Source organism: Nuphar pumila, chromosome 10, assembly GCF_984573655.1.
Source record: "Nuphar pumila chromosome 10, dmNupPumi1.hap1.1, whole genome shotgun sequence".
NCBI lineage: Eukaryota > Viridiplantae > Streptophyta > Magnoliopsida > Nymphaeales > Nymphaeaceae > Nuphar > Nuphar pumila.
In genome coordinates, this window is record NC_143258.1 from 28,308,613 (window position 1) to 28,596,970 (window position 288,358).

Sequence of the window (288,358 nt, forward strand, 5' to 3'; positions counted from 1 at the left end):
TAGAGCACATATGAGCATGCTATAATAACATATAGAGTTTTTTTATTGCCTTAGAGCACATATGAGCATGCTATAATCACATATAAAGTTTTTTTGCCTGCCTTAGAACATATATGAGCATAATCGAATCACATATATAACTTTTTGCCTGCCTTAGAGCACGTATGAGCATGATAGAATCACATATAGAGTTTTTTGCCTGCCTTAGAGCACATATGAGCATGCTATAATAACATATAGAGTTTTTTTATTGCCTTAGACCACATATGAGCATGCTATAATCACATATAATTTTTTTTGCCTGCCTTAGAGCACATATAAGCATGTTATAATCACATATTCAGTTTTTTGACTGCCTAAGAACACATATGAGCATGATAGAATCACATATAAAGTTTTTTTGACTGCATTAGAACACATATGAGCATGCTATAATCACATATTCAGTTTTTTGACTGCCTAAGAACACATATGAGCATGTTATAATCACATATTCAGTTTTTTGACTGCCTTAGCACACATATGAGCATGCACAAATCACATATAGAGTTTTTTTACTGCCTTAGAACATATATCATTTATGATAGAATCACATATAATTTTTTTTGCTTTGCCTGCCTTAGAGCACATATGAGCATGCTATAATCACATATTCAATTTTTTGACTGCCTTAGCACACATACGAGCATGATCGAATCACATATATAGTTTTTTGTCTGCCTTAAAGCACATCTGATCATGGTAGAATCACATATAGAGTTTTTCTAGATGCCTTAGAACACATATGAACATGCTATAATCACATATTCAATTGTTTGACTGCCTTAGCACACATATGAGCATGATAGAATCACACACACACACACACACATATATATATATATAACTTTTTGTCTGCCTTAGAGCACATATGAGCATGATAGAATCACATATAAAGTTTTTTTATTGCCTTAGATCACACATGAGCACATGATAGAATCACATATAGTGTGTAATTTATTTCATTATATTTTGTTTATCAATACTGATTGTTCTTTTCTTGTGTAGGCTGCTAGCGATAATCAGCGTAGTGGAGCTGAAGGGAGAGATAAAGACAATGAACAAGAAGACGCACAAAATCTTGGCGATGATTAGAGAACTGTGTTGAAGAAGTTCTATTTTTTTATGTTTCCTAATTGTAATTGTTGAATTGTAAATAATTAAACTTGTTAATTTTAAGGTGGAATGATTAATTGTTGTAGATTCTTGTTATATGAAATTTTTTGTGTGGTTTGTTTTTTATTTACAGGAAATATAAATTGTACAGGAAATATAAATTGTACAGTTCTCGGTATTTAATTTTCAAATAAATTTTTTTTAATTTTTTTTCGTGTTTGCGACGGATTAGCGACGGAACCATCTGTCGCTATTCATATTAATCTAGCGACGGCATAGCGACGGAAGTAAATCTGTCGCCAAGCCGTGGTCGCCATTTAGTACCGGCGGATTGGCGACGGAATATAGCGCTCGTTATTCCGTCGCAATTAGCGACGGACCTGGCGACGGAATTATTCCGTCGCCAGTTAGCGTCGAAATATTCGCGACGTAAGCATATTGTCGCCTCGTTGTCGCTAATCCGTCGCTACCCATGTTAGCGACGGATTAGCAACGGAATGTGGTCGTCGCTAATCTACTGCTTTGTTGTAGTGGGGCTCTTTGTTTCGGCCTTTACAACAGGAATACTTAGGCGCTGTGTGACAACAAAGTCTGTTGTCCGCGCTTCGGTTCGACAGCATTGCTCGAGTCGAGACTGCTGTGTGCATGTGGTGCTCCATGGCACCGATCGGGTGTGGGTCTATTTTGACAGCTCCACCCCAGTCGTTCCTTCCGTTTCGCCACGCTCCTTGCTTCGTTAGCAACTCTAGACTGCAGTCCATGGGGCTACATAAGTTCCTATGATGTGGGTTCCAAATGACCCGTCAATTTCTCAATTGTGGATATGTTCGAAGCAATTATAGATATGCATACATAGTTATGTGTGTGAAATGAAATGGTAAAAATCGTCAAATGGTGTAGTACTGATTAACCCGCATTGTGGGTATGGTCGTCTTTGCATAGAGCGTAAAATGTTTGCAAATGATGCCTTGTTTAATGCCTTTTTATAAAATAAGGTTTGTGTGGAATTGAGAATGTATGGCACCTGTCGAACGAAATATTTCAATGATGGCACCACTCTTGTCATATGTATTTGACACCTTGGCACTTTATAACTTAATTATTTAAATGTATCATGATGGTGTTACGTAACGTAGTTGTGCACACTTTAGCACAAAGCTAGCACGCGTAATGAATGCAAACACATACTCGTATTTGTGTGATTTAGATGTACAAATCACATTGGCAGTTGAATGTATTTTTCCCTAAGTATGAAGGGATTAGCAAGATACATGTTTGGGAATATGGTCTTACGAGACTTAAGTGATCTTTGGAACTCCTTGGCGAGTTCGAGTGCAAGTGATGGCCCCACTTCGCGGGATGAGCTCGCTCATGTTAAAGATACATGTTTTATATGCTTTTGCTCGCCTCTTGATTGGGTTTCTAGAGCTGCCATCCGTGGCAAAATGTTTCTCACTGTCTCACCATGACGTGCAATGATTTGTATCGTCACTTGGCTAGTTCTCGTACTTACGGCACGATGCACATACTTGTCCACTTGTAACTATGCACAGATCACGATACTTATATGTTCTGCATCAGATGCTCTTTGGTGTTATTGCATTAATTAGTTATGTTCTGTAATGCATACCCTGTTACAAATGACACGAAGTGTGTTTGATTATGTTCCTTGATGCATACCATGTTAATGATAGTAGTTATCATTTATTGCTCCATGTGTAGTTTTATTACTGCTTATTATACCTACTCATGCTTTAACTGCACAGTTGTTGTAATTAAGCATGCTATGTAGGTTATGTATAGCTCTGCTTTGTTTTCCACACATGGGTTATCGTGTTTGGTTTGTCTCACCAGCTCGAAAGAGTACTGACCCCATTTTATGGGGATACAGGTGTTTGCTTAGGCGTGTGATGGAGTTCGATGTGCGGCAGCGGACGTGAACCCACACTTTTGTACCTTCAAGGATCTTGGCAGTGTTTTTGTAAAGGGATTGGTTGTATGATTTGTAATTTGTAAATAATAAAAGTTGTTTTTTTCACTGTTGTTTCACCCCTACGACCCGCCCAGAGTTCACCGCTTGTTTCCTTTTTGGTTTCTTCCGCACTTGCGCAATTGTTTTCAAAAAAAAAAAGTTTACCCAAAAATCCAAAGGATTTTAAAGGATTTTCAAGTCGAGAATTTCTGGGGGCATCGCAGATTCTTGTCAATGCAGTCTTGAACAATGTTCTTGAAGACAAAGCAGTGGTCATTGTCATGCCCTACTACCCGATGGAATTTGCAGAACTGATTCATGAATCTTCCCATGATCGTGGGAGGGTCTGTGGCTCTTGGGAGCTTTACTAATTCCTTGGTCAACATATATTCAAGGACTTCATTGAGTGACTGCTCTAGAGGAGTGAACTTGTGATTGTTACCCCAACCGTCACGTTTTATGTTTTTTTTCTGCTGAAAGTTGGACTGAACAGGTTTGTCATTCTGCTTGGAAGACTTCTTTTTCTGACCTATATGGTTGTCCTTGCTATCTTTGTTGTCACTGTTGCCAGAGGTGGCGGAGAGGGTGAAGTTTACCTTCTTTTTTGAATCTTGATTGTTCTTGACGAGGGTGATACCTTCGTAGACTGTGTTCTCCATCCCCATCTCGAGACACTCATCTCGTTCAGTAAGTTCAATGAAAGACTTGGAAGGTGAGGTGGAAATAAGGCTTCTCGGGGGCTGTGAGAAGTTGTTCAAGATAATTTAGAGTGCATGCTCCTATGAGATGGGGTTTTTCATTTTATTGCAGGTACCCCTTCATTTGTGGATGAAGTTTTGGGCTTTTTCATGGTCTCTTTGCTTTATATTATAGAGATGATTGAGCGTCGACAACACTTCAGTGTTGAATAAGAATCGCTCAATGAAAAGATTGAGCACCTTATCGAACTTCCGTAGCTCGATTGGATTGATATGCTCAGAGTACCACTTGGTTGTTGTGCCCTCTAGGCTACGCGTAAAATATCTGAACAAGGCCCGATTGTCTCTCTTGAATCGGTTGCATTATGTGAAGAATATGGCCAAGTGAGCCTTAAGGTCGCCAGTGCCATCGAATTTGACAAATTTGAGGGGGAGATCTTCCAGACTGTCGTCCCCTTTAAGGCCATCATAGAAATCTTCACTGGTGTAGACCTTCTTGCCTTTATCACGAGCCTATAGGTCCTTGACCATCTTGGTCACTTCCTTCAGCTGAAGCTAGATTGGATCATTGACTACTAACTGTTGATTGGTCTGTTTGGTAGACTCAAGCTCTGCCTCTTGCTCTTCATCTGAGGCTTCTTCCATAGAATCTGCCCCTTCAGACTCGTTGTCATGTTGAATCTTCTTTTGGGCAATTTCGATGTGCTTCATAATGATTTTTTCCTTAGTTTTCTTTATGTGTGGCACCTTTCTTGAGCTAGCCTCAGCTTGCACCGATTACATCTTGGCCATCATCTTCTGGAATAAATATACATGACAAGATTGAGATCGGAGTCGTTTCAGGTAACAACTCAATACAAAACTCGATCTCACGCTTTGGAGGTAATCCAGGCAGTTCCTCAGGAAACACATTGGGGAACTCCCGAACTACTTCAAGATCCTCGATAGGGGTCAACTCTGAGTCAACTGGGGCGATACTAACCAAGAAAGCAGTACCCCCATTCCGCAGATATTTCTGAACTTTAAACGACGAAATCATACGACTGCCTCGAATGGGTCGAGCGAGGTTGATCTCCAAAACCGGAAGATCAAAAGGGTACAAAACCACCTTGCCTTCTCTGCACAGAACTTGAGCATGATACTCAAACAACCAATTCATGCCTAGAATGACATCAAACTCTGTCATGTCTAGCAGGATCAAGTCAGCTGGCAAGTTCTGACTCACCACCGACACCTCTACGCTTAGGATGTACAAAGTACACAAGGACTGATCGCCAGTCGGTGTACGAACTTCCAACGGATAATTCAATAACACAACAGACATAGGCAAAGAACTAGCAAATCTCGAAGCTATGAAGGAATGTGAAGCACCACAGTCAAACAAGGTAAAAGTTGCATGACCAGCGACTGGAATAGTACCTTGGACCAACTCTCCCTTGGTCACCTGCTCGAAAGTGGGTGCGTAGGCATGCCCTGCCACCGTTCTCTGGTTACCTGTCTTCTGCTGGGAAGATTGCTGCGGCGGGTACGACTGCTGTTGCTGTTGCTGCTGAGGAAGTCGCTGAGGTGCTGGCTGCGACGTTCCTGGCATGTTCCTCCTTAGATCATCGGACTGCTTCTTCCAACAATCCTTGATGTAGTGGCCCATCTTGCCACAATAGATGCATCCTCCGAGGTCCCGTGGACACGGTCGGCCAGGATGATCCATCCGACATTTTGGGCAACCCGATGCTGCCACCATCTGTCTCTGCTGCTGCTGGGGCTGGCGATTCTGTCGCTGCCGGTTGTTGTTGTTGCGGTTCCTCTTTGCTGGCGGGGCGGACTTCTTTCCACATGAATTCTGCTGAAATGAACGCTTCTTAGGCCAACTCTTTTGGCCTTGCTGCTGGTTTCCTTTGGATTGCGGGGTCTTCTGGGATTCAGTCCATTCCTGCTCCAGAAGTGTAGCCGTCTCTAGGGCTTCCTCTAGAGTCGAGGGAGCATGCGTAAACACTCTCAGGCGTAAGGCTAACTTCAATCCACGAGCGAACTTCATCGCTTGTTCCTTCTCGGTCACGTACACATGAGGGCAGAAGCGCTCCAGGCTTTTGAACTTTGTGATGTAGTCCGCCAAAGTAGAGTTCCCCTGCTGAAGGTCGAGGAACTCCTGCATCTTCTGGCTGCGCTCGTGGGTCGGGAAGTAGGCCGCGTAGAAAACCTCCACAAATTGCTCCCACGTAACTGCACCGCCCGCGAACTTAACATCCAAGGTGGTCGCCCACCACCTCTCGGCATCCTTTCGGAGCCGATACGTACCGAAGTCTACCTTTCTGTTGTCACTGACCTGCAACACCCGAAAGATCCACTCGATCTCTCGTATCCAGTCCTCGGCCGCCTCGAGTGAAGACTTTCCGTCGAAGGAGGGAGGGTTCATAGCCATGAACTGCTTATAGGGCACGACTGTCGCTGGAACTGGAGAGGGAGTAGGAACCGGAGTCTCTCGCTCCTGAGAGGTCCGCATGTTCTCTCCCATAGCATGCATGGCCTCAGCCTGCCTGCCCACAACCTCCGCCAGGTATGCTCACGGTGTCCATAATACGGTCACATCGCTCGCGCCAAGCCATCTTAAACAAAAAGAAGACACGTATAAGTGATGAGACAAGTCAAAGCATAATTTCATTACTTAAAAGCAGATGCATACAATATTCAGTACAAGCCAAAATTACCCTTCTACAACAGGGTTTCAAAACATAAACCTCTGCAATAAAAGCAAAAACAAAGCAATCTACAAAATGAACACTGACTCAGTGTTCCAACCACACATGTTCTCATCTGAACAACACAATCACCGTTGCCTATGAGTGTAGTAGTTGCGGTAGGTGTTTCGATTCCCGTATCGTCTCTGCACCGGACGAGGAGGAGAAGCAGGTGTGTACTCAGGAGGACTCATTGCTTGAGACCACGGAGGTGAAGCTGACGCGTACTCGGGCGAAACAGAGCGTGAGTAGGAAGCTGGCATGTACTCGGGAGAACCTGGTGCAACCTGTGCATCTCCCACTGGGTCAACTGCTGATTGTGCTTGACCGCCCTCAGGAGCCTCATTCTCCTCGGTCTCAGCGTTACCCATCGCGAGTTCATCGCCCAACTTACGCTGACACTCAACCTCAATATGCCCACTAAGGCCATAGTAGGGGCATACGCTCAAAGCACGAGGACAAATTTGTCCCGCGTGATACTGGTCACATCTCCCACAAGGAGGTGCCGGATGTGCAAGTATCCGGGCACTCTGCACAATCCGCAGAACCGCTTGATCGAAGGCCTCCATGCCTCAAATCAAATCGATAAGAGCTTCGAGCATTCGCTCATTCCTCGATTCAGCAGGCATCTAACAATTACGTAACTAATCAAGCATGTAAAGCTACATACAACAGAAATCATTAAGAAGCAAATGAAAGCAATAATTCAGAACATACTTACAGTGTGATGGACGATGCACGCAGAAGTCTTGGACCACACTTATAAACTGCAGCTCTGATACCAATCTCTGTGACGCCCCAAACCCCGACCTTGTAAAAACCTTTGGTTTTTGAGCAAATTTTTTTTTTGAAGGGATATACAGAGTGAAAAACAACTAGCGGAAGTAAAGGAGGGAAACAGAGTCTTTTTGAAAAAAAAGTATTTTATTTATTTTAAAGTCCATGGGCTGAGGTGGGGCCCATGCCAACCACCTTCCCTAATGCCCAAAACCAACCTCCTTTAAAATATTTTCATAAACCCTTTTCTAGGTTTTTACTAATTTGCGATTTACTTCTCTTTTTTTTTGTAAAAACTCAATATAATGAGTATTTAAATGGACTCATCTAAACTAATTTAAAAATAAAAAATTTTAATTACATTTTGTGAATTAAAATTTAAACTTTCATAAAGTATATTTAATTCCCCTACTACGGCGAAATTGGGCCTCGGTATGACTCATAATTACTGATATACCCTTGTTTTGCCAAATACTTGAAATAATGAGATAATTTCCCCGTTTAGGCTCCATATTTGGAGTGAACCCTTATGAATACAATATAAATAGAATCCTTAAGTATTGAGGTTTGATTCATCGCGGTTTGCCCTGAATCACCTCGTAGAGCGAATCTACGCGATTCAGAACCTCAGAAAGCGATAATTGCCAAAATTACGAGTATTGCTCGTGCCGAAACAAGAATTTTCGCCACAATGGAAATATATTTCAGTTAAAATCCTTTGGAAAAACAGTGGGGCTTACACAACTGGGTTAAGTGGGTCCATACTTTGCTCAAGTAGGCTAGGTCTAGGTTGGGTGGGTAAGACCTAGCCTAGGACCAAAGGAGGTTGTATTGATCAAGCTTAACTAGACCCAGTTGGGCTCAAGCTAAGTTAGGCAGACTGTCAAGTGGGCTCAAATGGGCTAGGCTAGGTAGGGGAGGTTCTAGAGAGAGAAAGAGGTAGAGAGAGGGGGGTTGGTGATTTTTTAAAAGGGGAGAGCTTCTTTATATAGGCAAAGGGTGGGGTGGGCCTCACCCTAAGGGATAAGCTCCCTTAAGGATAAGCCTTATCCTTTTAAGGATAAGGCATGTCCTTTTTACCTCTCTCTTTCAGGATAAGAATAAGTGATTCTTTTTTAGTGGAGCCCACTTGGATATTTTTATGACATATTTTGTGGGTCTCACAAGATATTTTTTTGAGATATTTTAATATGGAACCCGCCAACATTTTTGTTAGGGCCCGCAACTTTTTAAGGGTTTCGTCATTTTTTTCACGAAAAATTCTTGGTACACCATTTTCTTCGTATCGATGAGACTAAGAAAGTTGGCTCATTGAAATCTCTTAATTTTAATCAGAGAAGAAGTTATGACTCCCTGACTTATTGAGCATACATTTATGAGGATACGTATGTCATAAGTATAATTGGTTCATTGAAATCTATTTGTTCCGTATTTTGGATTCATATGTTATTTTTACATAAAATACCTCATGGATTTATTTAGATTTTTTTTGTTGAAAATTTGTGGGCCTTACACATAGGCTGCATCAACCATTTGCCTATTTTTCTTGGTCAACCCATCGTAGAAGTATTACACAAGTTGTCATTTGGGCACATGGTGGTAGGGGCACTTCCTTAGACGACTCTTCAACCTCTCCCAGGTCTCATGGCCTTGATTTCATATTGTGGGACTCCGACATTAGGTCTCACGATGCAGAAGACGAGAGTGTACTCAGTAGAAATGAAGTACTCCCTCAAAGGACGGACTTGGGCGAGATCTTCCACCATGGGCCTGACTCTATGAGATCTTCTAAGGATTAATTTGGGAGTATCGACAGGATCAACAAGCTTAAGGCCTAAAGAGCATCACCCTTGCATACACTGTTGAGTTGAGACTCGATGCAATACTCATCCTAGGAGCTTTTTACCTACACTATCATGCAATCACAATCAATCTAAACCACGAAGTAAGCAAGAAAATAACAAAATAAACAACCACCGCCCAAATACAGTTATAGAGCTTGAAAATAAACTATATGCTCAGTTATCTAAAATGGTACCCGAGTAGGTAGGTCGGCCATTAAAATTAAATTGGCTCTATGGTTTGCACTCAACGTGCTTCTAACAATCCTAATTAATAAATCAAAGAAAAGTAAACAATCCTAAACATCAATGGAAAATAAACTAGTCAATCCAAAAAAAAATATGAAAGCAAACTAGCAATCCTAAATATAAGTGAAACAGAGGCAATAAAGTGAGTACTTAGTCTTAAATTGCCATTGCTCAATAATGGGAAAAAATTTTGATATAACTTTTCTTAAAAGTATATTTAAAAGATATTTTCAATAAAGATCTCGTGTGTAAACCATGCACCAAATTAGAATAACCGGCTCACACTAGTGGTGAAGTCCGAGTTGAACATAGGAAACGGGTTAAACCTTTCGTACTCCAAACAAAACACACCTTTATTGTCTCAAATAAAAGAAAATGCAAGCACACAAAAAAAAAACTTATTACATTGGTTCGAATGAGAATAAACAAATTATACAACCCAGAATAATAATGTGGCCTAATGCCCTACACAAAAGTAAAATAAATCAAGCTCCTTCTTGCTCGGCTAGCTCTTGTTTTTTATGCGGGATATCCTTTAGTGCATCCACCTAAGTTCACCCTTTTTTGTTGTTCCTCAAACCACCTAATTACACACCACCTGCAGAAAACAAGAAGAAAAAACACAAAACAAGTCTACGCTACACACTTGTTAATTGTTATGAATGAAAAGACATTAATATTCTAACTATCCTAAACAAATGAATCCAATCTGGAGGTCGACTAAACTCAATGGGTGAGGTCGATCTGGACCTAAGTGGACCATGACTTGGCCTACACTAGACTTTGACCTAGATAAGTTAGAAACCCACCTAGCTTTTTAAAAAAAGATTCAAGAAAATAACTTAGAAAGTTTTGAAGATCAAGAAATACCAAATTGGAAAGTCTAGTTTCAATGAAAAAAGAAAGTTGCTTAAAAGACACATTCTAAAAACAAACTTGTCAAAATTAATCAATCTAAGGGAACCAAATAAACTTTCTAATTAAGACACACCTAAAATTAGCAACTTTCTAATTATCATGAATAAAAATTAGCAAGATCTATTAAGCAATTAAAATGAATTAAGCAACTACTAAGAAAAAGAACCACTATGCTAAAAACGCCTCTACTATACCTACTAATCTTGAATTACTCTTAGATTTTAATATAATCTTGGAAAAACAATGTTTAAACCTTTGTTCCTTTGACGAAAAATAGAGATTTACACACCCTAACACGTGATTGTCTACAACAATATTAAGGGAAAACAGTAAACTAAATAAAATCCTAACTAGATGCTAACGGCTAGCCTAGATGCACCTACACTACTACTAACTAGAAGTAACCTTAAACTCACATTAGTCTCTGAATTTTTTGACGAAAAACAGAGATTAACCTGACTTAAACTTGCCTTAAAACAATCAAATCACTAAAAAAATGAGACCAACTAAAAAAAATCAAAAATTGATCTAACTAAGTTGGCTGACTATCTCTACCCACTGGTTTTGGCTGCCAGTTAGGGTGTTGATACTCAGCCTGAACTCACTAAAAATCAGAATTTTACCAACCTAATTTACACTAAACTAGAGACGAAAAATCAGAAATCAAACCATACTAAAAACTATGCATGAAAATAAAAACAAGCTATCCTATATGTATGCAACCTACAGGAAAAAGAGAAGAAGAGACTCACCACACAACGTAGTTTGCCTTCAACAAATTGGAGAGAAGAAGAGCGGCCTTTCCTCCACATTGTGGCTTGTCACACACCTCCAAAGCTAATCTTCAAGCATGGGAAAAACCCGAACCAGCTGGCCGGTGGAAGGAGAAGGAGAAGAGATGGAGGAAGAAGAAAGAGGAAAAAGAAGAAGAAGGGAGGATGACTAGGAGAAAGAGAAGAGGCAAGAGGAGAGGAGGGCATGAATCCCAAGGAGAAAAAGCCTCATTCTCTCCTCCTAAACTCCTATTTATAATGAGAGCCTAGGGTTAGAAGGATAATTTTAGGTATTTTTTAAAAAATACTTCTAATTTCAAAATACCTCAACTAAAACACTATTTTTAAAACCATGTTAGAAACTAAACTATTTTTAAAACATAGGTGGTGCCCCCCTTAAAGGTATTTTGGTCCAATTAAACTTCTTTAGGTGGGCCAAATTTGGATTTTAAAATTTTGACCGATCCGTTATATATTCGGGATTCGATCTAAAAGCCTTAAAAATTTTTAAATTGCTCATTTTAACTTCAATTTTGATAAAATTAGAAACGAAGGTTTTATAGATTAAAACACATCAAAATCAACTAAACATGGGTATTTAAATATTAAATATGCATAAGATCATGCATAAAAGTGTATAAACATATGAGTAAAATATGCATGGCAAAACAAAAAATGAGACCTAATACGTTCAGTTCTCTCTCTCTATCTATCTCTCTCTCTATATATATATATATATATATATATATATATATATATATATATATAGAGAGAGAGAGAGAGAGAGAGAGAGATGAGGCCATGGCCGTATTTTCTTATTGCCATTTAATTTCAGTAAAGTATCCGACGTTTTTTTATAGGCAAGCTGGGGTTAGGCAGACCCCACCGGTCATACAACCGTACCATTGGGTAAGGTATCGGAGTTCAATTAATGAAACCAGATGGCAAGCGGGCGATGCGACTACCACCTCGTGGTTGAGTTTAGCACCACCGTAGTGGACACTACTTTTCTCCAAAGTCGGGGTAGGAGGATTCCTTTTGAATGTGGTCACGGCATAAAAGCTTAGTGGTCAATTATTGCGGAACTTTTTGAAGATAAATCCTAGTGTCAGTCCCTTCCATAAATTAATTTTAAGAAAATTTCCCTTCAAATCAAAACAATCTAACAAAAAAAGTGCCATCATGCCGAAGTTATTCGTATGCAAAGGCAAAGAATGCATGAATGTGATAATTGAAGACAGATGGGGTCAGTTTCTATATGATGGATCCTTGGTTATGTTCAATCCCTCCCTCCACACCTCACATGAGAACCGGCAATCCACTTGGAAACTGTGAGGGTAGAGTTAACATACAACTCCACAAAGCAAGACAAGTGTATTGAATATAATCGATGAATCAAATTATGTACAATATGACCTGATCTGCTACAGTGATAATCGGTGACGGCCGATGCGCAGACACACACATGCTGTATCATTTCTGCTTGTTTTAAGCTGAGAGTTGTAATCTTTGTTTGATTCGAACATTCCAATTTGGAGCTGCGAACTCTGACTTGAGATAAATTAAAAAACTTAAGAGCACATGAGTGAAGTGTTTTTTTTTTCTTTTTAAAATTATTACTTGTGGAATGAAGACTTGGGGCCTGTTTGGAATCTCGGGGCTGGGATGGGCGTTTATGCATTTGGTGGCCCGGCCGTAAAATCTTGGTCAAACTACCTTAGTGGTCTTGTTTGGAATATGGGCGCTGGGATGAGCGTTTATGTATTTGGGATGAGAAGTGACTAAATCATGGATTTGGCAGCTGCCACCTTTTCAAATGCATAAACTCCATAAACGCCCATCCAACTGCACATTCCAAGCAAGCCCTTAGACTTGTAGACCAAAAAAACTACATCATTTTTTTCTAATGTCGATTTTTACTGACACCCCCGTACAAATAGCCAAATTCAATAAGACTCACTCGATTGAGGGGAGCTTTTTTATTTCCAACGCTTAGCTAGAGGAAATAATTAACAGTGACAGTGATATTTCGGCAATTAGGTACTATAGAAGAGGCACATTTTCATGAAAGCTTCTCATATGAAACGACTAATAAACCATCAAGAATAGGCATGCCAGTGGTTCGGATTTTATCCTATGTCTGACTGAATCCTACTTCTTTTGATCAGATCAAAACCATTTCTATTTTAATCAGAAGCAAAATCATTTTTATATTAATCATATGCGGATATGGTTTAGGTTTTTTGCTACTGAATTCCACGGATACGCAGATTTTATGGATATCCAAATCCGATTACTTGAAAAAAGGGGATTTGGTATAAAATTTTCACCATCCGTATCCAAACCCGTGTAGGTAACATCTGATTAGACAGTCGGATCTGGTATTGACCACACTTGATCCGAATCCGAAGGGTCTGAGACCTTAATCAAGAATGTCCTAAGGACAAAATTGTCATCCACGACTGTCAAGGACTGGATGCATTGTCTGTGCAACTAGACAACGTGGATGACGTATTTTTCCTGAATGTTTTAACGTGAAAAGACAACTATAACCAACATATCATTTACTCGCATTGAAAGTCGTCACTAATGTACTACCGCACCACCCTTTCTGTTTTTTTCTTCTTTTGAGAGAGAGAGAGAGACTCTTTCTTGGTATGACGTAACGTGATGGTACTACCATGGCCGCTTCTAGGTTCAAATCTCATTAACTTCACTCCTTGCCGAAGCCCAAGGGGGTAAAGCTCATCAAGTTTTAAGCAAAACCAGTCTGATCTGGTAGGAGTGTCAACAGGTAAGGTTTGGTTTCAACCAGGTGAAACCAAATCTCATTAACTTCACCCCTTGCCCAAGCCCAAGAGGGGTAAGTTCATCAAGTTTTAAGCTGCCAAGACAGCGATCATAAGTAGGATAGGCAAAAACAGAGCGATTAGGTCTCTGATCTTGTAGGAGTGTCAACGGGTCGGGTTTGATTTCTAGTTTGATTTCTACCCCGGTGAAACCAGACTTGGATCAGATTTTTGAGTATGATATCGAGTTCAGACCTGGGTATAATCGAGTTCACTATAAAAAAACCATACCCGGATCCAATAAAAGCTACATGAACCAAACCTAAACCATACCCGGTAAAACCATTTTTTTATCATTTTTATATTAAAAAATTATAAGTCTTAATCGGAACTCAGGTCTAGTTTGGGTTTGTTATAAAATTTCACAAACTTAAACTATACCTGTGTCCATGTATTAATGGGACCTTCGCCGAGTTTTGATCGAGTCTTCTTATTTATCACCATACTCGGACCCTATATAGTTTGGTTAGGGTCGAGTCAGAATAAACAAGTCCCATTGACACCCCTAATACTGAGGGTGGTTTCTCAGTATAAATATATATAAAAAAAGCTTTTGTGATCAATGTTGTCAATATGGCCCTGGACACCGATTCAGCTGTATCGGCCTGATATTGATACTAAAGTGAATCTATTCTGTATAGTTAAAAAATAATAAATAAATATTACGTGTCAATCAAAAAGTGTTAAAGCTATTAAAATAATAATAAAATAATTAATTTTAGTACCGATACTGACAACAGTGCTTGTGATGCAAAACACAGTAAACCTTTAGCCTACAAAAGATCAACAATATTCATGAAAAGAAAGACAGCTAACCGCGGTTTGGAAGTTGAAACTTGGCGGACTAGCAATATGAAACTTCCCAATTATTTTTTATGGTGAGATTTTTTTGCTACCTTTTACTGTTCTGTGTTCTTGGAGGCAATCAGAAGGGAGGAGGAGCATTTTTATTCAACAAAATGAAAAAACAAAAAGGATGAGGGGGCTAAAAAAATCTGAGACGTCTTGAGAAAAGTAAAAAAACAAAAAACGTCGGCAATACAATACTCGAGAACAACCACAGGGTAGTCGTTTCGTTTTGCTTGAGGGGAGTGCAGAGTGCTGAAGAGACAATGAACATTGTCTAATAGCTCTCAAAGGAACTGAAATAACTTCATCCCATTTTCGTTCTCCTATCCTTCAGAAAAGAGAGAGAGAGAGAGAGAGAGAGAGAGAGAGAGAGAGAGAGAGAGAGAGAGAGAGAGAGAGAGAGATCCTCTCTTCTGAGGTAGTGTTAAGAAAAGAATGGCGGCAGAGGGGCAGAAGTGGTGGTGCTTGGGATTAAAGAGATATGCGTTGTGGGTACTGGGTATGGCCGGATTTTGCTTGAACAGAGATGGGGTTCTGGGTTTTGAGGATTTGAACGTAACAGAGGTATCACAATGGGGTGATGGCTATAGCAGCAATCCCCTCATGGTGGGCTTAACCCTTATACCTGCTGCTGCTGCTAAAGGAGCAGGCAACCTCTCTCTCTCTCTCTCTCTCTTGTTTCTCATCCTCTATAATGTTTCCCTCTAATCTTCCTTCCGTCATAATAGGAAAATATGAGATATTATGGTTGCTCTTTGGTTGATGGTCAGATTGGGAACTCTTGTGCTATTGCTTTAAGGCTTGTAGCAATCATATTATATTCAATGAGGATTTTCTTATTTACACAATATGGTTGCAATGATTGTGTCAGTGTTGACTCTGTAATGGTGCTCTCTGTTGCCCCAAGTCCAAGTGATATAATATGTGTCCATTATATTGCTTTTCCTTTTCCTGCCTTTCTTGATCTGTCATTTCTTATTTTGTGGTTGCTCTAGCACTTGTTGTTATTAGATTTCTGTCTTGGTTAAGATCTGAGGTTCTGAGATAGCTGAATCCCATGTTCTGTGTTCGTTTTGTAAACTATCAGATTCGTGTGATAAGAGTGTGTCATGATTTCCACTAGTTATGTCTAACATCTTCTCAATCTCATGTTCTGGAAATATCTCCTTTCAACAATTATACTAGTATTTGAATATGTTCGATGCTCACAATCCAAAACATGGTATTTGAATAAAATCACTTCGTATTTGGGAACATCAGTCACAACAGTCTTGTTCCATTGGTTGATATAGCAGATAACTAAATTATAAGAATGTACACATTCTGAATAATAGTTGGTAGAGGTTTGTCATTAAATGTTATTTTGATAAAGGGTCTGGTTTCTATATGATTTGGTGATCCCGAAGAATGAGAACAGCTGTAGTAAAAGTTAATTAATCTTATCAACCTTAATAAGTTTATTGGATGAATATTCATCAGTCCCAAGTTACTGTCAACCACATGGAATCTCTTCCCAATGCTAGCAGAAATGAAATAAGAAGTATCAAGTAAAATTTTGGGATTTTGGATTGTATAATTTTTTCTTGTACAAGCACAGTCCTGATCAATGTCGTCAGTATCGGTGCTTATCAGCCTGTATTGGCCGATACGATACAGCCGATACGTATCGTATCGGCAGAAAATCGATACACTTCACCCCTGAATCGGCTATTTTTTAATAAATATAAAAAATACTTAAAATTATTTTTTAATATCTATATAAAATACTTCAAATTATTTTTTAATATTTGTAATATTATTTTAATGGCTTTAACACGTGCACGTTCTGATTAACATGCAATATTTTTTAATTATTTTTTGCCCGATTCAGAATGATTCACTTGAGTATCGGTATCAGCCGATTCACTTGAATCATTGGCCAAACGATACAGGGCTGATACCAATACTGACAACATTGGTCCTGATACTCTCTCTCTCTCTCTCTGCAGCCCCTTTCCATGATAAAAGCCCAAAACCTTAAATTATTTATCAAACTTATGTGTCAAGTGCTTTTCTAAAGACCGTAGGATCTGGCTAATCCTTCTTCCTTTGACACTTTATACAGTTTGTCTAGATGGGTCTCTACCTGGCTATCATCTACACCGTGGATTTGGTCCAGGAGCTAATAGTTGGCTCATCCAATTGGAGGTATGGGATACCATGCAAATTGCATCTCATGTTAGTCAAGTGAGGTCATATTTGTATAACTAATATTTCATGTGAAGCCTGATCCCTGTATTTTTGAGTCTTTGTCGTGTGCTCCGTAGTTCTTTAATATGAACATGCACCGTTATCCATTTATTGACTCTTCTGGCAATGTTTTAATTTCAGGGCGGAGGTTGGTGCAATACTGCTAGGAGCTGTATTTTTCGTAAGACAACTCGTCGTGGTTCATCAAGATTCATGGAAAAGCAACTACCATTTACTGGAATTCTAAGCAACAATCCTGCAGAAAATCCCGGTTTGTTGAATTTTTTTTTACCACGTTTTCATTTTCTTTTTTCTGAGTTGGATTTAAGAGATCCTGATGTATCTGGAATACTTGAATGTTTTATTGCTCCTGTTTGTTGCAATTTTGCTTACCATGTTTCCGTTTTTCTTATTTTTTTTTTGAGTTGCAATTAAGATATCCTGCTGTATCTGGAATACTTTAATGTTTTATTGTTCTCTTGGGATAAATCCTCAAGATACTTTCTTGTGGATACTCAGACTTTTTCAACTGGAATAGAGTCAAGCTTCGCTATTGTGATGGTGCATCCTTTAGTGGGGAAGGCACAGACAAGGTGAGCATGATCCCATCACCGTTCTCATTACTTATATTCACTTTATATATATATATATATATATATATATATATATATATATATATGTATATATATATATATGTGTGTGTGTGTGTGTGTGTGTGTGTGTGTGGAATCAGTTGCAGTAGATTTTCCATTCTTTATTGAACTTTGCTAAGAGTGACTTCATCAAAGAATCAAGTGATAAGCATCTTATTAATGGTTAGTTTTTCCTTTAATGTTGACCTATGTTTTTCAATATGAACAATAATGAAGTGGGAACCATCATTGCTAAATGTTTATTTTTTTCAAATATATCCCTTTGTTTTGGTGTTTGCAAACCGTTACTTTTCTTTTGTCCTGGGTGAATAGACACTGAAAACCACCAAAATGCAAGACTAAAGTTGTTCTGGTATGCTTGAGCTCTATTGTATAGCCCAAGATTATGCCTTTTGGCTTTATGCTTCTCTAGGAATTCCCTGAAATAAAGGCATGTGACATATGTACGAGCAAAGTATTATGTATTGTTCTCACATAAGAAGCATATGGGCATGGAAAATGACAGACATATGTTTAGTAGAAGCTTCAATTTCATTTGGCTTTCTGCTTCACCACTACCAACTAATCAGGGAATAAGAACCCCCTCAAATAGAGGTAACTTCAAAGGTCTGAAAGGAAAGCAGTTTGTATTACGTCATCTAGAGACATGCATATGAAACATGACTAGAACATGCTGGGGTTGACATTGGAATTTTGCAAATTATGTGTCCATATGTGCATGTTTTGGAAACTGAAGCATGAAAACTGTTATCTTGAAATCATAATTTCGAAGACACTAAGATTTAGATTACTAAATATACCCTAAAATCTTACTACTTAGAAGAAAGAGTCAGTTTAGAAAAGGAAATCTATCTTGAGCTAGGAGCTTAGTTGTCAAAAGGAGTGCCTAGGCAGGCTGGGCACAAGGCTACCGCCTAGGCTTATGGGTTTAGGTAGTAAGGCCCTGTTTTCCCACTTAGGCATCTCCTAGGCTATCCCCGCCTAGGCTGTGAGAACATGGTTGCCATTATCTTTTTGTTTTTTCTCTTTTTCTCTTTTTTTTTTCTTTTTCTTCATCTTCCTTCAGCCCCAATCCTTTTTTTTTTCTTTTCTCCTTTTCTTCTTGTTATTTTTTTTTCTTCTTCTATCCTTTTTCCTTTTTATCTTATTTTTTAAAAACTTTTCCTTTTCTTCTTCCTCCTCCTTTTGCCCCTCCACCTTCTTCTCTTTTTCCTCCTATTCCTTTTCTTCTTCTTCTTCTTTATTTTTTTCTTCCTTTTTTCCCTCTCTTTTTCCTTTTTTTTCTCTTTTGAAATTTTCTTCTTCTTCCTCCTCTCGCCCCTCTACTCTTATTTTTTTCTTCCTTTTTCCCTTTTTTCCTTCTGTTTTATTTTTGTTTTTTACATGTATGCCCATGTTTTTCACACACACACACACAAAATATATATAAATTCGAAAAATTGCTTATGTGTGTGTGCGTTAGTTGGGGGGTGCTGTGTCTATATACACACACACATGTTTATGTAGATAGTAGATACATTATACAATATAAATATGCTTTATGTTCAATGCTATGCAATTTTATGATTTTTTGTGATATTTTACATTGAATTACACACATATGCCTAACTCATAATTGCAATCATATCTTTCTTACTAAAATCAACTATTTTTTGTAATGTTTATGATTTTCTTGATATTTTGTTTTCATGGTCCTGCCTAAGCCGACTATTCCCGCCTAGGCCTCGACTAGTCCTTTTTGGGGTCGCCCGCCTAGGTGCCGACTAGCGCTTTTGACAACTAGGCCTAGGAGAGGTTTGGTCAGACAATTGGAAAGTGTCTTGCATCCATGACCATGTCCAATTCAGTTGGTAGGATACAAGAGAAAACAGGTGCCACATAATGCAGAGTTTTTTTTTTGTCACTATGAAAACACATTCTTTGGGATAGAAATCTCATTCCTGGTCATGTAAAAGGACCAAGAAACATCTATTTGAACCAATGTGAAACTAATCTTACAAGGGATTATAAAGATTGGGGAATAAATAAGGTCAATCTTAAGGCATGGAGAACTCTATCTACATGAAAGTGAACATAGACGAGTCCATGTCCGATGGTGTCCATCCATAGATTTTTAAGGTGCTCTATATTATGTCTGAATCTGTGAGCTGGATGTACTCCAGCCTGGCTTTGATCCTATGTCACTTGGGTACGGGTACGGGTACGGGTACGGGTACGGGTGCGGGTACGGGTACGGGTACGGGTACGGGTACGGGTACGGCACAGCAATTTCAAAAAATGTGGGTACGGGGACACAACTATATATATGCATATATATTAAATATCACATAAATACAAAATAAATTCAAAATAAACTGAATATAATCTAAATATATGTGCTATATCTAATATATATATATATTATGTACTGAAAATATAAAGTTATAAACTGAAAATATAATTATAACTTATAAATTGAATACAAACTTGTATGTACGCAGGGTAAAATGACATGTCCCGGTGTCGATGTGTGTCAACACAGGTACGGAGGGTAAAATGGCGTGTCCTGGTTTCATAGCTTCGATCAGATTTGACTTGTATTGTTGTGATCCATATCCATATCCATAAGGGTACTGCTTGAGGTACCCATATTCAGCCAATATTTTATATGGTTATCAGTATGCGGTTCCATATCCATCAAATATGGTTTGGTCAGGTATGCAACTTATTTTTTGTCCATTTTCAGCCCTACTGCCAGGTTTGGAGAGAGGAAGTGTATTCATAGACAAGAATATAATTAGCAAAAAAATATGATGAGAGGTGGGTCAAAAGTTCTCTTTAGTATATACATGAAAACATCAACACAATGCTAAAGAATTTAGTTAGTAGCATCAAGGGGAAGTGGGAGGGGACTTGTAGAAAGCCATGCACCAATGCAGAGAATTTCTTGGTTATAAAAAAGACAAAAAAGAACAAAAACTTAGATATGCTTTCTTCATACCCATTGTTTATAAACCTTGAAGGACTCAAAATCTATTCATCTGAAGGGTTTCATGAAATCACAAAGAAGCAATAGAATGGATAGCTTAATGAGATTAAGCATATAATTCACGTTAGTCATTTAATTAAAGCTCCTTTTATCATCATTCATAGTCTTTGATGCACCTCTGGAATAACCTTATATAAGTTATTTAGATGAGGGGGTCGAATGCAATGTAGTGAAATGAAAGAGCTCCAACACACCTCACACAAGAGACAAAAAAGCAACCCACAATGGGTTCAAACACAAGAGCCACTAAGGGCCAAAGAGAAGGAACTCTCAACACTTAAAAAATAAAAAATTATTAGGGAAAAATTGCACATAAAATGCATGAGTTACAAGGGACAAGAATGTTAATATATATATATATATATATATATATATATATATATATATATATATATATATATATATATATATATATAAAGTCACATAGGTGCGGGTGTGGCGATGCGGCACTTAAAAAAAACTTTGGGTGCAGGGGCGTGGGAGGGTATATATATAAGATTTTTTAAATATATATATATATATATATATATAAAACTTAGGGGGCTCGAGGTACCCCCTATTTTTTTAATGGGGAGGGGAGCTTGAGGTACCCCCCTATTTTTTTTAATGGGGAGGGGGGGTTCGAGGTGCCCCCCTATTTTTCTATTTTTTTAATGGGGGCAGCTCGTGGTACCCCCCCCCCCCCCTATAATTTCTTTTGGGTCCAAAATGGACTCGATTAGAGTTGATCGAGTCCATTTTGGACAGATATGACCCTGGGTGCGGTTGACCTCACCCAGGGTCATTTTGACTGCACCTGGTGCTGCACCCGCGTCGCATCGGCGCAGGTTCCACACCCTATTGGGCGAATCCTTGTGACATATATAGTTTTGTAATCAAGGGTATATCTATCTTTTCACTTGTATTTAGGATAGTGGACTAGGGACTGTTTTGCATTTTTCCTTTTTTATTTTTCTATTTTCTTTATATAAATGACCAAGGGCTCTATGGCCATTAAGCCATAGAGTCATCCCAACTTCAACCCAACGGTCATAAATATGATCGTTGGGGAGGTCCTAACGACTCTATGGGGGCTTCCCCTTAGTCCATTTGTTGTATAAATAGGGGTTGTTAGCCCCTTTCATTGTTATGCTTTTTAAGAACATTTTTATCAATAACAAACATATTATTTTTATGTTTCTTGTTCCTCTTTGTGAGGATTGTGCATAGCCCTTAGTTAGCTCTTTGTATCTTGCCCATTAGTGGCTTTGTATTTGTGTGGTTGTGCACTCTTCATACCTCTTTGTGGCATCTCTCTTGTGCACTTAAGGTTTCATTACATAGTATCAAAGCCCATTGGGTTCTCTTGATCTTGAAGGCTTTGTTCGTGATAATCAAAGATCGTGTGTTTGTGATAAGAGCTTTTTTGCTCCCTCTCCTCTTCTCTCTCTACTTCTCTTATTGTTCGTCATGGAGCATGAATCAAGAGTTGAGCTCTTCTTCAAACTCAATGGATTCAACTACACGATGTTGGCTTCGATAATGGTAAATCACCTCAAAGGCAAGAAACTTTGGGGATTTGTGATGAGCAATACTCCTGAACCATCTTTGAAGCTCACCAAGGTTGCAGGAGTTCAAAACGCTCTTGAAGGAGATGATCGCACTAAGGCTATCCATGAACATCAATTTAAGGTAGAAGATTGGGAAAACAACTATGTTAAGATTTTAGCATGGTTCATGAACAATATTAACATAAAAATATATGCCAACATTGTTAAGTTTAGAAGAGCCAATGAGGCATGGTTCTTTCTTAAGGGTACGTATACCCAAAAAGATCTTGCTAAACAATGTTTTTATCAAGATAAGATTAGAACCACTAAACAAGGGGACATGAATGTCCGTGATTATTTTAATGTTTTGTCTCCTCTTTGGGACAAATTAACACTTCTTGAGGCAAAATGGGTGGCTCCCGAAGATATTGAACTAAGAATAGAACAAATTGAAAAAGAATACTTTTTGCAATTCCTTCATGGTCTAAGACCAAAATTCGAACAAGTGAGGTCCTCTCTTTTTCATAGGACTAAGGCTATGCCTCTTGAAGATGCTCTTGCCGAGGTGTGCCAAGAAGAAACTCATTTTGGCCCTTACTAGGCCGGGCTTAAATGTAAAGGCTTATAGAAGACAAAATAACTATAACAGTGTATATAGGAAACGGTGTTGTTTGTCATTTTTATAATGAACCAAGACATATTAAACCGGTTTGCCCAAAGCTTAAGGAGCTAAAAGGCAAATTCGCTTTCATTGAAGAAACTACATCTAATAAGGAATAATCTAGCAATAACGGAGGAGAAATTAAAGACACTCTTAGTTAAATATCAACAACACTACAATAACTACTTAAATCATCTACTTCGGGGGCCGCCATTGCATCCTCATCTCCTTCAGGTATATGGATTCTTGACTCGGGTGCTTCCTTTCATATGACCCCTCATGAGAATGTTGTTTCCAAAGTATGCACTAATTCTATTTCATCTTATGTCTCAACTGCTAATGAAACCTCTTTAAAAATAAATAATATGAGAACTCTTGATTCAAAATTTATTAAAAAAATTTTGTTCCAAAAATAAGAGTTGTTCCAAGATTGAATTTGAAAAGTATGATCTCCACTCAGGGAACAAAAAGTTTAGGAGACGCAATATTTACTTCATGGATTTTTTGACGCAATATTTAGGAGACGCGATATTTACTTTATTTTGTAACTATGTTCAAGACAAAAGTATTGATACTTGCTATAAGAGACTTGGGCATCCTAGTTTTTCAAATATGTATATCTTTCTTTTTTTGAAAAATATTTATAATGTAAAAGATATATCTTGTAAAGATTGTATTTTTGAAAAAACAAAAGCAATTCTTTTTCCCCAATGGAGCTTCATTTCTACTCGTCCTTTTGAATTAGTGCATTCGGATGTATAGGGTCCCTCACCAGTCATATCGAAGGGAGGTTACTCCTATTATATTATTTTTGTTGATGACATTAGATATATATGGATTTACTTTCAACAACAACAACAACAACAACAACAACAACAACTACTACTACTACGCCTTCATTCCAAAACAATTGGGGTCGGTGATATGAACAAAAAAAGAAAATCATTCTGGGTCTTCCACGTGAATCCTTCTCCTCCAATCATTTCTATCCAATGCCATGTCCTCGGTGAGGTTCAAAGCATTAATATCCTTTCCTATCATCTCCATCCAAGTCTTCTTAGGCCTACCCCGACCTCTTTTAACTAATATATTTTCCCATTTCTCCATCCTTCTAACTGGAGCATCATTAGGCCTTCGCTGAATATGTCCAAACCACCGTAAATGATTCTCTCTCATCTTATTTTCAATGGATGCAACGCCTACCTTCTTACGTATCTCCTCGTTTTGAATCTTATCTTTTATTGTATTTCCATACATCCATCTAAGCATACGCATCTCAACTACACTCATTAGATATATATGGATTTACTTTCTAAACTTTAAATCCGATGTGTTCTCATTTTTTAAAGAATTTCATATGATGATTAAAAAACAATTTCTTAGTAACATATCTACCCTTAGGTCCGATTCTGGAGACGAATATATGTCAAATGATTTTCAAAATTATTTGAAACAACGCAACATTTGTCATAAAAAAAAGTTGCCCTAGAACTCCCCGCCAAAATGGATTGGCGGAAAGAAATCCTAGACATATAATAGAAACCGCTAAGACTCTTCTCATTTCTAGGGATATTCCAAAAAAAATTTGGGCTAAAGTCGTGTTAACTTCAACCTACTTAATAAATAGAATACTTTTATCCTCTTTGCAAAATGTCTCCCCATTTGAAAAACTTTTTAAAATGACTCCCGATTTTAAAAGATTAAGAATTTTTGGGTGTAAGTGTTATGCACTTACTCATAAAAATGATAAACTATCCCCAAAAGCTATTGAGTGTATTTTCTTGGGATATGGGAAAAATAAAAAAAGGGTAGCGTTGTTTTGATCCAAAGAACAATAAACTTTATGTTTCTGAAGATGTTGCCTTCTTAGAAAATGATAATGGATTTGATAATAAAGAAACTAAAGAAGAAATTGACTATACATTTGATGCAGTGAGGGTGTCGGATTCCCTGGGTACTTGGGGGGGGGGGGGTCCATTCAGAGAAAACCACGATCTCAGCGTGTGCAGTGAACATAAGTCGAGATAGAGAATAGACCACCGATTCGGTGGCGTAAACTAAATGCTTGCTTCTCTTTATTCCAATAAGAATCAACTTAATAAAAGAAATCAACTTAATCAACTATAAACGAACCACCAATCCTAGCTTAACAATGGAAAACTATTGAAAGGGAATAACATGGAAAAAAAAATAAGAACAAAAAAAGAGAAAGCTGCGGTTTGTGTCCGATATTCTCCCTACGCACGAAACCCTAGAGGGGTTTTTAAAGACTTTGGCTGGATCCGGTTATCAGGTCCGGCCCCAGACCCGATGCCGCTCCTGTATGTTGCTGGATCTGGAGTTGTCCGACCTGTACTTTCTGCGCTTGCCTGGCAGTGGTACACAACGGAGCCTCCCCTCCATGTCTCGGAACCAATATCGGAATTGGATCCACTGCTTGGATCCGATTCCCAGAGTGCAAATCCAGTCCCCTACATGGGTCACACTGTATGGATCCGGGTCCATCTGGCTCCTTAGAGGGGTTTTTAAAGACTTTGGCTGGATCCGGTTATCAGGTCCGGCCCCAGACCCGATGCCGCTCCTGTATGTTGCTGGATCTGGAGCTGTCCGACCTGTACTCTCTGCGCTTGCCTGGCAGTGGTACACAGCGGAGCCTCCCCTTTATGTCTCGGAACCAATATCGGAATTGGATCCACTGCTTGGATCTGATTCCCAGAGTGCAAATCCAGTCCCCTACGTGGGTCACGCTGTATGGATCCGGGTCCATCCGGCTCTACATCAACATTTCTATTTGATCTCTTACCAAGACTTGATGAATCTAATCAACTTGGCTCTAATGCTGTTTTGGATCTTTGTTTGAATCATGCTTCTAGTAATGAACATCCGGTTTTTGATGAAGTATGTCACCAAAATGAAATTAAAATATGCATGTTTATACCCGGGCATAGACAAAGTGATCAACCATGTGCTCTTGACATGTTTACTCAAAATATACCCTTAGCGGACTCCCAACTTTGGAGATCTAATAGAATATCTAATGCTCTTAGTAGATTTGTATCTTATGATTTTTTTTCTCCCAACTTTAGAGCATGTTTAATAACTCTTCATTCTTATTATGAAATGTCCCATTATAAAGATGCCAAAAAATATCCATATTGGATTGAAGCTATGTCACATGGGTGCGGGTGCGACACGGGTGCGGCACAATTTTAAAATTTTTGGACACGGGGACTCGGCAAAAAAAAAAAAATATATATATATATAAAATTTTATTTTATTTTTAAAATGCCACAGGTGTCTGTGCAGTCACAGACTGTGACTGTGCACAGGCACAGCACTGTGCACAGTGCACAGTCACAGACTGTGCACAGTCTGTGACTGTGCACACTGCACAGTCACAGTGCCTTTTTTATATATATTTTTTTAAATAAAAAATATAAAAAATTAGTTTTTTAGGGACATTTTTGGACTCGGTCAAAGTTGACCGAGTCCAAAATGTGGACGGACTCGGCCTGGACTCGTTGACCGAGTTCGACTCGGCGTTGACCGAGTCCGGGCCGAGTCCGAAGCCGCACCCGAGTCCGCACCCGTGTCGGGGCGTGTCGACTCGGGTGCGGCACCTCCTTAGCCGAGTCCGTGTGACATAGGATTGAAGCAATAAAAATGGCGCTTGATGCCCTTAAGAAAGCCAACACTTGGGAAATAGTTGATCTTCCTCTAGGTAAGATGTAATAACCTATTTTAGACACTAGGATGAAATTATTTAGTGGCTAATAATCCTATTTTAGACAAAATTTTGATTTTAAAGTTGGTATTCTATTAAATTAAAATATTTTTTTAAAGATAACTTTTATGAATAAAATACCCTTTTTGCAAAATTATTCTGAGAACCATTAAAATGTAACTTGTTAAGTTCGAAACACCACAAAAATGCCTAAATGGTTTTGTGACTCCTTAAAACGATTAAATTGAATATTTTAAAAATATTTTATTTACAACAATGATTAAAATGATCATTTTACCCTTCTTTGTCAGAAAGATAAAATTAAAGTATACAACACACACAATTGACAACAGATAAAAACATATTTTTAACTCGAAATAAAGCAATTCTTTTATTTATTTTCTCTTAAAAATTTACAGATTTTACACCAAGCCCAGACTCAATTATCACATTCTAATATCGAGCATTCTACCTATATTCCTATAACACTTAGCCAAATTTCAGAAATCTCTAAATTTAACTAAGTATAAAAATACACGATATTACTGAAGCTAATCTAACTAAAGCTACTCTAACTGCAATTTATCTTATTAACAAAATGCCATCTTCTTCCTTAACAAATGTATCTCTTATTGAAAACTTTTCAAACAAATACTAGATTACTCTAGGTTAAGGGTTTTGGATGCAAGTGTTTTGTTTTTTCTGACAAAGATGACAAACTCTCCCCTCGTGCTATTCCTTGTGTTTTTCTAGGATATGCAAATTATTTAAAAGGTTACAGATGTTTTGATTTTAAAACTAAAAAGTTACGTGTCAAGGAATGTATCTTTTTTGGAAAAGGAAAGTTTTTTTGAAACTGAGAAAACTAAGGAAATAAATGAGTTAGTTTTTGTTGGATTTAGTTCCAAAGATTGATGAGTGTGATATTGATGAAAACCAAGAAGTTAAAAATGATATGATAAGTGAAGAATCATCCCATAATGATCAAGATTGTATTCAATACTCTAGGCGTGATAATTTAGAACATCCATGTGCTCTCAAAAAATATATCAGTAATGAAAATCAGGAAGAGATACAAACAAGGTCATCTAGAGTGTCAAAAATCCCTGAAAAAATTGTATCCTATGAGTCTTTTTCACCTAAGTATCAAGTCTACATTGCATTAATATATTTCTACATGGAACCTTCCAAACTATATTAAAGCAAAGGAACATCTTGAGTGGGCAAAAGCTATGATAGTGGAATTAAATGCCTTAGAAAAGGCAAATACTTGGACTATTCAAGACATTCCACCAGGCAAAAAGCCTATATGTTGTCGATGGGTGTATAAAGTCAAAACCAAGAGTGATGAAACTCTTGAAAGGTATAAAGCCAAATTAGTTGTCAAGGGATATTCCCAAGAGTATGTAATAGACTATGAGGAAACTTTTGCTCCAGTTGCTAGAATGACCATAGTTAGGACCTTAGTAGCTCTTGCCTCTATAAAGAAATGTCCTATATATCAAATGGATGTCAAAAATACATTTCTCAATGGAAGCTTGGCTGAAGAAGCTTATATGAAAACGCCACCTAGCAATGTTATTTCTAAAAGAAAAACTCTTCGTTTAGATAAGGCCTTGTATGGCCTTAAATACGCACCAAAGGCTTGGTATGACAAGGTTAGTCAAGTTATGCTTGAATTTGGTTTTCAATCTTATCTGACTGATATAACTTTGTTTGTTAAGATTTCTGATGCAGATATTATTATCCTTCTCTACGTGACCGATATGATCATCACTGGAAGTGATAAATAGGGAGTTGAAAATGTTAAAAGGTTTCTCAAAACACATTTTGAAATGACTGATTTGAGTTTTTTAAATTTTTTTCTTGGTATAGAAGTTGCTTATTCTTCTAGAGGTTATTTGTTGACTCAATCTAAGTTTGTTTTAGATATTGTTGACAGGTCTAGTATTTTATATGAGAAGAAGGTTGACACTCCTAAAGTTGTCAATGTCAAAATAAAGATTGATGATGAAGAATCACTTGAAAATCCAACACTTTATAGACAGCTTGTTGGGACACTGTCATATCTCTCAATTACGAGACCTGACATTGCCCATGCAGTTCACACATCAAGCCAATATCAGCATGTTCCTACCACTATTCATATGGGAGATGTTTTGCGTATTATTAGATATATTAAAACTTCTGGTTTTCGAGGACTTTTCTTGTCTGCTTCTTCCTCCATAAAAAATAAAATAAAAGATTACAAAACAGTCCCTAGTGGACTGATCTAATTACATAGGATAAAAAGACAAAAATACCCCTAAGGGTTGTGGCAGTTTAAAAACATATACATATATATTTTAATATATATGTATATATTAACAAATATATAAATACATTTAACAGACACATACAAAGAATAATATATTTTCGGAGAATAGTTTTATTAAGCATTTTCATTAAAAATTAAGGAAATAAATGCAAATAACTATGTTAAACTGGAAGTTCGCAATAAATAGTGTGTTCTAGCCATGTGCATAATGTGCGGTTTTAAATGGGAATTCAACTACATGAAAACTTATTCACATTATCTCCATATGTCCATCAATGAAAATTTAGTGCAATAAATGATAAGGATTCTTGTCAATGTCAGGGATGCATATCTGTTATTTTAATTGTGACTTGCTTTTATTTGTCCACAGTCCAGTATATCATTTGAAATTGCCAGCATGGCGATATAGGGAAGACTTATTTATGGTATCCTAAAGGATTTTATTAGTAGGATATTGTAGATTAATGGCAGCACATAAATAATTTCTGTTTTTAATGGTGTATCAAAGAGATCATGTGTTATGAGTTGCAGTATCTTGTGTAGCAGTGTGCTACATGTTTAACTTTTCAGTTTGAATATTTTTGAAGTGCTGATGAGAGGCTTCCTCACAACTCTGTTCTTTTGATCCTGTACTCTTGATATGGTTTTTTCTATTTTGATATGATCTAGTTGTGCTGCTTTGACACTTAATGTTACTCAAACTTATCAGGTTTCAAATCTTTTTTTCCGTGGACAACGCATCTGGTTGGCTGCAATGGAGGATTTAATGTTGAAAGGCATGCGTCATGCCAAGCAGGTCATTACTTGATTTAGTATTGTTCTGGTGGATCATAAGGGTTGCACATGTACACTTCTACATCTAACTTTTGCTGGAAAGAAAAAGAAAAAAAAACTGTCTGCAATTCATGTCAAGGGGATTGGCAAGCCAATGCTTAGGTCATGTCTTCTAAAAAGACAAAATGTGAGGTAAATGTAGTTAAAAATTGATAGAGAGAACTAATTGCATGCCAGTAATACAGTTAGACCAACAAATCTTTAAAGCATATGATTTCATAAGAACACCTTACTCTTAGCAGTGATTATACTGTCCAACGGAGCTAATACATATCAACACTTGCTAGCTGCTATATTGATAAATCAAATCGAACATGGCTAACTGAAGTTTAATGGAAGTGTTACAAGAGTCCATGTACATGTCTTCTAACACTCTCCTTCAAGCTGTGGATGGTTTGCAAACATGTACAGCTTGGTCTTCAAAGATCAATATCCATGTGTGGACAATAGTCTAGTAAACAAATCTGACACTTAATCTTTACCAAAAATGAAATTGGTTTCAAGCTCTTGATCTTCAATCTTTTCTTGCACGAAATGTTAGTCCAACTTGAGATGCTTGGTTTTATTGTGATGGACAGGATTAACTGAAATTGCCGTGGCACTGTTATTACCAAAATAAATCTATAAGTAATAGTTAAATCCAATAAATCTCAGCTGTCATAGTAGCCATCGCCCTATACTCTGGTTTAGTGCTGGACCTAGTCATGGTTCTCGCTTTTTGCTGCTCCATGAAATCAAATGTTGCCCAAAAATACATAAAATCTGTAGCAGAACAACTAAATCATTGGGTCACCTACCGAATCTGCATCTGAATATGCAATAATACACAATGGAATGATTGATGCTGTAGGAGGCGTATAAATCAACCCATCATTCATTGTGGCTCTTTTGTATCTGAATATTCTTTTACAGATTTAAGATGACTTTGTCTAGATTCATGCATGAACTGACACCGAATCAACAACAAACACTAATTCTGGCCATGTGAATGAAAGATTTTGCATTGCTCATACCGTGATTCTATGTTTCTCTGGCGAAGAGATCAATTTACTGTCCTCATCAATGAGATACTTATTCATTACATCAGGAGTTATAACCAGGGTTACCGGAAGCGCCTATAGGAGTGGGGAAGCGCGCTTCACCTCAATGCGCTTCGAAAGTGCAAAACGCAATGCTTCCGAAACGTGTGGGGAAGTGCAAGTTTTAAATGGGAAGCGAGCTTCTTCCCCTTTAGGGGAGAGAGATTCCAATTTTAGCCCTTAAAAATATAAATTTTACCAAAAAAATAAATAAATACCTTTTTTTTTTTCCTTTGTTCTTTTTTTTCTGTTTTTTCGTCCTATTTTTCCTTCTTTTTTTCCTTTTTTTCTTCTTCTTGTTTTTCCTTCTTCTTCCTATTTTTTTCTTCTTATTCATGTTTCTCTCTCTCAGTCTTCAGGTTTTTGCTATAGTTTATGTTTTTCAGTTATATATATATATAACTGATAATCTTGTGTTTCAGTTATTTTATATATTTTGTATTTTAGTTATTATAATATTATATTATATATATTCTGTGTTTGTGTTTCTTTTTTATATGCATTTCTGTATGTGTGTAATTCATATAAGAGCTGTTTGACTATTTCTGAGTTATATTTCTGGTTGTCTGTTTCTGAGTTATAGTTTTGGTTGACTGTTTTCGAGTTGTATAACTTATATTTTTGGTTGACTGTTTCTGAGTTATATAAAATAAATCTTATATTTTGGTAAATTAGAAAAAATATAATTACATTTTTGCTTCCCTTTCGATTCCTATTCGCTTCTCACTCGAATCCTAGGCCGTTTCCTTCTTCGTTTCCTCTTCAAATACTGGTTCGCTTCCCTTCTCGCTTTCGAGACAATTCCTGGTTGACTTCTAAGTCATCCCATGCTTTTGCTTTATCAAATTTTAGTAGTACCTCGATTCCCGCTTTCGCTTCCGCTCCCTTGACTCACAACTCTGGTCATAACTAGTTTGTATTTTGTCATTCCAAACTTTTAAAGCAAATTAGATGCATACTTTTGATGTGTCAGGAGTAAGTAATTTTCCTTTTTTGTCAACCCATTAAAATATTGTAATTAACCAAGTGCCTTCATTTGAAACTTTTCATGTAAGTGATATTTAATCCCACTGTCTACACTGTAATGAAATGAAGACCTTCAACAAAAGCACAAATGCTCAACAAGTGTCTATTAAAGACACATTAACCAAAACCCATAAAAGGGCAAAAATGAGAAGGCTCAAGAGTAAAAAATAATAATCGTTATTTCAATCACATAAAATGCTTAAAAAACATTGATACAAAGAAAGAGGAGTTACCCCTATTTATACACGTTAGAGAGAGGAAGAGAGAGGCCTTTAATGGACTCAAAGAGAGTAGTTAGAGCTAGTCCAACGACTCTATTTGTAGCCGTTGGACTAGCTCTAATGACTCTTTAAACTAGTCAATAACAAATTTGTAACGACTCCAACTCATGCCCGTTGAAAAGTATTTTTTTTTAAACAAATGCATAAACAATCCCAAAGACCCAGGGTCTTATAGTCGTAACCACATCCCCAACCACAAGGGATCTTACACTGCCATCAACGAAACCAAAACAACTTTATTCATTAAAACCATAATGTCTAGGAACAATGAAAACAAGTCCAACAGTGGAGTCTTTCTGTCCAAAGTAAAAACTGTCAAACAATCGTGTAACCCTCGTAACTCTCCGAAGCAGCAGGTCCCATTAATAGGTCGCATAGTATGTGAAAAACATAAAAAGTAAGATGCCGAAATCATAGATCTTGCATACAAATTCCTCTAATAATTCAAATAACTAAAAAAACATAAATTTGATTCAACCAACATTTTAGAGGAAATATAACACTAGCACTGTAAAACTCAGTTTTTCAAAGAGAAAAAAAATTGGACTCGGGTTGGATTTGGATTTGACCCGAATCTCCCTCCTCTCTTGCTTATAAATAAGCATGCGGGGAAGGGTTCCTCTTACACAGAAGAGGAAACCCCTCCCTCGCTCTCTTCTCTCTCCTCACTGTTCTCTCCGCCCCCCCCCCCCCCCCCCCCGACTTTCTCTCTCCCCTCGCTCGACTTAACCCCCCCCGCATGGTAGACCCTCACCGGAGCCCACCCAACGTTGGCGACCGTAACCTGTAGCTACGCGCCTCCATCCTTGCACTCTCTCTCTTCTCTCTGCCTCTTTGCTATCTCTGTCCCCCTGGGTGGCGCCAACTCTCCTGCCTCCCCCTCGTCTCCCCTTTTTCGGTCGGCATACCAGAGCCACCATTGTGGGTGGCTCTGGATTTGCCAGGAGGGAGGGTGCCGAGCACCCCCCTTCTCTCAGCTCTCCTTCTCGATTGACAGGGGAGGGGCGCAATGCCTCTCTCTCTCTCTCTCTCTTTCGCAGTTTTCGGCCGACAGGAGGGTGCTGTCATTGCCTGTTTTCCGGCAGGGGACAACACTCCCTATCACCCATGCTCTCTCTTCCTCCCTCTAATAACGACAGAGGTGAGGGCACCTCTACCCTCCCCCCCTCTGTGTGTGTGTGTGTAGGGTTCGCAGGGGACGAGCGATGCCCTCTTCCCTGCTCCCTCTCTCTCTCTCTCAGTTTCGCAGGGGAGGGGCGCTGCCCCCTTCCCTACTCTCTCGTCTCTCTAGGTGTCTTTGCAGGGGTGGGGCGCTGCACCCTCCCTGTTCTCTCTCACATTTCCGCAGGGGAGGGGCGCCGCCCCTCCCTGCTCTCACCTCTCTATGTGTGGATGGGGCCGGAGTCGGCCAGACTACCGAGCCCACCCCACTCACTGTTCCAACAGGTCGGCGGGCAGGGGCATGACCTTGCCCCCTTCCTTTTCCCTCCAGCAGGCCGTCGGGCAGGGGGCGACCCCTGCTCCCTCCCTCTTAATGTGGGGCTGGCAGGGCAAGGCACGACCCCTGCCCTCCTCCCTCTCGCTGTCAGTTTGTCGGGCAGGGGCGCAACCCTGCCCTTCCCTTCTCTTCAGATTCGGCCCCTCGGACGGGTCAACACCTCATTTCTGTTAAAGAAACACTTTTTGTCATTTACGTAGTACGTGCACCCCATCAGTGCAACAGACTCTATGCGCGCACCAAGGCACGATCCACCCATCACCTACGCCCAGAAATGTTAGCTTAGCCGACATTCTCCGAGGTAGGGGAAAGTTGTACAATGGACAATAAAGGAAAAATCTTAAAACTTGTGAATTAAACAATATATATATATATATATATATATATATATATATATATATATATTACACATTTAATTTAAAGACGAAATTTTGTGATCCTTGTACTCTTTCCTTTATATCATTTACTTTGTCGTCACGCTATCACGTGCACAGGCTATTACTTGCGCATTTAATTTAAGAACGCAGTTTTGCGATCCTTATCCTCTTTCCTTTATGTCATTTACTGTAACGACCTCAATCTATACCCTTTAAAAATGAGGAATATTTTTTTTCAATGCGGAAACCTTCCCAGAGATCCGGGGTCCTCAAAGTTCCAATTTCCATTGGATAGCCCAACCACCACAAATGAAGTTGCAATCATCATCCATAAGAACCAACTAAAACTCTTTTATTAATGAACCAATAAGAGTCTCACTCACAACTCAAAAGTGAAGTAACAACTGTGGAAAGTAAAAAGAACTAAAAGAAGCAAAAATAAAGCCACTCTGTCCCCTGCTGAAACTGACAAGCGCAAGTATGACTCTCATCCATCTCCAGTAGCCAGTCCAGCCTCACTGTTCACCATGTCCTGTGAAAAACCAACAAAGTAGGGTGTCAGAACCGAAATTCTGAGCACATCTACTTCTAAAGAAACCAGGTGAGACAGAGAACATGAATAAGATTTCATGCAATGATTTGAGTGAGTGTAGATATAAAATTTGCAGCATTCAAATATCCATACCTACCAACAATTACATATGCTCACCAGTCAAGAACAATAAAGCAGTACCATATATCAAGAACTAAATAACCAAACCCTGCAGCATGATTTCAATAAGTAAATCCTATACTACCACCAAATCATGTCATGATATAGAGAATGATTCAAACATGCATGATCTAATGCATAACAGGAAAATGCATGACTATGTACAATGCATGATTTCTTCTGTTATCTTTCATTTAAGTTCCATCTTTCCATATGCATGTCCTATTAAATGCACACAACTTTAAGTTCCTCTTTTTAATTACTGTGGCCCGCGGATACACCAAACATGTACAATCCCCGATGTCAAGTAGGTTCCCAGGGTAGCTTAACACACAATTTATATTTTATTACTGTGTTCCAATTTAGCACTTGACCGAATCACCTTCGGAACATTAGACCTCCACATCTAATGTCGGGGATACAAGGGACACCCTACGCCCACAAGTGCCACTTCCTTGGTACCATAAACAACAGCTGTGTTAAACACACCACTCTCGGGTAAAGTGGCGGACTTTCCTAAAACCGTGGCCAGGAGAAAGAACCTCAATATCGGGTTCAGGGGACCAAATTACAGCACACGGAGTTTTTGTATCCTCACAGTCTCCCCAGGACCGGATATCTAAGATTCTCATGCTCCAGATGAGATATCCCCAAATGTATATTACACTGTTGTTGTTCATTATATTTATTAAAGTTTATTCTTTAAGTTTGCAACACCATATGCAAAAGTAAAGTGAAGACCCGCATCCTCCCTTGCGGGGACCCATTCGGGACTCCAGCCCTTATAAACCACTAGAACAGTGTAGTAAAGTGCAAAACCATCTTATGTGGTTCAATTGATGCAGTAAAAAAAACATATGTGAAAGCAAACCAAACCCACGGCTCTCCAGGCCGGTGATGCTCCATTTAGGCCATCGATGCATCACATAATAAAACCAAATTAGTGTTTCATTCATAACACTAAGCCAAAATGCCAAAAGCATGTGCACTCATGCAATCGTAATCCCACTATATGCATGTCGTTTATTAAATAGATGCATTTTCTCTACGTGTGTGTCACCTACATCACATACGGATATTAATCAAAGTATGTCCTCTTTGAGTGTGTGAGTGCACAATTCAAGTATTCTTACCCAAGAAAAATTATCAATAACTGGATCATGCTCACATTCATGAGTACTATAATCATAACAATAACAGTTACATAACCTTCTTAGAAATAACATTCCAACCTGTTCTTGACACATAGATAGGTGTATGTAGATTTCAAGGTTTTCCTTTATTAATATCAAAACATATTTTCATTAAACCTGATTCATATCTGTCAATTAAAATCATAATTAACCATGGCAACCAATATACCAGCCTTTAAATCTCTCATAGAATTCTGAACAAGAATAAAATGTTCAGCTAAAGACATCAAGGCAAGTCACAGTATGTATTAAATTCAGTTTTATGTGTTCGTCCTTCTTGAACAGGGTATGATGACCCCATATTTTACATGACTGAAATTTCAAATATGACTCAATAATCCACATTGCATATTACAAATATGTGCTTAAGCCACACTCAAGAACCAGCTTGAGATACTTTTAAGCAGCTCGTGATTCAAATGATAATCTATTTAACCAAAACAACTATATCAAGCGATAGGATATTAGGTTGATGTGCAACATTCTGTCAATGTGAAAGTTAAAAGTAAAGTGAAGAAATTTCAACTTCTATCAATAGACCGCCTAAAGAAAAACACAATTGAACCCATTCAAGATTCTGTTAATGAACAACCTGAAATATCAGTGCGGATGACCAATACTTCTGTAAATGGATAACTTGGAACACATTAATGAAAACAATAATAAGATCTTGCAATAAACCAAAAATTCAGTGAACTAATAATAACAAATGTGCCCAATTTACATGTTATACCGAATATGAATGGGGGACTGTACAAAAGAGTGGAGGTCGGCTATGTATACCTGATAATTCTATCCTCCTATTTGGCACATCACAGCATGAAATTGCAGGACAAAATTTGAAATAGATTTCTGAGGCTTGATAACCCAAATCGAAACAGCAAAAGCAAAAGCAAAAGCAAATCAAACACAAATATTTCAACAGGAGCACAAGACTAGGTTGGGCTCATTAATTTGCAAATTTTTTTTTTCTTCTAAAAGAAGGGATCGGGCCATGGAGCTATAAATATGGAAACTGTGCACTCATGCTTAATGAAGAAAATCCTGTGTACTGAGAAAATCATCCACAAAACTCTTAGGAAATAAGACTTAAAATCACCTAGTGAAAATCCCCAATTCATCTTAATGCCTAAACTAAAGTGTAAATGAAGCTATTTCATTTATTCAACTAAACAGTATCAATGACTTTCAACACAAGAATATTTCAACATCATCACAGGAACTATCTTCTTAGGATTGAATGACTAACAACCCTTTGAACAAAAGTTTATCAGCCTCATCATAACGATATCAAAGTCGATAATGCCATAGCTTCTCTTGAGCCACCCCTTTTTCCAGAAATCCAACAAAAACAACGGAAAACACCCCTCATCTGGAAAGATCCGAAACCCCCAAATCATAGATTTGGGGTTTTAGGTTTAGGGTTGACATAAACCCCAAATCCTACCCTCAAACCCCCACATGGAATCGAACCCATGTTCGATCCCTCACCTCGATTCCAAGAAGACCCGTACCTTTTGAAGAATTTTCCGACGATCGGAGGCTGTCGTCACTGCAAGAGAAGGGTCGACTGAGCTTCGTTAGCGCTGCCGCGTGGAGGTGATGCAAGCTGGTGTCGCCCCCCTTTACTGGAGTGGAGAAGGGTGCTCGATGGAGGGCTTCGATGGCAGCAGGTAGACTCGACTGCTGTTTGCCGCAGGTTTTCCGGCGTGCCCTATTTCTACGATGCGCACACAGGCAGAGAGAGAGAGAGAGACGTGGGGAGAGCTCAAGAGAAGAGGGCAAAGCCCTCTCTCTACTCCTTTTATCGGCTAACCTCCTCCCCTCTTGCCGAGAGGTGCAGGGTCGGTTACGCCCTGCGTAACCCACTATGCCCCTCCTTCGCCCCCCTTTCTGTTTTCGGTTTCTGTTTCCAGTTTTATCGGGCAACCCTTATCGGGTTGCCCTTTTTTTTCTTTAAAAGGCTGTACAGGGTGCGGCTCGGGTCCGGACCCGAGACCCGTAACCCGACCCCAACGAGATGGATCCACAAGTTGGATCCCAATGGATCCAACTGTGGATCCTCGAATTAATAAAAATAAATAAATTTTATAATTAAAATTTTATCTATTTATTATTATTAATGTTATTAAATCATGTTTGATATCATGTATTCCTAATTACCCCTTTATGGGTCCTAGATCCGAAATGTGGATCTAGGCCCAATTTGCATATTTTAAAATATTTTGTAACAAAAATTTTCGGGTTTTACATCCCTACCCACTTAAAAGAATTTCGTCCGCGAAATTAGAATGTACTAAAATCAATTATCACACGAGCCTAATGATTAACAACTAAGAGATACCTTAGACCAGATCAGTCTGATCGTCCTGAGTAGAAGTCGTAACGGCATAAACCCTCCCGTTAGTCCTCCGCTGACCTTGTTGCGACTGAGGTATCTGCAGTGCCTGCTGTGGTGGTGGTTGTTGTTCTTCCTGAGCCACTGACTTGTTCAAACAAAAAGGAGCAATATGCCTGGCTGTCGACACTGATAGCAATTTTCCCTGAACAACGGACAAAAACCTAGTGGATGGTTCTTGTCGCACTTACGACATGTTGGCGGGACCTTTCCTTGTTGTTGCCCATTATAGGTCCGGTGCTTCTTGCCACTCTGAGTTTTTCCGCCTGTAGGTGGGTCCCTCCTCTTTTCGCCTGAAGCATCCCTCCATTGATGTCTCCCTTTTCCGATACATTCTTAAACCTCTCTCAGTCCTTGGTTAGAACAGTATAGCTGACTCGATCGCATCGGCCAAAGTAGGAGGCCGACCTGACAGGGCGCGAGTCCGTAACCCGTCTTTGAGTCCGTGCACATACTTTGCCACCCTCGCTTTCTCATTCTTGAAGAGGGTCAGACAGTACCTCTTGAGATTCCGAAACTTGGTTGTGTAATCTACCAGACTCATGGTTCCTTGAGTCAAATCAAGGAACTCACGTTGCATCTGTTCCTCGGCGTACGCGGGAAAATACGTGTCCAGAAACTCCTCTTTGAACATCTCCCAGGGGATCTCGTCCCAATCGGCGAACTTCACCCTTTGCAGGGTGTCCCACCACTTCTTGGCATCACCCTTCAGACGGTACGTGACAAACGGTGTCTTTCTGTCCTCAGGGACAGGTAAGACGTCAAACGCTCTTTCGATCTCCTCGACCTAGCTCTCGGCTGCCTTTGGGTCGGCCTTCCCTGAAAAGGTAGGCGGGTCCAACTTCAGAAACCTTTCGAAGGAAACGCCACCCGCGTTTGGAACAATATCGACAGGAGGATCACGAGCTGCTGCTTGTGTGGCTGCCTGCGTAGCCTGTGTCGCCTGTATAGCCTGAGCTGCTTGCACCGCCTGTGCTGTCTGTGTTGCCTGAGCCGTTATGGTCTCGGTCAGGGTATGAATGGCTTCCATCATAAAATCCCTTTGTTCCTGCCAGTTCACGGGAGCAACATTATAGGACGAAGCACCTCTGCAGGTATAATGCGACATATACAACGCACATCCTTTTCAGAAATTAGACTCTTACTTATCCTACCCCCTTAGGGTTGATCACGGACAATAATCGTTCACGTAATCACACCAAGACTTATTAAACTATATTTGCAATCACTCACACAGAATTCACATAATTTATGTAAAAGTATTAAATAGTCATACTAGTGAAGAAGACTGCTCTGGAGGACGAGTCACACTTGTCGAAGCTTCAGGACAGGGCTCATATACCAAAAAAAAAATTTAATACTCAAAAGATGATTAAATTGCAAGTCTTTGTGGTGGGCTTTGATACCAAACCTGTAACGACCCCAATCCATAACCTTTAAAAATGCGGAACATTTTTTTTTCAATGCGGAAACCTTCCCAGAGATCCGGGGTCCTCACAGTTCCAATTTCCATTGGATAGCCCAACCACCACAAATGAAGTTGCAATCATCATCCATAAGAACCAACTAAAACTCTTTTATTAATGAACCAATAAGAGTCTCACTCACAACTCAAAAGTGAAGTAACAACTGTGGAAAGTAAAAAGAACTAAAAGAAGCAAAAATAAAGCCACTCTGTCCCCTGCTGAAACTGACAAGCGCAAGTATGACTCTCATCCATCTCCAGTAGCCAGTCCAGCCTCACTGTTCACCATGTCCTGTGAAAAACCAACAAAGTAGGGTGTCAGAACCGAAATTCTGAGCACATCTACTTCTAAAGAAACCAGGTGAGACAAAGAACATGAATAAGATTTCATGCAATGATTTGAGTGAGTGTAGATATAAAATTTGCAGCATTCAAATATCCATACCTACCAACAATTACATATGCTCACCAGTCAAGAACAATAAAGCAGTACCATATATCAAGAACTAAATAACCAAACCCTGCAGCATGATTTCAATAAGTAAATCCTATACTACCACTAAATCATGTCATGATATAAAGAATGATTCAAACATGCATGATCTAATGCATAACAGGAAAATACATGACTATGTACAATGCATGATTTCTTCTGTTATCTTTTATTTAAGTTCCATCTTTCCATATGCATGCCCTATTAAATGCACACAACTTTAAGTTCCTCTTTTTAATTACTGTGGCCCGCGGATACACCAAACATGTACAATCCCTGATGTCAAGTAGGTTCCCAGGGTAGTTTAACACACAATTTATATTTTATTACTGGGTTCCAACTTAGCTTTTGACCAAATCACTTTCGGAACATTAGACCTCCACATCTAATGTCGGGGACACAAGGGACACCCTACGCCCACAAGTGCCACTTCCTTGGTACCATAAACAACAGCTGTGTTAAACACACCACTCCCGGGTAAAGTGGCGGACTCTCCCTAAAACCGTGGTCAGGAGAAAAAACCTCAATATCGGGTTCAGGGGACCAAATTACAGCACACAGAGTTTTTGTATCCTCATAGTCTCCCCAAGACCGGATATTTAAGATTCTCATACTCTAGATGAGATATCCCAAAATGTATATTACACTGTTCTTGTTCATTATATTTTATTAAACTTTATTCTTTAAGTTTGCAATACCATATGCAAAAGTAAAGTAAAAACCCGCATCCTTCTTTGCGAGGACCCATTCGGCACTCCAGCCCGTATAAACCACTAGAACAGTGTAGTAAAGTGCCAAACCATCTTATGTGGTTCAAGTGATGTAGTAAAAAAAAAATATATGTGAAAGCAAACCAAACCCACAGCTCTCCAGGCCAGTGATGGTCCATTTACGCCATCGAGGCATCACATAATAAAACTAAATTAGTGTTTCATTCATAACACTAAGCCAAAATGCCAAAAGCATGTGCACTCATGCAATCGTAATCCCACTATATGCATGTCGTTTATTAAACAGATGCGTTTCCTCTACGTATGTGTCACCTACATCACATACGGATATTAATCAAAGTATGTCCTCTTTGAGTGTGTGAGTGCACAATTCAAGTATTCTTACCCAAGAAGAATTATCAATAAATGCTCACATTCATGAGTACCATAATCATAACAATAACAGTTACATAACCTTATTAGAAATAACATTCCAACCTGTTCTTGACACATAGATAGATGTATGTAGATTTCAAGGTTTTCCTTTATTAATATCAGAATTTAAATCATACACAATATTTATAAATTCTGGAACATAGTTTCATTAAACCTGATTCATATCTGTCAATTAAAATCATAATTAACCATGGCAACCAGTATACCAGCCTTTAAATCTCTCATAGAATTCTGAACAAGAATAAAATGTTCAGCTAAAGACATCAAGGCAGGTCACAGTATGTATTAAATTCAGTTTTATGTGTTCATTCTTCTTGAACAGGGTATGATGACCCCATATTTTACATGACTGAAATTTCAAATATGACTCAATAATCCGCATTGCATATTACAAATATGTGCTTAAGCCACACTCAAGAACCAGCTTGAGATACTTTTAAGCAGCTCGTGATTCAAATGATAATCTATTTAACCAAAACAACTATATACATGTGCTGCAAGAACAAAACCAAAAATATACATGCTACAGAGTAACAAATAATAACCATCAAGCGATAGGATATTAGGTTGATGTGCAACATTCTGTCAATGTGAAAGTCAAAAGTAAAGTGAAGAAATTTCAACTTCTATCAATAGACCGCCTAAAGAAAAACACAATTGAACCCATTCAAGATTCTGTTAATGAACAACCTGAAATATCAGTGCAGATGACCAATACTTCTGTAAATGGATAACTTGGAACACATTAATGAAAACAGTAATAAGATCTTGCAATAAACCAAAAATTCAGTGAACTAATAATAACAAATGTGCCCAATTTACATGTTATACCGAATATGAATGGGGGACTGTACAAAAGAGTGGAGGTCGGCTATGTGTACCTGATAATTCTATCCTCCTATTTGGCACATCACAGTATGAAATTGCAGGACAAAATTTGAAATAGATTTCTGAGGCTTGATAACCCAAATCAAAACAGCAAAAGCAAAAGCAAATCAAACGCAAAGATTTCAACAGGAGCAAAAGACTAGGTTGGGCTCAATAACTTGCACAGAAAATTTTTTCTTCTAAAAGAAGGGATCGGGCCATGGAGCTATAAATATGGAAACTGTGCACTCATGCTTAATGAAGAAAATCCTGTGTACTGAGAAAATCATCCACAAAACTCTTAGGAAATAAGACTTAAAATCACCTAGTGAAAATCCCAATTCATCTTAATGCCTAAACTAAAGTGTAAATGAAGCTATTTCATTTATTCAACTAAACAGTATCAATGACTTTCAACACAAGAATATTTCAGCATCATCACAAGAACTATCTTCTTAGGACTGAATGACAAACAACCCTTTGAACAAAAGTTTAACAACCTCATCATAACGATATCAAAGTCGATAATGCCATAGCTTCTCTTGAGCCACCCCTTTTTCCAGAAATCCAACAAAAACAAAGGAAAACACCCCTCATCTGGAAAGATCCGAAACCCCTAAATCATAGATTTGGGGTTTTTGGTTTAGGGTTGACATAAACCCCAAATCCTACCCTCAAACCCTCACATGGAATCGAACCCATGTTCGATCCCTCACCTCGATTCCAAGAAGACCCGTACCTTTTGAAGAATTTTCCGGCGATCGGAGGCTGTCGTCACTGCAAGAGAAGGGTCGGCTGAGCTTCGTTAGCGCTGCCGCGTGGGGGTGATGCAAGCTGGTGTCGCCCCGCTTTACTGGAGTGGAGAAGGGTGCTCGCTGGAGGGCTTCGATGGCAGCAGGTAGACTCGGCTGCTGTTTGCCGCAGGTTTTCCGGCGTGCCCTATTTCTCCGATGCGCACACAGATAGATAGAGAGAGAGACGGGGGGAGAGCTCAAGAGAAGAGGGCAAAGCCCTCTCTCTACTCCTTTTATCAGCTAACCTCCTCCCCTCTTGCCTACAGGTGCGGGGTCGGTTACGCCTTGCGTAACCCCCTGCCCCTCCTTTGCCCCCCTTTCTGTTTTCGGCTCCAGTTTTATCGGGCAACCCTTATCGGGTTGCCCTTTTTTTTCTTTAAAAGGCTGTACAAGGTGCGGCTCGGGTCCGTACCCGAGACCCGTAACCCGACCCCAACGAGATGGATCCACAAGTTGGATCCCAATGGATCCAACTGTGGATCCTCAGATTAATAAAAATAAATAAATTTTATAATTAAAATTTTATCTATTTATTATTATTAATGTTATTAAATCATGTTTGATATCATGTATTCCTAATTACCCCTTTATGGGTCCTAGATCCGAAATGTGGATCTAGGCCCAATTTGCATATTTTAAAATATTTTGTAACAAAAATTTTCGGGTTTTACATCTACTTTGTCATCGTGCTTTAGTGCACAGGCCACTGCTTACACATATAATTCAAGGACACAAATTTGTGATCCTTGTCGTCTTTTCTTTGTCTCATTTACTTTTTCGACACGCTTTAGTGCACAGAGTATTGCTTATGCATTTAATTTAAGGATGCAGTTTTGCAATCCTTGTCCTCTTTCCTTTATGTCATTACTTTGCCGCCACGCTTTAGTGCAGTTTTGCAATCCTTGTCCTCTTTCCTTTATGTCATTTACTTTGCCGCCACGCTTTAGTGCACAGGCTACTACTGCTTACGCATTTATTTAGTCGAGGTACGGTTTCATACCTCGTGCACTGTTTACGCATTTATTTAGCCAAGGTGCGGTTCCGTACCTCGTGAACTGCTTACGCACTTATTTAGCTCGATGTGCGGTTTTGTACATCGAGTCTTGCTTTATACATTGCTGTCACGCTGCAATGTGCACAAGCTTGTATTGTTATATATGTGTTATTCTTACATAAATGCAACCTCGTGGGACTCGCAAGAGCGTATCCAAACCTACCTGTTTCCTACTCGCTCTTTTAAAAGACACGGGTGTGGCCATGAGTGCTAGAGTTTTAAAGAAAAAAGAATTCCTTGCGAGAATCCAACTTTCCAAATACGCAGTTTTTGTAAAGCAAATTCTGCACACTTGACGGTTGCCAAATTGCAACTAAGTTTTCTCAAGCTGGCACATTACGGTGAAATGTTTTACAAGCTCTGTTTTATATCCGATATGACCCAGATATCCTTGGTTGGGGCATGAGAATATGTTTGAATGAGGTTTCTGCTGATAAACCCATACCCCTTTTATCGTAAGCAATATCGCGAGACATGCGCAACATGTTGATACTACGATAACTGGATGAGAGATTCGTGGCAATCTTGTATCGTGCAAATTGCACAATGTTATAAAAATAGTTGAAAAGACCAAATCATGTCAAACTAAACTAAATAGTTGCATCGTTTCTTTTACGAAACATTCAGTTGGGGTTTCTATTGAGAAACCAATACCCCTCTCATCGTAGCCGTACTTTTAGATAGACACGACATGTTAGTATTACGTTGATTGGATGAGAGGTTTGTGGTAACCTCGAAGCATGCGAATGGTACATTGTTGAAATTACATAGTGGTGATGATTGCCAGGCAAGATGCTCGAGCTGGTTTGGAAGATCAGAGCATGTAGAATGGGTTGTCATTTAAATAAAACTTGACACACCCATTCGCCTCTTGTTTCCGTCAAGAGAGATGATGGATTGATACAAAAACTCTAATGGACATGTTAACAACCACTCCTCGGTCAAATGACTCGGTGTTCCCAGTTATCGGAGTTAGAGGACGAGACTACTAGAGATTATCTTAGGTGGTAGATCCCATGAACTTCTGCAGAAGTTGGATGCATCTGTTATCACGTATGTTCTTGAGGAATCCTCTTTCGGTCACTGACCATCCTCTTAGGAGCGGACTCAACTAGCTACCTGGGGTATTGAAAATACATGGCATAATAAATCTTAGGATTAGTCTTAATTGTTTCTACGTTTATCGAAACCAAGTTATCTTGCTCACATTACTTATTGAATTGCGTATTATGTATGGATTAAATGCATATGCAAGAATTGTTTCATATTGTCATACTTGTGCACCTACCCGTTTTTCATGAAACTGACCCATCTTTTGGGTACAGGTGATGATTAGGATTACGCGACAAACGATAGCGCGATTGCAAGATGCCTTCAAGATCCCACTGTTTCTGCTAGCATCCTATATCCTGGATACATCTTTTGGGTTTTGCATTTTGTATAAGGGTTTCCTCAGGAAATTTCATTTTGTATAAACTTAATATTTTAATCTAATGCATATGGTTTTCTAAATGCTTTGCGTAGATACAATTTATTATGAAATGGAGGTTTTCCGCTAACGCGCCAAAGGTTGTCGACTTGTCTTTTCTTTTTGAAAAAAATTGTTTCCGCTCATTCACTAAAACAAAAAACTCTGAAAAACAAAGGTTTACAAGTTCGAAGTTTTGGGGCGTTACAAACACATAATCTGAACAATCATTCATGCATTTATGAGCAATAATCATGCAACATAATATATCACATCCAAGAAAACAGTAAAGATGCATGATCTAATGCAAAGCAGTAAATATGCATTGACTCAATACACATGCATGAATAACTTATTAAGTTATTATTAGAGTTTTTCTTTTATATGCATGTCCCTATTAAATGCACATAATTTTAATTCCACTTTCATTAAAACTCGCGGATACTAAAAAACAGGCACAACAATTCTCGAGTTCAAGTTAGGTTCTCAGTTGTAGCTTAATACAATTTTTATTTATTTACTGGGTTCCTCACTTGGCCCCCTCGATCGATATTAGAAATCAACACCATCCAGCGCAACATTAGAAATCAACATCTAATGTTGGGACATTAGGGAAATCAACATCCATTAATGCCACTTTTTTGGTATACCAATAACAACAGCTGTATCTACACACTACCCCTAGGAAAAATAGCGGAATATCCCTAAAACCGTGGCCGAGAGGTGAACCACCTAGTTGGGTTCAGGGGCACAAACACACACAAAATTTTAGTATTCTCACGGTTTCCCAAAACCGCAGTTCAGGATTTCCACATTGTGGAAAGGAGATTAAGGAAAAACATTAATTGCACTCTTTTCTCTTTTTATCATAAGAATGATTTATTTCACAATATCAGTTTTGCAATTCAATATGTAAAAACACAATGTTCGTTTCGCAAATCAACATGCGAAACCCATCACGGGACCTCAGCCCGTTACAACATGAAACAATGCAATTTAATTCAAATAATATCAAAATGATTTTTGCAATGCATGACACTGAACAATGGAGCAACACTTGCTCGAGCCCCATACGACCTATATAAGCATGCCACTTGTGCAATTATTTAACATACTCTCACATGCACATTCATGCAATCCCAATAAGGAAATACAAGAATAGCATATTTCACATATATATGATTACATGATTGCCAAGATACATCTTTCTTTTCATAATTCATATCATGCTCAATATGCAAACATTCATGTGATAATGCAAGTGCAATAACAAAAACCCAAATTTCAGGATTTACATTTTCATTTCATGCATATGTATATAAACAACATTTTATATGCATGAGTTCAGTAATGATTATGCCAAAAATCTGTACATGTACTGACATGAGAATCTGCATTTTTCACATGTATAAATCTAATATTTAACATGTCTCAAATTATGAGCATTCAGCGTACACTCAACATGCATATGCAAATCTAATCCTACTTGAACAGTGAATCTAGACGTATAATATGTAAACATGAACATACATTACATGTGATTCTGAGCATCCCTGAAGTGCTCACTATATGCATATATTTTGAACATGTAACAAATAACAATCTACACATTTATCTATCTGTATGCTTGACATGTACAAGTCTGGGACTCTGGCAGGTATCCCAATGTATGTAATTTTTTTTTCTAAGTTCGGTTGAGCTTGGTAACTTACACCCCTGCCCAGCCGAACCTGGATCGGCTGGGCCTGACAGGCCCTGCACCTGCCCTGCCGAACCCGGATCGGCTGGGCCTGACAGGCCCTGCATTTGCCCTACCGAACTTGGTTCAGCTGGGCCTGATAGGCCCTGAAATATACAAAAAAAAATATATATTTTTTTCATTTACATGCTTAGCCGATTTGAGTTCGGCTGAGCCTAACAAGCTGCCCACCTGTCCAGGAGAACCCAGGTCGGTTGGGCCTAGTAGGCCACATGCCTACCCAACTATGTCACATGGGTGCGGGTGCGGGGGTGCGACAAAAATATAATTTTTTTTATGTATATATATAATTTTTAAGTTTTAACATTTAACATTTGTAACACTAATGAAATAAAAAACAATGATTATTGTTAAAAGTAATATTCATATGTCTTGAGGTGGTCATACGTAATTAAGCATAATCCCATTACATCCGTTTGTTGACAACCCAGAGAGAATTTTACATTCTTCTTGAAGTTCGACAACAATGGGCAATATGGATCCTCCAGCTCCACCTCCAGTTCCTCCACGCACTCTGAGGGAATACTTCATTCCCACAGATTATGTTCAGGCATCCTGCATTCGGAGACCCGATGTAGGAGCGCCCCATTATGAGATTAAGGTCAGCATTATTCAAATGCTTCCATCTTTTTATGGCCTTAGTCACGAGGATTCCTACAGGCACCTAGACGAATTCCTCGAGATCTGTTCTACTATCAAGATACAAAACTTCGATGATGATGCTTTGAGATTGACCTTATTCCCGTTTTCATTGAAGGACAAGATCAAGTATTGGCTAAAGTCCTTAGATTCAGTAGAGATAGGGTCATGGGATCAGCTACAACAGGAGTTCCTGAGAAAGTACTTTCCCATTGGTAGGACGAACCAGTATCGGCGAGCCATCACTAGCTTCTCAGAGCTAGATGGTGAACAGTTTCATGAGACCTGGGAGAGAATGAAGGATCTCCTTAGGAAATGTCCCCATCATTAGGTGCCGAGATGGCAGCTGGTGCAGAGCTTTTATTATGGATTGTCTAACAGAAATCGTCAGATGATCGACTCTTCATGTGGAGGGACCTTCATGTTGAAGAGCGAGGATGAAGCATAGAGGTTGTTTGATACATTGGCAGAGAATTCCCTCCACCATTGTAACGCCCCAAAATTTCGACTTGTGATTTCGAAAACCTTATCGAAAAACATTTCAAAGATTTAAAGTTTAATATTTAAAAACAACAGTGGAAGACATTTAGAAAGGAACACAAGTCAACAATCCTGGGTACGTTAGCTGAAAAACCATCATTCACATGTACAACATCTTAAAGAAATTTAAGAAATAAGGCAATCGATTAAAATCTGCAGTTTATTATAAAATGAGCCTTTTATTCCAAAGTTCAATAAATCTAAGAAAAACTCCAAAAAGTCCCAGAGCCAAGCCGCCAGCAGAAAAAAAATGAATCTTGATCCACGTTGCACCACGCTATCGGCCGCCAGTGAAGTCCTACTCCTCACCAGCCCATGAAATGGGTCAGCTTCATAACAAACCATTAGGTGCACGAACAGATAAGTAGAATGAAAATAAAACAGGACATTCATGAGATAAGCAGTTATGATATTTAAGCAATTAAAGCAGTTGTAGTCTATTCTAGCAAATGTAATAAGTGCAAAGAGAAGCAGTGTAAGTCTCAGTCATCTATATCTATTCCTGAATATATTCTTTAAGTTCTGATATTAACTGGCCTGTGGGTACGCACAGACGCGAAACGTAGAAACAGCCGAGACCGATCCGGGGGTTTATTATGTCAGGTGTTTTCATTAACCCGGATGGCTGACTGAGTCCGCTCCTAAGGGGACGGTCAGTGACCAAGAGAGTAAATCCCCAAAGGCATTCGTGGCCCATGGATGCATCCAACTTCTGCAGAAGTGCCTGGGAGTTACCACCTAGGATAATTTATGGTAATCCCAATTCCCCTAACTCCGATGACTGGGGAAAACCGAGTCTTTTGCTCGTGGGGTGGTTGTTAACAACCTGTCCATCGGAGTCTTTGTACCATCCATCCTCTCCCTTGATGAACCGTGAAGATCGGATGGGTACGACGGGGGTTTCTTAACCACCGTCCCATCCTACATGCTCTGGTCCATTAGACCCACTTGAGTATCTTGCCTGTGAAGGCGAAATGGTCACCATTTTATGTGATCTCAGCATTTTGCTAATAGCATTCATCGAGGTTGCCACAACCTCATCATCCCACCATCGTAACCCACATGGGACGTACTTGTTCAAAAGTACGATCGTACCTTCCTAGAGGTACAACTACGATGAGAGGGCAACATAATGGTTTATGATTCTTTTGTTTCCTACATGACATGTTTTGCTTTTCTGAGCAATTGGCTTGTGGAGGCCGATATTATTAAATTCGGTAAAATATAGATTTCACCCTTCAATACCCTCCATGATCTTACATAAAATTCATATTGTACCTGCCTTAAGGTTCGGTTATAATGGCAATTGCAGTGGTTTTGAATCTCTTCACAAAGTCTATCTCAAGTATGCAGTTTCAAAGGAATAAGCATGCATAATAGACAATTATGAGTTAAGCACTCGTACACGTAAACAGGCATGACAAGTAAACTACTTGATTCTTTCTAGAATGAGTCTACCTAGAGGATTTATATTATGAAATAAAAGAATCACAAAGAGTAAAACATTGATCAACAAATATTTCTTCAGAGTCGCAAATATGCAAAATAATTATTCTATCTCAGAAGTCTTATTTCATTTTGTTCATACACACTATTCGTGCGACTTTCCCCTACCTCGGGATGTCGTGCAGCTGCGTGCGTCTACGCGTGTAGATGATACGAGGCTCGGGCCGCGGAGCCAGAGCGAGGGGTCCGATGCGAGGTCTGCAACAGTGCTACGTTAATTATCATGCGGAGCAAAAAGAAAGACAAACCTGCCTATAGGAAAAGAGAGGCAGCAAAGGTGTGCCCCTGTTGGCCGAAAACAAACAAGCGGCGGGAGAACAAGCCCCTGCCTAAACATAGCGTAGCGGCAGGGGGCCAACCCCTGCCGACAGCCACCAAGTGGCAGGGGCTGAGCCCCTGTCAACGACACACAGTGGCAGGGGCTGAGCCCCTGCGGACAACAATGGATGGCAGGGGGCCAGCCCCTGCCGGAAGCAATGGATGGCAGGGGGCCAGCCCCTGCCGGAAGCATAAGGATGGCAGGGGGCTAGCCCCTGCCGGAAGCATAAGGATGGCAGCGTGCCAACCCCTGCCAGAAGCACATGGGTGGCAGGGGGCCAGCCCCTGCCGAAAGCACAGGTCGGCAGGGGCCAACCCCTGCCGCCAGCACGAAGTGGCAGGGGCTGAGCCCCTGCCGACAACACAGGTCGGCAAGGACCACCCCTGCCGACAGCACCAGACGGCAGGGGGCCCAGCCCCTGCCGAAAGCACAGGTCGGCAGGGGCCAACCCCTGCCGACAGCACGATGTGGCAGGGGCTGAGCCCTTGCCGACAACACAGGTCGGCAGGGGCCAACCCCTGCCGACAGCACGATGTGGCTGGGGCTGAGCCCCAGGTCGGCAAGGGGCCACCCTTGCCGACAACACCAGACGGCAGGGGGCCAGCCCCTGCCGAAAGCCACGAGGTGGCAGCAAAAAGGGGTGCCGCAGGGGCCATCGGTCCCCTGCCGGCACTCCGGCGAATCGCAGAGGGAGACGGGGACGACAGGGGCCGCGTAGGCCACCTGTCGGGGCCCTGGCGACACAGAGAGGCGGTGGGAGGCCGCGGCAGTGGCTGTGAGCCACCTGCCGGCCTCCCGGCGAGGTGACAGGGAGGGGGTGAGGAGGAGAAGAGAAGAACGGCGTACCTGCGGGGGGTTCTCGGCGTCGGCGGCGGGCGCAGCAGGGAAGGAGACCGGCGCGGGGGAGGAAGCTCGAGAGGGGAGGCGTGCCTCCCCTCGCCCTCCAGCACTCCTCATAAAGAGCTCGGGGGGGGGGGGGGAGATGAATGGGGAAACCTCGGTGGGTTTCCCCAATCAACCCGAAAACGAAGGGGAAGAAGAGGGGGGGGGGGTGCGGCGCTCGGGACCCTGCGTCGGGTTACTTAAAACCCTAAAATAAAAAGGGGCCCGGGTCGGGTCCGGACCCGACCCGGCTCGGGTCCAAACCGATATTATTTTTTTTTTTTTTTAAATGGGGTTTTACAACCATGCTTCGAGCTCTCATTCGGATAGGGCCACACCCAGTATTCAGAAGAAAGGGGGTGTCCTCGAGATTGGTCCATCTACTGCACTACAGTGCAAGGTAGACATGATTGCTCAGAAGTTGGACCAGCTTCTCTCAGGACCATCCACTACTCAGCAGGTGTGCACCCTTTGTGCCAGTCCGGCACATGAGATTACTGAGTGCCCTTCGGCAGCTCAGTACCCTGAATTTGTTCAAAAACAAGTTCAGGCAGCTCAGGGTTACGCCAGACCGCAGAACAACTCATTTTCATCTACATATAATCCGGGTTGACGTAACCATCCCAATTTCTTATGGAAGAATCCATATTCTTTCATCCAGATGCCTACATCCTCTCAGCCAGCTTGGCCGTCAGCATTTACTCAGACATTGCAGAGGTCGAGCTATCCTCAGACTTCATCCTCATTTCCTCCTCCGATTCTGCAAGAGTCTGCCCCATAAACATCTTTTGAGGAGAGACTTCTCCAAGCATTCCAAGAGGTGAAAACCTCTAACCAGAATGCTTTCGAGAAGTGTAGCCAGATATTGAGCTCACATACGCAGTCCATTGGGAAGCTAGAGTCGCAAATGGGACAGTTAGTAGAGGCTATCAGCAGGAGACCTGAGGGTACTTTGCCGAGTCAGGCTGTCATGAACCCGAAGGGCAAGGACCAGATATCCGGAGGCCAGTATCATACCGAGTCACAACAGCAGGCCAAATCTGTTATGGCCTTGAGGAGCGGACGTGAGTACCACGTCGAGAGCAGAGAGAGTAGAGAGAGGATTGATAAGCCACAAGTCAATATTCCATCTTCTTCGGCTCAGCCATTACCATCATCATCACCATCCTCATCACCTTCACCATCATCATCATCTCCCACCTCAGTTCATCAGAAGGATAGGAGTGAGCCTTCTCACAAAGAGGAGGAGCCACTGATGTATATTCCCCCACCACCCTATCCCAAAGCATTAGAGTCTCCCGGATTTAGAGAGAAGCAGGGCACGAAGATCCAGGACATGCTTGACATCTTCAAGCATGTGCAGATCAACCTGCCTTTGCTCGATGCCATTCAGCAGGTGCTGACATATGCCAAATTCCTGAAGGAACTATGTACGCAGAAGAGAAAATCTAGAGTGAAAGTTCCTAACAGGGTCCATCTGACTGAGCAGGTGAGTTCAGTTATTCAGCATCAGACAACACCAAAGCTCAAGGATCCTGGAGCCCCTATCATTGCTTGTACTATAGGGGACATTTGGATAGAATGCACTTTGCTCGATCTTGGAGCAAGCGTGAACATTCTGCCCGGATATTTCTATGATTCTTTCGGGCTAGGAGAGATGAGATCGACTCCTATTACACTTCAGCTGGCAGATCGTTCTGTCAAGGTACCGAGAGGTGTCTTGGAAGACGTGCTAGTTAAGGTGGATGATTTCTATTTCCCAGTCGATTTCATCATTCTCGATATGAAAGGAGTGGATAGCCAACACCAGACTCCGATTATTTTGGGCAGACCATTCTTGGCGACTGCCAATGCATGTATTAACTATAGGACTGGAGCCATGGATCTATCATTCGGCAACAGGAAGGTCAAGCTGAACATTTTCAATGCCGCGATGGGTCCAACGGGAGATATGGACTATTTCCATGTAGATATTGCACAGGATTTAGTGGAGGAGCAACCCGATTTGTATATTACTGAGGATTCATTAGATTTGTACCATATAGAGAAGAATAGTTGTATAGTTAGTGTAGATGTGTCTAGAGTGTCGTCAGAGTTACCACCTTGGAGAGCTGACATTGAGCCTCTCCCACCACTTGTGGAGTCCCCCGCCAAATCTTCGATCGAGTCTCCTCCGAAACTTGAGTTGAAACCCTTACCGGATTCACTTAAGTATGCTTATCTCGGAGGTGATGAGACTCTGCCTGTGATCATCTCGTCACTGCTCACTGAGGAGCAGGAGCAGAGATTGCTGACTATTCTACGAGAGCACAAAGCAGCGATTGGATGGAGAGTGGCTGATTTGAAGGGGATTGATCATTCATTCTGCATGCACATAATTCATTGCGATGAAGAAGTCAAGCCAGTGCGGGATATGCACAGAAGGTTAAATCCCAACATGAAGGAAGTTGTGAAGAATAAGGTGGTGAAGTGGTTGGATGTCAGGATTAATTACCCCATTTCTGATAGCCATTGAGTCAGCCCGATTCAGGTTGTGCCGAAGAAGTCAGGACTCACTGTTGTGGAGAACGAGAAGGGGGAAAGAATTTCGATGAGGACCACCACAGGGTGGTGAGTCTGCATTGACTATAGGATGCTGAATGTGGCAACTCGGAAAGATCATTTTCCGTTGCCGTTCATTGATCAGATCTTAGAGAGACTCGCAGGACAGAGCTACTATTGTTTTTTAGATGGATACTCAAGGTATAATCAAGTAGCTGTCCATCCTGACGACCAGGAGAAGACAACATTTACATGTCCTTATGGCACCTTCGTGGTATCAGAGCAGGTCTCCTTTCTGGGATGACGCTGCTGCCGCCGAATGTGAAGAAGGACTGGATGCCGTAGATGGGGCGACGCAGTTGAAGAAAAAAAAAACAAAAACAAAAACAAAAACAAAAACAAAAACTGTGCTGCCGTGATCGTGTTTTTTTTAGGTCACTTTCCTATCGTGATCGTGTGCTGGTGTTGATCGTGGAGAAGCTGCTGAAACAGTGATCGTGTCGTGTACTGGTGTTGATCGTGGATAAGCTGCTGAAACAGTGATCACTTTTTTTTTTCTGGCGTGGAGGTCACTTGCCGATCGTGATCGTGTGCTGGTGTTGATCGTGGAGAAGCTGCTGCAATCGTGAACTGATTGTGGGTTGAAGACGCTGCAACTGCTGATTGTAGATTGCGTCTGTAGACCTCGACTGGACAAAAAAATTTTTATAGATCAAGGTTAGATCGTTTTGATATCGTCTTGGGTTTAGAATTATTTTTAATGGATGCAATTGAAATATTGCAGTCTGCGATCAGTTTTAAAAATAGGGATCAGTCACTGTTGCATGTCTGGGAACAAATCTTTGCTTTGGAAGATTAAATGGTAGTTGTTTTCAATCTCAAGTTGATAGTCGTTGTGTATCCTTTGGTGTCGTGGTAGTCATCTGATCACTATTCTGATTTGAAACAAAGTATGCAGGAGATTATTGTTTCACATAAATAGTTGGTTGGCTAAATTTTTTTTTGGTTGCCCCGGGTGAAAAATTTTACCTGGCGTGCTTTAGATAATCATAAAAAAGAAGAGGTCATTGGTGAATATAAGGCCTTTGCAAATCCATTTTCATATGGATGTTCAGTTAAGCTAGATGATTCGAATTATGCGAGGTGGTCTTGCACCTTCATAATGTCTGTTTCCGGTCATCGGAAAAAGCATGTCTTGTTGGAATTGGAGCCCACTGAAAGAATAGGAAAATATGTCACCTGGGATGAAGACAATGACATCGTGATGTCATGGATAATGAACAGTGTACAACCACATATAGCTGATGGACTGATTTATTACACCTCAGCTAAACAAATGTGGGACAATCTCCGTGATACATATTCTCATGAAACTAATGTGAGTCGTATTCTACAAGTTGAGCAGGAGATTTATCAGTTGCAACAAGGAGATCAGACTTTAGCGCAATACTATGCCTCAGTTAAATCTGCTTTTGAGAGGCTAAATGCACACAGACCCTTATGCTGCACCAAACAGAAGATCCATCAGGAGCAGACTATGGTTGCTCGTTTCCTTACAGGGTTGTCATCGGAATTCTCGGTTGCCAAAGTCCAAATGCTAACGAGTTCTGATGTTCCTACTCTAGCAGAGTCCTATAATTGTCTGAGTAGGCTTGCCATCACTCTTCCTCAAACTCATTCTGAATCACAGGCATCTGCCCTAGCAATCACCTCAAGTCGTGGAAGAGGTACTTTCTTGAGTTTTCGAGGAAGAGGTCGAGGTCGTAGCATTGGAGGTAGAGGCAGACCTCAATGTACATATTATGGTAAAATTGGACATCTTGAAGATAGGTGCTGGGATAAGACTGGTCGTCCTCCTATTCCATCACCTAAACCGAATGCATCCAAGGCTCAAGTTGTTAATCTCGAGGCAGAGAACCACACCACCTCCTCCAGCGATTCGGTTATTCTCAGTCGTGCAGAGTATAATGAACTGATGTCTCACCAGCTTCCCAGTTTGAGTGCCCCTATGCCTGTAATAACCGTGAATTTTATCAGATAAATAAACATGAATTTCATATTCAGAAGCTGCTACATGGATACTTTTATTGTTTGATTTTTATATCTAATTGGATCTTGGATGCCCTGCTTGGATCTTCGATGTCGGATCCTTTTATATTATTTGGATCTTCGGTAATTGGATCCAGACAAATACCTAATAATAGATCTTTATTTTTGGTTCAGATCCTTGATATTGGAATCTCGATATCATGGTTAGATTTGGTAATGGATCCAAAACTTATTATGTGGATCTGCGAATTTATAATCAGATCTTAAAGGAGAAAACTTTATACAAGATCCATAATAGTTTATTTTGGAGCCATATTCATCTACTGAAGGTTTGGATCCAAATTATATCATTTAGATTCATAGTTTCAATAGTGTAATAGAGAGAAAAGTTTTAGATTCAGGATCCATATTTATGTATAATATCATAAAAATAAAATAAAATAATAATAAACATAACTTATATATATACCCAAGTTAATAAATGGATCCACAGTTGGATCCATCTGGATCCAACATGCGGATCCATATTTCGGGCAAGCTGTGGAACCGCACCATAGGTGAGTCGCAGATCCGTTGGATCTCGGGTCATGGACTCGGACCCAAGCCCTGCCCCGCATACGAAAAAAAAGGGGAGAGGGCCCCTACCCGATAAATCAGTCGTTAGGGTTCATTTTTGAACCCTAACTCATCGTGGGGAGTGGCTGGGGAACGAAATGTGCAGCCGCCGATGGCAGGGGGGAGATCCCGAACCCCTCTTCCATCTCTCTCTCGCTCCTCTATACCTCCCACACCTCTCTTCCTTCCACTCGCCTCTTCTTTCTCCTCCCGCACTCACTGTCTCACTGTCCCTCTCGACCCGAGCTCGCCAGCAGGAGCAACCGATGCCGGCGATCTCCCTGACTGCGACAGCCACCTCCTCGTCGTCGGAACAGGTAGGTTTTCCTGTTTTCTTCTTCTTTTGGGTATTATGTGGGTCGAGTATGGGGTGCGGGGGCAGTGAATAGGGATTTACGAGTGCAGTGAATCCCAAATCCGACAAGAAATTTTGGGGATTTAGGGTTTAAGCTACCGAAATTCCAGAATCTCCGATTTGGGGATTTTGGAGTTTCAATAGTAAAGAGATAGAGTGTCTGGCATGGATTTAAATCTGGGGAAATCGAGTTGCTATTCGGGATTTCACGGTGAACCCCAAACCGAAACCCCAAATCGTTGATTTGGGGGTTTTGTAAGTCTGTCAAAGAAAAAAAAAAGGGGGTTTTCTATTCCTGCTTTAGGATTTCTGAAATTTTTCTTTTGGGTATTGACTGTGTTCGGTCATGTAGGGGTGGTCGGCAACACCTCCATCCATGGCATCTTCGAGGAGAAACGCTAGAACAGGTAGGATCAGTAACTTTTCTTGTGGGTTATTGATTGGGTCTGGGTGTGCTTGTGTTGGTCAAAAAAAAAAATACTTGAATGCTGAAGGCTACTGCTAACCTAAACCGAGAACCCAATTTCTTGGATTTGGGGGTTTCTTGTTTTAGATTCATAGGATTGTTTCTTGAACGCATAATGGGGGTAAGGAAAAAGGGGTCTCTTGGTGTTTTTGATTTCTTTCGTTGGTTATAGTTAAGGTATTTATGAAATGAGTTGGTTGGCGTTCTTGATTTTCTTCATTTCAGCACTCTTGGAGTTTTTCTCTCCATTTGGGTGTATTGTATTTTGCGTAAATTTTGTTGGATAGTCTGGATGTGGGGTTTAGTGATCTTGGAACAAAAAGATTCTCGGGAGCCTTGCTGCAATAAATGTACAACCTTTGATTGAGGCTGTGAAATTTTATGTCTGTTACGCTACCTGAAAGGGATGTTTCAAATATACCATATGTGGCTAATTGAAAAAGGTAGAATCATGGTCACATTACACAATCCGTTTGGATCTTGTCTGCTTTAGGAAAACATAGGCATAATTTCCTACAAATGATGCTTGTTTGTGGAGACCCTCGTCCACCTTGTCACTCCCCAGTCCATATCCTCATCAGCCATTATATTTTTCATTCAACTCTTTGGCTGTATGCATACAACCGTATCTATAGGTGGCATGCTGTAATTTATGGTTTAAATATCCGGTGTGATAAGGGGTTTATCTGATGACTTATCTTTGACCCTCCTACCAGAACAATTTCTTTTTAGGTTGTAGTTATACATGATTAACATCAAAACCCATGACGATAGGAATGGACTTTGTTTGTTTTACCTGTGCATGAACCCATTCCTCATGTTAATTTTCTTTACAATAGAGCATGTTATCCGTTCCAATTACTAATATTTGCTAATTTAGGTTCTGATGTTGCTTTTACATTGAATCTCTACTTTATCAATGCCCCAGTTTCACAGTTAAGCTCTCTTTATGACAGTGAAATTTATACACCACACTAAATAGTTAATAATAGAAAAATCCTGAAGGAGGATGCATATCTGACTTGGAGGTTCAGATATGGCAAATGCCACGAACATAAAAACAATGTAAACATATGGGTTATATGATGTTTTGTTGACAGTTTAAATACTTGAGTAATATGTTAATTGGTGGATTGTATCACAACTGATTTCCTATTAGTTTGTTGACGGTGATTAGAGTTGATTATATGATATCTTGTTGGGTTCCATCACCAAATCTGATTTTTTTTATATATTATTATATTGATTGATATCCAAGATAACTATATGTCATTTTACTGACTATATCAAATCTGTTTCAATGTTGGTTTAATAACTGATATCAAGTCTGAATACATATGTTTTCGTTACCCATTATCATGCTTAATTTTGAATTCTTTTATTATCTATTATCAGACTTGAGTTCCAAGTTATTTTATTTCCCATAATCGGTATTGTCTTCAAGTAGTTATGTTGGCTGTGATCAGATCTGAGTACATGTGATTATGTATAATCTTATACAAGTTGTATGCATGATATTGTGGGAAATTGAATATGCTGCAGTCTAATAAGCTTCTTCCTCATAATTTCTTAAACTGCATATTGCTTGACGATAAATGCATATTGAGCTGCATAGTTATTTGGGTCCAAGTGCATATTAAACTGCATAAATTATGATATTCAAAGTGCCTACTTTTTTGAAAGTTCTGATTAAGCTGCACCCTTGCTAACGTTAAAATGTCTATGGATTTGCTTATCCTCTAACGTTTAACTTTATGTTAAAGTGTATAAACTTTCTAACGATCACTGTCCTAGCACACTACATACTTTCTGAAATTATCAAATGATAATAAAGACACCAGAGCACTATGGGAGGGTGTTTGGGAACTCCTGCCTAATGGGCAATATGGGTTGAATACCCGATACGGGTATTTGGACTGTTAGCTTGTGTGCTATGGCAATGCAATCAATGAAAAACTTAATCTTAAGTGTTGTGTGCCCGACTGATTTAAAAGGTACCGGGGCATCGGTGCTTACCGGTTTAAAGGTACCGAAGCACTCTGGGTAATAACCATAAGACTGATGAAAGACTTAAATTTAAATTCTGTGGCCTGACTGGTTTAAAGGTACCGGGGCTTGTGTGCTTGACTGATTTAAAGGCACCGGAGCACTTTGAGTGGGTTTATGCAATCAATGTGACAAAGGGTTGGGACTGTTTTGTACACCTTGGTAAAATGACTAAGGTTGGGGATTCTACTGCTATGATAGTAGAAGGAAGTCAGGGAAATGCCCTATACTTCGGGAATATAATTAAATGAAAAGTTTAACCCACTCAGATTCGGGCTTACCTTGGAGAGGGTAGGTGGTACAAAACTCTAGGGACATGTGTTTGTTTTCGAGCGTAAAGCGACTCGTTGGTCCCAGTCCTCAGAGTTGGGGGACCCGGACTACCAAATGTGTCCTAGGTGGTAGCTCCATGTTTTTCTGCAGAAGTTAGGGATGCATCCTGTTTTGGTTTTGGCCTTTGGGAGATTCTCTCGGTCACTGGCCGCTCCCTTAGGATTTTCAGTCTCAGTTAAAATGTTCGGGTTAATAAAATACCCTTGAATAATATACCCCCGAACGTTTTCTTCTAAGATGGTTGCCTTGGCCCACGTGTACCCGTGGGATAAGAAAAGATAAACATTAATTAGAACAGTTAGGTATCACTGTGATGGAGTCATTAAAGAGACATTTGCATATTTTTCAGTATGCTTTATATTGTGAAATTGTAATGATCTGAAATCCTGAAATGGGTAAATACGAGGTGATTGAACTATTACATGAAAGTTATGCATGTTATTGTTATTGCTGTTGCATCGCCTACCTCACTTGCATATTAATGTTGCATACTATGCCTTACCTGCTCAGTTATTGTTATTGCATAATTGTTTACCTGCTCCTGTCTATGACTGTTGATTTCTGTTGTTGCTTAGTTGCTTATGTATATTTTGAAAATCACCTATGACACCCACATCTCATACTGGACTCATGATATACCTGCATTAAGAGTTACTGTTTTCCTACTTAGACGTGGTAGTCTAATTCCAATTAATTTACTATTTTTCAGGTAAAGAATAGGGTTTATGAGCGGTTGCGGGATGAGGTATCGGATCGAGATTTTTGGATTTATTGTTTCAGGGATCGCTTGGGTTTCCTTTTATGATTTTAACTCTGATGATTTTCATTGATATTGAAATGAAATAAATGTGTTGGTTTTCTCTCCGCCGTAATGTCTCGAAATGTTTAGCCCTATTTTATTTCTTGTTTCCGCTGTTATAAAAAAAAAAAAATCTTCAAAATTTGGGTTAAAAATTTCGAGGCGTTACAATGCCTGTTGCGGATGTGGCATGCTCTACAGGTGATAGCCTGAGTTATCAAGGTAGTAGATGGATTATTGATTCTCCTGTTGTAGGTCAAGGAAACATTCCTATATCCCCCACATTTCAATTGACTAATGTCCTTCATGCTCCTTCATTTCCTCAGAACTTACTATCTGTTAGTCGTATTGCTAAGGAGAATAATTGTAGGGTGATATTTGATCCTGTGTGGCATTTTTCAGGACTTGCTGACGGGGAAGCAGATTGGTGGAGGCCATGAGGAGGGTGGCGTCTATTATCTACATCAGCCGGTTGGATCCATGAATTCTGTGTCTGAGCCATCTTCCAGTACCTATCAGTGGCATTTCCGTCTTGGCCATGTTCCTTTGCCAAAGCTTCGTAGACTTATTCCTCAGATTTCTCCATCTGATTCATTCCAGTGTGACGCCTGTCAATTGGGCAAACATCACAGAAGCTCCTTTCCTTCTCGTCAGAGTCCATAGAGTCAAACAATGTTTGAGATTTTGCATGTTGATGTATGGGGACCTAGTAGAGTTCCTAGTCGGTCTCAGTGTCGTTATTACTTAGTTATTGTTGATGATTTTTCCAGATTGTCATGGGTTTTCTTAATAAAAGAAAGGTCTGAGGTTGCCTCCATTCTTATATCTTTAATTATTGAAATAAAGACTCAGTTTCAGTCTCTCGTCAAGATTATCCACACAGATAATGCTCTTGAGTTCAAATCCAATGAATTGTTACAATTTTATCGAAGCCGTGGCATTCGTCCTCAAACTACTTGTGCCCATACATCTCAGCAAAATGGCGTTGCTGAAAGAAAACATAGGCATCTTCTAGATGTAGCTCGCACCCTTATGTTGCAATCAAATATGCCACCCTAATACTGGGGGGACGCTGTTCTCACCGTTTGTTATCTCATTAATCGTATGCCATCTTCATCTTTGGAAGAACAAATTCCCTTGCATTCTCTATCCTAATGCTCCTTTGTTCCTAATTGCTCTCAAAGTATTTGGATGTGTTTCCTTTGTTCATAAACTTGGACCTAACCGTGATAAATTGTCTGCCCAAGCTATCAAATGTGTATTTCTTGGATATCCGAAAAATCAAAAAGGCTACCGGTGCTATGATCCCATCTCCCGGCGAGAGTATGTTAGTGCAGATGTATCTTTCTTTGAATCTGTTCCTTATTTTTCTACCACTGCATCCAGACTGCATGTTGAACAGGGTGATACCTCGCCTCTTCCCATTCCTCCTTTTCCTTTGGAGTCATTTTCTAAGTCTATCTCTCATTCTCAGTCTCCTACATTTGCTCGGTACCAGGATCCTCCTTTGGTGTACACTCGCAGATCACCACCTGAATCAGCACCTACACCATCGCCTTCTTCAGAAGTGAGTTCTCCTGAAAATATTACGATGTCTAATGTTGATGATGACAGACCTATTGCTCTCAGAAAAGGTAAAAGGCAATGCACATTACATCCTATCTCGAAGTTTGTTACTGAGGCACGACTTGGGGTTCACATGAGGAATTTTATCTCTGCTTTATCTGCCACTTCTGTCCCACTTAATCATCAACAAGCATTATTAGATCCTAAGTGGAAGCAAGCAATGCAGGTCGAGATGGATGCCTTGCTCTCATGTGACACATGGGATTTGGTTGTTCCTCCCACTGATGCAGATATCGTTGGATGTAAGTGGGTCTACACCATTAAGTACAACTCGGATGGCTCAATTGAAAGGTACAAGGCCCGGTTGGTCGCTAAAGGGTATACTCAAACATATGGAGTTGACTTTTTTGAGACATTTTCTCTAGTAGCCCGTCTTGGGACTATTCGGTTGGTCATATCTGTAGTTGTCCATTATGGATGGAGTTTATGTCACTTAGATGTGAAAAACGCCTTCTTATATGGAGATCTATCTGAGACAGTGTACATGCAGCAACCTCTCGGGTTTGAGGTTCAGGGGGAGTGTAGCAAGGTGTGCAAACTAAAGAAAGCTATATACGGTCTCAAACAAAGTCCTGAAAAGAAAAATGCTGAATCAGAATATAGAGCTATGTCTCAAACTGCTGCCGAAATGATGTGGGTTAGGTCCATTCTAAAAGATCTACAAGTGTTTATTCCATCCCCAATGTTGATGATGTGTGATAATCGAGCAGCTACCCATATAGCTAACAATCCTATTTTTCATAAGAGAATGAAACACATTGAAGTTGATTGTCACTATATACGTGACTTAGTGCAGGCGGGGCATATTTCTACTAGTCATGTGACGTCTGAAGACCAAGTTGCAGACGTCTTCACCAAGCCTCTCGCAAGTGCAGGTTAAGATGTTGCAACAAGCTAAGCATGATAGATATATATGCTCCAGCTTGAGGGGGAGTGTTAAAAGTAATATTCGTATGTCTTGAGGTGGTCATACGTAATTAAGCATAATTACGTATGCCTACTTGTAATTGTGTTACACCTAATCACCTCTTTAAATAGGTGATTAGGGTTAATGAATCGAAAGGACTCTCTCTCTCTCTCTCGTCTCCTTGAAATCGAGCATAGGGCTGAAAGAAAATAACAATCATAATATCATCAAATTAATTCATCATCATGCATGCAATAAATCAAATTAACAATCTACAATTCTATTCTACATCATAAAAACTAACACCACAATTAAATCAACCTAAATATATTATAGAAACAATGAAATATGTAAAGCAGAAAAAAGTAAATTATACAGTACACTAAAGTACACTAACAAAAGAAGCAAAAAATACATAATTACATACTAAAAGTATATTCTACACAATGTATATGACGATGAGGTAATGAATCTTAATAATTTTCTGCTTCATCATCAAATACATCATAAGAAAGAAGACTGAGCTCAGATAAATCTATATTTGTAATGTTGAAATCATGTTCTCCCTCTAAATCACACTCTTTTGGTTTTACATCCCAAAATTTGGATGATCCTTGTCTGCATTATTAAAAATTTAAAACAATTTGAAAATGTTAAATACAAGTATATTTAAATGAAAAAGCTAAGAAATAATCAAATGGCTAAGAGATCAAATTAATACCTGTATTGATCATTGGTTCGCGAAAGTAGTCAAAGATTTGAATAAACATATACTAAATCCTCTGCACGCTTGCTGGTGAGTTTGTTTCTCTTCATGTTGTGGATTTGAGAATATATGCTCCAATTTCTTTCACAACAGGATGAACTAGCAGACTGGGATAATAATCTCATTGCATGACGTTGGAGAAGAGGTGTTTCTGATCCAAATATTCACCACCATGTGATAGGATCTATATTATTTTTCTCTCTCGCGAGTAATGCCTGTCCATATAATCTCGAAGATGCAAATTTTCTAAACTCTTGTGTGACTTGATTTAAAATATCTGATTCTGGATAAAGTCTTGTTATACACATATTTCTATGCCTTGATAGCTCTGGGTCTAAAATTTGGAGGGACACGATCAATACCATCTTCCTGCTAGTTAATATTTTGGATTAACATAATGTGCCATGCAATGCAAAAGAGTATTGCTCTTATCCCATCTTCTGACTAAAATTGAATGAATATGGTTAAAAAATTCTGAATTATCTAATGCGGGATTTTTTCCTTCATTCTTGAAATCCACAACTTGTATTTTTTCAATCATATTATCCCACATTTCATAAACTATGTGAAGCATGGGCTCATCCTTATCAACTTCTCTCAACATTTCTCAAATAGGTTGCGTAAATTAAATGAAATATATGACTCTGTTCGAAAACTCATCATCAACAATGAATTTCTTAATTTCTTGAGCCTTGACATCATCATCAACACTATAGAATGTCCAATTCTCATTAGTCATCATGCTAACCAAAGCATTCTTCACTTAATCCTTTTCACCATCACAATGATGAATGGAAAACGTGTTTCAGCAACCTTCAACAATTTCAGGTCATAATGCCTATTAAATATAGCATTAGCATGATAATTGTTGACAATAAAATTCCTAATGCTTTTCACATTTTTTTCTAATTCCTCTATTCATGAACATAGAGCATATGTTAGTGAATTTTCTTCTTCTTTGGGGTTGCATATGCTCTTGAGGGTCAGATTCAAGCTGTGTACTACAGAGGAAGCCCAAAAAATCTGAGGATACTCACTCTCTAAACTCAATGTTATACTTTTACAAACTGGAGCGTTGTCTGTGATGATTTGTACTACTTTCTGATCACTCACTTCTTTTATTACTTTTATAAATAATCCCTTCAAATACTCAGCATTTTTATATTCCTCAGATGCATCAACTGCTCCGGTTGAGGCTTCAATTGAGGTAGATGCTCCTTTGAGAAAAGGTTGAAGTATTTCCATTAGTTGCGTCATAGATACGAGTGAATCTTGATTGCTTTGGTCTTTTGATTCTTATGATGAACTGACCAAAGCTACTTTTGTAACACCCCCAAAATCCAGGACTTGTAACTTTTAGAATAGTTTAGAAAGCTTTGAAATCATACGATTATCAGAGCTTAAATAGTAATTCAGTAGAAAATGATATTTTTAAAACAACAAGTCAATGTCCCTTGAGCGCATTAGAACGTAAACTTTCCTTTGTTGAATTTCACACAACTATTGAAATCAAATGGTTTCAAAATGCAGTTTCAATAATTGAGAATTTGTACATCAGATTTTACAACTCATTATATTTATTGAAACCAAACAGAAGTTTGGTATAACAGTTTTAGTAACTCAAGGTTTAATTAAAAGAGAATTTTTGAAATACACTTTATACCAAATTTACCAACATGTCCTCAGGAGTGAAACGTCAGCGAAAGAGTCTCATCTTGATCTCATCACATCATCGTGCCATCACAAGCCGCATTGACCTATACATCACCTGCTCATAAAATGGGTCAGTTTCACGAAAAACTGATAGGTGCACAAGTGAGACAATATAGAACTAAACAAAGCTCTTTAGAACAAAAGACGAGTTATATCAAGCATATGCAAATAGACTATGCAAATGAATAACTATTTCTAACATGAACAATTGAGTATGCAAACAAATAAATGTTTTCAATATGAGCAGTTTACTATAAAATCAAGTGAGTTATCAACTATCACAGGGTAAGAGTTCATTTCACATAAGACATACACAATTTCACGGCAAACAAATACATTAATCATAAGGTGCAAGCAATTACACAACAAGCAGTTCTATTAACTACAAGGCGCAGGTAGTTTGTAAACCACAAGCTATAAGCAATTGCACTACAAGTAGTTTATAAGCTATATGCGATAGGCAATCACATGACAATAATTATATTAATCACGGATTGTAAGCAGCTCATAAGACAAGCAACTACAATAGTCCTAGTTGTAAACAGTTCGTCGATTACGAGTTGTAAGCCATTACATTGCAATCAATTCTACCAAGCACATGGTACATGCAGTGTGCAAATTACAAACTATAAGCAATTGTACAATCAAGCAAATGCATTAGCCATAAGATGTAAATGGTTCGTAGATTTGAGTTGTAAGCGGTCACATTAGTCATAAGAGACTTAAACCAACAAATGCTACATTACAACCAACACAAATAGTTTAAGCAAGTCACATGCATCATATTGCAACTAGCATAATGCTATTATCATAAGCATTTAACTAGTACGAGCAGCTAGTTATTACTAGCAAAGAACTAGTGTAACGCTGAAACAAATGTACATACTTCAACGAGTAGTATATTGAACTGTTGAACAAACAAGCAAGTCACATCACAACACGCACATCTCAATAATGTGAATAGTTTAACTTATGTTTTGATATTAGCTGGCCAGGCGGGTACGCGCAAGGCACAAAACGTAGAAACAGTTGAGACCAGTTCAGGGGTTTATTATGTTGTGTTTTAGATAACCCGGATGGTTGACTGAGTCCGCTCCTAAGGGGATGACAAATGGCCAAGAGAGTAAATCCCCAAAGGCGTGTGAATGGTTCATGGATGCATCCCATTGTAAGCTACCTTTTGTAGCCCATTTCCCCTAACTTCGATGACTGGGAAATCCGAGTCTTTTGCCCGTAACTGCCATTAAAGGACCTGTCCATCGGAGTTTTGTACCATCCGTCCTCTTTTTTGACGAACCGTGTCAAACGAGCACGACTAGGGTTTCTTAACCGCCGCCCCGTTCTACATGCTCTGGTCTTTCGACCAACTTGAGCATCTTGTCTGTGAAGGCGAAAACATCACCATTATGTGGATTATACGCGCATTGCACGTTTGAGGTAAACATGGACCTCTCATCCTACTCATCGTAATATACAATGTACCTGTTCAAAAGTACAACCACGATGAGAGGAGAATGAATTTCTCAGATAAATCCCCAACACATTTGCTTTGTAAAAGTACACAGTGTAACCACTCGAGTTTATATTTGTCATGCTCTGGTCCTTTAGACCCTCACGAGCCTTTTGCCTGTTAGGCGATCATCAACATTACATGATTACAATAAGGTGCCAAAACACGTTTCGAGGTTATCAGATACCTCTTATCAGATCATCGTAACACCAATGTGACGTATCTGTCCAAAGGTACAACCATACCTATCAAAAGGTACGACTACGATAAAAAGGGGAAATAGTTTTTCAAAAGAAACCCCAACATTTATCTTTTATAAAAGAAGTGATATAATAATTACTCAGCTTGATAAGATCAAGTCTTTTAAATTATATTAACAATGGCATATTGCACGATACGAAATTGCCTCAGATCTCTCATCCGATCATCGTAGTACTACCATGCCATGCATGTCTACAAGTACGTTACGACGAAAGGGGGGTATATGTTTCTCAATAAAAACCCCAACACAAAAATTACACTAAGATTCAATGAAAATAAGAAAATGCTCAGATGTCATACACTCTTTTGGAGTGACGCTACAATATTGCATGGAGGAGATCGCTACGGATCTTGCTTCCGTTTTCCAATGCCACAATAATTTAGGAGACTTAATTGCTATATTGCAACTCCCAAAACCTTCGAGCTTGCTTTGCAAGATTGCACCCTCGATAAGTTATAACCCTTTTCAGAGTTTCCGAATCATATCAAAATATCAAATTAGAGTTGTAAAGCATTCTATTTGAAAGTGCTTACTTGGAAAACTTAGTTGCACTTTCGCAACCTGCGAGACTTCCAATTTCCGCTTTTGCAAAACGGTGCATTTGAAAACTGGATTCGCATAAGGAATCCTTTTTAAAAGGAACTGTTGCGCACAAGCGCCACTCGCATCCTTCGAAAATTAGCGAAAAACAGGATATATAAAAGGCTTCATTTACTTGTATACCATAACTGTGAGCATGTGCATATTATAGCGTGATAGCAAAGTACCAAGCAATACTCGATATGCAAAATCACACATTGAGCAGAGTATGCATAAGCAAAATGCACGAGGTACAAAACCGTACATCGGTTAAATATCTAAGCAAGCAAGTAAATACGCAAAGCAGATAAGTACAGGAAGGAAATAAAGTATGACTAGGCATATCTAGCATGACTATTTTAATTATCTCAACTTAATTCAGTTCATCTACTGCCCTTTTGCGCAACTTTTCCCTACCTTGGGAAGTTGCGAGGTTTCGATCGTCTCTGAGCGTAGGTGATGACGGTTCGAGTCGCGGGGCACAAACGAGCTTTGTTGTGCAAGCTGAGAGAAGTAAACTGTTAGTATAGTAAAAACATAATGAAAGAAAGATAAGGGGCAGAGGATATGCCAGAAATTTGGAAATGGCAGGGGCTTCACCCCTGCCAGATGAAACCTGGGAACGACAGTCACTGCTTGACAAGAACCGAGAGGCAGGGCGACTACCCTGCCAGACAGAAGGTTCAAACGACAAGGGCGAGGCCCCTGCCTGAGCAAACTACAAGGAGGCAGGGGCGAAGCCCCTAGCTGACACATCCGAAGAGGGTGGGGGAAGGGCAGAGACAGGGGGCGAACCCCTGTCTATCGAGGAAAAAGAAGGGGCAGGGGCAAAGCCCCTATCGAAAGAATCCCAACGACAGCATGGGCATCGCCTCTGCCGACCGAAACAAAAGAGGGAGACAGAGAGGGGCGGGCATCACCCCTGCCAACCAAACCAAACGCGGCAGGGGCCTTGCCCCTGTCTGCTGGGAAAGACACAAAGGGCAAGGGCTCGGCCCCTGCCGGGAAGGTAAAGGCGGCAGGGGCTCGGCCCCTGCTATCCTACATGGAACCCAAGCGGCAGGGGCTTGGCCCCTGTCGGTCTGCTGAAAAGAGGCAGCAGGGCCATAGCCTTGTCGGCCTGTCAGAGGAACCAAAGGCAGCAGAGGATCGGCCCCTGCCGACCTATCGAAAGAAGGCCTAGGCGACACGGGTTTGGCCCTTGCCGGCCTGTCGGAGGGCAAGCAAAAAGGAAATCGGCAGGGGCAAAGCCCCTGCCAGACCAAGGGAAGGCATGGCGTCGCTCTGTCTGCCAGAAGTCTCAGGCGACAGCGGCGTCGCCCCTGCCGAAAGAAGAAGAAGAAGAAGAGGAAGCAAACAATGAAGGGAGAGAGAGAGTAACATGAGAAGGGACCCACAAGGTCGGCGACACCAGCGATGGCTCGCAAGCCGGAGCTCGGAGGTCGATCAGAAGGGGAGAGCGGGTGAACACAGAGAGAGGGTGAGGATGGCGTTGGGGTCGCAACCGCCCGCAGGGAGCCGGTGGTGTTCGGGGCACGCCGGACGGGAGGGCTACTTGGGCTAGCTCTGACGAATCGAGGAAGACGAGGGAGAGTGAGAGAGAGAGGAGGGCGATCGGGAGGGCGAGGAGGAAAGAGGCGCACATGCCCTCTTTCCCCTCGCACGACCTCTTAAAGGGCCCGGGTGGAGGCATGAATCGGGAAACCCTAGCGGGGTTTCCTTTTTCACGGAGAAACGAGAGGAGAGAAACGGAGCGGCTACGGGGGGAAGAAAAGAAAGAAAAAAAGGCGAGGGTTTAAAACCCTCGCGATAACGATTTATAATCCTAACGGGTTATGGGTTTGGGTCGGATCCGACCCAGGTCCGAAAGGTTTTTTTTTTTAAAAACTTGGGTTTTACAACTTTTTTTTCATCTCTTCTCTTTAATTTAGGGCATTGAGGCCTATAATATCCCGGTTCATGGCAATGGTGACAAATCACTCTTTTTTTGTCATAATCATTGCCTTGTCTCCCGAAATGAGGCGGCCTATAGGTGCACATATAATTTCCCGGTCATTTCTATGTTGCCATTAAAATTTAACATGTACAGCTGCCATTCTGTCATTTCTATGTTGCCATTAAAATTTAACCAACATTTGCCATTACTAGAATGATGCACATGTCAAGATTGTTCTACAAGTGTTCTATGGATGATTCACATCTTACCCATGAAAATGGATGCAACCATGTTCATGTGTGATGCATACAAACGTTATCGGTATTAGACATTTGGTGTGTGTCGTGAACTATCAACTCTCACCAAGACAAGTGAAGTCTGAATTTGTTCATTTAGAGAGCACACCGTGCAGGCGCAGAGATCCATGATTGCAACAATATATACACTTTTCTCCAGCACATTAGCATTTGACAATTCAGAAAGTATGCAGCTTAACATGCATTTGAACATTAGAGCATATGCAGCTTAACATGCATTGACTATATATCCGAGAATAAACAGCTTAATAGACATTTGAGCATTATTAATTTCATACCATATTGGTCATTGAATATTTCAAAAAGTCATACCGGACATAACTCATTTTATGACATTTCAAGGATTTTCAAAGACAAACAACAAGAGTTCATATGAGCAACATCTTTCTTGAATGATTAACTGTTTGTAGCTAGAGCAAAACAGAATTAGAATCTACTAGGTATAGACGTTTCCAGTTATAGAAATCAACAACCACAAAATTCATTTTCAATACATTTATGATAAAATTCCTAATATTATCGATACACTTTCAACATATAAACAAAATTTACACTATGTAAGGAGGTTCAATAAAATTTCAGCACATATACAGCTTAATAGGTATGTAAGCATAAGAATTATGCAGCTTAACCGGTAAAATATCACAGGCATAATCGATATTTCAGAACCAATTGCATATCGAGTTTACGAAAAAGAATGCCGAGCATACAAGCATGCTAACATGTGCCACTAATTATTCAGATAGATCTCAACTATGTATGTATAGTAACAATTAGAGTTATCAGCATGTATTTATTAACATGGAATTAGTATATGTATGTCCTGTACATGCTTATACACTAACATATGCCAAAACCCAAAAAAAAATTTCTTTTCATACACTATGATCTGAATATTAACATTTCAGAACATGTGGTAGTGTGGCCATGGAATCATACTCCAAACATGGCATAACTTGAGTATTCAAATATCGATTTTTTAAACGGGGAATTAAATCAGAATATACTTAAGCTGTAGAAAAATAAATATACTAATCTCTATGCATAATATACTCATACAGTTAGTATTCACATGAAGACAGCCAAAAATACCTATCAAAACTGCAGTATAAGACTATGTTGTTGGCATTCATATGCATAAAAACTGCATATCAAAGCAGCAGGATACCCGTACGATGTGGGTATTCACATGTCAACAATTTTCTGAGTGACCCACCTATATACACCGGCTGGACAGTTTCTCAAGAAACAGAAATAATTTTGTCTTTCGGTCTCAGCCCTACAGTTCTGATTAAGTGCATACATCATCTATAAATTAGTTAACGCACTTACCAAGCATTGTTTTATTTCCAATCACAACACATATTCTCAAAAACATACAAATCATGGTTTTTATCAGGGAATAATTAGTAACAGTTCAATGTTTGATATCCCTTGATAAAGCAAGATTTTCGGAACCTAAAAAGGAAAATCGAAAGTCATCAAACACAATCCACCTATTAAGGTCACATAACACTGTAGCTAAAACTAATACTTTCAGAAGTTAGCAATACTGGAAAATTAACGTTTTATGAAGCCACACTCTTACACGCATATACTTGAATTAAATTACTCACATGAATTAAAAGAAATGCTAATTAGACTTTTACAGCAAGTACTGTAATGAGATATTGCGGAAATATAAAGAGTGCATACAAGCACTTACAATAATAAATCAAAGAGACAATATCACAAGTCCACAAAGGGACAATACAAGCACAAGCCTTTAAGAAGGCAACAATATAAAAAGCCTCTTATTGAGAAGAGCGAAAGCTTTCAAGAATGAAGAATATAGAAGGGGTTCACCCCTATTTATACAAAAAGGAGAGGAGCAAAGGGGTGGCCAAAAGGCCTCAAAAGGAGAGCCAAAAGGGGGCTCCAATAGAGTCGTTGGGAGCCCCCAACGGTCACATTTGTGACCGTTGGGGGCTCCAACGACTCTAAGGTTGGAGCCCCTTTAGGTCCTCAAATAAAATAAAAAAGAATTTAAAAAAATAAAAAATAAAAAATAAAATTACATTTATTCAAAAAAGAAAAATAGTTGTTTTCTAAAACAACTATGTGAAATTACAAAAATACCCCTATCGGGTATTGATGTAATATACAGTATATATATATATATATATATATATATATATATATATATATATATATATATATATATATATATATATATATATATATATATTAGATACATTTTAACACCCCCCCTCAAACTTTACGGGGAAATGACGGAAAGTTTGCCAAAAAGAAACATGAAGCGAGGAGCCGGAAGAGCTTTAGTGAAGAAGTCCGCCAACTGATAATCTGAAGTGACATATGACAGAGCAATAGTTCCTCGTAAGAATTCGTCACGAACATAGTGGCAATCCATTTCGATATGTTTTGTATGCTCATGAAAAGTATGATTGCTCGCAATATAGATGGCACTCTTGTTGTCGCAACATAGCTTTGAGGCTTCGGTAATATCAACTCCCATGTCTTTAAGCAAACTGCGAAGCCATACAAGTTCCATTGTCGTGGTTGCCATAGCCCGGTACTCAGCTTCAGTGGATGATAGTGAAACTTTCTGCTGCTTCTTGCATCGCCAGGCAATCAAAGAGTCTCCTAAAAAGACACAAAAACCAGTAGTTGAGACTCGATCATTGGGATTACCTCCCCAATCTGCATCAGTATAAGCAAGAAGATTCAAGGAAAAAGAGGAGGATAAAAATAACCCTTTATTGATGGTATTCCGAATGTAGCGGATGATTCGGAGAACAACACTCATATGCACAGTTGTAGGAGCATGCTGAAATTGGCTAACTGAGTGAACCACATGAGTGATATTTGGTTTGGTGATGGTTAAATAGGTAAGAGACCCAATGAGTTGTCTGTAAGGTGTGGGATCTTCCAGAAGAACCCCATCCTCCAACCGCAATTTGGCATTAATAACCTCGGGAGTCTCTACTTTCTTATCATCAGAAATCCCAGACTTAGAACATATATCTGCAGCAAGCTTCATCTGTGACAAAATATATCCTCTAGGAGAATATGCAACCTCAATTCCAAGAAAATATCTGAGAAAACCTAAGTCAAACATATCAAAATTATCTTTTAACATATTTTTAACATTAATAATACTACTTTGATCATTCCCCGTGATAATCATATCATCAACATAAAGCAACAAAATTACGATACTAGAACCTGCATGTTTAACAAAAAGAGCAGCGTTAGTATAACAAGAGTGAAATCCTAACTTTATCATGATATCACTGAAACGATCATACCAAGCCTTAGGAGCTTGTTTAAGACCATACAATGCCTTCAAAAGCCGAAGTGTTTGACCTTGCTTAATATTTATTCCGGGTGTCGGATCCATATAAACTTCTTCACTTAAACTTTTATTTAAAAAAACATTTTTTACATCAAGTTGATAAATAGGCCATTTTTTGGTTGATGCGACAACTATTAAGGTCCTGACACTAGTCATTCGAGCTACAGGAGCGAATGTTTCTTCGTAATTAATACCATATTCTTGGGAGTATCCTTTAGCAATTAATCTAGCTTTATATCGTTCTAAAGAGCCATCGCTTTTAGTTTTAACTTTGAAGACCCAGCGACAACCAATAGGTTTTTTGTGTGAGGGTAGATTAACTATTTCTCAAGTATTGGCCTTTTTTAAAGCATTTAGTTCAACTTGCATTGCTTCAACCCAATGAGGTATAGATTTAGCTCGATTATAGTGGGCCGGTTCAAAGTAAGAATGTAGGGTTATTAAATATGCCCGATAGTTGGGAGTTAATGAATCATAGGATACAAACTTATTTGGGGGTATTGATATTCTAGAAGAATGCCTAACTTGTGGTTCCTCAGTGGATTCAGAAATTTGAGAGTATTTTTTGAGGGCACTAATAGGATTTTCTTGATTTCTTCTTGAGTAAACATTTATATTGGTATCACTATCATGAACATTTATATTTGAATCACTATCATTTGAGGGTGTTATGTCAAGAGGGGATACCTCACGAGTATCGTCTATGTTTTCAAGAAAATCTTCTTGTATGTCATCAATAAGATCATATAAGAATATATAATCAATTTCATTTGTTTTTTCTATTTTATCAAAACCGTTTTCTTCTTCTAGAAATGTTACATCTTTTGAAACATATAGTTTATCATTCTTAAAATCATAACATCTATACCCTTTTTTATTTTCACCATATCCTAGAAAAACACATTCAATTGCTTTTGGAGATAACTTATCCCTATTATGTAATAAGACAAAACATTTGCAACCAAAAATACGAAGACGGTTAAAATCGGGTGAAAATTTAAAGAGTTTTTCATAGGGAGAAGCATTTTTTAACTTAGAAGAGGGCATTCTATTGATTAGATAGGTTGATGTTAGAACGGCTTCGGCCCAAAACTTCTTTGGAATATTCCTAGAAACAAGTAATGTTCTAGCGGTTTCTATAATGTGCCTATGTTTCCTTTCCGCTAGGCCATTTTGTTGGGGAGTCCTAGGACATGACTTTTGATGGCAAATGCCATTTTGGGTTAAATAGTTTTGGAATTCGTGAGATAAGTATTCGCCACTGGAATCAGATCTTAAAATAGATATGTTACTTTGAAATTGATTTTGAACTTTTTTATGAAAATCTTTAAAGAAAGTAAATACTTCCGACTTATGACTAAGGAAATAAATCCAAACATACCGAGTAAAGTCATCAATAAACGTAACATAATATGAATAGCCCCCTTTAGACATAACCGGAGAAGGCCCCCAAACATCCGAATGCACCAATTCAAAAGGCCTTGATGAAAAAAAAGTTTTAGTTGGAAATGGAATAGACTTCATTTTTCCAAAAATGCAATCTTTGCAATTAATTTCTTTTTCCTTACAAAATTTGTTTCCAAAAGGGAACATATACATTTTGGAATAACTTGGATGACCAAGTCTTTTATGCCAAGTTTCCATGTTTTTTTCTTGGACATAAGAACAAAAATAGTTTGTAGGGAGATCAAGATAGTCCATATAATAGAGGTCTCCCTTTCTATGACCTTGCCCAATCCGCTTCCCGGATCGGAGATCCTGCACAAAGCAACCATTAGATGAGAAAGATTTTTCACATCCATAGTCGGCAATTTGAGAAACCGAAAATAGGTTTAAATTTAGTTTGGGAACAACTCTTACTTTTGGAACACAAAAATTTTGTGAATCTTTGAAAGAGCCAATACTTGAAATTTTTAAAAAAGTTCCATTGGCCGTAGAGACACAAGAGTCCTTTGAATTGGTGCAAACATCAATAAGTGCATTTTCATGAGGGGTCATATGAAAAGAAGCTCCGGAGTCAAGGATCCAAGAATACGTACCGGGTGATGATGTTGAAGCAATAGCCGCACCCGATGTGGAGGAAGAAACTTTTAGCATTTGTTGGAGAGCCATAGATATTTGTCCAAGAGTTTCTTTGATGTCATTGTTTTTGCCTTCATCTTCTTTGGTGGTGGTTTCTTCAAGAGAGGCCACTTTAGGCTTGAAGGTTCCAATAAGCTTTGGACAAGCGGGTCTAATGTGACCCGGCTCATTGCAATAATGACAAACAATCATTTTTCTTCCTCCATTATAGTTTCCTTGTTTTCCAAAATGAGGAGACTTATAGGTTATAACATTGTTACCCGGTTTTGATACGGCAAGGACTTCATCAACATGCTTACTCATGCCAAGCCTTGTCTCCTCTTGAGTGATTTCGGCAATAACATCCTCAATAGGAGGAAAAATAGATCTATGGAGAAGTGAAGATCTCACTTGCTCAAATTCGGGACGTAGCCCGAAAAGAAATTGAAACAATCGCTCTTGTTCCATTTGTTTTTGCCTTAAATCAATATCTTTCATAGAAACCCATTTTGGCTCAAAGAGAGCCAACTCATCCCATAGTGGGTTTAGGGCACTATAATAGTCTTGAATGCTAAAATCACCTTGCTTGGTGGTTCTAATCTTTTCTTGCAAGAAGTATGCTCTTGCAAGATCCTTTTGGGTATACATACCCTTCATAAAGGACCAAGCCTCATTGGCTCTACGAAATTTAGCTATATTAGCACATACCTTAAGCTCAACATTGTTCATAAACCACGCAAGGATTTTTGCGTGATTGCTTTCCCAATCTTCTACTTCTTTTTTATGACTTTCAATGGCCTTGAGGCGAGCATCTCCTTCAAGAGCCTTTTATTGACCTTCTTCTACCTTCGTGAGCATAAGCTTAGGTTCCGGAACGGTACCCATGACAAAACCCCAAAGCTTCTTTCCTTTGAGATTATTTTCCATTGCCGATGCCCACATCATATAATTCTTTCCATTGAGCTTGAAAGATAGGTCAATCTTTGTCTCCATGATGTTGCCAAGAAGTGAGAAGATATCCACTAAATATGAGATACACAAACCACACCTTTCCTTCAAGAATCGAGTGGCTCTGATACCATGTAATGAGATATTGCGGAAATATAAAGAGTGCATACAAGCACTTACAATAATGAATAAAAGAGACAATATCACAAGTCCACAAAGGGACAATACAAGCACAAGCCTTTAAGAAGGCAACAATATAAAAAGCCTCTTATTGAGAAGAGAGAAAGCTCTCAAGAATGAAGAATATACAAGGGGTTCACCCCTATTTATCCAAAAAGGAGAGGAGCAAAGGGGTGGCCAAAAGGCCTCAAAAGGAGAGCCAAAAGGGGGCTCCCATAGAGTCGTTGGGAGCCCCCAACTGTCACATTTGTGACCGTTGGGGGCTCCAACGACTCTAAGGTTGGAGCCCCTTTAGGTCCTCAAAAAAAAAAAAAAGAATTTAAAAAAATAAAAAATAAAAAATAAAAAATAAAAAATAAAAAATAAAAAATAAAAAATAAAAAATAAAAAATAAAATTACATTTATTCAAAAAAGAAAAATAGTTTTTTTCTAAAACAACTATGTGAAATTACAAAAATACCCCTATCGGGTATTGATGTAATATACAGTATATATATATATATTAGATACATTTTAACAAGTACTACCCATTGATTACACAACATCCTATACAGATGACATAGTTGAATAAAAGAAATGGGCCTGAATCAACATTGAGCAACCCAAAAACCCAAATCCTTGCTAGTCACATGAACATATTAAGATGAATCCAACCTGGATGATAGTTAAACATGATCTTATGCAACAATCGTGTATGAGTGCACAGAGATAAACTGGGACAATAGAAAATCGTATATGGATTTTTGGTAACTTAAACCTTAAATCCCCTTTCCTTTTCGATTAGGGTTTCACGGCAACCCAAAACCCCCAATTTTTTTTTGAGTTGGGAGTTATGGCAAATCCAAAGGATGCTTGAAACTTAGTAAATATACGTAATCACAGTAAAACCTACCTGTTTTCGGCGTTTGGTGGCTGCTGCCGCGAGTGGAAGGGTCTACCTGCCTCAACCGCATCGCAACCTGAATGACAATGACGTCGGGGCTCCGGCAGCCTGAAAACAGAAGTGAAACAAGGGGGTCAGCGATGATCGCCAGACGAGAGAGAGGTCGGGTCAGACGAGGGGGAGGGGGGGGCAGCAACGGTGGTCAGCCGAGGCGTCACGGTTTCGACGATGCTACGAGGACCTGTGGCAGGGGGAGGTCGCCAGCACGGAAAGGGGAGATGGCGGAGAGCACGACAGGGGGGCCCCGGCCTCCTGCCGGCCCCCCGACAACCAAAGAGGAAGAGGGTGGGGGACGAGAGAGAAAGCGAAGGAGGAGGATAGGGGCTGCGAGGTGAGGGCCTCCTCTCCTCTTGTGTGTTTTTAAAACACAGGGGGGGGATGCGTTTCGGGAAACCCTCAAAGGGTTTCCCCTTTTTTCGTAAAGGGGGAGTGCGGCGCATGGGAGGAGAAGAGGGTTTAAAAGAACCCTTGCCCCTCCGTGTTTTAACCCTAATGGGTCTGGATCCGTGACTCGGGATCCAACCGCGTGTTGGATCCGCGTCTCTCTCGCGATGTGGATCCGCAAGTTAGATCCATATGGATCCAACATTGGATTCATTAAAATTATTTATATATATTTAATGTGTTTATTATTATATTACTATTATTATTATTATTTCTTTTTCTAATATATGTATATGATATTATATATATGGACCCTAATTGATATGGGTCCTGGGTCCGAATCATGGATTCCAGCAAATTATTATCGATCCAACATTAAAATTTTAATTGGATTCATACTATATTTAAATATTCGACGTCCAGGATCCAAACGAAGTAATGTGGATCCAAACATCACACATGGTATTACGAATCTCTATAAGGTGTTATAAGTCTGATATAAAAATTTTCTTATTAAGAATCTGATTTAAACTTCGTGGATCCACTCAATTCGACCTGGATGCAATATCAAATTTGATCATGATATTAAGGATCCAATACCAGAGATCCGATCCATTTGACCGCAATATATTTTTAAATATCAATTTAATGACCTGATATCTAAGATCTGAATAGAAAATCAAAGTTTTGAACAGGGTATTAGGGATCCAACATTAAAGATCCAAATAAGATATCTGAGATCCAATTACGAATAAACAAATAAAACAATAAAAATAACCTCGTACCAGCTTAACGACCTAAATTTCAAAGTTTATTTATCTGATAAAATTCACAGGTATTACATTAAGTGCATTAAGTTCATGTTCCATGGTTTCATTCCAATGTGCATATCGTCTAGCATCATTGTAATGAGATAGTTCATAAAATGAGTGGATGGCCAATAAACAAGCTCTAAAATGTGGTGAAAAAGTCTCATAAGACACAAATCTATTTGGTGCTTTAGAGATACGATTTGTCCTTCTTTGAGAAGATTCTTCTAAAGATATATTTTGAGAAAATTTGTCAAAAGCACATGGATGAGTATTTTCACTTCTTCTAGTATAAACTTGAGTATTATTTGTTACATGTTCATCTATATTCTCATGAGAGTCATTTCTTTCATCGTTAAAAGTTTGTTCATTTTGATTTTCAACATCATTGAAAAGTTCAAGATTCTCAATTGAATTTGATTAATCTTGTCGGGGTAGTAAATCAAATAAGAAAGAATAGTCAGTGTTTTCTTTTGGTTCATTATTTGTAAAATCGTTTTCTTCAAGAAAAGTAACATCTTTTGAAATATAAAGTTTATTATTTGATAAGTCAAAGCATCGATATCCTTTTTGTTTTTCACCATACACTAAGAAAACACATTCAATAGCCTATGGAGAAAGCTTATCATTTTTGTGAGTAAGAACATAACATTTACAACAAAAAATTCTTAGCGTTTTAAAATCCGGAGACATTATAAAGTTTTTCAAAAGGAGAATAATTTTTTAAAGATGATGAAGGAGTTCTATTGATAAGATATGTTGAAGTTAAAGCGGCTTCGGCCCAAAAAGGCTTTGGAATATTTTTAGAAATTAAAAGGGTTCTAGTTGTTTCTATAATATGCCTATGCTTTCTTTCCGCAAAACCATTTTGTTGTGGTGGGTTAGGACAAGTTCTTTGATGACAAATTCCATTTTGTTGTAAATAAGTTTGAAATTCATTTGACATATATTCTCCTCCCGAATCTGATCTTATAATATAGATAAATTACATAGAAATTGATTCTTAATCATTGCATGAAAATCTTTAAAGACGGAAAACACATCAGATTTTCGATTTAGATAGAAGATCCATGTATATCTAGTGAAATCATCCACAAAAATTACATAATATGAGAAACCTCCCTTAGACATGATAGGAGAAAGACCCCAAACATCGGAATGAACCAATTCAAACGGCCGTGTAGAGACAAAACTTCGTTGTGGAAATGGAGTGGTTTTTAATTTACCAAAGATGCAATCTTTACAAGTCATAACTTTCTCGTTACAATAATTTCCCAAAAAGGAGAAAAGTGACATCTTTGAAAAATTCGGATGGCCAAGTCTCTTGTGCCAAACTTTTATACTTTTGACATTTACAAAATTACAAACTGACTTGGATGGTAGAGTAAAAAAATCCATAAAATATAGATCGCCCCTCATATGGCCTTGCCCAATCAGCTTTCCTGACTGGAAACCTTGCACGGTGCAATCTTTAGGTGAGAAAGATACTTTGCAACCTTGATCGGTAATTTGAGAGACCGAAAATAAGTTTAAGTTGATTTTTGGAACCACCCTTACTTTTGGAACAAAAAATTCTTGAGAATATTTTAAATCAAGTGTTCCAATGTTTTCAATTTTCAAAGAAGTCCCATCGGCCGTTGAAACATAAGATGTTATGGGGGTGGAATAGACATTAGAAAGGATATTTCTATGTGGTGTCATGTGAAAAGAAGCACCAGAATCCAAAATCCACATACCTGGAGGAGATGAGGAGGTTGCGATGGCGACACCCAAAGTAGAGGAACACTTAAGAAGCTATTGGAGTGCTTCTGAGATTTGATTTAGAGTATCTTTAATGTCTCCTCTATTGTTGCTCACTTCTTTATTTTGGACATTTTCAACCGCAACAACTTTTCCTTTAAGCTTAGGGCAAACCGGTTTGATATGACCCGGTTCATTACAATAGTGACAAATAACACCCTTTCTAAAGCCATTATTCTTGGCAAAGTGGGGAGGCCTATAGGGCTTAGCATTGAATCCCAGCCTAGTAATTGCCAAGATCTCATCATTTTTATGAGTCATACCAAGACGTGTTTTCTCTTGTCATACTTCGGCAAGGGCATCTTCAATAGGTAAGGCCTTGCTTATATGAAGAAGGGATGCCTTACTTGCTTAAATTTCGGTCTAAGACCGTGAAGAAATTGAAAGAAATGCTCATTTTTAATTTGTTTTCTTCTTAATTCAATATCTTCTGGTGCCACCCACTTGAGTTCAAGAAGAGCAAATTCATCCTAAAGGGAAGACAAAACACTAAAATAATCTCGGACACTCATGTCTCCTTGTTTAGTGGATTTAATCTTTTCTTGACAAAAAAATTGTCTAGCTAGATCCTTTTGGGTATACATACCCTTAAGAAAGAACCAAGCTTTATTAGCTCTTCTAAATTTAGCAATGTTTTCACAAATCTTTATGTCAACATTGTTCATGAACCACACCAATATTTTGGCATGGTTACTTTCCCAATCTTCTACCTTAGTTTGATGCTCATTGATTGCTTTAATGGGATCCTCACCGTCAAGAGCCTTTTCCACACCACCTTCGATCTTAGTGAGCTTCAATGTCGATTCAAGAGTAGTCCCTATCACGAAGCCCCATAGTTTCTTTCCATGAAGGTGATTCTCCATCACCGATGCCCACATTAAATAATTTGATCCGTTGAGCTTGAAGGAGAGCTCCACTCTTGTATCGTGCTCCATGATGACGAAAAAAGGTAGAGATGAGAGAGAGCTTACAAGAGTCTTTAAAAGACTTCCAAGATTACAAATAACCTGATTGGCTCTGATACCATATAATGAAGAATGCAGAAATTGAAATTATAAGAGAGCTCTTAAAAAGAGTTTAACAAACAGCTAAGTAGCACAAGCACATAATGTGCACAATACACAAACCCACTAAGGGGCAAATGCCAAAAGGCAACGAAAAATATTATTTGTTGAGAATAGGTGGTTTTAAGTGAAGTTTTTTTCATATTAGATGCTATTTGAAATTATGTTTTCATAATGGGCTTAGTTGTAATTATTCTTTTAAGCCTCTCTCTATTTAACATAGAGAGAGGCCCTAATAATAGAGTTAACGAGTTTTATCTCCCTGTTCAACCATCTCTCTCTCTTCTCTCTCTCTCTCTACCTAGGGTTCAGTGCATCTTTAGTGCATCTTTCTACATGGTATCAGAGCACAGTCGATCGTGGGAGCGTGATCGATTGTGATCAAAGCACAGTCGATCGTGGGAGCGTGATCGATCATGATCAAACTACGATCCAACGAAAATATTTTTCCAATCAGGTCAGCGATTAATTTTTTTTTTGTAAGATCTGATGACAGATCTGGGCGTGCTGCTGGTCGTGGATGCTTGCTATTGCCGAGTTTTTTTGTAAGATCTGATGATAGATCTGGGCGAGTTTGTTTTTGCTTTGCCGTGACTCCCTGGTGCTGAGTCTTATTTCAGCCGTGATACCCTGATGAATGTTTGCCTTGCCGTGACTCCCTGGTGCCGAGTCTTATTTCAGCCGTGATTCCTTGATGTTTGGGCCACGATTTTTTTTCTGTTTCGTGATTTCATGTCGTGACTTCCTGGTTTTTTGGGAGAAACAACAATCAAACTCGTAGTGGTGTTGCTAGTGATTGAAAAATGACTGACTGTCAAGCTGTATATGTCTGGGGAGCAGCCTCTGTTATGATTCAGGGTCTGCGTATGCAGAGGTATGTTGGTTGTGATTCACTGATGTGCTGAAAAACAGGTTCTGCGTATGCAGAGTTATGTTGGTCGTGATTCGCTGATGTGCTGAAAAAAAAAAACAGGTTCTGTGCATATAGAGTTATGTTGGTCGTGATTCACTGATGTGCTGAAAAAAAAAATTAAAACTATTTTTCATGTTTGTGGGCTGCTGTTCACTATTGTCGTGGAAACTGCAGGCTAGATTTCCTGCTGTGCTGGGAAACTACTCGTGTTGTGGGCTGCTATTCCTTACTGTCGTGGTTTTTTTTTGTGTGTGTGAACAACTGCTGATTGTCATATTGGTTGGTGTGTGAGTGCAACACACGTTTTTTCCTGTGTTGATTGGAGTCTGTCCAGTTTTTTTTTTGCTGGAACAGAAGTATGACTGAAACTTCGAAATGTGATTCCAAATTGGAAAATATTGGAGAGTATAAGGCATTTGCCAATCCCTTTTCGTACGGCTCGTTTGTAAGGTTGAATGAAACTAACTATGCCAGGTGGTCCAGAACTTTTATGATGTCGGTATCTGGACATCGTAGAAAACATATCTTGTTGGAAGACAAACCCACTGAAAAAGTGGGAAAATATGTTACCTGGGATGAAGATAATGACATAGTTATGTCATGGATTATGAATAGTGTCAAACCCAATATTGAAGATGGTTTAATTTACTATAATACAACCAAACAGATGTGGGACAATCTTCGAGATACATACTCACAAGAGACTAATGTGAGTCGTATCCTACAAGTTGAACATGAAATATATAATTTACAGCAGGGAGATCAAACCTTGGCCCAGTACTATGCCTCCGTCAAAGCTGCCTTTGAAAGACTTAATGCTCACAGACCCCTCTGTTATTCGAAACAAAAGGATCATCAAGAACAAACTATGGTTGCTCGGTTTCTTACAGGCTTATATTCAGAATTCTCTGTTGCAAAAGTCCAAATGTTGACTGGTTCAGATGTACCTACTCTTGCTGAGACATATAATCGTCTGAGTAGACTTGCGATCTCTCTTCCACAATCTCAGTCTGTGACTCAGTCATCTGCTCTAGTTGTCTCATTTGGTTATGGGCATGGAAATCTTCAGAACATCAGAGGACAAGGTCGTGGACGAGGTATGGGAGGCAAAGGAAAGCTTCAATGTACATTTTGTGGAAAATCTGGACATTTAGAAGATCGTTGTTGGGATAAGCATGGCCGGCCAACCTCTTCTTCATCAAAGTCATATGCTCCTAAAGCAAATGTTAGTACTCTCGAGGCAACAAAGGCACAGGAAAATATCTCTGCAAGTGACAGTAGTATCACCCTCAGTCGTGCTGAATATGATGAGCTGATAGCTCTTCGTCCTTTGAGTTCTACCCCTCCTGTAGCTGGGGTTGCCTATTCAACCGGAAATCATCTTCATCCGACTGACAGTAAGTGGATTATTGACTCTGGTGCATCCAAACATTTGTGTGGAAATTCACTTGTTTTTTCAGATCTAAAGGATATTAATGCTCAGCTTGGAGTCTTAGTAGCCGATGGGAGCTCCTCCCCGGTTGTTGGTCAGGGAAATATTTCTATATCCTCCTCATTACAGTTGCAAAATGTTCTTCATGCTCCAAAATTTCCTCAAAGTTTACTCTCTGTTAGTTGCCTTATAAAAGAACAAAACTGTAGAGTAATATTTGATCCGATGGGTTGTCATTTTCAGGATTTGCTGACGGGGAAGAAGATTGGTGGAGGCTATGAAGAAAATGAAGTTTACTACCTACATCATCCAATGGGTACTGTTCATGCTGCAGTGGAACATTCGTTCAGTCCTGTTCAGTGGCATCGTCGTCTTGGTCATCCTTCATTGTCAAAGCTTCGTTCGGTCTTTCCTCAGATTCCTTCCATCATATCCTTTCAGTGTGAAGCATGTCAGCTGGGCAAGCATCATCGAAGTTTGTTCCCTTCGAGTCAGAGTCAGTCTAGTAATAAAGTCTTTGAACTTCTTCATGCAGATATATGGGGTCCTAGTAAAATTCCTACTAGGACTCAGTGTTGATACTATCTAGTTATTGTTGATGATTTCTCTAAGTTGTCATGGGTGTTTTTAATACAGGAACGATCTGAAGTTCCAAGTATTATCAAATCCATAATTCTTGAAATAAAAACTCAGTTTGAATCTATTGTCAAGATTGTTTGCACTGATAATGCTCTCGAGTTTAAATCAAAAGGTCTGTTACAATTTTACCAAGATCATGGCATCCAACCCCAAACTTCCTGTGCCTATTCATCTCAACAAAATGGGGTGGCTGAGCGAAAACATCGGCACCTGCTTGATGTTGCCAGGACCATTATGATTCAATCCAATGTTCCTGCGTTATACTGGGGTGATGCGATTACCACTGCTTGCTATCTGATCAACCGCATGCCTTCGTCTTCTGTGGGTGATCAAATTCCATTACATATCCTAAAACCTAATGCCCCACTCTTTTCTTTCTCACCAAAAATATTTGGATGTGTTTGTTTGGAATCTGTGCCCTCATTCCCGAACCAAACTTCATCCTCTTTCAGATTTAATAATCCTCCATTGATATATGTGCGTAGAGCTCCACCTCCGCAAGAGTCTTCATCTTCTTCTTCTCCTGAGGTAAGTTCTACTGACAATAGTGATCTTCATGATGATGATAACAGGCCCATTGCTCTACGAAAGGGGACACAACAATGTACCTTATATTCCATATCTCATTTTGTCTCCGATGCCAGAATTGTAAATCAGATGAAGTCTTTTATTTCAGCCTTATCTGCTGAAACTATTCCTCTGAACTATCAACAGGCAGAGCTTGATAATCGCTGGAAGCTGGCTATGCAAGAAGAAATGGATGCTTTAATATCTCAGCATACATGGGATCTAGTTGATTCCCCAGCAGATGCTGACATTGTTGGGTGTAAATGGGTATATACAATAAAGTACAAATATGATGGTTCTATTGAAAGGTACAAGGCCAGATTAGTAGCCAAAGGGTATATTCAGACATATGGTATTGATTTCTTTGAAACCTTTTCTCCTGTTGCACGGATGGGTACCATTCGTCTTGTTCTCTCAGTAGCTGTTCAGCATGGTTGGAGCTTGTACCAATTAGATGTGAAAAATGCATTTCTATATGGGGATTTATCTGAGACCGTTTACATTCAACAACCTCCAGGATTCGAGGTTAAGGGGGAGTGTCAGAAGGTGTGTAGATTGAGAAAGGCGATTTATGACTTGAAACAACGTCCTTGTGCATGGTTTCAAAAGTTGTTTGAAGTGATGTCACGCTTTGGCTTTAATAGGTCAGCAACTGATCATACATTATTTATAAAGAAAACTAGCTTTGGCATAGTTGTTATGGTGGTATATGTGGATGACATCATTCTTACAGGAGATGATGTGAAAGCTATTGAAGCCACAAAGGCTCATCTTCAAAAACACTTTGTTACAAAAGACCTTGGTTCACTCAGGTATTTTCTGGGTATAGAAGTTGCCAGGAGCCGTGAAGGGATGGTTTTGTCTCAACGGAAGTATGTTCTTGACTTATTAAAGGAAACATGAATGTTGGGAGCTAAACCAACAAATATTCCCATGGACCATAAAGTTCAGTTGTTTGAAGAAGGGTCAAAACCGGTTGATAGCAAAAGCTATCGCTCCCTAGTAGGGAAGCTACTGTATGTAACTCTGACCAGGCCAGATATTGCTTTAGCAGTAAGCAAAGTTAGCCAGTTTATGGACAAACCAACTGAGGTACACTGGAATGCAACTATTATGATTCTCAGATATCTAAAATCTTCTCCTGGAAAGGGGTTATTGTTCAGGAAAGGTGGAACTCTGGAGATAGTGGCCTATTCTGATGCTGACTATGCAGGATCTGTAGTGGATAGAAAATCTACCACAGGATTCTGTGTGTTTCTGGGAGACAACTTGATTTCTTGGAGAAGTAAGAAACAAAATGTGGTTTCTAGGTCGAGTGCAGAATCAGAATATCGGGCTATGGCCCAAACAACTGCTGAATTGATGTGAGTTCATACTGTTCTTCATGATCTTCAGGTGAAGGTTTTCTCTCCCATGACCATGATGTGCGATAACAAAACTGCAACATATATAGCGAACAATCCTGTATTTCATGAGAGAACAAAGCACATTGAGGTTGATTGCCACTATGTGTATTTCATGAGAGAACAAAGCACATTGAGGTTGATTGCCACTATGTAAGGGATATGGTTCAAGCTGGTCATATCACTACTAAATATCTAAAGTCGGAAGACCAAGTTGCAGATATGTTTACAAAACCTCTTGCTAGACCAAATTTCTCAAAATGTTGTGACAAGCTGAGCATGATTGATATCTATGCTCCAGTTTGAAGGGGAGTGTTGAGAATAGGTGGTTTTAAGTGAAGTTTTTTTCATATTAGATGCTATTTGAAATTATGTTTTCATAATGGGCTTAGTTGTAATTATTCTTTTAAGCCTCTCTCTATTTAACATAGAGAGAGGCCCTAATAATAGAGTTAACGAGTTTTCTCTCCCTGTGCAGCCGTCTCTCTCTCTCTCTCTTTTCTCTCTCTCTCTACCTAGGGTTCGGTGCATCTTTCTACATTATTGATGAGTGAAAAAGAGAGAGAGCAAAGCTACATTACATGAGGGAGAACCCCTCAATTTATAGAAGAAAAGGAGTACTTGAGAGGGGGCCATTGGGGCTCCCATTTCATTGGGGAGCCCCAACGGTCATATTAATGACTGTTGGGGACCCCAACGACTATAAGGGTGGGCCCCCCAATGGTCCCAATACAAAGGAAATAAAAATAAAAAAGGAAAAAAAGAATACAAAAAAATGAGAAAAGAAAAACCTAAGAAAAAATAAAATGTACAGCAAAATTACCAAAATACCCCTATCGGGTATTTTGATATAAATACATAAAGAAGAATATATATATATTAACAATACTATCTTGTGATAACCTTGAAAGTTTCTATATCCAGATGCTTATCTCTAGATATTCTAAAGATATAATGTGTAATCCACTAGAGTTATATCTAATGACATGTTCAGTTGATGCTATAGGATGGCTTGCTTATCAAAGATGTCAGTCCTAAAGGGCTTGCCTAAATCTTGAATTTGATGCTTGTATTGCAAATGGAACCTAGCAAAATGGTTTAAGGCATACTTCAGGTGATTGTTATTCTTTACTACACTAGCCATATTCGTGAGGTAGTTCTACAGACAGATGCTAGCCCATCATCTTCTCTATGTATTCTTACTCGATCATGGTAGTACATGCATAGACAATGATCCTCTTAATGGCATCATGTAACAAGGATAAGGATACTGCTCCTTTTGAAGTACCCTTTAAAAAAAATTGAGGACTTTACTCTCTAGCCTTCTGCTTCTTGAGGTCATCATTTTTCACATCATTCCACGTGACAAAAACATGGTTGATCTTGGTTACATTCTGCAGTCCTTTCCTTGTGTCCTGGCTGCCTCAATGTCTGACATGTAGATGCTCTTTATCTGTAACATTCTCTTCTTTCCTATTTTTTATATTATTGAATTTATACTGTTGTTTGTCCTTATTAGTCTTTTTCTCTCAATATGTTGAGAACCAGTGTTATGAAAAGCGCACCTCAAGGCACAAAAAATGTGCCTCGCCTCAAGGCGAGGGCCTTCTTACCTTGAGGCGTGCGCCTCATAGGCCTTGAGGTGTACACCTCATCTTACTTGGGTCAAATGGGGGTCAAAGCCTCCCATTTGATCCCAATTTAAAAGGCTTTAAAAAAAAGAGAGAGGAATGGGGGGAGGCCCAATGGGTTAGGGCACTCTATCTCTCTCTCTCTCCGCCAAAAGGAAGAAGAAGAAGAAGGTACATCTCTCTCTCTGTCTCTTCTTTTTCTTCCATTCTTCCTCTTCTTCTTCCCTCCTACTTCCTTTTCTTCTTCTTCCGTTATTCTCCTTCTTCCGGTCTTCTTCCATTCTTCTTCTCCTTCTTTCGTTCTTCTCCCTCTTCTAAGTCTTCCCTCCTTTTTCTTCTTCCCCTCTTTCTTCTTCTTCCCTTCTTTCTTCTTCTGTTCTTGTTCTTAATGGCTGAGTTTTTTTGTATTTAATTGCCTGTGTATATAAAAATTGTATATGTCAAATTAATTGTTAAGTTTGTTTAAGCTTCAGTTTATTGCAATGGCTGGGTTTAGTTTGTCTAAGCTTCAATTTGTTTCTTCTCCCTCAGTTTGTTTATATAAAAATCGTATATGTCAAATTGTTACTTTAAGTTTGTGTGATTATTTGCAAATATGCATGTGGCTGTGTATGTACATGTAATTTACTGTTAGATCATGGAAATTATTATTATTTTTTTTTTGATAAATGAAAAACGAGTTTAAGCTCTTTTGTTTGTGAGATTAATTGTAGATACGGATTCTTATTTGTGATTTTAGTAGATAATTTTTCAAGCAAGCATGCATGTAAAATTAGCTTGATGATTGTTTAGAACTTTAGATGAATTTTGTGTGTATGATTGAGAAATTTGTCATATAATTTACTCTTTACGTGCCCTAGTAAAAGTTACAACTTGTTGTATTTACACATTAAAATTTCACTTCTTATGTGTATTATTTGTTAGGTATTTAGATAGATCAATTTGTTTCATTAATGTTACTTTTACATGTTATTCTCATATTTTTCGGAATTTCTTTGAAATTTCGTATTTCTTATTGGATGTTTTTCATCAATAAAGCATTTTTATTTATTTGTATTTTTAGATATTTTTTTTGAAGTTTTCAAAAGTGTATTTTTGAGGCTTACGCTTTACGCCTCGAGGCCTATGCCTCACTTCATAATTTGGTGGAGCGCTTCGCTATGCCTCAACTCTTTTCACATTGTTGAGAACTTAGATTTTTGAATTTTATTTTTTTTATTTGTAATCATCTTTGAAATTATTCATTCTAAAGCAGCTGTTTGTAGCTGCATGCTAATTAAAATGGTACATGTTTGGCAGGCTCTTCTCTCTGGATGCTCCGCTGGGGGTTTAGCATCTATAATACATTGTGATGAGTTTCACGAATTATTTCCAATTGGTACAAGGGTCAAATGCCTTAGTGATGCTGGATTTTTCATGGATGCGTATGTCTCTCTCTCTCTCTCTCTTTCTTTTATGTATATATATGTATATCTTAGTTCTTATGGAATATTAGACCCAGTAAAGATGATTTTTCCTTTTTATTGATCAAATATACTCTAAACTCCAAAATTATGTCGTTACAGGATTGATGTATCTGGTAAACACACTATGAGGTCATTTTTTGATGGTGTTGTTAATATTCAGGTACACATCATTTCTATGTTTATATTATGCACTGTATCATTTTCTAAATTGTCGACTAGACTGGATGAGTGTTTTAGAGGCGCATTCAAAAGCTAAGATCTATGAGAACATCATTTCTTAGGGTGCAGTAAGGAACTTGCCATCCACTTGCACGTCAAGACTGGATCCAACATCAGTAAGGCTCTGCCACATAAGTTATGCAATTTACAATAACAAGAATGTGAAAAAGAACATTACTAACATATGCTTCAAACTGCAGTGTTTCTTTCCTCAGAACTTGGTGGCTAACATCAGAACCCCTCTTTTTCTTCTGAATGCTGCATATGACTCATGGCAGGTAAAACGTGGTAATCTTGAAGCGGGCCATGCATGTATTTATAGGAGTAAATGATTACGGAAAATTTTGATGAGTTATGCTTCACATTCATTCCAGGTCCAGGCTAGTTTGGCTTCACCAGCTTCTGACCCTCTTGGTTACTGGACTGCCTGTAAAATGAATCCAGCAAATTGTCGTCCTTCACAAATTGGATTTTTGCAAGGTTTGTGTTTCTCTTTTCTTTTATTTTTCTCCCTTTTTTATTATTTCTTCCTTGTATTCTTGCAAAGCTGGTGATGCAAGTATATGTTAACGATGTTTATGTTTTTGAACTAAGTCACAGGGATTCGGCAAACCAGGTGCCGCACCCACATCAACGTGATGCGACGCGAGTGCGGCACCCGGTGCGGTCAACCCAATCTTGGGCACAGTCAATGCACCCAGGGTCATTTTGGTCCAATTTTCGGACTTAAAAAAATTTTTTTTTGCCCAATCAAAAGGGCTGCGAAGAGAGGATTAGGGAAATTTTGTTTGCCCTAGTCCTTCCTTCCTCTCCTCCCGACTTTGCAGCCGAACCCCGACGCCGATCTCTCCGCCGGACTCTGACGCCGCCGTCGACCTCCGTCGGACCTTTCCTCTCCTCTCCTCTCCCGCGCTCCTCTGCTCTCTCGCTCACCTCCTCTCCTCTCGACGTCTCTCAGGGGAGCCCGACACCACCTCCTCCTCTCCCTTGTCGCAGACCTCTGGAGCTCTTAGGTACGCTCCTCTTCCTCCACTTCTCCCTCTGTCTTCTCCTTCCTCCCTCTCCCTGTGTTCGCTGTCAAGAGGCCGGTAGTGTAAAAATCTCTATAAAAAGAGTATGTGTATGAACACAATACTAGAAACATGAAGTGTGCACAAAGGCACAAGGAGAACTCTCACAAGTGCACAAAGGCACGAATACACATGAAAAAAGGTATAAAAAAATATGAACTTATTGAGTCCCAAATGGGCTTTACAAAAAACATAAAAAGCTTGAGGGGAATCACCCCTTTAAATACAAGTTGGAGAAGTTGTGGGGCTCCAACATATACGTTAGAGCCCCTCCAACGTATATGTTGAGCCCCACCCCCCCCCCCCATGATACAAAAAAAAAGAAAGACTAAAAAGAAATAAAAAATAAAAAGAATTACTGTAAAACCCCATTTAAAAAAAAAATCTGTTTGGACCCGGGGCGGGTCGGGTCCGGACTCGACCCGGGCCCCTTTTTATTTTAGGGTTTTCAAAAACCCGAGCATTCGGGCGCCGCAACCCCCCCCCCCCCCTTTCTTTCCCCTTCGCGTGCGGGCAAGTTTGGGAAACCCACCAGGGGTTTCCCCTTTCGATTGCCCCCTTCGCCTTTTTGAGAGAGGTTGGAGGGCGAGGGGAGTCACGCCTCCCTCTCGCAGCCCTCGCTCCCCCCTCCGCGCCGGTCTCCTCCCTCGCTGCGCCCCGTCGCCGACGACGGCCACCGCTCCCAGGTACGCCATCCTCCCTCTTCTCTTCTGCTCCCTCTTTTCTTCCTCACCCACCTCCCTGTCACCTCGCCAGGAGGCCGACAGGCGGCGCACGACCTCTGCCGCGTCCCCTTGTGCCTTTCGGAGGGTCGACTGGGAGCCCTCAGGCCCTGTCGCCATTTTTTTTCCCCCTTTGTACCGGGGCTGTCGAAGGGCCGGCAGGGGTCCAGTCACCCCTGCGACACCTGTTGCCGTCATCGTTTTGGGGTCCCCATGAATCGGTCTGGCAGGGGCTGGGGCCCCTGCCATTCGTTGACTTTTCCAGGCAGGGGCCGAGGCCCTGCCACCTCACCGCCATCGGCAGGGGCTCAGCCCCTGCCGTCTCGTGTCTGTCGGCAGGGGCTCAGCCCCTGCCGATTCGATGATTCCGGCAGGGGCTCAGCCCCTGCCACTTGACGTTACTGGCAGGGGCTCAACCCCTGCCACTCTTCTGTTGCCGGCAGGGGCTCAACCCTGCCACAACATTGTTGCTGGCAGGGGCTCAGCCCCTGCCACTCCATCGTTGCCCCTGCCACTTTCATTTTGTCCCCTGCCACTTCATTGTTGTTGGCAGGGGCTCAGCTCCTGCCACTCCATCGTTGCTGGCAGGGGCTCAGCCCCTGCCACTTTCATTTTGTCGGCAGGGGCTCAGCCCCTGCCACTTCATTGTTGCTGGCAGGGGCTCAGCCCCTGCCACTTCATTGTTGCTGGCAGGGGCTCAGCCCCTGCCACTTCATCGTTGCTGGCAGGGGCTCAGCCCCTGCCACTTTCATTTTCGCAGGCAGGGGCTCAGCCCTGCCACTTGGCTGTTGCTGGCAGGGGCTCAGCCCTTGCCACTTGATTGTTTCTGGCAGGGGCTTAGCCCCTGCCACATTTATTTTGCCGGCATAGGCTCAGCCCCTGCCGCTTCTTTGCGGCCCTGTCGCCCCGCTGCGGTCTGCAGGCAAAAGGCTTGTCCTTGACGTTCTTCTGATTTCGGCCAGCAGGGGCACACCCCTGCTGTCTCTCTCTTTTCCTATCGACAGACTTGTTTTTCTACTTCTCCGCATAATAATTAAAGTAGCACTGTTGCAGACCTCGCATCGGACCCCCGCTCTGGCTCCACGGCCCGAGCCTCGTATCATCTACACGCGTAGACGCACGCAGCTGCACGACATCCCGAGGTAGGGGAAAGTCACACGATGGGTTTGTAAGAATGAAATAAAATTATAGGGATTTTGTGATAGAGTAGTTTATTTGGCATGCATTCTCACTCGTAGAATTTCCTAACTGGTGATTATCTGTGTTGTGTTTCTGCATCTGTATTCTTTTGAAATTTCATGCTTATTGTTGAAGCTCTACGAGTAGACTCATTGCTAGAAAGACCTTATTCCTGTATTTTCGCCTTGCTCACTGTTATAAGTTACTATAAATGCCTTATTGATTATTGCCTGATGAATCTTGGATGCGACTTCTTGATTCTTAGTATTCGAGCCTGCCAAGCATAATACAAACATTTATAAAACCTTGTGATAGGTTATCTATCGAGAACCCACAAATTTACTTTCGTAATTAGACCTGAAGAAAAGTATGATACAATAGTACGGGAGGTCATTCAGTACCTCAAAGTGATTAAGAAACTCCTTATTGATATCCATGAGATAATACCGGCCTCCACGGGCCCCTCTGCTCAGAGAGCAATTCATGTTATGCATGAACCAAAAGAATCATAAAACATTATGTTGCCCTCTCATCGTAGTTGTACCTCTAGGAAGGTACGATCGTACTTTTGGACAAGTACGTCCCATGGGGGTTACGATGGTGGGATGATGAGGTTGTAGCAACCTCGATGAGTGCATTTAGCACAATGCTGAGATCACATAAAGGGTGACCATTCGCCTTCACCGGCAAGATGCTCGAGTGGGTCTAATGGACCATAGCATGTAGGATGGGGCGGCGGTTAAGAAACCCCCGTCGTACCCATCCGATCTTCACGGTTCATCAAGGGAGAGGATGGATGGTACAAAGACTCCGATGGACAGGTTGTTAACAACCACCCTACGGGCAAAAGACTCGGTTTTCCCCAGTCATCGGAGTTAGGGGAATTGAGATTACCATAAATTATCCTAGGTGGTAACTCCCAGGCACTTCTGCAGAAGTTGGATGCATCCATGGGCCACGAATGCCTTTGGGGATTTACTCTCTTGGTCACTGACCGTCCCCTTAGGAGCGGACTCAGTTAGCCATCCGGGTTAATGAAAACACCTAACATAATAAACCCCCGGATCGGTCTCGGCTGTTTCTACGTTTCGCGTCTGTGCGTACCCACAGGCCAGTTAATATCAGAACTTAAAGAATATATTCATGAATAGATGTAGATGACTGAGACTTACACTGCTTCAACTAACCACCCTATGCACTTATTACATTTGTTAGAATAGACTACAACTGCTTTAATTGCTTAAATATCATAACTGCTTATCTCATGAATGTCCTGTTTTATTTTCATTCTACCTATCTGTTCGTGCACCTACTGGTTTGTTATGAAACTGACCCATTTCATGGGCAGGTGAGGAGTAGGACTTCACTGGCGGCCGATGGCGTGGTGCAACGTGGATCAAGATTCATCTTCTTTCTGCTGGCGGCTTGGCTCTGGGACTTTTTGGAGTTTTCTTAGATTTATTGAACTTTGGAATAAAATGCTCATTTTGTAATAAACTGCAGATTTTAATTGATTGCCTTATTTCTTAAATTCCTTTGAGTTGTTGTACATGTGAACGATGGTTTTTCAGCTAACGTACCCAGAATTATTGACTTGTGTTCATTTCTAAATGTCTTCCGCTGTTATTTTTAAAAGTTAAAACTTTAAATTTTTGAAAGGTTTTTCGATAAAGTTTTCAAAATCACAAGTCGAAATCTTGACTATTGAGCATCCCATCGCGCTGTAAGTAAGTCTTTGATGTTTTATAGCATGTTTAGACTAAATTATATTCTTGTTTTATTCATAGTACCGTTGGATAAATGGATCCGTTTACTGGTTCTAGTGGTAGTCGCGGTAGGAGCACGCGTAGAGTACGTGGCCGTTCCGTAAGGGAGATGGGCGAACATGAGATGTTCGGGGCTGGTTACTGGGCTAACCACCCTCCTCTACCCGTTTTTACGGATGAGCAAGGCTGCCCACTACCGATCACCTACCAGATACCCTTGGCAGCAACGTGGACTGAAGTGCATGCTCGAGAAGTTGGTTTCGCGCCTTCACACATTCGGGTGCACCATCAGACACCACAGGAGTCATCGGGAGATTTTGTTCCCCCTGAGTTAGCAGAGGAGTGCGGTTTCTGCGGAGAAACTGGGCACACCGTGGATGCTTGCCTCCACAAGGTCGAGCATGACAACAAGATCGCAATTTCGACTGCAGGCGAGCAACCGCCACCTCCGGCAGACCTAGTGGGCGGTGTATCACCCACATACACACCTGCGACGGATTCTTCAGATTATAGCCTTGGCTCACCGGAATATACTCCGGCGACGCCCCTTTACGGGCAGGAGCCCTCCTACGAGGAGCCACTTCCCTTCACCCCTAAGCGCAGATTCAGGCGCACAGGCAATAGAAGGGAATATCTTAGGAAGTACTCTAGCCGTCCCTAAGGGGAGGTAGCACTTACCCAGTTTTGTTGGAGTCTGTGAACTCATTCATAATTACGGAATATAACTTTTGCTTATGTACCAGCACAGCTGGATTCTAAATATTTGACTTTCGTAATAAAGATCTATGTTTTTGCCTTTGCTCCTATACTTATGCCTACTTGTACGTCTTCAGTATTTTTGACCTTAATTTTGGTTGCTTTTTAAGGATGGCGGGAAACTCAAGCCACAGCATGGCCGATGAGTTGCGTGAACAGAGGGGATTCATGATGGATACCCTCAACTCCTTGGCTGAGGCGATTCGTAACCAGGGTCGCCCCCATTAGGATCCGGGTTCCCTTGTTGGGAATGCACCAACTGCCACCTATGAAAAATTTCTGAAGCTGGACCCTCCTACTTTCTTTGGCAAGGTTGATCCTGACTTGGCGGAGAGTTGGGTTAAAGAGCTGGAACGGGTGTTCCAAGTGTTGTCCGTTCCTGATGATAAGAAGACGATGTTCGGGTCCTTTCGATTGAAGGACGACGCTCGCGAATGGTGGGACACTACGCGGGAGGTGCAGTTTCTGGGTGCTGAGGTGATTCCGTGGGAGGCCTTCCGAAGGGTTTTCCTCGAAAACTATTTCCCTCCTCATGCGAGGGAAAAGAAGAAGGTGAATTTTTTGGAGCTGTGCCAAGGCAACTTAAGTTTGAACGATTATATCGCCAAATTTCAACGGTTGGAGCGCTATTGTCCTCACCTATTCGAGGATGATCATGAGCGGGCCGGGAAGTTCATTCGCGGACTGAAGGAAGGACTCAGGCATAGGGTTCTCACCAGCATGCCCGCGACTTTTTCTGCGGCAGTAGCAGCAGCCACCCTACTGAACGAGGATTGAGAGCGTTCAAAAAGTGCGCAAGCCAAGAAGTCAACCGCGTCAGGTGGTGAGCAGAAGAAGACCTTTTCCGGCGGCCCAGGGCAACGACCACCTTTTCCAGTGAAGACTGAAGGAGGGAAGAAACAGTTTCCTCCAGCAAAGCGCCAACGACAGCAAGGCCATCCACCGTCCAGGCAGCCATCTGGTGATAACTGCCCCAGGTGCAAGAGGCCTCATGTGGGACAATCTTGTCCGCGGGACACTGGCGGATGCCTGTACTGTGGCAAGATGGGCCATTTCATACGCGACTGCCGGAAGAAAGCAGCAGATGACCTCAAGCGAACCGACAACGTATCTCAGCCTCCTCGACCACCTCATCAGCAGCAACAACGAGCACAACCAAGCAGTGGCAGGGAGCCGGGTCGAGTTTATGCAGCCACAGTCGATCAATTGACTAAAGGGGATCTCGTTCAAGGTACCATTCTTGTTGCCGATCAAGCAGCTTTTGCACTCTTTGATTGTGGTGCTACACACTCGTTTGTGTCAGAAAAATTCGTAAAACAATTGCATATAACGGTAAAAACACTTGATAATGATTTAGACGTGTATAACCCCGTTGGGAAGAACACAGTTTGCACCACTTTCATACCTGAATTGGACGTAGTTGTGGCAGAGAGGCACTTGCCTGCTTGTGCTATCCTGCTGGAGATGACCGAATTTGACGTCATTCTAGACATGGATTGGTTGCACAAGTATCATGCCAAGATCTTTTGCCGTGATGTCAAGATCGTTTTATCACCTCCAGGCTCTTCGAGAGTAGAATTCAGAATTACCAGACCTGTTCGAGCAAGCCGGATGATCTCAGCGCTTAAGGCACAAAACTTCTTGCGGAAGGGATGCACTGCCTTTTTGGTGAGTGTTATCCAGTCAGATCCAATGCCTATTCCCATCGGTGAGCTGGATGTTGTTCGCGATTACCTCGACGTTTTTCCTAAAGAGCTGTCGGGACTTCCACCGTCTCATGAGATAGAATTCAATATTGAATTGCTACCAGGTACGATGCCAATCTCCAAAGCACACTACAGAATGGCGCCAGCTGAGCTTGAGGAGTTGAAGAAGCAGTTGCAGGAGTTGTTGGATCAGGGATTCATTCGCCCCAGCGTTTCTCCTTGGGGAGCTCCTGTGCTCTTCGTGAAGAAGAAGGACGGGACTTTGCGTTTGTGCATCGACTATCGAATGCTCAACCAAGCCACGATAAAAAACAAGTACCCATTGCCGCGTATCGAAGACTTGTTCGATCAGTTGCAGAAGGCCAAGGTTTTCTCGAAAATCGATCTTAGGTCTGGATACCATCAGCTCAGAATTAGGAATGAGGATATTCCTAAGACGGCCTTTCGGACGAGATACAGACATTACGAGTTCACAGTCATGACGTTCGGACTGACCAATGCCCCCGCAGCCTTTATGGACTTGATGAATAGGGTGTTCAAGCCATTTTTGGACACCTTCGTGATCGTGTTCATCGACGGCATCTTGGTGTACTCAGAAAGTCGAGAGCAACATCGGGAGCACCTAGCAATTGTTTTGGAGACCTTGCAAAAGGAACGTTTGTATGCCAAGTTCTCTAAATGTGAATTCTGGCTCGAGGAAGTTATGTTTCTGGGACACGTTATTTCTAAAGAAGGAGTGTCCGTAGACCCTGCTAAGGTGGAGGCTGTACTTGGTTGGCAGCAACCAAAGAACGCGCGTGATATCAGAAGTTTCCTTGGACTAGCGGGCTATTACAGAAGATTCATTCAGGATTTTTCTAAAATTGCGTCACCCCTGACGAAGTTGCTGAAGAAAGAGGCTAAATTCTTATGGGACGAGAAGTGCGAGGCGAGTTTTCAGTTATTGAAGGAGCGACTTACCAGTGCTCCTATTTTGACCTTACCTTCTGGTAAAGGCGGATTCGTGATTTATACTGATGCCTCTGGGTCAGGCCTAGGGGCTGTGCTTATGCAGAATGGGAAAGTGATCGCATACGCCTCTCGACAACTTAAAATTCACGAGAAGAACTACCCAACTCACGATTTAGAGTTAGCTGCGGTGGTGTTCGCATTAAAGATTTGGCGACATTATTTGTATGGAGAGCAGTTTGAAGCATTCACCGATCATAAGAGCCTTAAGTATCTTTTCTCGCAGAAAGAATTGAACATGAGACAACGGCGTTGGCTTGAATTCCTCAAGGATTACGACTTCACCCTCTCCTACCACCCAGGAAAGGCGAACGTCGTGGCTGACGCTCTCAGCCGCAAAGCACCGGAAGTTTCGATTAATGCTTTATTTGCTGGATGGAGGTTGGTCGAAGACCTAGCCTCATGGGAACCTTTCGCGATCACTCAAGGTTTAATCGGCTTATCTCACCTTGTTGCTCAACCTGAGCTGCTTGCGAGGATCATCAATGGGCAGAAAGCTGATGCACGCTACGAGAAGTTGAAGGCTCAAGCGATATTGGCAGAGACACCTTTTCGTCTGAAGGAGGATGGAAGTATATGGTTGAAGGAGCGCCTTTGGGTTCCTGACGACCCGATCCTTCGAGATGAAATTTTGGCGGAAGCCCACAAGTCTAGGTACACAATCCACCCTGGTAGCACGAAGATGTTCAAGGACCTTCAACGCAATTATTGGTGGAACGGTATGAAGCGAGACGTGACTGAGTATGTCTCGAAGTGTTTAACGTGTCAGCAGATCAAGATTGAGCACCAGAGACCCGGTGGGGTCATGCAGCAGATAGAAATCCCTCTTCGGTCTTCCGAGGACGCGGAGGAAGCATGACGCGATTTGGGTGATCGTCGATAGACTCACCAAGTCGGCTCACTTCCTACCTATCCGTCTCAACCAATCGTTAGATAGTCTCGCTGATCTCTATGTTAGAGAGATTGTGAGATTGCACGGTGTTCCAGTCTCGATTATCTCAGATCGTGATCCTAGATTCACTTCAAGGTTTTGGGGACAACTTCAGTTGGCGTTGGGCACAAAGTTGAAGTTCAGCACTGCATTTCACCCTCAGACTGACGGGCAGTCGGAACGTACGATTCAGACCTTAGAAGACATGCTTCGAGCCTGTATGATGGACTGGAAGGGAGAGTGGGATTCCCACATCAGTTTGGCGGAATTCGCGTATAACAACAGCTATCATGCGAGCATTGGGGTGGCCCCATACAAAGCTTTGTATGGGAGGCCATGTCGATCACCTGTTTACTGGGACGAGATTGGCGAACGAAGTTTGGAGGCACCTATAGTTTTGCAACACTATACTCAACAAGTGCAGATGATTCGAGAGCGGCTCCGTACCGCTCAGAGTCGGCAGAAAAGCTATGCAGATAGACGTCGACGAGAGCTTACCTTCGATATTGGCGAGATGGTTTTTGTTAAGGTATCTCCGACGAAGAGCGTGTTTCGGTTCGGGAAGAAGGGAAAGCTAAGTCCTAGATACGTCGGACCGTTCGAAATCCTGGAGCGGATTGGAGAAGCAGCTTATCGCGTGGCGTTACCTCCGCAGCATGCTCAGATCCATAATGTTTTTCACGTATCCATGTTGAGGAAGTATGTTCACGATCCATCACATATCATTCATTATGATGATGTGGACATTAGAGGGGACTTGACATTCGAAGAAAGACCAGTGGAGATCGTCGACCGTCGTGACCAAGTGCTAAGATCCAAAACAATTTCCTTTGTAAAGGTTCGGTGGCAACATCATGGAATTGACGAATGTACTTGGGAACCTGAGAACGATATTAGAGAAAATTATCCTGACCTGTATTTTGATTCTTCAAGGTAATAAATATTTCGCGGACGAAATTCTTTTAAGAGGGGTAGGATGTAAACCAGATTTAAAAAAAAAAAAAAATCTGTTTGGACCCGGGCCGGGTCGGGTTCGGACCCGACCCGGGCCCCTTTTTATTTTAGGGTTTTCAAAAACCCGAGCATTCGGGCGCCGCAACCCCCCCCCCCCTTTCTTTCCCCTTCGCGTGCGGGCAAGTTTGGGAAACCCACCAGGGGTTTCCCCTTTCGATTGCCCCCTTCGCCTTTTTGAGAGAGGTTGGAGGGCGAGGGGAGTCACGCCTCAATCTCGCAGCCCTCGCTCCCCCCTCCGCGGCGGTATCCTCCCTCGCTGCGCCCCGTCGCCGACGCCGGCCACCGCTCCCAGGTACGCCATCCTCCCTCTTCTCTTCTCCTCCCTCTTTTCTTCCTCACCCACCTCCCTGTCACCTCGCCGGGAGGCCGACAGGCGGCGCACGGCCCCTGCCGCGCCCTCCCGCGTCCCTTGTGCCTTTCGGAGGGTCGACTGGGAGCCCTCAGGCCCTGTCGCCATTTTTTTTCCCCCTTTGTACCGGGGCTGTCGAATGGCCGGCAGGGGTCCAGTCACCCCTGCGACACCTGTTGCCGTCATCGTTTTGGGGTCGCCATGACTCGGTCTGGCAGGGGCTGGGGCCCCTGCCATTCGTTAACTCGGTCTGGCAGGGGCTGGGGCCCCTGCCATTCGTTGACTCTTCCAGGCCCTGCCACCTCACCGCCATCGGCAGGGGCTCAGCCCCTGCCGTCTCGTGTCTGTCGGCAGGGGCTCAGCCCCTGCCACTTGACTTTTCTGGCAGGGGCTCAACCCCTGCCACTCTTCTGTTGCCGGCAGGGGCTCAGCCCTGCACAACATTGTTGCTGGCAGGGGCTCAGCCCCTACCACTCCATCGTTGCTGGCAGGGGCTCAACCCCTGCCACTTTCATTTTGTCGGCAGGGGCTCTACCCCTGCCACTTCATTGTTGCTGGCAGGGGCTCAGCCCCTGCCACTCCATCGTTGCTGGCAGGGGCTCAGCCCCTGCCACTTTCATTTTGTCGGCAGGGGCTCAGCCCCTGCCACTTCATTGTTGCTGGCAGGGGCTCAGCCCCTGCCACTTCATCGTTGCTGGCAGGGGCTCAGCCCCTGCCACTTTCATTTTCGCAGGCAGGGGCTCAGCCCTGCCACTTGGCTGTTGCTGGCAGGGGCTCAGCCCTTGCCACTTGATTGTTTCTGGCAGGGGCTTAGCCCCTGCCACATTTATTTTGCCGGCATAGGCTCAGCCCCTGCCGCTTCTTTGCGGCCCTGTCGCCCCGCTGCGGTCTGCAGGCAAAAGGCTTGTCCTTGACGTTCTTCTGATTTCGGCCAGCAGGGGCACACCCCTGCTGTCTCTCTCTTTTCCTATCGACAGACTTGTTTTTCTACTTCTCCGCATAATAATTAAAATAGCACTGTTGCAGACCTCGCATCGGACCCCCGCTCTGGCTCCACGGCCCGAGCCTCGTATCATCTACACGCGTAGACGCACGCAGCTGCACGACATCCCGAGGTAGGGGAAAGTCACACGATGGGTTTGTAAGAATGAAATAAAATTATAGGGATGTTGTGATAGAGTAGTTTATTTGGCATGCATTCTCACTCGTAGAATTTCCTAACTGGTGATTATCTGTGTTGTGTTTCTGCATCTGTATTCTTTTGAAATTTCATGCTTATTGTTGAAGCTCTACGAGTAGACTCATTGCTAGAAAGACCTTATTCCTGTATTTTCGCCTTGCTCACTGTTATAAGTTACTATAAATGCCTTATTGATTATTGCTTGATGAATCTTGGATGCGACTTCTTGATTCTTAGTATTCGAGCCTGCCAAGCATAATACAAACATTTATAAAACCTTGTGATAGGTTATCTATCGAGAACCCACAAATTTACTTTCGTAATTAGACCTGAAGAAAAGTATGATACAATAGTACGGGAGGTCATTCAGTACCTCAAAGTGATTAAGAAACTCCTTATTGATATCCATGAGATAATACCGGCCTCCACGGGCCCCTCTGCTCAGAGAGCAATTCATGTTATGCATGAACCAAAAGAATCATAAAACATTATGTTGCCCTCTCATCGTAGTTGTACCTCTAGGAAGGTACGATCGTACTTTTGGACAAGTACGTCCCATGGGGGTTACGATGGTGGGATGATGAGGTTGTAGCAACCTCGATGAGTGCATTTAGCACAATGCTGAGATCACATAAAGGGTGACCATTCGCCTTCACCGGCAAGATGCTCGAGTGGGTCTAATGGACCAGAGCATGTAGGATGGGGCGGCGGTTAAGAAACCCCCGTCGTACCCATCCGATCGTCACAGTTCATCAAGAGAGAGGATGGATGGTACAAAGACTCCGATGGACAGGTTGTTAACAACCACCCTACGGGCAAAAGACTCGGTTTTCCCCAGTCATTGGAGTTAGGGGAATTGGGATTACCATAAATTATCCTAGGTGGTAACTCCCAGGCACTTCTGCAGAAGTTGGATGCATTCATGGGCCACGAATGCCTTTGGGGATTTACTATCTTGGTCACTGACCGTCCCTTTAAGAGCGAACTCAGTCAACCATCCGGGTTAATGAAAACACCTGACATAATAAACCCCCGGATCAGTCTCGGCTGTTTCTACGTTTCGCGTCTGTGCGTACCCACAGGCCAGTTAATATCAGAACTTAAAGAATATATTCATGAATAGATGTAGATGACTGAGACTTACACTGCTTCAACTAACCACCATTTGCACTTATTACATTTGTTAGAATAGACTACAACTGCTTTAATTGCTTAAATATCATAACTGCTTATCTCATGAATGTCCTGTTTTATTTTCATTCTACCTATCTGTTCGTGCACCTACTGGTTTGTTATGAAACTGACCCATTTCATGGGCAGGTGAGGAGTAGGACTTCACTGGCGGCCGATGGCGTGGTGCAACGTGGATCAAGATTCATCTTCTTTCTGCTGGCGGCTTGGCTCTAGGACTTTTTGGAGTTTTCTTATATTTATTGAACTTTGGAATAAAATGCTCATTTTGTAATAAACTGCAGATTCTAATCGATTGCCTTATTTCTTAAATTCCTTTAAGTTGTACATGTGAACGATGATTTTTCAGCTAACGTACCCAGAATTGTTGACTTGTGTTCCTTTCTAAATGTCTTTCGCTGTTATTTTTAAAAGTTAAAACTTTAAATCTTTGAAAGGTTTTTCGATAAAGTTTTCGAAATCACAAGTCGAAATTTTGGGGCGTTACAATTACAATCATATTCTCAAATGAGAATATGCGTAAAATGTGTGAAATGACCTAAATACCCTTATCAGGTTTTGAATATATATATATATATACATATATATATATATATGTATATGTATCTCTCTCTATATACATGAATATATATATAAAGAATATTACATTTTAACACTTCCCCTCAAACTTAGGGTGACATAACCGAAAGTTTGCCAAGAAGAAAGTTAAATCATGGAGAGCACAACGCTTTGGTGAAGAAGTCTGCCAGTTGATATTCTGATGTAACATATGGAAGGTCTATGGTTCTTCTCAAGTATTCTTGATGAACATAGTGGTAGTCCATCTCAATATGCTTCATGCGCTCATGAAATGTGTGATTTTTGGCAATGTAAATTGCACTTTTATTATCACAACATAGTTTCGTAGGCCCATGAACTTGAATATTCATATCTTTCTGTAGTATGCGAATCCAAACAATTTCTATGGTACTAGATGCCATGACCCTATATTCTTCTTCAGTGGACGAGAGTGAGACCTTCTACTGTTTTTTGCATCTCCAAGAAATTAAAGATTCACCTAAAAAGAAGTAAAAACCAGTGGTGGAGTGACGGTTATTTAGGTCACCTCTCCAATCAGAGTCAGTATAAGCAATTAAATTTAATTCAGAAGAAGAAGATAGAAATACCCCCTTATTTAGTGTACCTTTTATGTGTAACGCCCCAAAATTTCAAACTTGCGAACCTTTCAGAAAACAGGCAAGAGACTAGAAAAAATCTCTTTCCTTCATTGTTTGTTTATGAAATCAGCGGAAGACTATTCTTTTGTTAAATTCAGAAAGGCAAGCTGATAACTTTGGGCACGTTAGCTAAAAAAACCAAAACTCACAAAATTCGGATATCCAAAGGAAAATCCGTGACAAAACCCAAAAAACGTACAGGACGCGAGCTAAGAGCAGAAAGAAGAAGTCTTGAAGCCATCTTGTCATCGCGTCATCGCCCATGGTGTACCTAATCATCACCTGTACCCATAAAATGGGTTAGTTTCGCGAAAAACTAGTAGGTGCACAAGAGAGACTACAAGAAACTGAATTAAGTACATTTAATTCAGTATGCTAAGCAGTTTAAAACAGATATGCAGTTAAACACTTAAGCAGTGCAAACGGGTAAGTAGTGCAAGCGGCTAAGCGATGCAAGCAGGTAAGCAGTTCAAAGCAAGTAAGCAGCACAACTGTCAAAACGTAGCAAGATGATTCATTTTATGGTAAGCTGTGAACTACAACGCAATAAGCTTGTTCTCGTTCCAAGAACATGGTCTCTGCATTTAATCATTATCAGGTCATCGTTTGTCGCTCTCACTATTTCTAACAAACTCTTTGTCCTGAACAACCTTAATTAATTCTCATCTCTCAAGGCCTTACGCGGCCAACCGACACATGTTATGACTCAATTAAGGCGTCATATTTTCACAAAAAAACCCACCCTTCTCTAGAAGGTTCAAAACATGATCATGATCTAAAATCGCTAAAGATCTGATTCTCACATGAGGGTTCACCATGTAATCATGCTAAAACAAAAAGCCAAAACTATAGATTCATAATTGGCTATCTCAAACAATCTCAGAAGATCATCACAACTCACCATAACTTTTTATGGTAAGCAAAAACACAAGATCCACGTCGGATCGCTCGGTCCGGGAAATATACAACCTCACAAGGAAAACTGCCCTAGATGGTATACCTGGTCTTGGACCATACACTTCCTCACAGGAGTTTGCCGTCTTTGCGGCTACCCGCTCGTGGATAGTGTACCTCCTCACAGAGATTCTACCACTCTAGCCGGGTCACCTGGTCTTGATCATACATACCCTCACAGAGAATCCTTTGGGAACCCGGTCCCCAACAAATACCATATCCAATGAAAATCATTGCGATACACGCATCAACACAAATGACCGCTTTCAGGGTCGATGGCCACAATTACAATCAACAAGATCAACACCAGATCACCTGGTCTGGGAAATGTATAACTTCACAAGGAATTCCGCCCTAGATGGTATACCTGGTCTTGGACCATACACTTCCTCACAGGAGTTCACCGTCTTTGCGGCTACCCGTTCGTGGACAGTGTACATCCTCACGGAGAATCTACCACTCTAGCCGGTTACCTGGTCTTGATCATACACGCCCTCGCAGATAATCCTTTGGAGATCAGGTCCTCAACAGATACCATACTCAATGATACATGCATCAATACAATCGCCTGCTCCGAACAATTGACCGCTCTTGGGGTCAGTAGCCACAATATGGGCACATGCATGTATATCAACAATATGCATCATATTACTTCACATGGTAAAACAAATCACAAGATCACACATTCATCCAATAAGGTTCCATATCCATGAACATATTATCGCATACTACCAACATTTCTTATCACACGGCATATCAATCACATCACACAAAAGCATATAATACTACGCATCGTATTATTGCCACAAGGAACATTGCAATGCTCAAATAGGACCTCAAAGCATGCGTAAACGACACATGAGAACACACAAATATGGCAATCTAGCTGATTCTATAGGCGAAGAGTAACTAACTCTATCCGACAGCCAAACAAAACAACTGAATAAGACAAACACTCATAACAATGCTCGCAAAACATACAATTACCATCAAATGGCTCAGTCCATCAACAAATAATTAAATTAATCGTAAGTGTAAAACCCACGATTTCAAAAAAAAAAAAGAAAAAGAAAAAAAAAATTATTATCGGACCCGACCTGGGCCCGTCCTCGTTAGGGTTTTAAAACCCAACATAGGAGAAAGGGTTTTTAAGAAAACCCTTTCCCCTGTGCGCCGCACCCGCTCGCGCCGCTTCCCCCCCCCCCCCCCCCCCTACTCCTTGACTGGATAAGGGAAACCCCTTGAGGGTTTCCCCGATTATCGCCCCCCTTGAGCTCTTTAAGAGCATCGCAGGGGGGGCAAGGGGAGGCACGCCTCCCTCTCGAGCCTCCTCCTCGCACCGACGCCCCCTGCGAACCTTGACGTCTCCTCCCTCTGGTCCGATTGACGCCGTTGCCGCCACCATTGCCGTCGATCTTCTCCCAGGTACGTAGCTCCCCCCCGTCTTCTAATCCTTCTCTCTCTCTCTCTCTCTGGAGGTTCGTCGGAGTGCCAGCGGGGGGCCAATGGCCCCTACGACACCCTCTTTCCCTTGTGGGTGATCGAACGACCGACGGGAGGTCGGTTGTCCCCCTGTCACCCCGTCTCCTTTGGGGCCTGCGTGAGGGTCGGCAGCCCCTGCCGTCCTTATCCCTCCTCTGTGACCTGCCAAGGGGTCGACAGGAGGTTGGTGGTGTTAAAATATGTATATATATATACATATACTTATATATATATATATACATCCGTATATATATATAAGTATATATATACATATATGTATATATATACTATTTCTTTTTTAGTGAAATACTCGATAGGGGTATTCTTGTAAAAACAACCAATGTATTTTTGTTTTTTACTTTTCCCTTTTTTCCTTTTTTCTTTTTTTCTTTTTTCTTTTTTATTTTGTCTTTTTGCAAGACCACAAGGGGCCCCACTCTTGTAGTCGTTGGGGCTCCCAACGTCTACAAGGGAGCCCCCTTGTGGTCCCTTCATAGTGCCTCCCTCCTCTATAAATAAAGGAGGTTTTCTCCTCTTATAAGCATGGGTTTTACACCCTTCTCTTCCTTTCTTCAATAAAATCCAACTTATGACTTTAAGTCATTTTCTATATTTGAGAGTTTTGTGTGTGCACATTTGGTGTTTGTGTTCGTGACTCTAGTGGTCACTCTTAAAGAGTGACTTTTGCTCTATTGGTGCTTCCGCCCTTTTTCATTACATGGTATCAGAGCTCGGTTGGTGATTGGGCTTTTCTTTGGAACGTGTGCCTCAACTTTTGAAGAAAGGAAGGACTTTTTGTGCCGATGGAACGTGACTCTAAAGTGCAGCTTTCTTTTAAGCTAAATGGGTCCAACTATCTCATGTGGGCCTCCGCTATGGAAAATCATCTTAGAGGTAAGAAACTTTGGGGTTTTGTTATGGGAACTACTCCCGAAGCCTCTCTTGTTCTCACCAAAATTGAAAATGAAGTTGAAAAAGCTTTAGATGGCGATGAGCGCATCAAAGCTATTAATGATCATCAACCAAAATTGAGGATTGGGAAAGTAACCATGCCAAAATTTTGGCATGGTTTATGAATAATGTAGACCTTAAAAATTGTGCTAATATTGCCAAATTTAGAAGGGCCAATGAGGCTTGGTTTTTTCTTAAGGGTATGTATACCCAAAAGGATCTTGCTCGACATTTTTTTTGTCAAGAAAAAATCCGTTCCACCAAACAAATGGATATGAGTGTCCGGGACTATTTTAGTTTTCTAACTTCTCTTTGGGATGAACTTGCTCTTCTTGAGCCTAAGTGGGTGGCTCCGGAAGATATTGAATTAAGAAGGGAACAAATTGAAAAGAACATTTTTTCCAATTTCTTCATGGTCTTCGCCCGGAATTTGAACAAGTAAGGGCATCTCTTCTCCATAGAAGCAAAGCCCTACCTATTGAAGATGCACTTGCCGAGATATGTCAAGAAGAAACTCGACTTGGCTTGAGCATTAAGAGTGATGAAGTTTTGGCCGTTACTAGGCCCAGATCGAATGTTAAAGCATATAAACCTCCCCATTTTAACAAAAATAGTAATGGGCCTAGAAAGGGAATAATATGCCATTATTGTAATGAAACGGGACACATTAGACCGGTTTGTCCAAAACTCAAAGGGAAGGTTGCCGCGGTTGGAGAAAATTCTCCAAAGAAGGAAGAAAGTACCAAAGAAGGAGATATCAATGAAACTCTAAATCACATCTCCGAAGTTCTTCAACATCTTCTCAAGACTTCTCCTTCAACATCCGGAGCCGCCATCGCCTACTCTTCATCACCTCCAGGTATGTGGATACTAGACTCTGGTGCTTCTTTCCATATGACATCTCATAAAACCTCCCTTTCCAATGTTTTTTCCGAACCCATGTCCTCCTATGTTTCAACGGCCGATGGAACGTCATTAAAAATGGAAAGTATTGGAACACTTGACTTTAAAAATTCTCAAAACTTTTTTGTTCCTAAAGTAAGAGTTGTTCCAAAAATTAATTTAAATCTTTTTTCCGTTTCCCAAATCACCGACCATGGATGCCAAGTCTCATTCTCACCTAAAGATTGCATCGTGCAGGATCTCCAGTCAGGGAAGCTGATTGGGCAAGGCCATAGAAGGGGTGACCTCTACTTTATGGATTTTTTGACTCTTCCATCTAAGTCATCTTGCAATCTTGTTAAAGACAAAAGTATTGGAATATGGCATGAGAGACTTGGCCATCCAAATTTTGTAAAAATGTCTCTTTTTTCGTTTTTGAACAATACTTGTAAAGACAATTACATGACTTGTAAAGATTGCATTTTTGGGAAATCTAAAGCTACTCCATTTCCTCAAAGAAGTTACTTTACCACTCGGCCATTTGAACTTATTCATTCCGATGTGTGGGGACCTTCCCCTATTTTGTCTAAAGGAGGTTTTTCGTATTACGTGTTCTTTATAGATGACTTCACTCAATTTACGTGGATTTACTTTCTAAGTCGCAAATCCGAAGTTTTCTCCTTCTTTAAAGAATTTCATGCAATGGTCAAAAATCAATTTTTGGGAAATCTATCTATTCTTAGGTCCGATTCGGGAGGCGAATATATGTCCAATGATTTTAAAAACTATTTAAAAGAAAATGGAATTTGTCACCAACGTTCTCGCCCCAACACTCCGCAACAAAATGGTCTTGCGGAAAGAAAGCATAGACACATAATAGAAACTACAAGAACGTTATTAATTTCAAGAAATATTCCAAAATCCTTTTGGGCCGAAGCAGTTTTAACCTCTACATATCTTATCAATAGAACTCCTTCATCCTCTTTGAAAAATCTTTCTCCATTTGAAATACTTTACAATATGTCTCCCGATTATAAAAGACTAAGAATTTTTGGATGTAAATGTTTTGTTCTAACTCATAAAAATGATAAACTTTCTCCTAGGGCTATTGAATGTATCTTTTTGGGTTATGGCGAAAAACAAAAAGGTTATCGATGTTTTGACATACTTAAAAACAAACTTTATATCTCTAAAGATGTCACATTCCTTGAAGAGGAAAATGGTTTTTCGCACCAACCAAATGAAAATATTGATTATTCATTTCTATTTGACTTGTTGCCTCAAGAAAACATCATAGATGATCATATTGATCCTAGTGAATCCCTTAGCGAAGATCATTTTGAACATCCAAGCGATGATCAAAATTTAGAAGAAAATGTTTCAAGACAAATTCAAGTCTACTCTAGAAGGAATGAAAGAAATCCTCCTTGTGCCCTTGAAAAATTTTCCCAAAGTGAGTCAATCAAATAGACCTCTCAAAGAAGATCAAATCGGATTTCCAAAATACCAAATAGATTTGTTTCGTATGATTCCTTTTCTCCTAACTTTCGAGCATGCCTACTTGCTCTTCACTCCTTTCATGAACCATCTCATTACAATGATGCTAAGCAATATGCTCATTGGAATGAAGCTATGAAACTTGAACTTAATGCTCTTAAAAGGGCACAAACTTGGGAAATCATTGATCCTCCCAATGGCAAGAAACCCATTGGATGTAGATGGGTTTTTAAAGTAAAAACTAAGAGTGATGGTTCATTGGAAAGATATAAGGCTAGGTTGGTTGCCAAGGGATATGCCCAAGAGTATGGGGTAGATTATGATGAAACATTTGCCCCGGTTGCTCGAATGACTAGTGTTCGATCTCTTATTGCTATAGCCTCAGTTAAAAAATGGCCTATCTTTCAACTTGATGTCAAAAATGCTTTTTTAAATGGTAATTTAAATGAAGAAGTTTATATGGAACCGCCTCCAGGTATGAACTTAAATGGAAAAATTTTGAAATTAAAAAAGGCTTTATATGGACTTAAGCAAGCTCCTAAAGCTTGGTATGATAGGTTTAGTAACGTATTAATCAATTTAGGTTTTTCTTCTTGCTATACTGACACTGCTCTTTTTGTTAAAAGGACAGGTGACTCCATTATTATGCTTCTACTGTATGTTGATGATATGATCATTACTGGAAATGACAAAAAGGGTGTAAATGATGTGAAGTCTATGTTAAAAGAAACTTTTGACATGTCTGACCTTGGTTATTTGAGATACTTTTTAGGGATTGAAGTGGCTTATTCCCCGCATGGGTACATCCTATCTCAAATGAAATTGGCTGCAGAAATTTGTACCAAATCAGGAATATCTGATGAAAAGAAAGTTGAGACTCCTGAAGTTATTAATGCAAAACTGAGACTTGAAGATGGTGTTTTTCTTGAGGATCCAACCCCCTACCGTCAATTAATCGGATCTCTCACCTATCTATTTATCACACGTCCAGACATAGCTCATGTAGTTCACGCAGCAAGCCAGTTTCAGCATGCACCTACTTCGGTTCACATGGCAGCCGTAATAAGGATTGTGCGTTATATCAAAAATATTATATCCAAGGGACTCTTCTTATCCTCTTCCTCATCTCTTGACTTGACTGCTTTTACTGATGCTGACTGGGGAGAAAATCCCAATGATCGAATCTCAATAACGGGTCTTTGTATTTTTTTAGGTGAATCCCTCATTTCGTGGAGATGCAAGAAGCAACAAAAGGTTTCACTGTCATCCACTGAAGCTGAGTATCGGGCCATGGCAATGGCAACTATGGAAATCGTATGGCTCAGAAGTCTCCTTGCTGACATGGGCGTTCCCATTTCCACTCCCACCAAGCTCTGTTGTGATAACAAAAGTGCGATATACATTGCCAGCAATCACACTTTTCATGAGCGGACCAAGCATATCGAAATGGATTGGCATTATGTTCGAGACGAATACCTCAGAGGGACTATCTCATTACCATATGTTACTTCAGAGTATCAACTAGCTGACTTCTTCACCAAGGCGCTCCCAACTCCACGTTTTATGTTTCTCCTTAGCAAACTTTCGGTCTTCTCCCCGTAAAGTTTGAGGGGGCGTGTTAAAATATGTATATATATACATATACTTATATATATATACATCCGTATATATATAAGTATATATATACATATATGTATATATATATACTATTTCTTTTTTAGTATAATACCCGATAGGCTATGTCACATGGGTGCGGGTGCGGGTGCGGGTGTGGGTGCGGGTGCGGGGATTCGACACTTCCAAAAAACCCGGGTGCGGGGGTGCGGCAGGGGCAAAAATGTAAAAAAAAAATTTATATATATATATATATATATGATTTTGAAGTTTTAACAGTTTAACATTTAACAGTAAACATTGTCATAAACTCATAATATGATTCATCATGCTTGCAATATATCAACCTAAATGTCAAATTATCAATCAAATAAGTAAAGCAATTACATAAATCGACCTAAATATCAATCAAATAAGTATTGCATAAAAGAACTAAATTACATACCAAAGTATATCCTGATGAAGTAATGGATGCTAATAATTTTCTTCTTCATCATTAGAAGGAATACTGGGCTCAGCTAAATCCATGTTTGTTACGTTGAATTCATGTTCTCCCTCGAAGTCACACTCTTCTGGGTTTACATCCCAAAATTTGGATGTTCCTTGTCTGCATTATAAACCCAATTTGAAAATGATAAATACAATACAAGTATATTTAAATGAAAACTAAGAAATAATCAAATAACTAAGAGAGCAAATTAGTACCTGTATTCATCATTGCTTCGCGAAAGTAATCGAAGATTTGAATGAACATATACTAAATCCTCTGCACGCTTGCTGGTGAGTTTGTTTCTCTTCATGTTGTGAATTTTAGAATATGTGCTCCAATTTCTTTCACAACAAGATGAACTAATAGGCTGCGATAGCAATCTTAATGCAAGACGTTGCAGAAAAGGTGTTTCTGATCCAAATGTTGACCACCATGTGATAGGATCTATATTATCTTTTTCTCTCGCGAATAATGCTGGTGCATATAATCTCGAAGATGAAAATTTTCCAAACTCTTGTGTGACTTGATGTAGAAGATATGCTTCTGGAAAAAGTCTTGTCATACACATATTTCTATGTCTTGATAGCTCTGGGTCTAAATTTGGAGGGACACGACCAATACCACCAGCCCGCCACTTATTTGCATAATATTTTGGATTAAGAGAATGTGTCATGCAATGCAAAGGAGTGTTGCTCTTATCCCATCTTCTGACTAAAATTGAATGAATATGATTAAAAAAATCTGAATCATCCAATGCAGGATTTTTTCCTTCATGCATGAAAACTATAGCTTGTATTTTTTCAATCATATTATCCCATATTTCATAAACTCTGTGAAGCATGGGCTCATCCTTATCAACTTCTCTTAACATTTCCCAAATAGGTTGCGTAAATTGAAGGAAGTATACCACTCTGTCCAAAAACTCATCATCAAGAATGAATTTCTTAATTTCTTGAGCCTTCATATCATCATCAACACGATAGAATGTCCAATTTTCATCAGTCACCATGTTAATCAAAGTATTCTTCACTCTTTTAATTCTCTTCATCATCACAATGATGGAAGCAAAACGTGTTTCAGCGACCTTCAACAATTTCAAATCAGAATGCCTATTAAATATAGCATTAGCACGATGGTGGTTAACAACAAAATTCCTAATGCTTTTGACATTTCTTTCTAAATCTTCAATCCATGAACATAAAGCATATGCTTGTGAATTTTCTTCTTCTTTGGGGTTGCATATGCTCTTTAGGGCTAGATTTAAGCTGTGTGCTACACAGGGAGTCCAAAAAATATGAGGGTACTCACTCTCCAAACTCAACGCTGCACTTTTACAAACTGGAGCGTTGTCTTTAATGATTTGTACCACTTTCTGATCACCCACTTCTTTTATCACTTCTATAAACAATCCCTTCAAATACTCTGCATTTTTATATTCCCCAGATGCATCAACTGCTTTCAAGAATATTGGGCTACTAAGCGAACAAGCAATGAAATTGATTAATGGACGCCTTTGAATATCTGTCCATCCATCAGACACAATGGAAACTCCATTTTGCTCCCATGAATATTTTTTAATTTCTAGCAACCTCTCCACATTTGCCCTCTCTTCTGCAAGAAGTGTGGTTCGTATTTTTTCTGAACTTGGAGGCACATAACCACTTAAATTACAATTTGCCAAGGATGTTACTAAATCCTTCCAATAAGGATTTCTAGCCGCATTAAATGGGAGTGAACCAGAATAAAAATACCTCCCAACTTTTCTATCCAATTCTTCTCTTCCATATGTATTGAATGCTGCTTGTATCGTTCCTCTAGCTGCTACATTGACTTTTCTTTTTTTTTCAGCATCTTCTTGGTGGCTTGCAAATGGCACTGACTGCAGAAGAATCGGCCATTGCCTTTCTCTTCTCATATTCTTCTTGTATTTTCTTGTATTGTCTTCGCATTGCCTCGTCAACTTTTCTGCAAGCTGAAATGCCATGTCCTGGTATCTTCAACAAATGAGCCTTCACTCTTGTGTAAGACCCAACAAAATCTCTTTCGCAGAGCTTGCATCGAAATCTCTTGTTTCCACCACCTCCTTCTCCAGTTTTTGCGAGTTTATCTACATGTACCCATAGTATCCCCACATCATCAATCCCACTGCAACTATCAGCAAAACTAGCAGCAGAACTCGCATGTTGGGATGAGGATGACGCAAGTCCTTTCTCTTTGTCCGTCATTTTTATCCTGAAAACACAAAAAAAAAATACATTACAATTTTCAAATCAATTCGAAAATACAGGGAGAAGGGGGGGCTCAGCCCCTCCCCTGCCAACCCAACAAGAGAGCAAGGGGGGCTCGGCCCCTCCCCTGCCAACCCAACAAGAGAGCGAGAGCGAGGGGGGCTCAGCCCCTCCCCTGCTGAAAACAGAGGGAGCAGGGGGGGGGGGGCTCAACCCCTACCCTGCCGACCCAAAAAAAAACAGATGGAGGAGGGGCTCGACCCCTCCCCTGTCGACCCAAAAAAACAACAGATGGGGGAGGGGCTCGGCCCCTCCCCTGTCGACCCAAAAAAAACAACACATGGGGGAGGGGCTCGGCCCCTCCCCTGTCGACCCAAAAAAAACAACACATGGGGGAGGGGCCGAGCCCCTCCCCTGTCGACCCAAAAAAAACAACACATGGGGGAGGGGCTCGGCCCCTCCCCTGTCGACCCAAAATAAACAACACATGGGGGAGGGGCCGAGCCCCTCCCCTGTCGACCCAAAAAAAACAACACATGGGGGAGGGGCTCGGCCCCTCCCCTGTCGACCCAACAAAAGACCGAGAGGGGGGGGGGGGGGGGTGCTCGGCCCCTCCCCTGCCGACCCAACAAAAGACCGAGAGAGGGGGGGGGGGGGGGCTCAGCCCCTCCCCTGCCGAAAAATGAGGGAGCAGGGGGGGCTCAGCCCCTCCCCTGCCGGCCCAACAAAAGACCGAGAGAGGGGGGAGGGTGCTCGGTCCCTCCCCTGCCGACCCAAGAAGAGAGTCAGAGAGGGTACCTGCGAAAGGAGAGGATGAGCTGAGACGATGAGCCAAGAGGAGGAGCTGGGGCGGCGGCGGCGGAGCTGGGGCGGCGGAGTTGGGAGAGAGCTCGAGCTCAGGGGGAGAGAGAGGAGAGATTAGGGCAAAAAATTTTTTTTGCCCTAATCGTCCTTTTCATCGGGGATTTTTTTTTTTTTTTACGCCCAAATCGTGGACAAAAATGACCCTGGGTGCGTTGACCGCACCCAGGGTCGTGTTGACCGCACCCGGTGCCGCACGCGCACCCGCGTCGCGTCGACGCGGGTGCGGCATATGTTTTGCCGAGTCCCTATGACATAGCCGATAGGGGTATTCTTTTAAAAACAACCAATGTATTTTTGTTTTTTCCTTTTTTCCTTTTTTCTTTTTTCTTTTGTCTTTTTGCAAGACCACAAGGGGCCCCACTCTTGTAGTCGTTGGGGCCCCAACGGTCAGATTTCTGACCGTTGGGGCTCCCAACGTCTACAAGGGAGCCCCTTGTGGTCCCTTCATAGTGCCTCCCTCCTCTATAAATAGAGGAGGTTTTCTCCTCTTGTAAGCATGGGTTTTACACCCTTCTCTTCCTTTCTTCAATAAAATCCAACTTATGACTTTAAGTCATTTTCTATATTTGAGAGTTTTGTGTGTGCACATTTGGTGTTTGTGTTCGTGGCTCTAGTGGTCACTCTTAAAGAGTGACTTTTTCTCTATTGGTGCTTCCGCCCTTTTTCATTACAGGTGGCTCCTGTCGCCTCGATCTCTCTCTCTCTCTGTTGGTCGTTGAAGGTTTGGCAGGGGGGTTGACGACCTCTGCCGCACTCCCGCCTCCTATTCTCTTCTTTACGCTGTCGGGAGGCTGACAAGGGGGGGGGGGGGAGGTCCCTGCCATGCTCTTCCCCCCCGCCTCCTATTCTCTTCTTTACGCTGTCGGGAGGCTGGCAGGGGGGGGGGCGAGGTCCCTGTCATGCTCTTCCCCCCGCCTCCTATTCTCTTCTTTACGCTGTCGGGAGGCTGGCAGGGGGGGGGGGGGAGGGGGGAGGTCCCTGCCATGCTCTTCCCCCCGCCTCCTATTCTCTTCTTTACGCTGTCGGGAGGCTGGCAGGGGGGGGGGGGCGAGGTCCCTGCCATGCTCTCCTCCCCCCCCCCCTATTCGCCGCTGTGCTGTCAGGCAGGGGCCAGGGCCTAGGGTCCTTGCCATTCATCGTTTCGTTAGGCAGGGGCCTTAACCCTTGCCATTCATTGTTTTATCAGGCAAGGGTTATTTTGTCAAGCAGGGGCCGAGATACCTGCTATTCAGTGTTGCCAGGCAGGGGCCGAGGTGCCTGCCATTTATTGTTTCGTGAGGCAGGGGCCGAGGCCCTTGTCGTTGGCTGTTTCGTCAGGTAGGGGCCGAGGCCCCTGCCATTCAATATTTGTCAGGCAGGGGCCGAGGGCCCTTGCCATACGTTACTTTGTCAGGCAGGGGTCGAGGCCCCTGCCATTCAATGTTTTGGCAAGCAGGGGTCGAGGCCTTTGCCATTTGCTGTTCGGTCAGGAAGTGGCCGAGGTCCCCTGCCATCCTCGGTTCTTTTGGCAGGCCGACTAGGGCTTACTCGTTTGGTAGGGATCCTACCCATGCCCCGTTGCACTATTAATTATATAGCATAATTGAATATTTCACACTCTTGCAGATTTACGCAACGGGTCCCGTTCGCGCTCTGTGGCCCGACCCCCGTATTATATAAACTCGTAGATGCACACAACTACACAACATCCCGAGGTAGGGGAAAGTTGCACGGGGATTTTGTATGAATGAAATAAAATATAAGGATTCTGAGATAGAATAGTTTATTTTGCATACATGCTTACCTGTAGGATTACTTAACTTGTGATTGTCTGTTTTGTATTTCTTCATCCTTATTCTTTTGAAATTACACGCTTGATGTATGCTATATGGGTAGACTCATTTCTACAGAGATCCTATTACTGTATTTTTGTCCTTGCTCACTGTTGTAAGTTACTGTAGATGCCTTACTGGTTATTGCCTGATGAATCTTGTTTTCACCCTCAGGCAAGCCTTGTAGGGTGTGCAGGTACACGTACCACATTTTGCTCCTTTATGGAAAGGTACAAATTTGTGTACAAGCACTAAAAGTTCGAGAGGAGGTGTTTCCTTGTGCAAGGCTGACTCCTTGAGAATGAATTACTGCTTATAAAGCTTGCGATCTAGTATGCGTTGCTAAATGCAATTATTGGTACCTCGAGGAGGTTACTCGGAAGAAATGATTGGATCCATAGCGATCCCAGGACTTGTCTGAGACTTCTTGTTTCTTAGTATTTGAGCATGCCAAGTATATTACTGATTTTATGAAATACTGTGATGGGTTATCCATCGAGAAACCCACGAATTTGCTATCGTAATCGGACCTTAAGACAGGTATAATACAAATATTATGAGAGGTCATTGATTACCTCGAAGTGGACAATCAACACTTTATTGATATAAATGAAATAATGTCGGCCTCCATAGGCCAAATGCTCAAAAAGCAATACATGTCATGTATGGATTAAAAGAATCACAGAACATTAAATGTTGCCCTCTCATCGTAGTCGTACCTTTAGGTAGGTACGATCGTACTTTTGGACAAATACGTCCCCTGGTGTTACGATGTTTGGATAATGAGGTTGTGACAACCTCGAAGCGTGCATATAGCATAATGCTGAGATCACATAAATGATGACAACTCGCCTTCACAGGCAAGATGCTCGAGTGAGCCTAACAGACCAGAGCATGTAGAATGGGGCGGCGGTTAAGAAACCCCCGTCGAGCTCATTCGACCTTCACAGTTCATCAAGGAAGAGGATGGATGGTCCAAAAACTCCGATGGACAGGTTGTTAACATCCACCCCACGGGCAAAAGACTCGGCCTCCCCAGTCATCGGAGTTAGGGGAATTGAGATTACCATAAATTATCCTAAGTGGTAACTCCCAAGTACTTCTGTAAAAGTTGGATGCATCCATGGGCCACGAATGTCTTTGGGGATTTACTCTCTTGTTCACTGATCGTTCCCTTAGGAGCAGACTCAGTCAGCCATCCGGGTTAATGAAAAACACCTGACATAATAAACCCCCGGATCGGACTCGACTGTTTCTACGTTTCGCGTCTGTGCATACCTACATGCCAGTTAATATCAGAAGTTAAAGAATATCTTTTTAAATAGTTGTAGATGATTGAAACTTATACTGCTTGAAATGTTGTCGGTATACCTGTTTCAAACAATAGCTCTTTGCATATGTTACACTTGCTAGAATATATTGCAATTGTACTTGTTGTTTTGATGTAATAACTGTTTATCTCATGAATATCCGTCTTTATTTTATTCTACATTGCCTATTCGTGTACCTGCTGGTTTGTTATGAAACTGACCCATTTTATTGGCATGTGATGAGTAGGACTTCACAGGCGGCCGATGGCGTGGTGCATCATGGCTTAAGATTTCTCTTTTTTCTATTAGTGTCTTGACTCTCAGTTTTGGAGTTTTTCTTTAGATTATTGGACATTGGGAAAATGCTGATTTTGTTATAAACTACAGATTTTATTAATGATCTATTGTTTTATTTTCTCAAGTAGTTGTTCATGTGAAATGCTGGTTTTTCAGCTAACGTATCCAAGATTTGTTAACTTGTGCTCATTTCTAAATGTCTTACGCTGTCGCTTTTAAAAGTGAAAACTTTAAATCTTTGAAAGGTTTTTCGATAATGTTTTCGAAATCACAAGTTATAATTTTGGGGCGTTATAACTTGGTATCAGAGCCAGATCAGAAAGAGGTGAATCTTGACCATTGAGCATCCCATCGCGCTGTAAGTAAGTCTTTGATATTTTACATGTTTAGACAAAATTATATTCTTGTTTCTATTAGTAGTACAATCCGAAAAATGAATTTGTTTGCTGGTTCTAATGGTAGTCACGGTAGGGGCGCACGTAGGTTGTGTGGCCCTTCTATAAGGGGCAGACATGAGATGTTCGGGGCTGGTTACCGGGTTAACCGCCCTCCCCTACCCACATTTACAGATGATCAAGGCTTTCCACTAGCGGCCGCCTACCTAATACCCTTGGCAGCAACGTGGGCTGAAGTTTATGCTCGAGAAGGTGGATTTGCGCCTTCGCATGTTTTGGTGCGCCAACAGGCACCACAAGAGTCATCGGGAGATTATGTTTCCCCTGAGATAGCAGAGAAGTGTGTATTCTGTGGCAAATCAGGGCACACCATGGATGCCTGCCTCCGCAAGGCCGAGCACAACGACAAGATCGCAATTTCGAGTGCAAGCGAGCAACCACCACCTCCAGCAGACCTAGAGGGCGGTGTATCACCCACATACACGCCTGCAATTGATTCGTTAAGTTATAGTCTTGGCTCACCGGAATATACTCTGACGACGCCCCTCTACGGGCAGGAGACCTCCTATGAGGAGCCACCTCCCTTCACCCCTAAGCGCAAATTCAAGCGCACATGCAATAAAAGGGAATATCTTGGGCAGTACTCTAGCCGTCCCTAAGGGGAGGTAACACCTACCAAGTTTTGTTGGAGTCTGTGAACTCCTTTATCATTGCGGAATAGAACTTTTTGCTTGTGTACCAGCACTACTGGATTCGAAATAAATGACTTTCGTAATAAAGACCTATATTTTGCCCTGTATGCTTATGTCTTGTTGTGCTTCTTCGGTATTTTGACTCTTAACCTTGGTTGCTTTTCAAGGATGACGGGGAACTCAAGCAACAACATGGCTGATAAGTTGCGTGAGCAGAGAGGATTCATGATGGATACCCTCAACTCCTTGGCAGAGGCGATTCATAGCCAGGGTTCCCCACAGCAGGATCCAGGTTCCCTTATCGGGAATACACCAACCGTCACTTATGAAAAATTTCTGAAGCTTGACCCTCCTACCTTCTCTGGCAAGGTTGACCCTGACTTGGCGGAGAGTTGGGTCAAAGAGGTGGAACGAGTGTTCCAAGTGTTGTTCGTTCCTGACAATAAGAAGACGATGTTCGGGTCCTTTCGACTGAAGGACGATGCTCGCGAATGGTGGGACACTACCCGGGAAGTGCAGTTCTCGGGTGCTGAGGTGATTCCTTGGGAGGCCTTCCGGAGGGCTTTCCTCGAAAACTACTTCCCTCCTCATGCGAGGGAAAAGAAGAAGGTAGAATTTATGGAACTGTGTCAAGGCAGCTTAAGTTTGAGCGAGTATATCGCCAAATTTCAACGGTTGGAGCGCTACTGTCCGAACCTGTTCCAGGATGATCATGAGCGGCCTGGGAAGTTCATTCGTGGATTGAAGGAAGGACTTAGGCTTAGGGTTCTCACCAGCATGCCCACGACCTTTTTTGCGGCTGTAGCAGCAGCCACCCTACTGAACGAGGATTGGGAGCGTTCAAAGAGTGTGCAGGTGAAAAAGCCACCTGTGAGAGGTGGTGATCAGAAGAGGAACCATTCCGACGGCCCAGTGTAGCGACCACCATTACCTGTGAAGACCGAAGGAGGGAAGAAATAGTTCCCTCCAGCAAAGCGTCAACGACAACAGGGCCATCCACCGCCCAGGCAGCCATCTGGAGATAGCTGCCCCAAGTGCAAGAGGCCTCACGTAGGACAATCTTGTCCGCGGGACACTGGCGGATGCCTGTACTGTGGCAAGATGGGTCACTTCATAAGTGACTGCCGAAAGAAAGCAACAGATGACCTGAAGCGAACCGACAACGTATCTCAGCCTCCCCAACCACCTCATCATCATCAACAACGAGTACAACCAAGCAGTGTCAAGGCACCGGGTTGAGTTTATGCAGCCACAGTCGAACAATTGACCAAAGGGAATCTCGTTCAAGGTACCATTCTTGTTGTTGGTCAAGCAGCTTTTGCACTCTTTGATTATAGTGCTACACATGTTTGTTTCAGAAAAATTTGTAGAACAATTGCATATAACTGTAAAACCGCTTGACAATGCATTAGACGTGTATAACCCTATTGGGAAGAACACAATTTGCACCACTTATTTACTTGAGTTGGACGTAGTTGTGGCAGAGCGACACTTGCCTGCTTGTGCCATCCTGCTTGAGATGACATAATTTGACGTCATCCTAGGCATGAATTGGTTGCACAAGTATCATGCCAAGATCTTTTGCCGTGATGGCATGATCGTTTTATCCCCTCCAAGCTTTCCGAGAGTAGAATTCAGAATTCCTAGACCTGTGCGACAAGTCGGATGATCTCGGCGTTAAAGGCGCATAACTTCTTGCGGAAGGGATGCACTGCCTTTCTGGTTAGTGTTATCCAATCAGATCCAATGCCTATTCCCATCAGTGAGCTGGATGTTGTTCGTGATTATCCCGACGTATTTCCTAAAGAGCTATCGGGACTTCCGCCGTCTCGTGAGGTAGAATTCAATATTGAATCGCTACCAGGTACGACGCCAATCTCTAAAGCACCATACAGGATGGCGCCAGCTGAGCTTGAGGAGCTCAAGAAGCAATTGCAAGAGTTGTTGGATCAGGGATTCATTCGCCTCAGCGTATCTCCTTGAGGAGCCCCTGTGCTTTTCGTGAAGAAGGATGAGACCTTGCGATTGTGCATCGATTATCGAATGCTCAACCAGGCCACGATAAAAAACAAGTACCCATTGCTGCGTATTGAAGACTTGTTCGATCAGTTACAAAAGGCTAAAGTTTTCTCGAAAATCGACCTTAGGTCCGGATACCATCAACTTAGAATTACGAATGATGATATTTCTAAGACGACCTTTCAGACGAGATACGAACATTATGAGTTCACGGTCATGCCTTTCGGATTGACCAATGCCCCTGCAGCTTTCATGGACTTAATGAATAGGGTGTTCAAGCCATTTTTGGACACCTTTGTGATCGTGTTCATCGACGACATCTTGGTGTACTCAGAAAGTCGAGAACAACATAAGGAACACCTACTCATCGTGTTGGAGACCCGAAAAGAACGTTTGTATGCCAAGTTCTCTAAATGTGAATTCTGGCTCGAAGAAGTTATGTTTTTGGGACACATTATTTCTAAGGAAGGAATGTCCATGGACCCTGCAAAGGTTGAGGCGTTACTCAGTTGGCAACAACCGAAGAACGCACGTGATATCAATAGTTTTTTTGGATTAGCTGGTTACTACAGAAGATTCATTCAGGATTTTTCTAAAATTGCGTTACCCTGACGAAGTTGCTGAAGAAAGATGCTAGATTCTTATGGGACAAGAAGTGCAAGGCGAGTTTTTAGTTATTGAAGGAGCGGTTTACCGGTGTTCCTATTTTAACCTTACCTTCTAGTAAAGGTGAATTCGTGATTTATTCTGATGCCTCTGGGTCAGGCTTAGGGGCCGTGCTGATGCAGAATGGGAAAGTGATCGCTTACGCCTCTCGGCAACTTAAAATGCATGAGAAGAATTACTCAACTCATGATTTAGAGTTAGCTGCGGTTGTGTTCGCACTGAAGATATGGCGACACTACTTGTATGGGGAGCAGTTCGAGGCATTCACCGATCATAAGAGCCTTAAGTATCTATTTCCACAGAAGGAATTGAACATGAGACAACGACGTTGGCTTGAATTCCTCAAGGATTACGACTTCACCCTCTCCTACCACCCAGGAAAGGCGAATGTCGTGGCTGACGCCCTCAGCCGCAAAGCACCGGAAGTTTCGATTAATGCCTTGTTTGTTGGATAGAGGTTGGTCGAAGACCTAGCCTCTTGGGAACCTTTCGCAATCACTCAAGGTTCAATTGGTTTATCCCATCTTGTTGCTCAACCTGAACTACTGGCTAGGATCATCAATAGGCAGAAGGCGGATGCACGCTACGAGAAACTGAAGACTCAAGCGATACTGACAGATACACCTTTTCGTCTGAAGGAAGATGAAAGTATATGGTTGAATGAGCACCTTTGGGTTCCTGATGACCTGGTCTTAAGAGACGAAATTCTTACTGAAGCCCACAAGTCTAGATATACCATTCACCCTGGTGGCACGAAGATGTTCAAGGACCTACAACGGAGTTATTGGTGGAACATAATGAAACAAGACGTGGCTGAGTATGTCTCAAAGTGTTTGACGTGCCAGTAGATCAAGATCGAACACCAGAGACCCGGAGGGGTCATGCAGCAGATAGAGATCCCTCTATGGAAGTGGGAGGATATCACCATGGACTTCATAGTCGGTCTACCGAGGACGCGGAGGAAGCATGATGTGATTTGGGTGATTGTCGATAGACTCACCAAGTCTGCTCACTTTCTATCTATCCGTCTCAACCAGTTATTAGATAGTCTTGCTGATCTCTATGTTAGAGAGATTGTGAGACTGCATGGTGTTTCGGTCTCGATTATATTCGATCGTGATCCTAGATTCACTTCGAGGTTTTGGGGACAACTTCAGCTGGCTTTGGGCACAAAGTTGAAGTTCAATACTGCGTTTCACCCTCAGACTGACGGGCAATCTGAACGTACGATTCAGACCTTGGAGGACATGCTTCGAGCTTGTATGATGGACTGGAAGGGGGAGTGGGATTCCCACATCAGTATGGCGAAATTCGCGTATAACAACAGCTATCATGCGAGTATCGGGTTTTCTCCTTATGAAGCTTTGTACGAGAGGCCTTACCGATCACCTGTCTATTGGGATGAAGTCGGTGAACGAAGATTGGAGGCACCTATAGTTCTGCAACACTATACTCAACAAGTGTAAATGATTCGGGAACGACTCCGTGTCGCTCAAAGTCGGCAGAAAAGCTATGCAGATAGACACCGACGAGAGCTTACCTTCGAAATTGGTGAGATGTTTTTTGTTAAGGTATCTCCGACGAAGAGCGTATTTTGGTTAAGGAAAAAGGGAAAGCTAAGTCCTAGATATGCCGGACCGTTCAAAATCTTGGAGCGAATTGGAAAAGCAGCTTATCGCGTGGCCTTACCTCCTCAGTACGCTCAGATCCATAATGTTTTTTACGTATCCATGTTGAGGAAGTACGCTCACGATCCATCGTACATCATTCATTACGATGATGTGGACATTAGAGGGGACTTGACATTCGAAGAAAGACCAGTGGAGATCGTCGATCGTCATGACCAAGTGCTAAGATCAAAGACCATTTCCTTTGTAAAGGTTCAGTGACAACATCATGAAATTGACGAATGTACTTGGGAACCTGAGAACGATATCAGGAAAAAATATCCTGACCTGTATTTTGGTTCTTGAATACAATAAATATTTCGTGAACGAAATTCTTTTAAGAGGGGTAGGATTTAAAATCCACAGTTTAAAAAAAAATTATTATCGGACCCGACCCACGCCCATCCTCGTTAGGGTTTTAAAACCCGACATAGGAGAAAGGGTTTTTAAGAAAACCCTTTCCCCTGTGCGTCCCCCCCCCCCCCTCTTCGACTGGATATGGGAAACCCCTTGAGGGTTTCCCCGATTATCGCCCCCCCCCCCCCTCGAGCTCTTTAAGAGCATCACAGGGGGGCAAGGGGAGGCACGCCTCTCTCTCGAGCCTCCTCCTCCTCGCACCGACGCCCCCTGCGAACCTCGACGCCTCCTCCCTCTGGTTTGATCGACGCCGCCACCATCGCCGTCGATCTTCTCCCAGGTACGTACCTCCCCCCGTCTTCTAATCTTTCTCTCTCTCTCTCTGGAGGTTCGTCGGAGTGCCAGCGGGGGGCCAATGGGCCCTTCGACACCCTCTCTCCCCTGTGGGTGATCGGACGGCCGACGGGAGGTCGGTTGTTCCCCTGTCAGCCACTCTCCTTTGGGGCCTGCGTGAGGGTCGGCAGCCCCTGCCATCCTTACCCCTCCTCTGTGACCTGCCAAGGGGTCGGCAGGAGGTTGGTGGCTCCTGCCGCCCCGATCTCTCTCTCTCTTTGTTGGTCGTTGAAGGTCTGGCAGGGGGGGGGGGGCTGACGACCTCTGCCGCACCCCCCGCCTCCTATTCTCTTCTTTACGTTGTCGGGAGGCTGGCGGGGGGGGGGCAAGGTCCCTGCCATGCTCCTCCCCCCGCCCCCCTATTCGCCGCTGTGCTGTCAGGCAGGGGCCGGGGCCCCTGCCATTCATCGTTTTGTTAGGCAGGGGCCGATGCCCCTGCCGTCTACTGTTTTGTCTTGTGAGGCAGGGGCCTCGACCCCTGCCATTCATTGTTTTATCAGGCAGGGGCCTCGGCCCCTGCCATTTATTATTTTGTCAAGCAGGGGCCGAGACCCCTGCAATTCAGTGTTGCAAGGCAGGGGCCGAGGTCCCTGCCATTTGTTGCTTCGTGAGGTAGGCGCCGAGGCCCTTGTCGTTGGCTGTTTAGTCAGGTAGGGGCCAAGGCCCCTGCCATTCAATGTTTGTCAGGCAGGGCCCGAGGGCCCTTGCCATACGTTACTTTGTCAGGCAGGGGACGAGGCCCCTGCCATTCGCTGTTTTGGCAGGCAGGGGTCGAGGCCCCTGCCATTCGCTGTTTTGGCAGGAAGCGGTTGAGGCCCCTGCCATTTGCTGTTCGGTCAGGAAGTGGCCGAGGTCCCCTGCCATCCTCGGTTCTTTTGGCAGGCCAGCTAGGGCTTGCTCGTTTGGTAGGGATCCTACTCATGTCGCCTTGCATTATTAATTATATAGCATAATTGAATATTTCACACTCTTGCAGATTTACGCAACGGGTCCCGTTCGCGCTCTATGGCCCGACCCACGTATTATCTACACTCGTAGACGTATACAGCTACAGAACATCCCGAGGTAGGGGAAAGTCGCATGAGGATTTTGTATGAATGAAATAAAATATAAGGATTCTGAGATATAATAGTTTATTTTGCATACATGCTTACTTGTAGGATTACTTAACTTGTGATTGTCTGCTTTGTATTTCCTCATCCTTATTCTTTTGAAATTACATGCTTGATGTATGCTAAATGGGTAGACTCATTTCTACAGAGATCCTATTACTGTATTTTTGTCCTTGCTCACTCTTGTAAGTTACTGTAGATGCCTTACTGGTTATTGCCTGATGAATCTTGTTTTCACCCTCAGGCAAGCCTTGTAGGGTGTGGAGGTACACGTACCACATTTTGCTCCTTTATGGAAAGGTACAAATTTGTGTACAAGCACTAAAAGTTCGAGAGGAGGTGTTTCCTTGTGCAAGGCTGACTCCTTGAGAATGAATTACTGCTTATAAAGCTTGTGATCTAGTATGCGTTGCTAAATACAATTATTGGTACCCCGAGGCAGTTACTCGGAAGAAATGATTGGATCCACAACGATCCCAAGACTTGTCTGAGACTTCTTGTTTCTTAGTATTTGAGCATGCCAAGTATATTACTGATTTTATGAAATACTGTGATGGGTTATCCATCGAGAAACCTAGAAATTTATTATCTTAACCGGACCTTAAGACAGGTACGGTACAAATAGTACGAGAGGTCATTGATTACCTCGAAGTGGACAATCAACACTTTATTGATATAAATGAAATAATGTCGGCCTCCACAGGCCAAATGCTCAAAGCGCAATATATGTCATGTATGGATCAAAAGAATCACAGGACATTAAATGTTGCCCTCTCATCGTAGTCGTACCTCTAGGTAGGTACGATCGTACTTTTGGACAAGGACGTCCCCTGGGTGTTACGATGTTTGGATAATGAGGTTGTGGCAACCTCGAAGCGTGCATATAGCATAATGCTGAGATCACATAAATGATGACAACTCGCCTTCACAGGCAAGATGCTCGAGTGAGCCTAACAGACCAGAGCATGTAGAATGGGGCGGCGGTTAAGAAACCCCCGTCGAGCTCATTCGACCTTCACAGTTCATCAAGGAAGAGGATGGATGGTCCAAAAACTCCGATGGACAGGTTGTTAACATCCACCCCACGGGCAAAAGACTCGGCCTCCCCAGTCATCGGAGTTAGGGGAATTGAGATTACCATAAATTATCCTAGGTGGTAACTCCCAAGTACTTCTGTAGAAGTTGGATGCATCCATGGGCCACAAATGCCTTTGGGGATTTACTCTCTTGTTCACTGATCGTTCCCTTAGGAGCAGACTCAGTCAGCCATCCGGTTTAATGAAAAACACCTGACATAATAAATCCCCGGATCAGACTCGACTGTTTCTACATTTCGCGTCTGTGCATACCCACAGGCCAGTTAATATCAGAAGTTAAAGAATATCTTTTTAAATAGTTGTAGATGATTGAAACTTATACTGCTTGAAATGTTGTCGGTATACCTGTTTCAAACAATAGCTCTTTGCATATGTTACACTTGCTAGAATAGATTGTAATTGTACTTGTTGTTTTTATGTAATAACTGTTTATCTCATGAATGTCCGCCTTTATTTTATTTTACATTGCCTATTCATGCACCTACTGGTTTGTTATGAAACTGATTCATTTCATGGGCAGGGGATGAGTAGGACTTCACAGGTGGCCGATGGCGTGGTGCATCATGGCTCAAGATTTCTCTTCTTTCTGCTGGCGTCTTGGCTCTGAGTTTTGGAGTTTTTCTTTAGATTATTCGACATTGGGAAAATGCTTATTTTGTAATAAACCGCAGATTTTATTAATGATCTATTGCTTTATTTCCTCAAGTAGTTGTTCATGTGAAATTATGGTTTTTCAGCTAACGTACCCAAGATTTGTTAACTTGTGCTCGTTTCTAAATGTCTTCCGCTGTTGCTTTTAAAAGTGGAAACTTTAAATCTTTGAAAGGTTTTTCGATAATGTTTTCGAAATCACAAGTTGAAATTTTGGGGCGGCGTTACAGTAAGGCACAAGCCATTGCATCACAAACAATTCATAAGCTACATATGAAAAACAATCATACGATAACAGTTATATCACAATATGCAAGCAGCTTATAAGACAAGCGGCTACATCAGTCCTAGTTGCCACCGGTTCGTAGATTACGAGTTGTATGCAATCACATCAATCATTAGAGATGCAAGCCAACAAGTGCTACGTTACAACAAGCACCAAGCAGTTCGACCAAGGGGTAAAGTAAGTCACATGCTAATATGTAGCAACTGGCATAATGCTATTATTATAAGCATTTAACTAGTATGAGAAGCTAGTTATTACTCAGCAAAGAACTGCGTAAGCAGTTTAACCAACTAGAGTAACGCCTTGATAGGCGTGCATAGCTCAACGAGTAACATACTAAACTACCGAGCAAGCAAGCAATCAACCAGTGTGAACAAACTTTATGTTTCAATATTACTGCCTGCGAGTACGCGCAGCCAAAACGTAGAAACAACTGAGACTAGTTCAAGCGTCTGTTATTATATGTATTTTCAATAACCCGAATAGCTAGTTGAGTCTGCTCCAAAGGGGACGGCTTTAGCCAAGAGAGAATTCCCCAAAGACAGGTAAGCAGTGTCACGGATGCATCAAACTTTTGCAGAAGTGTTGAGCTAACTTTTGTAGCCCCTTTCTCCTAACCTTCGATGACTGGGGAAGTTGATGTTAAGATGACAAGATATGGTTCTGGATCCACGTTTGGTCCAGATCCATATATTATGTTTTGTATTTTGCACATGCTTATTTTGCACATACTTGTATTTTATGTTTATAATCAGGGATATTATTGTCCATAATGTTTTGTAAAGTGTTGTATATAATCACAGTTTCTAGGTCACGATGGATGAGCATTCTGCGTAGCCTCTTGTCTCCTCTCATCTGTCTTCTGCTGATAGTGAAAACGTGGCTGAAACTCTGAGTTCAAACATGGTATCAGAGCGAGTTGAATCGATCTACGCCCATTAAAGGTTGGTCATTTTCTCTTCCCTTCTTCTATTTGTTATTCTTCCTCTCTTCTCTTCTTTTCTGTTTCATGACATATCTGTTTTCTCTTCAGATCTAGGTCCCTTCTAATCTACCTCTCATTCTTCTCATTTTTTTTAAGGACAGATCTGATCACGTTAGATCTGGTGTTGTTCTATTGTCTTTCATTCACGTCAGATCTGATCACGTCATTTTATTCATTCTTTTTGTTCTTATTCCTTCTCACTAAAAGGATCGTCCTAAAATCAGATCACATTAAATCATATTTTTTTTTCAAAAATCTGATTACCCTTGAAGCAGGTACTTTTCTATACTCATTCAATCTCTCTAATCTCATTCCTCACTCAGCGCACAACCCTATCATGCATTCCCTATTTCTCCTCTTATATTTCTTATCTAGTTTAACAGTTTCTCATATAAACTGTTTTGATCATCTATGGTTCAGATCATCTGATTCCAATCAGGGTATGCCGATATACCCAAGCCGAAGCTCGAAGTACGTGGCATATAAAATATTTCTCCGGTTCTAAGGTAATGGCTTCCCAACATCCTTGAGCACCTACCGATATACCTCAGACTATGACCCTTAGGTACGTGATAGGGGGGGTGCTAACCCAAATAAGTGGTCTAGTTGTGAGGCTCTCTCCCGAACTATGGTTTAGTGAGACAACCCAGCAACATGAAGACCAGAACAATATAGGTAGGGCTGTTTTTGAAAATATGTTCAACATGCAAGAAATAAGATGGCTCTAATGCAAGTCCTAAAGAGATAAAATTTAAATGAAGAGAAGCACACACTTGCATACATTGTTTGCATTCAATCCCTAAAATTGAGGAGAGTTGTATTTTAGACCTAAGTCTAAGTGAGCATGCATACATCTCCTCAATATGGTCCTACCAAACCATACTTAAATCCTATATGCATTATGTCAGCTAGGACAAAATTTAGGCTCCTAAGGTTTGCATGAAAATGAAGCTGCCATTTGTAGAATAAATACTTAGACAATATCAAAGCAAAGAAAATGCATAGATTCAACCAGACGAAGACGGGTCCCATCACGGTCGCCAACTCTTGTGATCATCGCAAATTTTTTCCTCTTGTATTCCTTCTCTTCTCTTTTTCTTTCTAACCTCTATTTCCCTTTTTGAAGGGGAAAATAAAAGACAAAAGAAGAGAGAAGAGAAAAGGAAAGAAAGAAGAGAGAGGAACTCTTTTGCGAAGGTCTGGCTTGACCTTAATTTTGAAAAGATTTAAAAGATTACTCGCCTCCGTTTTGAAATATTTGCGGAAAAATTGGAGAGACGGGGCTCGCTCGTCGGTACGAGGTTCGACCGTTCCAGGCGCCTTTACTAGAGGTAATCGAACCAAGGGTCGAATTTTATGCCTTTTTGCTTTACCTAAAATATTGTTTAAGTATTTATTCTAAGTTTAGAATGCACAAAGAATCATGCTTCTGCAATGCAAATGCAGAAATGTATGCTCTTCTGAGAAGAATTCAAAAATTTTGGAAATTTTCAAGTGATTTTGATAATGGAATGAAGAAATGGTTTTTGAAAGTTGAATCTAAACTTAGAACTTGAGATAGATCTGAAAAGATATTTGAAGTTCTAAGTCTGGAAATAATCAGAGTTGAGAAAATAAATCTTGAATTGAAAAGAATGAGGAGAAAGGGAGATTTGAAGCTGAGAAAAAAAAAATGAAGTTTAAAGTCAAAATGGACTTTGAATTTGAATTTTGAATTTGAATTTTGAATTTGGATTTCGAAGTGGAGATGGAATTTGAAATGGAATTGAATTCCAGATGTAAAGTTCGAAATCAGGATGGAATTTTGGATTTAAGAAATCCAAATGGAATTTGAAAATAGAATTGGATCTAAGAAGTCTAGATGGGATCCGAAAATGAAATTGGTTTTGAAATCTGGAATTGGGAATGGAATTGGAATTGAAATCTGGAATTCAAGATACAATTGAATTTGAAATCTGGAATTGGGAGTGGAATTGGATTTGAAATCTGGGATCCAAGATGGAATTTGAATCCGAAGTCCGAATCCTAAATGGAATTGGATCCGAAGATCTGGATCCAAGGGGGAATTGGATTTTGAAAATCCAAATGGGAATTGGATTTTGGAAATCCAGATTTGAATTCAAAAGTGGGTTTTTAATCTTTTGAAAAAAATCGAATTTTGAGATTTAGAATCAATATCAAAACCTTGATTTTGAATTGAGAATCAAGACTCAATCTCTAGATAGAATTTTGGAGAATAAACTTGATTTAAAGCTTGAATTTTGAAATTAGAAGATGAATCTGTGAATTTCAAAGTTTAAATTGAGCTTTGAATTTTGATCTGAGATGTTAAATTGAATTTTGAAGTTGAATCCTGGAAATGAGAATGAATTTGATTTTTCAAAGTTGAGTTCAACCTTGAAATTGGATTTGAATTGGAAATTGAATTTTGAATATTGAAGTGAATTCGAATTTTCAAAGTCAAATGGGACCTTGAAATTGAATCTTGAATTTCGAAATGAGATAAAAAGATAAATTGAAATAGAAATTGAAGATTGATTTGAGAAGTGAAGAAGATATTTCACAATCACTTGGGTTTTGAAAAAGAATTTTGAAAATATGATATAATTCTATCCTAAATGATGAATGGATTTAAAAAAATTTGAAATTGGGGTTTTGAAAATCATATTTCATTCTTTAAATGAATTGAAATAAGATTGAAGATATAATACATCTCTGACTATGGTCATAAAATGTATTATATAATAATCATATTTAAATTCAAATGAAGAATAAAACATATTTTATTGCCTTTATAGAGTTTAAAATGAAATTAACTCTCAATATATTCTAACTATGACCATTGATATATATTTTAAGTTAATTTTAAATTAAACTCTGATAAAGGAAAATTATTTAGAAAAATATGATGATTTTTGAAAAAGATCCAGTGTGATGATTCTTGATATTCAGTAGATAGATTTGATCCAAGAAATACAGATAGAGAAATGAAGGAATCCCAAGTATATTTGGTTACATGGTATGCCTCAGACCACTGATCCGACTGCAGATTGAATTCTGACATGTTACCCGTCGGGAAGCGAATGTTGGCACGAACTTGTCGCTGTGAGAACTGTCTGAGACACCTCTCTAGCTGATAATCGACACAGAAGAAGGGGCCAATCAATCTGTAGCGCTTGCTACGAGCATAAGTGTAGCGAGGAACTGATTCTCGCCTCTCGAAGTAATCCCAAACGATCTGTTCCTGATGCAGACTCTCAATCAAAGCTCGATACTGAATGACAGACTTTGGCTTCTTACTGTTGAACCTGAAGGAACTGGCCTTTGATGGCACATGTCGCAAGAACCACGACTGCAGGGCATAGGGGCATCCTTCCACCAGAACGGTCTCTCCAAGAGCGAAACGAGCCAAGTCTCGGTAAAGAAAAGCCAAGGCTGCCATGAAAATTGAAAGTTGACGGGTCTGCTTGCTTCCCCATCTTCGAAAGAGTTGGGCAACTCTAACATGGATGAAATTCTGACCGTCCTGAAAGAAAGCTAATCCCATTGTGTATAGGATCATAGCATGTTGAATTCTGTCTTTTGCTGTTCGAGACAAGGTGTCAACTTCTTCGTAGGCTCCGTACTTGCGATAGAGTCCAAACAGGTCGATGAACTGACTTCCGCCGATCTCAGTGAGAGGCCAAGATCTGCTTCCTGTTGCTCTGGCCAAAGCTTCTCTAACATCTACCCCTTTGATGTTGATCAGGAACTGTTGCTCGGTAGAATCATCTGGTTGACCAGCTGGTTCGGGCAATCCCATAATGTTATTGAATTCGTCCATCAGTAAAGTGATCTCTCCCCATGAGAACCAAAATGTGCAGGTACGTGGATTCCACCGCTCTGCCATAGCCTGAATCAGACTTCCGTTGATGGTCCGCTTGCCTATTGCCGATGCCATCTCTAATCCACAATCATCCAAGTGGTCTGGGAACACGTGAGAAGGTGGCGAACCAAGAATAATACCACTGGGGGAAGAAGGAATGAGTTTGGATAACCCGATGATCCGGGGATCCATCCTTTATCTAATAAAAGACATGATCTCTGGAAAAGACAACATCGAGGGAATCAGACGCCATCAAAATAATACTGCGGCAAAGAAAAATGAGGAAAATCAGATAGAATGCAGGACTTATGGATAGACTCTTGAAGAAAAGATACAAATTTGGATTTTTTTTTAAAAGAACGAGGAAATTTTAAAAGAATTTTCCAGGGTTTTTTTGAAGAAAATTTGATATATAAAAGAGAAAAGAATGTAGATAGAGGAAATATACGCCTGGGTTTTTTAAAATAAAGAGAAAATTTGAATAATATACCCAGGGTTTAGAAAAGGTCTGATATATATAGGAGAATTCAAGGAAACGTCGCATAATCATAGCTGCACAAACAAGGATGTGCACACAACACTTCCTAAAGGCTGACTCTAAATGCGATATTTGAAATGGCTTGTAGGACCTAAATCCTAACTCTATGCTTCAAATCATCTGATTCTAATCAGGGTATGCCGATATACCCAAGCCGAAGCTCGAAGTACGTGGCATATAAAATATTTCTCCGGTTCTAAGGTAATGGCTTCCCAACATCCTTGAGCACCTACCGATATACCTCGGACTATGGCCCTTAGGTACGTGGTAGGGGGGCGCTAACCCAAATAAGTGGTCCAGTTGTGAGTCTCTCTCCCGAACTATGGTTTAGTGAGATAACCCAGCAACGTGAAGACCATGACAATATAGGTAGGGATGTTTTTGAAAATATGTTCAACATGCAAGAAATAAGATGGCTCTAATGCAAGTCCTAAAGAGATAAAATTTAAATGAAGAGAAGCACACACTTGCATACATTGTTTGCATTCAATCCCTAAAATTGAGGAAAGTTGTATTTTAGACCTAAGTCTAAGTGAGCATGCATACATCTCCTCAATATGGTCCTACCAAACCATACTTAAATCCTATATGCATTATGTCAGCTAGGACAGAATCTAGGCTCCTAAGGTTTGCATGAAAATGAAGCTGCCATTTGTAGAATAAATACTTAGACAATATCAAAGCAAAGAAAATGCATAGATTCAACCAGACGAAGACGGGTCCCATCACGGTCGCCAACTTCTGTGATCATCGCAAATTTTTTCCTCTTGTATTCCTTCTCTTCTCTTTTTCTTTCTAACCTCTATTTCCCTTTTTGAAGGGGAAAATAAAAGACAAAAGAAGAGAGAAGAGAAAAGGAAAGAAAGAAGAGAGAGGAACTCTTTTGCGAAGGTCTGGCTTGACCTTAATTTTGAAAAGATTTAAAAGATTACTCGCCTCCGTTTTGAAATATTTGCGGGAAAATTGGAGAGACGGGACTCGCTCGTCGGTACGAGGTTCGACCGTTCCAGGCGCCTTTACTAGGGGTAATCAAACCAAGGGTCGAATTTTATGCCTTTTTGCTTTGCCTAAAATATTGTCTAAGTATTTATTCTAAGTTTAGAATGCACAAAGAATCATGCTTCTGCAATGCAAATGCAGAAATGTATGCTCTTCTGAGAAGGATTCAAAATTTTTGGAAAATTTCAAGTGATTTTGATAATGGAATGAAGAAATGGTTTTTGAAAGTTGAATCTAAACTTAGAACTTGAGATAGTTCTGAAAAGATATTTGAAGTTATAAGTCTTGAAATAATCAGAGTTGGGAAAACAAATCATGAATTGAAAAGAATGAGGAGAAAGGGGGATTTGAAGATGAGAAAAAAAAATGAAGTTTCAAAGTCAAAATGGACTTTGAATTTGAATTTTGAATTTTGAATCTGGATTTCGAAGTGGAGATGAAATTTGAAATGAAATTGAATTCCAAATGTAAAGTTCGAGATCAGGATGGATTTTTGGATTTAAGAAATCCAAATGGAGTTTGAAAATAGAATTGGATCTAAGAAGTCTAGATGGGATATGAAAATGGAATTGGTTTTGAAATCTGGAATTGGGAATGGAATTGAAATTGAAATCTGGAATTCAAGATACAATTGAATTTGAAATCTGGAATTGAGAGTGGAATTGGATTTGAAATCTGGGATCCAAGATGGAATTTGAATCCGAAGTCTGATTCCTAAATGGAATTGGATCCGAAGATTTGAATATAGGGGGGAATTCGATTTTGAAAATCCAAATGGGACTTTGAGGATGAATCCAGATTTTGGAAATCCAGATTTGAATTTAAAAGTGGGTTTTTAATCTTTAGAAAAAAATCGAATTTTGAGATTTAGAATCAATATCAAAACCTTGATTTTGAATTGAGACTCAAGACTCAATCTCTAGATAGAATTTTGGAGAATAAACTTGATTTAAAGCTTGAATTTTGAAATTACAAGATGAATTTGGGAATTTCAAAGTTTAAATTGAGCTTTGAATTTTGATCTAAGATGTTAAATTGATTTTTGAAGTTGAATCCTGGAAATGAGAATGAATTTGAATTTTCAAAGTTGAATTCAACCTTGAAATTGGATTTGAATTGGAAATTGAATTTTGAATATAGAAGTGAATTCGAAATTTCAAAGTCAAATGGGACCTTGAAATTGAATCTTGAATCTCGAAATGAGATAGAAAGATAAATTGAAATAGAAATTGAAGATTGATTTGAGAAGTGAAGAAGATATTTCACAATCACTTGGCTTTTGAAAAAGAATTTTGAAAATATAATATAATTCTATCCTAAATGATGAATGAATTTAAAAAAATTTGAAATTGGGGTTTTGAAAATCATATTTCATTCTTTAAATGAATTGAAATAAGATTGAAGATATAATACATCTCTGACTATGGTCATAAAATGTATTATATAATAATCATATTTAAATTCAAATGAAGAATAAAACATATTTTGGTGCCTTTATAGAGTTTAAAATGAAATAACTCTCCATATATCATGTGTAATACCTGCAAATTTTAAGGTTTTGGGCAAGGTATCCATATAAAAGTTTTGGGTAATTAGGATTTAGACCCACATTGGAGCCAACCAGATCCAATTTATGGATCTATTACCCAGATCCATGTGGATCTGACAGTTCACTGTCAACCAGGATCCATGTTAGGATGGATCCAACACTTTAAAGTCGACCCGGATCCACGTTAGAGTGGATCTGACATTATGGGTCACGGTTCGGACTCGGACCCGAGCTTTGTTTTATAAAACGCACGAAAACAAGAATCGTGCCTAGGGCACGATTCTTGCAAGATCGAAAGGGGAGGGGGAGGTTACAGAAAGCGTAACTGACTCCACCTTTCGCGGAGGAAGGACCTTCGTTCGATAAAAGGGAAAGGGAGAGGGTCTCGTCCTCTTTCTCTCACGCTCTCTCATCTCTCTCTCTCGTCTCCCTCTGCGCAAGCCATCGACAATGCCTTGCAGTCGCTGGAGCCTTGACGCCGTGGTCGACCATCGCGGTTGGCCCTCCTCAGCCTCTCTGCTGTATCGTCGATGCCGCTCAGGGGAGCCGTCGTCGCCTCCTCCTCTTGCCGGAACAGGTAGGTTTACTATTTTTTTTTTCCTTTGGGTATTCTATGGGTCGAGCATAGGATGGGGGTTGCTGGAAATCCATAGTGAGGGGAGGATTTGTAGTTTGAAGTGCTTGGGAAACCCCAAATCGTGAACTTTTGACTGTAGGGTTTTTGTGCTTTTGGCTTAAGTATCGATTTCAAGTATGCCTTGTGTTGTTCGAAATCCTTTTGGGATTTTCGATTCTGATGTAGGATCTGTTGGGATTTCGTAGCCTATCTGTTTAAATTGGTGAAGTCGTTGAGCATGACCCCTATGAGTGGGTTTAAGTTGTGCAAAAACGCAGAATCACGATTCTGAGTTTGGGTTGCACACACGTGAAGCCTTCGTTTAGTTCCCTGTTTACCATATCAGCAAACGGTGAGGATGCACTTATATATACAGTGGTTAGTTTTTTATTTTGGCTTATACAAAAAAAAAATTTGTGATTCTGTATAAGGTCCAGACCCTATGTCAGACCAACTTGCGCTTGTTTTTGGGCATGAAGTCTTTCTGTTAAATTGATCTCTGTAAATCAAACTCAAGATCTACTTGTTGAGTTACTTGCGATTGGATTCCTATGTAACCTTTACTTTCAAGTTGTTCTGCTAAAATCTTTCTCTGTTGGAAATTTTGTATCCAAAAGTTTTTGTGTTAGGTTATTGACCAAAAGAGTTTGCATTGTTGAGTCCAATGATAGAAGTCGTTGCCTGCACTCTGAAGAAAAGTTATGAAAGAAATGTCATTTCTTGAAATTGTTGTATGCAAGCAGACTCTACGACTTTCTTTTCAAAATTTTCATGAATTGGCCCATTGTGGATTCAAGATGAAAGATAGAGCATGCTAGTTGTAGGAGTCAGTAAGTGCACTAGATGAAATGTGTATGGGATTTTACTGCCCATTTCAGAAAAAGTGGCCAGTATATCATATTGTTTGCAGAAAACATTTTTTATCTTGCAACTGTCCTCATTTGTGAAACACAGTCAGAGAGGAACATGCTTATCTTGGCCATACCCCAGGCTTATGCAAGACCGTATGAAGGACAAGTTCCTTGTTGCTTGGTGTATGTTTCACATTTTGTTTTCATTATATAGTACAAAGAGCTTTAATATATATATATATATATATATTATCAGATTTGATATCTGGTACAACATCTACAGGAAACAGAGAGAGAGAGAGAGAGAGAGAGAGAGAGAGAGAGAACACAATGGCTGGGGCGGCACTCAATTGCACACGACCTCCAAGCCCTAACCATTATATATATAAAGCAGATATACAACTATCCTTGTAATATCAGAGATATTACAAGGATGCCATTAATGAGAAATATACAACATGTGTTTTATTAACATACCCCAGGCTTATGCAAGACCGTATGAAGGACAAGTTCCTTGTTGCTTGGTGTATGTTTCACATTTTGTTTTCATTATATAGTACAAAGAGCTTTAATATATATATATATATATATATATATATATATATATATATATATATATATATTATCAGATTTGATATCTGGTACAGCATCTACAGGAAACAGAGAGAGAGAGAGAGAGAGAGAGAACACAATGGCTAGGGCGACACTCAATTGCACACGACCTCCAAGCCCTAACCATTATATATATAAAGCAGATATACAACTATCCTTGTAATATCAAAGATATTACAAGGATGCCATTAATGAGAAATATACATGTGTTTTATTAACATACCATGCGTATGGATCTGGATCCAGATCCATACGCAAGCTATATTTTAACACCCTCCCTCAAGTTGTACGTGATTTTGGATCATGTACAACTTGCTCTTCAATAGCCAAAATTGACGTCCTGTTAACCCCTTGGTAAACAAGTCTGCCACTTGATCTTTTGTTCGAACATGACGTAGTTCTATCTCCTTCATCTAGACTTTCTGCCGTATGAAATGTTGATCAATCTCCATGTGCTTCGTTCTGCTATGCTGGATAGGATTACATGCAATGTTTATTGCGCTTTGATTGTCACATAGAAGAAAAGATTGAATAATTGTCTCCCCAAGATCACTCAATAAGTGTCTAATCCATGTGGCTTCTGCCGTGCCTGCAGCCATCGATCTGTATTCAGCCTCTGTACTCGATCGTGCCACTGCCTTTTGTTTTCTGCTGCTCCAGGATACTAAATTGTGTCCAATATATACACAATATCCAGAGATAGATCGTCTCTCATCTGGATCCCCTGCCCAATCTGCGTCTGTATAAGTGATGAGTTCATGTCCTCTATGCAGATTATCGTTCTTGCGATAAACAAGTCCGTCTCTTATAGTTCCTTTTAAATAGCGTAGAATGCGCTTCACAGCTTCCATATGACCCTCCGTTGGAGCATGCATAAACTGGGATACCTGATTGACATCATAAACTATATCAGGTCTGGTAAAGGTCAAGTACTGTAACATTCCTACGAGACTTCTATACATTGTAGGGTTGACACAAAGATGACCATCTTCAGAAAGTACCTCAACTCCCCTAAATCTTTCATCTTGAAAGTTTTCATTAAAAACTGCTTCACGCCTTGCATATGATTATCTGAACTCCCAGTGATCACAATGTCATCAACATATATAAGAAGAAGTATAACAATGTCTGCCTTTTGGTAAATAAAGAGTGAGTGATCCAGAGAGCATCTTCTAAAACTATAACTCTGAATTTGCATAAAGAAACTTTCAAACCAGGAACGGGATGCCTGTTTCAACCCATATAAAGATTTTCTTAGTTTGCACACCCAGGCAGTAGGATCCTTCTCGGCATAACCAGGAGGTTGCTCCATATACACTTCTTCCTTTAAAATTCCATGCAAAAATGCATTTTTAACATCCAACTGGCTAAGGCTCCAACCTCGATCGACTGCTAGGGATATGATGACACGAATAGTACCCATTTTGACTACCGGACTAAAAGTTTTATCGTAGTCTTCACCGTATTGTTGTGTGAATCCTCGAGCAACAAGTCGCGCCTTATATCTGTCAATACTTCCTTTAGGCTTATACTTTGTTTTATAAACCCATTTTGAGCCAACTACATTCTTTCCTTCTGGCCGAGGGACTATTTCCCAAGTCTGGCATTCATGAAGAGCTTCCATTTCTTCATTCATAGCTTCAGTCTAATGACGGGATTGAAGAGCTTGATTAAAACAAGTGGGTTTATCCTGTTTTGTGAGTTGAGACATAAACAACTGGAAATCAAGGGAGAAGGTCTCATAACTCACCCATCGTTAAATAGGATGCTTAATGTGTGACGGCCTTTGAGCCGAATCATTGGCGATGCTTTCCACATTCCTCAGCTCTGTATTTTTGTCCTGTCTAGTATATATCTGTCCAGAGAAGCGTTCTACTGGGGGTGGCTCAACTGAAGACTCAACTGGAGATAATTCAACATGCATATGTGAGTCATTCAATTCCCTACTCAAGCTGAAGGAAGGACAATTTGTCTGACATGTTTCTCCTGTATTAACAAAAAGATCTGCGCTCATCCATGGATCATATACTTTTATTTCTCGAGATGGCAACGCTGCAGAGTCATTAACCTGAAAATTTCGTTCGTCAAAAACAACATTTCTGGAGGTCCTAATACGTTTTGTAGTAGGGTCATAGCATCGATAACCTTTGTATTCATCTGCATACCCAACAAATCTGCACTTGACAGCCTTGTCCTGAAACGTATTTCGCATAGATGAATCAACATGTACATAACATACACAACCAAAAACACGCAGCTCATCGTAAGAGGGATGTTGCCCGAATAAAGTATAATAGGGAGATTTCCAATCCAAAAGTGCCATAGGAAGACGATTTATGATATGAACAGATGTGTGAAAAACTTCTGTCCAGAGACTAACGAGCACATTGCTATCATGTAACATGCTCATCGCGCTCTCGACAATATGCCTGTGTTTCCTCTCTGCAACCCCATTTTGTTGAGGAGTATGAGGGCAAGAAAGCTGTCGACTTATTCCTTTATTCCGAAGAAAGGCAATAAACTCGTTCGATGAATACTCTCCTCCACCATCACATTGTAAATGCACAATATCACAAGCAAACTTTGTTTTGACCATCGAATGGAATTTCCGAAATATTTGAAAAACTTCATGCTTGTGTTTTAAGAAATATATCCAGGTATAACGGGAATAAGAATCAATAAAGATAACATAGTAACGACTGCCAGAAAGAGAGGGAATAGGTGCGGGTCCCCAAACATCAGAACAAATAATCTCAAATGGCTTTGAAGCTCTTTTATTTATAATATGAAAAGGAAGAACATGACTTTTGCAGAGTTCGCATGAAGAACATTTATTATTATTATCAGAAAATGAACATAAACTAGACTCTGGAAGGAGACCATCAGATACAAGATTTTCAACGAAACCTCGACTACAATGTCCCAAACGACTATGCCAAATATCTGACTTATTACAATGAGATGAATTTAAAACTTCCAATGAAGGAAAAAACAAAGACTCTGAAGGCGAAGACACTGAAGAATGCTTGGACGACTTCAACTGGAGGACTGGGACTGAAGACGAAGACACTGAAGGAATCTCCTTGAAGACGTACATGTTTCCTTGTTGCTCCTCCTTAGCGAACGTTTCCTTCGTTCGTAGATCCTTAACATAAACAGAAGAGGGAGTAAATTCGCCGGAAGAATTCATATCGTCAACAAGTTTAGCTACAGAAACAATGTTCTTTTTAATATTAGGAGCAAGAAGGACATTGGACAAGTGAAGTGAGGACTTCGACATAGGGATATGTGCATTGCCAGTATGACTAATGGAGTGATAAGTTTCATCTCCCGTAACTATACTACATTTTTCAAAGTAAGGCAATAAGTGAGATAATTTACCCGCATTACCCGTAACATGTGTGGCGACACCTGAATCAACATACCATTCGCCTTGTTCATTTTGCTTGATTGTCATCTATGACAATGCTGATAACAAAAGTTGTTGCACATCTGTGGATGGCACTTTTGTGTCCACAGCAGTAGCTGATTTATTTTCAATTTTTTTTATTTTTTCTCTATTATGTAGATTGAACCAACAATCAGCTTTCACATGTCCTCTTTTGTTACATAAGAAACAAGTGGGCACTCTCCTCTGATTCCCTGTATTAAAAACCCCTGAAATATTAGGTGTAGGCAAGATACCACGTCCTTTCTGCCCAAAACGTCCGCGACCTCTGCCTCCTTGATGCCCGCCATTCCATCGTCCAAAACCTACAGAAGTGTCCATGGCCAAAACTGAATGAGGACGAGCTGATTCATTTCCTTCTGCCCTTTGCTTCATAATCATCTCATGCTGGAGAAGTTTCGCTTGGAGGTCGTCAAAAGTGGGCAAGTGAGGAAGGCATGATAAAGCTGTGGTAAACATGTCAAAATCAGGACCCAATCCATTGAGAAGTTGAACTTTATCTTTATCTGCAATAGCACTTCCAACAACAGCCAATTGATCAGTAATACTCTTCAAGCGGCCTATGTATTCCATGACTGTCATGGAGCCTTTCTTCAAACTTTGAAATTCATTTTTTTAAGAACATAACTCGGGATTCTAATATCTGAGAGTAAGTCTGTGACAACTTACTCCACAGATGTAACGACCCCAATCCAGACCCTTTAAAAATGCGGAATATTTTTTTTTTTCTAAGAGTTGCGCAAAACTTCCCAGAGACCTGGGGTCCCTACAGTTCCAATTTCAGTTGGATAACCACACACCACAAATGAAGTTGCAATTATCATCCATATCAACCAACTAAAACTCTTTTATTAATGAGCAAGAAAATTTCAAAGACAAGGTTTTCTTCAACTGAAAGTAAAGTAACAATTGCAGAAATTAAAAGAACTAAAAGACAAAAGAAAGAGCCAATATATCCTCTACTGAAGCTGACAAGCCCAAGTATAACTCATCCATCCCCAGATGCATGTCCAACTTCACTGTTCACTATTACCTGTGAAAAACCAACAAAGTAGGGTGTCAGAACCGAAATTCTGAGCACAACTACTTCTAAAGAAACAGGTGAGAGAAAGAACATGAATAAGATTTCATGCAGTGATTTGAGTGAGTACAGATATAAATTTTGCAACATTCAAATATCTATAACTACCAACAGTTGCATATACTTACCAGTCACGAACAGTAAAGCAATGTCACATATCAATAACTAAATAACCAACCTTTCAGCATGATTTCACAAGGTAAAGCGTATGCTACCACCAAATGATATCAAGAATGATTCAAACATGCATGATCTAATGCATAATAGAAAAATGCATGATTATGTGCAATGCATGATTTCTTCTGTTATCTTTCAATTAAGTTTCATCTTTCCATATGCATGCCCTATTAAATGCACACATCTTTAAGTTCCTCTTTTTAATTACCGTGGCCCGCGGATACACCAAACAGGTACAAACCCCGAGGTCAAGTAGGTTCCCAGGGTAGCTTAACACACAATTTGTATTTTATTACTGGGTTCCAACTTAGCCCTCGACCGATATTAGGAAACAACACCGTCCATCGAAACATTAGACCTCCACATCTAATGTCGGGGACACAAGGGACACCCCATGCCCACAAGTGTCACTTCCTTGGTACCATAAACTCACAGCTGTGACTAACACACCACTCCCGGGTAAAGTGGCGGCTCTCCCTAAAACCGTGGCCAGGAGAAGAACCTCAATATCGGGTTCAGGGGCAACAACGCACACAGAGTTTTTGTATCCTCATAGTCTTCCCAAGACCGGATAACTAAGATTCTCATACTCCAGATGAGATATCCCAGAATGTATATTCACTGTTCTTATTTATAATATTTTTAATTAAGTTCATTTCTTTAAGTTTGCCACACCTATGCAAAAGTAAAGTGAAAACCCCGCATCCTTCCTTGCAGGGACCCATTCGGGACTCCAGCCCGTATAAACCATTAGAACAGTGTAGTAATGTGCCAAACCATCTTATGTGGTTTCAGTGATGCAGGTAAAAACATATATAAAAGAAAACCCAACCCACGGCTCTCCAGGCCGATGATGGTCCAATTTGGCCATCGGTGCATCGCATGCAAAAATCATAACTTGCAATGTATGCAATCATACCAACATAATTTCATATGCACATTCATTCATACCATTTTAACAATGTGCATGAGCTTTCGCAGTCCTATGCATGCGTAACCATTCATGTGTAAGTGTTTTCATGTAATCACTTAACACACATACATTCATTCATAGTTTCATGAGAATATTTATGCATGATTACACAGGCCAATAGACTTCGATCCCATATATGGACATGCATTTACAATTTGCTATTTCATGAGCAACACATGCTTCCTACGAGTGGTCCGCACACACAATCACTGTAATAACCATGATTTTTATCAGATAAATAAATGTAGACTTTAAGTCATTAAGGTAATACACGAATATTTTATGGTTTTAATTATTTATTCGTAATTGGATCTTAGATAACCTATTTGGATCCTTGAAGTAAATCGGATTTTAATGAGACAATTTCTATAACACTTTAGTGGGAATTGGTATAGCTTAAGGCGATGTTCGGATCCACAATATTGCATTTGGATCTTCGATATCAGAACTTCAAATATTAATCTGGATCCTTGGATCCAGATTTATTTAAAGAGTGTATCAAGCACAATGGACCCCGGATTCATAGTAAGTTAGTAGATATTTATAATAATGTAATTGGATCCACAACATTTTTAATTCGTGTTATACTCAATATTTAATAAGTTAAATATTTAGATGTGGGTCTGGATCCTCAGATGGATCCGGATATGCCCAAGACTTGGACCCAGCTGTGGCGGGTTCGGGTTCGGGTTCAGCCGAACCAAACAGGCACCCGACAGCACATTAAAACCAAGTAAAAAAAAACAAAAAAAAAAAACAAAACAAAACAAAGCAAAAGCCCTACCCGATAAAAAACGAGTGTTAGGGTTCGTTTTTGAACCCTAACACAGCGTGGAAGTAAGGAAGCTGAGGAAGGGGGATGCGCAGCCGCCGTGTGAAGGGGAGGGTAGCAGATCCCCTTCCGATCTTCGTGGCACCCTTCCATATCTCGCCTCCTTCCTCTCCCATTTAGCCGAACCCTCTCTCTCTCGGTCTCCCTCAACTCCCTTCCGTTTCTCTTTTCCTCTCCCTCCCAATTTCCTTTCTTTCTTACACCAGCCGGTGGGGAACGCACGACTCACACGAGCACGGCAGCGAGGTTACTTCGGTTTTTCCATCTCTCTCGTTCGTGTTCGTGGAGTCGGCGTGAGGAGGGCTTGGCTTCACAGCGGCTAGGGAGAAACAATCGCACAAAGTTGGGGATTTCGCATTGCCGAGGTAGGTTTTTACTATGCTTTTCGCATATGTATTAAGTTACTAGTATGTGTTGGATTTGTCGTGAATCCCAAAAAAAAAAAAAAAATTTGGGATTTGGTTTGCCGAAAATCCCAAATCTTCGATTTGGGGATTTTGGAATTTTCGACGGTAGGATTGGCAACGATTTTGTAGGGTCTATCGTGATTTTATCGGGTATTTGTTCCAAAGAGGTAATGGTTTGCAATACAATCCCTATGAGTAGACTGAAGCTGTGCAAAACCTTGGTTCTGTGTGGTTACTGATTATCGTAAAGGTTTTTTTTTTTTCATATACTGATTTTTGGAAATCCCAATTCTTTTAATCCTCTGTCCATTCTATTGGATCGTGCTGGACCTTGCATGATATATGATCAGGCGTGTGCCTACTGAAATCTAAAGTAGTCAAGACCCTTTATGGTTATGGCTACATTCGACTTTCTTTTAATAGACCAGTTCATAAAAAAAAAAAAATGGGGATTTGTAGTTCTGTACTGTCTATACTGAATGGGTGTGTTATTTTTCTTTCCTGCAAATGTTATTTATATCTTAATGATCCAAGCTATCTGGTCTTTTATTCAGAATATCGATTACTCCATTTTTTTGGGACTTGCATATTCTGTTGTTTCTAGTAGGCTGCAGTTCTGTGTTTTGTTTTAGTTGTTGTCGGTGAAGAGATGAATAATAATAACTTAGAAGTTATTATTATTATGCCTGAAATTAAAGACCTTTTGGGGTTGCTAATGCTCACCCTTATCAGATACTCTGATCTGATTGTTGGGTCTTAAAGTCAAAAACAATATGGTTTGCAACGTTAGATTAGTTCATGTAATATGTACATTATAGTCCACCCATCCAGTTAATATACATCATGTTATGTTATTCCTTATAAGCACAAACATTTTGTGGATGTTAATACTCATATAGATTTGATTATATAACTGAACCTAGTAAACTTTTTTTTTATGGTAGATGGTTTTAGAAGTATACTTATATAACACAATAAACTGTAATATGGGATAAGTCTCATGGTTTTCTTTTGTTGCATAAGTTGTATTTCCACTGTAAGGTTCAACTGTTGTAACTTGTACTGTGTTTTATTCCTATATCAATTAATTATGGGTCCCTGGTGCTCATTGATTGTTGTTACTGGAAAAGCCTGTGTACGCTACTCGGTTATGAGTAGGGCATCAGTGTTCAGCCCATATGAACATTGCAGTAACTCCTGATTTTGATAAATTATGTGATGCCCATTTACACTGTTATACGTACACAGAGTCTGTTCACCAGTACTTGGGTGAACTACTTTTCAAACTTTAAATCAGAGCTCTCACTAAACTCAGAAGAAAATCAAGACTATAATGATTGCCTTGCTAACTACATAACACAGATAGAGTCTGTAAGTGTATGAATAATACTAGCAGTTTGTTACACGCAGTAAATGCTGTGGGTGTCGATCCTCATACCATGATAATATGGATTTTTAATTTTTGAACTGCCATGTCAGAACTAATACATGATATTTACTGATTTCAGGTGCTTAAAAAGGGGTAATACCAGAAATTTTAATATTGATAATTATGATTCCTGCACACTTCTAAATTACATGTTCTTTCACTCAATTCTTATTATACTTCTATTTCACATTTTGGTGATGCCTGTACACTGTCTACATGAAGTAGTAGGATTAGGTTTGGATAATAACACAATGGTGCTTGATGAGATGAATACTTATATGAAGTCGTATACTCGATCCTTTGTGAGATACTTGAAAAGGGAACCTAACTGAAACCCTCTAAATAATGAACTCCTGACCAAACCTTTGGGTCGGTTATTGCTGGCACCTGGGTGATATTAGATACCTGAAAAAAAAAAAGCAAACAAACAAACCAACAGTGTTTTTAAATTTCCATTAAGAATTGTAATTCGTTATGAGATTGTAGGTGGGCTTTCTACTTGTAGTTGGATATATGTGATGTGACCTATTTATGAAACACTATGTTTTACACTTTAGTAATAAATCGAATTGTAACTTGATATAGAAATGGGTGTATATGCAATTTGGTTTTATCTGAAGTTTTTTTTTATAAACTGCTGACATTCAAATATGGAAATGTCTGAGTTTTGACTGCTTTCTGTAGAAGAGCTATGAGACATATAAATGAAATGTCATTTATTGAAATTGTTTGTTGCATGCAGTCAAGTTATGTGAATTTGCTTTCCCTTGTCCACTGAGAATTCAAAATGAATGATAGGGAGTTTGGGAATCATGCCTAATTGGGCAATATGGATTGGGTACCTGATGCAGGTACTTTTGTTAATAAACGTGTACTCAATGTCAATAACATTGGTGAGAAAAATTAAAGGTTAATTTCTGTGAGCCTGACTGGTTGAAAGATACCGGGGCATTTGTGTCCGATTGGTTTAAAAGTACCAAAGCATTTAGAATAATGATCATAATACTGATAAGAACTTAAATTTAATTCTTGTTGCTCGACTGGTTTAAAGGCACCGGAGCACTTTGAGTGGGTTATGCAATCAATATGACAAAGGATGGGAACTGTTCTATGCACCTTGGTAAAATGACTAAGCTTGAGATTTCTACTACTATGATAGTAGAAAGAAGTTGGGGAAATGCCCCATACTTTGGAAAAATAATTAAATGAAAAGATTAACCCACTCAGATTCGGGCTTACCTTGAAGAGGGTAGGTGGTACAAAACTCTGGGGACATGTGTTTAGCTTCGAGCGTAAAGCGACTCGTTGGTCCCAGTCCTCAGAGTTGGGGGACCCAGATTACCAAATGTGTCCTAGGTGGTAGTTCCATGTTCTTCTGCAGAAGTTAGGGATGCATCCTGTTTTGGTTTTGGCCTTTGGGAGTTTCTCTCGGTCACTGGCCGCTTCCTTGGGATTTCAGTCACAGTTAGAATATTCGGTTAATAAAACAACTTTGAATATAATACCCCTGAACGTTCTCTTCTATGATGGTTGCCTCGGCCCGTGTGTACCCGCGGGATAAGATAAGATAAGAAAAGATAAACATCAATTAGAACATTCTAGGTATCACAGTGAGTGGAGTTTTAGGGAGACATGTTTATATTCTTCCAGCATGTTCTGAGCTTGTGATGAAATGAAATACTGAAAGGTGTAGATATGAGATAATTGAATTCATATTGTGGTTGTTACATAACTGTTATGCATGTTACTGTTGTTGCATAATCCGCTTTACTTGCTTATGTATATGTCTGTTATAGTTGTTGCATAGTCTGCTTCACTTACTTTTAAGCATTCAATGGAATCGGTGGCCATGATATATTTAAATGCTGCAAATGATATTACCTTATCATGAGATGAATTGTGTACTCCTGCAATGGTTGATTTGGTCTTGGTAGTGTTTATGTATTCTAGCTAGGAACTTAAATTAACAATGTGCAGTAGTTTAGTAATGTTTATATTCTCATGCTATGTTTTATTGTCCATAATTAAACAAATCCCTTGCATACTTGTCACTTAGTATATTTGCCAAATTTACAGTAATTCCTACTTAGACGTGGTAGTCTAATTCCAATCAATCTACTAATTTTCAGGTAAAGAATAGAGTTTATGAGCGGCTGCGGGATGAGGCATCGGATCGAGATTTTTGGATTTATTGTTCCTGGGATCGCTTGAGTTTATTGTAAATTTTAACTGTTTATATCATGTAAAACTCTGATGATCTTCATTAATATTGAAATGAAATAAATGTTTTGGGTTTCTCTCCACCGTAATGTCTCGAAATGTTTAACCTTATTTTATTTCTTGTTTCTGCTGTTATATATATATAAAAAAAAAAATTCCTCTAAAATTTGGGTTAAAATTTCGGGGCGTTACAATCACTATACAATTTAATAAGATATTGCAGAATTTCAGTGAATATAAGGTACATATAGATATTCAAGTTTTGTGTTCACCATGCCGCATTTCATAGCAAATAAAGGAATGCACATTGAGCTAAACATATAAATTTTTCCATGACAACTGAAAACACAAATTTTTTATAATCATTCAAATTCAACATCTACTATCCTTAGATTTAGTTGACTGTCCAAGACAGATCGGTTTTACAACTTTCTAAACAAAGTTAGAGGCAACAAAAATTCAGATTCCATTTGAGTTTCCAAACAGATTTCTTGTACATGCCAGCAATTTAATTTCCTTTTAGAATCAGATTGAATTAAAATTCTACAACAAAACAAATTGCAACAATCATTCAGTTTAGTGTTAGTTGACTATTCAAGACGGGTAAATTTTATGGTTCCAAAAGAAGTTAACATTTGGGACATCATAAATAAATTTCAATATGTTAAACCTCTTTCGAAATCTGATCCAGTGTTTATACTCATATGTTTATATACTGATATATATATATATATATATATATATATATATATATATATATATATATATATATATATATATTTGCTGATTCAAGAATCTACCTCGAATCTATCAGCCCCAAAATCGGTCAGTATTACTGTTAAAACTTAACAAACTCTAGGTCAAGGAATCAAAATCATATTATTTTTTTTCTAACTAATCACATGCATCTCAACTTGTGCATCTACATATTTCTCAAAACAACACACGCTGAACCAAATTTTCTTTTGACACTCTCGTGCACAGAAAATTATACAGATTTATGTGTGGTTCCTGTTCACACAGAAAAAGATGATAGGATTGCGTGTGGTATATGTCGACACCCACACACAGGAAAACATATGTGTGTTCCAGCTCTCAACAACACATTTAATCAATGCTTAAGCAAATCAGCAATTTAAAATCAGGTTTATGATACCTTTGTTACATATCAGATTCTCATTAACTATTTGATTCACATGAAAATAAGTGGAGACCCAAGATAAAATTGGGAACATAGAAACTAAAACAGCAAAAGGAACAAATAAAGAAAACATTGAACAACACCTAAGTGTTTCTTCTGACAATCCAAATTCGGTTCAAGAGATCGCACCAGAACAATGCACAGAGAAACGAGAAGAAACCTTAGATTTGAATTTTGAAGAGCAAGCTCAAGAAAAGGAAATCACACAGGCTAAGCTTGACTTCATTCCTCTTTCACAGGCTTCAGTTCAAATCATCCAACAAACAGAAACTGTGAAGCCAAAGGAAGCCTCTGATTTTATTGCCATAGCAGAGACTGATCAAGGTACATGTGACAACAAGAAAACAACCACATCTGAAGAAAGAAAATGCATTGATAGCGAAAAGCTAGAAAAAGCTCCAGAATTTGGGACTGGTAGGATGTTTTCCGAAATAAGTGATGAAAATAAGAATAAAAATATGGAAACTACAAAAGAAGGTAACTTAATTAACTATGAAAGCTCACTAATCTCTCAAGCTTTTGTGAATGTAGGCTTGCAGATGGATGAAATAGGACCTGAGGATCTTGATCAATCCACTGTGGAATCCACAGAGCAAAGTCCAGAAATGGTTAATGATAGTGTGAATAGTGATAACATTCCAACCGAAAAGGAAGATAGCCCCAAATTTATTGAAGAATGCTCAAAGAAAAATGAAAGTAGAGATGGAAACCACAAAGAACCATCATCTGAATTGGTATTGCATGACTCCATCTACATAGTAATGGTGTAAATGATAGCACCTTTGCTTGAATACCAACCAAGCCATCCTAACTTGGCTGGTTCCTATTATTAAAAGCAGAAAAAAAAAAGTGAGGACTTATTCCTAAATAGAACTAATTGACCGACTCGGATGAGGCAGGGATTGCAAACCTCTAATGCATGCAGCCCTTGCTCAGGCCAGATTCAGTCATCAAAATCAACTCAATTAATTATGTTATTTTTACCTCACGAAACAACAAAAGAACAACCAACAGACATGAAAAAGGTCCTCAGGGACCCTCACCTCAAAAGACTGCACGGGATCGAACCCATGTTCGATCCCTCACCTAGAATCGAGAGGAGCACCGTACCTTTTTGAAGATTTCCCCGACGATCGAAGGCTGTAGACGTGCAGGCACGGTCGGCTGGTGGTTGCTCCTTGCTGCTGCCGTGACAGGGAGCTCGCTGGAGGGCTTTTGATGGCTGCTGGCTGTCGCAGCTTTCCGGCGACCTCCTTTCCTCTGGCGTGTGTGCACCGAGCGAGCGAGAGAGACGGGGAGAGAGAAAAACGAGGGAGACGAGGGAAGAGGGTGAGACCCCCTCTTCCACCTCCCATTTATCGCCGAACCCCCCCCTTCTTGCCGAGATGGGTGGGGTTTCGGTTACGCCTGCGTAACCCCCACCTCTTGCCCCTTTCTTGATTTGTTGAAGACCTAACGGGCAACCCTTATCGGGTTGCCCCTTTTCTTTAAAAGGGGTTACACAGGGGGCGCGGCTCGGGTCCGGACCCGAGGCCCGTAACCCGACCCCCAACAAATATGGATCCATCAGTTGGATCCGAATGGATCCAACTGTGGATCCTTGGATAATTAAATAAATAAAAATAAAAAATTTTATTTATATATTCTTCTTCTTATTATATTATTAGTTTTATTATGGATATGGATATAAAGACCATTTTATGGATCTTAGATCCATATGTTGGATCCATTTGGATCCAAACACGGATCCAACCTTAAATACTTGGTTTTTTTTTATACTATTAATTATTTATTTAACTATTATAAGTATAGTTTTAATACCCCATTGTGGGTTATTTATGCATTCATTTCTGGATCCGGTAACGGATCCGGGGCCCAAATTTAGAAAAGTACTCGTTATTTTCAAATAAATTTAAATAAATAAATTACAAAAATTGAGGTTATTACAACAGATCCGCCGCAGTGCAATCATCTGAAAGAGTAACCAACACATCTTGAGAGAGTGTTGACGTAATATAAGCAACCAAAGACTGATCCCGCTTCCTCCAAGCTGTATACTCTAGATTCTTAATGGAAATGGTAATTGTGTCACCCTTCTCATCCTTGGTTTCCTACAAAATAAGCCGTGGTGGTATAGGAACTAAACCATCCAAATATTCATTGAGATCCTGACTCCGCATAAAAGGAAGGATTTGCCTTTTCCAGGTCAAAAAAATTAGAATGAGTAAGTTTTTCTGTAACGAGCTGACTCAAGAAATTGACAGAGGGACCGGATGACGAAGACGAAGAGTAATCCATATAAGTGGAATAATGAATAAGCAAACAAGATGAATGAAAAGAAATAAACAGATTTGAGATCACTTAATCAATCAATAAAACTGTAATAAGGCATATACCTGTACGACCAAAAGTGCTCACAAAGAACACTAAAACAACAATGAAAGAAAGGAAAGGAAACTTGTGGAATCAAAAACTGGTTTGAAATAAAAAAGGGAACAACAGTCGGTGATGTTTAGGAAAGAAAAAAAATGGAACCAACACAGACGATAGAGTAACAGAAAAGAAGGAACTTGGGATGAACACAGTCGATGAGCTGCTGTTCACGATCTGTTGTTCACGATGTTCTCGATGAACACAGTCGATGAACATGCTGTTCACGCTGAAAGGAAAAGAAAGGTACCAACTTTCAGAAGGGGAGATTTCAGAGGATGAGATTTTAAAGGCTGCTGTCCTCGATCTGCTGATTCAGAACTTCTTCACGCACAGGATGGCCACGCAGTGCTGCTGTTCACGATCTGCTGCTCACGCTGTTCTCGATGAACATGCTGTTCACGCTGAAAGGAGGTGGGTGTTGTTCACGATCTGCTATTTCAGAGCTTCTTTACGCACGCTGTTGGTGCTGTTCACGATTTGCTATTTCAGAGCTTCTTCACGCACGCTGTTGGTGTTGTTCACGATTTGCTATTTCAGAGCTTCTTCACGCACGCTATTGGTGCTGTTCACGATTTGCTATTTCAGAGCTTCTTCACGCACGCTGTTCACGATCTGCTATTTCAGAGCTTCTTCACGCACAGGATGGCTAAGGCTCTGATACCATATCAGATTTGATATCTGGTACAACATCTACAGGAGAGAGAGAGAGAGAGAGAGAGAGAGAGAGAGAGAACACAATGGCTGGGGCGGCACTCAATTGCACGACCTCCAAGCCCTAACCATTATATATATAAAGCAGATATACAACTATCCTTGTAATATCAGAGATATTACAAGGATGCCATTAATGAGAAATATACAACATGTGTTTTATTAACATACCATGCGTATGGATCTGGATCCAGATTCATACGCAAGCTATATTTTAACATATATATATATATACCATATATAGGTTTAATATGAAAAACATTGAATCTGCACATTTGAACTTTGTACTACCTATTTATGCAATTACTCAATGGTTTATAAACTCTTAATACAAAGGAATGACCGTCTGTGACCTAATCATATATAGTGTTAGGTTCAAAATTGAGTAATCATTAGAAGTATACTTGCTAAAATGAATATCGGTTAGTGTTAATTGACTACACTGTTATGTTCTGAACAATTAGTGTTAATTGAATACCCTTTTTAATGTTAATAGCATGCCTCGTTAATCAGTTTGTGTCAATTGAATACCTTGGTGTATGCTGATCCGTTAATAGAAATTATATACCCTGTGATATTCTGATTATCATACCCTGTTATACTAGCATACCCTGTTATCCTCTGATTAGATATAGTTGAATTGTATTGCAACAGTATGACCTGCTTTCACCATACTGATTTTTATTTCACCATTATGAATTGCTTTCACAACTTTGATTTTCTTGAAACAGTAGGAATTGACTTCACTTGATTAAAGTAACGTTGACTATGGGTTTTGTATTAGGTTGCACCATATCGTTTACCTTTCCCTAATTGTGAATAATTGAGATACATTCTCTTGAATGTCTTGTTCTGTTAATATGTTATTGCAAAGCTTATTTTGGTACAGGTGCATACATGATATGAATGTGTGCAACCCTGAAATTCAATTTCTAGGTCCGGGTTATGTTCATGTGGGTGGATGTTAACATATGTTATGAATGAAAAGTTTCATGTGCCAACATTTATGGGACATGTTTGATTATCGTGCATTTATGAATCAGTTTCCAAGTACATGTGCATACATGAAATCGATGTGTGTTTGGCATGTACAATCATGCATAAATGTTCTCATATACTTATGAATTATGGATGAATGCATGTATGTTAAGTGATTACATGAAAGCACTTGCACATGGATGGTGAACACATGCATATGACTGTGGTAACTCATGCACATTGTTAAATTGGTTTGAATGGATGTGCATTTGGAAGCATGTTGACCTCATTGCATACATTGCATATTGTTATGATTTTTGCATACGATGCATCAATGGTCTAAATGAATCATCACAGGCCTGGAGAGCCTTGAGCTTTGGTTCGCTCTTTCTTTAATTGTTTAAATGCATCGCAATAATCATATTTACATGATGGTTTTAATTGTGTTGTTCTATTGTTGCCACGGGTGGGAGTCCGTGAAGAGCTACACATTGGTGATTTGCGAGCTTATGTTGCATGTTGATTTGCAAGCCTGTGATTAACTTTGCATGTTGGTTTGCACATGTGATTTTATTGCTCTATATTGCACTGTTCGATGTGTTTTCACGGGCTGGAGTCTCGTGATGGTTCTCGCAGGGGTTGATGCGAGTTTTTGCCTTGTTTTTGCATGCGGAACTGCAAAACTCAATAATTGACTCTTAATAAAAAAAAAGATAATGAATAAGAACAGTGTAATATATGTTATGGGATATCTCATTTGGAGTATGAGAATTTTAGAGTTCCGGTCTTGAGGCGACTGTGAGAATACAAAAACTCCGTGTGTTGAAATTTTGTCTCCTAAACCCGATATTGAGGTTCCTTCTCCTGGCCACGGTTTTAGAGAGAGTCCGCCACTTTACCCGGGAATGGTGTGTTGGTCACAACTGTGAGTTTGTTTTGGTACCAGGGAAGTGACACTTGTGGGCGTAGGGTGTCCCTTGTGTCCTCGACATTAGATGTGGAGGTCTAATGTTCCGAAGGTGATTCGGTCGAGGGCTAAGTTCGGAACCCAGTAATAAAATATAAATTGTGTGTTAAGCTACCCTGGGAACCTAACTTGACTTCGGGGTTTGTACCCATTTGGTGTATCCGTGGGAAACGGTAATTAAAAAGAAGAACTTAAATTGTATGCATTTAATAGGACATGCATATGGAAAGTAAAATTTAAGGAAAAATAATAGGAGGATTCATGCAATACACACAAGTCATGCATTTTTCTGCTATGCATTAGAACATGCATATGTTATCTGTTCCTTTAATTGTTATATGTTTAATGGATACATGTTTAACTTCTAATGCATGTTAAATGCCCTGTTCTACTTGAACTTTAATTCATGGTATTGATTTATGTTCTTTTTGGCATAATGGATGCACCATGTTGTAAGAACACTTACCTGAATTATGTAGTTGTCATAATTGCATTCCTTTGAATCATTGTATGAATTCGTATCTGTGGTTATGGGATATTTAAATGATTGTTATTGATGATACTTGCCAGATTGCTTTTGATAAATTGTTGACTGTTGTAGCGTAGTTCTTTACTTATTCTTGTATGGGTTGAAATTCACATTCGGCGCCTATATCACATACTTGACACATGATATACCTGAAAGAAGAATTACAGTAATTCCTACTTAGACAGTTGTAGTCTAATTCCTATAAATTTTCAGGTGAAGAGTTGGAGTTAGGAGCGACTGCGGGATGTGGCTTCGATCGGGATTTTAGATTTACTATTCCAGGGATAGTGTGAGAAACTCTGATCTTAATTTTCATTGATATTGAAATGAAAAGAATGTTTTGGTCTTGCTCCACCTGTAATGTTCTGGAATGCTTAGCCCTATGGTATGACTGGTTTCCGCTGTACAAAAAAAAATCTCAAAAATTTGGGTTAAGATTTCGGGGCATTACATCCTGACTATGGCCATTGATATATATTTTGAGTTAATTTTAAATTAAACTCTTATAAAGGAAAATTATTTAGAAAAATATGATGATTTTTGAAAAAGATCCAGTGTTATTCCATAAAAGATAAAAATCTTAAGTATTGTCCACATTTTGACTATGACCATCAATGTGGGTCATTTGCTTATGATTAATTACCTCTTATTAGAATGGTGCATGTGTCATTCGTGTTCCACCATTTGTGAATTTTTGAAAGAAATGATGTGAAACAAGCATTTTTAGAAAATATGCATGCTCGTACATTCTAATCTATGCTGAAAATGTAAAATTTTCATTAATATCTAGCTATTACAGCTTTGAATGGAAATTGAAATAATAATCCCTCTAATCTAAGAAAGAAAGTCACATTTTCCCTATATTTCCTGCAAAGACAATGTAAATGTAGAAGGAAATATTACATTGAAAATATAAATGCTTATGCCTATCCCAGTGGAGAATACATATACAAAGTGCTATTCTCATTTTTAAATTAGGAATGCATATGGCAAGCCTTACATTACGAGGAAAACATATAGGTGAATATGATGGAGATTGATATGAGAAAGGCATATACAATGCCTTCAGCTAAATGAAAAGCTACATCTATCTGCTCAAGACCAACAAAGACCTATATGGGAGAGGCATATGCCATGCCTTAGAAATGGGAATCTGAATAGATCTACCCAAGGTCATCTGTGCATCTATTGATGGAGGTGGATGATGTGTAATGAGATTATAGCAGAGATTATGTAGGGACTGCAAGTGGAATGTGCCAGATGTGGGTGGCGAATGGAAATGCAGGAAATAAATGCAATTGTTGCTATAGTTGCAGCCATGAAGGTAGGGTAATTGGTATATGGCAGTGAGATACAAAAGCTCGAGAGCTGCTATGAGGATTCATGGCAGGGAGATGCAACAGGCTCATGGGCTGCCGTGAGACTACTGCAACTCATAAGCTGATATGTTTGTGCTAACGACATGCTGTGAGGAATTACAGAAGCAAATGATGTACTGCGAGAAATTATAGGTATATACTATAAGGGAATCCGATGGTACTTCGCAACAGAATCAAAATGACCTATTGTGAATGCTTATAAAGCTTCAACAAGGATGGTACACATTCAGAATTCACCCTTATGGACCACATTTTCTTTTCTTTTTTATATTTTCACCAGGAGGATGTCACAAGCCATGCCTTTCAAACCATGATTCGTAGGCATGATACAAGATCACATACCATCACGAACTAGAGCCTAATACCAGTAATAAAATCACCTGCAGCTGGGGGCACGTGGATGATATTATGCCACGAGCAGGATATGAATCAGCAGAGCACATGTTTTTGTAGTGAAGCAAGTCTTGGTTTTAAGTTAGCATGACAGCCAAACCACATATTTTACAACAGATCAGAAGCCTGATTCCGCATCAATAAGGCCTCCGATTTTTCCTCAGCAAATCACACAGTAAATCAGAAATTTAATGTTATGATGGCAAAACATGTGTTTCACATTAAATCAGAGAAATATTGCCAAGCAAATCAGAAATCCGATTTTCCCTATGAAAGGCTAGTGCTGAGTAGCTTTTGGGTTGAATCCAATTCTACATAGAAATTGAATTTGATGTAATCGGTAGCTGGGAGGTGGATATGATCAACACACATGCTATTATAACAAGATACAGGATGTAATAACCGCAAAATTTATGCAGCATAAAGAAATTATATATATATATATATATATATATATATATATATATATATATATATTTTTAGTTAATTAACGTGAATTGGACCTGAGATCCGTTAGCGGATCCAAAATAAAAATCTGTGCATATTTGAGTATTTTAGTAATACTATATAAATAAATAACTAATAATAAAAAATTTTCAAACCCACTTTTGGACCCAAGTGGATCCAACCCCTGGATCCCCTGCTATTCACGTGACCCGAATCCAAATCGAAATTGGATCCAGCATCGCGGGTTGGGGGTCGGACCCGGACCCGACCCACTCCCTGTAAAATTTTATTATTACAGGGAGGGATAAAGAAGGGGGGGGCAACCCGATATGGGTTGCCCGATAAAAATAAAAGGAAGGGCAAACTCCCCCCCCCCCCCGATAAGTCACAGGTTAGGGTTCTTTTGAACCCTAACATTTTTGAGAGGGGGAAATGGGGGAGGGGGAAGCCGCAGCCGCCGGGCTTCCTTCCTTTTCGGAAGGCCACCCTCCTACAAAGGGGGGAAACCCCTGAACCTCTCTTCCTCTCTCTCTCTCTCTCCCTCTCTCGCTGTCCCATTCTCTTTCTCCCTCTCTCGCTATTCCATTTTCTCTCTCTCTCTATCTCTCTAACCCTCGAGTCACCCTCTGAGCTCCGGCCTGCAGCTCGAAGCTTTGCCGGGAGAAGCCGACCTCTCCAGTGGTGGTGCTGTCCAGGCCGACCGACCCCTCTCGTGGATGCCGCAACACCCTCGCCGGATAATGGTAGGGTTTCTGTGATTTTTTTTTCAGGTTAATCATGGGTTTGGTGGGGTGCGGGTTGTCTAAAACCCAAATCGACTGATTTAAAGGGAGGGTGTGTATAATAAAATGAGAGGGACTTGGAATGGGATAAAATTTTTGCTGAGTCTTGTCAGGGGATTCTCGAATCCCTAAATAGTTGTACATGTTCTTTGTTGTTCAAGGGGTAACTTTCTATTTCCTGCAGTATGGGTCTTGGTTGGGTACACTGCTAGTACCCAAACAAATATGACGATTATGTGGGTGTTGGATATATATTGAATTTCTGTTTTTGATTTCATGTTAAATTGATAGTGTTAAAACAATTTTTTTTTGTTTGTCTAGTTGACTGTTACTGTAACAGGATATTGATGAGGGGTATGCTTGTTAACAGTTAGGATTTGGTAGGTTAATACGGTTTGCTGAGGTGACTAAAAGTAGTATAGGGAGTCTGTGCCCAAATCTGTTTTTATACCCTTTGACAGTTAGGTGTCTTCACTGACTGTTAGCAAATCTGGTTAGTTGTTGATGACTATTACACATTAAGTTCATATATCAGACTCTGCTTATCCTTTTGGAGATGATTCTGGTTCTGCCTATACCTTATATTAACATGTTATGTCTTCCAATCCATAAAGATTAAGGTAAGGTTGCACAGGTTACTATTAAGGATTTTATTTGTACCACCATTAAGGGTTCTATCTTGCAAATAACATGATTCTTAAACACGTAGATTAGTATGTAATCATGTCACATATCACTTACACACTTAAATACGGGACTAATTCGAGTAATTGAATTAAGTTCTGTTTGGTTCTTCTTGCACTCTGTTATCAACTGAAGGATTGTATTTTTGACTTCATCTAGACCTGATATTTGAAGGCAAAATACTTGGAATCTCATGAAACAGTTCTGTGCATATTTTTAAAGATTTCATGAATTGTTTTTGTGCAACTTTCTTTAAGTATTACATGAAAGGTTGATGTGAAGCATGCCTAGGATAGGCTGTAGTATATGAAGAGTAGCCTTAACTGAGTAGAATATTATTTTGAAAAGATTACTTGTAATGGTTGCCAATACACCGTTTTGCTGTATCCCAACTTTCTGATTATGGTAAATTTGCATGCGGAATTGTGATAACTAACAGGCCCAACTACTGTAGCTGGACTGTGTCCTTAATCAGTCTAAAACTCCTTGCACCTGTTGGAGGAAAATGTACAGACTTATTTCTTGCATAGGTTGGGTTCAGAACGGTAGAACCTAGATAGCTTGGGAGGGTTATTTTCTGTGGTACTTCATTAGCTATTTGTGTATAGGTACCATGCTCAAGCATCTTAAAAAAAAAAAAGGGACTCTACATATTACCAAAGAAAGTATAACATAAAGCGGTTTGACAGAATTACAACTGGTGTCATTTGGGAAACCCAGCCTAATGGGCAATATGGGTTGAATACCCGATACGGGTATTGGAACTATTAGCTTGTAGGCTATGACAATGAAACTGATGAAAAAAAAAACTTATTATAAATGGTTGAAGGCCTAACTGGTTTAAAGACACCGGGCATTGTGCTTGACTGGTTTAAAGGCACCGGAGCACCTTGGGTGGGTTATGCACTCAATATGGCAAATAAATGGGGACTGTTCTATTTCACCTTAGTAAAAGGACTAAGGTTAGAAATTCTACTGCTGTGGTAGTGGAGGGAAGTTGGGGAAAATGCCCCGTACTTCGGGAAATAAATTAAATGAAAAGATTAACCCACTCAGTTCTTGGGCTTACCTTGGAGAGGGTAGGTGGTACAAAACTCTGGGGACACGTGTTTTGGTTTCGAGCGTAAAGCGACTCGTTGGTCCCAGTCCTCAGAGTTGGGGGACCCAGACTACCAATATATCCTAGGTGGTAGTTCTTTTGTTCTTCTGCAGAAGTTAGGGATGCATCCTGTTTTGGTTTTGGCCTTTGGGAGTTTCTTTCGGTCACTGGCCGTTCCATTGGGATTTCAGTCTCAGTTAGAATGTTCGGGTTAATAAAATACCCTTGAATAATATACCCCCGAACGTTTTCTTCTGAGATGGTTGCCTTGACCCGCGTGTACCCGTGAGATAAGAAAAAATAAACATCAACTAGGACAGTTAGGTATCACTGTGTTGGAGTCATTAAAGAGACATTTGCATATTCTTTCAGCATGCTTTATATTCAGTGCTTATGATGAAACGACATCCTAAACTGTGCAGATATGAGATAATTGAATACATATTATAGATGTTACCTGTTAGTGCTGTTACAAAATATGCCTTAATTGCTTAATACCTTGCTTAATTGTTGTAGTTGCATAAAAGGCTTTACTTTCTTAATTATAATTGTTGAAAAATCTATTTCTCTACTTAGATTTATGTCGGGTATTGTTGTTGCATAGACTTCTTTATGTGCTTACGTATAGGCGGAAAATTACACACGTCACCTACATCACCTACTTGACACATGATCTACTTGCAAGAATAATTGTGGTAGTCTAATTCCTATAACTTTTATCATTTTCAGGCACAGAGTAGTTCTATGAGCGAAGCGGGATGAGGCGCTGACCAGGACTTGATCTATTTGTTCTCTGTCGATCCTACTTTCTTTCAAATCGGACATTTTAGTTTGAGACTCATAATGTGAAAACTCTGATGTTGGATTCTATTAGTATTAAAATAAAAATAAATAGTGTGGTTTGCTTTTACCTTCCTGTATCGTTCTGAAATGCTTAACCCTGGAATCATTTGTTGTTTCCGCTTCAAAAAAAAAAAATCCTCAAAAATCTGGGTTTAAATTTCGGGGCGTTACACAGGAAATACAAAAGCTGATAATGACAAAAAAAAATGATGGCTTTGTGCTATGAAGACAACATATAAAATATAAACACGACAGTGCTGGGATTATGACTATATGTGAATGAGGTATGGGAAGGTGGTTAATATGTGAGTGATATGCTTACATGTGTAGGTGTTATGAAGGGGTTTATGTAAAGGGTGTAAGCAATGAAGAGGGTATGAAGCTGGAGAAGTTGTTATGCTGCTGGGTAGAAGGTGCAGTGTGTGGTAAGTAAATGATAACCGGTATGTGGTTCTGGCTCACTGATTTATTGATTCAACAATAGGTGAATCAGTGAACCAAGCAGTGAATGAGTCACTGTAAACCATGAGTGGACCAGTGGGAACAGTTACTGCTAGGAAGCAATATCTTAGGACATAGGAAAAGAAAAACATGGGGGGAAGGGGTATGCGAGTGGCTGGAGGTGGAACGATATGCGGTGAAGCCACAGTCGGTGGCTGTGAGATGTTACGTAGCAGGAGAATGTAAGAAATTGATACACGAGTGCCAAGTGAGAAGAAATGGCCACAGTAACTGTGCAATGCATCTGTATAAATATGAAATTCTGAAGTGGGTGCTTGGCAAGTGAAGAAGTGGAAATGTGCAATAATGAAAATTGCCCTGTGGGTATGCTAATGCAAAATGTGATGAAGATGAAGACGCTACAGGAATAAAATGAAGACAAGGTGGCAGTGAATAAGTATAGCTATGTTAGGTGCCCTAAATGTAGGTGCTCAGTAAGAGGGTATAGCAGGTAGGTACGTTGTAGCTGTGCATATGTAGAGTTTGAAGGAGTGTAACTGCAAGCATACTTTTAAGATTTCGCCTAGCATACCAGTTTTAGCGGAATAAGCTAAGGAATTAACAACCCAATACTACAATTTAATCTGCTAATTTTTATTTACAAAAGCGAAAACTGATTGAGAAGGGGAGTATTAAACAACAATTCTGTAATTTCATTCAGCAGTCAAAGGCAAATGATCCGATTCAAAAGAAAAAAAAGAAAAAAGCAAAACATCCAGGTTTTGACGCACAGTTTTTTTTAGTAATATCCAGGTTTTGATGCACAGGGATCAACACATCAAAGCACAGCCAGGTTTGATTGAATATACAGAGGTATGTATGTGAAAAAGGAAGAAATGGAAATGTAGTATGGCCTAAAATACAAATGTGGATTGAAAGCAAGGTTGTATCGGATGCAAGTGAGATGCAAAAGACCTAGTGGATTAGCTGCGAGATGGGGACACAGATTGAGACCAGATGCACAGGATGATGCGAATGCAATGAGGATGTAGGTTAGATGATGCATCATACAATAATGGACGAATGATAGGTGGTAAATCTATTGAAATGTAGTGGATTAATGAAATGCAGAAGATGATTAGCAATAAAGAAAACGTAACTTAACATTAAAATATAAACAATGCAGAAAAATGACCAAGGGACAGCAGAACAACATGTTAATAATAACGAGAGGCACTCTATTCAGCCGATGAATGTGATGGCTTGAGGGAAACTCAGAAAATGTAAGTCATGATAAAGGTGTGTAATATGCTGCAGATGACTTACAAGGGCTTCTTCCAGAGAAACTCGATCTGATTGCCAGAACGAGACCATATATTGGGTTTTTGCAATGATTTCATTACACGATTTTGCAGCAAATCCGGTATACAGATCATTATTGCCACAAACTCCTTTGATCGTCACAACCATTAATCATCTTAACATACCTGGACCATCGCAGCGGGGGAATCCAGAGATTCCACAACGTTGGAAGGGTATACCATCTCATCCATTGAACAATTGAATCAAGATCAAAGAAGCCGTCAATCCACAAATCCGATGATCTCACAAAAAGTTAAATCATAACTTATGAATCCTCCAAATTAAGTTATATCGATGCATGAATGAGAAGTGCTATGACGAGAAAGGAAACACATCTTGTAACGCCCCGAAATTTTAACCCAGATTTTTGAGGATTTTTTTTTTCTTATAATGCGGAACAACTAATAATTCCAGAGTTAAGCATTTCAGAACGATACAGGAAAGTAAAAGCAAACCACACCATTTATTTTTATTTCAATAATAATAGAATCCGTCATCAGAGTTTTCACATCATGAGTCTCAAAATAAAATTTCCAATCCTAAAGAAAGTAGGACCGCCAGGGAACAAGTAGATCAAGTCTTGGTCAGCGCCTCATCCCGCGTCGCTCATAGAACTACTCTGTGCCTGAAAATGATAAAAATTATAGGAATTAGACTACCACGTCTAAGTAGGAAAGACTGTACTCTTAATGCAGGTATGTCATGAATCTAGTATGTAATGTGTAAATTTTTTAGCCTATTAAGAATCGCACAAAGCAGACTATGCATCAGCAGTAACCGACATATATCTAAGCAGGTATGCAGATTATACAACAGTTATAATTATGCAATTTTAAACATTTTATGCAACGACAACAATTAAACAAGGCATTAAGCAATTAAAACATGGGTTACTATGGAAGATGTTAAATTAAGGCAAAAGCAAATGGAACAAGATCGATTGTTCTATGCCATGAGTTGGCTCTTTTAAAGCCAAAATGGGTTACTATGGAAGATGTTAAATTAAAGCAAAAGCAAATGGAACAAGATCGATTGTTCTAATTCTTATTTGGGCTACATCCCGAATTTGAGCAAGTGAAGTCATCACTTCTCCATAAATCCATCTTTCCTCCTATAGAGGATTCCATTGCCGAAATCACTCAAGAAGAAACAAGGCTTGGCATGAGTAAGAATGTTGATGAAGTGCTTGTCGTTTTCAAACCCGACAATAATGTAAAAACCTACAAGCCCCCCCCCCCACTTTGGTAAATAAGGAAACTACAATGGAGGAAGAAAAATGATTGTATGTCATTATTGTTATGAGCCGGGTCACATTAAACCCGCTTGCCCAAAGCTCAATGAAACTTTCAAGCCTAAGGTGGCCTCTCTCGAAGAATCTACCACCAAAGAAGATGAAGGCAAGAATGATGACCTCAAAGAGACCCTTGGTCAAATATCCATGGCTCTTCAACAAATCCTTAAAGCTACTTCCTCCACATCGGGTGCGGCCATTGCATCTACATCATCACCCAGTACGTACTCTTGGATCTTAGACTCTAGAGCATCTTTTCATATGACCCCTTATGAAAATGCTTTAATCGATGTTTGCACCAATTCAAAAGGCTCGTGTTTCTACGGCCAATGGAACTTTTTTAAAAATTTCTAGTATTGGAACTCTAAACTCCAAAAATTTTCAAAATCTTTTTGTTTCAAAAGTTAGAATTGTTCCAAAATTAAATTTAAACCTTTTTTCAGTCTCTCAAATTGCCGACTATGGATGCAAAATATTTTTCTCATCTAATAGTTGCTTTGTGCAGGATCTCTGGTTCGGGAAGCGGATTGGGCAAGGCCATAGGAGGGGGGATCTTTACTATATGGATCGTCTAAACCTTCCTACAAATTATTTTTGTTCTTATGTCCAAGATACAAGTATTGAAACTTGGCATAAAAGGCTTGGTCATCCAAGCTATTCAAAAATGTATCTTTTTCCATTTGGAAACAAATTTTGTAAGGAAAAAGGCATTAATTGCAAAGATTATATTTTTGGAAAAATGAAGTATATTCCTTTTCCAACTAGAACATTTCTTTTTTCAAGACCCTTTGAATTGGTTTACTCAGATGTTTAGGGTCCATCTCCGGTCATGTCTAAAGAGGGTTACTCTTACTATGTCACTTTCATCGATGACTTTACTCGATATGTTTGGATCTATTTTCTTAGTCATAAATCGGAAGTGTTTTCCTTCAAAGAATTTTATATAAAAATCCGTGGTGAATACTTGTCTAATGAATTCCAAAATTATTTAACACAAAATGGAATTTGTCACCAAAAATCATGCCCTAGGACTCCACAATAAAATGGACTAGCGGAAAGAAAGCATAGGCATATTATAGAAACCGCTAGAACATTGCTTGTCTCTAGAAATATTCCGAAATTTTTTTGGGCTGAAGTCGTCCTAACTTCAACATACCTAATCAATAGAATGCCTTCCTCAAAATTAAAGAATGCCTCTCCTTATGAAAAACTTTTTAAATTCTCACCCGATTTCAATCGCCTTCGCATCTTTGGTTGTAAATGCTTTGTTCTCTTGCATAAGAGATAAGTTGTCTCCAATGGCAATTGAATGTGTTTTTCTAGGTTATTGGGACAATAAAAAAGGCTATAGGTGTTTTGATTTAAAAAATGACAAGCTTTATGTTTTAAAAGATGTAACTTTCTTAGAAGATGAGAATGGTTTTGAAAAAATGGAAACATCACATGAAATTGATTATATGTTTTTACATGATCTTATTGATGACATAAATGATGATTCTATGGATCATCTTGAAAATATAGAGGACACTTGTGAAGTGTCCAATTTTGATATGTCACCACCAAGTGATGGTACTAATAATGAAAATATTAATGTTTACACCCGAAGAGATCAAGAAAGGCATATTAGTGCCCTAGAGAAATTCTCTCAAATTTCCAAGTCTTCAGAAGAGCCCCCCATTAGGCGCTCTTCTAGAAAATCAATACCACCCAATAGGTTTGTATCCTATGAGTCTTTAGCACACAATTATCGGGCATGTTTAATAACTTTACATTCATATTATGAACCCACTCATTATAATCAAGCTAAGACTCTACCACATTGGGTTGAAGCAATGAAAATAGAATTAGATGCGCTAAAAAAGGCTAATACTTGGGAAATAGTCAAACTCTCTCTATATAAAAAACCTATTGGTAATGTCGCTGGGTCTTTAAAGTTAAAACTAAAAGCGATGGTTCTCTAGAAAGATATAAAGTCAGGTTAGTAGCAAAGGGATATTCACAAGAATATGGAATTGACTATGAGGAAACATTCGCTTTTGTAGCCCGAATGACTAGTGTCAGAACTCTAATAGCTGTCGCATCAACCAAAAAATGGCCTATATATCAACTCGATGTGAAAAATGCATTTCTAAATGAGAATTTAAATGAAGAAGTATATATGGATCCACCACCCAGAATTAATATTGGACAAGGTCAAACCCTTAAGCTTTTAAAAGCCTTGTATGGTCTTAAACAAGCCCCAAGGCTTCGTATGATCATTTTAGTGATATCATGGTTAAATTAGGATTTTATTCCTGTTATATTGACACAGCTCTCTTTGTTAAAAGTGCATGTACTAGTATTGTTATCTTATTACTTTATGTTGATGACATGATTATCACGGGGAATGATCAAAATAGTATTGTTGATGTTAAAACCATGTTAAAAAATAATTTTGACATGTCTGATTTAGGCTTTCTTAGATATTTTCTTGGCATTGAAGTCGCATATTCTCCTCGAGGATATATTTTGTCACAGATGAAGTTTGCTGCAGATATATGTACTAAGTCTGGCATTTCAGATGATAAAAAGGTAGACTCCAGAGGTCATTAATGCCAAATTAAGGTTGGAGGACGGGATTCTTCTAAAAGATCCCACACTCTACGGACAACTCATTGGATCTCTCACTTACCTAACCATCATCAGACCAGACATTGCTCATGCGGTTCACTCTGCAAGCCAATTTCAGCATGCTCCTACAACTGTGCATATGAGCGTCGTGCTCCGGATCATCCGATACATAAAAAACACCATAAATAAGGGGTTATTTTTATTCTCATATTCTTCCTTAAATCTTCTTGCTTATATTGTTGTAGATTGGGGAGGTAACCCTAACGATAGAATCTCAACTACCGTTTTTTGTGTCTTTTTAGGAGATTTCTTAATTGCTTGGAGATGCAAGAAGCAACAAAAAGTCTCGCTTTCTTCTACTGAATTTGAATACCGGGCTATGACAACCACAACAATGGAATTAGTTTGGCTTTACAGTCTTCTCAAAGACATGGGGGTTGATTGTAAAACCCCCATATAAAAAAAAAATGTTTTGGACCCGGGCCGGGTCGGGTCCGGACCCGACACGGGCCCCTTCTTCATTAGGGCTTTAAGTAACCCGAGCACTCCCGAGCGCCGCACACACCCTCCTTCGAGATCGGGCGAATTAGGGAAACCCATCGAGGGTTTCCCCATTCGTTGCCCCCCTGTGCCTTTAAGAGAGACGTTGGAGGGCGAGGGGAGTCACGCCTCCCTCTCGCAGCCCTTGCCCCCCCATCGCGCCGGTCTCCTCCCTCGCTGCGCACGCCGCCGACGCCGGCCACCGCCTCCCAGGTACGCCGTCCTCCCTCTTCTCTTCCTCACCCCCCCTCTCTGCCACCTCGCCGAGAGGCCGACAGGCGGCGCACGGCCCCTGCCGCGCCTTCCCGCCTCTCCTGTACTTATCGGAGGGCCGACAGGTGGCCTGCGAGGCCCCTGTCGTCCCCTTTTCCCTCTGGGGGTGCGCCGGAGTGCCGGCAGGGGACCAATGGCCCCTGCGACACTCCCTCACCTCTGTGGGTGATAGGGAATCCGACAGGAGGTCGGTTGCCCCCTGTCACCCCCGTCCCGAACTCTCTCTCTCGCTGGAAGGGGTTAGCCCCCTGCCGCCTCTCGATCTCTGGTAGGCAGGGGCAATGCCTCTGCCGTTTCCTATTTCCCGGTAGGCAGGGGCTCGCCCCTGCCGCCTCTTGGCTTCTAGGAGGGCAGGGAATATCCCCCCTGCTGCTCTTGATCCTCGGCACGAAGGGGGCCGGACACCCCCTGCGGCTCCGTGATTTTTGCCAGGCAGGGGTCGAGGCCCCTGCCATTTGTAGGTGCTTCTGGTAAGGGCCAAGGTCCCTGCCGTCCTGGGGCCCCTGCCACTCCCCATTTTCGTCAGGCAGGGGCTGGGGGCCCCTGCCACTTCCCCATTTTCGTCAGGCAAGGGCCAAGGCCCTTGCCATTCTTTTTGTGCCAGGCAGGGGTCGAGGCCCTGCCTTTTCCTGTTCTTCAGGTAGGGGCCGAGGCCCCTGCCATGCGTGACCTTGTTTGGCAGGGGCAAGGGCCCCTGCCCTTCGCTTTTTGTCAGGCAGGGGCGCCGAGGCCCCTGCCATTCACTATTTTGTCAGGCAGGGGCCGAGGCCCCTGCCATTCACTATTTCGTCAGGCAGGGGCCGAGGGCCCTGCCTTTTGTTGTTCTGTCTGGAAGGGGCCGAAATCCCCGGTCACCTAATCCTACTCTTGCTCCCGTCGCACCCTTTAAATTAAATTATCATAATTGAATACTCACATTTTTTGCAGACATCGTATCGAACCCCGCTCTGGCTCCGCGGCATGAGCCTCGTATCATCTACACGCGTAGACGCACGCAACTGCACGACATCCCGAGGTAGGGGAAAGTCGCACGAAGAGTTTGTATGAACAAAATAAAATAAGACTTCTGAGATAGAATAGTTATTTTACATACCTGCTTATCTTAAGATCTGAAGAAGTATTTGCTGGTCAGAGTTTTAATCTTTTTGATTCTTTTGAAATTGCATGCTCAATGGTAGACTCATTTTAGAAAGAATCAAGTAGTTAATTGGCTTACCTGTTACCTGTAGGATTACTTAACTCGTGATTGTCTATTCTGCATGCTTATTCTGTTGGAACTGCATACTTAAGGTAGACTTTATGAATAGACTCATTTATGGAGAGAAAACCACTGAAATTGCTATTGTAACCGAACCTTAAGGCATGTACGGTATGAATTTTATGTGAGGTCATGGAGTATCTTGAAGTGGGAATCAACACTTTATTGTTTTGATATGATATTATCGGCCTCCACAGGCCAATTGCTCAAAAGAGCAATACATGTCATGTATGAACCAAAAGAATCTTAAAACATTATATGTTGCCCTCTCATCGTAGTCGTACCTCTAGGAAGGTACAACTGTACTTTTAGACAAGTACGTCCCATGTGGGTTACGATGGTTGGAGGATGAGGTTGTAGCAACCTCGATGCGTGCAATTAGCACAATGCTGAGATCACATAAATGGTGACCATTCGCCTTCACAGGCAAGATGCTCGAGTGGGTCTGATAGACCAGAGCATGTAGGATGGGGCGGCGGTTAAGAAACCCCCGTCGTACCCATTCGACCTTCACGGTTCATCAAGGGAGAGGATGGATGGTACAAAAACTCTGATGGACAGGTTGTTAACAACCACCCCACGGGCAAAGGACTCGGCTTCCCCAGTCATCGGAGTTAGGGGAATTGGGATTACCATAAATTATCCTAGGTGGTAACTCCCAGGCACTTCTGCAGAAGTTGGATGCATCCATGGGCCACGAATGCCTTTGGGGATTTACTCTCTTGGTCACTGACCGTCCCCTTAGGAGCGGACTCAGTTAGCCATCCGGGTTAATGAAAACTCCTGACATAATAAACCCCCGGATCGGTCTCGGCTGTTTCTACGTTTCGCGTCTGTGCGTACCCACAGGCCAGTTAATATCAGAACTTAAAGAATATCTTAATGAATAGTTGTAGATGATTGAGACTTACACTGCTTGAAATGCTTCAACTAACAACTCTTTGCACATATTACACTTGTTAGAATAGATTACAATTATATTGATTGCTTAAATATCATAACTGCTTATCTCATGAATGTCCTGTTTTATTTTTTATTCTACTTATCTGTTCGTGCACCTACTGGTTTGTTATGAAACTGACCCATTTCATGGGCAGGTGAGGAGTAGGACTTCACTGGCGGCCGATGGCGTGGTGCAACATGGATCAAGATTTATCTTCTTTCTGCTGGCGGCTTGGCTCTAGGTCTTTTTGGTGTTTTATTTAGATTTATTGAACTTTGGAACAAAATGCTCATTTTGTAATAAACTGCAGATTTTTAATCTATTGGCCTTATTTCTTAAAGTTTCTTTAAGTTGTTGTACATGTAAATGATGGTTTTTCAGCTAACGTACCCAGGGTTGTTGACTTGTGTTCCTTTCTAAATGTCTTCCGCTGTCGTTTTTAAAAGTTAAAACTTTAAATCTTTGAAAGGTTTTTCGAAATCACAAGTCGAAATTTTGGGGCGTTACATTGATATTGCTAGAGCTTCAAAGTTATGCTGTGACAGCAAGAGTGCCATCTATATTGCAAGCAATCACATCTTTTATGAGCGCACCAAACATATCGAGATGGACTGTCTTTATGTTCAGGATGAATATTTATGAGGAACAATTACTCTTTCATATGTCACTTCAAAATATCAGTTGGCGGACTTCTTCACTAAAGCCCTTCCCGCTCCTCACTTCATGTTTCTTCTTGGCAAACTTTTCGTCATCTCCCCGTAAAGTTTGAAGGGGGGTGTTAATATATATATATATATATATATATAATGTATAATACCCGATAGGGGTATTTATGTCTTTTCACATAGTTGTTTTATAAAACAACTATATTTCTTTTAAATTAGGTTCTTTAATTCTTTTTATTTTTTATTTTTCTTTTCTTATTTTTGTAAAAGCCAAAAAGGGGCCCCACCATAGAGTCGTTGGGGGCTCCCAACGACTGTTAAAATATGTTGTACATATATATATATTTATATATATAGATCACGACACATACACATATATATATTAATTATATATATGTCTATGTGTCTATCTACATATATAAATATATATATATTTATATCTTTTGTAAATAGACCCATATAGGGGTAAAACAGTCTTTTTACTTCTTATCGCATATTGTATTTTTTCTCCTTTTCTTTTATTTCCTTTTTTTCTTTCTTTTTTATTTTCTTTATTCTTTTCCTTTTCCACCTTGGAATGGGCCCCACCTAGGGGGACGTTGGAGCATCCAACGGTCATATTTATGACCGTTGGAAGGGCTCCAACGTCCCTCTAGGAGCCCTTCCAAGGCCTCCTCTTTTGTCTATAAATAAAGGGGTTTCTCCCCATTGTAAAGTATGCTTCTTTGAAGCCTTTTGAGTGGAATATATATTTTTCCTCTTCTTTTGGGTGCCTTACCACTTTAAGTGGTTGTGTTGTTCTTTTGCCCATTAGTGGCTATTTGTGTATGTGCGTGCTCTCTTGTTTTGCTCTTGGAGACTTCATCCGGCACTTCATTACAACGACTCCATGGGATCCCCCTTTTGGGCTCTTCTTTTGAGGCTTTTGGCCCTCCTTTTTACTTTGAGTCTTTGTATAAATAGGGGTGACCCCCTTTGTATATTTTCATGCTTGAGAGCTCTCTCTCTCTCTCTTTCAATAAAGAGATTTCTATATTTTTGCCTATCTCAAGGCTTGTGTATGTGTTGTCCCTTTATGGACTTGGCTATTGTCTCTTTTGTTTGCCCATTGTAGGACATTGCAAGTGCTTATAGCACTCTTTGTATTTCTGCATATTTCATTACAAAGACAATACAAGAAAATACAAGAAGAATATGAGAAGAGAAAGACAATGAGTGATTCCTGTGCAATTAGTATGCCATTTGGAAGTCACCAAGAAGATGCTGAAAAAAAGAAAAGAAAAGTCAATGTAGGAGGTAGAGGAACGATACAAGCAGCATTCAATACATATGGAAGGGAGGATATGGATATAAAAGTGGGAAGGTATTTTTATTCTAGTTTACTCCCATTTAATGCGGCTAGAAATCCTTATTAGAAGGATTTAGTAACATCTTTGGCAAATTGTAATTTGAGTGGCTACGTGCCTTCAAGCTCAGAAAAACTACAAACCACACTTCTTGAAGAAGAGAGGGCAAATGTGGAGAAGTTGCTGGAGATTAAAAAATATTCATAGGAGCAAAATAGAGTTCTTATTGTTTCTCATGGATTGATAGATATTCAAAGGCGTCCACTAATTAATTTCATTGCTTCTTCGCTTAGTGACCCAGTGTTCCTGAAAGTAGTTGATGCATCTGGAGAATATAAAAATGCGGAGTATTTGAAGATGTTGTTTATAGAAGTCATAAAAGAAGTGGGTGATCAAAAAGTAGTACAAATCATTACAGACAACGCTCCAGTTTGTAAAAGTGCAGCGTTGAGTTTGGAGAGTGAGTACCCTCATATTTTTTGGACTCCTTGTGTAGCACACAACTTAAATCTGGCCTTAAAGATCATCTATATCCTCAAAGAAGAAGAAAATTTACAAGCATATGCTTTATGTTCATGTATTGAAGATTTAGAAAGAAATGTCAAAAGTATTAGGAATTTTGTTGTTAACCACCATCGTGTTAATGCTATATTTAATATGCATTCTGACCTGAAATTGTTGAAGGTCGCCAAAATACGTTTTGCATCCATCATTGTGATGGTGAAGATGATTAAAAAAGTGAAGAATGTTTTGGTTAACATGGTGACTGATGAAAATTGGACATTCTACCATGCTGATGATGATATCAAGGCTCAAGAAATTAAGAAATTCATTGTTGATGATGAGTTTTGGGACATAGTGATATACTTCATTTAATTTACGCAACCTATTTGGGAAATGTTGAGAGAAGTTGATAAGGATGAGCCCATGCTTCACAGAGTTTATGAAATGTGGGATAATATGATTGAAAAAATACAAGTTGTAGTTTTCAAGCATGAAGAAAAAAATCTTGCATTGGGTGATTTAGAAAGTTTTAACCATATTCATTCAATTTTAGTCAGAAGATGGGATAAGAGCAACACTCATTTGCATTGCATGACACATTCTCTTAATCCAAAATATTATGCAAAAAAGTGGCAGGCAGGTGGTATAAGTCGTGTCCCTCCAAATTTAGACCTAGAGCTATCAAAACATAAAAATATGTGTATGACAAGAGCTTTTCCAAAAGCATATCTTCTAAATCAAGTCACACAAGAGTTTGAAAAATTTTCATCTTCGAGATTACATAAACATGCATTACTCGTGAGAGAGAAGGATAATATAGATCCTATCACATGGTGGTCAACATTTGGATCAGAAACACCTCTTCTCCAACGTCTTGCATTAAGATTGCTATCGCAGCTTGCTAGTTCATCTCGTTGTAAAAGAAATTGGAGCACATATTCTCAAATCCACAACATGAAGAGAAACAAACTCACCAGCAAGCGTGCAAAGGATTTAGCATATGTTCATTCAAATCTTTGATTACTTTCGTGAACTAATGATGAATACATGTACTAATTTGCTCTCTTAGTTATTTGATTATTTCTTAGGTTTTCATTTAAATATACTTGTATTATATTTAACATTTTCAAATTGGGTTTGTAACGCAGACAAGGAACATCCAAATTTTGGGATGTAAACACAGAAGAGTGTGACTTTGAGGGAGAGCAAGATTTCAACATGACAAACATGGATTTATCTGAGCTCAGTCTTCTTATGAGGCATTTGATGATGAAACAAAAAATTATTAAGATCCATTACTTCATCGGTCATATACATTGTAGGATATACTTTTGGTATGTAATTTAGTTCTTTTCTGCTTTACTTATTTGATTAATATTTAGGTTGATTTAATTGTCGTGTTAGTTTTTGTGATGTAGAATAAAATTGTAGAATTGTTAATTTGATATATTGCATGCATGATGAATGATATTATGACAATGTTAATTGTTAAATTATGACAATGTTAATTGTAAAAACTTCAAAATTATATATAATTTTTTACATTTTTGCCCTGCCGCACCCCGCACCCAAGGTTTTTTAAAGTGCCGCATCTCTGCACTCGCACCCATGTGACAATTTTTGAATTTTTTCATGCATTGTGCAGGTTTTAGGTTGTCAATGCTTAATGCTATGAAGAGTTTCTCTACATCCAGGAAAAATGGCTTATTTGTAAATTCATGCTTTGCACACTGTCAATCAGAGAGGCAAGATACCTGGTTTGCTGATGATTCTCCTCTTATTGGAAACAAGGTAATTACATGCTTTCTTATGTTTTTCTAGACAATCAATCATTGCAATGATTCTTGTTTGTGTGTTTTTTTTTTCTGTATTTCCTTAAGCTATGAAAACTGAAATTGTCCTCGCTATCCTCTATGCTCTAAAATGTCAACTGTTTTGTTTATCATATTGCAAGAAGCCATTTGCTTTCTTCAGCTTTCAGGTGAAGTTTTTTTCCTGCAGATCTTATGAAAATTGGTTCATTAAATGAATTGTGGTTGGTAAGCTTGCTAAGATACCATGTCTCACATGACAAAATGTTGTTGAGAGATAAATGGTTTGTTTTGTTCTGTGTGCGTTTTGGTTGATAGTAGCAAAGTGTGTCTTCTTCCTTTTTTTTGACATGAACACGATAGTATGTAAACAGCTGCTTCAAAAGTCTCTTACTCTCATTGTTGCTTTAGAATTGGATATTCATTTTGTGAATTTTGATCTTTTCATGGAACGTATTTTCTAGCTTTTCGATGTTACCTTCTTATTGTCTTATCTAGCATGAAAATTTATTTCTAAACTCAAAAGCTCTCTTGGAAGTCAATTGGAAGTGATGTTGTATGGTCCTTAAGATGAGGGCACAACTGTTTCCATGTGAGTCAACTTGGCTACCATCAAGGGGTGTCAACTGGTTGGGGATGACCGGATCCAATAGGATCCAGGTTTGGTAATAAAGAAAGCCAGATTAAGAATTTAATTCAGCAGACCTATAGGGCCTGATTAGTATGTGGAGCTGGCTGTCACATAACTACTGATATGTGTATGGGGTATGACACAGGAATTTCTAGAAGGATGGATTTGGGGGTTTGGCTATATATATAAACACAAGAAAAAATTACAACTATATTATATTTTACAAATACTCTACAATGGAGTTACAGATTGTGAATATGAACTAAAGGTCTAAAAGGTGTTAAAGATGTACGATTAACCAACAATTAATAATCAAAACACATATAGTTAACATTGGCTCTTTCAATCACAATTGTTATCTACATGTTGATTGGATTATAAATGGATAAAATGAGTCAAGTCCAATACTCAGTTGACCCATACCTGAAGTACCCAAATACCAGAGCGGCTACGACATGGGTATGACACGGGTATGAGAGGGTGGTAGAAGTGCCCATGTTACATAGGGAGCTGGGTATGGTTTATGAAATTTCATACCAGACTAGGGTCCAATCTGAGTTTTGATCAAGATCTGCAATTTTTCAATGTAAACAACATAAAACAATATTTTTTTGCGGGCATGGACCAGATCTGATTCATCTAATTCTTATGGTCATGATTATGGTTTTTCCTATGGGAGGTTTGACAGACTGGGTTTGAACCTGGTACTGGTACCTCAGAGTCGGATCCAGGTCTGGACCAGAGTTACCGGAAGCGCCTAGGTAAAAGGGGAAGCACGAAACGTCGCGCTCCCGAAGCGTGAGGGGAAGCGTCCCCCTTTTATGAGAAGCACACTTTCCCCTCGCTTCCCCATTTTTTTCATTTTTTTCGCTTCCCTCTCGTTTCCGATTCGCTTCCTAGGTCGCTTCCTGGGTCGCTTCCGAGACGGTTCAAAATTTTCTTCTAAGTGGTCCCTCGCTTCCCCGCTTCCTAAATTTTTGAAAGTGCCTCGCTTCCCGCTTCCTCGACTGGTAACTCTGGTCTCGATGCACCCTAGTCCAATGAAGGTCAACCTGTTGACACCCCTACTGCTATCCAACGCCACCATTCCTTCCTACCTGGGTAGGAGGTGTTAAATTATGTATATATATAATATATATATATATATATATATATATATATATATATATATATATATATACATGCACTTATATATATACATACGTATATATATAAGTATATATATACATATATATATTATATACATATTTCTTTTTTCTCCAAATACCCAATAGGGGTATTTTGGTAAATCCCCATGTAAACTCCCCCATCTTCTTTTTCTTTTTCTTTTTACTTTCCTTTTTTCTTTTTTATTTTTTCTTTACTTTTTGTAAGACCACAAGGGGCCCCACCCTTCTTGTCGTTGGGGCCCCAACGGTCATATTTATGACCGTTGGGGCTCCCAACGACTAGAAGGGAGCCCCCTTGTGGTCCCTTCCTCTAGACCTCCTCCTCTATAAATAGAGGAGGCTTTCCCTTGTAATGGGTATTGGGTTTTTTACCCTCTTCTCTCTTTCTTCAATAATATCCAACTTATGACTTTAAGTCATTTTTCCTTTAGTGTGTTCTTTTGTATACACTTTTAGTGTTTGTGTTCTTGGCTCTTGTGATCACTCTCAATGAGTGGCTTGTGTTATTGGTGCTTCCGCCCCTCTTCATTTCATGGTATCAGAGCAAGGTTGGTGATTGAGCTTCTCTTTTTTTATCTTGGGACGTGTGCCTCTCAAGCTTTTGAAGAAAGGAAGAACTATTCGGTACCTATGGAACGTGATTCTAAAGTTGAGCTTTCTTTTAGGCTCAATTGATCCAATTACCTCATGTGGGCATCCGCTATGGAAAATCATCTAAGAGGTAAGAAACTTTGGGGTTTTGTCATGGGAACTACTCCCGAACCCTCTCTTGTTCTCATTAAAATTGAAAATGGGGTTGAAAAAGCTTTAGATGGTGATGAGCACATCAAAGCTATCAATGATCATCAATCCAAAATTGAGGATTGGGAAAATAACCATGCTAAAATTTTGGCATGGTTTATGAATAATGTGGACCTCAAAAATTGTGCCAACATTGCTAAATTTAGAAGAGCCAATGAGGCATAGTTTTTTCTTAAGGGTATGTATACCCAAAAGGATCTTACTAGACAATTTTTTTGTCAAGAAAAAATCCGTTCCTCTGGACAAGCAGATATGAGTGTCCGTGACTATTTTAGCTCTTTAACCCCTCTTTGGGATGAGCTAGCTCTTCTTGAGCCCAAATGGGTGGCTCCGGAAGATATTGAGTTAAGAAGAGAACAAATTGAAAAGGAGCATTTCTTCCAATTTCTCCATGGTCTTCGACCGGAATTTGAACAAGTTAAGGCATCCCTTCTCCATAGAAGTAAAGCCTTACCCATTGAGGATGCCCTTCCCGAAGTTTGCCAAGAAGAAACTCGACTTGGCCTAAGTATTAAGAGTGATGAAGTTTTGGCCGTTACTAGGCCCGGATCAAATGTAAAAGCATATAGACCTCCCCACTTTAACAAAAATAGAAAGAGAGATTTGTCACTATTGTAATGAACCGGACACATTAGACCGGTTTGCCCAAAGCTTAAGGAAAAAGTGGCCGCGGTTGGAGAAATTTCTCCAAAGAAGGAAGAAGAAAGTGCCAAAGAAGGTGATATCAAAGAAACTCTTAATCATATCTCCGAAGTTCTCCAACATCTTCTCAAGTCTTCTTCGTCTTCAACATCCGGAGCCGCGATCGCCTACTCTTCATCACCTCCAGGTATGTGGATACTAGACTCCGGTGCTTCTTTTCATATGACATCTCATAAAACCTCTCTTTCTAATGTTTTTTCCGAAACCATATCTTCTTATGTTTCAACGGCCGATGGGACATCTTTAAAAATTGAAAGTATTGGAACACTTGATTTAAAAATTCTCAAAACTTTTTCGTTCCTAAAGTGAGAGTCGTTCCAAAAATCAATCTAAATCTTTTTTCCGTTTCCCAAATCACCGATCATGGATGCCAAGTCTCCTTCTCACCTAAAGATTGCACCGTACAGGATCTCCAGTCAGGTATGTTGATTGGGCAAGGCCATAGAAGGGGTGATCTTTATTTCATGGACTTTTTGACTCTTCCATCAAAGTCATTTTGCAATCTTATAAAGGACAAAAGTATTGGAATTTGGCATGAGAGACTTGGTCACCCAAATTTTGTAAAGATGTCTTTTTTTCCTTTTTTGAACAATACTTGTAAAGATCAACACATGACTTGTAAAGATTGCATTTTTGGGAAATCTAAAGCTATTCCATTTCCTCAAAGAAATTATTTTACCACTCGACCCTTTGAACTTGTGCATTCCGATGTATGGGGACCTTCCCCTATTTTATCCAAAGGAGGATTTTCGTACTATGTGGTCTTTATTGATGACTTCACTCGATTTACATGGGTTTACTTCTTAAGTCGCAAATCCGAAGTTTTCTCTTTCTTTAAAGAATTTCATGTAATGGTCAAAAATCAATTTTTAGGAAATCTATCAATTCTTAGATCCGATTCGGGAGGCAAACCTATTTGAAAGAAAATGGAATTTGCCATCAACGTTCTTGCCCAAACACTTCGCAACAAAATGGTCTTGCGGAAAGAAAGCATAGACACATAATAGAAACCACAAGAACTTTATTAATTTCAAAGAATATTCCAAAATCCTTTTGGGCCGAAGCGGTTCTAACCTCCACATATCTTATCAATAGAATCCCTTCATCTTCTTTGAAAAATCTTTCTCCATTTGAAAAACTTTACAATATGTCTCCCAATTATAAGACTAAGAATTTTCGGATGTAAATGTTTTGTTCTAACTCACAAAAATGATAAACTATCTCCTAGGGAAATTGAATGTATTTTCTTAGGATATGTCGAAAAACAAAAAGTTTATCGATGTTTTGATATACTCAAAAACAAACTTTATATCTCAAAAGATGTCACATTCTTAGAAGAAGAAAGTGTTTTTTCGCATAATCCAAATGAAGATATTGATTATTCCTTTTTATTCGACTTGTTACCTCAAGAAAATATCATAGATAGTCATGTTGAATCTAGTGAATCTCTCACAGAGGATCATTTTGAACCTTCAAATGATGACCAAAGTTTAGAAGAAAATGTACCAAGACAAACACAAGTCTATTCTAGAAGGAATGAAAGTAATCCACCTTGTGCCCTTGAAAGATTTTCTCAAAATGAGTCGATTGAAGAATCCTCCCTAAGAAGATCAAACCGTATTTCTAAAATACCAAATAGATTTGTATCTTATGATTCTTTTTCTCCAAATTTTCGGGCATGTCTTCTAGCTCTTCACTCATTTCATGAACTATCTCATTTTAATGATGCTAAACAATATGCTCATTGGAATGAAGCAATGGAACTGAAACTTAATGCACTTAAAAAGGCACAAACTTGGGAGATCATTGATCCACCCAATGACAAGAAACCCATTGGATGTAGATGGGTTTTCAAAGTAAAAACTAAGAGTGATGGCTCATTAGAAAGATATAAGGCTAGGCTTGTGGCCAAAGGAAATGCCCAAGAGTATGGGGTAGATTATGATGAAACGTTTGCCCCAGTTGCTCGAATGACTAGTATTCAAGCTCTTATTGCAATAGCCTCTATTAAAAAATGACCAATTTTTCAACTTGATGTCAAAAATGCCTTTTTAAATGAAAATTTAAATGAAGAAGTTTATATGGAACCACCTCCAGGTATAAATTTAAATGGTAATATTTTAAAATTAAAAAAGGCCTTATATGGACTTAGGCAAGCTCCTAAAGCTTGGTATGATAAGTTTAGTAATGTTTTGATCAATTTAAGAATTACTTCTTGCTATACTGACACTGCTCTTTTTGTTAAGAAGACAGGTGACTTCATCGTTATTCTTCTGTTGTATGTTGATGATATGATCATTACTGGGAGTGACAAAAAGGGGGTAAATGATGTGAAGTCTATGTTAAAAGAAACTTTTGATATGTCTGACCTTGGATTTTTGAGATATTTTTTAGGTATTGAAGTGGCTTACTCCTCGCGAGGATACATCCTATCTCAAATGAAATTAGCTGCAGACATTTGTACCAAGTCAGGAATATCCGATGAAAAGAAAGTTGAGACTCCCGAAGTCATCAATGCAAAACTAAGACTTGATGATGGTGTTCTTCTTGAGGATCCAACTCCCTATCATCAATTAATTGGATCTCTCACCTATTTATCCATCACCCGTCCAGATATAGCTCTTGCGGTTCATGCTGCAAGCCATTCCAGCATGCACCTACTAGAGTTCATATGGCGGCCGTAATGAGAATTGTGCGATACATCAAAAATACCATCTCCAAGGGACTTTTCTTATCCTCTTTCTTATCTCTTGAATTAACTGCTTTTACTGATGCTGACTGGGGAGGAAATTCCAATGATCGTATCTCAACTACTGGTCTTTGCATTTTTTTAGGTGAATCTCTCATTTCGTGGAGATGCAAGAAGCAGCAGAAGGTCTCACTATCATCCACTGAAGCTGAATATCGGGCCATGACAATGACAACTATGAAAATCGTATGGCTCAGAAGTCTCCTTGGTGACATGGGCGTCCTCATTTTCTCTCCTACTAAACTCTGCTGTGATAACAAAAGTGCGATATACATTGCAAGCAATCATACTTTTCACGAGAGGACCAAGCATATTGAAATGAATTGCCATTATGTTCGAGACGAATACCTCAGAGGAACTATCATATTACCATATGTCACTTCAGAATACCAATTGGCTGACTTCTTCACCAAAGCGCTCCCGACTCCACGATTTATCTTTCTTCTTAGCAAACTTTCGGTCTTCTCCCCGTAAAGTTTGAGGGGGCATGTTAAATTATGTATATATAATATATATATATATATATATATACATATACTTATATATATACATACGTATATATATAAGTATATATATACATATATATTATATACATATTTCTTTTTTCTTCTTTTTTCTCCAAATACCCAATAGGGGTATTTTGGTAAATCCCCATGTAAACTCCCCCATCTTCTTTTTCTTTTTACTTTCCTTTTTTCTTTTTTTTTTACTTTTTGTAAGACCACAAGGGGCCCCACCCTTCTTGTCGTTGGGGCCCCAACGATCATATTTATGATCGTTGGGGCTCCCAACGACTAGAAGGGAGCCCCCTTGTGGTCCCTCCCTCTAGACCTCCTCCTCTATAAATAGAGGAGGCTTTCCCTTGTAATGGGTATTGGGTTTTTTACCCTCTTCTCTCTTTCTTCAATAATATCCAACTTATGACTTTAAGTCATTTTTCCTTAAGTGTGTTCTTTTGTATAGACTTTTAGTGTTTGTGTTCTTGGCTCCTGTGATCACTCTCAAGGAGTGGCTTGTGTTATTGGTGCTTCTGCCCCTCTTCATTTCAGGAGGAACCAATCACTATCACTATATATATATATATATAGGAAAACCCGTATGTTCAAACGGGTTTTCATTCAAACTCTGTCGACCGTGCGGCATAATGCCCTGCGTTCTTTTTTTTTTTCTAAAAATTGAGAACCATGTGTTCTTTTTTTTTCCGAAAAATTGAGAATTAGCAGTAGTTTTGAACTGCCGCTAATTCTCATTTTCCTGCCTAGAGATTTAGCGACAGTCAAGACTGCCGCTAAATCTCGTGAGTGCACAAAAAAAATGATGAAGCGTTGTCGTTTGATCGTGCACGATCAACAGCAATGCTTCGCCCTATGTATACGGGTTACTCTCTCTCTCTCTCTCTCTCTATATATATATATATATATATATATATATATATATATATATATATATATATATATTAGTCACCGATATATTGAAAATATCACGATATTATCGGCTATTTCAAGGTTGTCGATAATACCGGGAATATAACATGATATTTTCAATATATCTGCAAATTGTATATCTCGTGATAATATCGTGGTATTATCACAATAAATATCACTGTAGAAAACTGCATCTGTTTTCAGATTTTGCTTTAAAAAAAAACCTAAATTAAAGATAAAAGATTGAAAAAATCACCATAATTAAAAAAAAAGACCTTGGCCTCAAAATTTGGTTAAAAACCCAAATCAAATTGATGAGTTTTGCACATTTTGTGATGTTTTTCTCAAAAGATCTTATTTTCAAAAAATATGAAAAATGGAGGATTTAAAAAAAAATACTGTTAATAAAAAACAGAATGATCTCCAAAAAATCTCGACTATTGGGAGAGTTTTGAGAAAATCCCTAAATCCGAGTGTCATTAGAAACTGTTTCTGAAAAAGGGCATTTTGGGAATTATTTAAAACTATAAAACATGAGGTTTTAAAAAGTTCTAAAGGGTAAAATAGGAAATAAAAGTATAAACATGTTTTAATGGTTTTAAAAGGTTTTTTTAAGGGGCAGATGAAGACCCTTTTCATAGTTTTCTTTCAATTTTTTATTTTCTGTATTTTTACTTATTTTTTAGAATTTTTATTTAATTTTTTATATATTGCCAAGATATTCTCGAGATTTATCAACTTTTGAAAATCTCTATGAGAAATACCCTCGCCGAGAAATTACCTTTAAAGATACAAGTGACTATGATATATATATATATATACTCACTGGGTGATGCCTTCTATCCATATTCGGTCTTATCACAGCCTGTAATTGGCCATAAAATGTTTAGTCTCATGAATGCCCTTTACTAGTATAGTTGCGACAATTTTGGGCCCAGATTGACCAGAAACAATTCACTCCTTGACTTGCATCCTTCCAGCATCAGATTGGTTGGAAACCATCAGGGTAGCACCGTCCATTCTGGCTGGTGTGACCCTGACAGTTGCAGCCAACCTCATGGTGCAATGTGGCCAGAAAATGCTAGTGAATCACCATTCTTATACACTCAAGTCAAAACATTTTTCATATATATATATATGGGCACTAGAATATGTGAATTGGAGTATGAACCTATATTTTCATGGGTTTTATTTTTTTCTTAAATTTCACCCTTTGGGTATGATCTAGATGCTTGGTTTTATAAAAACTGACTCTTGGATTATCCGATGCATAAGGATATTTTAAGGCTTGAATATCAATGGCTCAGAATTTTTGTAAATATTCAAGTATCCAAAAATCACATTTTTTCATCGAAAATACATGGTTCAACAACCGATTCCTAGCAAATGGACCATGCCAATTGCATCTGCAGGGTTGAATTTGCAAAAACTGTTGGAAATGCCTAGTTCACACTGGTCTACATATTTTCAGTTAACATATACTAGTGCCCTTTATATATATATATATATATATATATATATATATATATATATATATATATATATATAGGGTAACTGAAATATATAAACCAGCAACATATGTAAACTGGTATGCACCGAGATTTTCATAGGTTTTTTTTTTTATTTTTTTCTAAAATTTCATTATAGGGATGCGATCTAGATGCTTGGTTTTATAGAAACAGACCCTTAGATCATCCGATTACGATATATAAGAAGGATCTTTTAAGGCTCAAAAACCAACAACTTAATTTTTTCTTAAATATTCAAGCATACAAAATCACATATCTTGATATGATTACGATGATCCAATAGTCGATTCCAAGCAAATGGACCACGCCGAATGCATCTGCAGGGTTAGATTTGCAAAAAAACCTATAAAAATCTCGATTAATATTAGTTTACATATTTTAATTTCCCTGTATATATATATATATAGGGAGTATTGTTGGACCCAAAAAAATTGAACAGAAATCGGGCATGCAAACGTGCGGCAAGTGTAAAACAAAGGGCCTTTAGCAAAAAAAAAAAGCTTTAATGCTTGTCGTGACCACCACTAAAGCTCTTTTTTTTATGATCTTCCCTAAAGACCTGTTGTGTTTAACATTAAATAGATTCAACCTTATTAAAATAACTAAAATACCCTTAAAAGATTGGTATTTCTGAAGATACATGGTTATTTTATTTAGTATTATGGGTCTTTTGAACTTGCAGGGAATTTAATAGTCAAACACCTTTTCCAAAAAAGTAACTATGAATCTATCAAGGTTTCCTTTTTTATCTCAAAAAGTAACTATGCATTTTAAAAAATCTCATTCTTTTAAGGATATTTTAATCATAGGTTGAGTCCATCTAACATTAAACTAGTGGTGTTTAATATTACCGAGCACGCACGATCAGCTGCATGCTGATTCTGCTCAAAAAAGGCCTTTAGGGGTCTTTACCACTGCTAAAGGCCTTACAATTATCACGAAAAATAATTGTAATTTTTTTTCGTGACCGCCGCTAAAGACCTGTTTTGCTAAAAAATTTGGGGATTCATCTGATGACAGGGTGCCCGACGATACTCCAGTTTGTCTCTCTCGCTCTCGCTATATATATATATATATATATATATATATATATATATATATATATATATATATATATATATATATATATATATATATATATATATATATATATATATATATCTTGACTTCATGTTTCAATCGACTTGAGATCTCATAGTTGCGAGTTGTTTTGACTCAATCCAATCCTGCAGATATGTTCAACATGGCTGATTTGTTAGGAATTGACCCTTGAATCTTGTTTTTTGAGGAAAAAAATGATTTTTAAGTGTGAATTTTGATGCACTTGCAGCCATCAATTTTTTGCATTGTCGGAAACCCTGCATGTATGTCATTATCTAGTGATTCAAATTCTATGGAACACGTAAACTGCATTTATATGGTTAGATTTAGGAAAAAACAAAATGATAAAATAAGAAATGCGACTATAGCAAATATACACACACACTAGCAATGACTGGGTGCTCCAGGTGCACTTACACCCACCTAAACTAGAAACCATTATTTGTCATGATTTTTTGAGTTTTTTTTCTTCGTTAAACCCTGCCTAGTATGATCTACTTACAATTTCTTAGTAGAAGATCAGTTTTGGATCATGTGATTGTGGTGTGCATATATGTTCTTTAAGATCTTCAAAACTCAATGGATTCATCTGAAATACATGATCCAAGGCATGAGTCCTATCAAATAAACTATGTTGAATACCACAATGAGGTCTGTTCGACAGGATTCTTCCTACACCCATGGTTTCTGATAAGTGGGTGTAGGTTGCATCTTCTTAATCATTTCTCGAACACTTGTCCAATATAGTTTGTTTGATAGGAATCATGTCTTCAATCATATTTTCTGGAACAAAAATCAGGCATCTCAAGTCATTTCAGCTGTTGATTTCTTATGATCTTGAAAAATCACTCTCTCTCTCTCTCTCGATATATATATATATATATATATATATATATATATATATATATATATATATATATATATATATATATATATATATATATATATATATATATATATATATATATATATCATCAAGCAGCTAAATTGTTCGATGCAAAATCGGAAGATTTTGTGCCACTAATCACGCTCGCAGTGCGTGGCTGCTAAAAACTTTCTTTTTGGAGATGATACAGGTTTTCGTGCATATATATATCACAATCACGTGACCCAAAACTTGTATTCTACCAAGAAATTCATGTAGATCATATATGTAGGGTTTGATCGACAAAAGCCTCAAGAATTATATATATATATATATATATATATATATATATATATATATATATATATATATATATATATCACAATCACAACTTAAAACATGTTTTCTACTAAGACATGCATGTAGATCATATATGTAGGGTTTCATGGACAAAGCCCCAAAGAATTATAGTTTTTACTAGGTGGGTACAGGTGCTCCTGGAGCAGCTTCTCTCTCTCTCTCTCTGGAAACAATGTATGCGTGTGTGAGACTGAACCTTGCTTAATCAACTTTTCTTGTTTTTGATAAAATGCTTAGTGCTAAAATTTGTTCTCTTTAATGGCTCATTTTAATTTGCTAGTCGCACACGTATCTTGGTACCATTTCTTGTTTATGGATTGGGTTACAATATCAGCATCCCGCTTTAAACGTTCTTTTCTATGCAGAAAATTGCAGTGGCTGTCGGGGATTGGTATTATGATAGGAGCGAGATAAAAGAGACTGATTGTCCCTACCCTTGCGACAATACCTGTCATAATCTTATCTTTTCGAATCTTTGAAATTCATGGTCCGCATGTATGATTTATTCTTCCATTCACACAAGCTGATTCTCTACAAGCAGATCAATAAAGGCTGGGCTTGCATTTTGAAGAATGAATATGGTACGTAAGTTCATCAAATTGGAAGACTATCCATGCGTTTGCCATTAAGCGGCAATATAAATCATATCTGCTGATTATAATGATTATTTTGTGTGGCGGTGTCACTTGATGATTTAAAATTACAAGGGATAACATCTTAAAAATCCAAGTTTATGTTGTTTTTTTCTTTTTAGGAATTTTCCTTTTCCCTTTGGTTCTTTCTTTTCTTATTCCCATTCTTCAAGAATAATTTCGTTCGTTATTGGAGGGGTTGCACCAGATGTCTCCCTACATCCAGGAGATGAATGGCATCCCTAACGCCATGGTTGGTTGCTGAACCTCTAGATGTATCCCACAGTTTTTCCAGAGCCATTGATGCTCTAGATGAATGGCATCTAGAGCATAAAAAATGGATGGTTGGGAACAATCATCCAACCATGGTGTTTGAGATGCTCGATGAATGGCATCAGAGGCACCCCCGACGGCTTGCAGTCAGAGGTACCCCTGACCTCATCCGTGCTCTCCGTAATTCCATATGGAATCACCAAACAGCATACCTATTGACTTGTTCATCCTTAAAGCGAGGCATTCCGCACTAAACCCATTGACTACTACGGGCAATGTGTTAGTTCTCGTCCACACTTTTTTTTTAACTTGGCTATATAAATTTGGTTTCTATACAATGGAAGTTGTGCTTGAACCACAATCTCTATTAGAAGGGAGAGACTCGTTTAAATGCATGTACGGTTATTTTTTTCCAGCATAAGCGGTTTGAAAACCTGCCGCTTAGATTTTGAGAGGGGTTTACTGGTTACTTCACACAAGAAATGTGCTGGTGCTCAGCAAAAAATATTGAAGAGAGAGAATGTTAAAAATGCTAGAAAATTTATAGAGAAATTCAGTTTTGGAAGAGAGAGAGAGAGATTGAAGCCCCGTAACTTTCTATTCTAGTCTCGTGATTCCATCATTAGCTAACCACCATCAAATTTTACAAAAAGAAAGCCATCACAGTTCCAAGCAGCCATTGAAGACAAAAGAATTAGATTTTTTTTAAGCAAAAAAAGAAAAGAAAAATGATTGTACTGAACGGAAAATATGTCCTGTTTTAAAAAATGCCCTACTTTTTCTGTTCTTTCGATGATGAAAATCGTAAATACCCAACTTCACTATGACCTTTTTAACCTTTGCACATGCAAAATTGATGGACTTCCTGTGATAAATCGTTCTGCTCATGAGTAATGCAAACAACCACTTAAAAGGAGTTTTGCATATTTTTTCTTGTAGATATCATTAAGGTCGCATAAAATTATGTGCAAACTTTATGTTAATTTCAAACTTTGAAACATCGCACACGAAGTTCACAAATAATTTTATGCAAACCTTGTCTTATTCTCAATCATCTTCGGAACATCTCAAAAAACTCACGAAGTTCTCATATATTTTACAAAGTTTGCAAATAATTTATGTGTGAACTTTGGAACATTACACATATTTTATGAAGTTTGCATATAATTTATGTAGGAATGTTGTGAGTATAAAAATCGAAACACCGCAACCTAGAATCTTTTTGCAGATTTTTTTAGGGTTATTTGCGGTCCTACTTTTCAGCAATGACTTTCGGCAACTATTTCAGCGCAACTTCTTCCTCAAGTATTTTGGAATCTTTAACAACATTTTTTTCGGGTAAGCACATATTTAACTGCGGAACAAGTTATATTTTTTTAAATATAATTTTTTTTCATTTGTTTTGACGATTCATATGCTTTTATTCCATCCTCCAGTTTTGTTGTTTATATTTTGTGGATCTTATACAATAAACATGGTATGTCAGCACAATGATTGTTTTTTTTTTGTTTCCTTAATGAATTGAGTTTTTGTCTGCATATACCTATTGCATGTTTGTTTACTTATATTTCATGTCTTGGTATTATAGAAATTTTTTTAATTTATTTAATACAATATGCAAACTGGGAGTCCACACTTGGATCATTTTCTACTTTGAGCGCACAACAAAAAAAATATGAATTGTCTTATGACTGATACTATGAAACAAGGAGCTTGCTTGACTTGTGGATAGAGAGGGGGCCACATCCAATGCCAAGAGTTTGGGTGTTCGACATTTTTTATGGAAAAAGAACCCTTCTAAAACTCAAAAAACTGCTCTCAAAGACTCAATAGAAAGTGAAAAGCAAGTTGGCAAAACGACAACTAACTGTTTCACAGTGACCCATATCTAAGAAAGAATGGGTAGAAAAAGTTGAAGGGTTTATGGCCATAGTCTTGTCTCTCATCCCGAAAGTATATAAAGAGTAGGAGGGTCATTCAGTGGTAAAGGAGAGTGGCCCATTGGCTCGCTCTAAAGTTGTTGCGGACCTTAATTGCTCGGATATATAAGGTTAGAGATGCGGCCAACTATTGTGGCAGTGGCGAGATGGGGATGTAGGTACCTCACCAAGTGGATGATGAGAAACTCAAGGCTAAGTTTTAAGAAGTAGATGTATCCTAGGGTCCTGTGGCTATTTTGGATGCTGAGGATAAGATTGAGATGAAAAGTACACTGAACGATCATAAGAGAGTTCAACTTCATAAGTCAAAGCATTTGATCCTAGAGGAGAAAGTGCAAGCTCTGAAGAAGTTGTTACAGTGGGAAACAAGGTCTGGTGTTCCTGGACAGGTATAAATTATATATTTATCTTCTAGTTTGATTTAATGTTTAAAATGCTATATATGTGTGTGTGTGTGGGGGGGGGGGGGGGGCGAGGGTGCATGCACGTGTGTGTATTTTTTTTTCGTTGGTTCATGTATGTGTGAAACATGTTAAAATAACTAGTTTGATTCTTACGGTATAATATGTAAACTATTATATATATCCTATAGAATTATTTATTTGACTGATTCTAATTTGATTGATTCTAACAAAATTATTTGTGATTGCAAGATCCATAGCCAAAAGCTTCAAAAGATCCATAATGTCACTTTCATTGGTTCTATTTGTTTCAAATTTCAAGCATACCAGTGGTACATGAGACTAATAGAGGAAGCAAAGGAGTTGCTGCATGGGATGCATTTTCATCAAGTCTTTAAGTCCATATCATGAAACATGATTGCCCCCTCTTAGAGGCTATTGTGCAGTTTTGGAATCCAACAACCTACATATTCCATTTCAGAGATTTCTTAGATGACCATCACGTTGGAGAATGTAGCACAAATCATCAGATTAAAGTGTTATGGGGTGCCAATGAGTGGATATCAGTGGAAAGTATTCAAACATTTGTGTGATATTCATTTTAGAGCGAAGAAAGATGCGTTCGACGGAGAAAGGATTAAGTTGTCATGGTTAAGAGACATTTTTATCCCCAAAAGGGGGCATGGTGGGGGGGGGTTGTGTCAAGATGTAGAAGCTACCGTGTGTGGAAAAGAAGGTTGGTAGTGTAACGCCCCAAAACTCTAACTAAAAAATAAGTGTCAATTTTTTTTTACAGCAAAAATATTTTTTTGGTTTAAGTCAGACAAGTTGGGCGAGTTATAGGTATTTGGAACATTGAAACACACCATAAAAAAGAATTCAAATCATTTATTTAATAATTCATTTATCCATGGTAAAATAATCAGAGTGGTAAACATTAAAAATAACAGATGTCACTGGTATTGAAAAAGATCAAGATGGTTTGCATGGCATCCCACACCCGCTCCGTAGCTCATTTTGCCGCATCTGTAAAATAGTAATATTAGAGGGTCAGACTCCCTCTCGAGTCTCGATAGAAGGTACTAAACCAACACAGGTAAACTAAAACCGATATGCATGAACATACTTTCATGAATTCAAACATCACTTGAGACTAACATACATTTCATATATATATATATATATATATATATATATATATATATATATATATATATATATATATATATATATATATATATATATATATATATATCACAATGGCATAACAAGGCAAAATTTCATAAGCCAATAATAGAGTTTATGCGTGAGCTGATTGATAATGCCTACATGTACTAATATGAAATGGTTTGATTAGGTGGAAATCACCACAAGCATTGATTCAGTGGTATGCACTATCAATTCATCTGATATTATGCTCATTTAAAACATACAATATAGTTTTATACGATACTATAGAGTATATCCACATGTTAATTTATCATTAGTAACTACACATTATCATCAAGAGTTTATACTACACATAACGTAACCAGCTCGTGTTTGGTTCGAGACCTGGTTAGGCAAAGTTTGCCCTTCTGTTACAATAAACGCAAAGCTGTATATGAGATGAGGTTTGAACTCATCCTACTATCATAAATGCACGTGTTTGTCGGTCAGTATACACCACAAATTGTTCATTAAAACTCATCATGAGAGAGTTACGAACCAGGTAACGGTTGGTTCTCGATTTGCATAGGGCAGAACGAACAAGACAAATATAGCCAATCACGTAATACATATATTTTTCTTTTTTTTTTCATACGTAGTTTTCATAACAGTCAAGCAAATGCATAAATGTTTTATACTCCCCCTTTTTTTTTCATTGGGGTTGCAGTTAAGTTGTTGCACACATGGCTTGCAGCAGTCATAACAGAGTGCACCAAAATCAGATCCGGAATAAATGTTGGTTTATATACATTAAACAAGTCAAACCTCATTTTTTTCCTCTAGGGAATACAAAAGTAAAGGCATGAATAGATGACTGCAAGACTCTTTTATGAGTCCACAGAGAAAAACTTACCGAGTGAGTGGAACCTCATTTGTTGAATAATTACCATCCCTATATTGCATGTACACGCATGCATGCGTGTGTAGATACCCATAAGGTGGGTGGGCATGCAGCTAGCTAGGCCAGAGAAGCTGCCGACTATACTGGATAAAGCAATGTGAAGGTGAAGGTGGATCCATTTCTTACTAGAAAGAAACTCGTGTTTTTTTTTCATGCAAATTATCTAAGCAGCCATTGGTTCATGCTACTAGATAGCTTGTGTATCAAAAGATGACAAGGTTGAGAGCCTTTTCTAAGTGAATCCAAGTTAGGACAGTTGAATTGAAACGTTGCTGGTCTAACTTAGCATCTTATGCAATTACATGAACAAGACGGTAAACCCGTCCCTTGACCTTATACCAAGTCATCTTATTCCTCTAACCCCTTTCAAGGAATCCAGAACTTGTAGTTTACCCATGTAAACCATAAATCGTCAGACAAACCTAAAGCAAGCTGGATCCATGAGATCCAATCCAGTTTCCATTGGTTTGGTCTAGGCTCCTTTTGGTGCAATCTAAGGTGTTAGTCAATCTGTTCTAGGCTTCGCTCTACTTGATCTAGGTTTGTCTTCACACCATCCAACTACGATCTAGAATGTTTTAACATCAAGGTACACTACTGTAAAACCCGAGATTTTTCCTTGATAATTAAAATGAATAAATGATGAATTATTAGTGTATTCATGATTATAATCATGAATTTTTTATTTTCTTGGTTTTGATTAATTATGAACCTTTGTCTCAAGTTATGAACATTATTTCAAGAATAATTGAAAAAAACTAAAATATATGGGCTAAACAAGAAAGTAAATGATTTCAGACTATGAATTTTAGATTTTGATCTAATCTCACTGGATTGGACCAATAGTATCAGATGTCATTATTGTTTTAACAAAAATTTTGGCTAATCAGTGGCTCATCTATTAAATCGGAGTTGACCATGGCATTTCTCATTTCGAGGGCATTGAAATTGACTATCTACCTGACCAAATTGGTGTTGATTTGAGCACTTTATTATCGATCAAAGTTCATGCCTAATTATAGGTTAAAAATTATTATTTTTCGATATCGACTAAATTTTCTTATTAATTTGTATGTGTATGATTAAATCTAATACCATCACGATTATCTACGTTTCGAGAGCTATCAAATCGACTATTTAAACGCCCAATTCTAAGGAGTCTTTGGGTCTGTAGGCCTCCCAAAAGGTTACCATGTCACTAGAGCCCAAGCCAAGGCAAAAACTCTTTACTTTTCTTTTATAGCTTAAGTAATTTCAAAATTTAATTAATTAGGTCTCATAATTTATTTTCTTATTTTATTAATAAAAAAATTAATAAATATTAACTTCTTATATTAGAGATGAGACTCTTATCTAAGCTCATCTATAAATAGAGGCTCTCATGAGAAGGATTAACAATGTTAGCTTTTTTTTTTCTCTCCCCCAAAAACCTATCTCCCTTATTCTTCTTCCCTACACTTCAACGTTTGGTCTTCTCAATATAGTTCAACATAAGAGTCTTCCACGCACATTGAGGAAGCTTGGTAAGGTCTTTAATGAGGTCTTCGTTGGCGTATAACAGCCGATTTGCATGAGAAGAGCTATCTATTCTCTCATAATCGATTTTTGTCATTAAGGTAGGAAGTTCTATACTCTACACGTAAACCAGGATCCGTGGGTATGAATACCTTCAATTTTTCATTAATACAGACCCTAGATCATGCCTCCTATGTGTGGGTTTGATATAGGTTTGTCGGATCATGTATTTGGAAGGGGTTTTTGAAAGAAAAACCACAAGAAAGATAGTTTTTCATCAAACTGATTTCTTCAGAAACTAGAATTTGTAAAAATAGTAAAAGATCCATGGTAGCTCATTGTTTTCCTGAATATTTTGTTTTGAGTTGGTAGATTACAATAATATTAATATTCTGTAAAATTTTTATGAATTTCTATGATCATTTTTTTGAGAAAATATGAGTTTTTCAATTCGTGTTCTTTAGAAAACATTTTGTTTTTCGTTTTTCGGCCTGACATTCGACTGGTAAATCGTTTGTACCTTCTTCGTCTGGAGGAGTTTTAATGAGCGATTTGTTGCGTTGGAAAGCTAACAAAATTTTGCATCTACTGCAAAATTTTGGGCTCTGTTCACAGACTGAGCACAAATCGGTGACCATCAGAACATAATAGTATAGGTCTGCACCAAAACATTCATATCTCCCACGTTTGAAGGAGTTTTAACAAACGGTTTGGGGCATCAGAAAGCTGACGAATTTCTACGTTCTGAGAATTTTTTTGGTTTGTCCACTGTACAGAAAATTTTTTACAGCCTCTGTAACAATCGGATAGAGTTAGGGTTTTCTCAGAATTTAAGAGTTTGTTCAAGAACGGCTCTTGATATCGGGTTTATGCTTGTTCTTGATAAAAAAAGATAATATGAACATCTAGGATAGAGTATTTTATATTGAGCATGATTAAACATTATGTTGTTGTGTAAATAATTCATGTTCTATGATTGCTTATGGTTTGTTATGATTCTTGCTTAACAAAAATCTTATTTGAGTTATTTCTTAGTAGTTTTACGATTCTTCGATGATGTCTATTAATGTTTTAGCAAGCTAAGCATGAACATGAGCAAATCTTTATTTGATAATGACAAAAATTTGTTTAGACTATAAAAAAAATCATGATTTAGATAGACCTTTACCTTGAGTTTGCACTTTCTTGATGAATTTTGCATGAACTTGAATATTGTTATTTCTGTCCTCATTTTTAATCTTGTCCTATTTTAGAAATAAATTGACATCTCTTCAATAACAGTCCAATAAATTCAAATAAAAATACTGGAGTGTTCTACACATCCAGGGCTTAAACTTAGAATTTTAATTTGTTTCGTTTGGAGACGTATTGAGGCTGAAACGCTCATTGTAATGGAATAAAAATTTTCTGCTCTGACTGTAGGATTGTTCTGACCCACGGTTTTGAGGACCTTAAAGTCCTACTCATGGCTGATAAAAAAAAATAAAATCTAGGTGAATCTTAACATATATAAGATGGTCCTGTAAAAAGGGTTTTATAAAAATATTTATCTAGAAGTCTAGAGAAATTTTTCAAACCGGAAAATTATTTCTAAAAAAATTGGGATTGCCTTATATTTGTCCAGATCAGGGTTTAGTCCTAGAATTTTTCTGATTTATCTATGATGAATTTTTTAGTTCTATTTCTTAGGTTGTTTTCCTAAAACACGTGTATTTGCAAAAACATTAAGAAAATGTGATTCGTAATTTATAAATTTTGGTGAATTTTCCAAAATTGGGCTGATAGAATCCCAAAACTGCGAATTTCGATATGTATTGAAATTGTTGCTATGCATGCAAAAATATGAAAGCTTATCATGATAGTTACTGATATGTGCATATGCTTACTGAGCAAGATGTATGAATGGATGATTTAATGCCTATTTAAACTTGCAAATTGGGGTCCTAAAGTGGCCGAGTTAGCTTTCATAAATTTGGCTATGGTATTGCATGAAAAATACTAATGCAAATAAATAAACCATAACACTAAAGCATTGGTTTATTAAGAGAGGGTAAGCGGTACATATTGGCTTCATGGATATTGTTTGAGCATGGAAGGTTGCTCATTTCTCCAGTTATGAAGAGAGGGGAAGCCTCTGCATAATCTGCGGCATAGAGAATACAGAACTCATGAGGGAAATCCGATGCATCAGATATATTATTATTGTGTTTTGAGTCTCTCTCGCTCTTAGCGTCCAACACATAGACTGGTGAAGTGTACCCAGTTAGGCTAAAGCTAGCCTTGCATGAAATTATGCTTGAGTCATGGTCCTTCATCAGGTTATTGCCTGTGTGGTACCAATAAGGCTAACAAGTGAAACCTAATTGTATGTGCATCATGTGGGCATGACATGCATCATATAAGAAAGAAAGATAATCAAAGATAATAATTTATTCATGTATAAAAAGGGCCTCTGCATTGGTAAGTTCATACATATTTAACTGTTCATGCATTTTACTCAAGTGAATGATGAATAATGGTTATCCATTGTGATTTCTTGCTTATTCGATATACTTGCAATACCTATTGAATATTGTCAAAATTGAAATATAAGTGCATGAAAGTTTGAAGAGATTCCTACTTGTGAATTCTAGATTACTTGCTTAGTATTGCTCTACTCTAGTGAGACATGTTTGTCTAATCTAATGAATATTCAATATTTTTCAGTAGGTGATTGAATTTACATGCAATAGCGGGAGGTTGCGACAGGGGTCGAGTGAAATCTTTCCCAAGCTCGCCAAAGTTGATGAATAAGAGCATATTATTTGCTCAGGACTCTGATTAAATACTTGATTTTTAATTTTAATCCAGAACATGTGAAATCATGATTTCTATTATGGATGTTCAAAATTCTAAGATTTAATGTCTGTCCAAATGTGAATGTGAAGGAAAAGTAACGTGCCAAGTTTTACTCCCGATTGATTTTACCCCGCTATAATTTAAAAAAAAAATCATGTTTTTTGGGACTTAAAAATTTAGGGCGTTACAAACTTGGTATCAGAGCCGAGAGAAAGTATGACTCAAACCTGTCAAGCCGACAATCATTACTGTAAATATGTTCTATTTTAGTTTAGTTTGATGATATGTTATGCTTAAAAACTGTTTTCCTTTGTTAATTGATGCAAACTCAGAATATAGATGTTACATGGTCATATGAACAAGAATTTTTTTATTTATGTTGAACCTAAAAGTAATTAGAATCCATATATATATTTGTAGATGGCCACCCGGTAGCCTGTAGGTTGGACTGCTCAGAGGAACTTCATTTTTTAAACCCTCGCGACTTTGGCAGCCACTTGCTAGAACCTTGCTGGCAATGCACGTAATGGTAATGGCACTGACCACCATCCTAATGCATCTGCAACACCACCTGCTACCGCGGTTCATGGAGTGTCTTACCAACACTTCATGGAATTGAGCCCTCCTGCTTTCACTGGTAAGGAGGATCCTGACGCAGCAAAGGAGTGGGTTAGCGCAATTGGCAAGATCTTCGAGATTCTCAAGGTTCCCGCTAAGAGACAGGTGTCCTTTGCCACTTACCGGCTCCAAGATAATCACGCCATCGAACGGTAGTTCTATTGCTCATACTTTTTTGCCTAAGGTAAAAGTATTAATATCAGGAAAAAATCTCTTTGCTAATCTTATATTGCTGGATATGGTGGGCTATGATGCTATCCTTGGCATGGATTGGGTATACAAGCATTATGCTTGTATGATATGTTGCGAGCGACATATCCGGTTTACTCGCCCAAACCAACCTGTACTTGAGTATAAAGCAAGTAAAAAGGAAAGTAAGGGATGAATGATTTCGGCATTGAAGAAGCAACTGCAAGAATTGATGGACAAGAGCTTTATTCAGCTCAGCGTTTCACCTTGGGGAGCTCCAGTCTTGTTTGTCAAGAAGGATTGGTCAATGTGCCTATGCATTGACTATCGCATATTAAATCAGGCGACGATCAAGAACAAGTACCCTCTCTCGAGGATCCATGATTTGTTCGATCAACTTTGTGAGGGCAAGGTCTTCTCAAAGATAGACCTACGATCATGCTACCATCAAGTGAGGATCAAGGAGACAGATGTGCATAAGACGACTTTCAAAACATGGTATGACTACTATGAGTTTCTGGTGATGCCCTTTGGGCTAACCAATGCTCCTACAACATTTATGGATTTGATAAATCGGATCTTTCGGCCCTACCTGGATCTTTTTGTGATCATGTTTATTGACAACATCCTAATTTACTCAAAAAGCGAAGAAGATCACAAAGAGCATTTGAGAATTGTCCTCGAGATACTTCAACAACATTAGTTGTATGCTAAGTTCTCAAAGTACAAGTTTTGGCTAAATCAAGTATGTTCTTGCATCGCGTGATCTCCAAAGATGGGGTGTCAGTAGAGCCTGCTAAGGTGGAAACAACCTAAGAGCTTATCGAATATTCATAGCTTCTTTGGTCTGGCAAGGTATTACCGAAGGTTCATACATGATTTCTCGAAGATAGCTGCATCGATGACAAAGCTACTTCACAAGGGCATTAAGTTCATATGGACTCAGCAATATAAAGAGAGCTTTCAAGAGTTGAAGAAGAGGCTTACTTCCGCCTCAATTCTCACCTTGCTGACTGGACAGGAAGGTTTTGTGGTGTATAGTGATACATCAGGCATAGGATTGGGATGCGTGTTGATGCAACATGGCAAAGTGATAGCATACGCGTAACGTCAACTGAAATTGCATGATCGAAATTATCCCATGCATGACCTAGAACTTGCAGTAGTGGTCTTTGCACTTAAAGTGTAGCAACATTACCTTTACGAGGAACGATTTGAGGTTTTCTCTTATCATAAGAGCCTCAAATACATCTTTTTGCAAAAAAGACCTCAACATGAGGCAGAGGCGGTGGTTGGAGTTTTTAAAAGATTATGATTTTTCTATATCTTACCACCCAAGAAAGGCCAACGTAGTGGCAGATGCTTTGAGTAGAAAAGCGGGGAGCCTTGCATGTCTTATTAGTAGCGAGTGGCGATTATTAGAATATTTGATTGATTGGAAGCCTTTCACCCCTGAATCATTTCTCTACAGAAGGATGACCCAAAATTTACAAAGACGGTTGCAGCTGCAAGCAGGATGAGTCAGTTCTTCATCTGGAGAAGAATGGAAGCATATGTTATGCCCATAGACTTTGGGTACTGGAGGATCCTCAGTTGAGGAAAGAACTTCTCGATGAAGCACATCGGTCTAAGTTCACGATACACTCAGAAAGCACAAAAATGTATAAGGACCCTTAGATATCTTATTGATGGCACAACATGAAAAGAGACGTTGTTGATTATGTATCGAGATGCTTAATTTGCCAACAAGTCAAAATAGATTATCAGAGACCTAGCGAAATGCTACAGACGATTGAGATTTCACAGTGGAAGTGGGAAGATATCACCATGGACTTCGTGGTAGGTTTACCCAAGACTCGTCAGCAGTACGATACAATATGGGTGATTATGGACCAACTTACTAAATCGACACACTTTTTACCGATCAAGATGAATCAGACACTAGAGAGCCTGGCAAATTTGTACGTTGAAGTGATCATCATGTTACATGGAGTACTTGTTTCGATTATCTCCGATAGAGATCCAAGATTTACTTCTAAATTTTGGGGGCAACTTCAGAAAGCTTTAGGAACAAAGCTTAAGTTTAGCACTGTCTTTCACCCACAGACGGGCGGACAGTCAAAAAGGACTATTTAGACCTTAGAAGATATGCCTTGAGCGTGTTCCCTAGAGTGGAAAGGCGATTGGAGTAAACACTTGAAGTTAGCCAAGTTTGTATATAATAATAGCTACCATTCAAGTATTGGTATGGTCCTTTATGAGGCATTGTACGAACGACCCTACAGATCCCCTGTTTGTTGGAACGAAGTTGAAGAAAAAGAACAATCGAATCACCTGTAATTTTGTAGCATTATTCGGATCAAGTTCAGCTGATTCAAAAAAGACTTTTGACCGCTCAGAGCCGCCAAAAAGCTATGCAAATCTGAAGCACCGTGAGGTTACTTTCGAGGTAGGAGACCATGTGTTTGTCAAAGTCTCACCTACAAAAAGCGTGTTTCAGTTCAGGAAGAAAGGGAAGTTGAGTCCGAGGTATGTCAGACCTTTCCTCATCCTTGAAAGGATTGTAGGTGCGACATATAGACTCACATTTTCTCTTCAGTTCTCTAGCATCCACGACGTATTTCATGTGTCAATGTTGAGGAAGTATGTACCAGACTCTATGCACATTATTAAATTTCATGAGATAGAAGTACAAAAAAACCTTACGTTTAAAGAATGTCTCATTGAGATAGTGGATTGACGAGATCAAGTGCTACAATATAAGACGATTTTGTTAGTGAAGGTTCAATGACAGCATCATGGGCTCGAAGAGTGTACTTGGGAGCCTGAGGTGGATATGAGAGCGAAGCATCCATACCTATTTGGTATGTTACCTTAATCAAATTTCGAGGACAAAATTCTTTTTAAGGGTGTAGGATGTAAAACCCAAAATTTTTCCTTGATAATTAAAATGAATAAATGATGAATTATTAGTATATTCATGACTATAATCATGAAATCTTGATTTTCTTGATATTCTTGATTTTCTTGATATTCTTGATATTCTTGATATTCTTGATATTCTTGATTTTCTTAAAATTCTTGATTTTCTTGATATTCTTGATTTTTTTATATTCTTGATTTTGATTAATTATGAACCTTTGTCTCAAGTTATGAACATTATTTCAAGAATAATTGAAAAAAACTAAAATATGTGGACTGAATAAGAAAGTAAATGATTTCAGACTATGGATTTTGGATTTGAATCTAATCTCATTGGATTAGACCAATAGTATTAGATGTCATTAATGTTTTGACAAAAATTTTGGCCAATCAGTGGCTCATCTATTAAATTGGAATTGACCTCGATGTTCCTCATTTTGAGGGCATTGAAATCGACTATCTACATGACCAAATTGGTGTTGATTTGAGCATTTTATTATTGATCGAAGTTTATGCCTAATTATAGGTCGAAAATTAATGTTTTTCGTTATTGACTAATTTTTTTTGCCAATTTATGTGTGTATGATTAAATCTAAGATCACCACAATGATCTACGTTTCGAGAGCTATCAAACCGACTATTTAAATACCCAATTTTGATGAGTCTTTAGGTTTGTAATCCTCTCAGAAGGTTACCATATCACTAGAGCCCAAGCCAAGGCTAAAACTCTTTACTTTTCTTTTATAGCTTAAGTAATTTCAAAATTTAATTAATTAGGTCTCATAATTTATTTTCTTATTTTATTAATAAAAAAATTATATTAACTTCTTATATTAGAGATGAAACTCTTATCTAAGCTCATCTATAAATAGAGGCCCTCATGAGAAGGATTAACAAGGTTAGCTTTTTTTCTCTCTCCCTCAAAAACCTATCTCCCTTATTCTTCTTCCCTACACTTCAACGTTCGGTCTTCTCAATGTAGTTCAGCATAAGAGGCTTTCACGCACATTGAGGAAGCTTGGTAAGGTCTTGAGTAAGGCCTTCGTTGGCGTAGAATGACCAATTTGCATGAGAAGAGTCATCTATTCTCTCACAATCGATTTTCGTCATTAAGGTAGGGAGTTCTATACTCTATACGTAAAACAAGATTTGTGGGTATGAATACCTTCGATTTTTTCATGAGTACAGACCCTAGATTATGCCTCCCACATGTGAGTTTGATATAGAACTATCGCATCATGTATTTGGAAGGAGTTTTCGAAAGAAAAAACATTTTTCATCAAACTGATTTCTTCAGAAATGAAAATTATAAAAATAGTAAAAGATTCATGGTAGTTGATTTTTTTCATGACTATTTTGTTTTGGGTTGGTAGATTACAACAATTTTAATATTCTATAAAAATTTTATGAATTTATATGGTCGTTTTTCTGAGAAAATATGAGTTTTTCATTTCGAGTTCTTTAGAAATTGTTTCATTTTTCATTTTCCAGCTTGACACCCAACCGGTAAATCGTTCGTATCTCCCTCGTCCGGAGGAGTTTTAATAAGCAGTTTATTGCGTTGGAAAGATAACAAAATTTCACATCCAGTGTAAAATTTTGGGATCTGTTGATAGACTGAGCACAAATCGGTGACCATCAGAATAGAATAGTATAGGTCTGCACCAAAACGTTCGTATATCCGTCGTCCGGAGGAGTTTTAACGAACGATTTGGGGCATCAGAAAGTTGATGAAGTTTTCTATGTGGGAAAATTTTAAGTCTGTCCACAGTACAGAAATTTTTTTATAGCTTCTGTAACAGTCAGATAGAGTTAGGGTTTTCTCATAATTTAAGAGTTTGTTCAAGAACGACTCTTGATATCGGGTTTATGCTTGTTCTTGATAAAGAAAGATAATCTGAACATCTAGGGTAGAGTATTTTATGTAGAGCATGATTAAACATTACACTGTTGTGTAAATAATTCATGTTCTATGATTGCTTATGGTTTGTTATGACTCTTGCTTAACAAAAATCTTATTCAAGTTATTCCTTGGTAGTTTTACGATTCTTTGACGATGTTTGTTAATATTTTAGCAAGCTAAACTTGTACATGAGCAAATCTTTATTTGATGATGAAGAAAATATGTTTAGACTATAAAAAAAATTGTGATTTAGATAGACCTTTACCTTGAGTTTTCCCTTTCTTGATGATTTTTGCATGAACTTGAATATTGTTATTTCTGTTCTCATTTTTAATCTTGACATGTTATAGAAATAAATCGATATCTCTTCAATAACATTCCAAGAAAAACACTGGAGTATTCTACACATTCAGAGCTTAAACTTGGAATTTTAATTTGTTTCATTTGGGTCTATATTAAGTTTGAAACGCTCCTTGCAACAAAGTACAAATTTTCTACTCTGACTGTAGGACTGTTCTGACCCACAGTTTTGAGGACCTTAAAGACCTACTCAAGGCTGATCAAAATAAATCAAGAAAAATCTAGGTAAATCCTAACATGTATAAGATGGTCTTGTAAAAAGGGTTTTATAAAAAGATTTATCTGGAAGTCTGGAGAAATTTTCTAAACTGGAAAATAATTTCTATAGAAACAGGGACTATCTTATATTTGTCCAAAACAAGGTTTAGTCCTAGAATTTTCCTGATTTATCTATGATGTATTTTTCAGTTCTGTTTCTTAGGTTGTTTTTCTAAAATACAGATGTATTTTCAAAAACATTAAGAATATGTGATTCATAATTTGTAATTTTTGGTGAATTTTTAAAAATCCGGCTAATAGAATCCTGAAACTATAAATTTTGATATATATTGAAATTGTTGCTATGCATGCAAAAATATGAAAGCTTATCATGATAGTTATTGATATGTGCATATGGTTACTGAGCAAGATGTATGAATGGATGATTTAATGCCTATTCAAACTTGCAAATTGGGGTCTTAAAGTAGTCGAATTAGCTTTCATAAATTTGGTTATGATATTGCATGAAAAATACTAATGCAAATAAATAAAAGCCTAACACTAAGGAATTGGCTTATTAAGAGAGGATAAGCGGTACATATTGGCTTTGTGGATATTGTTTGAGCACGGAAGGTTGCTCCTTTCTCCACCCATGAAGAGAGGGAAAACCTTTATATAGTCTGCACTGCAGAGAATACAAAACTCATAAGGAAAATCTGATGCATCAAATATATTATTATTGTGTTTGGAGTCTCTCTCGCTCTTGGCATCTAGCACATAGACTGATAAAGTGTACCCAGCTAGGCCAAAGCCACCCTTGCATGAAATTATGCTTGAGCGATGGTCCTTCATCCGGTTATTGCCTGTGTGGTACCAACAGGGCTAACAAGTGGAATCTAATTGTATGTGCATCATGTGGGCATGACATACATCATATAAGAAAGAAAGATAATCAAAGATAAGAATTTATTCATGCATAAAAATGGCCTCTGCATTGGTAAGTTCATACATATTTAATTGTCCATGCATTTTACTCAAGTAAATAATGAATAATGGTTATCTGTTGTGATTTTCTGCTTATTCGATATACTTGCAATACTTGTTGAATATTGCCAAAATTGAAATATAAGTGCATGAAAGTTTGAAGAGATTCCTACTTGTGAATTCTACAATACTTGCTTAGTATAACTCTACTCTATTGAGACATGTTTGTCTGACCCTATGAATATTCAATGTTTTTCAAGAGGTGATTGAATTTACATGTGATAGCAGGAGGTTGCGATAGGGGTCGAGTGAAATCTTTCCCAAGCTTGCCAAAGTTGATGAATAAGAGCATATTATTTGCTCAAGACTTTGATTAAATTCTTGATTTTTAATTTTAATCCAGAACATGTGAAATCATGATTTCTATTATAGATGTTCAAAATTCTAAGATTTAATGCTTGTCCAAATGTGAGTGTGAAAGAAAAGTAGCGTGCCAAGTTTTACTCTCGATTGATTTTATCCCGCTGCAATTTTAAAAAAAAAAATTACGTTTTCGAGACTTAAAAATTTGAGGCATTATAGATACAAACTAGTCTATCAGAGATTTAGATACTCAAAGGTTTGTTTAGTCAAGAGAAACAACATTAATATGACAAGGAATTAAGTAAAGAAATAAAATGATATGTAGTTAACTTGATGCTTATGCTAGTAAAAAAAACTTAACCCTAACACTATGTTGGTCGATTAACACAACCACCAAAGATAGACCTAACTTAGTATAAAAAATTAAAATGGATTCAGTTTGATAGATTAGGGTGCCGAATCACTCCAGTTCCAAATGTGATAAAACCCATAGATCTATCCTATACAACACCATGAATAGCTCTACACATATTGACAGATCCCCAATACCCGATTTTTGCATAAACCCCAAAAATGACCTGGTTAGCCAAAAAACTAATTTTTGCTTAAACTTAAAAATAGAGCATAATATTTCAAAACACACACACACACACACACACACACACACACACACACACACATATATATATATATATATATATATATATATATATATATATATATATATATATATATATATAAATCATTCTCATCATGAGACTTGCTTAAAAACCATCTCTTATGCTGGTTTTGTGGCTGATCATGGATCACCCCAAAAAAAACCTTGGTTGCATGCTCTATGCACACAAACTCAATCCTAGTCTACGCATAGAGAGAGAGCCTACAATATGATCACACATACAAGTCAGCCTACGAGTATGGATTTAGAACTCATACCTTTAGAGAAGGGATCGGTAGATGAAGATGAAAAATGTTGGAAATGGTGTTGCACCATCACCCACTGGTCCTCCTTACTGCACCCTCCATGGCATCCACACCTACACTTCTCTAGCTTAGGGGAAAATGTGAGGAAGAGAGAGAGAGAGACCCCAAAAATTGTGTATCTTGATTCCCCTTTTTTATCTAATTCGGTTGTGACTTTAGGGCAACCAAATATCAGGGAATTCAATATTATCGTTTTGATAAAGCTTTTAAAATGATAATTATTGTTTTATCCCTCTCCTCATTCATACCTATTCACTTTTTTCCTTATTTGATTTCTCAAAATCCTTTTTCACTTTTTGCCCTTTCTTCCAGCTATGCACACAAGCCCAACCACGAAAATCATGGATGTGAGAGGAAAAATAGCTAACTTCCTAATTCAAACTTCTCATTCTTTTTTTTTTATCTTTATCCTATCTTGAAACCCCTAAAGGGAAAAACATGTGGTAGTTTCTTCATCTTTCTAAAATTTTGATTCCAATTTTTTTTTTTGTAAAAAGTAACCATAGCATAAAAATAAAACCCATGTGCATGGGGGGATTTGAACCTAGGTCATTCCTCAAAGAGGCAATGAACCTCTCCACTGCACTATGTTTTGATTCATTGCAAATAAAGTCTTCTTTATTTTACTTATACACGTATAAGCTTTATGTGTTTTTGTCAAAAAGCATACCATGTTTCTTTATTAGGTCATGCGTATGGGTGTGGTGCGATTTGAACTTGCGTCAAATCCCCAAGAGGCAACAAACCTCTCCACTACACCTAATTTCGTTGCAAGTTTTATTTACTTTAATTTAAATATACGTTTATTCAGGCTTTCCTCAATGAGTCTCAAATTTTTGGTTCTCGAATACTACAAACCTATAGAATCTTCCAATTGATTTTCGGATCTTGATTGGGGGTTTACGATATTTGAATCTACTAGGATCCAATTGAATTCCAGTTATGTTTTGGATCCATCTAAGATCCGAGTCCACTTGCCATATCTGAATCCAAATACTGGTTCTATATGATCTTGTTTGGATCCAAGATCCATTTGGACCAAATTCATTCGAATAATATCATATTATCATATTTGTTCTAAAAAAATTATACTTTTATTTATTTTGATAATTGCTAAAATTTCATAGGTTTTATAGGTAGTAGGGTGGAGAATGAAGTGAGAGCATTCTTCTTCTACTTTGGGATATATTTGTTTATCAACACTGGTAGAAAGTCGATCCATGCAGTTTTTGTAAGAGCTGGATTGCATCGATTATTACGCATGGGAAGCAACCTCACTTGCATATCTCCATGCAAGTTTGAGTAGCGTGAGGAGTGGAAGAAAGACTATGGCGGGAATGTTGGTGTTGTTGGAGGTATTTATTTCTGTGTATTAATGAAACATTATTTTAAATTATTGATTATTATACTATGTATTAATCCTTGCATGTTTGGATATGGTAGCACATAACCACTACAAGGCATCCAATTCATGATTGTGTATGTGGATTTTCACATGTTGCAATATTTTATCGATCACGTAGCAAAGAAATGACTGGTGAAAGAATGATGGGTCATCACATGTCAAGTAGCCAATTTATAAAAATTTTGTGTAAGCCAAGCATGGCAGGTATAAGTTTTGCTGATGATTTTTCCTACTTTATGAAACATAATACGATATATGACTAACCATGAATTAGTGGTGCCCCTATGAAGATGCGACAGTGGAAGAGGAGAATGCTGATCTGGTCGAAGGACATTATAGGGATAGACATTTGGTTGCACAACATGAATAAAGTTGAGCGCCAAATGACTAGCCGAGTCATATGGCAGTTTGAGTTTGTTCACCAACCATCAACTTTGCACCATATCCAAACTTGTTTCACTCCAAACAAAGGATCAGACGAAAAATTACCCCACTTTATTTCTATCTAAAATTAAAGAGTGGTGCAACGACGACAAAGACATTGGCTTGTCATCTATGGTATGTGCCATCGATGACAAGGATGTACATACTATATCCCAGCAGGTTCCAACCAGTCCCTTCACAAAGATGACCATTGAGGAGGAGCAGGAGAACATGACTAAGTAGAGAAAGACTGATTCCACAGTGGAATCTCAGTTAGCATTTATACTAGATGAAATCCGCATACTGAAGGAGATGTTACAGACTCAAACTAGCCTTCTTGAAAATGCAAATAAGGTCAATGGGGAAATATGAGTGCATATAAGTGTAATATTGTGTGTTTTTTATAGTTTTAAATTCTGAATTTCTAAAATTTTGGCTAAGTATTTTATAAAGTTGATAAAAATCATAAAAAATATCCTCAATTATAGGCAATGTCAGTTGGGTCAGGGCATGGCCCAAAGCCCACTGACAAGACCAAAATGAGGCGAATAATATTTGTAAAACTTTTTTGTTTTAACCTTTAAAATCAAACAAAATTTAGGTTAAATTCAGGAAAAATTCGGAGGCAAAAATCAGGTATGTATATCGTTAGATGCGTCTCATAATTCTGAGAATATTGATATTTTGTTTTTCTGAAATTGGGTTACGATTGGCCTAAAAATCACATTTTTAAAAAGCGACCTGCCTCTATTTTTACCATTTTTTGGATTGGATTGGATCTGATCTGAGTTGATATGGATATGGATTCAGTCCAAGACCGATATTAACTTAGATCTAGTTCAGGTTGGGATATGGATTTGGATCTTGGATCCAGATCCAGATGCATAATCCAAGAGTAACCAAGTTAAACCTTTAACATCAATTTAAAGGTTAAATTAAGTAAGAATTCTGCTATGAGAGGACTTCTAGAGGGGGGAGACACCCTCTAGAATATTCTAAAAATTATTTGTTTAATAATTTAATATTAAATAATTAATAAAAATATTAATTAATAATTTGATACTCCTCCCTTCCCTAAAGAGGAGGTGTTTGCAAAATAAACTTTCGAAGAGAAATTGAGCTTTCATTAAAGCTCTCTAACTTTAGGCTTCTCTTATGGAAAGGCGGCCGATTGGATAAGGTCGATGAATTGTCATAGAGGAGCGAGTCCATCATACTCTCCCTAGAAAGAGGGTACTCGATGGTGGGATGACCTAACAAAAGACATTGGGGGGCCACAAGGAGAACGAGCTTCCATCGAAACTCTCCCTAACAGACGGGGTCCTTGTATAACAATAAAGATTGTTTTGCAAACTGTTTGCGAAGACATGAGTCACTTCAACTCTCCTTAAAAAGGGGTTCAGTGAACAAACAATAAAGACACACGAAGGGAATGAGCTCCCTCAAACTCTCCTTGGAAAAAGGGTCCCTTGCAAGAAAGATGATTGATATTTGATATTGAGCCAATTGGCAAACGAGTTCGGCACAAAGGTCGAATCTTGGAAGACCATGATTGGCAAACGCAACCTGTGGGTCAAAAATAATTGATACTGATAATATTGGTAACCCAAAGGTCTGCTTGATGAGAATTGGTGACCCGCAGGTCTACTCGATAAACTTGAGTGACCCAGGGGTCCGATTGATAAAAATAGTCATTAAGCATAAAGTTGAATTTGGAAGTTCAACCAACTCGAAAGCTGGATTTAAAAAAAAAGTTAGAGTCAAAACTTGAATCTTCAAAGGAAAACTATACTAACTTGAAAGTTGTGTTTGAAAGAAAATTCGAGGTGAAACTCGAATCCTCAAAGGAAAACTAGACCAACTCAGAAGTTGGAAGAAAGAAAATTCAAGTCAAAACTCGAATTCTCAAAGGAAACTAGACCAATTCGGATTTGAAAGAAAGAAAATTCAAGTCGAAACTCGAATCTTCAAAGGAAACTAGACCAACTTTTGGATTTGAAAGAAAAAAAATTCGAGTCAGAACTCAAATCTTCAAAGGAAAACTGGACCAACTCGGAAGTTGGAAGAAAGAAAATTTGAGTCGGAACTCGAATCTTCAAAAGAAACAGGACCAGTGTGGACTAGGTTTGGAAACGTTGACCAGTAAAAACCAGATTTAAGAGGTTCGATCAGTGTAAGACTAGATTTAGGAAAAGGTCAGCGCTCTGAAGATATTTAAAGATTATGGTGGGAATTTTCAGCTTCACTCTCACGAGGAATTGTCATAAATGACTGACGGGGACTCAAGATTTATCCCTTATCCTGAATGGGAATTGATTCGATGCAAAAAGATGCAAGTATATGCGAATGGACACCGATCAATGCAAATGAATGCAGATCAAGGCAAATTGGTGCCGATCGATGTAAATGAATGCAGATCAAGGCAAATTGGTGTTGATCGATGCAAATGAATGCAGACCAGAAAAATTGGTGTTGATCGATGCAAATGAATGCAGATCAAGCAAATAAAGGTCCGATCAATGCAAATGAATACAGATCAAGCAAATAAAGGGTCGATCAATGCAAATGAATGCAAATCAGGAAAATAAAGGGCCGATCAATGCAAATGAATACATATTAGGCAAATAGAGGACAATGCTTGATAACGCTTGATGATAATGCTTGATGAAATTGGGTGACCTAAAGGTCTGATTGGTAAAATAGATCAACTCGCAGGTTGAATCCTAGAAAAGGGAAAGTCCAACACCAAATTGGATTCTGGAGGAAAGTCCAACATGAAGCTCAATTTCAAATGTAAATCCAATACAAAGTTGGAATTCTGAAGGTAAATCCTAGCACAATGCTGGATCTTGAAGGTAAGTCCAACTCGGTGTGATCGTTGTAAAATTTTTCTCCTTTAACCTTTCTTTCTTTTCCTTTTTAGGGAAAAAGCAAAAGAGAGAATGAGAAACTCTTTGCAAGGTCTCACTTACCTTTTTTAAAAAAAGATTATGAAATTTACTCGCCTCCATTTTGAAAATTTTACAAGAAAATGGAGAGACAGGATTCGCTCATCGGTATGAGGTTTAACCATTCCTGACACCTTTACCAGAGCTAATTGAACCAAGGATCGAATTCATGACTTTGCTTTGCCTAAATTTGTCTAAGTGATTATTCTGAAATTTTAAATGCACATAGAGTCATGCTTGTGCTGTAATGTATGCTTTTTGAAGATATTTCAGAAATTTGGTTTTTCCAAGTGATTTTGAAATAAGTTTGAAAATATCATTGAAAAAGTGATTCAAAATTTGAACTTGTTTTAAACTTTGAATCCAATGCTTGAAATAGATTTGAGATTGAGAACGAAGTTAGAAATTCTGAAAGATTGAGTTTTGAAGAAAGATGAACTTGAAACTGGATTGGATTTTGAAAATTGGACTGGGAATATCCTCTTAGAAATGTCCTCTGAAGTTTAGAAAATGATTTTTTGAAAGGTTGAATTTTGAAAGGGATTCTGCTTTGAAAACTTGCAATTGAGGATTTGGAAATTGGATTCAAAGTTTGAGAATTTTGAAATCTGAAATTTACTGAAAAATTGAATTTGAATTGAAAATCAAGATTAGAAATCAATTCTAAGTTTTGAAATCATAATTGAACTTGAAATTTAAACTTGAACTTGAAATTAGATTTGATATTGAGTTTGAACTTCAAATTTGGAATTAAACTTAGAATTTAAGATGAGACTTTGAAATAAATTTTAAAAAATTGATTTAGAATTGAATTTTAAATAAGCTTCAGGATTTAAAATTGAGTTTGAAAATGAGAATTCAAAAATTTGGAATTTTTTGAGGAGAAATAAAGAATTTTGAATTTAGCATTTGAATTTTAAATAAAATTCGAAGTTAAAATATGAAATTTAGAAAATGTGAAGTTCAAAAATAAGGATTGAAAATTAGAATTTGAAATAAGATTTAAAGTTGAGCGAAATTTTGAAGTAAAAGGTAAATTTGCATTTATGAATGAAATTTGAAAATGGTTTTGAATTTTGGAAATAAAAACTGTGTTTTTGAAAATTTATTTCAAAATCACTTGGAATTTTGAAAATGATCTGAGATAATTTGGTAATGATGATGTAAAATGATGAATGCATTGAAAGAATTTGTTTAAAATTGGAATTTTAAAAGTAAATTCCATTCTTTAATAGAATTGAAATGAGATTAAATTTTAAGATACTCATGACTATGGTCACAAATATATTTTGATTTAATCTTCATTTAAATTCTAAAAAAGAATAAAATTAATTTTTTTGTGCTTTTATAGAATTTAATGCAAGATTAAATTTCAATATATCCATGACTATGGCCACAAATATATCTTGATTTAATCTTTACTTTGAATTCTGATAAAAGAAGAAAAGATATTTTTGAAAAATATGAGATTTTCAGAAAGGACCCAAAGTATAGGCCAAATTTTATTCCATAAAAAATAAAAATCCTAAGTATTGTTCACATTCTGACTATGGTCATAAATGTGAATCATTTACTTAGGGTTAATTACCTTTTATTAGAATGGTGCACGTGCCATTCGTGTTATCCCATAGTATTTTTTTGAAGAAATAAAATAAAATGAAATGCCATAGGCAATTATGAGAATTTAAAATTGCAACTATATGCTCATACATTCTATTCTAAATAGAAAAATAGAAAATCTCATTAATCTAGAATTATTACAATCTTAAATTGAAATTAAAATATTAAAATTCCTAATCTAAGAAAAAGCAATCAACATCTTCCAGGCTTTCCTGCAAACACAAGATAATACAGGGCAAAAAGAAATGCCAAATATAGAAGACAAAGGGAAAATATCATGTTAAAGATAATGTGCATATGGTTATGCCTGAGCTATTATGAAAATGCATATATTTAATGAAGATGCAATGCTTAATGCATATGCATTTGCCTAAATGCAATGCTTATGCTAATGAAGAAGTGCATATGCAATGCCTAAGTGCAATGCATATGCTAATGAAGAAATGCATATGCAATGCTTAAGTGCAATGCATATGCTAATGAAAAAATATGTATGAGAATATATATAAGATGGAGATCTAACAACTCATGGGCTGCTATAAGGCTACAACAGCTCATGAGCTGTTGTGAATGCACATGTTATGGGGATCCAGCAGCTCACGAGCTGCTATGATGTCACAACAGCTCATGACCTGTTGTGAATGCTTGTGATGCAGAGATACAATAGATCGGTGTGCAGCAGGTGATACTGTTGATATGCAAATGCGAAGTGTGAAGGTGCTACAATAGTTATGCAAATGTAAAGTGAAAAGATGTTGTTGACATGCAAATGCACAACAAAGGTGCAAATGGGGTGTTGGTATGAAAATGCCACTATATTGTTGATATACAAATGCAAATGCACTGTTAATATGCAAATGTAAAATGCAGAGGTGCTGTTAATATGCAAATGCACAACAAAGGTGCAAAGGGGTTATTGGTTGGCAAATGCAACTATATTGTTGACATGCAGATGATGAACCAGTATACGAATAATGGAATGATATGCATAAGTGGTATCAATATGCTAATGACTGATATGTAAATGCAGAAATACTGTGACACAAGAAATGGGAATGAAACCAATGTTGTGATGCAGGAAATGGAAGTGGATTGAGTGCACAGTGAAAACATTTTAGTGAATGTGGTAATGTGTTCACAGTGGAGGTGAGCTGAGTGAGTGGGCATACTGTATATGTGTGCACACAATGAGGTGCACTTAATGACTGTGTACTTAGTGTATATGCACATAGTTTATGTGCACATAATGTGTATGCACACAATGAAAATATTTTGAAGAAGCGAAATGAACACAATAATATGCAGGTAATATATGAGTGTTGCAGGAAATACATGCAGTGAATGGGGCCGCATCTACTAGGATGCATATGAAGGTGCATTTGTTGAAATACACATGAAAATGCAAGATGTTTATGCATAAGATGGAGTATATGTGAAAGTGTACATATAAAATGCAGGAAAGTCAGTAAATCTAACGCAGATATATAAAGACACGTGTAGGAACAAGAAACTTATTGACAACAAACACACTCCCAAGCAAAGCCATGCTATTGTCTTGGGAAGATGATGAAGGATTTGTCTTTGAGGGAGATGGAGAGTTTTCGCAGTGGGATATACATGACTTTACTGTAAAACACACAGTATCCTTGCTACAAACAACTACTATTTTTATGGAGAGGTTAATGGAAGTTCCAGATAAGCAGAACAACAGATGGTTTCTTGAAGAATCTCCTGCAAGGACCCCCAATGGTTCAAATAGGATAGGTGCCTCACGAGCCCATAGGTAAATACTTTCTACTATGTTCATTTACCCATTGGCCCATTCACTATTTTCTTGTAAATATGACTATCTATGATTGTTACTGTTGCCTAACCAGACGAGCTTATTAGTCACTTGAATAATGTGTCCAAAGTCTCCCATCCGTGATGATGATCTCCCGACAACAATTGATGTTGGATTTGCCGGTGAATTAATTGTAGGGAATTACAATAGCTTAAACAGAGTAGATGCTGTAAGTCGTGATGCTCAATGATGCTCGAACAACTCCACATTACAATACATTAGCATTCAAAATTTTAGGTTAGCACTACAACACTTCAGATTTGGATGAAAAGTTAGATTGATCAATGATGCTCAAATAGATAAAAAAGGATGGTCAGATCAAATCATGGATGAATACTGTGTACCATAGGTAGGAACATGTCAAATGTATTATGCCAATGGTGGAACATGAGTGTTGTGATGTGGAAAGATAGGTATAGTGAAGTGCAATAAAGGGGGAATGCGATACATGCAGAGGCTACAGATGAAATGAAATGTAGTGACAACACCCGATCAATAGAAAATGAAGGGATGATGCGGCATACACAAAAGATTGATGTAAATCACCAAATGAAGATGACATTCTAATAAAATGCAAGAGATGTACCAAATGGAAAATATATTTTTCTGTGAATACGCAGAAAATGGATGCATAGGGATAAGATGCTAAACAGAAACGCAACAAAAAATGATGCGTATGATATCAAAAGCAAAAGGCTATTGCATGAAGGCTAAATTCACATTAATGAAGGCACATCTTGCAGCAAAAATCAACCCGACTTCGCAATCTGAACAAAGTGTTTCTACATCAAATGTAGCTCACAATTTCACAGTGAAATCAATCATGGATTACGATTTCACTGCGGAATTGGATGCAGAGAAAATGCCATGACTCTGGCTGCACCGGGTTTATAGATAATGAACAATATATATGATGAAGTAAAGTGTAAATAAAATGAGATAAAAATAAAAATAAAAACTAAACCAGAGAATGAAAGCACACAATACTAAACAAATGTAAGAACAAAGTAAATGTTGTAAACTGGAATGAAACGATGCCAAACGTGGAATGAAAAGAAAGAAAAGCAAATGAGAATTAACAGAAAATGTGTGATTCAATTGGATATCACACAGATGGAAATGGAGTCCAAATGTGTTGTTCAATTCAAATGAATCACTATATGCAATTTAATTAAATCACGGATGGTCAAATGCCACATAAATGGAAATGAAATCCATATGCATCATCTGACGCCAATCTATGAGTGAATCATGATGCCGAAACACTATGAGAAGAGTGGTGGGAAAGAAGAATAGGAGAAGAAGAAAGGGAATAGAGAAAGAGAAGAAGAAAAACAAATGGAAGAAAGAAGCGTACCTGAACCAGATTGATTTGTGGGAGTTCTTCCTTGCGCCACTACCTGATGGGCGTTCTTCACTGATGAGGAAGAGAAAGAGGGGAAAGAAATAAAAAAAAGAAGATGAGGAGGAGGGGAAAGGGAGAGAGATGTGAGATGAGAAGATCGATCGATGAGGGGGATACGAGAAGTAGATGAGAGGGGTCTGCGAGATGAGAGATGGATAATGGATGAGGCGAATGGATGAGAAGGTCTCCCCCCTGCATTGGTTTATAACGGGGGAGACCGTTACATTATTTTCAAAAGGGGTCCCTCGATTTTTTAAAGAATTTCAAAAAAGAGGTTTTAGTAAAAATAGTTTCAAAAAAAGGTTTTTAGTTAAGAAAAAGAGTTTCAAAAAGAAGGTAAGCTACTTTTCTGATTTTTTTTTATGTTTTTGAGAAAAAGACCTAAAAATATGAGGGATTTAACAGATGTGATCCAGATAAGGTTTTTGAAAGCCTTACGAAAATATTAAATTTGAAATCTTAAGGATTTTACAAAAAACGAGTTTTTTGAAATAACAGAGTTTAATTTTTAAAAATTGAGTTTCAAAATGGATCTGGATCCGAGGTTTTGAGCAAATATCGAGTTTGAATCTCGAATTGAGATTGGATCCAGATAAAGTACTTGAGCCAATACAGAGAATTTGATTTTTGGATTTTAAAAATAGAAGATCCGGGCTCAGAACTAGATTTGGATATTTGATCTAGATCTGATATTGGGTCAAATGGATTTGGGTTTCAAATTTTTAACAAGGGAGTGAATCCGAGAAATGAATAGAAATTGACCCAATCGCTCAGAAGGTGGGTGTCAGGGGCAAAAAAGGAAATTTCAAAATTTTGAAAAATTTGGGATATTCACACTCGGGAGTTAGATTTGAAAGAACGTTCAAGTCGAAAGTCAAATCTTATAAGAAAAACTAGACCAACTCGGAAGTTGGATTTGGAAAGAAAATCCAGCATAGGGCTGGTTTTCGAAGAAGATTTCAACCCAAGGGTTGAGTTTTGAAAAACATACCAGTTTTAAAAGGAAATCAATCGCGAGGAAATAGTAAGCCTCACTTTTAAGAAAAATACTAGACACTAGAGTCAAATTTGAAAAGATTGGTGAAGGTAGTTTTGAAAGGAGACTCAACTCGAGGGTGGATTTTGAGAAGACCGACGAAAATAGTTTTGGAGGGAAATTCAACCCAAGGGTTGATTTTGAGAAGACCGGTACTCTACAAGTGCTTTGTAGTTCTGACGGGGGATTTTCAATTTTCACCCTCACGATTGTCATAGACAACTGCCGAGAGTCTCAGGATTTATCCCTTACCCTAAATGGGTAATGAATTTGATGCAAATTAATGCAAATGGATGCAAATAAATGCAAATAGATGCAAATGGATGGTGAGAAACTTTGTTTGATCCTGCCTGTATATAAGACGTTTTGAGGTAAAAACAAATTTTCAAAAGATGCCCCAGTGTAACTAGGGAGTAATATATTGGACAAAAGGATAAATAATTGATATTTGAAGAACGCTCTCTGAAGGTAACAAGGAAAAGATTGACAATGCACTTCTTGATTTATTCGGGAGGCACTCTGAAAGAGGTTGCTCCTCATAAAAGACATATTGCAAAATGACAAAGAACAACAATATATAAAGAATATGGAGCCATCTATGAGGAAAATTGATGAATTTATTGATGCATTGAAGAAGAGGAATAACAAATCGATAAGAGAACTAGGACTACATCGCCCCTTCAAAATGAAAGAAGTGATATAGCATTGAAATCATCCTTCTTCTTCACGTCCAGAAAAGATGTTGGCAGGATAGCTGATTGATTATCTAACTTATCTCCTGCAAGAAGTCCTTTGTCGACGCAATCCTGCACAATGTTCTTGAATGCCTCATTGCTCGATGGTACCTGTAGAATCGATCCTTCTATTTTCCTATGGTAACAAAAGGATTGGTAACCTTCGAAAGTCTGACCATATCTTTTGCGAGCATGTACTCAAGAATACTCTTGAGTATTTGATCCAGTGGGGTAAATTTATGGTTGTAACTCCAACCTTTGTGCTTTATCTTTTGTTGAGTGCTGGTTTGGAAAGGCTTAGTAAGGACAACCGACTGATCCTCTTTTCTGTCTTCAACAAGAAGATTCTTGTCGATGCAGTCTTGAATGATGTTCTTCAGGATGAAGCAGTACTCGGTGTCATGTCCCATTGTCCGATGAAACTTGCAAAAATGATCTTTCTATTTCCCTAGGGTGACTTGAGGATTGACAACCCTTGGAAGTTTGATCATATCTTTTGCGAGTAGGTATTCAAGAATTTCCTTGAGCAACTGATCTAAAAGAGTGAACTCGCGGTCATAACCCCAACCGTCACACATTATTTTTTCTTTCTGCAGGGATTTCTGGTGAGAGATCGATTGGAATGACTTGTTATCTTGCTTGAAGGTGTTTCTCCTTTTGCTTTCAGCGTTGCTTCTATCGGGCTTAGAACCTCCCGTGCCACTGTCGTTATTGTTGCGAGTGGTGTTCATGGAGAAGGTGACAGGTGCCTTCTTCTCGACGAGAACCTTTTTGGAACTAGCTTCAGCTTGCTCAGACATCATTTTAATCATCATTTTTTTGAACAGCTGATATACGGTGGGATCGATGTCATCCCTTTTTGTCTAACTCTGTCCTCTGGTAGATCTTGGAGAGTCCATCTCTTGCTCACTACTGTTTCTCTAACTGACACACTGAGATGATGTTGTCTTCTAGCCAGATCTTGTCTGAACCACTCGAGAATACCGATGCTCTCTACGGAATGAGGTGGATAGTTAGAATTTGAGGATGACGATTTGGCTGAATAGAGGAAAAATATTCGGTGAGAATCAGGTCAACAATTTGAAGGACATCCCATTACCAGGGATCTGGTTATTGCTGAAATTGCGACAATTGCGTTGCCATTCTTAATGAAAGAAGTGAGCAACTAAGATATGCCTTGTTACCTAGGCGAGGTCGTCAAACCATGGTAGACTGAAAATTGTTGAAAGAAAATAATTTTATTGATAATAAACTTGACAAAGAGGGGGTAGACAAACAATCTGCCACCACTCAAGATAATCATGGGACACTCGAGGGCTAGAAAAAATAGTAAGGATGACAAAATAACCCCATCTATATTTAGCGGAGTGGTATGTTCCGGACAATTGAGCAGACTTTAGATCAAACTCTGGCACAATGCCAGATAACATTCGAGTATCAATACGCTTCTGCCTCTGCGAGAATTGCCTGACATATCTCTCTGGCTGGTAATAGATGAAGAAAAATGGTCCGAGTAACTTGAGTCGCTTGCTATGCGCATAAGTGTATTAAGGGGGTGACTCTCGACGATCGAAGTAGTCCCACATGATTTCTTATTCATGGAGGTTCTCAATTAGGAATCTGTACCAAGAAGTAGGTAGTGGCTCATTGCTGTTATATCTGAATGAACTTGCTCAAGTTAGCACATGCTGGAAGAACTAAGATTGTAATGTGTAGGTGTACCCTTCTACTAAGATTGAATCTTTGAGCATGAAGCGAGTCAATCCATGGTACAAAAAGACAAGTGCGGCCATGGTGATCGAGAGACGGTTGGTCTGCCGAATTCCCCACCTTCACAAGAGCTGAACTGTTCTGATGTCCATGTAGTTCTGTCTGTCTTGGAAGAAGGCTAGTCCTGCTGTGAATAGAATCATAGCATGCGGAATCCTTTCTCGCTCTGCTCGAGATAAGGAATCAACTTCTGCAAATTCCCCATATTGTCGGTATAGTTCAAATAAATTGACACACTAACTCTCATATGCTTCTATCAATGGCCAAGATCTGTGTCCAGTCATCTAGGCTAAAGCGTCTTGAGGTCGAGTCCCTTGACATTGATCAGAAACTGCTGCTCTAATGGATCCTCTGGCCGATATAAACACCCCAAATTTTCCAAATTTTTAAAAAAAATCCCTTTTTGCCCCTGACCCCTATCTTCTGAATAATTGAATCAACTTCTGATCAACTTCGAATCATTTCTCAGATTCATTTGAAGATCCGAAATCCAATTTTATCTTCGGTGCTTGATTCAATTTCGGACCCAGATCAAATATCCAAATCCAATTCTGAGCTAGATTTCCCTATTTTCAAAATTTAAAAATACAAAATCAATTTTCTGAACAACTTAGATATTTCATCTAGATCCGATATCCATTTGGATCCTGTAACGCCCCGAATTTCCAAAACAAAGCTAAGTTAAAATTTTCATGATTTTTTTTCTTTGCAGCGGAACTTTGAAAAGCTTTTAGCAGCAGAATCAGACGATAATGAGTCGTCAGTTTTAGAAAACCCCAGGCACATTACAGGTATGTGGCCAAGCAACTCATTGACCACCAAAGTGTTCCATCTTATAAAAAACCACATGTTTATTACAACATCACTGCTTGGAAAGGTAGTATAAGTTCAATAAAAGGAAGCAGTACAACTTGTTGAGAAACTCTGTTTTGATGTCACATAATATGATACACTGTCTCATTTGATTTTATATGATATGATAATATGTCCTCTTGAAAAATGTTATATTATGACTGAATATGTTTTGCCATAAATCTAACGAGTATTTGATGCAAGGATATCTCACCCAATAAGGATGGAGACTTCCTGTTCAAGTACAACTATGGTGCAATCATACTCCTTGAAGAAAAAGCTTGATGAGCCATGCATTCCTAAAGTTCAAATGAAGAGATCGGCTACCTCAAGATGAAGACTTCTTTCTTCTTTAGAGTCATATGTAACAGAACCTTCAGGAACTTGCATATTGCATATTACATACTCATTCATAAACACTATATCATAAAAGTATACGATAGTTTCAAAAAGCTCCTTTTTGAAAACCAATAATTGTACCTTCTTACAACCTTTTATGAAAAAGATATTTTGTCATGTAATAATTGTACCTTATACTATATACAAGACAACATGAAAAAAGGAATGTAGGAAAAAGACAAAAACATAAAATCGGCTACATGGAGAAAACAAATATAATATGTTTTTGAAAAGACTCTAGTTACCTTCTTTAAAGAAATATTTCTAATATAAGAAGAAGACAAAAACATAAATCAGCTACACAAAAGAAAAACAAATAAAATATGTTTTTGAAAGGACTCTAGTTACCTTTTTGCAAAACCATAAAATGTCGACTTACTTGAAGTCATCATTCTCTTTACAAAGCATTAAATACCTCCTGTAACAAATCCTTGTTAATATCCTTCTCAAAGAATGTCGACCTTCTTTTGGTCCTCATTCTCTCTGGAGACTTTGAAAAACACAACATAAAGAAAACACTTGACATGACTATGTACAAATAAATATCTCAAAGCACTCATTGTACTTACACTCATTTAAAGCAAAGAAGTACTAATGTACCTCAAATCATTAATTAGAATAAAGACAAAACTACAACCCAACGTTCAATGTACTATTATAAGAAATAGACTTTTTACATAAAATATGTATTACCTAAAATATTACAACGACTAGTGTACCCTCTATTTTACTTTTATGGAAAAAGGCATTCTCGAATTTCTCTAAAAGATATTTTTGAAATGACATAACATTTCACATTTCAAAAAGTTACAATTCCAAAATGTAACGACTACTTTTTAAAAGCTATATAAACACACTCAAATAAACTATTCAAACAATGGAATGGAATAAACGTGTGAGCTTACAACGAGAAAAATTCCTATTCGATATTTGAAAAGAGAGCCTTGAAAAAAAAAGAGAAAAAGAAAAGAAAGAAAAGAGAAAAAGTCAAGTCCAGCTCTTTGACAAAGAGTATCCTCTGAGTGACAAACAGAACATTCTGAGAATCCTTCATTCGTGCATTCATATCATTCTGAAGGTTCTATAGGAAGTATTGTAACTCTGTTATTAACTGTATTCCTTCTTTGTTGAAAGAAGTAGACCTCTGTGAAAGAGGATGTTGCCCTTCTCTGTTGAGAGAAGAAGACCTCTGTGAAAGAGGGTGTTGTCCTTCTCTGTTGAGAGAAGAAGACCTCTGTGGAAGAGGGTGTGCCCCTTCTCTGTTGAGAGAAGAAGACCTCTGAGGAAGAGGGTGTTGTACTATTTATCCGGTGACTCGGATGTTATAGTGGAAAGCTCAAGTGGTTTGCTTGGGGACTGGATGTAGGTCTGGATACTGACCGAACCAGTATAAATTCTGTGTTTTATGTGTTGTGCCTTATTGCCTGATTATTTTATTTTATCGATTTTTATTATATTTCACTATTCACCCCCCTCTAGTGGAATTTCATTTGGTATCAGAGCAGGTTTGCTGGTTTCGACGTAACAAGTCTTCCAGCACAAATGGCATCTACCTCCTATGCTCGTGATATTGAAGGTCAACACGCATCTCGTCCACCTTTCTTCAATGGCTCCAACTATAGATACTGGAAGTGCAGAATGGCTATATTTCTCAAATCCATAGATTTTGCTGTATGGAAAATTGTTGAGCATCCATACACATCTTCATCCGCAGACTATAGCTTATGGTCTGATGAAGAAAAGAAAATGGCAAACCTAAATGCAAAGGCTATGAATGCCTTATATTGTGCCATTGATCAAAACGAATTCAATAGAATATCTATATGTGAATCTGCATATGATATTTGGCATTCTTTGGAAGTTATTCATGAAGGAACCAACAAAGTGAAAGAAGCCAAAATTTCATCTCTTGTTAGAAAATATGAGTTGTTCAAAATGAACAAAGATGAACCCATCACAGAGATGTTTACCAGATTCACCAACATCACCAACGATCTGAAATCTCTGGGTGTAACATATTCCCAGACTGAAAAGGTGAAGAAAATCTTGAGATCTCTCACAACTGATTGAGAGAAAAAGACTACTGCTATTGAAGAAGCTCAAGATTTATCTAAGCTTACTTTGGACGACTTAATAGGCAATCTTATGACCTATGAAGTCCACATGAAAGAAAGAAGGGAAGAAGATAAACCAGTAAAGAAAACTCTAGCTTTCCCAGCCCTATCTGAGAATGAAGACTCAGATAAAGAATCAGAAATTGCGCTACTTACTTTTAATTACTTTTAGACTGTAATATTTGGTCTGTAATAACTCTCTTACTCTGATCCCTTCCTTTTTGTCCATGACAAAGAGGGAGAAAACCTGTCTCCATTATTGGAGAAATACTCTCTTTAAACCTTTTTTTTCAAATATTTTATCATACTATTATTTCTATGCATAATGTCTTTTTTACAGGGGGAGCATATTTTGTCATCATCAAAAAGGGGGAGAATGTTGAGAAACTCTGTTTTGATGTCACATAATATGATACACTGTCTCATTTGATTTTATATGATATGATAATATGTCCTCTTGAAATATGTTATATTATGACTGAATATGTTTTGCCATAAATCTAACGAGTATTTGATGCAAGGATATCTCACCCAATAAGGATGGAGACTTCCTGTTCAAGTACAACTATGGTGCAATCATACTCCTTGAAGAAAAAGCTTGATGAGCCATGCATTCCTAAAGTTCAAATGAAGAGATCGGCTACCTCAAGATGAAGACTTCTTTCTTCTTTAGAGTCATATGTAACAGAACCTTCAGGAACTTGCATATTGCATATTACATACTCATTCATAAACACTATATCATAAAAGTATACGATAGTTTCAAAAAGCTCCTTTTTGAAAACCAATAATTGTACCTTCTTACAACCTTTTATGAAAAGATATTTTGTCATGTAATAATTGTACCTTACACTATATACAAGACAACATGAAAAAAGGAATGTAGGAAAAAGACAAAAACATAAAATCGGCTACATGGAGAAAACAAATATAATATGTTTTTGAAAAGACTCTAGTTACCTTCTTTAAAGAAATATTTCTAATATAAGAAGAAGACAAAAACATAAATCGGCTACACAAAAGAAAAACAAATAAAATATGTTTTTGAAAGGACTCTAGTTACCTTTTTGCAAAACCATAAAATGTCGACTTACTTGAAGTCATCATTCTCTTTACAAAGCATTAAATACCTCCTGTAACAAATCCTTGTTAATATCCTTCTCAAAGAATGTCGACCTTCTTTTGGTCCTCATTCTCTCTGGAGACTTTGAAAAACACAACATAAAGAAAACACTTGACATGACTATGTACAAATAAATATCTCAAAGCACTCATTGTACTTACACTCATTTAAAGCAAAGAAGTACTAATGTACCTCAAATCATTAATTAGAATAAAGACAAAACTACAACCCAACATTCAATGTACTATTGTAAGAAATAGACTTTTTACATAAAATATGTATTACCTAAAATATTACAACGACTAGTGTACCCTCTATTTTACTTTTATGGAAAAAGGCATTCTCTAATTTCTCTAAAAGATATTTTTGAAATGACATAACATTTCACATTTCAAAAAGTTACAATTCCAAAATGTAACGACTACTTTTTAAAAGCTATATAAACACACTCAAATAAACTATTCAAACAATGGAATGGAATAGACGTGTGAGCTTACAACGAGAAAAATTCCTATTCGATATTTGAAAAGAGAGCCTTGAAAAAGAAAGAGAAAAAGAAAAGAAAGAAAAGAGAAAAAGTCAAGTCCAGCTCTTTGACAAAGAGTATCCTCTGAGTGACAAACAGAACATTCTGAGAATCCTTCATTTGTGCATTCATATCATTCTGAAGGTTCTATAGGAAGTATTGTAACTCTGTTATTAACTGTATTCCTTCTTTGTTGAAAGAAGTAGACCTCTGTGAAAGAGGGTGTTGCCCTTCTCTGTTGAGAGAAGAAGACCTCTGTGAAAGAGGGTGTTGTCCTTCTCTGTTGAGAGAAGAAGACCTCTGTGGAAGAGGGTGTGCCCCTTCTCTGTTGAGAGAAGAAGACCTCTGAGGAAGAGGGTGTTGTACTATTTATCCGGTGACTCGGATGTTATAATGGAAAGCTCAAGTGGTTTGCTTGGGGACTGGATGTAGGTCTGGATACTGACCGAACCAGTATAAATTCTGTGTTTTATGTGTTGTGCCTTATTGCCTGATTATTTTATTTTATCGATCTTTATTATATTTCACTATTCACCCCCCCTCTAGTGGAATTTCACAACTCTGTCTAGAGAAACCCTAGAACTCGATGCCGTCTTGCTCCGTATATCACAACACAAGTCCAATACTTGAAATCCCCATTAAACAGGGTCAGAACCACTGATGGTCTGGTAAGCAAACAATCATGCATCCATTCAATTCAAGTAAATGCGTTGACCACTCAGGATCATAGTTCACAATAACAACGCTCAAGTCTCCATGACTTAGCGTATATCGCAAGAGCCTTCTCAGGGCTATGAGTTGAACATCCGCTCAAGTCTTCATGACTTAACCCTGACCTCTTCCGGGTCTCAAAGGGATGTCTAGCTCAAGTCGTTATACTTGGCACATCCGTATCCCACGCATCTAAGGACAGCTCCTCGAGCTTCGCTTAGTCGTGCGGATACAACACGGGTCTTTGCCCAGACGGTCCAGTCGTATACCAATCATGATACCTTCACAAAGGTTATGCAAGACTGACTCAACAATGTTCATTCACTCATACATTCAAGCATCGCTGAACCTAAGCTAATGCTTTGTTTCGATAATTAACCCCTCTCCCTAGGCTTAAGGGAGGTATATCTGAGCATCAATAAGATGATCTAGGGGTTGATTATTCTATATATTTTTAGACTGTTGATCTCATCCTCCTAGTAGGACGATACAATCATACAAGAAGAAGTCCCTACTAGGTATTCGAATGCATTCTGCTACTGCAGTAGTTGAGTTCAATCCTTAGAATTTAAGGATAACCATGACCTCCATACCTCTGAGTGACAAAGGCCATCATGAACTCTATCAGGTTCGAGCGTAATATAAGTCACTCAAGGCTGCACCATCACGGTCTTCCTCGGTGAGAAATTATGAAGGGGTCTGTCAGTCTGACAAGCTACTTAATGCATGCCTATAGGGCAGCCGTTGAGGAGTATGTACCCGACCCCGTTCAGTGTGCCCCTAACACGGTCATCAACCGTGGGGTCTTTTCATTTTATTCATATGCATGCTTGACTCTGCTCTCGGCACTGCGGCCACCACGAGCATCTCACCTCTATCGGGTGGACAACGTACTCTGGCTCTGCGGCCCTTACAAGTCTAGTTATATATCAGTCTCTCAATGAGCATGCATACGACACGATCTAAATGGATCAGATGCTCGACGTTGTTCTCGTCGCAAAAATTTTCCCGTCTTCCCTTCCCTTGCGGGAGAGAAAGAGGAAAAATGCTTTCGCGATTCAAACTCGACCGGATTTTTGAAATTGTTTTGAAATACTCGCCTCCATTTTTTAAAATAGCGGGAAAATCCATGGGATGGGGCTCGACCTGTTGGTACAATGTTCGATCATTCCTGCCGCCTTTAACAGGGGTAATCGAACCAAGGACCAAAATTGTGTTTGACTTAGTTAAATCATCGAAATCATGTTCTATCCTAAAATGCACAGAGAATTCAGGCATGTGCTATGAGATTTTGGAAAGTGCGGCTTGGGAAAACCTGATGTATACTTAGAAAATCTTTGGAGTTGAAAGATATTTCTCAGGGAGAAGGTGAAAGTCAATTTCTCAGGAAACTCAGATGAAAGGGGCTTTTGAAGTCACGAGAAAGTTCATAAAGCGGTGGGAAAATCATGAATGGATGAAAATCCTGGGAAAATGGAAAGAATTCTTGAGAAAAGGAGGAACATTTGAAGGGAAAAATGCTTGTCAGGAAACGCTTCAAGTTTTGAAAGCTTTCTTTGGAAAATGATTGAAATTCATTGGAAAACCCGTTTGGGGAAGGAAAATTGAAACTCGGGAAACTAAAATCCTGAGAATTTTAGCCTTGAAACACTTGGAAATCGATTTTGATCTTTGAGAAAGGTGAGAGACTCCTTTTGAAAATCTTGAGAAAATAACCTTTTCCATGGAAAACTATGAAAAACTTGACTTGGGAAAACCGATTTTAAAAAATTCTCAGAGTTTCTTGAGAAATCGATTTTCTTGAAATGAAATTTTCTTGAGAAAATCATGGAAAAATCAGATGATTTCATGATGCAAATGATTTGAATGAATGAATTCACTTTGAAAAGATTTTCTGTGAAATTTATTTGAAAAATGTGTATTAAGCCAAAGTAAATCCTTCACATATTCTGACTGTGGCCATGAATATGTTCAGAGTTTATTTGAGTTAATTCACAATATTTTGAAAATGGGAAATATGATGTGCATTTTTAAGATAGCCTAAGAGTGTAGGCTCAATGTGACTGGTAGAGAGATGATGAATCTGGGTCTCGTCCATATTCCGACTAGGGCCGTAAATATGGACTCCACCGAGTTCATCAACTCCCTAAGAGTTGGTGCACATGCCATTCATGTTCATCCACAGTGACTTTGAAATACAATGTATGAATCACATAATCAAAATATTGCAGGAATTCAAACTATATGAGATGCACCCTAATCTAAGCAGGAAAGTAAATCTCTTATTCCAAAGTTACATTATTACATCACTAAGTAAAATGAAAGAGAGAAAATTGCAGATTCTAGCTCCTTCCTTTGAATGCCCCTGCCAAGCTTGAAATGGGATTAGCATAGACCTGTAGGTTTTTCCAGAGCAGTCTGATAATATCCAGGAATTATCGAATTTATCTAGATAAAAACCTAATCTCATATCTCCTTGATATAAATATAATTAAAATAATGCGGATGCAAGAAAATATGAAAATAAGGATTTTGAAATTTCGAAATCAGGGTGAAATCGACTAAATTACTCCTATAAAGTGATGACTTTGAAAACAATTTTTTTTTTTTTTGAAATTCAAGTAGAGGTAAATAAGGATAAAATCGATCATGAGGTTTTATGGAATGATGTCATGCATGATAAGGTCCTAAAATCATAAAGATTTCTAAAATAAAAAAATGATAAAATGCTAATCCATCATCGAAATTCATGAAAATTAAGAGAGCTTCGTTGATGACCAGAGAAACATATTTTGCTTTGACAGATTTAAGATTCAAACAACCATTATAAAACATAAATCTGATAATAAAAGGCCTAATTCAAATAGACAAGAGTAAGCAACAGAAGTATCGGTTTTTCCTAAAATTATTGGAAAAGTATTAAATCTTGCAAAAAAAAAATTGGGAAATGTTAGCACCATACAGCAGACTTCCAAACAACTTGATTCCCCTTTTATGGACCCAGTAATAGACCTACAGATCTAAGGCTAAGATTAACCCAACTCAGTCAATGGCCTCATAAATCTGTAATAGGCTCTGCGATAGGGTTTATGCAAACAGGAGCAGGGGAGGATACTAACTGATAAAATCATCTTGAAAACTAGATTTACTTGTGGACATACTGCCTTTTACAGGCCCTAAATTGGATTTTTCATGAGGGAAATCTGGAACTTTCATTCTGATGACACTAAAGCACACAAATGAAAAAGAAGAGAACTTATGGAATTTAGGAACAAACAGAGATGCAACACATTAAATTAAAAAAAATCTGATAACAAATACATAAATAACATAGGAGATATGATGTTCTATTAATGTGGGACATTGGAATGAGAGGTTCGGTCAATGAAAAGGATGAACCATCTCATCCAAATCTCACCCAATTAGTCTGATTATGAAAGCTCTCTAACTGTCTCCTTTGAACTCATTTGTGATACTAAAATCTGAATTTCTAATGAACCTTCACAACATTGTCGTTCCTTTCAGCCGATGGCAACAAGATCTGAATTAATAAACCTGAACAAAGGGGTAAAATAATATAAAATCACATTACCTTGGGATCTTCTACGCCACTTAAATCTATAACTAAAAATCCCAGGGACTGGTTCCTTTCTGCCGGACTGAAGGAAACAGGAAGAAGGAAAAATGGGTAGGTAGCTGTAACGTTTGGGAAAACAATAGTGATAATGGAGGAATTGGTTTCTGAGTTTTGGCTGGGAATCTCTGGCACTAATTGGAACCGTAACCAGCAATCAAAGGGATTGCTTTTCTTCTGCCTGGCTGAGGGAAAGAGGAAGAAGCCTCTTATCATACGTCCAGCAAACAGGATCAAAACTTAGAGTCGTGAATCAGAAGAGACGACGCTTCCTGCTGCAAGTTGTGCGTTTCTATGCTGCTCCTTGTAAACTTCGTTGGAGGAAACTGGCAGAAGGAATAAATGAGGGCCAGAAGCAGGGTTGTCCGGCGGGCAGAGAGGAAAAGAGGCGATAAAGGGGAATTTTGGAGATAGGGCAAAAAAAATCAGCTCCCTCTTGCAAAATCGCTGGAGTTCCTCCCTCTTTCTGTTGGAGGAGGATGGGGTCAGAAGCCGTGAGAAGAGCCTCCCTCCTGCGATCCAAAAGCCCTCTTTTTAAAGGTTTTTCCCCTTTCCATCGAAGAGATCGGAGCCTTTTGAGGCTTCGTAACTGGTTTTTGAAAAATTTTAAATTTTTTTTGTAGAAGGGTTCGGATGTGGCTCCCTCTAGGGGGTGGGACCCACATCTACCTCTTATTGCTTTAAAATTCAAAGCAAAGGCAAAAAAATGAAATCCGAGACTTCTTTTTGGCATTTTCAAAATAAAGACTAAAAGGTTGAAATTCAAAACTCTTTTTTTTAAGGTGGTGCCACCTCATCCGTATTAAGAAAAACTTTTTGACATAAAATTTTGTTTGCTTTTTCTCTGCATGAAGCTCTAGTGAGGCGCCACCTATGTGTGAGCCCACTTTCTTATTTTGTAAAATAAATAAAATAAAAAGAAAAGGGTTTGTAAATTTTTGCCACCCCAGGGTGGGCCCTGCTTGAAACTAAGAGAAATGCCTGGGAATTTGAGTGTGACACCACTTCAGGGTGGGTCCCACATCATTTATTTGAAAATAAAAAGCAAAATAAATTCCTTTTGGAATTTTTATAATAGGCTAATTAGAAAATATAAAGTAAAATTTATAAAAATTTAGAAAGAAGATGGTCCTTCAAGGCAAAAATATTAAAAAAAAAATGCAGAGATTTTGTAAAGAACTTTAAAGTCTTTTTGCAAAAATTTTGAGATATAATCTTTAAAATTGTGTCCCCTTCTTTCCAACTGACAGAATTTTAAAATCAATATCAAAATATCTAGATTGTTTTCCTGAGAAAAACTTTTGTAATTCGGAGTCCTAGGGGTAAAATGGGAAGAATTGGTAATTTTGAAGACTCGGGGTTTTAAAAATCAATTTTGAAAAGTTTAAAATTCAAATCTGGATTGACAATTTTGAAAATCAGGAGTTTTGGATCTCAAAATGACATGCTGTGCAGTGAAATGATATGAAATGCTCATGCGATGATATGCAAAGACATGTTTCCTGAAATGCCCCTCTGAGCCAGGACTTGGAAATTCTAGCTTTTTGTCCCGAATAGGATTTTGAAAATTTGCATTTTGAAGATGTCTCTGAGTTTAAATAGAGAAGTTTTGAGACTCGAGAATGGATTTTAGGACTTCTGCAAGGTTCAATCTCAGAAAATGACCATTTTGCCCTTCATTGCTTCCGGAGAACCGAAATGTGATGATTGATGGATATATCAGAAAGGTGAGTGAAAATTTGGGGTGTTTACAGACGTATTTACGTATTTTTATGCAACAAGCCCACGACCTAGTCAAGACACAACCACTACTCTAGCGCAGCGGCCCTTACGAGCAAGGTGCCCTTACATGTATTAGGAAGATGAGCCAATCTAGCATCGTTCCAACAACGTGCATTGTTGTGCCATTTAACCGGTTCTGGCAGCTCTTCTGCCAACCATTTCGTCAGCACCTCCCCTACTCTAACAGCAGGGATGCGACGATCCTTTCTACATTGTAGAAAGTGTCCAACGAACTGGGTAGCAACTCCTCTGTATGACAGAGTAACCTGTTACGTTCTTTCTGAGCTATTTCTAGTTTCTTTAAAAATTCTAGCAGTACTTCCTCTCTTTGATAGAGAAAGCATGCATTTCTTTTAACCATTTTAGCGGCATCTCCCCTCTTTGACGGAGAAATCGCTATGCTTAACCCAGGGATGGATACACACCGTTGTGCGTACTTTGCATTCATCAAGGTTGATTGGAACCTTAGGCCATAGCCAGCTCAAACGCAAATGACTTAGTCCTTACGAAAATGCAGATTCGTCAAGCAGAATCTTGAATGAGTAGTAAGAGAATCAAATTGGAGATTTGGAGTTGATCTCCATTTGAACACTCATTAACGCGCCATATATGTAATATAAGTAGAAGTATGTGCTTTATATAGTGGCGGTGTAAAGGAAATGCATATACTTAATGTTCGGGGTGTGTAATCGAACAAAATATTCTAGATATATATTTGCAAAAAACAGAAGTCTTGGCGTCATTCAACGCGACTACGTAATGTAAATGCATAATCGAAAGTGCATAATTAGAAATTGCAAAAAGCAGAGAGCCTTGGCATCATACGACGCAACGACATAATGTAAATGCATAATCGAAAGCGCATAATTGGAAATTGCAGAAAGCAGGGAGCCTTGGCATCATACGACACGACGACAAAGATAAATTACAAGGCCTTGGCGATATAAGACGTGATGGCAGTCACCAGACGATATACACGAAGTTCGGCATCCAATGAGAGTTACGAGGCGAGCGGGTGAACACCGAAGTGTCCCGAAGGGCTAAACCAAGAACTAAGGTAAGATACCATTTTTAAGAACGCATATACTGCGTATTCAACATATATATTCGATGATAGTTACAAGGCGAGCGGTTGAACACCGAAGTGTCTCAAAGGGCTCAACCAAGAACTAGGGTCAGATACTACTTCAGAAAGTATATGCTATATACAAACAAGCAAATACTTGAAAGAGATGGATCAATGATGCAAACTTACTACAATTTGTGGAAAAAATGGCTTGTGAAGGCTTTAATGGCTTTGATGACTTCGATCCTCCTTTCGAGAGGTCAAACTAGGGCAGATGGGTTCGACCTAGTTAAGAAAGAGGAAGAGTAGGTCACGCTACTCAACCAAAGTGGTTTGAACCAAACTGGGTTCGGTCCAAGTCAATTGAGTTCAGCAGGTTAAGACTTAGCCCAAGTAGGTTGGGTCTGGTTCATAAAATCAAACCAGAATCTGCGACCAAAAAAGACCTTGACTTTGACTTCAAACCAAACCAGATTCAAGTCAAGTCAACTGGGTTTGGACCAGGTCAAGTGGGTTCAGACCAAGTCAGGTAGGATAGGTACAGACCAGGTCAGGCAGGCTCAGGTGGGCTAGGCTAGGTAGGGGAGGTTTAGGAGAGAGAAGAGGAGAGAGGGGTTGGCGATTTTTTCAAGGAGGGGGGCTCCTCTATTTATAGACCAAGGAAGGCAAAACTTCCTTAGCTTTCTAAAGGATAAGCCTTATCCTTTTAAAGGATAAGGTTTAGCCTATTTACTAAACCACCCCTTTCTTAAAAATAAAGACAAGAGGTTCCCTTGGGTGTGGGGCCCACATAGAAATTCCATAGGATATTTTGTGGGTCCCATCAGATATTTTCTGAGAAATATTTTTGTGGGTCCCACCAACATTTCTGTGGGTCCTACAAAAATTTTGGTTTTTCAGTGATTTTTTTTCAAACAAATCTTAGTACGTCATTTCCTTCGTACTAACGTAACTAAGAAAGTTGGCTCAAGAAAATCTCTTGATTTTGTTCAGGTAGGAAGTTATGACTTCGAGAGTGTTTGAGCGTAAATTCGTGAAGCGACGAATACCCTAAGTATAATTGGTTCGTGGAAATTGATTTGTTTCACATTCTAAGTGAAAATGCTATTTTTACCGGTAAATGCCTCATGAATTTTATTCAGAAATTGTCTGAAAAATTATGGGTCTTACATCATTACCCTCTTGAAGGAATTTCGTCCGCGAAATTCAGTTAAGAGTACAAGGCAAAGAGTTCAGGATACTTATCCCATATATCAAATTCGGGTTCCCAAGTGCAATCATCGATTCCATAATGTTGCCATCTCACTTTAACAAGTGAAATGACCTTCATTCTTAGCACTTGCTCTCGTCGATCCATGATCTCCACCGGCCTTTCTTCCACCGTCATATTTTTTTGAATGTCAATATCTTTATGTTGGATGACGTGAGAAGGATCATGAACATATTTTCTAAGCATTGATATGTGAAATACATGATGTATTTGTGTGTATTGTGGTGACAATGCTACTCGGTAAGTGGTTTCTCCGATCTGGCTCAGAACTTCAAAAGGACCAACGAATCTGGGGTTGAGCTTCCCCTTCTTTCCAAAATGAAACACACTCTTGGTTGAGGAGATCTTGACGTAAACCTTGTCTCCAACCGCAAAAGTGAGCTCCTTACGCCGTTGATCTGCGTAGCTCTTCTGTCGGCTCTGAGCAGTCAGTAGCTTCTTTCTGATCACGTGAATCTGCTCAGTATAATGCTGCAACACGATGGGCGAGTCCAATGTTCGCTAACCCACTTCGCCCCAATGATATGGTGATCGACAGGATCGTCTGTATAAGTCTTCATACGATGCCATCCCAATGCTAGCGTGGTGGCTATTATTATAAGCAAATTCAACCAACACTAAGTGAAAGTCGCAATCACCCTTCCATTCCAACATACAGGCTCTTAACATATCTTCAAGAGTCTGTATGGTTCGCTCAGATTTTCCATCAGTTTGAGGGTGGAATGCTGTATTGAACTTCAGTTTTGTCCAGAGGGCTTTTTGAAGCTGCTTCCAGAAGTGGGAGGTGAACTTCGGGTCACGATCAGATATGATCGATGTCGGCACTCCATGGAGTCTGACGATTTCCCGAATATAGATTTTTGCCAATCTTTCGGTTGAGTATCGAGTGTTGATTGATAGAAAGTGAGCAGACTTGGTGAGTCTGTCCACAATCACCCATATTGAATCGTGTTGTCTCTTGGATCGAGGTAGTCCTACGATGAAATCCATCGTAATGCCTTTCCATTTCTATTCTGGAATTTCGATCTGTTGCATTTTTCCGCCAGGTCGTTGATGTTCGATCTTGACTTGCTGGCAGATCAGACACTTTGAGACAAACGTAGCCACGTCTCTTTTCATACCCCTCCACCAGTACTTTCTCTGTAAGTCTCAGAACATTTTTGTACCTCTAGGGTGGATAGTGTACTTGCTACTATGAGCTTTTCGGAGTACTTCCTCTCTTAGCTTAGGGTTATTTGGAACCCATATTCTTTCTTCCATCCATATTCCTCCATCTTTTTTTAAATGAAAGAAAGTGTCATCCTTTTCGGCATGAGCTTTTAATTACAAGTATTGGGGGTCCTTGAACTGTTCGTCTATAATTTGATCAAGGATCTCGATGTGGATTATCAAACATGACAATCAGATTCTGCTTGAATCAGCCAAGAATGACCTCCAGTTGACGAAATCCTCCATCAACTTTCATTGCCCTGCAAGGCTGGCTAGAGTGTCAACAGTCTTGCGACTAAGGGCATCTGCTACGACATTCACCTTTTCAGGGTGATAGGAAAGCGTGAATTCATAGTCTTTAAGGAATTCTAGCCATCGTCGTTGCCGCATATTAAGCTCTTTTTGAGAGAAGCGGTATTTTAAGCTTTTATGGTCCGACATGACCTCAAATTTCTCTCTATATAGGTAGTGTCACCAAATTTTAAGTATGAACACTACCACGACAAGCTCCAGGTCGTGGGTTAGATAGTTCTTCTCATATATTCTCAATTGTCGTGACACATATGCAATCACTTTCCCGTGCTGCATTAACACGCAACCTAGTCTCGTTCCTGACCGTGTAAGCTACGAATCCTCCTTGACCATAAGGTAGAGTAAGGATAGGGGCAATAGTAAGCCTTTGTTTGAGAATCTCAAAGCACTCCTTACACTGGTCATTCCATTCAAACTTGACTCTCTTTTTCAACAATTTTGTCTTGGGTATGACGATTCGGGAGAAGTCTTGTATGAACTTTCGATAATATCCGACAAGTCCAAGGAAGCTACGGACCTCAGTGATATGTTCTGGCTGCTTCCAGTCTATCATAGCTTTTACTTTCACATGATCCACTGCGATTCCATCCTTTGATATTATATGACCGAGGAACATCACTTTGTCTAGCCAGAATTCACATTTTGAAAACTTGGCATAGAGTTGATTATCCTAAAGGGTTTTCAAGACAATTCTCAAGTGTTCACTGTGTTGTTCCTTATTCTCTGAATATACGATAATGACATCGATGAAGACGATGACAAAGCTATCCAAAAATGGTCTGAATATCCGGTTCATCAGATCCATGAAGGCAGCAGACACATTAGTGAGTCCGAAAGGCATTACTACGAACTCATAATGATCATATATCGTTCTGAAGGCAGTCTTGGGTATATCATCCACCTTAACTCTGAGTTGATGATACCCAAACCTGAGGTCGATCTTGGAGAACACTCTCGCTGTTCAGAGTTGATCGAATAAGTCCTCAATCTGAGACAACGGATACTTGTTTTTAACGGTTGCCTGGTTAAGCATCCGGTAATCGATGCATAACCGAAGGGATCCATTCTTCTTCTTTACAAATAGCACCGGGGCTCCCCACGGTGATAGACTCGGATGGATGAACCCTTGTTCCATTAGCTCTTCTAGCTGACATTTTAGCTCATTGAGCTTTGCTGGCACCATCCGATAGGGGGCCTTTGATATTGGTGTTGTTTCAGGTAAGGATTGAATTCTAAATTCAACCTCACGAGGTGGTAGAAGTCCTGACAATTCCTGATGAAATACATCGAAAAACTCCCACACCACTTCCAAACTCTCAAGGGACCGGATATCTGAATTTTCCACTAAGAGGCTTAATAGGAAGGCTACACAACCCTTCCTAAGGTATTTTTATGCCTTAAGAGCTGATATGAGTCATTTCTGTGGGATAGGTTTGGATAGCCGGTATTCCACCTTAGGCAATCCCGGTCGAGATAGAATTACCCTGCCCTCGCAACATAAAATCCTGGCATTGTTCTGAGCCAACCAATTCATTCCTAAAATGACATCGTATTATACCATATTGATTAGGATGACATCAGTAGACAAGTATTGCTCAACTATCTCTATATACAGGTTCTTCACACACCGGATACATTTGGTGCGTGAACCAAGTGAATTGTATACCTCGATCATTTTATCAACCGATTGCATCGAAGCATGGAGTTGTTCGATGAAATCATCGGAGATAAAGATATGAGTAGCACCACAATCAAACAAGACGTAAGTTACATGTCCATTAACAAGTACAGTGCCTTCAATCAGGTCACCATTTTTGACTTGTTCAGTCATTACAGCGTATACACGACATGCAATAGGCCTTTATTCTACTTTAGGTGGAGGTCGTTGGAACTAGAGGCATTATGGCACTTGTTGAGGGGGTCTGGCAGATCCGGTATTCCTTCTTTGCTCATCCGCAAGCTTCTTACCACACTGCCTCACAATGTGGGCCCATTTTGCCACAATAGAAGCAACCACCTGTGTCACGAGGACATGGTCTCCCAGGGTGGTTCACATGGAACTTTGGGCAGCTGGAGTTGGACTGCTGACTGTTGGGAGCCACATTCTGCCTGGGCTTCACGACTTGCTAAGCGACGTTTCCACCTTGGAACCTCCTCTTTTGAAAGGGTTATCGTGAACCTTGGCCACTCGTGAACGTTCTCTTATGGTTCCCACCATTGATTACAGGCCTTTTTGCTATGACCCCTTTGGATCGCTCCTAATCCATGTGAATTTTTGAAGTTATTGCCACCACAACTTGAAAGGTTGAGGGCATGCTTGTTATAACTCGAGATCGCAACCCTTCCCGTAGACCATTAATATACTTGTCAGCTTTTTTCTGGTCTGTCTCAAACAACCGGGAGCAATATCACTCTAAATTTTGGAATTTGGTGGTATAGTCGATCAGACTCATACCACTCTGCTCTAACTCTAGAAACTCTAGCTTTTTCTTATTTCTGAAATGCAATGAAAAGTAGTTATCCATAAAAATTCTTTGAAAGTCCTCCCAAGGAACGACTTCGAGTTGTGAGAATTGGATCAACTTAGTGGTATCCCACCACTTCTGTGCATTGACCTTTAATCTATACGTTCCAAAGTTTGTTTTTTTCTCTTTTGGTACTTCTAATATCAAGAAGACATGTTCTGTTTCCTCGATCCAGCTTTCTACAAGCTCTAGATCGGCTCTACTGAAGAAAACTGGCAAATCAAGTTTGAAGAACTTCTCATAGGTTATTCCTCCCAGGTTCTCGTTGCGAGGTATGACTGGTTCTGGCTTTGTCTCACGGATAGCTGTAACCAGGTTGTTGAGCGTCTCCAATAGGAATCCTTGTGTATGGGACTCCTTGCTCGACATGGTTCTCCTTATCGTAAGAGCCATTTATCTATTCACACACAAACACTTGTTTTTAGTTTCTTGATGTATATAGAGAAATAAAGCTTTATTTACATATATACATTCCATTACTCAAACATCTTCTCATATACAAATGTCATGCTACAGTGGCAGACATAGGCGACGAGAAACTATATACATGAGTCTATTGACTCCAAAAACATCACCAGTCTCTTAAGAACTGGATTTTCTTGATGAGTATGAACTCATAAAAGTCCATCGGTTGCCACATCGCCTTGGTTTAGGCACCACTAGAGTTGGCTTGGGCGACACTTCCTTACTCTCAAGTGAATCTTGGGGATAGATGAGGGATGTCAGTCCACTCTCCCAAACAGTAGTATCAAGACTCGGGGAGTCTGAAATTATGATCGGTGAATAAAAGGAATCCACTCTTTCATTCGGATCATTCAAGCTTGGCGTATGTGATGCCGAGTGGTAGCTTGGTAAGCGATTGACTTCTCCAAGGAAGTTCAAATCAAAGTTTCTTAGACTTGGCGATCTATCAGAAGTCGTTGGGGGTACTGTTACTCACAATACTTGAATGATGCGGTCCACTGACATGCGAGGTCTCATCCTTAAGACTGTTTGATCCCCGCCGACCCATATCGATGGTATACTTTCTTTGGCATTCGTTGGCGGAATGCCCATCCTCATCACAAAACTGGTAGTCTTGAACCTCATATGAGCATATCCACTCATCGTGCATGAACTTGCAACGATAGCAATAATCACGCGAGTCGTGAGTTGCCATCTATACAAAGATGCACTCAAATTAGCAAGCTTTAAAGAAAATATACTTACAGTGCGATATCGTGAACATGACAGATATTGAACCAGGTTTCTCAGACACAGGCTCTGATACCAATTCTGTAACGCCCCGGATTTCCAAAACGAAGCTAACTTAAAATTTTCATGAATTTCTTTTTTTTCTTCTTTGCACCAGAACTTAGAAAAGCTTTTAACAGCGGAATCAGATGATAATGAGTCGTTGGTTTTAAAAAACCCTGAGCACATTTCAGGTATGTGGCCAAGCAACTCATTGACCACCAAAGTGTTTCATTTTATCGAAAACCACATGTTTATTACATCACTGCTTGGAAAGACAGTATAGGTTCAATAAAAGGAAGCAATATAACTCTGTCTAGAGAAACCCTGGAACTCGATGTCACCTTGCTCGTATATCGCAACGTAGGTCTAACATCTGAAATCCTCATTAAACGAGGTCAGAACCACTGATGGTCTAGTAAGCAAACAATCATGCATCCGTTTAATTCAAGTAAATGCGTTGACCACTCAGGGTCGCAGTTCACAATAATGACGCTCAAGTCTCCACGACTTAGCGTATATTGCAAGAGCCTCCTCAGGGCTATGAGTTGAACATCTGCTTAAGTCTTCATGATTTAGCCTTGACTTCTTCCAGGTCTCAAAGGAATATCTAGCTCAAGTCTTTATACTTGGCACATCCGTATCCCACGCATCTAAGGACAACTTCTCGAGCTTCGCTTAGTCATGCAGATATAACACGGGTCTTTGCTTAGTCGATCCAGTCGTATAACGATCATGATACCTTCATAAAGGTTATGCAGGACTGACTCAACAATGTTCATTCACTCATACATTCAAGCATCACTGAACCTAAGCTAATGATTTGTTTCAATAATTAAGACCTCGCCCTGGGCTTAAGGGAGGTATATCTGAGCATCAACGCAATGATCTGGGGGTTGATTATTCTATATATTTTTAGATACCCTAGAGGCATGTTGACCCTATTCCACTAGTAGAATGGTACAATCATACTGGAAGAAGTCCCTACTAGGTATTTGAATGCATTCTGCTATTGCAGTAGTTGGATTTAATCCTTAGAATTTAAGGATAACCACGACCTTCATACCTCTGAGTGACGGAGGGCATCATGAACTCTATCATATTCGAGAGTAATATAAGTCACTCAAAGCTGCACCATCACGGTCTTCCTCGGTGAGAAATTCTGAAGGGGTCTGCCGGTCTGACAAGCTACTTAATGCATGCCTATAGGGCAACCGTCGAGGAGTATGTACCCAACCCCGTTCAGTGTTCCCCTAACACGGTCATCAACCGCAGGGTCTTTTCATTTTATTCATATGCATGCTTGACTCTACTCTTGGCACTCCGACCACCACGAGCTTCTCACCTCTTTCGGGTGGACAACGTACTTTGGCTCTGCAGCCCTTACGAGTCTAGTTGTATATCAATCTCTCAATGAGCATGCATATGACACAATCTCAATGGATTGGATGCTCAACATATTTTTACGCAACGAGCCCATGACCTAGTCAAGGCGCAACCACTACTCTGGCACAACCACCCTTACGAGCAAGGTGCCCTTACAGGTATCAGGGAGACGAGCCAATCTGGCATCGTTCCAACAACGGGCATCGTTGTGCCATTTAACCGGTTTTGGCAGCTCTTCTGCCAACCATTTCGTCAGCACCTCTCCTGCTCAAATGGCAGGGATGCGACGATTCTTTCTACATTATAGAAAGTGTCCAACGAACTGGGTAGCAACTCCTCTGTATGACGAAGTAACCTGTTATGTTCGTTCTGAGCTTTTTCTGGCTTCTTCAGAAATTCCAGCAACACTTCCTCTCTTTGATGGAGAAAGCGTGCATTTCTTTTAACCATTTCAGCGGCATCTCCTTTCTTTGACGGGAAAATCGCTACACTTAAACCGGGGATGGATGCACACCATTGTGCATACTTTGCATCCATCAAGGTTGATTGGAACCTTAGGCCATAGCCAGGCGATACGCAAATGACTTAGTCTTTACGAAAATGCAGTTTTGCACAAAAGTGAAGCCTTTCTAATAGGGGCTTCATTCGTCAAGCAGAATCTTGAACGAGGAGCAGTAAGGGAATCACATTGGCGATTTGGAGTTGATCTCCATTTGAATGCTCATTAACGCGTCATATATGTAATATAAGTAGAAGCCTATGCTTTATATGACGGCGGCGTAAAGGAAATCCATATACTTATTGTTCGGGGTGTGTAACCGAACGAAATATTCTAGATATATATTTGCAAAAAACAGAAGCCTTGGCGTCATTCAACGCGACAACATAATGTAAATGCATAATTGGAAATTGCAGAAAGCAAGGAGCCTTGGCATCATACGACGCGACGACGTAATGTAAATGCATAATCGAAAGTGCATAATTGGAAATTGCAGAAAGCAGGGAGCCTTGGCATCATACGACATGACGACAAAGATAAATTACAAGGCCTTGGCGATATAAGACGTGACGGCAGTCACTAGACAATATACACGAAGTTCGGCATCCAATGAGAGTTACGAGGCGAGGGGGTGAACACCAAAGTGTCTCGAAGGGCTCAACCAAGAACTAAGGTAAAATACCATTTTTAAGAACGCATATACTGCGTATTCAACATATATATTCGATGATAGTTACGAGGCAAGCGGTTGAACACCGAAGTGTCTCAAAGGGCTCAACAAAGAACTAGGGTCAGATACTACTTCAGAAAGTATATGCTATATACAAACAAGCAAATACTTTAAAGAGATGGATCAATGAAGCAAACTTACTATAATTTGTGGAAAAAATGGCTCTGAAAGGCTCCAATGGCTTTAATGACTTCGATCCTCTTTTCGAGAGGTCAAACTAGGTCAGATGGGTTTGACCTAGTTAAGAAAGAGGAAGAGTAGGTCAAGCTGCTCAACCAAAGTGGTTTGAACCAAACTGGGTTCGGTCTAAGTCAACTGGGTTCAGCAGGTTAAGACTTAGCCCAAGTAGGTTGGGTTTCGTTCATAAAATAAAACCAGAATCTGCGACCAAAAAAGACCTTGACTTTGACTTCAAACCAAACCAGGTTCAACTCAAGTCAACTGGGTTTGGACCAGGTCAAGTGGGTTCAGACCAGGTCAGGTAGGCTAGGTCCAGATCAGGCAGGTTCAGGTGGGCTAGGCTAGGTAGGGGATGTTTAGGAGAGAGAAGAGAAGAGAAGAGAGTGGTTGGCGATTTTTCAAGGAAGGGGGCTCCTCTATTTATAGGCCAAGAAAGGCAAAGCTTCCTTGGCTTTCTAAAGGATAACCCTTATCCTTTTAAAGGATATGGTTTAGCCTATTTACTAAACCACCCCTTTCTTTAAAATAAAGACAAGAGGTTCCCTTGGGTATGGGGCTCACATGGAAATTCCATGGGATATTTTGTGGGTCCCACCAGATATTTTCTGAGGAATATTTCTGTGGGTCCCACAAACATTTCCGTGGGTCCCGCAAAAATTTTGGCTTTTTGGCGATTTTTTTTCTGAAAAAAATCTGAGTACGCCATGTCCTTCGTATTGACGTAACTAAGAAAGTTGGCTTGAGGAAATCTCTTGATTTCATTCAGGTAGGAAGTTATGACTTTTAGAGTATTTGAGCGTAAATTCGTGAAGCGACGAATACCCTAAGTATAACTGGTTCGTGGAAATTGATTTGTTTCGCATTCTGAGTGAAAATGCTATTTTTACTAGTAAATGCCTCATGATTTTTATTCAGAAATTATCTAAAAAATTGCGGGTCTTACAGATCCACTCCTCTATTTTCTTCAATTTGAGATCCAAATTCGAATATCTATTCAAAAACTTGGATCCAGATTTGTTTTTGAAACTTTATTTCTAAAATTAATTTTGTTATTTAAGAAAATTTTTCTTCAAAAAAATCCTTAAATTTTAAAACAAAGATATTTTATAAAATTTCTTAAAAGCCTCATCTGGATCCCTTCTTTCAAATTTTTAAGATCTTGTTTCAAAAAACTTAAAAGGAAAACTTTCAAAAAGGGGTTCTACCCTCATTTTTTAAAACTCTCCTTTTTAGACCCTCTTTTTCAAAAAATTTGAAAGTTGAAGGACCGCAGCTAAAAAATCTCTAACTGAAATTCCACTAGAGGGGGGGTGAATAGTGAAATAGTATATAGATCGATAAATTAAAAATATAATGCAATAAAGGCACAACACATAAACACAGAATTTATACTGGTTCGGTCAAAACCCTAACCTACATCCAGTCCCCAAGCAAACCACTTGAGCTTTCCACTATAACATCTGAGTCACCGGATAAATAGTACAACACCCTCTTCCTCAGAGGTCTTCTTCTCTCAACAGAGAAGGGGCACACCCTCTTCCACAGAGGTCTTCTTCTCTCAACAGAGAAGGACAACACCCTCTTTCACAGAGGTCTTCTTCTCTCAACAGAGAAGGGCAACACCCTCTTTCACAGAGGTCTACTTCTTTCAACAAAGAAGGAATACAGTTAATAACAGAGTTACAATACTTCCTATAGAACCTTCAGAATGATATGAATGCACGAATGAAGGATTCTCAGAATGTTCTGTTCTTTTCACTCAGAAGATACTCTTTGTCAAAGAGCTATTCTTGACTTTTTCTCTTTCTTTTCTTTTTCTCTTCTCTTTCTTTTTCTAGGCTCTCTTTCAAAAAACCGAATAGGAATTTTTCTCGTTGTAAGCTCACATGTCCATTCCCTTTTTCTGAATAGATTATTTGAGTGTGTTTATATAGCTTAAAAAAGTAGTCGTTACCTTTTTGAAATCGTAGTCTTTTTGAGATGTGAAATGTCATGTCATTTCAAAAAACATCTTTATAGATTTTCGAGAAAGTCTTCTTTCCATAAAAGTAAAATATGGGGTACAATAGTCGTTGTAATATTTTAGGTATTATATATTTTATGTAAAAAGTCTACTTCTTACAATAGTACATTGAACGTTGGATTGTAGGCTGTCATGTGATTTTGTCTTTATTCTAATTAATGATTTGTGGTACATAAGTACTTCTTTACTTAAATGAGTGTAAGTACAATAAATGCTTTGAGATCTTTATTTGTACATAGTCATATCAAGAGTTTTCTTTATGATGTGTTTTTCAATGTCTACAGAGAGAATGAAGACTTTAAGCAAGTCGACATTCTTGAGATAGATATTAGCAAAGATTTCTTACAGGAGGTATTTAATGCTATACAAAGAGAATGATGACTTCAAGTAAGTCGACATTCTAAGGGTTTGTAAAAAGGTAACTAAAGTCTTTTCAACACATATTATATTTGTTTTTCTTTGTGTAGCCGATTTCCATGTTTTGTCTTTTTCCTACATATTTGAAATCATTTCTTTTTAAGTTGTCTTATACATGATAGAAGGTACAATTATTGCTTTTTGAAATCATGAGCTAATATATCATGTCAAAATACCTTTTCCATAAAGGTTTGTAAGAAGGTACAATTATTGGTTTTCAAAAAGGTGCTTTTTGAAACTATCGTGTACTTTTATGAAATAGCTTTTATGAATGAGTATGTAATATGCAATATGCATGCTTCTGAAGGTTCTATTACATATGACTCTAAAGAAGAAAAAAATGTTCATCTTGAGGTAGCCGATCTCTTTAAATGATCTTTAGGAATGCATGACTCATCAAGCTTTTTCTTCAAGGAGTATGATTGCACCATAGTTGTACTTGAACAGGAGGTCTCCATCCTTTTTGGGTGAGATATCCTTGCATCAAATACTCGTTAGATATATGGCAAAACATATCCAGTCATAATATAACATTTTTCAAGAAGACATATTATCATATTATATGAAATCAAATAAGACAGTGTATCATATTATGTGACATCAAAACAGAGTTTCTCAACATTCTCCTCCTTTTTGATGATGACAAAATATGCTCTCCCTGTCAAAAAGACATTATGCATAGAAATAATAATATCATAAAAATATTGAAAAATGTTAAAGAGAGTATTTTTCTCCAATAATGGAGACAGGTTTTTCTCCCCCATTGTCATGGACAAAAAGGAAGGGATCAGAGTAAGCAGAGTTATTACAGACCAAAAATAATGTAAAGTTAGTACAGACAGCATGAGTGAAAAGTTCATTTTGATCCGGAGGGGTGAAACTTTCAGAGTAATTCATCTTGGCCGAGTTGTAGTGAAGCTTGATTCTTGAGAAGTAGATCCTGGGTGTTCTGGACATTAACAATAGCTGAGAAGATGTCAAGGTCAGAAGTTGCTGCTTGATCTGCTTCTTGAGGGTCTTCGTCGTCATAGTTCTGGTGAGAGGACTCTGCTTCATTGAGAGATGAGTCATCAAATATATGGTTTGAGTAATAGACGACATTGGTTGCAAGAGGAATCTGGAAGAATTCAAGAATGAGTGTGATGAAATATCCGAAAGGAAGAGACTTAAAAGACCAAAAGTTGATAATGTTGTGGAATATGACACTGGACCAGTTGATGGGATAGGCAGAGAAGATAGCATAAAGAAGAAGGGAGACTTCATTTGCAATAAATCCCCTAGAAGGCGACTTGGGGACTATATTTGAGGAAAGAATTTTGGATAATAATAGAGCATGAGGTGAGAGATTGCTTTCATGCCATTGGAAGTGAGTGAAGCAAGTGGAGAGGAGGATTTTCTGAAATACTGAGTGGTCGAGAGGAACAATGTTGGGAAGCTCAATCCCGTAGGAAGAAATATTCAGAATGTTGCCTAACTGAGATATGTCGAAGGAGAATACTTTTCCATGCACCATGGAAGTGATAGAAGAGTGATCATGGTCGATAGAAAGGTTGGTGTAAAATATTTTGATCAGATGTGGATAAATGGGCATTAATTTTGGAGAGGCTAGGATATGAATGAATTCGGAAAGTGACGTTTGTAGATCAAATGATGGAAAGGCTTCTAAATGGACTAATTTGCCTGGTTGTATGGTCATGGAGTTTATGGAGTGATATGTGTGAATGAGATCTGGAAATCTCAACTCCGAAGCTTCAAGCATGTTAATGTCGGATGAGGAAGAAGATGCCATTGTAAGTACTTGAGAAGAGACTAAGAAGGGCGAGTTTAAAAAGAGTGATAGCTTGTAGGAAGGTAGAGAAACACGAGTGGAATTGGTGAGGAATGAACCAATCGATTAAATAGAAGAAAGAAAATAATTGTGATAAGAAATGAATGTCATTGGAAGTGAGTGATTTTTAGCATTTAGTTGAATAAGGAAATCCGTGAGTTGTAAGTTAAGTGGCTTGTGAATGACAAATCAAATCAATTGTTGGAAGATAGTGTATTGTATGTTAAGAAGGACATAGTTTTGAAATAATTTTTCTATATATATATAGCAAATTTACTATGGGAGAGTTTATCGAATGGTGAGAAGTGTCATGTGTTGAGTATGGAGTGTCTTATTAAACTCAAGAGAGTGAATGATTCAAGGATTTTAAAGATTTCGTGAAGATCATGTAAGAAAAGTTATAGAGTGAATAATGGCCTAATAAAACAAACAACTTTTCCAAAAAAAATTACTTTATGTGAAAGCATTCCAAATTCGTGAAGAAAGAGTTTGGAATAGGACAAACAGGAATATATGAGTGAGATGCAATAATTTCTTATTTAAGAAGACTATATTTTTGGTATGCGTGGAAGGAGTGTGAATAGTCATAAAGGACAACAATCACTTGATGTTAGACATGAGATGTATGACATAAAGTGGAGTTATGATAGACATGGTTTTAATGAATCTCGATTGGAAAGATATAAAATATATGAGGGGGTCATGGTCACAGATGGAGAGTCACTTCGTATGAGATAGAGAGAGAGGGAAGAAAAGGAAGGTGGTACTAATAGTACTTATGAGATTAATAATAGAAAGAGTGGAGTACAAGTTGTCAAAAAGGAGATTTTATAATACTTTTTCATAAAAGATGTGAAGAATGAAAAGATGATAATTGATTGTTCTTAAGCTATGATATAATAGATGATATAGTAAAAATTTACGTAAAATATAACAACTTAAAAGGTGGTGAAAAAATAGGAAGGATAATCACTCAAATTTTTCATAAAAGGTATGAAGATTTTAGTGAAGTGTATTGTTAGGAGGAAAAAAAAAGTTCATGAAAAAGAGTATATTGCATGAAAAAAAGAATAAGTGAGGAATACAATATCATGTTTGAAGATAGGCTAGCTTATCGTAAGAGAGGTTTTCACTAGAAGACAAAAAAGTGATAAAAGATGTTAAGAGATGAGGGATGTGAATAAAGTCATGATAGCTTTATTTAATGAGAGAAAGGAGTTATTATGAAAGTGTACTTGAAAGATGACAAGTTGAAAGACATAAAGAATGTGTCATGATGAATGTGTTTTTATAAGTGTTTAGAGTATACGTAAATATAGAAACATAGTTTGACTTTGAATAGTAAAAATTATATTGTTAGGAGGAAAAAAAAAGTTCATGAAAAAGAGTATATTGCATGAAAAAAAGAATAAGTGAGGAATACAATATCATGTTTGAAGATAGGCTAGCTTATCGTAAGAGAGGTTTTCACTAGAAGACAAAAAAGTGATAAAAGATGTTAAGAGATGAGTGATGTGAATAAAGTCATGATAGCTTTATTTAATGAGAGAAAGGAGTTATTATGAAAGTGTACTTGAAAGATGACAAGTTGAAAGACATAAAGAATGTGTCATGATGAATGTGTTTTTATAAGTGTTTAGAGTATACGTAAATATAGAAACATAGTTTGACTTTGAATAGTAAAAATTATATAAGAAATCGATAAGAATAAAACAGATTAAAATAAAATTTTAATAGAAATCATAAGATGTTTTAGTCTTAGTAAGTAGGATTATAAGTCACTTAGTTTGCATATTCCTAATTCTCTTCTAATTCGTGTAAAGTCTTCATGTTTCAATGGTTTAGTAAAGATATTTGCTAACTGTTGATTAGTGGGTATGAATTCGAGTTTAATTATGTTGTTTAAGACTTGTTCTCTTAAGAAGTGGTGTCTTATTTGAATGTGCTTAGTTCGTGAGTGTAAAATAGGATTTTTAGATAGGTTTATAGCACTAGTATTATCACAGAAAATAGTTGTATTTTCAAAATTTAAACCAAAATCTTTCAAAGTTTGTTTCATCCAGATGACTTGAGTACAGGCTAGGCTAGCAGTTATGTATTCATCTTCAGTAGTAGATAAGGATATACAGTTTTGTTTCTTACTGAACCATGAAACTAGTGAGTGCCCTAGCATATGACATGTTCCACTTGTGCTTTTTCTGTCAGATTTACTTCCAGCAAAGTCAGCATCACTGTATGAGATTAGATCAAATGTAGAGGATTTTGAATAAAATAATCCAAAATCAACTGTGTCTTTTAAATATCTCATTATTCTTTTTACAGCTTTAAGATGTGATTCTTTTGGATTTGACTGAAATCTGGCACACAAGCAAACACTGAACATAATATCTGGACGGCTAGCAGTTAAATAGAGTAGTGATCCTATCATACCTCGGTATACCTTTGTATCAACAAACTTACCATCTTCATCTTTGTCCAAAACAGTGGTTGTGCTCATAGGAGTGGTTTTTGAAGCAGTTGAGTTCATGTTGAACCTCTTCAGAAGTTCACGAGCATATTTAGATTGATTGATGAAAACTCTATCCTTGGTTTGCTTAATATGCAGTCCAAGAAAGTAGGTGAGTTCTCCCATCATACTCATTTCAAATTCTTTCTGCATGGACTTAGAAAATTCTTCACAGAGAGTGTTGTTAGTAGATCCAAAGATGATATCGTCCACATATATTTGAACAATTAGGGTATGATTATTCACTATTTTCACAAATAAAGTAGAGTCTGCTTTGCCTACAAAAAAACCAGTTTTTAATAAAAAGGTTTTGAGTCTGTCATACCAAGCACGAGGTGCTTGTTTTAAACCATATAAAGCACGTTTTAGTTTGAAAACATGATCTGGATATTGTTCATTTTTAAATCCTGGAGGTTGTTTTACATAAACTTCTTCATTTATAAAACCATTTAGAAAAGCACTTTTAACATCCATTTGATATAGTTTAAAATCCATATAGCTTGCATATGCTAAAAACATCCTAATAGATTCAAGTCTAGCAACAGGAGCAAATGTTTCATCAAAATCAATACCTTCCTCCTGGTTGTATCCTTGAGCTACTAGTCTTGCCTTGTTTCTTATAACATTACATGTTTCATCTAGCTTGTTTCTGAAGATTCATCTTGTCCCAATGATCTGATGATCCTTTGGTCTTGGTACAAGATCCCAAACATCATTTCTTTAGAATTGATTCAGTTCTTCAGTCATGGCTAGCATCCAGAACTCATCGATGATGGCTTCATCAATCTTATTTGGTTCAAGTTGAGAAATGAACGCCATGTTTGCAATTCGTTCTAGCTGAGCTCTAGTTTGAACCCCCTTTGTCAGGTCTCCCAAAATCTGCTTTTGAGGATGATCTCTGATTTCAGCAAATGTTCTTTGATGATCATCTTCATTAGACTTAGCTGTGTTATCTAAAAATAAGTCTGTACTTTCAACATCATCATCGTTAGTTTGCTTATGATCAGATTGATCAATAGATTCACAAAAACTAACATGCATAGATTCTTCAATAGTATTAGAACTCTTATTGAAAACTCTGTATGCTTTACTATGACTTGAATATCCTAAAAATATGCCTTCAATAGATTTAGCATCAAATTTATCTAGGCTATCTTTTGTGTTAAGGATAAAGTATTTACATCCAAAGACTTTAAAATAGTCTATTCTTGGAGTCCTGTCATAAAATAATTCATAGGGAGTTTTATTTAATAAGGGTCTAATAAGAACTCTATTTGTTATATAGCATGCAGTATTAACAGCTTCTACACAAAAAGATTTAGCAAGATTATTATGTTGGAGCATAGTTCTAGCAGATTCCTGAAGGGTTCTATTCTTTCTTTCTACTACACCATTTTGAGGTGCAGCTCTAGGAAAGGAGAAGTTATGAGAAATACCATGCAAGTTACAAAAATTTACAAAAAGTTCATTTTCAAATTCTCCTCCATGGTCAATACGGATTTTAACAATAGAACAAGATTTTTCATTTTGTAATTTTTTACATAAAATTTCAAATTGACAAAACATATCACTTTTGTTTTTCAAAAATATTACCCAAGTAAATCATGAGTAATCATCTACAATGACAAAAGCATATTTATTATGATTCAGACTAGCTACTCTAGAAGGACCAAAAAGATCCAGGTGGAGAAGCTCTAAAGGTCTTTTACTTGAAATGATATTTTTGATTTGAAAGATGACTTAGACAATTTTCCTAATTGACATGCATCACAAAAATAATCCTTTTTAAAAGATATTTTGGGTAACCCACATACTAACTTGTTTTTAGCTAATTTAGACATGTATTTGGAGTTGACATGACCCATTCTCATGTGCCATAAATGTTGAGTGTCATTATTTGCTATAAGGCAATGTTCAGTAATGTTTTCTAGGTATAATTCATATATATTATTTCTTCTTATACCTTTTAAGATGATGTTTTCGTTTGTGTCTGCTATAAGGCATGCATCATGATTAAAGCTAATATTATAACCTGTGTCACACATTTGACTAATACTCAGGAGGTTATGTTTTAAGCATTTAACAAGGAGAACGTCTTTGATAAGAGGTTTATCTATATTGCCAATATTACCAATACCAATTATCAAACCTTTGTTGTTATCTCCAAAGGTGACGGTTCCTCCTTCTTTATGATGAAGAACAACAAAAAGGTCTGGATGTCCAGTCATGTGTTTTGAACATCCACTGTCTAGTATCCATCTGTTCTTCTTGTTTGGAGCCTGCAAAACATTAAGTAAAACTTCTTTTTGGTACCCAGTTGGGTCCCTTTTTGTTAGACTTTGGAATCCATATCCATTTAGATTTGGGTTTGTCTACAGCTTTAGAGGAGTTCAAGGAATTAAAATTATAATACTCCTTTTTAGGTTCAGAAGAACCTTTCACAAAAGTGGTTTTTTGATTCATACAAGAAAGCTTGTTGAAATGAGAGTATCCAATACCATTCTTGTAAAAAGAGACTTTTTGAGAGGATAGGAGTTTATCCAAGTTCTCTTTTCCTTTAGTAAACTTGAAAACCGTTTTCATTAGGTTTTCAGTTTTACTTTTTAATTCTGAAATTTCTACTTGCAGATTTTTAGTTTTGGAGCTAGTAGAGGAGATTTCAGAAGTAATAAGAAAATTTTTCTTTTGTAACTCAGAATTTTCAATACTGAGTTTTTTATTTTTTAGTAAAAGCTCTAGATTTTCAGATTTCAAATGTCTATTTTTGAGAATCGTTTTCCTTGATTCTTCAAAAAGTTCCTGAAAAGTATTTTGAAGTTCTTCAAAGGAAAAATCAAGGGATTCACTTACAGAGATTTCTGCCATGAAGCACATGTTAGCGGTTTCTGCTTCATCATCACTTGACTCTTCACTTGTGGATGGCTCTGAATCATCCCATTGAGCATGCAGAGCCTTTTTCTTGAAGAACCTCTTCTTTGGTTCCTCAGTCTTGGATTTTCTTTTAAGAAGAGGACAGTCACGTCTCAAGTGACCTGACTTATTACACTGATAGCACATGGAATCTTCCTTGGGGTCTTTTCTTTCTTTGTGCTTATTTGGAAGCCGGTTCCTTCTCATAAAGCGCTGGAATTTTCTGATGAGCAGCGCAATTTCAGTTTCTTTTTTCGAGTCCTCATTTTCAGAAAGGGCTGGGAAGGCTAGAGTTTTCTTTAAGGGTTGTTCCTCTTCCCTTCTTTCCTTCATGTGGACTTCATAGGCCATAAGATTGCCTATTAAGTCGTCCAGGGTAAGCTTGGACAAATCTTGAGCTTCTTCAATAGCAGTAGTCTTTTTCTCCCAATCAGTTGTGAGAGATCTGAAGATTTTCTTCACCTTATCTGTCTGGGAATGGGTTACACCCAAAGATTTCAGATCGTTGGTGATGTTGGTGAATCTGGTGAACATCTCTGTGATGGATTCATCTTTATTCATTTTGAACAGCTCATATTTTCTGACAAGAGATGAGATTTTGGCTTCTTTCACTTTGTTGGTTCCTTCATGAATAACCTCCAAAGAATGCCAAATATCATATGCAGATTCACATATAGATATTCTATTGAATTCGTTCTGATCAATAGCACAATATAAGGCATTCATAGCCTTTGCATTTAGGTTTGCCATTTTCTTTTCTTCATCAGACCATAAGTTATAGTCTGCGGATGGAGATGTGTATGGATGCTCAATAATTTTCCATACAGCAAAATCTATGGATTTGAGAAATATAGTCATTCTGCACTTCCAGTATCCATAGTTGGAGCCGTAGAAGAAAGGAGGACGAGATGCGTGTTGACCTTCAATATCACGAGCATAAGAGGTAGATGTCATTTGTGCTGAAAGACTTGTTATGTTGAAACCAACAAACCTGCTCTAATACCAAATGAAATTCCACTAGAGGGGGGGTGAATAGTGAAATAGTATATAGATCGATAAATTAAAAATATAATGCAATAAAGGCACAACACATAAACACAGAATTTATACTGGTTCGGTCAAAACCCTGACCTACATCCAGTCCCCAAGCAAACCACTTGAGCTTTTCACTATAACATCCGAGTCACAGGATAAATAGTACAACACCCTCTTCCTCAGAGGTCTTCTTCTCTCAACAGACAAGGGGCACACCCTCTTCCACAAAGGTCTTCTTCTCTCAACAGAGAAGGGCAACACCCTCTTTCACAGAGGTCTTCTTCTCTCAACAGAGAAGGGCAACACCCTCTTTCTCAGAGGTCTACTTCTTTCAACAAAGAAGGAATACAGTGAATAACAGAAAGTTACAATACTTCCTATAGAACCTTCAGAATGATATGAATGCACGAATGAAGGATTCTCAGAATGTTCTGTTCTTTTCACTCAGAAGATACTCTTTGTCAAAGAGCTATTCTTGACTTTTTCTCTTTCTTTTCTTTTTCTCTTCTCTTTCTTTTTCTAGGCTCTCTTTCAAAAAACCAAATAGGAATTTTTCTTGTTGTAAGCTCACATGTCCATTCCCTTTTTCTGAATAGATTATTTGAGTGTGTTTATATAGCTTAAAAAAGTAGTCGTTACCTTTTTGAAATCATAATTTTTTTGAGATGTGAAATGTCATGTCATTTCAAAAAACATCTTTAGAGATTTTCGAGAAAGTCTTCTTTCCATAAAAGTAAAATATGGGGTACAATAGTCGTTGTAATATTTTAGGTATTATATATTTTATGTAAAAAGTCTACTTCTTACAATAGTACATTGAACGTTGGATTGTAGGCTGTCATGTGATTTTGTCTTTATTCTAATTAATGATTTGTGGTACATAAGTACTTCTTTACTTAAATGAGTGTAAGTACAATAAATGCTTTGAGATCTTTATTTGTACATAGTCATATCAAGAGTTTTCTTTATGATGTGTTTTTCAATGTCTACAGAGAGAATGAAGACTTTAAGCAAGTCGACATTCTTGAGATAGATATTAGCAAAGATTTCTTACAGGAGGTATTTAATGCTATACAAAGAGAATGATGACTTCAAGTAAGTTGACATTCTAAGGGTTTGTAAAAAGGTAACTAAAGTCTTTTCAACACATATTATATTTGTTTTTCTTTGTGTAGCCGATTTCCATGTTTTGTCTTTTTCCTACATATTTGAAATCATTTCTTTTTAAGTTGTCTTATATATGATAGAAGGTACAGTTATTGCTTTTTGAAATCATGAGCTAATATATCATGTCAAAATACCTTTTCCATAAAGGTTTGTAAGAAGGTACAATTATTGGTTTTCAAAAAGGTGCTTTTTGAAACTATCGTGTACTTTTATGAAATAGCTTTTATGAATGAGTATGTAATATGCAATATGCATGCTTCTGAAGGTTCTGTTACATATGACTCTAAAGAAGAAAAAAATCTTCATCTTGAGGTAGCCGATCTCTTTAAATGATCTTTAGGAATGCATGGCTCATCAAGCTTTTTCTTCAAGGAGTATGATTGCACCATAGTTGTACTTGAACAGGAGGTCTCCATCCTTTTTGGGTGAGATATCCTTGCATCAAATACTCGTTAGATATATGGCAAAACATATCCAGTCATAATATAACATTTTTCAAGAAGACATATTATCATATCATATGAAATCAAATAAGACAGTGTATCATATTATGTGACATCAAAACAGAGTTTCTCAACACTAATGACTTTTTGTTATAAAAGAAGCCGCAGGGGAGGTCGTTCTCCATCCGCTTTTCACCTCTCCCCCTTTACCTCTCAATTGATCCATCTTCCTCATCCAAGTCCCTCTCGATCCACCATCGACTTCCTCTCCTATTCCCCTTCTTCTTTCTTCTTCTTTTTCTCTTCCCCTTTTTTCTCTTCCCTTTTCTACTCTCTACCTGATCGGTTGAAGGAAACCCAGTCTACAGCAATGGGTTGTTGTCAAACCACGCAGTAGACAATGGAGACATTTCTCTGAACAAAATCAAGGTGAGAATCATCCCCTTTTCTTCCCTATTCCTTTTCTGTGAATTTACGCCTCTCCTCTTCTTTTCTTTCTAATTTTACATAGCATCGGCTCCACGTCTTTGCTACATTAAGGCATAAAATGCAGTGTCAATCTGCCTATAGCAGTATCGACCTACATTTTGCAACAAGATGTTGAACCTTTTTATTGTTTAGTTTTTGTGATTTCTTGTAACATTCTTGTAATTTGTGTTCTAACAACGAAGCCATTCATCGGGTGATTTGTGTTTCCTAAGATATTAGTCCTGTAATTTGCGTTCTATAGATTCCATTCATCCAGCGATTTGCATTTTCTGAGATGATTTGTCGTTCTCTCTCACCCACATCAGATCTTTACCTCATTCAGTATTTTCATTTACATTTTTTTTACATGACCCAGATTCTCATCTCTAATGAATCGATCATGTTCTTAAGCATATACGACATCATCCTTTTCATTTTAGATCAGTCACTTCCCACTCATATCATCTATTCAACCTCTGTCTGCGTTTTTCTTTATGGAAATTTTTAGGCTTATATCATTTCAGCAACATGATTGCCTCTATATATTATATTTGCTTGATTTCATCTTATCGTGTGCTTATTAGCCTTTGATCCAACATCATGCTTATGTCAATCGCACCAAATTAGCATCAAGCGTGTGTGTTCTACATCCTGCGTTTGTTAAGTAATTTGCATCCATGAGCATCAGTATGTTAATTCATCTGCATCCTTTCTTTATCTTGCATCTGCATACTAGTCTATGACATTTCATTATATCAACTCATCCTTGCATTATCATCTGTTCTCATGTTCCATTTTTATTCCTATTGCAGTGTATAATTGTATTTGTTTATCATGTCCCTTGTGCAAATTGTTCATCGCGTATTGCTGTCATAGCTTAGTGGTCATCCAACATTACTATATCACCGCATCACCCTGTATTCCCTTTTCCACTTTGATCTGCCAAGCCACGCGTCATACTTAAATGCATTCCATGGTCCTGTTGATCCAAGCATTGTATTAGGTGTAAGCACATTCACTGTGTGTACACTTCTATAATTCACCTCGTCATGTATGCAATCACTATAAGAACATTCCTCACTCTCTGGCTTCCTGTGCCTTCATCTTGCACAAAATTTCTATATCTTTTCCTTTGTTCCCCATCATTTACATTTTATACAATTGAAGGAAGTATGCTCGCTCACTGTTGTCTTTTCTCTCACACTTAAGGTTTTAATAAGTATTTGTTATTGTTGATTTTGCTTTTAGCTTACCATTCTTGGAGGGTTATCCATGGTTGTTAGTATTTCACAAAACTTTATTGTATAAACTTGTTCAAGATACTCCTCGGCATATGCATGGTTTGTCTTTTGTAATTTTGATTGGGGTCCAGACCATTCCCTCCAAACTACTTGCATGTGATAGAGCTTTGTGACTGACTTGACATCATTGTTATCGTCGCAATTTTTTTCCCTTCCCTGCGGGAGAGAGGGGAAACCTTCCGCGAGTCAAACTTGACCAAAGTTTGAAAATTGTTTTGAAATACTCGCCTCCATTTTGAGCGGGAAATATTCCGTGGAATGGGACTCGACCTGTCGGTATGAGGTTCGACCATTCCTGCCGCCTTTAACAGGGGTAATCGAACCAAGGATCAAATGTGTGCTTGACTTAGTTAAATTATCAAAATCGTGTTTTATCCTAAATGCATAGAGATTTCAGGCATATGCTATGAAATTTTGTAAAATGCAAGTTGGAAAACATGATGCATGCTTGGAAAATGCTTTGAAGTTGGAAAATGTTTCTAAGGCAAAAGATGAAAATCGTTTTCTCAAGGAAGCCCTGATAAAAGGATTTGAAAATCATAAGAAAGTTTCTGAGGATGTGAGAAAATTCCAAGAAAATAGAGAGAATTCTTGAGAAAAGATAAGCATTTGAATGGAAAATATTCTAACTTTGAAAATCGTCTTTGGAAAATGATTGAAGATTTATAGGAAAATGATTTTGAGAAAGGAAATCAAATCCTAGGAAATTGAAAATCTGGGAATCCTGGCCTTGAGGAATTGGAAATCTATTTTTTTGACTCTGGAAAATGATGGAAAACTTCTTTTGAAAATTTGGAAATGAATTCTAAGATAAGAAATATTTTCTGGGAAAATCAGGGAAAACTTAGCTTGAGAAAATAAATCTTTGAAAACATTTTCAGAGCATCTTGAGAAATCAATTTTCTTGGAAAAGGATCCTTTGATTTTATCAAAAGGAAAAGCATATGATTTCATGATGCAAACTATCCTGAATGAATGAATGTCTTTTTATGAAAACATCTTTTAAGAAAAATATGCAATTTTAAAATTAAACTAAGGTAAGATTACCATATATTCTGACTATGGCCGTAAATATGCTTGTAATTTACTTAGCTAATTCTAAAATATTTTGTAAATATTGAAGATATGCAGTGAATTTTGGAAGATAGCGTAAGAGTGTAGGCTCAGCGTAACTAGTAGAAAGATGTTGAATCTGGGTCTCGTCCATATTCTGACTAGGGCCGTAAATATGGACTCTACCGAGTTCATCAACTCCCTAAGAGTTGGTGCACATGCCATTCATGTACATCCATAGTGATTTTGAAATAAAATGCATGAATCACACAATCAGGATATTGCAGAAATTCAAACTATATGATATGCATCCTAATCTAAGCAGAAAGGTAAATCTCTTATTCCAAAATTTACATTATTACATCACTAAATAAACTGAAAGAAAGAAAATTGCAGATTTCAGCTCCTTCTTTTGAATGTCCCTGCCAAACTTGAAATGGAATTAGCTCAAATATGTGGGTTTTTCCAAGATTTTCCAATAATATCTTGAGATTATTGGACCGAGCTGGATATAAACCCGATTTTCATACTTCCTTGATATTTTAATGATGCAAATGCATGAAAATCCGATAATAAATAGTTTGAAATTCGAAATTGTGGTCAAAATGACCAAGATACCCCTAATATTAAGGTTATACCTTTAAAATCAGGGTTTTTTAAGGAATTTAGGTAAAATTTGAGTTTTTGAAATTTGAATTGAACCAAATGATGATGAAATGCATGATAAGACATGGTGCTAAACATATTAGGACTGTAAAAATCAGAATTGATGTTTGAAACTTGGCCGAAATAATGAATTTCGCTTGTTTTTCGCCTGGATCAGGGTCCCATAGGAACCCCGATTTGATGATACGGTTAAACCGATCATCAAACGGTTTTCAAATCATGCCAAATTCGGTAGAGAGCATCCTTCTACCCTTAGAAACAACATATAATGATAAAATGCATGGAATGACATGGCCTAAATGCAAAATTTCAAAGAAAACTCTAAAATAAGCAAATTTCACCTACGGGTATGAACCAAATGTAGCATTTAACGCAATAATGCATAAATCTACCATAGAAATGTCTGATATTTTTTAAGCTGCTAAATGACATAAAAATAAACATATTTGGCTTTTACAGCCCCGGGATTTGACCTACGGTGAGTTCAGTAGCAGAGATTTGGTTATGACGGGACTAAAATCAATAGAATCTGATGTGAAAATGGATAAAAAATGATCATTGACCACCAAAATTTTGTAAAATTAAATGAAAAACTACTGACATGCATATGAACAACTTTCCTTTGTATGGATTCAGCATTTGGATAACCGACAGGGAAATAAAAATATGATGATGTATGCATAAATCAGAAGGGTAAATATAAATACAAAAACAGGAGACTGAAATAAAAAATACGAAACTAGCTTGAAGACTGTCCTAAAAATTGTAAAATTTCAAAATGAAACAGGGGACATTCAGAACATAAAGTTTATTTTTTATAGATCCGGATTTGGAGCTATGTTCAGAGAGAACCATTCGACTTAAGTTGATCCAGAGTCTCAGAGGCTCAAATTAATCTCTGACTGGTGTCCCGAACTCTTGGATTTTTGTCAGACAGTAACAAAATCAAAAAAATTCGATAAAATCATATTAAATCAATCCTACGTTCAGGGCATTTTTCGGATAGGGAATCGGATCTCCCATGAGGGAGATATCGATTTTACAAGTCTGGATCCAACATCCTAAGCGTTTCCCGGGTCACAAAACCTATAAAAGACTTGGCATTTTGAGTTTTTAACAAAGGAAATGAACTCAAACAATTCCGATTTTTTTGAAGATTATCAGGGACATCTATGGGCACATAATATGATTTTTTGGAATTTGTAAAGAAAAATAAAAACATAAAATAATGAGTGGACTGACTGACAAAAACAGAGAATTATAGAAACTAAACAGAATTGAAATAAATGCTAAAAAAAATCTAACTAATTCATAAAATATGCTAAATTAATGAAATAAAATACGAATTAAATCTAATTAATGCATGAATGTCAGAAAATCATCAAGGAAGCATGATTATACTTAATATATGTCATTTTATTTGAATGGTTCAATCCATCATTCGGACGAACCCTTTCTTTAAAACAAAAAATCCATGGGATTCAGTATGTAAATTGAAACAAGAATATTATTTCAATAGCATCAACTCGAATGTGAGCTTACCTTGTGTTCTTTTGCTGTTTTGAAAGCTCATAGACGGGCGGCTACGGGATGACTCCTTGAGAATGGACTCCAGAGGGGGCGTGAATTCATTGGAAAATAAAAGAAGCTTAACAAATGGAATTTAAGTTGAAGTTCGGATCTAAAAAAAGAGCTCCCCCTCTCACTGGGCGTGGGCTAGGGTATTTATAGATTTTCTGGAGATTTTTGAAATTCAAACAGAATAAATCTGGACCTTCCATGTGGCACCACCTCAAAGGATGCTACATTGGATTTTTTTGAAATAAATAAAATGCAAATTTTGTAAATAAGACACCTCAGCAGAATTTGAATTTTTTTGAAATGAGGTTGGCTTGATTTTCTCTGCAGGAGCTTCTCATGTGGCGCCACCTATGTGTGGGCCCACTTTGGGATTTTGTAAAGCAAATAAAAAAATAAAATTAAAGAGGAAAATTCTGGATTTGCGCCACCTCAATATGGAATTTGAATATTTGAACTTTTGCTTTTTCTGTAGGAAGCAAAGGTGGACATGTGGTACTTTGTTTTTTTGGAGGAAGCAGAGGTGGACATGTGGCATTTTGCTTTTTCTGGAGAAAGCAGAGATGGACATGTGGCATTTCAGGGTGGTTCCACACATGACAAGTGTCAGCTTGCAGGAGGAGGCCTCTCAGATGGCACCACCTCAGGCTTATTTGAAATTCAAACTTGGTTGGTTCTGGAGGAAGGAGGGATGGCCATGTGGCGCCGCCTCAAGGTGGCCCCCACATTGCCATGTGGCAAGTGAATAAGAGAGAAAGAGAATGACATGTGGTGTCACCTCAGGGTGACCCCACACCGACACGTGGCATGAAATAAACAAGGTTGAAGACATGTGGTGCCACCTCAAAGAGGCCCCACACTAACACGTGTCATGAAATGGAAGGTGAGAGAAAATGACATGTGGCACTACCTCTGGGTGAACTCCACACTGACACATGGCAGAGAAATGGAAGGAGAGAGAAAGGGCCCAGTGGCACCAATTCAGAGACAAGGCTCCTATATTTTTGGGTTTTTCGATATTCAAGTTTTACAAAAGGAAGGCCTATGTGGCGCCACCTCAGGGTGGACCCCACATCGCTTCTTTATTGAAATAAAAGCAAGAAAGTAAAACCTCTTTTTGGAATTTTCATTAAAACCTAGACTAACTGGCAAATAAAAAATACTTGGCCTAATTGCGGAAATTTTGAAAAGAGGTGGCCCCTATGGGACGATTTTGTAAAAGAATAATTTTTTTGAAATTGCTGACAAAAGGGTAAAATCTGAGATGAAATTGCTAAATTCAAAGCTTCGTCCCCTTCTTCAGGGAAGAGCCGATCCAGTTGATAAGATTTGAAAATCCATATTAAAACTATCCAGATCATTTTTCTGAGAAAAGTTTTCACAATCTCAGGTCTTGAGGTTTAAATGAGAGAAATTGGAAATTTTGAAGACCCAGGGTTTTGAAATCAATTTTGAAAAGAGTTTAAATTTGAATCTGGATTGAAAATTTTAAAATAGAGAGTTCTGGACCTCGAAATGACATGCTGTGCAGTGAAATGATATGAAATGCTCATGCGATGTTATGCAAAGACATGTCTTATGAAATGCAATCCTGAACCAGGAATTGGAGATTCCAGTCTCCTCTCAGGAGTAAAACTTTGAAAATCTGAGCTAAAACAGAGAAATTTTGAGAGTTATAGATGAAATTTAGACTTTTGCCAGGTTCAATCTCAGAAAATGACCATTTTCCCCTCTAGTGATCTCGGAGAACCTGTTGTGATGACTGGTGGAAGTGTCAGAGAGGTGAGTGAAAATTTAGGGTGTTTACAGTCATTCACATGTTTCTTTGTGGATGTCAACATGTAGCAATTACTGTCTTATTGTTTAAACACCCTCATCATTATAATGTTTGTATTCAACCAAAAAAATTTTTTTTTGACAAAAAGCTACTATTTATTTCTTGGTCAATGATGCAGTGGTGGAGCTCTCCTTTAAGTTTAAACCAAAATGCCTTATGGGCTGGTTGAGTAGTTGTATCCCACTTCCTGGCCATTCATGTAACACCCACAAATTTTCTAAGATATTTACTTCTTAATTAATATTGATATGTATGCTCTCGTGTGTTTATGAGAATATAGAACGTAATTTGATGTAAATTGAATGTGCTTTGTGTTTTTGGCTTTGCACGCGCGACTCGAAAATCGCGTAAATACACTGTGTAAGTAAGAAGTGCTTAATTCTGGACAAATTAGCTTATGAAACTTTAAGAGTTAATTTATAATGTATTTTTACAGTTTGTCCCCAAATTTGGGACCTATACGACGTAAAAACCTCGTCAGTGCATGTGAATTACGAGTTTTGATCTACGATTGGACCCGAATCATAATATGCTTAATTCTTGCAAATGAAAGGTAATTTTCTTGAAAGGCTTCAAGCATTCTATGTTAATTAAGGTGTTAAAGAGAACTAAATGATTTATTGGAATTATATTAGTATTTTATTGCATTAATTAAGCATTGTTTTGAAACATGTACTATGGCGATTTTTGGATTTGGACCCGGATCTCTAGTAGGGGACCCAGGCCCATTGGGCATCCTCTCTAGTGGACATTTTTGAGCTTGGTTGACCAGCTGAGTGGCATATTTGAAAGAAATTGCATGGTTTTGGAAAAGAAGGTCATGATTGGCCAGTGTTCTTTTCAAAACCCTCATAATGAAGCCTAGACCTCATTATGGGGGGCGTCTTTTCACATAAAGGAGCATGGGGCTGGCGCCCCATGGCATTTTTACAATGCTTTTGAAGTATTTCAAATGACAAAAGTCGATTGGTTGGGTTGGGTGGTAGCCCATGTAATTCTTTCAAGTTATAAAGGCTTTTTGAAACTTCTTTTAATGGCATATTTGAAAACCTTTTTAAAAGTTTCAAAAACTCAACATGCATTGGGTGTGGGCTGGCCATGGGGGGCATAGAGCACCCCAGCCATCCATCACCCCGCCTTCAATCTCATCCGTCCAATGTTTAAACCCTACATACTTAAAGGAAGTAAGAGAGAGAAAGGGGCGATTTTATTGGAGCCTCCCCTCTCTCCTCTCTTGCTCTTCTTCCGTTCTTCTCCTAGGTGTGTGAGTGGTGTGGAACACCACATTGCTGCAACTCTAAACCGTGAGCAACCTTCTCCATTTCCTCCATTGTAAAGCCGCAAAGGTGAGCTCTCCTCTCAAATACCATTGTGGATTTCGCTTGGAACGTGTCATACATGTTCTTGTATTCTCGTAATCATGTTGTAAGTTTTGATTGAGCATTTCTCAATTTTGATTTTCCTCATTCTTGTGTTTTACGAAATGGGTTGCATGCAATGTGGATGAGCTTTCGGTTAAGCACGTTTTTAGCCATCTTCCCCATGCAATATTGGCATTGTAGCTTAAAGCCATTTGGTTCTTCATGTTTTCAATCTTGTTTAAGCATCAATAAAATGTGACTACAAGAAAACGTTTTTAGCTCGTGCGTTTTCCTCAAAAGCTTCAAGTGTTCTTCTTGCATGATTTGTTTTTGTAGCAGCAAGACTTTTCTAAAGCCTTTTTCGGATAGCGAGGAGGCACCGCCTTGGCATAAGCCTAACAACTTACCCATTCGGGTTGACCTCTTTTGGGGGTGCTGGCTTAAGCTCAAGCAGTCCGAGCCATGGGGAAATCGTTTCTTTTCTTTTCATTTCCCCATTTTGTTTTTGCATGCTGGCCCATGAATGCCAAGTCTCCTTTGTTTTCTTTGTTTGCTGGACGTTCCAGCATGTGTGACCCAGGCCGACCCTAGCTGGGTCAGCCCGGGGTGCCTTCCTTCCTCTTGGTTCCAGTTTGCGCAAACCCTTTCCAGCGCCCTTTTCAGGTGGCTGGGGTTTTTTTTGGGTTTGGCATGGTCTGGACTGAACTCGGTCCAGACCTGTCATAGGCTCTGGTCGAGCCCAGCCCAGCCAGGTTGGGCATTAAGCCCTTTTGCTTTTTGAGTTTCGTTTCCTCCTTGGCTGCAGCCTTGCAGCTACAACTGGGTGCAGACGGTAGGCCTGCACCCCACCTTTTTCGGTGCTGGTTGTAGCCAGCTGGGTCTGGACCAATCGGTCCAGACCGTGCTCAAGTGAGTACACTCTCTTTTGGTCTGGACCAATCGGTCCAGACCTGGACCGATTTTGGAGTGCTGAGCCCATCCGGTCTAGACGTCCAGTTCAGACCTGGGCTGCCTTGCGTTTGATGCAGACCCATGTCGGGGCCATTTTTCGGACCAGCCCCTACACTGTCCCAACACTCGGCCTCTGCGTTCTTGTGACAGTATAGCTGTCCCTGTTTCAGTCTTGTCATTTTGCCCATGTCGAGCCTGCAGTGAGTGCAGGGTGCCCCATGGCACCAAGTGATAGTTTGGGGCAGGATTCGTCTTTGACAACGCCAGCCGCAACTGGTTTTGTTTTCGCCACTTTTACTGGTTTTAGCACGCATCCGAACTGTAGCCCATGGGGCTGCATGTGTGTTCGCAGCTCGGAATCCAATATCCCAATGCACTTACTTAATGTTCGACTAGTTGCGAGTCGTGCTACAAGTGTGCAGTACACCATGCGAGCTACGTAAATGTTTATGAATACGAAACGATATGATATGGGTAATGCGTGTGGCTATCCCGGTGCATGTGTTGTTTTGCATAGTACGCGAATTGCTGCAATTGATGCCTTGTTACTGCCTTAGATAAATGAGATTTTCACATAACTACGAATCCTAAAGCATATGTCATCAAAGGGGTATAATCCCAAGGTCATGTTTGTATAATTGATTGCACAAATCCCAATGGCAAATTATCAATGTATGTGGTGTGGACTCATACCTGTGTGCGGAGGTCCACTTTTGAAATGGAACACGAAGTGCCACCAAATGACACCCTATCGATGGCTTCTAAATAAAATAAGGGTTTTTGCGTAGTCAAGGAACCATTGGCTTACGCCAAATGAATTAAGTATAGCATTGGCAATTCCCTCGTCTTACAAGGCACAACACAAATATATATATTTATGTATTTAAAAGTATTAACAGGTGGTTGTGGCGTGGTTGGTGAATGTCTTTAAATTGTATATACACGGCCACACACCCTTAAGCACGTAAGCGTTGCACTAATTAATGCAATCATATGCTCACATTGGTGATAATTGAATGTATAACTATGTTGGCAATTACATGTATTTCCCTAAGTGCGTAGGAATTCTCGAGATACATGTTGTATCACAGTCTTGTGAGACATATGCGACATTAGAACTCCTTGGCGAGTTATTTGTGGGCGATGGCCCCACTTAGCGAGATGAGCTCGCTTATGGTTGTAATACATGGTTTACGAACCTTGGCACAGCTTATGAGTCACGCTTTACCGTGGCAAAATGCTTCTAACTGTCTCATCATAGCGAATAATGTTTGGTATTGTCACTTAGCTAGTTCTTGCACTCATAACACGATGCACTTACTTGTCCACTTGTACCTGTGCACAGTGCACGATTACACAATTGTTTGCATATTACAGTCTTTTGTATTGTTACATTAGTAATTTATGCTCTGTGATGCATACCTTGTTACAAATGTTAATACATTGCTTACTTATGTTCCTTGATGCATACCGAACTACTTGATGTGAATTGTGGAATGAAATGTCATGCTTTGCTTAATCGTATTGACTCCTGCTAGTTGTATTCTTTTGTTGATCCATGTGTAGCTGTACACTTGCTTAGGATGTAATTGTTCTATTACTGCTTTTAAACATGCTAAGTGTTGTATGTATAGCTCTGCTTCAATTTCCACACATATGGTATATCGTGTTTGGTTTGTCTCACCAGCTCGAAAGAGTACTGACCCCGTTTTATGGGGATACAGGTGTTTTACTTAGGCGTGCAATGGAGATTGATGTGCTGCAGCGAACTCTAAACCCACACTTCTGAACTCTTTTTGAGATCCTGACAGTTCTTTGTTTTGTATAAGGGAAATGTATTCTACATCTTTATAAATGTTTAATAAAAGTTGTTTCATTAACTGTTGTTTCACTCCTGCGGCCCCGCCTAGGGTTTTCTGCTTGTTTTCCCTTTTTGGTTTCTTCCGCACTTGCGCACTTGTTTTCAAAAAAAAAAAACAGGGTTTACCCTAAATCCAAAGGATTTTCAAGTCGGGAAATCTGGGAGCGCTACAGAATGGTATCAGAGTAGTGTTTTAAAAATAGTTAAAGAAGTGTGGTTCAAGTCTCTACAAGCATCAGCCATCGCACTGTAAGTATTTCTAATTCAATTTCTATTGTTTAATGACTTGTTCTGTTTAATTTGATGACTTGTGTGCTTTTCGGGTGTCTTCCGATGCGAGACACAGTTTCGTTATTAAGCCTCGTATTTTGTCTTGATGTATTGATTGTCGGAACCTAAGGGTTCGTTCGCGCTTGTGGATCTAGTTTCCCAAGCTGTTTCGAGTCGACTTCTGTGAGAGTTGGAGATTTTCGACTATGACCTAGGGGACTACTTGCGTAGTTCACCCTTCTCGTTCCACATTGTGTTGGTGGAGACGATTGATACATCATAGTGATTATCGAACTTGTAGCCTTAACGTGTTATAGACGAGATGGCTTCGATGAGAATTGTCGTGTGAGGCTCAGAGTGGATGTTTTCCCTCTTTTCCAACTTCGTTGGAATTGTTCGTAACCCTGTCTTTGATGAAGGGTATCTTGTTGGATGCGATCCTTTTTGGACAGAAGGCGGAAGCCTTGTCTGTGCCAATGAGCCTCTGCGTATCCCGTTGACAGATACTGCTGATATTCTCGATCGTTCTTGATGATGAGAACGTATCTGTTGTTACACACTTAGCATATTGCTCTTCTGCTGCCTATGATGGCGTTTTGACTCCTGAGTGGGTTGTGTTATGGGGATTGTTAACACCGATCATATGGGTGTTGTTGCTCGTGAGAGAGAGTTGCGGGAATTTTTGTTTCCCCCACCACTGTCTGGAGGATTGTGGTGTGTCGGCTCAGGAGGTGATTCCTGGTAGTGCCAACTGTGTGTCTGGATGGAGTAGCTCTCCAGCGATGCCGTTAGCGTGACGATTCTCTAACGATGCCATTAGGATGACGAGTTCCTAATGAGGTTGCTGGGATGATGATCCTCCAGCAAGGTCGTCAGCGTGGTAATCCTCTGACGATGCCGTTAGCGTGACGATTCTCTAACGATGCCATTAGAATGACGAGTTCCTAATGAGGTTGCTGGAATGACGATCCTCCAGCAAGGCCGTCAGCGTGGTAATCCTCTGACGATGCCATTAGCGTGACGATTCTCTAACGATACCATTAGGATCACGAGTTCCTAATGAGGTTGCTGAGATGACGATTCCCCAACAAGGCCGTCAGCACAACAATTCTCTGATGATGCCGTTAGCGTGACAATTCTCTGATGATGCCGTTAGAGTGACGCTTCTCTAACGATGCCATTAGGATGATAAGTTCCTAATGAGGTTGCTGGAATGACGATTCCCCAGCAAGGCCGTCGGCATGGAAATCCTTTGACAATGCCGTTAGCATGGCGATTCGCTAACGATGCCATCAGGGTGGAGGTTCTCTGATGAGGCCGTTAGAGTGGCGATTCTCTAACGATGCCGCTAGGGTGGCGATTCCTTACCGATGATATGAGTAAAGATGACTCTCATGTATGGTTGGGTTAGAATGGTGTTTCTCTAACGGTTGTCATCTAGAATATTGTTTTTCTAGCGATAGCGGCCTTGTTTAGTGTCGCTTGCGTCGTTCGTGGAACGCGTTTGTTGTCGTGTTGGGTTGCACGATTGAATTATGATATGGCCTTTGTCTGAATTATGTGTGTTGTGTGCTTATCATCTTTGCATGATTGTTGTGAATATCGTTTTCGCAAGCATGGTGGTCAGACCTAGCGATTGATTTTTTTTGTATCTTTTTGTCATGTTAGATGACTTGGAAGACTAGATGCAACGACGTTATGGGCGTTGTGAACAACCTTGCAGAGGTTGTGCAACAGCAGATGGTTGTGATACAACAGTTAGGTGCGAATCTTTAGCACGTAGCCCAAGGTGTGCAGAACAGTAGTGCAGTTACGTATAAGCGATTCATGGAGTTAGATCCTTTTGTTTTTATGGGTAAGACAGACCCTGAAGCTACTGAGTCGTGGTTACGTGAGATAGAGCGTATTTACCGTATTTTGGGTGTCCTAGAGGAGAAGAAAGTGACTTTTGGTACTTATCGCTTGAAAGACCACGCTGAGAAGTGGTGGGACTCTGTCTCTTCAGTCAGATTCAATGACACAACTGTTACGTGAGATGAATTCATGGAAGTTTTTAACTCTATGTATTTTGCAAAGCATGAGCGTAGTAAGAAGATGCAAGAATTTATGGACTTGCAGCAAGGAACGATGACCTTGTCTGATTATATTATGAGATTTCGTTGTTTGGAACGATACTGTCTGAATGTTTACATTGTGGAGCATGATCGAGCAATGAAGTTTGCTCATGGTTTGAGCCCTACTTTGAGAACCAAGGTGTTCACTAGCGGGCCTAAGTCGCTCGAAGAAGCTATTGAGGTAGCTACTCTATTGGATGAAGACCAAGTGGAGCATCAGGCTCAAGTTTTTGCGATTGTAGCTGAGAAGAAACCTATTAGGGTGGAGTCTTTGCCACCTACTAGAAGGCGAAAGCATCAAAAAGTGCAGCAGAATCATCAGCAAAAGCGATCCCAGCGAGAGAATGTCCAGCAAAAGCGACCCCAGCGACCGGAAGTTCAACGGAAGTGTCGGCAATATGACGAAGATCACGGTCTTGGAACTTGTCCTCATTTTGATGGTAAGTGTTTTAAGTGTGGACAACCCGAGCATGTTGCTAAGTTTTGCTCGAAGAAGTCTACGAGAGACTTAGTTGTGGCCGATTAGGCGCTGTCAGACGAGATCTGACTATTTTGTTGTTGCTTGTTGTTTTGTGATTTCGCGGACGAAATCCTTTTTAAAAAGGGTAGAATATAACACCCGAAAATTTTCTGAGGAATTTACTGCTTAATTAATATTGATATGTAAGCTCTCATGTGTTTATGAGAATATAACACATAATTTGATGTAAATTGAATGTGCTTTGAGTTTTTGGCTTTGCACGCGCGACTCGAAAATCGAGTAAATACACTGTGTAAGTAAGAAGTGCTTAATTCTGGACAAATTAGCTTATGAAACTTTAAGAGTTAATTTATAATGTATTTTTACAGTTTGTCCCCAAATTTGGGACCTATACGACGTAAAAACCTCGTCAGTGCATGTGAATTACGAGTTTTGATCTACGATTGGACCCGAATCATAATATGCTTAATTCTTGCAAATGAAAGGTAATTTTCTTGAAAGGCTTCAAGCATTCTATGTTAATTAAGGTGTTAAAGAGAACTAAATGATTTATTGGAATTATATTAGTATTTTAATGCATTAATTAAGCATTGTTTTGAAACATGTACTATGGCGATTTTTGGATTTGGACCCGGATCTCTAGTAGGGGACCCAGACCCATTGGGCATCCTCTCTAGTGGACATTTTTGAGCTTGGTTGACCATCTGGTCAAGGTTTGACCAGCTGAGTGGCATATTTGAAAGAAATTGCATGGTTTTGGAAAAGAAGGCCATGATTGGCCAGTGTTCTTTTCAAAACCCCGATAATGAAGCCTAGAGCTCATTATGAGGGGCATCTTTTCAAATAAAAGAGCATGGGGCTGCCGCCCCATGGCATTTTTGCAATGCTTTTGAACTATTTCAAATGACAAAAGTCGATTGGTTGGGTTGGGTGGTAGCCCATGTAATTCTTTCAAGTTATAAAGGCTTTTTGAAACTCCTTTTCATGACATATTTGAAAACCTTTTCAAAAGTTTCAAAAACTCAACATGCATTGGGTGTGGGCTGGCCATGGGGGGGCATGGAGCACCCCAGCCGTTCATCACCCTCCTTCAATCTCATCCGTCCAATGTTTAAACCCTACATACTTAAAGGAAGTAAGAGAGAGAAAGGGGTGATTTTATTGGAGCCTCCTCTCTCTCCTCTCTTGCTCTTCTTCCCTTCTTTTCCTAGGCATGTGAGTGGTGTGGAACACCACATTGCTGCAACTCCAAACCGTGAGCAACCTTCTCCATTTCCTCCATTGTAAAGCCGCGAAAGTGAGCTCTCCTCTCAAATACCATTGTGGTTTTCGCTTGGAACGTGTCATACATGTACTTGTATTCTCGTAATCATGTTGTAAGTTTTGATTGAGCATTTCTCAGTTTTGATTTTCCTCATTCTTGTGTTTTACGAAATGGGTTGCATGCAATGTGGATGAGCTTTCGGTTAAGTACGTTTTTAGACATCTTCCCCATGCAATATTGGCATTGTAGCTTAAAGCCATTCGGTTCTTCATGTTTTCAATCTTGTTTAAGCATCGATAAAATGTGTCTACAAGAAAACGTTTTTAGCCTGTGCATTTTCCTTAAAAGCTTCAAGTGTTCTTCTTGCATGATTTGTTTTTGTAGCAGCAATACTTTTTGAAAGCCTCTTTCGGATGGCGAGGAGGCACCACCTTTGCATAAGCCTAACAACTTACCCATTAAAGTTGACCTCTTTTGGGGGTGCTGGCTTAAGCTCAAGCAGTCCGAGTCATGGGGAAATCATTTCTTTTCTTTTCATTTCCCCATTTCATTTTTGCGTGCTGGCCCATGAACGCCAAAGTCTCCTTTGTTTTCTTTGTTTGTTGGACGTTCCAGCATGTGTGACCCAGGCCGACCCTAGTTGGGTCAGCCTGGGGTGCCTTCCTTCCTCTCGGTAACAGTTTGCGCAAACCCTTTCTAGCGCCCTTTTCGGGTGGCTGGGGGTTTCTTTGGGTTTGGCATGGTCTGAACTGAACTTGGTCCAAACCTGTCATAGGCTCTGGCCGAGCCCAGCCCAGCCCAGCCCAGCCAGGTTGGGCATTAAGCCCTTTTGCTTTTTGAGTTTCGTTTCCGCCTTGGCTGCAGCCTTGCAGCTACAGCTGGGTGCAGGTGGTAGGCCTGCACCCCACCTTTTTTGGTGCTGGTTGTAGCCAGCTGGGTCTGGACCAATCGGTCCAGACCGTGCTCAAGTGAGTACGCTCTCTTTTGGTCTGGACCAATCAGTCCAGACCAGGACCGATTTTGGAGTGCTGAGCCCATCCGGTCTGGACGTCCAGTCCAGACCTGGGCTGCCTTGCGTTTGATGCAGACCCATGTCGGGGTCATTTCTCGGACCAGCCCCTACACTGTCCCAACACTCGGCCTCTGCGTTCTTGTGACAGTATAGCTGTCCCTGTTTCAGTCTTGCCGTTTTGCCCATGTCGAGCCTGCAGTGAGTGCAGGGTGCCCCATGGCACCAAGTGATAGTTTGGGGCAGGATTCATCTTTGACAACGCTAGCCGCATCTGGTTTTCTTTTCGCCACTTTTACTGGTTTTAGCACGCATCCGGACTGCAGCCCATGGGGCTGCATGTGTGTTCGCAGCTCGGAATCCAATATCCCAATGCACTTACTTAATGTTCGACTAGTTGCGAGTCATGCTACAAGTGTGCAGTACACCATGCGAGCTACGTAAATGTTTATGAATACGAAATGATATGATATGGGTAATGCGTGTGGCTATCCCTGTGCATGTGTTGTTTTGCATAGTACGTGAATTGCTGCAATTGATGCCTTGTTACTGCCTTAGATAAATGAGATTTTTGCATAACTACGAATCCTAGGGCATATGTCATCAAAGGGGTATAATCGCAGGGTCATGTTTGTATAATTGATTGCATGAATCCCAATGGCAAATTATCAATGTATGTGGTGTGGACTCATACATGTGTGCGTAGGTCCACTTTTGAAATGGAACACGAAGTGCCACCAAATGACACCCTATCGATGGCTTCTAAATAAAATAAGGGTTTTTGCATAGTCAAGGAACCATTGGCTTACGCCAAATGAATTAAGTATAGCATTGGCAATTCCCTCGTCTTACAAGGCACAACACAAATATATATATTTATGTATTTAAAAGTATTAACAGGTGGTTGTGGCGTGGTTGGTGAATGTGTTTAAATTGTATATACACGGCCACACACCCTTAAGCACGTAAGCGTTGCACTAATTAATGCAATCATATGCTCACATTGGTGATAATTGAATGTATAATTATGTTGGCAATTACATGTATTTCCCTAAGTGCGTAGGGATTCTCGAGATACATGTTGTATCACAGTCTTGTGAGACATATGCGACATTAGAACTCCTTGGCGAGTTATTTGTGGGCGATGGCCCACTTAGCGAGATGAGCTCGCTTATGGTTGTAATACATGGTTTACGAACCTTGGCACAACTTATGAGTCACGCTTTACAGTGGCAAAATGCTTCTAACTGTCTCATCATAGCGAATAATGTATGGTATTGTCACTTAGCTAGTTCTTGCACTCATAACACGATGCACTTACTTGTCCACTTGTACCTGTGCACAGTGCACGATGACACAACTGTTTTCATATTACAGTCTTTTGTATTGTTACATTAGTAATTTATGTTCTGTGATGCATACCTTGTTACAAATGTTAATACATTGCTTACTTATGTTCCTTGAGGCATATCGAACTACTTGATGTGAATTGTGGAATGAAATGTCATGCTTTGCTTAATTGTATTGACTCTTGCTAGTTGTATTCTTTTGTTGATCCATATGTAGCTGCACACTTGCTTAGGATGTAATTGTTCTATTACTGCTTTTAAACATGCTAAGTGTTGTATGTATAGCTCTGCTTCAATTTCCACACATATGGTATATCATGTTTGGTTTGTCTCACCAGCTCGAAAGAGTACTGACCTCGTTTTATGGGGATACAGGTGTTTTACTTAGGCGTGAGATGGACCTCGATGTGCTACAGCGGACTCTGAACCCAGAATTCTAAACTCTTTTTGAGATCTTGGCAGTTCTTGGTTTTGTATAAGGGAAATGTATTGTACATCTTTGTAAATGTTTAATAAAAGTTGTTTCATTAACTGTTGTTTCACTCCTGCGGCCCCGCCTAGGGTTTTTCGCTTGTTTTCCCTTTTTGGTTTCTTCTGTACTTGTTTTAAAAAAGAAAGAAAGAGGTTTACCCTAAATCTAAAGGATTTTCAAGGGATTTTTAAGTCGAGAAATCTGGAGGCGCTACAATTCATGCTCGGCGTGTGTAAAACCGCTCCATTCCCCCATATAATGGCACTACGACTCGGAGAATCCGAGAACATAATGGGATTATATAAAGTGTTGTTGCATCCCTCATCTCGACTGTGCAAGCTAGGCGTATATGATGCCTGTTGGTAGCCTTGAGTCTGACTGAATCCCTCAAGGAAGTTCAAGTCAAATTCTACCAGATGTGATAGTTCATCTGAAGTCGATGGGGTGTGGCTACTCCCAACACTTGTATGATGTGATACACTAACACGTGAAGTCTCGTCCCTATGACCAAGTGATCCCCGCCGACCCATATCGGCGGTATAGCTCCTTTGGCATTCGTTGGCGGAATGCCCATCTTCGCCACAATATTGGTAGTCTTGGACTTCATACGGGCATACCTACTTATCGTGCATGATCCCGCAACGATAGCAATATCCGTGTGAGTCATGAGTTGCCATCTATATAAAGATGCACTCAGATCAGAAAAAGTATAAAATTTATACTTACAATGCGATATCGCAAACACAATGGATCTTGAACCAGGTTTCTCAGACAAATATTCTGATACCAATTCTATAACGTCTCGAATTTTCAAAACAAAGCTAAGCTAAAATTTTCATGAATTTTTTTTCCTTTATAGCGAAACTTACAAAAGCTTTTAGCAGCAGAATCAGACGATAATGAGTTGTCAGTTTTAGAAAACTCCAAGCACATTACAGGTATGTGGCCAAGCAACTCATTGACCACCAAAGTATTCCATTTTATCGAAAACCATATGTTTATTACAACATCACTGCTTGAAAAAGCAGTATAGGTTCAATAAAAGGAAGCAATACAACTTTATCTAGAGAAACCCTGGAACTTGATGCCGCCTTATTTCGCATATTGCAACGCATGTCCAACACCTGAAATCCCCATAAAACAAGGTCATAACCACTGACGATCTGATAAGCAAGCAATCACACATCCATTCAATTCAAGTAAATGTGTTGACCACTCAGGGTCGCAGTTCGTAATAACAACGCTCAAGCCTCCACGACTTAGCATATATCGCAAGAGCCTCTTCAGGGCTATGAGTTGAACATCGGCTCAAGTCTTCATGACTTAGTGCAAGCCTCTTTAGGGCTGTGATTTGAATAACCGATCAAGTCTCCATAACTTGGCCTTGACCTCTTCCGGGTCTCAAAGGGATGTCTAGCTCAAGTCTTTATACTTGGCGTATTCATATCCCACGCATTTAAGGACAACTCATCGAACTTCACTTAGTCGTGCAGATACAACAGGGGTCTTTGCCCAGTCGATCCAGTCGTATACCGATTATGACACCTTCACAAAGGTTATGCAGGACTGACTCAACAACGTCCATTCACTCATACATTCAAGCATCACTCAACCTAAGTTATTGCATTGTTTCGATATTTAACCTCTTCCACCCTTGGTACGCGGGTGAAGCATTGTCCGAGCCTCAACTCGATGTTCTGGGGGTTGATTATTCTATGGATTTTAGGTACCCCAGAGGCCTATTGACCCTATCCATAGTAGGGCGGTGTGTTTCAACCAGGAGAATCCTACTAGGCCCATATTCGGATGAATCCTCTACTTGCAGTAGTTGGGTTCAATCCTTAGATCTTAAGGATAACAACGACCCCAAAACCCATGAGTGACTGAGGCCATCGTGGACTCTATCAGATCCAAAGTTTAATACATGTCACTCAAGGTTGTACCATCACTATCATTCCACAGTGAGCATAATTCCTAAAGGGCTCTGTCAGTCTTACAATTACTTGATCAGATATTGCATGCCATTTAGGCAGCCTGTGCCTCAGCACTACAGGAGTATGTACCCAACCTCATTCAGTATGCCCCAACATAGTCATTAACTGAGGGGGATACCCCTAACACGATTTTCAACTGCAGGATATATGCGACCTTAAGTTTTATTCATATGCATGTTGAACACCGCTCTCGGCACTGCAGCCATCACGAGCATCACACATCTTCCGGGTGGAGACAACACATTTTGGCTCTTCGGCCCTTACGAGTCTGGTTGTATAACTGTTGTCAATGAGCATGCATATGACTCGATCTAAATAGACGGGCTACTTAGTGTATTTTTACGCAACAAGCCCAAACCTAGTCAAGGCGCAACCTCTACTCCGGCTCAGCGACCCTTACGAGCAAGGTGTCCTTACAGGTATTTGGTAGACGAGCCATTTTGGCATTGTTCCAACAACAAACATCATTATGTCGTTTAACCAGTTCCGGCATCTCTTCTGCAAACCATATCGTCAGCACCTCTCCTGCTCTATCGGCAGTGGTGTGACGATCCCTTCTACGTTGTAGAAGGCATTTCATGAACTGTGTAACACTTCGCTATATGTCGGAGTAACCTGCTATAATCTTTTTGAGTTATTCATAGCTTCTTCAGAAATTTCAGCAGCACTTCCTCTCTTTGACAGAGAAAGCGTGTGTTTCTTTTATCCATTTCAGCAGCATCTCCCTTCTTTGGTGGGAAATCGCTACGCTTAACTCCGGAAATGGATGTGCACCATTGTGTGTACCTTGCATCCATCAAGGTTATTTGGAACCTTGGGCCATAGCCAGGCCATACGTAAATGACTTAGTGTGACGCCCCAAGAATTCCCGACTTGTAAAATCCACCATTACAAAATGAGTCTACCATTACCTTGCACAGCAAAAATGCATGTAAGCATGCTGAATAGAAAACCATATTCAAAATGCATACACGCTAGCTTGAAGAAAGCGACAAATGAAAAACCCAAAATGCTCTCAAGTGAAAACCCACAACTATATGATATAACGAGGAAAAACCAATGCATGAAGACATGCATAATCGAAAAACTACACTCTTGCATGTATGCAATGGAAACTCACAAAAATGCAAGAGCACCACGAACTCGCTCAATCGAAATCCACAATAGGAATAGAGGAAGAGGCGTCTCACCTTCGAGGCTTTGGAGATGGAGGAAACGGTGGAGTTGACGCTAGGGTTGATGCTGCAACTAAGTGGTGCTCCACACCACTCTCACTCACACTCACAACCTCTCTCTCACTCACCGTTTTCGAGAAGAAGGGAAGGGGAGAGAGAAGATGCAAGGAAAAATGCCCAAGAGAGTCCTCTCTTTCTCTCTCTTCAAGTCTTAAGTATCTAGGGCTTTTAGGATGGACGGCTAGGATTCACTTGAGGAGGATGGAGGGCTGGGGTGAAACATGCCCCTCCATGCCCAATGCATGTCTCCCTTTTAAAATTTTCAGAAAGGCTTTCAAAAATGCCATTGAACAAGCTTCATAAAAGGCCATTAAAGTTTGTAAAAATTACATGGGCTGCCCAAGGCTAGCCGCCCAACTCATCCTATCATTTTCTAGCATTTGAAATGTTTCAAATGTATTTAAAAAATACCATGGGGCGACAGCCCCATGCTCTCCTTTATTGGAATGTGCCCCTCATGATGAAGCCTTATGCTTCATCATGAGTCTTAAAATGAACCCTGGCCAATCGTGGCCTTCTTTTCAAATCCATGCAAACTTTTTTCAAAAAAAGCCATCCAGCTGGTCAACTACTGACCAGCTGGTCCACCATAGCCAAAAATGTCACTAGAGGGGGCATCACATGGGTTTGGGCCTCCTCTAATCAATCTAGATCCAAATCCAAAATCGCCCAAATGCAATAATTCAAAACAATGCTTATTTAATAATTTTAAACCAAGATTGTCTTCAATAAACCATTTAGTTATTTTCAAACCCTTAATTAACATGGAATGTTCAATGCCTCTTAAGAAAATTCCCCTTCGTTTGCGAGAAACAAGCTTATCACGACTCATGTATTATTTTTTAGCAAAACTCATAATTCACATGCATTGACAGAGTTTTTTTGTCGTATAGGTCCCAAATTCGAGGACAAACTACATAAATATATTATACACTAGCCCTTAAAATTTTAAAGGTTGATTTATCCAGAATTAGGCTCTTCTTACTTGCACAGTGTACTTACGTGATTTTCGGGTCGCGCGCACAAAGCTAAATTACAAAGCATAGTCAATTTATATCAAATTACGTGCTATAATCTCATAAACACACGAAAGCATACATATCAACTCAAAGCAAATATTAAATTCCTCAGAAAATTTCACGGGTCTTACATCCTACCCTGGATGGCTTTTTTTGAAAAAAGTTTGCATGGATTTGAAAAGAAGGCCACGATTGGCCAGGGTTCATTTCAAGACTCATGATGAAGCATAAGGCTTCATCATGAAGGGCGCATTACAATAAAGGAGAGCATGGGGCTGGCGACCCATGGTATTTTTAAAATATATTTAAAACATTTCAAATGCTAGAAAACGATAGGATGAGTTGGGCGGCTAGCCTTGGGCAGCCCATGTAATTTTTACAAACTTTAATGGCCTTTATGAAGCTTGTTCAATGGCATTTTTGAAAGCCTTTCTGAAAATTTTAAAAGGGAGACATGCATTGGGCATGGAGGGGCGTGTTTCACCCCATCCCTCCATCCTCCTCAAGTGAATCCCAGTCGTCCATCCTAAAAGCCCTAGATATTTAAGACTTGAAGAGAGAGAAAGAGGGGACTCTCTTGGGCGTTTTTCCTTGGAGCTTCTCTCTCCCCTTCCCTTCTTCTCCAAAACGGTGAGTGAGAGAGAGGTTGTGAGTGTGAGTGAGAGTGGTGTGGAGCACCACTTAGTTGCAGCGTCAACTCCACCGTTTCCTCCATCTCCAAAGCCTCGAAGGTGAGATGCCTCTTTCCCTATTCCTATTGTGGATTTCGATTGAGCGAGTTCGTGGTGCTCTTGCGTTTTCGTGAGTTTCCATTGCATACATGCAAGAGTGTAGTTTTTCGGTTATGCATGTCTTCATGCATTGGTTTTTCCTTGTTATATCATATAGTCGTGGGTTTTCACTTGAGAGCATTTTGGGTTTTTCATTTGTCGATTTATTCGAGCTAGCTTGTATGCATTTTGAATATGGTTTTCGATTCAGCATGCTTATATGCATTTTCGCTGTGCAAGGTAATGGTAGACTCATTTCGTAATGGTGGATTTTACAAGTCGGGAATTCTTGGGGCGTCGCATGGGTTTGGGCCTCCTCTAGTTGATCCGGATCCAAATCCAAAATCGCCCAAATGCAATAATTCAAAACAATGCTTATTTAATAATTTTAAACCAAGATTGTCTTCAATAAACCATTTAGTTATTTTCAAACCCTCAATTAACACAGAATGTTCAATGCCTCTTAAGAAATCTCCCCTTTGTTTGCGAGAAACAAGCTTATCACGACTCGCGTATTATTTTTGAGCAAAACTCGTAATTCACATGCACTGATAGAGTTTTTTCGTCGTATAGGTCCCAAATTCGGGGACAAACTATATAAATATATTATAAACTAGCCCTTAAACTTCCAAGGTTGATTCGTCTAGAATTAGGCTCTTCTTACTTACACAGTGTACTTACACGATTTTCGGGTCGCGTGCACAAAGCTAAATTACAAAGCATAGTCAATTTATATCAAATTACGTCCTATAATCTCATAAACACACAAAATCATACATATCAACTCAAAGCAAATAGTAAATTCCTCAGAAAATTTTGCGGGTCTTAAACTTAGTCTTTATGAAAAGCGCATTTTACAAAAAAGCGAAGCCTTTCTAATAGAGGCTTCATTTGTCAAGCAGAATCTTGAATGAGGAGCGGTAAGAAAATCACATTGGCGATTTGAACTTGATCTCTGTTTGAACGCTTATTTATGCGCCATATATGTAATATAAGCAGAAGCATGTGCTTTATATGGCGGGGGCGTAAAGGAAATACATATACTATTGTTCAGGGTGTGTAACTAAACAGAATATTCTACATATATATTTGCAGAAAGCAGAAGCCTTGGTGTCATTCAACGCAACGACGTAAGTAAATACATAATTGGAAATGCATTAATCAAAAATTACAAAAAGCAGGGAGTCTTGACATCATACGACGTGACGGCAAAGGTAAATTACACAGCCTTGGCGATATAAGACGCGACAGCTCATTTTGAGACGATATATACCAAGATCCGTATCCAACGATAGTTATAAGGTGAGCGAGTGAACACCGAAGTGTCCTAGAGGGCTCAACCAGAAACTAGGGCATGATACCATTTTTAAGAATGCATACACTGTGCTTTCAAACATATATATCCAATGATAGTTACGAGGCGAGCGAGTGAACGCCGAAGTGTCCTAGAGGGCTCAACCAAGAACTAGGATCAGATATTACTTCAGAGAGTATATGCTATATACAAATAAGCAAATACTTAAGAGAGATGGATCAACGAAGCAAACTTACCTCAGTTTGCGGAAGAAATGACTCTGAAACGCTCCAACGCTTCAAACGAGGTTCGTTCCTTCCGTCAAGAGGTCAGACTAGGTCAGATGAGGTCAACCTAGTTGAGAAAGAGGTAAAGAAGGTCAAGCTGCTTAATCCAAGTGGTTTGAACTAAATTGAGTTCGGTCCAAGTCAATTGGGTTCAACAGGTTCGGTCTTAGCCCAAGCAGGCTAAGTCTAGGTTCAGAAATCCAAACCAGAATCTGGACCAAAAAGGATTTTAACTTTGACTTCAAACCCAACTAGGTTCAAGTCAAGTCAACTGGGTTTGGACTAGGTCAGGTGAGCTAGGACCAGGTCAGGCTGGCTAGGACCAGATCAGGCAGGCTCAGGCCAGGTGTAAACACCCCAAATTTTCACTCACCTTCTTGACATCGCCCTCAATCAGCACATTTCCATTCTCCGGAATCAATGAAGGGCAAAATGGTCATTTTCTGAGTTTAGACCTTGCAGAAAGTTCTAAATTTCACTCTTGAGCCTCAAAATTTCTATATTTAGGTTCAGAGACATCTTCCAATTGCCAAATTTCAAAATCCTCTTTCTGGACAAAAAGTTAGAATTTCCAAGTCTAAGCTCAGAGGGACATTTCATTGAAACATGTCTTTGCATCGCATTGCATGAACACTTTGCATCAATTTACTGCATAGCATGTCATTCTGAGATCCAGAACTCCTGATTTTCAAAATTGTCAATCCATATTTGATTTTTAAACTTTTTCAAAATTGTTTTTTAAAACCCTGGGATTTCAAAATTGTAAATTTTCCCATTTTACCCCCAGGACTTTGAATTACAAATTTTTTTTTTCTCAAGAAAAACAATTTGGATATTTGGATATTGATTTTAAAGATTTTATCTCAAATTTTTTTTTGCAAAAAGATTTTAAATCTCCTTACAAAAATTTTTACATTTATTTTATCTATATTTTTGTCCTGAAAAACCAATTTTTCCAAATTCTTGAAAATAAATAATGTTTTATCTCGAGCGGAACCCACCTTTTAACTAGCATCATACTAAGACCCCCAGGTAAGTTTCCTATTCTCAAGCGGGACCCACCCGAAGTTCATTTTGCAAATTTTTCTTTTTAATTTATCAATATTTATTTATTTATATTTTAGTTAGTGGGCCCACACACATGTGGCACCCCATTTTAAAATAAAATTTTTTTATAAAACAAAATAAAGCTTTATTTTCAAAAAAAAAAAATTTTAAAGATGGCTGAGGTGGCATCTCCCATTTATTATTATCATTAATTTTTTTTTATCATGTCACTATTCATTTTTAGAAACAGTTTTAAAGAAAAAAAAATCACAGCCGAACTTGCTTAAAATGCTTAGTTATCTAAGACTTAGGTCAATAAACCCAAAATGATTTTAAAAACCTAAGATTTTGTCCAGCCTCTAAAACGGCGAGTTTTTAAAATTCAGTTACAAAAACTTTGAAAAGTATTCAAAAAAAGAAAATTTGTAACGGAAGGGAGGGCTGCAGTTTTTTTTTTAAAGAGGGGAAAGTTTTTTAAAAGAGGGGGAGGGCATTCACGAGAGGGGGGATTTTTGAATTGGAGGTTTTCGGTTTTTGCAGGAGGTTCTCAAGGTGGAAAGGAGGCGTTTTCACCTTCTTCAGCCCCAGCCATTTTGCTAAGGGGATCCCTCTTCAGCCACAGCCCAGCCAGCCTATCCCCATCTGCCTTCAGCTCAATAGCAGGAGGTCCAGCCAAGGTGTGGACCTCTGCTTCAGCCACAGCCCAGCCAACGTCTTCATTTGCTTCAGCCCACCTGCAAAAGAAAACGTCATCCGGCAACAAGCTGCCCATCATCCACCATTTCAGCCCAGCCAGCAAGAAGCCCAGCCGTTTCAGCCCCTTTCATTCATCCCATCAGCAAAAGGATCCAACCATTCCTGCACTTCCTTTCAGCCCACCAACAGATTTCAATCGTCCTTCAGCCGTAGGACCACCTCCAATCACATCTTCCTCCTCTTCAGTATAGACATAGCAGGAAGGCCCAACGTGTTGCTGCCTCTTCTTCAATCCCTCAGCAGAAGCCACACGGTGGCTGCTTCTTCTTTGAGTCCAGCAGTAGAGGGCCCAACACAAAAGGGGTCTGTGTTTTCTCTGAAGAAGGCTGCGATTTCCTTGGAGAAGGCCCATCTCTGATGGTTGTTTCCCTCTCCATTAGCAACCTCTATTGAACCAAGGTAGGCCAGTATAATGGTGGTAGTTTCAATTTGTTCAAGAGAGCACTGATTTTCTTCTATCTTGGGCGAGTGACCATCATCACGTATATTTTTTTTTTTTAGAGGGTGAACTGTTAATTCTAAGTTTGATATGGCATTTGCTTGTTTTCTTTCTTAAGATCTGTAAAAAGTTTGTATTTGAGTGTTTAAAACTTAAAGTTTGGTGTATGTGTGTACTTGAGTGTTTTAAATGGATTTTTTTTTTTTATTGAAGGATTTGTGTAACTTCTACAGACCACATTTTAGAATCTCCCATCTTATTAATCCTCTCTTCTTCTTGTTTTTCAGAAAGCCTATAGATGAATTTTAATTTGTAGTTGTATGAGCTTCTGGTGTGAATTTGCTTACCCCTGTTGAAAGAAACTTAAAGTTTGATTTGCACAGGCACCTTATTTAATAAACACGTTGCTGGATATGCTAACAGATTGTCATTTAATCTTTCCCAATGATTTACTAAACGTCCTTTAGCATATTGCCATACCTTGGTACATCTTTGCAACCTCATAGCTATCGTAATATTATCATGCGTCTTTTACCTATTAACCTTACTACCTGTACACTATTTTATATACACAATGTTAGCAGCATCGCTACATATGAAAATCATTGTTCCCCTATATGTTTTATCTGAAGAATCTATACTATTGGTTACCTGCACATATGTTAATATCCATTTTCAGTATATCATGGTGGATTAACCTTTTAACCTGTATATCACTCAATCCGTTCATGAATAGATTATATACATTATCATTGATTGCATTTTCATCCACAACCTAGATGGGCTCATTTAGAATTGTGGAAGACTGTGGCTTTATGCTCATCTCCACAGTCCATCAAAGTGCTATGGCTTTTATACAACTTCATGTTTTTTTTTCTTAAGTATCATAATCCATCTCCATTTTATTGTTTGTAGGTTTATCTTATACTTCCCTATACACCCATCTGATGTTGTTAGCATTTAAGCATTTGCCCTTTAAAAGCCAACTGCAGTAATGATAGATGTGAGGCTCCAACTTGTGGAAATAAGCTAAGCAAAAGAGTCATTTCCTGTATTCGGCTGTATGAATGGCTACAAAAAGATTCATTTCTTACATTTGGCTGTTTGAAAATCGTTTCTTGCCATTAGCTATGTAAATGGCTGTGTGACAATCATTTTTTTTTTATTATGTAAAAGGGCTGTGTGAAAGTCATTTCATACAATTGATTTTGTGAATAGCTGTATGAAAATCAACTATTTTGATTGCGTAAATGGCTTATGGAAATCATTCCCTGCACATATTCATTTTCTGCTGCAAGTGTGCAGTCTTGATATTTGGCCATATTCATGAATGGATATCTCTATATCCAATCGTGATCTCCCAACCATATTTGGCGTGCTTTATTATGGATATATAAGGAAGCTCCATTCCCATTTTCATTGAAAATTACTTTGTAATTTGGAAAATATGACTGTGTAAAATCCCCTACAGAAACTGTATATACCTGTATTTTCTGGTTTTACCCATTATATGGAATTTCCATTAAACATGTATATTTTCTCTATGTATATGTATATCTATTGTATATCTATCTATATGGATGCGTATACATGTATATATGTCTATATATATATATACAGGTATATATACTTATAGATATATATATCCCTTAATGTGTATTTGTTATTACATATATTTCTCTTTTCTCTTACTTTTGTAAATATATCTTCATTATCATATATCATTCATCATAAATTCAAGTATTTCTATATTTACTTGTATATTTTTGTTGTATATTATATATATATATACCCATTCCCTCGGTTATCTGGTACTAACTCTCTTTTTGCAGGAAAATCTAGAAGATGCTGATTCCTTGGCTCCATTTCAATTTTCTTTTACTTTATGTGATGCAATGTAACAATCCAATGTAAACCTTGGAATAAGATTTACTTTTACTGCTTAGATTAGGCCGCATCTCATATAGTTTGATTTCAGTAATATCCTGATTCTATGATGCATATATCTCAAATTTTCAAAATTCACCATGGATGAACACGAATGGCACGTGCACCAACCTCTTAGAGAGTTGATGAACTCGGTGGAGTCCATATTTACGGCCCTAGTCGGAATATGGACGAGACCCAGATTCATCATTTCTCTACTAGTAACATTGAGCCTACACTCTTAGGCTATCTTGAAAATGCACCTCATATTTCCAATGTTTTCAAAATATTGTGATATAATTCAAATAAACCCTAAATATATTCATGGCCACAGTCAGAATATGTGAAGGATTTACTTTGGATTAATCCACATTTTTCCAACAAATTTTTCAGAAATATTTTCAAAAGTGCATTCATTCATTCAAACCATCTGCATCATTCATTTTTCTCATGATTTTCTCAAAAGATTTTCACTTCATGGAATCGATTTTCTCAAGAAACTATGATGACATTCGGAGTTGGATTTCCCAAATCAAATATTTTCCTGTGATTTTCCTTAAAAAGTTATTTCCTTAAGATTCTTTTCAAAGGAGTTTCTCATTTTCTCAAGAATCCAAGTTGATTTTCAGATATTTCAAAAAACCAGATTCTCAGGATTTCAATTTCCTAAGTTTTGAATTTCCTTCTCCAATGAATCTTTCCTATAAATTTTCTATCCTTTTCTTAAGAAAATTCTCAAAGTCTGAGTTTTCTCGATAAGTGTTTTCCTTTTCAAACGTTCATCTTTTCTCAAGAATTCCTTCCATTTTCCTGAGATTCTCATTTCTTCATGGTTTTCTAAGTCTTTCTAAACTTTCTCAAAATTTTCCTGAGATTCTCATTTCTTCATGGTTTTACAAGTCTTTCTAAACTTTCTCAAAATTTTCCTGAGATTTCCATTTCTTCATGATTTTCAAAGCTGATAAACTTTCTCAAGATTTTCCTGAGATTCTCATTTCTTCATGGTTTTTCAAGTCCCTTATAAACTTTCTCAAGATTTTCTCGAGATTCTCACTTCTTCAATATTTTCCAACTCTTTATAAACTTTCTCGAGATTTCAAACCTTCTTCGTCTGAGTTTTTCTGAGAGATTGATTTCCATATTTTCCTGAGAAATGCTTTTTAACTCCAAATGTTTTCTAAGCATACATCATAGTTTTCCAACCCATACTTTACCAAATCTCATAGCACATGCCTGAATTCTCTGTGCATTTAGGATAGAACACAATTTCAATGATTTTACTAAGTTAAGCACAATTTTGGTTCTTGGTTCGATTACCCCTGTTAAAGGCGGCAGGAACGGTCAAACCTCATACCGACAGGTCGAGCCCCGTCCCATGGATTTTCCCGCAATTTTCAAAACGGAGGCAAATTTTTCAAAACAATTTCCAAAATCCGGTCAAGTTTGACTCGCGAAAGCATTTCCCTTTCTCTCAAGCAAGGAAGGGAAGACGGGGAAAATTTTGCAACGATAACACCAGGCTCAGACCAAGTATGACCTCTAGTTGACTAAATCCTCCATCAACTTCCATTGTCCAGCAAGACTGGCGAGAGTGCCAACAGTCTTCCAACTAAGGGCATCAGCTACGACATTCGCCTTTTCAGGGTGATGAAAAAGCGTGAATTCATAGACTTTGAGGAATTCCAGCCATCGTTGTAGTGGCGCCCCAAACCCCGACCTTAGGAAAACCGTAGATTTTCTATGATTTTTTTTTGAAAGGTTTTACTGAAAACAACGAAAAACAAGGTGTAAGGAAGGTGGCAAAGCTGCGAGTCTGGACGACCATAGGTGAGAACAATAAAAGTAACTAACAGTGTAAATAAAGGTACAACCACAAATATAAAGAGGGTATACAACCTGACAGTTTAAGGTTTACAAAATGTAATAGTACAAAATCTCAAAAATAGGGATTATATCTGTAATACCCAAAAATTTTAATGATTTATAAATTATGAAGAAAAATCAAGTTTTAATTTTTATTTATTCTGAATGTGAATTATAGTGTTAAAACCCTTATTTTTATGGTTAGTACTGTTCAAAGTAAAGATCTGAATCTATATTTGAAATCCTGATAAAATTTTGTTGAGGCTTGTTCGAAAATCAGAATTCAGGGACATTCTAGTCATTAGTCAAATTGTCAAAGGGTAGCTTAGTAATTTTCCAATTTAGTGGCATTTTAAGGTAAAATTCCCAACTATATAAGGTCAAAATACTAATTTTTCTTTTAGGGATATTTTTAGGGAATTAATAAAATTGTCAGGGACGAAAACAGTAATTTACCATTTTCAATGGCAGGCTATGTAATTTATTGAACTGCAAAAGGACAATCATGTAATTCTAAATCCCCTTATGGCAATCCTGAAAGATGGGATTAAGCCAAGGTTAAATTGGGTATTAAAAAGTACTAAATTGAATAAAATATATTAATTTATAATATTTTAATCTAAGACCATGGTTTTAGAAAAACCACTGGCCCAAAACCAAGGGCAGCCATGGTTTTTCCAAAACCATGAGCTGACAAGTGTCACCTCACAGTGAGGAGGTGACACCCATCCCTCTTCTCTCTCTGACACATGTCAAAAAAATTAATAAAATAATATAAAAATGACAAGTGTCAAAATAAACTAATATTTTAATTTAAAAAGGTGACAAGTGTCACCAAAATGGGTCCCATAGGAGGGGGGGCGACACCTCCTCTCTCTCCTATAAATACCCCCTCACCCCCTCTCTCTCTACCCAAGTCCAAGACCCCCTCTCTCTAAGCTCTCTCTCTCTCCTATTTTCTCTCTCTACCTTTGAATTTCTCTCTCTAACTTTTAAACCTAAACCTTCGTAGAATCTCAGATTTTTTCTAAGAAACCTCTTCTAGCCCTTTTCCTCTTTCTTTAAGCGAAGTTCGTTCTTCTCCAAGAGGCTCCGTCAGATCAGAAACAGCCTCGGGAGCGCTGCCTGCAGGAATTCTGCTAAACTTAGCAGAAAAGTCGAATTTGGATAGCGGAAGCGCTGCTCAAATCAACTAAACTAGGTTAGTATTCAAAAACCCTCTTCTAAATTCAAATTCATACTTTTTGAGCCTCCCTATTCTCTTTCTGAACTCCAACCCTATTTCTTTTGGATTTAAATTTTTACAATTTTGCCAAAATTTAATCCAACCCAGCCTCTACGCAAGGGAAGCTCTGTTTAAATCTTTTTAAATGTTTTTAAGTATTCATAACTACTTTAGCAGTAGTTCTGGCAAAATTTTCTAAAAGGTTTTTGAAAAATTGAGTTTTTATAGCAGGAGTTCTGCCAAAATAATTTAAAGATTTTTGAAAAAAATAGAATTATTATAGCAGTAATTCTGACCAAATTTTTAAATGATTTCTGAAAAAAAAAATCAATTATTTTAATTAGAACTCTTTCAGATATTTTAGAAATTTCAAGTTTATTTAGTAGAAGTTATATAAAAAATTTTGTAACTATTTTAGAAAAAAATGATTTTTATAAAGGAAATTCTGTTAAAATTTTCAAAAATCAGTTTTAATATTTGAATCAATTTTTTTGAATATAAAAATATTTGTGACGCAAAGTCATGTTCGAATTTTTACAACTCGAATTCAAGTTCAAACCCTTTTTCGAACATTTGAGTTATTACAGAGGAAACTCTGTGAAAATTCTTATAAAAGTTTTAAAGTCAATTACAAATAAATTTTTAGATTTTTAATAATTTCTTCAAAAGATACTTCTTTAAATTATAGGGAAAATACTACCCGAAATTCGATATAAAAATATTAACTTATCTAATGAATTCTATCAGATTAAATCAAAGCACGAGCGTTTTATCCTGTTCTCCTTAGTTCTATCAAAATCCAAGTAAGTTATTCTATCAAAATCTTATAATTTTATATTAAACATGTTTTTGATTCATGTTTTTGATTCATGCATGATTATTTAAATTTGATTCATAATCAAATGCATATTTCAATATCTGCAAAATTAAGTACATGTTTTGATTTCAAATCTTGTGATTTAAAATCAAATACTATGGTTAAGACATTTATGAAAAGAAGAATTTTGTATAGCATGTTGATTTTCAAAAGATTTTATTGTTGCAGGAGTCATGTCTATACAAACTTAATTCTCGCCTTCATAGACGAATGCTCGTTGTGATAGAGCAAAATTCTGGATGGGCTGGATACATATGAACCATGTTTATTTGAAAGGAATGATTTGGCTATTGAGCCTAGTTTTGAAAAGATGGAAAGTCCTATAAAATAATCATTCAAGCCCATCTAGGTTTAGCCTACCCTAAAAGGGGTAGTGGTACAACCAGGAGTGACATTGTGAATATGATGATTGTTGGGAGCAATAGATTCCCTGGGCCTCCTGTCACTCGGGTTGAGGAGATCGAGACAACGGGTCTCAAGGCTGCCGCATGCCAGTGGATGCATCCAACTCTCCTTGTTTGCTCGTCATTGCTGAAATTCTTCCCGGTCGTTGACCGCTCGCTTGGGAGCCCGTTTCATTCAGGTATTCGGGTAATCCACAATAGAATAATATCCCTCCGGAATACTTAGTTTGAGATCAGAGTACTCTCCACCGTACCAGGAGGACATTAATATCGAAACAATGACCTTTTCTTTCACAGAATTTGATCTGAAATTATGCATTATTGATATAACACATAATCATGTTTTAAATTATTTTTAATTGTCATATTTTTAATTGCATAATTATTCTTGAATGTATGCATTTTGATTTATAAATTATTGAAATCATGCTTAATATTTGAATTGTATGATTCTGATTAATGACTTACTTGGCTATCATAAGTCTAACCCCGTTTTATGGGGATTTCAGGTTCAGATATGGAATAGGAGATATTACAGTGGATGTTGGACAAGTGCGGCATCGAAGAATCCAGATTCCCAAGATCCTGAGATTAATTTAGGATTTATTTTAAATTTAATCCGAAATGTTTTCATTTTTGAACCTTGTGAAAAGACTGTGTATATAATGTTGATATAAATTATTGTTGTTTTTGTTGTTAATTGAAATGTGACGTGCCTGAGGTTTAGAGAACCAAAAATCAAAAATCATTTCTGCTGTTTAAAAAAAAAAAAAATCTGCATTTTTTTTAAGGTTTTAAAACCCCGGGGCGTTACAATTGGTATCAGAGCGGAGTTTTGGGAAATCTGGTTCGAGATCCACCTTGTCCATACATTACACTATAAGTATTTACTTTCGCTTTTTATTTTATTATTATTGTTAAATCATTATTTTTCTTATAGATGACTCCTCAAGATTTGGTCAATATCATTAAAGAACTTGTCAAGGATGTTCAAAAGCTAGAAGAATCACATACAGTATAAAAAAGGGTGGTGGATAATTTAGAAAATCAAGTTCGAAGTCTCACAAAAGAAAAAGAAAACTTAGAAAAATGCCATAGGTGTTTACAGACCCATTTATCACAACCTTTCCCACTAGAATTAGAAGAATGTTTATTCTGTGGAGAAGTTGGGCATATAGAAAAAGAATGCCAAGTGAAGATGGGTTGTATTAAAAGACAGTGAGCCGCTGAAAACCTATCAGATCAACAATCTCGTGTGGTTATTCTTGCTCCTCCTCCTCCAATGGAACCTATTGTCATTTCATCCGACTCACCCATAGTACCTGCTCCTGCACCCACTTTAACTCCTTTGGACTTTGTATTTTCAGTCCAACCCCCTGATCCTATATATACCCCAAGGGAACCTACGGATGACCTTAGCTTATATTTAGGAAATCCAGATAAACAAGTTTATAATATAGATCCAAATGTTGCAGGACCTTCTCATCCACCAGGGCGGATTAGGAACAAGAGGAATTATATGGGAAAATTCCTCAAGCTTTCATAGGATATCTTTTGTTAACTTTTTGTTAAATATGTAAATTCTTGTGAATATGGGTTTTGATGTATATATATGTTCATATGAATAAATGTTCTTTCTACTTTAACCTAAGTTTGATCATTATTTATCAAGGATGCCTCATCAAGCATCAAAGAAGCAATCCAAGGAGTAGAATGGTCAACAAGAATTCATTATGGAAACATTAAATAATTTAGCAGCTGCTATAAGAGATCAGAATCAGAATAGGCAAGACTCAGCTACATCTTCAAAATCCTGTCAAAGCCATAATGAAGTCTCTTATGAGAAGTTTCTCAAATTAGATTCACCTACATTCTCAAGAAAGATAGATCCAGAAGCTGCAGAGGTTTGGATCCGAGAAATAGAAAAGATTTTTCATGTTCTGACCGTACCTGAAGATCGTAAGGTGAACTATGCAGCATACAGATTAAAGGGAGATACAGAAAGGTGGTGGGCATCCACCTTAGAAATTAAATTTAACAGTGGATCCGTTACTTGGGAGAAATTTATTGAAATTTTCTATGCTACATATTTCCCCAAGCATGAAAGAAGCCGTAAGATGAGGGAATTCCTTGAATTACTACAAGGAGGACTCTCTTTATCTGAATACATTACTAAATTCAGAAATTTAGAGAAGTATTGCCCAAATGTCTATAATACAGAAAACGAAAGGGCAATGAAATTTACTAGAGGATTGAAGTCAGTTCTACGAACCAAAGTCCTCACTAGTAGGCCAGAAACTTTAGACAAGGCAGTGGAAATAGCTACATTGATATAAGAAGATTGGGAAGAAATACAGAAGAATCAATCTGGCAGAACAGTTTCTCAATTCAGAGGCCAAAGGAGTTGGCCTAAAAGAAATTTTGAAGGAAGAAGGTTCATCCCTCCAGCAAAGAGGCCACGACAGCAGTTTCAAGCCAATCAACCACAACTACCAGCTAGATTGTGTCAGAATTGCTATCGATCCCATCCAGGACAACCCTACCCTCGAACGACTGGTGGTTGTTTATATTGTGGTAAGTCAGGCCATTTTATTAAAGACTGCTATAAAAAAGAAATGGATGAACATGCTCGAGGCCTTATTAGACCTCACCCTCAACAACAACCCCAGTATCCGTACCAGCAACAACAACAACAGCAGTAACAACAACAACCACAACAGCAACAACAATGACCGCAGAATAAAAAGGTACCAGGTCGCGTTCATGACGCCAATGTTGATCAACTATCTAAGGGTGACTTGATTCAAGGTACTTTATCTATAGCTGGACATGCTGCTTTTACTCTATTTGATTGCGGTTCAACTCATTCTTTTATTTCCAAGAAGTTTACTATTTTACTTAATATGCCTATCAAGTCTTTGAACTGTGCTCTGGAAGTGGTCAACCCAGTAGGATGTAAATCTTTTTGTGGGTTATACTTGCTGAATCTAGAAGTATATATTGAAGGACAGAATTTACCTGTCGACCCAATTCTATTAGACATGTCAGATTTTGATATTATATTGGGTATGGATTGGCTACATCAACATCATGCAAGAATATTTTGTCAGGAAGGAAAAGTTACTTTTTCTCAACCAGGTATTCCTAAGGTAGAATTTAGATTATCCAATTCTACTCCTAAAAATCGAGTTATTTCTTCTTTAAAGGCCCAGAGATATTTGAGGAATGGATGTACAGCCTTTTTATTCAGCATTACTCTTGCCAAGCCAGCAGAAACTTCCCTTGAAAGTCTGGATATTGTTCGTGAATTTTCAGATATTTTTCCTGATGAATTACCAGGACCTCCTCCACATAGAGAGATAGAATTCAGTATTGAGTTAATGCCAGGAACTACACCAATTTCTAAAGCTCCTTATAGGATGGCTCCATCAGAACTCACAGAATTAAAAAAGCAATTATTGGAATTAATGGAGTTGGGATTTATAAGACCAAGTATGTCTCCCTGGAGAGCACCGATATTATTTGTAAAGAAGAAAGATGGGTCATTAAGATTATGTATAGGATTTATGTGATCAATTATAGAAGGCTAAGGTATTCTCAAAGATTGATCTTAGGTCTGGATATCATCAACTTAGAATCAAGGAAGAAGACATTTCTAAGACAGCCTTTCAGACAAGGTATGGACACTATGAATTCACTGTCATGCCTTTTGGACTTACAAATGCACCAGCAGCCTTTATGGATCTTATGAACCGTGTGTTCAGAGCATTTGTAGATACATTTGTGATTATTTTTATTGATGATATTCTAATTTATTCCGAAAATAAGGAACAACACCAGGAACATTTAAGGATTATTTTGGATACTTTGAGGAAAAATCAGTTATATGCCAAATTTTCTAAGTGCGAATTTTGGCTGGAAAAAGTTATGTTTTTGGGTCATGTAATTTCGAAAGATGGAATCTCAGTGGATCCTGCTAAAGTGGAAGCAGTATTAAAATGGAAACAACCTAAGAATATTACAAATATTCGAAGTTTTCTTGGATTTGCAGGATACTACTGAAAATTCATTCAAGATTTCTCCCGTATAGCATCACCGATGACTAGACTTCTGAAGAAGGGTGTTAAATTTGATTGGGACACTAAATGTGAAGAAAGTTTCCAAATTTTGAAAAAAAAGATCACTACATCTCCAGTTCTTACTTTACCCTCAGAATATGGTGGATTTAAGGTTTATGCAGATGCTTCCAGTACCGGTCTAGGTTGTGTATTGATGCAACACGAAAAAGTTATTGCTTATGCATCAAGACAGTTGAAAAATCATGAGAAGAATTATCCAACCCATGACTTAGAACTTGCGGAAGTTGTTTTTGCACTAAAGATCTAGAGACATTATTTATATGGAGAACAATTTGAAGTATTCAGTGATCACAAGAGCCTCAAATATTTGTTCTCGCAGAAAGAATTGAATATGAGACAACGACGTTGGCTAGAATTTATTAAATACTATGAGTTCACACTTTCTTATCATCCTGGAAAGGCGAATATTGTAGCTGATGTTCTTAGTCGCAAATCTAGAGACACTTTGGCAAGTCTCATAGACAAAGAATGGAAACTTATTAAAGATTTCATTAATTGGAAACCCTTTTCAACTGAAACAGGAAGGATTTTATTATCAAACTTAATTGTTCGACCAGAAATCCTCATCCAAATTGTTACTGAACAAAGTAAAGATTCTCAAC

At 38.9% G+C, this 288,358-nt stretch overlaps 1 protein-coding gene and 1 long non-coding RNA gene across 2 annotated transcripts; both read left to right on the forward strand.

Annotated features, from left to right (window-relative positions):
- The first annotated feature begins 15,047 nt into the window (after positions 1-15,047).
- Positions 15,048-185,905, forward strand: LOC149826588 (pectin acetylesterase 10-like). The gene is made up of 12 exons (XM_090018894.1): positions 15,048-15,465; positions 16,921-17,003; positions 17,187-17,316; positions 17,565-17,638; positions 29,667-29,753; positions 89,560-89,684; positions 89,826-89,886; positions 90,008-90,061; positions 90,146-90,223; positions 90,320-90,425; positions 173,656-173,801; positions 185,518-185,905. The coding sequence occupies exons 1-12, from the start codon at positions 15,252-15,254 to the stop codon at positions 185,629-185,631; spliced, it is 1,272 nt and encodes a 423-aa protein (XP_089875020.1). The 5' UTR covers positions 15,048-15,251; the 3' UTR covers positions 185,632-185,905.
- LOC149826589 (uncharacterized) lies at positions 144,352-148,414 on the forward strand. Its single transcript, XR_016434774.1, has 2 exons — positions 144,352-144,640; positions 148,241-148,414. It is a non-coding gene; the product is annotated as an uncharacterized LOC149826589 (long non-coding RNA).
- Positions 185,906-288,358: the final 102,453 nt, after the last annotated feature.

Bases quoted from the DNA above. Each gene is read 5' to 3' on its own strand.
- LOC149826588 (XM_090018894.1), top strand. From the start codon at position 15,252: ATGGCGGCAGAGGGGCAGAAGTGGTGGTGCTTGGGATTAAAGAGATAT. The intron at 17,639-29,666 runs GTGAGCATGATC...CAAACTTATCAG, and splicing joins GTGGGGAAGGCACAGACAAG to GTTTCAAATCTTTTTTTCCG. The intron at 90,426-173,655 runs GTTTGTGTTTCT...TGCATTGTGCAG, and splicing joins ACAAATTGGATTTTTGCAAG to GTTTTAGGTTGTCAATGCTT.